Source organism: Elephas maximus, chromosome 2 (genome assembly GCF_024166365.1).
Source record: "Elephas maximus indicus isolate mEleMax1 chromosome 2, mEleMax1 primary haplotype, whole genome shotgun sequence".
Taxonomy (NCBI): Eukaryota; Metazoa; Chordata; class Mammalia; order Proboscidea; family Elephantidae; genus Elephas; species Elephas maximus.
Window position 1 is genome coordinate 124,676,139 of NC_064820.1, and position 214,657 is coordinate 124,890,795.

The following is a 214,657-nucleotide window of genomic DNA, read 5'->3' on the forward strand; positions in this document are numbered from 1 at the left end:
GTTAGATGGAGCAAGAAGGTCAGTGGGGCTGGTGCCAATGGAGCAAGGAGCAGGATTGTAGAAGATGGTGAGAGCGCTTGTGGCTTTCACTCTGTGAGGTGGGAAATCATCAGAGTATTTTGAGCAGAGAAAAGATGATCCGATTCATGTTTTAAAACCATTACTCTGGCTCCTGTATTGAAAATCGATTAAAAGGGGATAAACATGGAATCAGGGAAACTGGTTCTAAACTGTTATAGAAATGTCGTGAAAGATGGTGGTAGTGGTCAGGTTGGGAGTGGTCAGATTCTGAATCCACTTTGAAGATAGATCCAAGAGGTTCTGTTGAAAGATTGGATATTGGGTATGAGGGTGTCATGGATTGAATTGTGTCCCCCAAGAGTATGTGCCAACTTGGTTAGGCCATGATTCCCAGTATTGTGTGGTTGTCCTCCATTTTGTGATTGTAATTTTATGTTAAAGAAGATTAGGGTGGGTTTTAACACCCTTATCCAGGTCACATCCCTGATTCAACCTAAAGGGAGTTTCCCCGGGGCGTGGCCTACACCACCTTTTATCTCTCAAAAGATAGGAAAGGGAAGCAATGGATGGAAGGGAACCTCATACTACCAAGAAAGCAGTGCCAGGAGTAGAATGGGTCCTTTGGACCTGCGGTCCCTTCTCCGAGAAGCTCCTAGTCTGGGAGAAGATGGATAAGAAGGCTGACAGAGAGAAAGCCTTCCCCTGGAGCTGAAGCCCTGAATTTGGACTTTTAGCCTACTTTATTGTAAGGAAATAAACTTCTTTGTTAAAGTCATCCACTTGTGGTATTTCTGTTATAGCAGCACTAGATGACTAAGACAGAGATTCTGTGATTTGACCTGAGCAATTATCAGAATGCAGCTTCCGTTTACTGAGAAAAGGAAAGTCTGAGAAGGTAACCTTTTTTTATTGGGGGGAGGGGGAATTAAATTTTGAAAGTGATACACTTGAAATGCCTATTACACATCAAAGTATAGATGTAGAGTAGGTAGTGGTATCCTACCACTATGATAGTCTGATGTTCATGGGAGAAGTTCGGACTGGAAAGAAGATGGATCATTCGTTTTTGCACAAATATTTATTGAAAACGTACTCGGTTCCAGGCCCTCTTCTAGGGTCTAGAGGGAGATAACCTGTGAAAATACCAAGCTTCTGACAAGGAGCCCACCTTCTAATTGTGAGACAGGTCATAAGGCAAGTCAGCAAATAAGCGAGATAATGTATGTAAAGTCTTTAGTTCTCAAGCTGGGACACAATAAAGCCTCAATATACAAATGCTAATATTTGAGGTATTCCAGGCGCCAGAAGATGGGCTTTGCGGTCTAGGAGCGCCTCCTCCTCCCATGCCGGTGCTGCAGGCGATCACCGCGCCGATGCGGGTCAGGTTTCTAGCGCAGCTGAACAGTAACATTGCGCAGGCGCGGCCTCAGTCTGGCGTCCTAGGAAACGGACTAGAAAAGCGTTCGCGCAGGCGTATTTAAGAGGCCGACGGAGGCAGAGGCCGGGGGTGGGGCGGGGCGAGCTCCGAGTGCGCCTGCGCAATGTGCGCTCTTGTCCGAGGATCCGCAGTCTCGGTAGCGCTAAGGAGGTGTTTCGGTAGTCTCTGCTTGGTTTCTCCCCCTAACCCGGCGTCGTTGGGCTGCACTGAGGGCGGGGACGTCCGCCGGGCAAGAGAGGGGACCACGATGCCGGTGAGGAGAGTCGTTCAGCCTCTGGGGTTCCTCCTCAGGGGGTGCGGCCGTTGCCATGGAGGCAAGGAGCAGGCGGGCGGCCCGGGTGGGGCGGGGCAGGGCCAGGGCCGGCAGGCCCGCGCGGTTGGGGAGCTTGGTGGGTTAGTCAGGGTACCGCGGGGGTCCAGCTGGCCCTGGGAGGGGCCCGAGGCTGGCCCTGCCGCTTTTGTCATTGCCGCATCCCGTGGGGCCTTTGCTGCTTTGGCATAAAGGCGCTGTGCCCGAGGATGCGCTCTCGCTGCCAGCCCTGCCGGCTGGAAAGGACGCTGGGGGGCGGCCGCGGAGGGTCTGCTTTGAATGCGCCGCATCCCGTGTGACCTTTGCACCGCGGAACGAAACTCCCGAAGGCGGCAGAGCGAACGCTGCCTGCCCCTACTTTGGGCCCCTCCTGACTCTGACTCTTCCTAGATTGGAGCTGTCATTCCTCTTACAGCGCTTTAGCTTACAGTGCAGAATGTAACCTGTAGGTGTCTTTGTGTGTGTATAAGGGTGGGGGAGGAGGGCCCGTTTTTCTGTTTATCTTGTAGGATTTCATAGATTGTTATCGTGCACGCAGTAAGGGGACATTGTAAATCCAGTACAGGGTCATGGAGAAAATTTGAGCCGTGGCCGGTTATTTATTTGTTGGTTGAGAAACCTTGAACAATTATTTAATGTCTGGGCCCGTAAAACCCACCCTTTGCCGTCTGATTGATTCTGACTCATAGAGACCCCATGGAACAGTAGAACTGCCCTGTAGGGTTTTCAAGGCTGTAAATCTTTACGAAAGCAGACTTCCACGTCTTTCTCCCATGGACTGGCTAGTGGGTTAGAACTACCCACTTTAGCAGCTGAGCGCTTAACCACTGTGCCACCAGGGCTCTTCGTCTGGGCCTTTAGTCTCCTCATGTTTAAACTTTATTCATGGGTTGTTATGATGATGCAATAAAATAATGCACCTTTAAGACTCGAAGGACATTGCTTGACATTTAACGTTAAATGCTCAATATTTGTTTCTTGTTATTCCTTTCAAGTTATTTATTGGTTCATTTAACATATATTGGACATCAACCACATTCTATGCACTGGAGATATGAGTGAGCTAAACCAGCCAGGTCCTTGAACTTGGGAAGAGGGAAACCTGCCATTTTGGGCAGAGGCAAAAACCATAAGTGTTTATAGAGACAAGACACTTATTAACATCAGTGAATGAAGTGAGTGGGTGACATACACTAGGTAGATTTTGGTGAATTGGAAAGTGTTTCCATGTAGGAATGCTGGCCTCCAGATATCAGATCATGTGCTTTTTTTCAAGATGAATGTAGAAATGATTGTTTTTGTGAAAATTTTTCCAAATTTTAAATCTTAGCAACTAATTGAAATATTTTTTAAATGCTGTGAGCCAAACAAAAGACATTTGTGGACTTAATTCAGCCTCCTGATTGCCTGTGTGCAACGTGTGGTCTAGAGGGAGAGAAAGACAGACATTAATTAAATTGTTGTTGGGTGTGGTGAAGCCAGTTCCGACCCTATGCACAACAGAATGAAACACTGCCGGGTCCTCCGCCACTGTGTCAATCTATCTTGTTGAGGGTCTTCCTCTTTTTCCTTGACCCTCTAGCAAGCATGATGTCCCTCTCAAGGGACTGGTCCCTCCTGATAACATGTCCAAAGTATGTGAGATGAAGTCTTGCCATCCTTGCTTCTAATGAACATTCTGGCTCTACTTCTTCCAAGACGAATTTTTTTGTTCTTCTGACAGTCCATGGTATTCAGTATTCTTCACCAACACTGTAATTCAAAGGCATCAATTCTTCTTTGCTTTTACTTATTCATTGTCCAGCTTTTACATGCATATGAGGTGATAGAAAACACCATAGCTTGGGTCAGGCTCACCTTAGTCCTTAAAGTGACAAAAAAGTAAGGAGCAAATAAAAGTAAAATTGTAATTGGTTGAGCATTGATGAGGGAGAAGGATGGGGTTCTGTAAGAGTTTTAACAGGAGGAAGTGACAGGGAGTCCTCAGATGAAGTGGCAGTTGAGCTGAGATCTGAAGGATAAGTAGATGTTAACTAAGTGAGGATGGGGGGGGAAGTTACGAATGTTCTGGGCAGAAGGAAGAGCACATGGCAAGGCCTGTGGTAAGGAGCATGGTGAATAGAAAAGGCCTAAAAGAAGGCCAGTGGCCGTGGCTAAGAGAGCCAAGCAGGGTGTCTTGTGAATAAGGCTGGAGAGGTAGGCATGGGCTGGAGCCAGATTTTACAGCCCCCTTGAGGATTTTGACTTTTATTCTAAGATCTGTGGGAAACCATTGAAGAGTTTTGAGTAGGGGAGTGATATAATTAGATCTGTGCTGACTCTTGACGGCCATGTAGAGAATACACTTTAGGGGAACCTAATTAAATATAAAGGAGCCCTGGCACAGTGGTTAAGAGCTCAGCTGCTTACCGAAAATGGTGGTTTGAACCCACCAGCCATTCCGTAGGAGAAAGATGTGCCAGTCTGCTTCTGTAAAGATTACAGCCTTGGAAAGCCTATGGGGCAGTTCTACTCTGTCTATAGGGTCACTTTGAGTTGGAATCTACTTGACGGCAATGTTAGTGGGGTTGGTTTTGGTTAATTATATGTAGGAGTAGTTATTGCAATAATCCAGTGTTGAGATGATGGTAACCTAGACTAGGATGGTAAAGGTAGATAGAAGTGTATTGTATTGATATAATCTGTCACCTGTCAGTGACAATATCAGGCTCAATGACAGTGACTTATATTTCTCTAATAGTTAGAAGAGAATCTAAGATGGTAGGAATTTAACGAGAAGCTGTTGAACTTTTACACTTCAGTGATGGGTTTGTGTTTTAATGTAGATTCTTAATTATATCAAATTTTAAAATTGGAACTTTACATATATAAATGTTCCTAATTTAGAGTAATACTAAGACATTTTTTTCTGCCATTGTACTTTTCTGCCTTCACTTTATTATTCTCTTCCCTAGAGAAGCTAAACCATTTATGGATATATTATATGATAAAAAGCATTTTACTCATGCATTATAGAAAATAAAACTAAAAGTCTTGGGGAACACAGCATCTACTATATTCTTGAATTAAAGTTGTTAACCATGTTCACGTTTTCCTACAGGAAGGAAACTCAGATATGATGTTGGATTTTTATGCAGAAAGACAAGCTATAATATATTGGTCCATTATATTGGTTTGAACAGTATTTACTACATATGTAAATTAGATTTTCTTTCCCCTTTTGTATTGTAAAGGAAGTGATTTATCTTTTGATCAGCTTTTGCTCTATGTCTATAGATCTTTAATTGCATTTAACAAATATTGATGGAATGCTTATATGTGTAAGGCATGGTGATGGCAAAGTAGCCCTTCTGAAATTATAAATTTAATCTTTTGAGGGTAAAAGAAAGTATTCTTTTGTTATTTGTATTTCTACACCAGATCAACAAGTCAGAGAAACCGGAAAGCTGCGACAACGTGAAGGTTGTTGTTAGGTGCCGGCCCCTCAATGAGAGAGAGAAATCAATGTGCTATAAGCAGGCTGTCAGTGTGGATGAGATGAGGGGAACTATCACTGTACATAAGACTGATTCTTTCAATGAACCTCCAAAGACATTTACTTTTGATACGGTTTTTGGACCAGAGAGTAAACAACTTGATGTTTATAATTTAACTGCAAGGCCTATTATTGATTCAGTTCTTGAAGGCTACAATGGTAAGTGACTACTTTATATAGTTTACTTTTTTTAAAACTGCTTTGCCATGGAGTCGATTCAGACTCATAGCAACCTTATAGGACAGAGTAGAACTGCCCTATAGGGTTTCCAAGGAGCGGCTCGTGAATTGAAACTGCTTAGCAGCCAAACGCAACCGCTGCACTGCCAGGGCTCCAACTATCCAAGTATAATTATAAAAAAGATAAACCGCTGCACTGCCAGGGCTCCAAGTATCCAAGTATAATTAACACCGCATAAATTCACCCACTGGAAGTGTATAGTTCGATGAGTTGTAATAAATATATACAATTGTGAAACCTTCACCACAATCTGGTTTTAGAACACTTGCATCACCCCGAAAAGTTCCCTGTGCCCATTTGTATTCCTACCCACCCTCAGACAACTATTATTCTGCTTTGTTACAGTTTTGGCTTTTCTTAAAATTTCATATAAATCAAATCATACAGTATGTGGTATTTTGTATCTGTCTTCCTTCACTTAGCACAGTGTCTTTGAGGTTCATCCATGTTGTTTAAGGTTTCGGTAGTTTATTTCTTTTTATTGATGTGTCGCACTTCATTGTATGGCTATACCACACTTTATTTATCCGAGGTAAGGGTCTAAGTTATTTTTGTTTTTTTGCTTATGCGTATCTGGTTGTTTGTGTAGGTGACAGAAATTTGAATTATTTCAAGTTTTGGCTGTTACACATAATTTTTTTTTCTAGTGCCATCGAGTCTCTTGGCGACTATGAATATTCATCTGTAAATCTTTGTGTGGACATATTTTAAAATTTTTCTTGGGTAGATAACCTAGGATGGAATTGCTGGGTCATATGGTAAATATGGAAACCCTGGTGGTATAGTGGTTAAGTGCTGTTGCTGCTAACCAAAAGGTCGGCAGTTCGAATACACCAGGCACTCCTTGGAAACTATGGGGCAGTTCCACTCTGTCTTCCAGGGTCACTATGAGTGGGAATTGATTTGACAGCAGTGGATTTGGTTTTACAGTAAATACGTGTTTATCTTTTGAAGAAACTGCAAAATTGTTTTCCAAAGTTGTGACAGGACCACTTTACATTTCCACCAACATAGTATAAGGATTCCAGTTTCTTCATATTCTCACCAACATTTATATTGTCATTCTTTTTGATTATAGCTATTTCAGAGGTTCTGTAGTGGTATTTTGGAAACCCTCGTGGCATAGTGGTTAAGTGCTACGACTGCTAACCAAAAGGTCAGCAGTTCAAATCCTCCAGTGCTCCTTGGAAACTCTATATGGCAGTTCTGCTCTGTCCTATAGGGTCGCTATGAGTCAGAATCGACTTGATGGCACTGGGTTTTTTTTTTTTTTTAACTTGTATTGCCCTAATCAATAACAGTGTTGAGCATTTTTTAATGTACTTACTAGCCATTTGTATGTCTTCTTGGAAATATTTTGCCCATTTTTAAATTCAATAAGAATTTAAAAATTCTTACCGAATTGTATTCTTCTTATTGAATTGTATTCTTTATGTATTCTGGATTCATGTCTTTCATTGAATACATGATTTGAAAATATTTTCTCCCAGTCCATGGCTTGTGTTCCCATATGCTCAATGGTGCTTTTTTAAGAGAAGGAGCTTTTAATTTTGATAAAGTTCATTTTATCAATTTGTTTTAATGGATTATGCTTTTGGTGGCTTAACTAAGAAAATTTTGCCAGTCCCACAGTCACAAAGATTTTCTACTATGCTTTTCTTCTAGAAGTTGTATAGTTTTAGGTTGTTCATTTAGGTCTGTGATCCATTTTGAGTTAATTTTTATGTATGGTGTGAGGCAAGGGTCTAAGTTATTTTTCCTTTTTTGCTTATGCGTATCTGGTTGTTCCAGTGCCATTAGTCAAGAAGATTATCATTCCCTATTGAATTACTTTGGTACTTACGTAAAAAAATCAATTTGCCAATAATGTGTGGGCTTATTTCTGGACTTGTAATCTGTTCCATGTCTACCCTACCTTTATTACCATAGTTTTAGAATACATTTTGAAATTAGGTGGTATATTTTCTCTAACTGTATTGTTCTTTTTCAAAATGGTTTTGGCTATTTTAGGTCCTTAGCACTTCCATGCAAATTTTAGGATCAGCTTATTTTTATCTATCAGTATCTACAAAAAAGTCTGCTTGGATTTTGATAGCAATTGTGTTCAAGCTATAGATCAGTTTGGGGAGAATTGTCATTCTGACAGTACTGAGTCTTCCAATCTATGAACATGATACAGCTCTCCATTCACTTGTGTCTTCTTTAATTTCTGTTATGAGTGTTTTGTAGTTTTTAGTGTACAGATCTTGCACTTCTTTTGTTTTTTTAATTTTTATTGTGCTTTAAGTGAAAGTTTACAAATCAAGTCAGTCTCTCATACAAAAATTTATTTACACCTTGTTTTTATATATGCCTAGTTGCTCTCCCCCTAATGAGGTAGCACACTGTCTATTTTCGTGTCCATTCAGCCAGCTTTTGACCCCCTTTGCCATCTTATCTCCCCTCCACACAGGAGCTGCCCACATAGTCTCATGTGTCTAATTTATCCAAGAAGCTCACTCCTCACCAGTATCATTTTCTATCCCATGGTCCATTCCAATCCCTGTCTGAAGAGTTGGCTTTGGGAATGGTGCTTGTCTTGGGCTAACAGAGGTCTGGGAACCATGACCTCCGGGGTCCTTCTAGTCCAGGTCAGACCATGAAGTCTGGTGTTTTTATGAGAATTTGAGGTCTGCAGCCCACTGCTCTCCTGCTCCATCAGGGGTTCTCTGTTGTGTTCCCTGACAGGGCAGTCATCACTTGTAGTCAGCACCATCTAGTTCTTCTGGTCTCAGGCTAATGTAGCCTCTGGTTTATGTGGCCGTTTCTGTCCCTTGGGCTCATAATTACCTTGGGTCTTTGGTGTTCTTCATTCTCCTTTGCCCCAGGTGGGTTGAGACCAATTGATGCATCTTAGATGGCTGCTTGCTAACGTTTAAGACCTCAGATGCCACTCTCCAAAGTGGGATGTAGAATGTTTTCTTAATAGATTTTATTATGCTAACTCACCTGGATATCCCCTGAAATCATGGTCCCCACACCCCTGCCCCTGCTACACTGGCCTTCAAAGCATTCAGTTTATTCAGGAAACTTCTTTGCTTTTGGTTTAGTCCAGTTGTACTGACCTGTCCTGTATTGTGTGTTGTCTTTCCCTTCACCTAAAATAGTTCTTGTCTACTATCTAATTAGTGAATACCCCTCTCCCTCCCTCCCTTCCCACTCTTGTAACCATCAAAGAATATTTTCTTCTCTGTTTAAACTATTTCTTGAGATCTTATAATAGTGGTCTCATACCATATTTGTCTTTTTGCAGCTGACTAATTTCACTCAGCATAATGCCTTCCAGATTCCTCCATGTTTTGAAATGTTTCACAGATTCATCATTGTTCTTTATTGATGTGTGGTATTCCATTGTGTGAATATACCATAATTTATCCATTCATCTGTTGATGGGCACCTTGGTTGCTTCCATCTTTTTGCTATTGTAAACAGTGCTGCAGTGAACATGGGTGTGCATATATCTGTTTGTGTAAAGCCTCTTACTTCTCTAGGATATATTCCAAGGAGTGAGATTGCTGGATTGTATGGTAGTTCTATTTCTAGCTTTTTAAGGAAGTGCCAAATCTATTTCCAAAGTGGTTGTACCATTTTACATTCCCACCAGCAGTGTATAAGTGTTCCACTCTCTCCACAACCTCTCCACCATTTATTATTTTGTGCTTTTTGGATTAATGCCAGCCTTGTTGGAGTGAGATGAAATCTCATTGTAGTTTTGGTTTGCATTTCTCTAATGGCTAATGATCGTGAGCATTTCCTCATGTATCTGTTAGCTACCTGAATGTTTTCTTTAGTGACGTACCTATTCATATCCTTTGCCCATTTTTCAATTGGGTTATTTCTCTTTTTGTAGTTGAGTTTTTGCAGTATCATGTAAATTTTAGAGATCAGACGCTGATCGGAAATGTCATAGCTAAAAACTTCTTCCCAGTCTGTAGGTAATCTTTTTCTTCTTTTGGTGAGGTCTTTGGATGAGCATAGGTGTTTAATTTTTAGGAGCTCCCAGTTATCTAGTTTCTCTTCTGGTGTTTGTGCATTGTTAGTAATGTTTTATATACTGTTTATGCCATGTAGTAGGGCTCCTAGCGTGGTCCCTATTTTTTTCTTCCTTGATCTTTATCATTTTAGACTTTATATTTAGGTCTTTGATCCATTTTGAGTTAGTTTTTGTGCATGGTGTGAGGTATGGGTCTTGTTTCTTTTTTTTGCAGATGGATATCCAGTTATGCCAGCACCATTTGTTAAAGAGACTGTCTTTTCCCCATTTAGCTGACTTCGGGCCTTTGTCAAATATCAGCTGCTCATATGTGGATGGATTTATGTCTGGATTCTCAGTTCTGTTCCACTGGTCTGTGTATCTGTTGTTGTACCAGCACTGGGCTGTTTTGACTACTGTGGCTGTATAATGAGTTCTAAAACCAGGTAGTGTGAGGCCTCCCACTTTGTTCTTCCTGTTCACTAATGCTTTACTTATCCCAGGCCTCTTTCCCTTCCATATGAAGTTGGTGATTGGTTTCTCCAACTTGTTAAAAAATGCCGTTGGAATTTGGATCAGAATTGCATTGTATCTGTAGATGGCTTTTGGTAGAAGAGACATTTTCATAATGTTATCTTCCTATCCATGAGCAAGTTATATTTTTCCACTTATGTAGGTCTCTTTTGGTTTCTTGCAGTAGCGTCTTATAGTTTTCTTCGTATAGGTTTTTTACATCTCTAGTAAGATTTATTCCTAAGTATTTTATCTCCTTGAAGGCTACTGTAAATGGTATTGATTTGGTGACTTCCTCTTTGATGTTCTTTTTGTTGGTGTAGAGGAATCCAACTGATTTTTGTATGCTTATCTTGTGTCCTGATCCTCTCCTGAACTATTAGTTTCAGTAGTTTTCTTGAGGACTCTTTAGGGTTTTCTGTGTATAAGATCATGTCATCTGCAAATAGATATACTTTTACTTCTTACTTGCTAATCTGTATGCCCTTTATTTCATTACTTAGCCTAATTGCTCTGGCTAGGACCTCCAGCACAATGTTGAATAAGAGTGGTGATAAAGGGCATCCTTGTCTGGTTCCCAATCTCAAGGGGAATGCTTTCAGATTCTCTCCATTTAGGATGATGTTGGCTATTGGCTTTGTATAAATGCCCTTTATTATGTTGAGGAATTTTCCCTCTATTCCTATTTGGCTGAGAATTTTTATCATAAATGGATGTTGAACTTTGTCAAATGCCTTTTCTGCATCAATTGATAAAATCATGTGGTTCTTGTCTTTTATTTATATGAGGGATTACATTAATTGTTTTTCTAATGTTGAACCATCCCTGCATACCTGATATGAATCCCATTTGGTCATGGTGAATTAATTTTTGATATGTTGTTGAATTCTATTGGCTAGAATTTTATTGAGGATTTTTGCATCTAAGTTCATGAGGGATATAGGTCTGTAATTTTCTTTTTTTGTGGTGTCTTTACCTGGTTTTGGTATCAGGGATATGCTGGCTTCATAGAATTAGTTTAGGAGTATTCCCTCCTTTTCTATTCTCTGAAATACCTTTAGTAGTACTGGTGTTAATTCTTTTCTGAAAGTTTGGTAGAACTCTGCAGTGAAGCTGTCCAGGCTAGGGCTTTTTTTGTTGGGAGTTTTTTGATTAACTTTTCAGTCTCTTCTTTGATCGGTGATCGGTGTATTTAGTTGATCTACCTTTGTTTGTGTTAGTTTAGATAGGTAATGTGTTTCCAGGAATTCATCCATTTCTTCTAGGTTTTCAAATTTGTTAGAGTACAATTTTTATAGTAATCTGATATGTTTCTTTTAATTTCAGTTGGGTCTGTTGTAATATCACCCATCTCATTTCTTATTTGAGCTATTTGCTTCCTCTCCTGTTTTGTCAGTTTGGCCAATGGTTTATCAATTTTGTTAATTTTTTCAAAGAACTAGCTTTTGGTCTTGTTAACTCTTTCAATTGTTTTTCTGTTTTCTATTTCATTTAATTCTGCTCTAATTTTTATTATTTGCTTTCTTCAGGTGCCTGAGGGTTTCTTTTGTTGCTGTCTTTCTGGTTGGTCAAGTAGAGGGATAATTCTTTGATTTTGGCCTTTTCTTCTTTTTGTATGTGTACATTTATTGATATAAATTGACCTCTGAGCGCTGCTTTTGCTGTGTCCCAAAGGTTCTGATAAGAAGTGTTTCAGTCTCATTGGATCCTATGAATTTCTTTATTCTATCCTTAATGTCTTCTATAACCCAGTCGTTTTTGACCAGGGTATTGTTCAGTTTCCACATGTTTGATTTCTTTTCCCTGCTTTTTCTGTTGTTGAATTCTACTTTTGTGGCCTTATGGTCAGAGAAGATGCTTTGTAATATTTCAGTGTTTTGGATTCTGCTAAGGCTTGCTTTATGACCTGATATGTGGTCTATTCTAGAGAAGGTTCCATGTGCACTAGAAAAGAAAATATACTTGGTTGCTGTTGGGTGGAGTGTTCTGTATATGTCTGTGAGGTCAAGTTGGTTGATTGTGGCATTTAGATCTGTGTCTTTATTGAGCTTCTTTCTGGATGTTCTGTCCTTCACTGAAAGTGGTGTGTTGAAGTCTCCTATTATAATTGTGGAGCTGGCTATCTCACTTTTCAATGCTGTTAGAGTTTGTTTTATGTATCTTGCAACCCTGTCATTGGGTGCATAAGTATTTAATATGGTTATATCCTCCTGGTATATTGTCTCTTTAATCATTATACAGTGTTCTTTCTTATGCTTTGTGGTGGATTTAACTTTAAAGTCTGTTTTGTCAGAAATTAATATTGTCACTCCTCTTACCTGATTGTTGTTTGCTTGATACATTTTTTATATCCTTTGAGTTTTAGTTTATTTGTGTCTCTAAGTCTAAGGTGTGTCTCTTGTAGGCAGCATATAGATGGATCATATTTTTTTAATCCACTCTGCCACTCTCTGTCTCTTTTATTGGTGCATTTAGTCTATTTACATTCAGTGTAATTATGGACTTTTTTTTTATGAGTTTAGTGATGTCATTTTGATGTTTTTTTTAGTGTGTTGTTGATAATTTATTTTTCCCACTTAATTTTATGTGCTGAGTAGTTTATATATTGTCTTCCTCTTAGTCGTTGTAGTTGATTTTGTTTCTGCTGAGTCTCTATTTTTTTTCTTGTATTTTATTTTGATAAGTAGGATTGTTAGTCTCCTTTGTGGTTACCTTAATATTTACCCCTATTTTTCTAAGTTTAAACCTAACTTTTGTTTATATCGCCTTGTTTTCCTCTCCATATGAAAGATCTATGACTATATTTCTTAGTCCCTCTTTATTGTTTTAATATTTTCTTCTTTTGCATAATGATATTGCTGTTTCCCTGTTTTGAGCATTTTTTAATCTTGATTTGTTTTTGTGATTTCCCTATCTGGGTTGACATCTGGTTGCTCTGTCCTGTGTTCTAGTCTTGGGTTGATACCTGATATTATTGATTTTCTAACCAAAGAACTCCCTTTAGTATTTCTTGTAGTTTCATTTGGCTTTTGCGAATTCCCTAAACTTCTGTTTATCTAAAAATGTCCTAATTTCACCTTCATATTTGAGAGACAGTTTTGGTGGATACATGATTCTTGGCTGGCAATTTTTTTCCTTCAGTGCTTTATATAGGTCATCCCATTGCTTTCTTGCCTGCATGGTTTCTGCTGAGTAGTCCAAGCTTATTCTTTTTGACTTTCCTTTGTAGGTGACTTTTCGTTTATTCCTAGCCTCTCTTAAAATTCTCTGTTTACCTTTGGTTTTGGCAAGTTTGATTATAATATGTCTTGGTGACTTTCTTTTGAGATCTACGTTATGTGGAGTTCGATGAGTATCTTGGATAGATATCTTCTCATCCTTCATGATATCAGGAAAGTTTTCTGCCAACAAATCTTGAGCAATTCTCTTTTATTTTCTGTTATCCCTCCCTGTTCTGGTACTGCAGTCACTCGTAGGTTTTTTCTCTTGATAGAGTCCTACTTGATTTTTAGGGTTCCTTCATTTTTTTAATTCTTTTATCTGATATTTGTTCGAATATCTTGGTGCCAAGTGCTTTATCTTCAGTCTCACTAATTCTGGCGTCTACTTCCTCAATTCTACTCCTCTAACTTTGTATTGAGTTGTCTAATTCTGTAATTCTATGGTTAATCTTCTGAATTTCTGATTACTATCTCTCTATGGATTCTTGCAGCTTATTAAATTTTTCATTATGTTCTTGAGTAATGTTTTTAATTTCTTCAAGTGCTTTAACTGTGTGTTCCTTGGCTTGTTCTGTGGATTGCCTGATCTCCTTCCTGATGTCTTAAAGAGTTCTGTATATTAATTTTTTTGTATTCTGCATCTGGTAGCGCCAGGAAGACATCTTTGTCTAGAAGATTCCTTTGATTCTTTGTTTTGAGAGCTTGTTGATGCGATCATGGCCTGCTTCTTTATGTGATTTGATATCGACTGTTGTCTCTGAGCCACTATAAGTTATTGTATTCATTTATTTTGTTTGCTTACTGTATCCTAGCTTCTTGCTTTATTTTGTTTTGATATAAGCGCCTATTTGGACATACCCAGTAGGCACTGGGTATGTCCAAATAGGTTGCTTGAGTGAGCTAGCTTGATTATTTTCACCTTTGAAGCTCTAATGTCCTGTCAGCAGATGGCTAGAGCTGTTATCAGGTATAAGAGCCTAGGAGTCCATTCACTTTTCTTGTATGGATTCGGCTCAGGTGTCCAGGTAGCTGATCATCAAGTGTGTGGTACAGGCTCTGTCCTACAGTCTTAGAGGGGCAGGGGTGGTTGGTGTAGGTACAGGTATATGGTTGCATCAGGGGGTCACGCTCTAAACAAGGCAGGGGTTGACAACCGCCCCTCAGGTTTCTGTGAGGAAAGTGTGTCCCTGTTCCCTAGAGCGCTCAGTGGGTAGGTTCTGCAGAGGGACCATGGGCGCCCCTTGCTTTTGGTTGTAAGGACTGGGAGGTACCAGTTATCCTTGGACCCCTGTAGTGGGTGGCTGGGTAACATGAGTGGAGCTACCAGTCGTTATGCCCCTGATGTGTGTAGGTGAGGACCCTGTTTAATGGCCAAAGCAGTGTCAAACATCAAACACCTACCTCTCTGCCGCACAGCTGAAGCAGTTGCAGTCTGCCAACAAGGACCTATTCTCCTGAAATAGGCCCACACAGGTCCATGCAGGGGGGAAAGGTATTCAAAATCCACGGACCGTTTATGCCTGGACAGGAGCCACTTCTGTCCTGAGCTCCCCACATTAGTGGAGCTGGCAGGTTATCTTTCCCCCAATTGTGCATTTATTATTTCTCCAAGGCTGGCAGAATGGCTCAGGGAGCTCTGCGGGACTTATCTCAGGCCCAGGGAAATCAACAGCCTCTGAAGCTGGCTTGGGGGTAAAGGGCATGGTAAAATATAAGCAAGTACTTAGCTTTTGCTGAGAGCACCGTTCTTCTCTGGTTCTGGAGGCTTGAGTAGGCTGTGTGGCTGGCTGTCTCTCCCTGAGGAAACTGAAGCTGGAACACTACCGCCAGCCTGCTGCATTTGCTCCCAGGAATGGTGCCTGAGGGTTTCCAGTGATTCAGGTCTGGCAACTCCTCTCTGCTCTTGAACCGCCTCTCCCTCCTACTGCCGCTCAGTCCATTTTCTAACTTTGCCTTTGTGATTCAGGGCTCCTAAAAACCCAACAGCTTGTCATAAATATAATCATTTCACTGGTCTTTTTTGGGTCTCTGTTTTAAGAGGGATCATCTGACTACTCCGTCATCTTGGCCTCCTCTCCTCAGACTTCTTTTGATGAATTTATTCCTAAGTATTTTTTAATGCTGTTGTGAATAGAATTGTTTTCACAATTTCATTTTCAGAACCAAACCCGTTGCTGTCAAGTCAATTCCAATTCATAGTGACCCTATAGGACAGAGTAGACCTGCCCCGTAGGGTTTCCAAGGAGCACCTGGTAGATTTGAACTGCCAGCGTTTTGGTTAGCAGCCAAACTCTTAACCACTACACCACCAGGGTTTCCATTTTCAGATAATATGTAGCTAATATATATAGAAATGCAAGTGGTTATTTTTAGGTAGGTTTTTTAAATTGAGATAAAATTCACTATTTTAACCACTTCAAAAGTGCACAATTCAGTGATTTTTAGTATATTTATTGAATATACTAAATTTGTTATCATCACTCTCTAATTCCAGAACATTTCCATCACTCCAAAAAGGAGCCCCATACCTATTAGCACTCACTCCCCATTCTCCTTTCTTCCCAGCCTCTGGCAACCACTAATCTACTTTTTGTGTCTGTGGATTTGCCTATTCTAGATATTTCATATAAATGGAATCATTACTATATTGTCACCTTTCGTGTCTCGCTTCTTTCACTTAGCATAATATTTTTAAGGTTCGTCAGTGTTGTTGCATGTGTCAATATCTCATTCTTTTTTTTCATGGCCGAATATACCACATTTTGTTTACCCACTCATCAGTGGATAGACATTTTGGCCATTTCTACTTCTATACCGTTATAACTGTTGTTGTGAATACGTGTGTACAGGTTTTTGTGTGAACATATGCTTTAGTTCTCTGAGTAGGAGTGGAATTACTGGGTCATTTGGTAACTCTGTGTTTAACCTTTTGAGGAACTGCCAGAGTTCTCCTCGGTGGCTGCGCCATTTTACGTTCTATTTCTCCATATCCCTGCCATCCTAATGGGTGTGAAGTGGTATCTCATTGTGGTTCTCAACTGATTTTTGTGTATTAATTTTATATTCTGCAACCTTGCTAAACTTGCTTATTAATTCTAGTAGTCTTCTTTTTTTTTTTTTGATAAATGCCTTAGGATTTTCTACATATAATACCATGTTGCCTGCAAATAAATACAGTTTTTATTTCTTTTTTTCCAGCTATATGCATTTAAATTTTTTTGTTGCTGTTGCCTGTTTGTACTAGCTAGACCCTCCAGTACAATGTTAAATGGAAGAATTGAGAGTGTGAACATTCTTGTCTTGTTCTTGATCTTAGGGAGAAAGCATTCAGTCCTTCACCAATATGAGGTTATCTGTAGATTTTTCATAGATAGCATTTACCAGATTGGGGAAGTTCCCTTCTGTTATTAGTTTTTTGAGAGTTTTTTTCAAGAACAGTAATAAGATCTTGACAAGTGTTTTTTCTGTACCCTTAGACATGATCCTTTTTTTAAGCTTGTTAATATGGTCAGTTATATTGATTGAGTTTTAAATACTAAACCAGCCTTGCATTCTGGGGTAGACTCTGCCTGGTTATGCTGTATTATCCTTTTTATATATTGTTAGATTTGATTTGCTCAAATTTTGTTTAAAAGTTTTACATCTATGTCCATGGGAGATACAGGTATGTAGTTTTCCTGTCTTTGGTTTTGGTGTCATGAGAATGCCACCTTCATAGATGAGTTGGGAAATATTCCCTCCTTTTCAATTATCTGAAAGAATTTTTCTAGAATTGGTATTATTTCTTCCCTAAATGTTTGGTAGAGTTCACCGGTGAAGGCATCTGGGCCTGGCATTTTCTTTGTGGGAAGGTTTTTAATTCCAGATTCAATGTCTTTTGTAGATATAGAGCTGTTCAGGTTATCTAGTTTCTTCTTGAGTGAGCCTTGGTAGTTTGTGTCTTTCAGGGAATTTCAGTGTTTCTATATCAAGATGTTAAATTTATTGGCAAAAGCTTTTAATAATAATTCTGTTATTTTTTTAATTGTAAGAATCTACAATGATATAACCATTTTCATTCTGATATTGGGAATTCATGTCTTCTCTTTTTTTCCTGATTAATCTGGCTAGAGGTTTATCAATTTTATTGGTGTTCTCAAAGAACCAGCTTTTGATTTTACTGATTTCTCTATACTGTTTTTATGTTTTCTGTCTCATTGATTTCTGCTGTAATGTTTATCTTTTTTTTTTTCCTCTTACTTACTTTGGGTTTAACTTGCTCTTTTTCTACTTTCTTAAGGTGAAAGCTGAGGTCATTGATGTGAGATGTTCCTTCCTTTCTAATATAGAGATTAAATGCTGTAAATTTCCCCCTAAGTATAGTTTTAATTACAGCTCACAGATTTTGACGTACTGTATTTTCATTTTCATGCAGTACAACGTACTTTCTACTTGCTTGTATGAGTTCTTTGATTCTTGGGTTATTTAGTTTCCAAATACTTTGAGATTTTCTAGAGATCTTTCTGTTATTGACTTTAGATTTAATTCAGATTGTAGTCAGAAAACATATTTTGCATGACTTGTATTGTTCTGCATTTATTGAGATTTGTCTTATGGTACAGAATACAGTATATATTATTAAATGTTTCACGTACATGGCAAGAATACGTATTCTGCTGTTGTTGGGTGGAGTATTCTGTAAGTGCCCATTAGGGCAATTTGTTTGATACTGTTGTTCAAATCTTCTGTAGCCTTACTGATTTTCAGTCTGCTTGGTTTATCAATTATTGAGAGAGGGATATTAAATTATCTGACTATGGATTTGTCTGTTACTCTTTGTACTTCTATTAGTTTTTGCTTCATGTATTTTGAAACTCTGTGAGTAGCTGCATAAGTGCTTGGATTATTAGTATGTCCTCTTGATGAATTAACCTCTTTTTCATTATGAAAAATTACTTTCTTTTTACCTGTTACTGTTCTTTGCTCTGAAATCTACTTTGTCTGATATTAATATAGCCACTCTAGCTTTCTTTTGATTAGTTTTAACATGGCATATTGTTTTCTGTCTTTTTACTTTTAGCCTCTTCGTGTTTTTATTTTGAAAGTTCATTTCTAGCAGGTAGCTGTGTTGGGAACCCATAAGATCAGCCCCAGGTTCAATGATTTACTAGGAGAACCCATAGGACTCAGCTTAAAGTTGTACCCATGGCTTTGATTTACAATAGTGAAAGAATAATTTAAAAAAAAAAAAAAGATCAAAAGGAAAAGGCACATGGGGCGAAGTCAGGTAAATCAGGCGCAAGCTTCTAAGAGTCTTCTCCCAGCTGTCACACATAATATACTTAATTCCTCCAGCATGGTCAACATGTATGAAATGTTATCTGCCAGGGAAGCTCATTAGAGATTGAATACTCAAGGTTTTTATTGATGGCTGATTGTGTAGTCACCCTGTACTTAGCACATATAAAGATTCCAGACACCCAGAAGGAAAGCAGTGTGTAGCATAAACCACATTATTTTGTAAAAACCGTTTAGGCATAGTGAACCACTTTTATCATTAGGAAATGGTGGGAACCCTCCCACAATTGAAGTTTGCAGATGCCACCAAGGGCCATCCTTGCAAAAATAGACATTTCAAAAGATGACAATCTCAGAACTATTATATTAACTCTTTTTGCACAGCAGTATGTAGTTGGGTCTTGCTTTTTTTAAATCCATTCTTGCTATGTCTGCCTCTTAATGGGAGGATTTAGACTGTTTACATTTAATGTGATTATTGATATAAAAAAAATTGATATAGTTAGGTTTAAATCTATCATCTTGTTATTTGTTTTCTCATTTGTTCTTTGCTCCATTTTCCCTCCTTTTATGCCTTCTTTTATATCAATCAAGTATTTTTTATTATTCCATTTTTCTCCTCTATTTGCTTATAGCAATAACTCTTTGCTTTATTAATTTAGCAGTAGCTTTAGGGCTTATAGTATAAATCTTTATTATATCACAGTCTACCTTCAAGTGATATTAAACCACTTCATGAATAAGAACTTTACAACAGTATATTTCCATTTTTCTCCTCATAATCTTTATCCTGTTGTTAGAATATACTTTACTTTTACATGTTATAAACTCGTTATTTTACATGTATAAACTTCATTGTTATTATTAAGCCATCAGTTATCTTTAAAAGAGATTTAAGTATTATGAAAGAAATTCATATATATTTATTTACCTGTGTAGTTATCATTTCTGGTGCTGTTCATTCCTTTTTGTAGATAAATTTTTCTATCTAATATAATTTTTCTTTGCCTGAAAAACTTCCTTTAGCAGCTTTTGTACGTCTGAAAATGTTATTTATGTCACTGTTGTTTTTGAATTCTTCTTACCGTCTATAGGATTCTAGGTTGATAGTTTCTTTTTTCAGTGGTGCTTTAAAGATATTGATGTACTGTCTTCTCGCTTGTATTGTTTCTGATGAGAAATCTACTGTTATCCTTATCCATATTCCTCTATGTAACATGCCTCTCTCTAGTTGCTTTTTTTTTTGTGTTTTAAGTGAAAGTTTACAATTCAAGTCAGTTTCTCATACAAAAACTTATACACGCATTGTTATATGACCTTAATTGCTCTCCCTACAATGTGATAGCATACTCCTCTCTCCACCCTGTATTTCCTGTGTCCATTCAACCAGCTTCTGTCCCCTTCTGGCTTCTCATCTTGCCTCCAGACAGGAGCTGCCCACATAGTCTCTTGTGTCTACTTGAGCTAAGAAGCACACTCCTCACCAGTATCATATTGTATCTTATAGTCCAGTCTAATATTTTTTGAAGAGTTGGCTTCGAGAATGGTTTTAGTTTTGGGGTAACAGAGAGTCCAGGGGCCATGACCTCTGGTGTCCCTCCAGTCTTAGTCAGACAATGGTCTGACTTTTTACTAGAGTCTGGTCTTTTTACTAGAATCTGAAGTCTGCATCCACTTTTCTCCTGCTACATCGGTAATTCTCTGATGCGTTCCTCTCAGGGCAGTCATTGGTAGTAGCCAGGCACCATTTAGTTCTTCCGGTCTCAGGCTGATGAAGTCTCTGGTTAATGTGGCCTTTTCTTTCTCTTGGGCTCAAATTTTCCTTGTGTCTTTGGTGTTCTTCATTCTCCTTTGCTCCAGGTGGGTTGAGACCAGTTGATGTGTCTTAGATGGCTGCTTGCTAGCTTTTAAGACCCCAGACACTACTCATCTCTGGTTGCTTTTAAGACTTTTTTCTGTATCACTGATTTTGAGCAATTTGATTATGATGTGCCTTGTATTTTTCTTCATGCTTCTTGTGGTTGGGGTTCATTAGGATTCTTGGATTTGTGGGTTTGTAGTTCTCATCAAATCTGGAAAATTTTTGAGCCATTATTTCTTCAAATATTTTTTCTGTCCCTCCTTCCCCCTTTTGGGGACTCCATTTACACATATATTAGGGCTCTTGAAATTGTCACCATTGCTGCTCTGTTCTTTTTTCTTTTTCCCCAGTTTTCTTTCTGTTTTATTTTGGAGGGTTTCTGTTGATATGTTTTCAAGTTTACTGATCTTTTCTTCTGCAGTGTCTAATCTGCCATTAATCCCACCCAGTGTATTTTCATTTCACATATTATAGTTTTTATCTCTGGAAGTTTGATTTGAATCTTTATTATATCTTCCATATTTCTACTTAACTTTTGAACATATGTTTTAATGTCCTTATCTGTTAATTCAGAGCTGGCTTTGATTGATCGCCTCATTATAGGTCATCGTTTTGCATTTTTGCATACTCGGCAATATTTGATTGGATGCCAGACATAGAGAATTTTGCTTTAGGTCCTGGATATTTATTTATTCCTGTAAATATTCTTGATCTGTGTTCTGGGATGCAGTTACTTGAAAACTGTTCAATCCTTTCAGCTTGTCTTTTAAGATTTATTAGGATCAGAAAAGTGCTCAGTCTAGGGTTAGTTGTTTCCTACTGCTGAAGCAACACCCTTTAGTATATGGTACCCAGTGTCCCATGAATTATGATTCTCCCAGGCTGCCTGGTGCTGTTCCTGGCCTGTGTGAATGCAGTCTCTGTAACTTCTAATGTTTTTGGATAGTTTTTTCTCCAGCTTTGGATAGTTTCCTCACACTCACGCTCAGATCAGTACTTGCCTGAATACTTGGGGAAGACCCTGTGCAGCTCTTTGGTGCTCTCAGTCTGTGCAACTCTCTTCTCTATGGTACTGGGTCCTGCAAACTCTAGCCACTTTGGTCTCCCTGGACTCTCAGCTCTCTTTCTTCAGCTCAGGAAGTCCGTCGACCTCTGCCTAGGTTTCCCCTCCTGCTTCATGCCTGGGATTCTCTCTCAAAACAGTAAGTTGGGGAATCATAGGACCCATCTCTCCGGTTTCCTGTCTTTCAGGAGTCACAGTCCTTTGTTGACTGATATTCTGTATCTTGAAAAGTGTTGTTTCATATATTTTGTCTGTTTTTTTTGTTGTTGTTGTTTGTTTCAGGTAGGAGGGTAAATCTGGTCTCTGTTACTCCATGTTGGTTGGAAGTAGATGTATTGCCAGTTTAGTTTTGAATTAATAGAATTATGGAGTTAAAGAATATATATACAGACTAGTATTTGAATGTCAAAGGAGTTTTCACCTATTTTCCAGTATATTATTACAGACTCTGAAAATTGTTGATAGAAACAAATAGGGAAACATTTTGGAAAAAACCAAAAATTAGAAATGCTGTAATATCTAATACATTTACTGTTACTCAAGTGCAATTTAGCTCTAACTTTTTGGATTCTCAGTGGCAGGTACATAATCCTACCATTTTTAATATGTGCATAGGAAATGAGGGGGCTGAATAAATCTTAGGTCATTTTTAGTTTTTAAAAAGTAAAGTTTTAAGCAAAGTTGATATTGAATTAAACTATAGTATTAAGGGTTGTTATACTAAGGGTTGTTATACTAGGTATTTAAAAACTAGAAATTCTGAATCTCATCTCTGAAGATAAGGTGAAAGTCTCTTATTCTTGAGGATATCTGGTCTTTATTTCTCAGTTTTGGAATTATTGATCTTCATGTATTTTATGCGTCATAAAAGTTGCATTTTGGAAACTCTGGTGGCGTAGTGGTTAAGTGCTACGGCTGCTAACCAAAGGGTCAGCAGTTCGAACCCGCCAGGTGCTCCTTGGAAACTATGGGGCAGTTCTACTCTTTCCTATAGGGTCGCTATGAGTCGGAATTGACTTGATGGCGCTGGGTTTTGGTTTTTTTTTTTTTTAAAGTTGCATTAGAAATTAATTTTGAATTTAAAGTTCTTTTTTGGTCATTTCATAATGGTAGAAAATATGGACCTTGGAGCTGGTTGGATTGTGTTCAGATCTTGTCTCCACCACTTACTTATGATATTGAGCAAGTTACTTAACCTCACTAAGCCTCCATTTTCCCATTTAAAGCATGAGAATAAAAATAGTGCCTATCTCTTAGGATTGTGGTAAAAATTAAATAAGAATGTATATAAAGTACATGGTCTACCACATAGCAAACAGTCACAAAATGGTAGCTGTAGTCCTTATAAAATTCATTATTTCCTTAATAATACAGTGTTTATTCTAAAATATCAGGTCATGATATTTTCAGTTCCTTTGAATGCAATAAATTACATTCGTGAGAGCAGAGTTTGAAATATTTAGTCAGGTTGAAAAAGTTAAGACTGTTTCATTCCCATATGTAAAAAAGAGCTTCTAGCGTGATTAATTTATTCTGTTTCACAGAAAGTCTGAGAATGATGATGACACTTGAGAACAACTGAATAGAGTAGTAGTAGTTGAAAAGACATTTACTCTCTAAACTAACTTCTCATTCCACACTGTCTTCTGAGGAGATCTCATCCGCTTTCATGACTTTAGTTGACAAATGAATTCCATATATCTAGCAGCCTGCTTGACACATCCATTTGGGTATATTGCAGGCACTTCAAGCTCAGTAGGTACCAGACTGAATTCATGATCTTCCCCTTTAAGCTTGTTCTTCTCTAGTGGCATTCACCATCTCAGTATATGGCATTGCCATATACCCCTTATTCAAGCCCGAAGTTTGAAATCATCCTTGACTCTTCCTTTTTCCTGGTCCCCCCCAGGTCTTGTTGATTTTAAACTGTTAAATATCTCTCAAATCCTTCCACCTTCCTCTTTCCCACAGTGCCCACCATGTCACTCCTCTAACTGAAAATCATTCTGTGGCTTGACTTTGCTTTTAATATAAAGTCTAAAAACTTTAACGTGGCCCCTTGTGATTAGGCCCCAACTGATTTTTCTCTACCTGCATCCACTTTGCTTTTCCATCTCTATTTCTTCCATTTCATTTCCATTGCTCAAAATCTCCATACCCTTTTTTGCTTCTTGCCATCCACTCGTTGCTGTGCTTCAACTCATCCTTACTGTTGTTATTTTTTTAAACAATGAATTTATCTTGGGATCAAAAAGAAAAAAGCTACAATTTATTGGTGCTCCCTTTTAGGCATTGTATTGGTTACTTTATGTAATTGTCTCATTTGTTTTTTTGGTTATATTTCTCCATTTATTTAGGTCTCCTGTAATTTCTTTCAACAAATATTTTGCAGTTTTCAGTGTACAGATATTGCAATTTTTTGTTAAATTTATTCCTAAATATTTAGTCCTTTTAAAAAATTTTTTTTATTGTACTTTAGATGACGGTTTGCAGAGCAAACTAGCTTCTCATTAAACAGTACATATATTGTTTTATGACATTGGTTAACAACCCCACGACATGTCAACACTCTCCCTTTTCGACCTTGGGTTCTCTAGTACCGGCTTTCCTGTCTGCTTCTGTCTTCTAGTCCTTGTCCTGGGGCTGGTGTGCCCCTTTAGTCTCTTTTTGTTTTATGGGCCTGTCTAATCTTTGGCTGAAGGGTGAACCTGGGGAATGACTTTGTTACTGAGCTAAAAGGGTGTCCGGGGGCCATATTCTTGGTCATTTGGTTTTTAATATCAGTTATCCTCATTTTACCATTGAGGAAACAATCTCTGGGTAGATAATTTCTCAAGGTCAGGTGGCTAAAATGTGGCAAATATGGGTTTAGACTGAGGTCTTTCTGACTCTGGAGCCTGTATTCTTTTGCTGTATTTGTGTTACTTTCTCCAATTTAACATCTACATTAAATAAATAATATATACATTACAAGAAAGTTCCTATAATTTTCTGTAGTGTAAGATTTTGAATTTAAGGTTTGGGATACTTTTTATTAATAATTAGGAATATCTTATTGATCTTGGCACAGAGTATTATAATTGTTGATAATACAGAAGAAATTTGTACTACAGTAAGTTTTAAATTCAGGGCAGAAATTACATCACAGTGTCAAAAGAATCTTAAGAGCCATTAATTTGTAGCTTTACTCCAAAAAGTGAATTATCATCTTTATTTTCAGGAACTATTTTTGCATATGGACAAACTGGAACAGGAAAAACTTTTACCATGGAAGGTGTTCGTGCTGTTCCCGAACTTAGAGGAATCATTCCAAATTCATTTGCTCACATATTTGGTCATATTGCAAAGGCAGAGGGTGATACAAGGTAAAAAAAAAAATAAAATAAATTATTTTTTTCTAATATTAAGAAGTGCAAGCATAGAACAGGCATAAGGCATAAATTTTCTAAACAATTTTTAAAACTGTTCTTCATAAATATTTTACCGATTTTTATGTTTTTTTAAATATTTTACTTATAGATTTTTGGTTCGAGTGTCTTATTTGGAAATATATAATGAAGAGGTTCGTGACCTTTTGGGCAAGGACCAGACACAGAGGTTAGAGGTAAAGATAACTAAAATTTGAATACTTTCCAAAGCAATAGGATGTTTACTAAATTAAGGTCTTTTTTTGTATAAAAGTAAATTTTAATATTTTACTTATTTTTTGACCAGATAATACAATCACATGGTTCAAAAATCAAAATATTAGAAAAAATTATGTATTGAAAAATGTTCTCATACCATTTCTCCCCACCCTAGTATAATCACCCTAAGATAAACACTGAAAAGTATCTTTCCGGTGTTCATTTTTATAAATGCAAACAGATATATTTTTACACCAAAGGTAGCATACTGTGTTCGTTGATCTGCACCTTGCTTTTTTTTTTAATGGAAATTTTTATTGAGATAATTATAGATCCCATGCAGCTGTAAGAATGAATACAGAGATATCCCATGTGCCCTTTATGCAGTTCTCAGTGGCAACATTTTACAAAGCTACAGTACAGTATCACAACCAGGATTGATACAATCTGTAGATCTTACTCAGATGTCCCTAGTTTTACTTGTACTCATTTTTATTCTATACTATTAAGTGTGTAGTTTCTGTATCTACGGCTACAGTCAAGGCACTGAAATTTCCGTTTTCACAAAAACCACTCATGTTGCCCTTTTTTTTCCTTTCCCTAAATTTTATTTATTTTGTTGTTATTGAGAATATGCACAGCAAAACATACACCAATTCAACAGTTTCTACATGTACAATTTAGTGACCTTGATTACATTCTTCCAGTTGTGCAACTATTCTTACCCTCCTTTTGAGTTGTTCCTCCCTCAAATCCACCAGGCGCTCCTTGGAAACTCTATGGGGCAGTTCTACTCTGTCTTGTAGGGTCTCTATGAGTCGGAATCGACTCGACGGCACTGGGTTTGGTTTGGTTTTTTTCATTAACATAAGCTCACTGCCCCCTAAGGTCCTCATGTTGCCCTTTTATAACCATATCTACCTCTCTTCTGACTACCACCTCCCTCTCCTACCTGCTCCTGTCCTTAACCCCAGGCAGTACCTAATCTGTTCTCCATTTCTTTGTTTTGCCATTTAAAGAATGTTACCTAAATGGGATCTTACAATATGTAATCTTTTGGGATTACTGTAGCTTTTTTTACTCAGCTTAATTCCCTGATGATTCATGCAAGTGGTTGTATGTATCAATGGTTTGTTCTTTTTTATTGCTGAGTAGTATTCCATGGCATATATGTGTATACACACCATAGTTTAACCATTCACCTGTTGAAGGACATATGGGCTGTTTGTAGTTTTTGGCTCTTACAAATAAAGCAGTTATGAACATTTGTCTACAGGTTTTTATGTGAACATAAATTTCCATTTCTGATGTAAGAGTCCCCCAGAATTTATTTTAAGTCAGAAATTTTTAAAGTGCCAGAAGTATAGTTATTAGAGCTAGTCTCTAATGTAGTCATGAATACTAGTGTTCTCAATATTTCTTTAATCTGAAGGAAAAAGCCAAACTTTCTAATTGAGAAATTCTTGTTTGTACAGTTAAGTAGGAGATTAATACTCTAAAGACCACATTCACTGTGTATTTTAGAATAGAAAAATGTGAGAATATATGTATAATCACAAAATTTGTAATTGGCACATTGTATCATTAACTGACAAGTAGACAATAAATAATTGTGAAAGAATTATTGATGTAAGTGAAAGTCATATGTTCCTTTTTTTTTTTTAGGTTAAAGAAAGACCTGATGTGGGAGTTTATATCAAAGATTTATCAGCTTACGTGGTAAATAATGCTGATGATATGGATAGAATTATGACACTAGGCCACAAAAATCGTAAGTGTCGTGTGTAATTGTGATTACACATCTATGTATCGAGTAGGCTGGTTTAGAAGCAAAACTGGTTTGACAATTTGCTGTATAGAGACTGTATTTTTAGGCCATATATGAATGAAAGAAATAACATACTGTTTTCTGTGCTGGCCAAAATTTTATTTCCTATTAACAGTGATGGTCTTTGAAACTCTTACATAGCTTGTCTCTTGTTTGCTATAACGATATATACTATTTTTTGAGTACGTACTGGGTGGCAAGGAGTCCCTGGGTGGTGCAGGTGGTTAAGCACTGGGCTGCTAGTCAAAAGGTTGGCGGTTCGAAGCCACCCAGGGGCACCTCAGAAGACAGACCTGGCGATCTGGTTCTGAAACATCACAGTCTTGAATACCCTCTGGAGCAGTCTACTCCGCACACACGGGGTCCCCAATGTCACACATGAAGAATAGACTCGATGGCAGCTAACAACAGGAACCCTGTGGCAAGCATTTGTGTTAAGTACTTTATTAGGATGCTCTCTTTCAGTTTTCAGAATAGGCTGTGAAGGTACTAAGTTCCTTTTGTTAACAAGAAAAGCAAAGCAAAATTAAATAAAATGTCATTCTTTTTAATAACGGTTCCAAGCCTTTGTCTAAAGAATAAAAAGCTTCAGATTAAATAGGAAGCAATATTTAAGACATAAATAAATGCTCCAGCCTAATACTGGTGCTGCAGTTACAGATTAGAGGTAAAAGATAAGAACACAGGCAATAAAGAAGTTTTTACACGTTTTTATGACAACTAAAGAGCTAGCAAAACCAAAAAAATTAAACAAAAAATTTTAAAAAATCAATTGGATTCCTGTAAACCAAGAAATAGAAAAAAAACTTGAATAAGAAAATAAAGACAAGTCTTAACAGAAAAATGAGCAAAAGGTATGCATAAATGTTATTCATCGAAGAACTGTGCATAGCCAATAAACACATGAAAGAATGTTCAACTTCGTAAGTGGCCTAGAAAACGTAAATTAAAACAAGAGTGAGAGAGATTTCACCCAGCAGGTTGGATGGAAGGATATCCAAGTTGGCAAGGCTTTGAAGAAATAGGGCATTGGTGATGAGAATGTAAATTGGTAAAGCTTTTTTGAAGGGCAATGTAGCAGTATGTTGAAAGTTTAAAAGTGCATTCCTTTTGAACCAGTATTTTTAATTCTAGATACCTAGATGTTTTAGTTACCTAGTGCTGCCATAACTAAATATACCATAAGAGGGTAGCTTTAAAGAACAGAAATTTGTTTTCTTAGAGTTCTGGAAGCTAAAAATCCAAATCAGGGTCTCAGCCATGTTGATTCCTTCTGTGAGCCTTTTTCCTAGTTTCTGCTAGCATTCCCTTGGTGTTCTTGGTGTTTTTTGGCATCTGTCTTCCCTCTGTGGCTCTGTGTCTATCCTGATCTTTTTATATTTCAAAACAGGGCCATATTTACAGGTGCAGAGGTTAGGATTTCAACACATTTTGAGGGGACACAATTCAACCTGTAATACCTATTCTAGAAAAATATTTTTTAGGTGAAAAATATATACCTTATTGGAGCATTATTTGTAATAGTAAAAGGTTAGAAACAGTCTAACTATGAATAGAAGACTAGTTATATTATGGTAGAGACATACTATGAACTATAATGAAAATGTTAAAAATAATGAGTAAAGTCTACATGTAGAGTCCTAGAATATTTTAAAGTTATACCATTAAATAAAAATAATAAAGCCAAATTATAGAACACTGTACTGTATGATCCCTTTTATATCTGTATGTTTTAAAAATCCAAACAAATTATTAAATATGTATTTGGACTCTGTGTGTGTGTGTGTGTATATAGTTGCCCCATGTGTGTATGTGTAAAATATAAAATGAAAGGACAGAGGTAATAGTGGTTACCTTTAGGGGGGGTAAGATTGGGGGAAAAGGGTATAGGGAGCTTTCAGTTAATGCGTTCTGTATATCTAAATTTTTCAAGTTTTTTTATACCAGGAATATGTTCACTTATTTATAATATAATTAACACAACTGTAAAGAAAGATTCCATTCACAGTAGTGACCAAAACCTCTCATTAACTGCCTGAGAATTAATTTAATTTGGTATTTGAGATTTGTTCAAGGAAAACTAAAAAATTCTAATGAGAGAAATAAAGGATTAGAAGGCTTAAGGTAGCAGAGATGAAAATACTCTTAATTAATTAGTAGATCAAGCCCAAGAATTAAGCATTTAGTATAAATCTCCAAGTAGAAGAATTCAAGCATAAAAATGTAAACTTTATCATACTTAAATGAATATAATAAATATAAAGAGAAACATAGCAGAGAGCTGCTACCCTAAATAGATGAAGAACTAATAAAAATATAAGGCGAGTACCCATTTTGTATAGGTGGTCAGAGTACAGAAAATTAATTTTACGCTTAAGAGTATTAGTCATCCCACACTCTGCCTACACCTAAATGCAAATTTAAACTAGCAAGGTACATTCACATTGTGGGCATCATTGAAAATTGGTTAATATTTCTGCAGAGCAGTGTTTTTTCAGACATTAAGTCATAATCCTTCTCTGTATAACCTGTCTTTTTGAATAGGTAATTCATATGCGTGGTATAAAATTCAAAAGATACAAAAGTATACATTGAAAAACAAGTCTCTCTCCTACCTTTGTCTCTCAGTCACCTGGTTCCTGTCCCCAGTGGCAACTTCTAATAGTTTGTCATGTGCCCATCCTCTGTGTGTTTAAGGAGAGTGTTGTTCTGTCAAATCAGTTCTGACTCAGCGACTGTAGACAGTAGAACTGCCCCATAGGGCTTCCTAGGCTGTACTCTTTATGGGAGCAAATCGCCAGGTCTTTCCTCCCTGGTGTGTTCTAACCACTGACCTTTTGGTTAGCAGCCACGAGGGCTCCTTAGATAGTAGCATACTATACTTTATTCACTTAGTATTATCTCGGAGATCATTTGACATTAACACATATTAGCCTGTATATAACCAAAAAAAAAAAAACCAAACCTATTGCCGTCGAGTCGATTTCCGACTCGTAGCAACCGTATAGGACAGAGCAGAACTGCCCCATAGAATTTTCGAGAAGTGCCTGGTGGATTCAAACTGCCGACCTTTTGGTTAGCAGCTGTAACGCTTAACCACTGTGCCACCAGTCATTTCTTAATAACTGTATATATATATTTAATGACTGCGTAGCGTTTTTGGAAACGTTGGTGGCGTAGTTGTTAAGGGCTGTGGCTGTTAACTAAAAGGTCAGCAGTTCAAATCCACCAGGTGCTTCTTGGAAACTGTATGGGGCAATTCTACCCTGTCCTATAGGGTTGTTCTGAGTCGGAATCGACTCAACAGCAATGGGTTTGGTGTTTGGTTTATGTAGCATTTTATTAGATAAATGGTTTTTTTTTGTTAGATGAATTATTTACCCAATCTTCTACTGATAGACTTTTGGGTTTTCATTCTTGCTATTATGAACAATACTGCAATAAACATTCATGTATATGCATGAATTCATACATGCAGGCACTCTTGTAAGATAAATTTTTCCATGCCCTTTTAAAAAGCATAAACACATTTTTCCTTATTTCAAAATACATATTTTGACAAAAAAAAAAGGTAGTGTATTTTAGAAGAAAACAATTTTTTTTTAATTGAAAGTATGTTTTGTTTTTATTTCCATTATGTGATGTGTCAGTAGGTTGAAGCATTGCTTCTGCAGGTAGTCTCCAAACTACAACGGGGTTCTATTTTGACGACTCCGTCGTAAGTCAGTTCTGATGTTGTAAGTTGAATGCCTAAATTTTTTTTTTTAGTTTTCATTATTATTGCCTTTTATTATCAGTATCTTTATAAATCTGATCCTTATTTGCCTTTGAGGGTTGGAAACATTACATGTAAACTTACAGATATATTTTAATATATACATACGTAAAAAAGTAAATCATAAAAATTTACTCTGATGAAGAAGAGTTGGGCAACATTGGCATTTTGTCACTTGTGTAATAACTCCATTTGTGGAAGATTCTGAATCATCTGGATTATCCCTCAGAGTGGGGATAGTGTTTCCAGTCAGAAAATTGGTGACAGTTGTCTGTATGGTCTTTTTATTATTTTCTTCATGTATTTCACGGTAACATCTCACTGCTTCCTGAATCTGCCTATCAACTTTAGCAAAGCGATCAGCATTTGGGTCCATGTTTTCAAGTAACTGAAGCTCCTGATTTAGTTTAAAAAAAACTTGAGCCAATCTTCTTACTGTAAAATTTTTTGGCAGCTCTCCATTCTTTTCCTCATTATTTCTTCACCGTTTCGTTCCTCTTTAAAATTCGTTAAGTCCTAATCTGTCATTTCTGCTTCTTCATGATCTATGAGCTGTTCCGCATCGGTGATATCAAGTTCTAAATTCAGTGTTCTTACCATATGGATGATATTTCACCCATCTTTTTCATCATATTATCCTGATCAAGTGCATGGAGTGTGTTCACATAACTCAGCACTTTTTTCTAAAAATCCTGCATGCATTTTCCCATAACTTCCTCCCGGGAAGATGCGATGTTCCACATACATTGAAAAAAAAAATTATGTAATGTTGCCATACCTCCATCTGTTGCAGTTATTGCCTGAGCACATGTAGACTGTAGGTAGTACGCCTTGAAAGTAGCGCTGCAACATGGTATGTAGTACATATTACTAACGGTCATAAGTGTGGTTTCTCATAACTCAAATACGTTGTAAGTCAGGGAGTACCTGTACTTGATTGCCACAGGCTGTTCTCTCCTTGTTGTTGTGTGCCCATCAAGTTGATTCCAGCGCATAGCGAGCCTGTATGACAGAGTAGAACTTCCCCATTGGGTTTCTCAGGTCGTAATCTTTATAAGAGCAGATCACCACGTCTTTTCTCCCATGGAGCCACTGGTGGGTTGGAATTGCTGACCTTTGGTTATCAGCCGAGCTCTTAACCATTGCTTCCCCAAGGCTCTTTTATTCTCTCCTAGGGGTTTCAGTATAGGTCACTTTTAACAGCTCGTATGTAGCATAGTGGTTGGAGCTACAGCTGCTAACCAAAAGGTCAGCAGTTTGAATCCACCAGGCACTCCTTGGAAACTGTATGGGGCAGTTCTACTCTGTCCTGTAGGGTCGCTATGAGTCGGAGTCGACTCAGCGGCAACTGGTGTGCTACATTGCTTTGTTTTCATAACCAGAAATGGAGAAAAACCGGAGTCAGAAATAGCATGCTTTACTTATATTAAAACATTATATTATAGTATTAAAATACTTAATATGCTTTTTTCAAACCTGTTTTCTCCCACCCCAAATTGAAAAACGATGATTGATAATCACAAAGCTATAAAACTATTCCTACCCTCTGACCTGGTAATTCCACTTTGAAAAATACATCCTATGGAAATAACCCTAAAGAGAAAGAGATAATCTGTGCAAAGATGCTCACAAATGAGGGCCTGAAATGGTTCACAGTAAGAGAATAGCAAAATCAATTATAGTAAATTTTCAAGTTGTTTTTATGTGGAAATGTACATGGGAGATAATGTGTAAGTGGAAAAAGCAGAAGGTAAAATACAATCTAACATTCTGTGTACAAACGAGTCTATACTACTGATCCTCAGATGATTTGGAGTGGTGCCAAATTTAATAGTTCTTTATATTTTTGGAAAAAATCAAATTCATAATTTGGTTTAAAAGAAAATTGAGAAATATAATATGGAGTCATAAATTCTTGAGTTTTATTTTACTTACCTTCATTTTTCCTTATCAGTGCAATTATTCAAGCTATCTGTCTTCAAACATGGCTATATGCTAATAAAGAACACCCTTTTAGCATTTAAATTCTAAATGTTTTAAATTCTAAAATCAAGGTTTGCATGAAAAAGTTTTGTATGGGTATATAAAATAAGAGATAGTTTTGAAATTGGGTAAAATTAACATAATGCTTTTAAAATATTTTAGACTTGAAGGAAAAAACTAATACATGCCTTTTATAAAACAAAACAGACCTTTTTCTGTATATTCATGTAACGTATACATTTACATATACCCACACAAATACTTTGTATATTTTAAATGGGTTTTTTTGTTTTACAAAAATGGGATCGTATTATATATTCCTCATAACTTTCTTTTTTTCATTTCACATGTCATGGGCATCTTTCTATGTCATTAGATATAGATCTACTTTATTCTTCTAAATGAATGCTTAGTAATCCATAGTATGTCTGTTGTATAATTGAGTATCTCTGTTGATTGTCTCTGGTCTTTAACTGTTGCGAACAATGCTGCACTGGATATCCTTATATGATGTAATGTATATGTGCGAATATTTCTGTGATTTGGATTCCCAGAACATGATGCTAATTAAAGACAGCTGAATTAGCGATAATTTTTACATTGACGTAGGGGCGTGGGTGTGTAGAAATTAGTTATTTTCTTAGCTAGTAATGCCTGGGACTAAAATTAAGTATTTTATGCTAAAATTACTTCTTTAATATGAGAAGTATTATATATTGCTATCAGCATAAATTGTTGGAGACATTTCTAAGAATGGCTAAGTACAGCTTTACTTTTATGGTTTAGTGATGCTCATTGGCTTTGGTTGTGATGAAATTATATGTTTTAAATTGTTCTGGGTATTTAATTATTATTAAAGATACTCTGTTGTTACACTTTTTAAAGGTTCCCTTCCTTTGTTAAAGGTTCTGTTGGTGCAACTAATATGAATGAACATAGTTCCCGTTCACATGCCATCTTTACAATTACTATAGAATGCAGTGAAAAAGGCGTTGATGGTAACATGCATGTCAGGATGGGAAAACTCCATCTTGTAGATCTTGCTGTAAGTAACAGGATACTACTTAAGGAATGATTCTTCTGATTTCTTTTTTCTTTTTTTATTGTGCTTTAGGTGAAAGCTTACAGCTCCAGTCAATTTCTCGTTCGAAAAATTTATATACATATTGTTTTGTGACATTGATTCCAGTCCCTACGATATGACAGCACGCTCCCCGTTTCCAATCCGGGTTCCCTGTGTCCAATCATCCTGTTCCTGTCCCTTCCTGCCGCCTCGTCCTGCTTTTGGACAGGTGCTGCCCATTTGGTCTTGTATATTTCATTGAACTAAGACGCACATTCCTCACATGATAATTTTTTGTTTTCTAGGCCTGTCTAATCTTTGTCTGAAGAGTGGGCTTCAGGAATGGTTTCAGTTCTGGGTTAGCAAGTGTCTGGGGCCATAATTTTGGCAGTTCCTCTAGTCTCCGTCAAATCATTAAGTCTGGTCTTTTTATGTGAATTTGAATTCTGTTCTACATTTTTCTCTTGCTCTGTCTGGGACTCTCTGTTTTGTCCCGTCAGGGTGATCATTGGTAGTAGCCGGGTAGCATCTAGTTCTTCTAGTCTCAGGCTGGTAGAGCCTCTGCTTCGTGTGGTCCTTTAGTCCTTTGGGCTAGTATTTACCTAGTGTCTTTGATTTTCTTTAATCCCCTTTGCTCTGGGTGGAATGGAATCAATAGATGTATCTTAGATGGCCGCTTGCAAGGTGTTAAGACCCCAGTCGCTACTCATCAAAGTGGGATGTAGAACATTTTCTTTATAAACTGTGTTATGCCAATTGTCCCCTGAGACTGTGGTTCCCTGCAACTGCGGTCCGCAGGCCCCAGCCACTCAGTCTTTCAAAGTGCTTGGGTGTATCTAGGAAACTTCTATGCTTTTGCTTTGGTCCAGTTGTGCTGACTTCCCCTGTATTGTGTATTGTCCTTCCCTTCACTGAAGTTGCCCCTTGTCTACTAGTGATTTTCCCTCTCCCTCTCTCTCCACCCTTGTAACCATCAAAGAATGCATTTCTCTGTGTGTAAATTTTCCTGAGTTCTTATAATAGTGGTCTCATACAATATTTGTCCTTTCGTGACTAACTTATTTCACTCAGCATAATGCCCTCCAGATTTATCCATGTTGTGAGATGTTTCACAGACTCATCGTTGTTCTTTATCATCGCGTAGTATTCCACTGTGTGTATGTACCATAATTTGTTTATCCATCCATGTGTTGCTAATTTCTTTTTTATTTTATAAGTGAATAAAAATTAAAGTGAAAAGATTTTCAAGCTGTTTACGTGTGTGTGTGTGTGTGGTTTTTTTATAATTTGTTTTGTTGTTGTTAAGAATATACACAGCAAAACAGACACCAGTTCAACAGTTTCTACATGTATGATTCAGTAGCATTGATTATATTCTTCTAGTTGTGCCACCTTTCTCACCCTCCTTTTCTGAACATAAACTCACTGCCTCCTAAGGTTCCCATCTAATCTTTTGAGTTGCTGTTGTCAATTTGACCCTCAGAAAGCTTAATGCTCAAGGCAGACATTCTGTACTAGTTAAGCTAAACAATTGTTTGGTTTTTAAGAAGATTTCAGGGAATATTTTGGTTTAAGGTTTATTAAAAGATTATTTCAGGGCAATAGTTTTGGGGATTCATCCAGCCTCTATGGCTCCAGAAAGTCTTGATTCCATGAGAATTTGAAATTCTGTTCTGCATTTTCCCCTTCTTGGCCAGGGTTCTTCTATAGAATCTTTGATCAAAATGTTCAGTTATTGGTAGCTAGCTAGCACTCTCCGGTTCTTCTGGTCATGGCAGAGGAGGCAGTTGTTCACAGAGGCAGTTAGCCACACATTCCATATCCCCCTCCTATTTCTGACTGTCCTTCCTCTGTTGCTCTAGGCAAATAGAGACCAATTGTTGTGCCTTGGATGGCTGCTTGCAAACTTTTAAGACCCCACGCACTACCCAACAAACTAGGAGGTAGAGCAGAAGCACTGAACATGTTAACTTGAGTGTGTTTTTAACTTACTATTTATTATGGAAAATTTTAAACATATACAAAAGTAGATAGAATAGTATAATGCTCTCTCATGTACCCACACCCATTGTTCAGCTTCAGCAGTTACCAGCTCACGGCCCATCTTGTTTCATTTCTTTACCCTCAGTACTTCTCCTGTAATATTTTGAAGCCAATTTCAGACATCATATTAGATTTTTTACTTTTAAATTACCTTTTTTAAAACCTTGATAAGAATATTCTGCATTTTTGTATTATAGCTTCATTTCTATCCCTTTTTATTATTAGGGTTCAGAAAGGCAAGGAAAAACTGGAGCTACTGGGCAACGCCTAAAGGAAGCTACAAAAATCAATCTTTCACTTTCCACCCTTGGTAATGTAATTTCTGCCTTGGTTGATGGAAAAAGCACTCATGTGCCTTATCGTAACTCTAAGTTGACTCGTCTTCTTCAGGATTCCTTAGGAGGAAATTCAAAAACCATGATGGTAAGATTTAATTGGTGGTATGACTAACATAAGGCAGATGTACGATTCCAATTTATGTCAAAAATTTAAGTATAGTATTTTTTAAACTATTGACTTTTACTTTTTAAAATTTGTGGTATTTCTTTCTCTAGCATTCCACATGTACTAGCTCCATAATGTTGTCTAACTTCAAAACCCAATATGTTTGACTTATTTTAAAGAAGGCCAGAGTACACATGTGCTTCAAAAATTCTCTTTTAGATAAATTTGTAATGGTGGTATTGATTTTAACTGTGTCAAATATAAAATGTTTTACTTTGTATTCCTAATTCAACAGTGTGCAAATATTGGGCCAGCAGATTACAATTATGATGAAACTATCAGTACTTTACGCTATGCCAACCGTGCTAAAAATATTAAAAATAAAGCTAGAATTAATGAAGATCCAAAGGATGCTTTGCTTCGTCAGTTTCAGAAAGAAATAGAAGAACTTAAAAAAAAGCTTGAAGAAGGTAACTTTTTATCAAAATATTGATTTTAATGTTAGCTAAAAATATGTTGGCTTAACCAGTAAGTGTCCTGACAGAAATCATCTATTGAAAGTTTTTTGAGTGTCTAACATTGATATTTAAAGGAATATTTCTAGAAGGTAACTTGGTACTTTTACGTACTTTAGCATTTCATCATTAAGCTCAAGTAAAATTATATGTTTGTGTAAATGATTTTTTAAAAATTAATTTGATTTAAACCTCCATTCCTGTCATGATTTTTTGTAGATATTATATGGCCACTTTTTAAATATGAATTTGTATTTATCTCTGTATAATAGTGGAAACCCTCGTAGGCCCACTAGGCGCTCCTTGGAAACCCTGTGGGGCAGTTCTACCCTGTCCCGTAGGGTCGCTATGAGTCAGAATTGACTCGACGGCAATGGGTGATAGGACGGTGTTTATGTATTTAGGTGAAAATTAACAGAGTTCTGCCTTGTGATTAGATATCAAGTCTGTTTTTGAAATAAAGTATCAGCCATGGTAAACCAAGTTTACTCTAAGTGAAAATTCATTGCACGGGCTTCAAATATGCTTTCATACTTAAATTTGAACATAAAATTCTACTTTGGAAATTCTTTTCTGACAAAGTAATGTTAGAAAGTTAGAATGTTTGAAGATCTTATGCATGACGGTGAGAAACTTTTCAACCAATGGTAAGTGCGCAGCGACTCCTTGTACCTTCATGCTAGGAACAGATCCTTCTTGATTAGCCTATAAGGTAATCAGCAGGGTCCAAAACTGTGCCTTCCTTTGCTCTCTGTGGGAAAACTGCTTAGATCGTCCCTCTTGCTGTTGAGTCTATACTGACTCATAATGACCCTATAGGACAGAGTAGAACTGCCCCATAGGGTTTCCAAGGAGCAGCTGGTAGATCTGAACTGCCGACCTTTCGGTTAGCAGCAAGGCTCTTAACCACTGCACCACCAGGGCTCCACTGGTTACATCAGAGGGGTGAAATCCAGAGATGACACATCTATTTGGAGAAGGCGCTGATTCAATCAAAGCAATAATTGAACTGCTTCTTAGGTAATGAAATTTGGTGTTTTAAATGTGACCACTAGGTGGTATTTATAGTCAATATGTTTTAATGATATAAAATTCCTTAGATATGTTAATGTTGAGTTCATAACTTTACTTTGCTGTCTGCATTTTTAATACATTTTGTTTGCACTCTTATGACATTCATTTTTATAATCCAGTTAATAGTTTTATGGCCGCATTAACAGAGTTGACCGTATAAGTGATAAAGTAGGCAAAAGCCTTTAAAAAAACTACTTTTAACTTCTAACTTTGAATTTTAACAGTTAAGCAGCTGCTGTCTAGTCAGCCCTCGTGGTGACCCCCGTGTGGGTCCGTGTAGAACTGGTCTCCCTGGGGTTTTCAGTGCCTGCGTTTTTTCCGAAGTAGATCACCAGGGCTTTCTTTCAGGGCACTTCTGGGTGGACTCGAACCTCCAACCATTCAGTTAGCAGCCGAGTTCCTTTACTGTTTGCACCATCCAGGGACTCTGAAGTAATTTTAGATTATAGAAAACTTGCAAATATAGTATGGAGAGTTCCTGTATACCATCCATCTAGCTCTTCCTAATGTTAATGTCTTACATAATCATAGTACAGTTATTGAAATCAGGAAATTTACATTGATATAATCCTATTAGCTAATGTATAGATCTTATTTGAATGTTGCCAGCTTTCCTCCTGGTGCTCTTTTCCTGGTCCAAAATCCAATCCAGGATCCCGCATTGCATTTACTTATCGTGTCTCCTTAGTCTCCAGTCTGCTGTGGCTCCTCGGACTTTGTCTTTTATGATCTTGACAGTTTTGAAGAGCACTGGTCAGATATTTTGTAGAATATCTGTTAATTTTGGCTTTTCTAAAGTTCTCCTGTAGTCAGCCTGTCAGGTTTTCCTCTGTATGTCTACTGTTTTATTTTTCCCTTTGTAATTCATGTGTGTCTTGTGGGGAGATACTTTGAGACTATGCAAAGATCCTGTTTATCGTTATACTTTCTCCCACAAATTTTATCATGCATCAATGGTTCTTGCCTGCAACAATAATTCTGTGGAATTTGCTTAGTGGTGATTTTCTATTCCCATCATTCCTTCTATGTTTATTATTTGAAATTCTGTTGTAAGGAAGAGCTGTCCGTTCTTTTCCATTTAATTATTTACTCAATTGTTGATATCAATATAGACCCATTGGTATTTGTTTTAGTCTGTGGATTATAACCCAATGTTACCATTATTTATTTTCTCAAATTGTCTGAACCTTTACCATTAGGAGCTCCTGTAGGGTAGTTCCTATAGCCTATCAAAATGTTCCCATCCTTTTTTGAATGCTTCCTTACTTTATACCACCACAAGATGTTCTAGGCTCATCTTATCTCTTCCCTGCCTCATCCTTAGAGTCATCCATTTCTTCATGGTTTCTGTCATTGAAAAATGATATTTAAAAACCAAGATTCGGACATAGGTATGTGCATTGCTACCAACGTGTCATTGTTTCTAGGCCCAAAGAACAAAATATTTTTAACAAATTCTTTCTTCTAAGATTCTGTGATCTCTTGCCATCTTTTATTTATAGGTGTATTTATTACCTGATTGTGAGTAGTGCATATTTTACTTATTTTCCCCAATTACCTTTGTTTTCTTAGATATTTCATATATGAACAGTGGTATTTTTAAATAGCTACTTTAAAAGTAATATAATAGTGTACCGTATTAATATTAATCAGTTTGTTTTTAATTTATCAGGTAGCTCATATCATCTTTGTATTATTGCTTTGAAATATTGCTTGTGATATAGTCCTAAAAGTGTGGTTGCTGTTAGATGACAGTTTTATAGCTCTTAAATATACAGATGGAGTGAATGATTTAAAATCTTACCAAACTGTAAGCTGAATAGAAAATGCTCCCCAAAAGGAGAAAAGCCTTTTTAAAAGGCTGAAATAATAACTCTAACACATAATTTATATAAATATATTTAGAACTGTATTTAAACTTGTGCTTTGAAATTTTAAATGGGTCAGAACGTAACTTTTCTTTAGGAACTTCCAAAATAAAGCATCTGCGTATATCATGTCTATTCCTGGGGTAGCGTATATGCTGTAGATTCTCTAGGAGTATTTAAGGTTTGTTTGGGGCAACAAAACTTAAGGAAAGTTGATATAGGCATTTCCTAAGTATCCAGTGACTTGGTGCAGAATAAAATTCATATTAAATTTCTGTCCAAGGGGAAGAAATATCTGGATCTGATATCAGTGAGTCAGAGGAAGAAGATGATGAAGAGGATGAAGTTGGAGAAGACGGAGAGAAGAGGAAAAAGAGAAGGGGTAAGTTCTTTTTAGTGTTCTAATTTAGGGAAATTAAGTGGGATTACTACTGAATAATGTTTTAAACTTTCTTACGATAGTAAATTACAAGACTTTTATTTTGTTGTTTGTAGTTAGAACAGAGGACAGACATATTAACTTTAACTTTGCATTATTTTTTTTCTTTTATAGTGAACCTACTCTCTGATAGTGGAGACATCATTTTTAAATTTCACGTAGTATTTTAATTTTATGTGAGAATTTTCATCTGTGTTTGGAACCTAAATTTCTTAGGTACTTAGGTTACTGTGGAGTTTTTCTCAAGTACGATTAGTCTTAGAAGTCATGGAATTTTTAAATAATAAGTTTATATGACGATACTGTTTTTAAGATACTATTTTTTAATTTAATTTTTTTTCTTTATGAAATGTGCTCTCATTTTCACCCTCTTGTGGGGCATTTGTTGTCAAGTGTAAATTAAGATTGTGTTTGTTGTAATAAAGATAGAGAATAACAGGCAAAAGGGAGAGACTCACTATAATGGCCTATGTTTCAAATTTTTTTACCCCAAGTATTTACTTATTTCACAACTCTCTTCCATTAATATGGATCATTGTTTTGAATCTGGTGTATATTTTGCTTGCCTTATTAAAATGACCTTGTTGAAAACAAAACACATTACTGCTTGATCAAGAGCCTTAGATTTAAAAACTATAAAGACCCTGTGGCTTCAACAGGCAGGAAAAGCATGATTTAGAGCAAGAGTTGGCAAAGTATGACACATGGGCCAAATTTGGCCTACCACCTGTTTTGTGAATAAAATTTTATTTAAACAGCCATGCTCACTTGTTCATGTATGATCTTCTGACTGTGTTACATTACAGCAGCAGAGATTAGTATTGTAACAGACTGTATCTTGCAAAGCCTAAAACATTTATCATCTGGCTGTTTACAGAATAAGTTTGTTGATCCTTGATTTAGAAAAATAGTTTTGTGTTCACACCTATTTTTTTAGAGTTAACCATTCTTTTCAAAACTAAAACAGATAATGGATTTGTTAAAACTAAAATTTTAAATAGAAAAAATTGTCATTGTTTAATATGTCAAAATATTTAATAATACCTTCTTTTCATGCTTGGAAATTTAAAAGTTTTCAGCGAACCTTTTCAAAATTTTGCTGTGAAACCTTAAAAATAAATAATTATATCTGGTAGTTTGATGTTTCAGAAGGGAAAGAGCAAAATTGGAGAGATGCCAGCCTGGCCATATCAGTTGCCATCGAGTCACCTCTAACTCATGGTGACCTCACGTGTGTCAGAGTAAAACTGTGCTCCACGGAGTTTTCAATGGCTGATTTTTCAGAAGTAGGTTGCCAGGCCTTTCTTCCAAGGTACCTCTGGGTGGACGCCAACCTCCAACGTTTTGGTTAGTAGCCAAGTGCATTAACCATTTACACCACCTGGGGACTCCAGCCTGGCTATAATAAAGGGTAGTTTAGCATTCTTATATTTTTGGTTTTATATGACTTTTTAGTCTTTGGGTGGTGCAAAAGTTAATGTGCTTGGCTGCTAACTGAGAGGTTGAGCCCACCCAGAGGCACTTCAGAAGAAAGGCCTGGTGATCTACTTCCAGAAAAAATAAACCATAAAAATCCTGAGGATCACATTTCTACCCTGACACATGTGGGGTTGCCATGAATCGGAATCAACAGTGACTGGAAATGACTTTTTAAGTTTTAAAATTCATTGCCTTCAACTTATCAGCCTAAATAGTTTAAATAGACTTACATGTCACCAGATGACTTATTTTTTATTCTCGCTGTTTCAACCTTCTGAATTATTATCTTTTGAGTGAATAGTGTGTTTTTCCCACAGTAGATGCTTAAAGGAACATAGTTTCTAATTCCCCTGTATGGCTTTGTAAAGTAGGGAGTATGTGATAGATTATCAAGACTGGTTGTAAGAGGGGGAAAGTTTTGGTTCTTTAATACAAAGCTTGATTGTTCTTTAAAAATTCTTTCTTCTGGAACTGAATTTTTCTTCATGTGTGTATTCATTTCTTGTTCCTCTTTCTTTGGCTCCGGTTGGGCTCATTTCTTTGTCTTCCAGGCAGTAGCAGCAGCAGTAGTTCAGACTCCACATGTTCTGTGATAGAGAAACCTCTGGATAAGTTCTTGCCTAGTGAGTGGCAGCTCTTCAGTTCTCTAACAGAGCTCTGGCTTTTCCATAACCCGTGGGTTTCATTTGAGAAATGCTGCACCGCTCCCTGTCATTACTTAAGAGTACATGTTGGACTTCTCAGTAGACCAAAGCATGTGTTGGTTTTCCCCCCTCTTCATTGCTTCCTATTAACCGTGATTGTTAAGACATGCTTAAGCTTATGTTTGAGACAATGGAAGAGAGATTCATGCTCTTGCAATTGAGATAATGTAAAGAGAGCTAGTAAGCTGTATAAAAGAATAATTCCTGTTCCTTTTTATGTTTTGATGATAATTTTCTAATTCTAATCAGTTTAAGGAACATGTAATAACAAATCCTGAATTTCTAAAAGTGTAAATTATATTTGGAAGTACACCAGTGCTGATTATAATATGTCTTACAATTAAAAAGATTTATACTTTGGTGGGTGTCCTATTATTAGGTAGCTTAAGATTGAAAGCTTCCAAATTAAAAAAAAAATGTAAAGTTTGAAGCAGCAAGTAAAGATAAATTGAGTAGTATTTTATTTCAAATGGTTATAGATTTCTATTTCTAAATTACCCAACCAATTTTAAGAGAACTTCCTAAGGTATGATTAAAGAATTCAAATCTATGGGTTTATGTAGAATCTATCTAGACTTATTTCAAACTTAAAGGCTTTTTCTTAAACCTTAGCTAATTAAATTGAAAGCATTTAATTTTATCTCTTTATATTTTATTTTCAGGAGAAAAGAAAGGTAATGTTTTCTTGTTCTAGCTTGCAGCTTACTGTCTTTTAAAGCATTATCTATATACTTACCCTTTCCAAAACTAATAGTAAAAACAATTGGTTATTGTTCTTATGTTTTTACCTTCCTAGAGGAGCATTTCCAAGAATATTAGAAATATTTTTATCTATTGAAAATTATTAAGCATTTTACCAAAGTAATTTATTTCAGAAGATAATTGAAAGATATGAAATTGCTTTAGAAACCATACAGAGGTATTATTTTGTATTTTAAACTGCAAAACACAAGAAAAATGTCTGAGCAGGAGGCAATGTAATTTAATTTCCTGTTTTAAAACTTACTTTAATTCTTTAAGAGTAGTTATATTAAAGTAGGAGGAGCCCTGGTGGCACAGTGGTTAAAGTGCTCAGCTGCTAACTGGAAGGTCGGCAGTTTGAACCCACCAGCTGCTCCATGGGAGAAAGATGTGGCAGTCTGCTTCTGTAAAGACGACTGCCTTGGAAACCCTATGGGGCAATTCTACACTGTCCCATAGGGTCGCTATGAGTCGGAATTGACTTGATGGCAGTGGATTTGGTTTTAGGTTTATATTAAAGTATGTTATGAAATGAATTGTACTTTTTTAATTCAAGAAATTTTAATTACTATTTGCATATCTAGCACATACTGTTAAATTTTTTTGTTGTGATGTGGGTGTGTTGGTGAAGTGGAGAGATGGTTTCCCCAGCATGTGGTTGCTCTATGTAACTTGATTGTATTTTCCCTTTAAAAACTATGAATGGCCTTTTTTTTTTTAAATTTATTTCAGGTGTCCTTTGCTTGAGTCATCAATTGGTCATTTGCTTTTATAGAATCATTATTATAATTACTTTTAATCTCCTAGTAGATTGAATGTAAGTTTGTTATTATACAGGTGTGCTTCACTTTAGGTAATATTTTTCTGAAAAAAATTGCTTATAAATCAAGTTGGAAATCAAATGACATTGTGACTGCATTGGGAGAACTTACCATCTTTAAAAAAATTCTTCGTTAAGTCCTTTTGTTAATTAAAAAAAAAAGCAATACAGATTACTGTTATCTATCTGTTTAGTTGGTTGAGGTTTTTGAATCAGATTTTCTTAAAGGGGGGCAGACCTGTGATAGATCCTTGTACAGTACTGGAAGAAGCATTGAATTGGGAAATTTTGGAAATGAAGAATGTGAATTTTGTTACTTTTAACTTAATAATTTTTAAAATTGGCTTATTTTACTGTTTTGCCCTTTTAGACTACTTCCCAGGTCTTAGCAGGTTCCCAATTCCATGTCTACCGTTAGTATACCCACGGGGTGCCTAACAGTTATGTTTTGAGGAGTTTGGGATTCCTTGTGAGCTTGAGATTGCTACGAATTGTAATCTTAGATTAAATTAATCTTTGCTTAAATTACATCTCTCATTGTGTTGAATATGCATTTTTACATGGGCTCTATTTCAGTTTTGATAGTGGTTTGATTTATTTCTGTACTTATAGTATAAATGAATGCTATTATACATTTTTCTTTGTTTTACAAAAGAAATAATGTTTTCTTTTTTTCCTCTTCACCTCTGTGCACATGCTTCCTGTCTACGATTTGCTTACCACTTCTTATTGCAAGATCAAGCAGGTTGGTGTGATTGATTTGCACTCCACATGGTACAATTATTTATCCCATAAATAACTTTGTTATTTAACTACATTACACTTTTTAAAATGTAATAATTTTTTTACAAGGTAAGTATCTGTCTTTTACATTTAAAATATCCTTAATGGATAACTTAAGCTTTTTTTTTTTTATATTCCTTTTTTGTCTAAATTTTTAAAGACCCATTAAAACAAATTTTGGAAATACAAATGTAAATGATTTCACATTCAGACATTTATCTCCGTTTTTTTCCTCCTTAGCCAGGATTCAAATGCCTGGATACCTATGCCCACAGGGACTCATATAATGAAAATGAAATTAATTAAATTAATACTTGCCAGAAATGCTTCCCTTTAACTTTTCTCTTGCCAAAGCTCTCCATCCCAGTTTTGATTCCAGCATATGGCAATGGCAGAGGACAGTTTAAAATGTTACCACGTCCTGTTATGACGTTAACTTTTCTTAGACTCATTTACCTGAAATTTTATGCTGAGCTCTATCATGGAGCATTAGAGGAAGAAGGTTTTTTTGTTTGTTGGTTTAGTTAATTAGGTTTTGTTATATTTTAAAGAAATTTATATAAAAGTGACTTTTAATGATGTCCCATTTTAAAATGCCTGGTTAGGAGAGTAGGTGCATATTCACATGTAGCTTAAAATACTGTTTGGGAAGAAATACACTGATTTGTCAGAGTGATTCTTGCTATAGTAATTTATTACTAAATATTAGACTTTTGAATCTAAACCTGGCTATGCATGCATGGTCATCTTCATGAAAATATTACAAGGACACAGTAAGATTTTCACTGCTAAAGCATCTATTTGAAAAAAAAATTACCTGAATGGTTTTGAATTAGTAGTGCAATTCAGGCAGAGTAGCAATTCATTAATAGGTATGTGTATTTGTATTTCTGCGTATAAGATGTTTTATTGCCCCTTGATGAGTTTTGAAACTATAAGTTTTTGCTCTTAACAAAATAATTAGAACCGTAGAAGCCTAAAAATATCAGTGTTCATATGTTGATCAGATCATTTCCTCCATACTATTAGCATCCATGTCTTCACACAAACTTTTTTTTTTTTTGGTCTTGGCATATTTGCCTTTTTTTTTTTTTTTCCTTTAAATACTTGTAATTCTGAGGTGGGAAAGAACTTAAAAACGCATGTACTTTCTTTATACCTGGAACTTTTCCCTTCATATTTCTAAGAAATTGCATTACTGACAGGAAATCCTTTCTAGGAATTCATTAGAAATAGGGATTAATTTATTTTAAAAAGTTACTTTGTAACAGTGTAATTGAGAAGGTTCAATACAGGTGACTTGCCAAAAATGTACAGAATCAGTTCCACATCCTGACTTCTGGAATGCAATGAATCACACCACACCAGAGCATGAATTTGGATCAGTGCTTTTATTTAATCTTTTATTTAACTTATGTGTTTTGTGGCTTAGACTTGTTTTGGACCTATATTTCTGTAGAAATGAAGGGTAATGTATTTTAAACCCTTGAATTTTTGGTACAATTTTGTCTTAAAGAACTAAAGCCTATGGATGATTCTCCATCTCATGGTTCCTGAAAGAATATATACAGATCTCTTTCTCCATCGTAATTATTTTTCAGTTCTCTTTCCTTGCTAGCAGGAGGGGTTAACTGTTGAGTAGAGACATTAACAATCTATAAACTGTTCTGGTTTTCACTCTTCTTCTTCTGTGGTCCTTTGGGAAGGAAGTTAAGAATGGCAGAAAGCTTTCAGGACAGTCTCAGACCAATTCTTCGAAAAGTTTGATCAGTTTTCTGAAGGAAAGTATGTTTCCAAGAAATTGCATTACCAGAAATTATCTTTGATTCAGTTTTATAAGCTGATTTTTATATGGTCTTTTTTATTTTTCATAATAAATTCATTCAGTAAATTTTTATTGAGCACTTGTATGTATATAAAACAGTCTATCAGACATTATAATCAAAATAATCAGTTGGAAGGTGTATTTCTAGCTATATTATTTCACAGTATTTCTACTTACATTTGACACCTATATTTATTCCGACTTAGGGAGATTGTTGTAGTCCTGAATTTGACATGATAACAAGTTGTTTTAGTTGCTCGTCTTGGGTGTAATGATACATCATGGCAGCTCAGCAATTGTAAAATGGCTGTTAATTTCTATATAATTTTTATACAAACTGTGGAATTTCTTCCCTTAAAAGTACACTATGAAATAAAATACTTCCAAATAATTTTTAAAAAAATTTTAGAACTCTGAAAAAGAGTACTTATTGATATAAATGCTGCCTGTTATTTTTATCTGTGTACTGTGTACCTATATGTGACTTTTACTTATGCATTTATCTTACGCAATTTTGGGGAGATATTTTGAGGAACCACTTGGTTTTGTACCTGCTTATTAGAAAGAGTAACAAAAGAATTATATCATCTTTTTGACCTATAGATGTTATTTAGGGCATACAGATCTTTGCCTTTTTATTTTATTTTTCTGTTAATCTTTCTTTCTGCTCATCTGTTTTGTTGGTCTTTTCACTTAGTGTTTTGTTCTTAGCTATCGTTGCACAGTTGGACCACAATTTGAATTTAGCAATTAGGTAAAAAGTTCTTCCAGGAACATAGTAAGTAGAAATAAAGTATATTATTCATTTGATTTCCTTAACATGTTGATATTTTTGTTTTTTATTATTGAGGAATCTAGGTGGTTATACATTGAATAATTTACACAACTAATTTTAGTGATTGTTTCAATTAAATAACTCAAATAGGTAAAAAGAAAGTTTCTCCAGATAAGATGGTTGAAATGCAAGCAAAAATTGATGAGGAGAGGAAAGCACTTGAAACAAAGCTTGACATGGAGGAAGAAGAAAGAAACAAAGCTAGAGCTGAGTTAGAGAAACGAGAAAAAGATCTTCTTAAGGCTCAGTGAGTATGATTGAATTGAAATGAATTCATGATTTAAAGTTTTAATATTTTTCATTGGATATATAATCCAGAAAATTGAATAGTATTTAAATAGCTTGAGTTTTGTCTCCAGTATAGCTATTTTTAAGGAGCCCTGGTGGCCCAGTGGTTAATTGCTCGGCTGGTAACTGAAAGGTCGGTGATTTGAACCCACCAGCTACTCCGTGGAAGAAAAGACCTGGTGATCTGCTCCCATAAAGATTAAGAAAAAAAAAAAATTTTTTTTTTTTTTTTAGGAAATTCTGTGGGGCATTCCTACTGTGTCAGATAGGATCACTGAGTCAGAATTGACTCGAAGGCACACAACAACAGCAGCCTAGCTGTTCTGGATAGATTGGTTCTGTTGTATGTGGTGTATTTGTAAAATTTGTATCTGTTTTGATTATTTTATCTCTGTGTGGAAAGATCAGTGAATTTGAATTAATTGTAGAATAAATCATAAATTAATATTGCACAGTGTTCTTATTTGGTAGAGATGTTACATAATTGTATTCCTGTTTTGAAATTGTATGTCCAAATTCTTGTTAAGTTTTGGTAAGTGTCAGTAGTAGTAGACTAGTAGATCATACATGAATATAGAATATTCTCATTTTAATGAACAGACAAGAGCATCAGTCTTTGCTGGAAAAGTTATCTGCACTGGAGAAGAAGGTCATTGTTGGTGGTGTTGATTTGTTGGCAAAAGCTGAGGAACAAGAGAAACTTCTTGAAGAATCTAATATGGAATTGGAAGAAAGGTGGAAAAGAGCAGAGCAGCTTCGCAGAGAACTTGAGGAAAAAGAGGTAATGTTACTTTTTGTTTTGGGTTTAACTCCTTGTCTAGGATATTTAACTTTTCTAGTGAAAAGCTGGAACTCTGATAGTTCAGTGGTTTAGAGCTTGGCTGCTAACCAAAAGGTCGGCAGTTTGAATCGACCAGCCCCTCCTTGGAAACCCTGTGGGGCAGTTCTGCTCTGTCCTGTAGGGTCAATATGAGTAAAAAGCTAAATATCTGTAATCTTAATGAAATTTTAAAGATTGTAGATTGCTTTGAAAGATAATAGTTGCTAAACATTTGTATCACTTATAGAATAAATTTGTGATTTAATGAAGAACATTATTCTAAAGTTTTCCAATTTTTGTCATAGCAAGAACGCTTGGATATTGAAGAAAAATATACCAGCTTACAAGAGGAAGCTCAGGGAAAGACGAAGAAATTAAAGAAAGTTTGGACTATGTTGATGGCTGCAAAGTCAGAGGTTGGTGTCTTAAAAGTTACCTACTAATGTAGTGTTAAATTTTTTAAGAAGAAGTTTCTTTGATTACGTATAATTAAAGTGCCTAAAGGAATCATAGTGTGTTCTTACAGTCTTAAAGAAATAAACGATTTCCCTATTATAGACAATTTAAAATTTTAGCTATTAAGCTTAAAAAAAATTTTTTTTTAATACCTTAACTATAATAACCTGGATTAGTTTATAATAGGTAGTCTCACTCCCTCCATTGTTTTTGTTAAAGAACTGGGTGAGCTCTCACAAGATTTCTTAGACCAATGCGCTAAGTCAGATGGAGCTATTTTGTTTATAATATCTTCATAACTCTTCTGGTAGATGGCCGATCTCCAACAAGAACATCAGAGAGAAATTGAAGGCCTACTGGAGAACATTCGACAACTTAGCCGGGAGCTTCGACTTCAGATGCTTATTATTGATAACTTTATACCTCAGGATTATCAGGTAGGAGAGACATTTTCTGACCTACATGTTAGGTCACTTGGCTGGTTAAGTTAAGGAACGAGGAAATATAGTTTCTGTTTTAATTGATAGTAAGTATTTACATTTCATTTACCAGCTGTAACATTTTCTTGAACTAATGCTATCTCATTTCACTTCAGTGGTTAACTTTTCTTAGCACATAGTTTTCATTCTTTTTTTTATTGTGCTTTAGGTGGAAGTTTACAGAGCATACTAAGTTTCTCATTAAGTAGTTAATACACAAAGTGCACATAGTTTTCTACTGGAATATTTGAGCATCCAAATTTCTCAGCCCTTTGGAGGAACTCAGATTATGTAATTGCAACCAAAATCAAGGTTGTTCATTCATTCAGCATCCTTTATCATATACATAGAATAAACAGAAGCCCTGTACTAACTTTTTTTTTTCCTGCTTCATGGTTATTAATCGTTAATACTACTATAATTTAAAAATCTGAGCTGCTTTTTTTTTAACCCCAAATTTCCATCTTTACGGTATATTTTTGTAAACTTTAGCATATTAACTTTTTAAAAAATCTGTTTCGAATCTCAATACAGCTTTAGGAAATTTATCTAAAAATAAGCTTTGGTATTTTTTTCTTTGGACTGCAAAAGCACGGAATTGAATAAATAAATAAATCCTTGGTTCATGATGCATTCTCCTTATTGGTCTTTGGGTGTCCTGGATTTATTTATTTAGTTTTTTAAATTATTTATTTATTTTATAATGAACTCTTATTAGCTCACCACCTGAAATAAAAGCTAGGACTTTGACAGTGACATACTTCCAACCCTCCTTTATTCTGTCCCTTTGCCTCTTCCAACCCAGGGTGACCAGCCTGAATCCCATGTTCCTCATTCCCTTGCTTTTTCCTTTTATGTAGTTTAGCTGCATTACGTATATTCCTATATACAGTGCTTTAGATGAAGGCTTACAGAGCAAATTAGTTTCTCAAACAATTAATACACATATTGTTTTGTGACATTGGTTGCCAACCCGGCGATGTGTCAAAACTCTCCACTTCTTGACCTTTGGTTCTCAATTTCCATTCTTCTAGCTTTCTTGTCCCCCCCTGCCTTCTCGTCCTTGCCCCTGGGCTGGTGTGCCCATTCAGTCTCACATACATGGTTGAGCCACGTGTATTATTGTTTGGTTTATCGGCCTGTCTAATCTTTGGCTGAAGGGTGAACCTCAGGAGTGACTTTAGTACTAAGTTAAAAGGGTGTCCATGGATACTCTCAGGGTTTCTCCAGTCTATGTCAGACTAGTAAATCTGGTCTTTTTTTGTGAGTTAGAATTTGCTTCTACATTTTTTTCCAGCTCTCTCTGGAACCCTGTATTGTGATCCCCATCAGAGCAGTAGGTGGTGGTAGTTGGGCACCATCTAGTTGTACTGGATTCAGTCTGCTGGAGACTGTGGTAGTTGTGGTCCATTAGTCCTTTGGACTAATCTTTCCCTTGTGTCTTTGGTTCTTTACATTCTTCCTTGCTCCGGATAAGGTGGGACCAGTGGAGTATCTTAGATGGCTGCTCACAGAAGTATATATACTTAGGAGCCCTGGTTATGCAGTTGTTAAGAGTTTGGCTGCTAACCAAAAAGTAGGCGGTTCAAATCCACCAACACTCTTTGGGAACCCTATGGAGCAGTTCTACTCTCCTATAGGGTCGATATGAGTTGGAATCGACTTGACGGCAACGGGTTTGGGTTTTGTTTTTTTTTTTAAATATGTATTTACAGTTGTTCAATTTATAAAGAGTATCATGCAGTATATAACGTTTTGTTACCTTTTTCACTTAATATTAAGATTTTAGTCCCATGATTATTTTCCAATATTTTAAATGTTATTAAATATTAAAAGTAGACTTTAACTCTTTTAAAAGGAAATGATTGAAAACTATGTCCATTGGAATGAAGACATAGGAGAATGGCAGCTAGTGAGTATTTCCTTCATTTCATGAAATATTTACAGAGTATTTCCTATGGTCTAGGAATTGCAGTGGCTACATTGGGAGGAAGGTGGTCCAGAGGGGAATCAGATGAGGATACAGTAGGGAAGATAAGGTGTTTTTCTAATTAACTGTAAAACAAAGATTATGTAGTAGAAAAGGTATAGCTCAGGTGCAACACGGGACGGACTGGCTTCTGGATCCAACATGCGAATTGTGTTTTACAAGTGTAACTTCAGGACATCTCACAGTGATGCACTTTATTCACAGTTTAAAGACAGTTTGCTAATTGAAGCAATTCTCCTCTCTCCCTCTTTTTTTCCTTTTTTGAGAAATGTGTTGCCTACACAGGAAATAACATGAGGAAGCAGACCCCAGTACCTGATAAAAAGGAGAAAGATGTAAGAATGCTTTAAAAAAATTTTTTTTGTAACTAGTTTTTTCCATAGGAGTGTGGGCCATTAAATTGTGTTATGAACGCAAGATCTGTTAATCAGCTCTGCTGAAAAATGTGCTGATCTTTTGGGAATAGAGGCTCTAGAGTAGGGTGCTTATTAGGACCGGTCTGCTCACATTCAGTCGTCATGGCAGGCTGTCATTTCTACCACAAGAGTGGCATGGAGTTGATCTTTGGGAATTTTTCCTCTCTGGGTCATAGGGCTTTGGTTAGAGACTAAAATGTGTCCTTCCTTTTCAAGGCTCTCCTAGTACTAGATCAACAAAAGTGGTTGCAGCTTTAGGGAAAACAGGTTTTTCTTTACTTCTAAGGAAATTTAGAGTCAGGGCTTCTTTTACTCAACTGTTAGGGATTGAATTGTGTCCCCAGAAATGTGTGTCAATGTTGCAAGGCCAGGATTCCCAGTACTGTGTGATTGTCCACCATTTTATCATCTGATGTAATTTTCCTATGTTTTGTAAATCCTCTCTCTATGATGTTAATAAGGCAGGACTCAAACCTACAAGATGAGGTTCTATTTTGAGTCAATCTCTTTTGAGATCTAGAAGAGAGAAGCGAGCAGAGAGGAGAGGGACTTCCTACCACCAAGAAAAAGGGACCAGGAGCAGAGCATGTCCTTTGAATCCAGGGTCCCTGTGCTGAGAAGCCCCTAGACCAAGGAAGATTGTTGATGAGGACCTTCCCCAGAACCGAGAGAGAAAGAAAGCCTTCCCCTGGAGCTGGTGCCCTGAAATTTGGACTTCTAGCCTCCTAGACTATGAGAGAATAAATTTCTGTTTGTTAAAGCCATCCAATTGTGGTATTTCTGTTATGGCAGCACCACTACTACTTTAGATAATAGAATTAGGAGAAGATAACTTGTAGACATTTATTTGGTTTTGTTTTCAGTATTTTTTTCTAGGAGTTTATTTAGTATTTTAACTCTTCCCCCAAACTGATTTAACTTTCTCCTCTAAGAAAAAAAAAAAAAAACTAAGAGTGCCTGTTACCTCTTTCTTTTACTTAGCCCTTTGAAGTGGACCTTTCTCATGTGTATCTCGCCTACACAGAGGAAAGCCTGCGGCAGTCCTTGATGAAATTAGAAAGGCCACGGACTTCAAAGGGAAAAGGAAGGCCAAAGACAGGGAGAAGGTAAGGACTGTCCTTGAGTCACATGAAATGAAGGCATTAGGATATTCTAATTAGGTACTTTTTAAGAAAGTGAAAATTTATTTTGTTAATGTGATAAATATTTTGGCTGATATATTAAAATACTAGTCAAATTTAAAACTAGTTTATATAAGGAATACTGAGTTAATTTTAAAGTTCTTACTACGTAGTTATAATTTGAGTAGGTAAAATCCAGCTAAAGAATTAAGGTCTTCCAGCTTCTTCAGCCCTCCCAGGTAATAGGATTTGTTTTTATAGTTTACTTTGTTCTTTCCAAATATATAGTAGATCACCTGTTATCTCATTTAATTTCTTAATTCTTACACTTAATCCTTCTGTCCTATCATCTTTTATAAGTGTTTTACAAGCTAATACTTTTTTTTTGTCTTGTTAGACTCCCAAGGTTTTCAGCTGATTGATTTTTCTGTCCTAAACATTGCCCCCAAGAACCTTGATTTTCTCTGTTATGAGTTAAGGAAAACTTCTCTGGCTATTTTTCTCTCTCCTTTGGCTCCCAGTTTTGGCTGTTGGGTGATCTCCATGTGTCATCACATAAGCCTAGGAAAATCAGGATGTGGGCTGGAGCTTATTTCTTTTCTCCCTTCCCTTACATCAGGTGCTGTTTCAGCCTGTTTAAACTGATTGTAAGAGTTGGGGCTCCTGAAGTGGTAGGAAATAATAAGCTTGTTCTAGTCCTTATTTTGAATATAAGCACTTTGAGTTACATGTAGGGTGAAATTGTATGGTTTCCATATTTTTGAATTGTCTAATCTCACAGACATAAACCTACATTTATAAATGTGGGATAGTTGAACTTGGGGGATATTCAGTTGCATGTGACGTGTGCACATGTTTATGTTCTTTAGCATTTAGGCCAGGGGTCACAGACTGTCATGTGCCTGCAGAAGCCGTGCATATACTACTACTGAATGAAGTGAATCACTTATAGGAAACACGAATCTATCTGTTTCCACTTTTAATATACTTTCCTCTTAACTCTGCTGTAAGAAAGACAACAATGTAAGTGTGAAGATAAAACATGCCCTCAAGTTTTAGGAGAAAAATAGAAAGTGGAGACTGGGGCAGACTGGAGAGCTGTTTTACCTAAAAAGAGTGGCTGCTACTCTCTTCCTAGTTAGTTGTGGGAATAGAAGGTCCGTTGTTTTTGGAACTTCACATTTCTAAGGAGAAGTCAGAAATCCAGATTATTTATGTGAAATCGCTCAACTTTTCATCACTTTTTTTTTTTTTAAACTGGACCTAAAACACACAAATAATTTGATAAGATTTGGAGACAGTTTTTAGAATGCTCACTATAAAATGGGTACTTTTTTGTTTTAACCTAAAAAAAAAAAATGTGTGGGTCACCATCTGGTGAGCCAAACCTAGCATCTCTGTGTAACAGATTAGCTTGCTATGTTGTGAAAACCCTAAGAAAACGGTAGGGTGGTCATAAGCATAGGCAAATATATACAATAAGTTTTATTTGTATTACGTTATATTACATGATGTGTTCAGTGTGATGTCCCTCATTAGCAAATGTATATTTTAATGTGCTGAGCAAGATTGCAGTAAACATGGTATATTAATGTAGTATTTTCATTAATCCCTACTTATCTATGAAGAATTGCCTCAGATGGTTTGTGTCTCTGAATTTTACTGAATAAATCTGCACCTTTAGCATACCCCAAAAGAGGTAATCAAGGGTTTAATCCAGTGTTGGAAATTGTCATCCCCCTAGCCCCTCACCACTTTGCACGGTGGGGTATGGCCTCATCCCCTTATACCTACTCCAGGTCACTTTCCCCTAGCCTGCAGGGCGGGCGTGCATTGATCACTTAACATGGTCAAACACTGGCCTGTGTTTCCAGACTCTGTGGCTACCTTGTATTAGCTACAAGTAAAGATTCATGTTTTCTTTTTCCTTTCTCCAAACAGAAAGCGTTCTGCAAAGCCTGAAACTGTAATCGACTCTTTACTTCAGTAAATGTTAATGGACTTCAAATTATGATAAAAAATTACTGATATTCTAATGCCTGAACAAAATCTTTAATTAAAGCACTGAAGACTTCTGTGTAACTTTGAATAATGGAAGCTGTTAATTGTGGAGTACAACTGAAAATAATAATTTGCGTAATACCTTTCAGTCTATAGATAATAAGTTAATATAACATATTAACATTGTACAACTAGTGATTGTTGAGATTGTCATGTTACTCTTCAATTTGAGGTTGGGGAGCAGCTCACACTAGAGAGAGCTGCAGTTTAGATGTATACGTAAAATATGTTAGCCATTTACCCAACTACTTTATATTTAGATAGCCAGAACTTTAAAAATTTAAGTCCTGTTTTGCACAAGTAAACTAGAAGATCAAACTGTCCTGTGTTGCTCTGTTACATTTGTGTGGGCTGTGCATCTAAGAAATGACTCAGTCCTAATACTAACCTACCCCAGTCTGCTTCAGTGTTCCTAATTTTTATTCTAACATTCATTGCATTATAAGTATGAGATGACTGATCTTACAGGCCTTCGGTAGAAAATTTTATAATTTGACAGTCAGTCTTTGGAAGTGTACATGTTTCAAAGAAAGGTTGAAAATGTGTTTCATCTAAATCTCTTCTGACTTGTTTTGCCACTTTGAGTTCAAATCAAATATATTTCTTCTATTATGGTTTCATGTTCTCTTGAAACATTGAATTGTATCTAAATATAAAGGAGCCACAGTTGCAGAAAATTAAGAATCTAAGTATCAGTCACTTTATCTTTGCCTGTATATATTTTTTTTTAAGTCACTTGAAGTGTGACACTGGAATACTTTCCTGTGTCCTATTTTAATAGTGATGGAAATTGCTGTGTATTTCCCAGTTGAGAAGGGTCTCCATTTTCCAGAAAATGCAATTAAGCCAGAAAAACACTTTGTTCTGTTTTTCTCAGATTTTATAAAAAAGTATTCTTCCCCAAATTTCTTCTACTTTAAGACCAACTAAATCCATATTCCCATAAAAATAAAAATTATTTTCATTTTGTAATAAAGTAAGTTGTAATAGATAAGATTGTTCTTTTGTTGGCTGCTTACAAAGTTTTTGTTTTGTTTTTAAAGTTATGCTGCTCCTAAACCACTTAGTATATCTTTTGTGACTTTTTAAATAATATAATCAGTTCTGGGATGCATTGGTTGCAAATGTTTTGAGACTTCATAAGTTAGTATTTATTAAATTTACATTATTTTAATGAATTTGACTAAACATTGGCTTATAATTAGAAAGCTTATATAGAGTGGGGGTCAGTGGCTTACTGGTGCGGTGGTGGTAAAAAAATGTGTCCATAAATTTAAAGTACATTTCAGAGATTGAGTACTGAATGTCCTGTGTATGGTGAGTGTTTTCCAGGTAATACAGATTATGTTTGTTGGCATTTTCTTTGTAGATAATTCAAAGTTTATAACTTTATGGGGCATTGTTTAGGTACTGTGAAGAATTGAGGCGGATTTATGTCTTGTAGAAGCTTTGCGTGAGCAGAATATCTTGGCACTTGTAAAATGTTTTTTATGATGCACATTTACTTCTGTTAGTAATTGCTCTAGAGAAGAAATCTTAATATTACTAGTAAGGGGAAAAAAAAGATTAATGCTTCTTTTTAAAAGTCCATGTTTCTAGTGGTTACCAATCTAGTTAATAGGAAAGGAATAACTTTTGAGTTAAGCTGTGAAACATTATATAAAATTTAAGCCAGTATGTTGGATTTTTTTTCCCATTCCACCCCACTGCAGAAGTAAAAAGAAATCTATAAAAAGACAAAAATTGAAAAAATTCTTAAAGCATTGCTGTTTTTAGCAGTTTTTTTTTTTTTTTAAGTATTTACATTAGAATCGATTATACCAGATGGGCATTAAAGACTCACTTTATGAGATACCAAAATTGGATATTCAAGCCAGGCCTGGATACGTGTATGAAAAAACGGGGGCACTAACGTTAGAACTGTTCATTTAGCTCCAATCATAGCAGTCCTGGGGTGTCTTCACATTTATTTTGTCTTTAACCACACATGAAATATTTTGTGACTTCAGTGTTAAACTTACGAAAGGATATGGATGAATAAACCTGCTCATTATTTGAAACATGCAGATTTAAAAACAAGTGGCACATACTATAAATAGGTTATTAAATGTGTAGTCCTTCTCTTTTCTTTTTAATTTAAGAAGTAATATTTATTTATTAAATGGAGCCTTGGTAGAGTGTTCCTGGTTTACAGACTGTTCTTTAATAAACTCTAATTACATATATTAAATTTTAGGATATTAAAATATGATAGTATTGCCCATTTTTGTTTAGATTCTTTTGAAGTATAAGATTAATTAAGGGTGGTCTGCATCTACATGTTTATCCGACAAGTGGAATCCGTTTGACAAACTGTCTCTATTTTCTAGAAAAAGAGGAATTTTTTTCAGCAGGAAATTTAAGGCTACTTTTTGGGGTGGGGGGGGGCGGTGCTACTTCATCTGTAGCATGTTTTAAAATTACAATTATTATTTTTTTGTGTGGGTTGTTTTTGTTTTTCTTGTTTCTTTTTAGCCTGTTTTAAATATCTCTTTCCTCTTAACTGGGTTTCCCCTTAACTCTTATCTTAAGGAAAGTTCCTCTCTTTCCTACAGGGCTGTGAATTAAGGAATGGGTACAGTTTACATTTCAGCACACCAGTGTCTGCCCAATTTCTTAATGTATATATTTGTTTTCCATTTTAATTCTTTCTTGTTCTTAGACTGGTAGAAGAAAAACGTAGATCTCCTAGTGCCTTTGACATACACTGTAGTTTGATTAATTTAAATCATTGATAATTTCAGTACCATTGCTATAATACTGTATACTGGCCAAAATTACGAATCGTACAGTAAGTTTGTTGCATTAATTTCAAAAGCCACACTCCCATTGTATTTTATGTATAAATCCTATTTGTTTTTAAGTTGTGTGTGTCAGTATTGTATACATGCAGCATGGTTAGATAAGAAATAAAAATCTTTACCTAATACCAGTAGTGGTTTGCTGCTTTTCTTAAGTATTTTTGTGTTTACTCCCATCCTGAAATCAATGGGCAGGTTCTTCTCCATCTTGTATGGTTAAGAAAGGCCTGTGTAATCTCATACTCGGAACTCTCAGTGTTGTGGGTCTTGAAAACAGAAATCATCATGAAACAGAAACTTGGCAGAGATGTTTTTAAGTATGCTTCTTTTCACTGATAAAGTTTATATTTCACCAAAAACTTTTTATCTAAGTTTTGTTATCCTTTTCATTGAGTATTTGAGAACAGAAACCAGTTCTCAAGCCATAACATAGGGAAGTGTGTATGCAGAATGTACCTCACTGAAAGGTAATAAGAGACATTGCTTAGTGGTATCAATGTTGTGAGCTCTTTTAAAAACTTTTAATGAGCTTAAAATATCTTCAGAACAGTAACATTGCCTGGACTATTGTTAATCATGTGTTCTTTTGACAAACATTTATTGATTACCAGGCACTGTGCTAGGCAGCCTTTAGAAAGTCACAGTGGACGTTGAGAAGTTTTGATGTGTCAAGTTTCAAAGGACTTGAACGCGCTCTGGCCATTGCAGGGCTTACTCCCTTTGTTTTCCCAGCTGCCAGCTTATGTAAAAATCCCACAAGTGCATAGAACAGGAAAGTAAAGTTAAAGCCCTGCTGTGGCTTTTTTTTTTTTTTTTATGGTATAATCAAGGGGATAGATAGTGCCACCTTCCCACCTGCTACCTTTCCTGCCTACTGAGTTTTGGATCTATGATACCTGTTTTCATGAAGCAGTGCCACTAAAGTGCACCCTTAGGAAACCTGATATTGCCTGTGTTGTCGAGATGCTGCTGAAGGGACTGTTTTTTCCCCTGGTGGCATAGTGGTTAATTGCTACTGCTGCTAACCAAAAGGTTGGCAGTTTGAATCCACCAGGCACCCCTTTGGAAACTCTATGGGGCGGTTCTGTTCTGTCGTGTAGGGTTGCTATGAGTTGGAATTGACTCAATGGCAATGGATTTTTTTTTTTTTTTTTTGAGGGGGGAGGGTGTAAAAGAATGGTTTTTATTTTGCTTTGGCTGACAGGACTAGATAAAATCTGATGGCCTACTCATCTGTAGTCAGTTTTTTTTTTGTTGTAGTTGTTTTTTTTCTTCCATATTACCATTTCCTACTCCCTTTTTTGTTTGGTGCTAATAATATTGTTGTTATTTTCTGTTTTAGTCTTTTTCCACAAATCACTTTGAATCCATTTTTAAAATAGGGTAACGTACAGTTAATAATAAAGACCACAGCTTGCCTGTCTCTTGCAGAAACAGCACAGCTCTGAAGCCACAGCTTAAACTTGAAGCTAGCCAGAGGAACCTTTCACGCACATTTATTGTAACATCATCTCAATCTCTCATTCTTAAGCTGTTTCATTTGCAAAACAAATCAGGTATTCAGTCCTCATTCGGAAGTTGAACAACTGTGTGGGAAAAGATTATGAAGAGGCTACTTCAAAAAGAACCTGTTTTCTCTCAGCTTTTATCTTGGGCTTCCTGTGACCCAATCTTCAAGTTACTTTTATCAACCTTATCAGAACATCAGATTGTCTTACCCAAACATGTTCATGGCTCTGACTAAAGAATATGACAGATCAGACATTCTTCCACACCTGCTCCCCTCCCCCACCCCATTTTAGAGGGCGGGGGAAATTTTAGGTTTTAATCAAAGGCTTTATTTCTCCAATTGTACAAAGGCGTTTAATTGGAACTTTACAACTGAATGAAATATTTCTCAGAGTTGATACTAATCTTAGCAAGAGGATATTGCCTAACTCATCCTAAAAGTACCAGAGTCATTACAGAAAGATTTTGTTTGCCTTGATTTCTACTCTACCATGAGCTATGCCACTCAGTCACCAGGTGCCCTATTTAATTTAGTTTCATCTGCTGTAGCCCGTTTTACATGTGTATCTCTCCTGTATTTACTGCGTTTCTGCACTGTGCTGAGTAGAAGATTCTTGGCAACACAGAAATGCCCACAACTTGAAGAACTCACAGACCTCACTCAAGAGGAAGAGGTAGACACATAAATGGAGAATGGCTGTGCGGCATATTAAGGGCTGCGGGTAGGGAGAGTGAATGGTGAACTACCAGTTGCATTCTTCCCAGGTAGCATGGTGCCTAGCACACATCTACTTAATCAACATGTCAGAAAAGTCTTCTCAAAGGAGGTGCTGTTTGAGCTAAGTCTTAAAGCAGTTCAACAAGTGGGGAAAAGCATTCAAAGCAGAAGGAGCAACATGAGTCCAGATGTCTTGTGCATTGGTGGCATGCTTTGAGATAGGGGAATAGGGCTGGGGTGTTAGAGGATGAGCCTGAAAAGGAAAGAAATAGGCCAGGATCCCATTGTGAAAGTTTTCTGTAAGCAGTGAGAAGACACAGATTTAAGAGGGTCACTCACATTGTCTGTGCTTCAGAAAAGCAACTTGGAAATACTGTGATGGATTTTGATTGGAAGGAGCAAGACACTGTGCCTGGGAGACCAGATGATGTACACACCTGGTCACTGGGAGGCTGAGATGGTCCTGAGCCAAGGAGCTGATCTGCCTGTCTTCTGAGTTGTTGTACTCATGACTGGTACTTAGACTGAAGCTTCTTCACGTCTCTTGACTCATGTTGCCTAACAGGTACGCAGGTGTGCAGACAGCACACAAAACAGCAGATCATTCTTTTGATTGGTTGGAACACTGGCTGATAGGAAACTGGAAAGGAACAGACAGGTCACAGACTGAAAGTTGCATAGGAAGAAGTTGACAGGCAATAGACAGGCACTTTAGAGAGCCGAGGTGAGAATGTTTGGATACTTAGGGCACAAGATCAGTTCAGGAGATTATAGGCATGACAGCTAACTAGGTTTTAGTACTCCACCTGGTTTTGGCAAGTGACTTTCTTTTGGGATCTACCTTGTGTGGAGTTCAGTGAGCATCTTGGATAGATATCTTCTCATCTTTGATGATATCAGGGAAGTTTTCTGCCAAAAGATCTTCAACAGTTCTCTTTGTATTTTCTGTTATTCCCCTCTGTTCTGGTACTCCGATCACTCAAAGGTTATTTCTTTTGGTAGAGTCCCACATAATTCTTAGGGTTTCTTCATTTTTAATTCTTTTGTCTGATTTTTCCTCAAATATGTTGGTGTCAAGTGCCTTATCTTCAATCTCACTGATTCTGACTTCCATTGCTAAATTCTGTCACTATGCACTGATGTAATAAGATGGATTAGTGGCAGTTATACCAATGAGATCTATAAGATTAGATAGTGTCTTAAGTCAGTCTCTTTTGAGATGTAAAACAGAAGCAAGCAGAGAGACATGGGGACCTCATACCACCAAGAAAGCAGTGCCGGGAGCAGAGCGTGTCTTTTGGACCTGAGGTTCCTGTGCTGAGATGCTCCTAGACCAAGGGAAGACTGATGACAAGGACTCTTCCTCCAGAGCCAACAGAGGGAGAAAGCTATCCCCTGGAGCTGACACCCTGAATTTGGACTTGTAACCTACTAGACTGTGAGAGAATAAATTTCTCTCTGTTAAAGCTGTCCACTTGTAGTATTTCTGTTATAGCAGCACTAGATGACTAAGACACTTACTGTGTCCTAGCTTCTTGTTTTGTTTGTTTCGATATGCCCAAATGGACTGCTCAAGTGAGCTAGTTTGATTATTGGCTCCTTTGAAGCTCTCATGTCCTATCAGCAGGTGGTTAGAGCTGTTACTAGGCATATGAGTCCAGGAGTCTGTTTACTTTTCTTGTGTGGATTCAGTATCCACATAGTTGGTCACCAAGTGTGTAGAGCAGACACTCACCTACAGTCTTAGACGAGCAGGGGTGATTGGTGTAGGCACAGGTATCTGGCTGCAATAGGGGGTCACATGCTGAGCAAGGCAGGGGACTGACAACTGCCCCTGAGTGTGAGGAAAGCGTGTCCCTGTTCCCTAGAGCGCCTAGGTGGGTGGGTTTTGCAGCCAGACTGTGGGCGCCTAATGCTGTTGGCTGTAAGACTGGGGAGGTACCACTTACCCTTGGATCCCTGTTGAGGGTGACTGGGTGGCGTGGGTGAAGCAACCAGTCCTCAGGCTCCTGATGTGGATAGGTGAGGACCCTGCTTAATAAGCAGAATGGTGTAAAACATCACGAACCTGCCTGTGCACCATATAGCTGAAACAGTTGAAGTTAGACTTCAGGTATATATCCTGTTGTACTCTGCTAATGAGGGCCTGTGCTGTCGAAATGGGCCCACACAGGTCTCTGCAGGAGTGAAAGGCATTCAAAGTCTGTGGACTGCTTATGCCTGTGTCTAGGCAAAGGAGCTGTTTCTGCCTTGAGTTCCCAGCTTAGGGGAGCCGGCAGATTATTTTTTTCCCCCTGTTAATTTGTTCCTTCTCCAAGGCTGGGAGGATGGCTCAGGGCACATGACAGGCCCTACATCCAGCCCAGGGAAAGTGGCTATCACTGAAGCCGACTCAGGACTCGGTGCAGATCAGAGAGAGGTCAGTTAAATGGGAGAGAGTTTTTTCCAAAGAGGTATTTTTTGGTCTGCCCAGTAGATTAGACGCAAGTACTTATCTTTTGCCGAGAGCGCCACTTTTTGCTGATTCTGAGAAACTCTGGTGGCGTAGTGGTTAAGTGCTATGGCTGCTAACCAAAAGGTCAGCAGTTCGACTCTACCAGGCACTCCTTGGGAACTCTATGGGGCAGTTATACTCTGTCCTATAGGGTCACTATGAGTTGGAATTGACTTGACAGCAACGGGTTTTTTGGGGGGGCGTGAGTGAACTCTCCACTGCTTGGCCTCTCCCGATGTAGAAAACATGTCCCAAATGCCACTGCTTGTCTTACCACACTTGTGCCAGCAGGTCCCACCTACAGGGTGCTGGTTCCTACCGGGTCAGGTTTGGCAGCTCCTCCCTGCTTCTGAACCATCCTTTACTCTCCCTGCCACTCAACCCGATTCCTCAACTTTGCCTTTGATGTTTAGGGCTCCTAGATTGTCATATACAATCGATTCACTTGTTTTTTGGGGTCTTTATTATAAGAGGGACCACCGGAAGTGTCTGACTACTCTGTCATCTTGGCCCTGCCTCTCTAGTACTCCACCTGGGCCTGGAACTTGAACGAACAAATCAGCCCCAAGTCTAGAGAAAGTGCCTCTCTTGCCCTTGGTGGACGCTGGTAGAGCTGAGCAGCTTATCTTGCTCCATAAAAAGCAGTGTGTTGTCCCAAATTCTCATAAAAAGACCAGACTTAATGGTCTGACTGAGACTAGAAGGACCCCAGTGGTCATGGCCCCCAGACCTTCTGTTGGCCCAGGACAGGAACCATTCCTGAAGCCAACTCTTCAGACATGGATTGGACTGGACAATGGGTTGGAGAGGGATGCTGGTAAGGAGTGAGCCTCGTGGAACAGGTGGACACTTGAGACTATGTTGGCATCTCCTGCCTGGAGGGGAGATGAGAGGGTGGAGGGGGTTAGAAGCTGGCAAAATGGACATGAAAAGATAGAGTGGAGGGAGAGAGCGGGCTGTCTTATTAGGGGGAGAGTAATTGGGAGTGTGTAGCAAGGTGTATATAAGTTTTTGTGTGAGAGACTGGTGATTTGTAAACTTTCACTTAAAGCACAATAAAAATTACTAAAAAAAAACTGCGTCATACACTGCCTCTGAGATTTCCCATCCTCAGGTGATTTGGCACCCTGAGAGCCCCACTGAGGTGATGTGGAGGAGTGTAAGGGCAGGCCTAGTGGCATGCACAGGTCACTAGCTATGAGAGAGCCCCTGTTGCATTTTCATCAGAGGCTAGCATTTCTAACTATGTCCAGAGAATGTTTCAGTAAAACACAGGCATACATAGATTTGAGCCAGACATTTTCTTTTCTCTCGTTCATTTATTAAATATTTATTACCTTCTAGATGCCAGTGGGAGCCCTGGTGGTTAAGAGATGGGCTGCTAGCCAAAAGGTCAGCAGTTAGAATCCACCAGCTGCTCCTTGGAAACCCTATGGGGCAGTTCTACTCTGTCCTATAGGGTTGTTATAAGTCAGAATCAACTCAGTGCCCAATGGCAACAGGTTTGTTGTTGTTTTATTTTATTTAGATGCCAGTTGGAGATATAATCTATCATTGGCCAAAGGTGGAGGTAGCTGATAGCAGGGAGGAGGGGTTCAGCTTCAGTGGCTTTGCTGTCAGTGTCACACGTTCCATGCACAGACACACGGCATTTCCCAGGAAGCAAGCCCAGGCTTTGGCTAAGTGTCCTAGATGAACATACTCAGGACTACCTTTTTAGTTGCCCTTCCTTCAGTGGCAAGCATCTCAATTCTTGCTTGTCCTAAATTTTCTTCTTTCACTCTTTATGTATGGCCTCCTCAATTCATGTTCTCACCGCTGTGATAAATTCAAAGGCTTTTTTGTCTTCATCCAGAGCCCAGACCACCTGTCTGTGAGTACAGAGGAATTGCATCTTGACCCTCCAAACTTATCTTGTGACAGACCTGCCTGAGGCCTGTATACCTCCTTTCCACGGCTGTTCTAAATCTCACCTTGTGACAGCCTTGCCTTTACCGTCCTGGACTCATGCACACGCTGTAGCCCACAGTTCATATCCTGTGGCAGATGACAGTTCACAATAGCTATTGAGTACAGATGAGTCTCAAAGAAGAAAGGGAATTAAAATTTCAATGTCAGTCTCAGATTGGCCTCAGAAGGCTCCATGACTCTTAGTTATTTGCCCTTGGCACACTGGTATTTTATGTGGGCAGGGTGAAACTGGCTGTGGTTGGGGTGAGACTTTGAGCTTTTGATTTGTTCCCTTATTTTGGAAGGATTAAAAAACTGTTATATATTCTGGGGTAATTTTAGTATTAGTATTAATTTTTGTCACATATGTATAAGGCAGGGTGAAAAGAGAATGCTCAATCACTATTACTAGGTTCATCTTTTTTCAGAGAACATGTCTTCAAAAGGCAGATTTTGATGACTTGACACTTGGTGTACAAATAACTCGAAATATAAGAATCAGCAGAAAGCCAATTCCTATGAGGCAGATGTCAAATATACCCCAGATCTCCACATTCACCAAGCTGCCATACCACTCCATCTCTGACACTGGCCCCTTTCCCTCCCTTCAGCATTCTTCCTTCCCCCGTTTGGGTTCTGCAGTTGGCTGCAACGTCTCACAGAACTCATGAACTGTACTTACAGTTAAGTGGTTTATTAAGGAACAGGGTGCAACTTGGGATCAGGATTGATGGGCTACAGCTCAGGATCAGGAAGCATGTAGGCAAAGTCTCTTCCAGTGCAGGACATCTGTCTCAGCTCCTCTTGGCCTCTCAGGCCACCTCTTGGCCCCTGAGGACAGGCTTCTCTTGGCTCTGCCACCAGCTCTGCTGCTGGGCTGCATCCGGGCCTCTCACTGTCTTCAATGTTACAGCCTTTGACCTGTGTTTCAGCTCTTCACCAGGAGTAGATTCTGTCTCAAGAAAAACCATTTTCTCTGCTCATCCATAAGAAGCAACTTGTCATTTGTTAAACTTTTATCATGAGATTTCAGCAATTCAGTCACATCTTCAGGCTGCACTTCTAATTCTAGTTCTCTAGCTATTTCCACCACATCTGCAGTTGCTTTCTCTACTGAAGCCTTGAACCCCCCAAAATCATCCATGAGATTGAAATCAACTTCTTCCAAACTCCTGTTAATGTCGATATTTTGAACTCCTCCCATGAATCATGAATGTTCTCAACGGCATCTAGAATGATGAATCCTTTCCAGAAGGTTTTCAATTTACATTGCCCAGATCCATCAGAGGAATCACTACCTATGGCACCTATGGCCTTATGAAATGTATTGCTTAAATGACAAGACTTGAAAGTTGAAATTGCTCCTTGACCCATGGGCTGCAGAATGGGCTTTGCGTCAGCAGGCATGAAAACAGTAATCTCCTGGTACATCTCCGTTAGAGCTCTCGGGTGACCAGGTACATTATCGATGAGCAGTAATATTTTGAATCTTTTTTTCTGAACAGCAGTTATTAGCAGTTGGCTTAAAATATTCAGTAAACCATGTTGTAAACAGATGTGCTGTCATCCAGACTTTGTTGTTCCATTTATAGAGCAAAGACAGTAGATAGAGCCTAATTGTTAGAGGCCCTAGGATTTTCAGAATGGTAAATGAGCTCTGGCTTCAGCTTAAAGTCACCACCTGCATTAGCCCCTAACCAGAGAGGCAGCCTGTCCTTTGAAGCCAGGTGTTGACTTCTTCTCTCTAGCTATGAAAGTCCTAGATGACATCCTCCCCCAACATAAAGCTGTTTTGTCTACATTGAAGATCTGTTATTTAGTGTATCCACCTTCATTAATCAGCTGAATCTTCTGGATAATTTGCTGCAGCTTAAAAAAAAAAAAATTTTTTTTTTTTTTTTTCCCTACATCAGTACTTGCAGCTTCACGTTGCACTTTTATGTTATGGAGACGGCTTCTTTCCTTAACCGTCATGAAACGACCTCTGCTAGCTTCAAACTTTTCGTCTGCAACTTCCTCCTCTCTCTCAGTCTTCATAGACATGAAGAGAGTTAGGGCCTTGCTCTGGATTAGGCTTTGGCCTAAGGGAATGTTGTGGCTGACTTAATCTTCTATCCAGACCACTAAAACTTTCTCCGTATCAGCAATCAGGCTGTTTCACTTTATTATTCGTGTGTTCGCTGAAGAAACACTTAATTTCCTTCAAGAACTTTTCCTTTGCATTCACAACTTGGCTGTTTGGTGCAAGACGCCTTGCTTTTGCCCTATCTCAGTTTTCAACATACCTTCCTTACCAAGCTTAATCATTTCTAACTTTTGATTTAAAGTGATAGATGTAGGACTCTTCCTTTCGCTTGAACACTTAGAGGCCATTGTAAGGTTATTAATTGGCCTAAGTTCAGTATTGTCGTGTCTCAGGGAATAGGGAAGCCTGAGGAGAGGGAGAGAGATGGGGGAATGGCTGATTAGTGGAGCAGTCAGAACACACACCATCTTATGTGGGCACGATTCGTGGTGCCCCAGAACGATTACAATAGTAATATCAAAGATTGCTGATCACAGATCAACATAACGCATACAATAATAATGAGAAAGTTTGAAATATTGCGGGAATTACCAAAATGTGATGCAGAGACATGAAGTGAGCACATGCTGTTTGTAGACTTACTCCACAAAGGGTTGCTACAAACCTTCAATATCTGTGAAGCACAATAAAGCCAAGTGCAATAAAACGAGGGATCCCTTACATACTATGACATTCATTCTTTTAAAGTATATAATTCAGTAGTTTTTAGTATATTCACACAGTTGCAGAACCATCAATCACCACTATTTAATTTCAGAACATTCTCATCACCCCAAAAGAAACTGTCATGGATGGAATTATGTCCCCCCAAAAATGTGTATCAATTTGGCTGAGACATGATTCCCAGTATTGTGTGACTGTCCTCCATTTTGTGATTGTAATTTTATGTTAAAGAGGATTAGGGTGGAATTGTAACATCCTTACTTAAAAAAAAAAACCTTTTTTTTTTTTACTTTGATCCAGTGTAAAGGGAGTTTCCCTAAGTTGTGGCCCACATCACCTTTTATCTTGAAAGAGATAAAAGGGAAGCAAGCAGAGAGTTGGGAACCTCATACCACCAAGAAAGCAGGGGTAGGAGCAGAGTGCGTTCTTCGGACCTGAGGTTCGTGTGCTGAGATGCTCCCAGACCAAGGGGAGACTGTTGACAAGGACCTTTCTCCAGACCTGACAGAGAAAGCCTTCCTCTGGAGCTGACACCCTGAATTTGGCTTGTAGCCTACTAGACAGTGAGAGAATAAATTTCTCTTTGTTAAAGCCATCCACTTGTGGCATTTCTGTTATGGCAGCACTGGATGATTGAGACAGAATCCCCCAACCTATCAGCAGTCACTCCCCATTCCTTCTTGCTCCTGGCCCCTGAAAACCACTGGTTTACTTTGTGTCTAAAAATTTGCCTATTCTGGATGTTTTATATAAATGGAATCATGTAATATATGGCACTTAGTGTCTGATTTCTTTAACTTAGCACAGTATTTTCAAGGTTCATCCATGTCATGGCATGTATCAGTACTTCGTTTGTTTTTACTTGCTGAACAATGGTCCACTGTATGTATAACACCACGTTTTGTTTATCCATTTATCTGTTGTGGACATTTGGGTTGCTTCTGCTTTTTGACTATTATGAATAATGCTGCCTTGAACATTCACGTAGAGATTTTTATGTGGGCATATATTTTCAGTTCTTTTGAGTATACATCTAGAGTAGAATTGCTGGGTCATATGGTAACTAAGTTTAACCTTTTGAGGAGCTGCCAAACTATCTTCCAAGATGTCTGCACTGTTTTACAATTCCACCAGCAATATATGGGGATTCCAATTTTTCCACATCCTTGCCACAATTGTTATTTTCTCTTTTTTATTTTAGTTCTTCAGTTTTTTTTCATTTTTTTAACTTTATTTATTTTGCTGTTGTTGAGAATATACATAGCACAGCATAAATCAATCAATTCAACAGTTTCCACATGTACGTTCAGTGACATTGATTATATTCTTCAAGCTGTGAAACCATTCTCACCCTCTTCTGAATTGTTCCTCCCCCGTTAACATAAACTCACTGCCTTCTAAGGTTTCCATCTAATCTTTTGAGTTGCTGTTGTTAGTTTGCTCCCATGCAGGTAGTTCTTAAAAAAGCACAGTGCTTAAGGTAGACATTCTTTCCTAGTTAAACTAAACTATTGTTTGGTTTTAAGAAGACTTCAGGGAATATTTTTGGTTTAAGGTTTAAGGATTATCTCAGGGCAATAGTTTCAGGCTCCAGAAAGTCTAGACTCTATGAGAATTTGGAATTCTGTTCTGTATTTCCCCCTTTTGATCATGATTCGTCTGTAGAAGCTTTGATAAAAATGTTCAGTAATGGTAGCTGGGTACCATCCAGTTCTTGTCTCATGGCAGAGGAGGCAGTTGTTCATAACTCTTCTTTAATAATGAAAAACATTTTATTATTTAAACACTTGGCAAAACACACACACAGCCGTGTAATAGAAAGCCATCTGCCTCCTGAACTGCTTCACCCCTCCTGATTCCAAGTCTCATTCTCACAGCAAACCACCTTTTGTTGTTTTTCCAGTGGTTACCATCATCATTTGAAAGATTTCTTGATTCACACTTAATTAGTATTGTTTTTCTTATTTTTTGAGTTTCATTTACTTTTTATTACTTTCAGACATTTTAAAAAGCAGAGTAATATAAACCCCCACATTCCCATCGCCAGCTACAGCAATCATCAACTCAAAACCACTCTTACCAACTATTTTTTTCATTTATGTATCACCTTAAGGTGTTAGTTGTTGATTTCCCTATCGAAAAATGAGGATGTGGCTCATTTATACTACCCCTTTCAAACTTTGTGTAGTAAATTGTTTTTAACTTTTCTATTACTCTTGCAGTTTTAAATAAATACTTAAGTCTCTGGTTCTTGCTGCATCAACCTTAGACAGTATTGCTTAGCTAACCTGGCCGTGTAAGTGAGGATATTCATGGCCTGCCTCTCCTTCTTTACTTCTGCTCTTACCTCCCAACCATTTTTTGCCATATCTTTAATATTGTCAGGTTGATAGCATTTATAGTCTGTTCTGTAATCCGACTCATAGTGACCCTATAGGATAGAGTAGAACTGCCCCATGGGGTTTCCAAGGCTGTAATCTTTACGGAAGTAGACTGCCGCATCTTTCTTCTGCGGAGCGGCTGGTGGGTTTGAGCCACCGATCTTTTGGTTCGCAGCTGAGCGCTTTAGTCACTGTGCCACTTAGGCTCCATAGCTATAATTAGTCCTTTATGGTTTGTCTTTTGGTTTCTGTCTTTGTCTTAGAACTTGAGAATCAACAGGTTTTACATTATTATATAATGACTGCAAATATTGTTCACCAAAGAGCTACATAATGTACTAGGATTACATTTGTTTTCTGCAGACTCAGTGTAACAGCCCTTGTGCCATTGCAGAAGAGTGTTCTAAGTACCCATTAGATAACCTTTTGGCTTTAGAAATACATGGTAGTCGGCAGGACTTATGGACCCATTCTGCAAGTTCTCTTACTTACTGTTTACATCACATGCGACCTTATGTTATTTAATCATTTCATGCATTGTGTCCTTAATTAGAGAGAGGGCTTCTCAAGAGGGAATTGGGCTCTCCTTTTTTGCTCCTCAGAAGCCCTCACCAATTGTAATCTGTCAGTAAATTAAATTGGTTTCTCCAAAAACTACAAACCATAACTTCATTTGTCAAGTAAATATAACCAATGCCATCAAAGTGATGTGACACCATCGTAATTCTACATATACTTTATTTTATGATGAGTTATAAATATATAAATATTAAAAAAATAAAGCTATTAAAATTCATAAATTAAAATATTCATCTTCCACACTTTGAATATTTCTCCTTCATGATCGTCTTTAGCCTTTCCAAGAAGTCTTTCAATGTAGTCGTCCTGTCTTCATTCACAGGACAGTAATCCTACAAAAGAAATGTATTATTAGCTTGCATTGGTAAGCATTTCAGTCTTGCTGTCACCAACTGTCTACTTGAATCAAGCCTACTCTGGCACTTACCACTGGAAAATTATCACATCAGGGTTTCCAGCCTAGCTTGATTGGGAGTCTGATTCTGCCCCTACACTAGCAGGATTTGCATGTTTTCAGGTACTTACACTCCTAGAAATGGTTACCATACTACCACTAACTGTCTGCAATCAGGGGGTGCCACAGTCACTGGAGAGGTGTGTCGCAGCTAGGTGCTGCTCAGGGGGAGTAACATGAAGATGGAGGCTCAGACCCAGCCACTGCCATTCTGGGCCTTCTGCCTGGCCACCTGGACTGCTGAGAGGGAGAGATTCAACCACCTGGCCCTCCTGCCCAGTAGACACTACAGCATGGCAGGACTTCAGGCCGCTATTGCAGTTTGAATCTCATCTTTACTATTGTTTAATTGCATTGCTTAGGACCAACCACTTAATTTATAAAAGCTTCAGTTTCCTTCTTTGTAAAATGGGGATAACGGTACCTACTTTATAATTGAGAAGGCTAAAAGACAGAATGTGTGTTTGTCGGCTCTTCATTCTACTACCTTATTTTATAACTAAGGCAACAGACCCAGGAGGGGATGAATGACGATACTATCTAAGGCAAGTTTCTCCACTTGGTATTAAATAACATCTACTCTTTCCCACTTAACCCTGGTGGTGTAGTGGTTAAGTATTACGGCTGCTAACCAAGAGGTTGGCAGTCAAATCTGCCAGGTGCTCCTTGGAAACTCTATGGGGAAGTTCTACTCTGTCCTATAATGTTGCTATGAGTCGCAGTTGACTCGGTGGCAGTGGGTTTGGTTTTTGCTTTGGGTTACTGTTTCCCACAAGGACTTTTGCCCCTGTAATTATTCTCCCTGTCTCCTATACCATCATTTCTCTCTACTCTACTCTACTCCGTCATTTCTGTTGATAGATTAACATTCCGAAAGAACTTCGAAGAAATTTCCCTCACTCCATACTTGCCCTTTAGGTATTGTTCCATTGCTTTGCAACCTTATAACAAAACACCTCAAAAGAGTTTTCTATATTAATTGTCACTTCTTTTTCACTCCTTGTCCCCATTCTCTATTGAGCCCACTCCAATCAGACTTCCACCCCGGCCTCTCCACTGAGGCCATGTATGTTAGCATCACCAATGGCCCTCCATCTTGCCAAATTCAGTGGCTGTCTTCAGTCTTCAACTTACTTGACCTTTCAGTACACTGGATACAGTTCATCACTCTCTCCTTCTTAAAAGAGTTTCTTCACTTGGCTTCTAGGACACCACACACAGTTGGATGGTCTCCTGCTTTGCTGACTACTTCGTCTCAGTCTCCTTTGCTGAATCCCCTTCCTCTTTCTGACCTCTGTATGTTAGAATGCCTCAGGGATCAGTCCTTGAATCTCTTCTTTTCTCTATTTCATTCAGTCCTGTGACTTTTAATCGCATCCAAGGAATCTCCATTTTATATCACAAGGTCTGACTTCTTCGCTAAACTCCAAACTTTTTCAACCATGTTCTCAACATTTCTACTTGGCTATCTAGTAAGCACCTCAAATTTACTATGTACAAAATTGAACTCCTGATCTTCCACTCAGCCTCTAGCCCTGGTTTGCCCCTAGTCTTCCTTGTCTCTGTAAACAGTGCCAGCCATCCCCCCAAGGGGCTCAGGCCAAGAACTAAAAGGTTACCTCTTGCTCTTCTCTTTTTCTGACACCTCAACTGTCAGCAAGTCCATCTGGCTCTAACCCAAATCCAACCACCTCCACTGCCCCCCACCCTTACCCAAGCCACCATCATCTCTAATCCAGATTACTAGTAGAGCTTCACCAACAGGCCATTTGCTTCTATACTTACCACTATTTACCCACAGTAGTCAGAGTGATCAAACCCTTCAGGTGCTTCCCACCATATATGGGACAGAATCCAAAGACCCTGTGTGATCCAACCTCCTCCTAAACTCCCCCTTCCTTGCTCCAATCCAGCCACACTGGCCTTCCTGATCTTTGAACACATGAAGCATATTTCTACCTTAGGGCCTTTGTACAACTGTTCCCTCTGCGTGGAATGTTCTTCCTCCAGTTGGTCACATAGTCGGCTCCCTCACTTAATTCAGATATCTACTCAGATGATGTCACTAATGCCTAAATCAGACTCCCTCTTCCATGTCCCCTATGTTTATTATATTTTTCTTCATAGCACTTATCATACTGGACATCATAGTACATGCTTATTTGTTTCTGCAACTCTTTCACTAGAACATTCCATGAGATCTGGGACTCTGCCTCCTTGTCTTATTGCCAGTGCCTAAAACAGCACCTGGCACTTAGTAGAGCCTCAACAAATATTTGTTGAATGAGTGAATGAATGGGTTAATTAATCTAGGACAAAATAACTAATAAGGAAGAACAGTTAGAAGCATGGTTGTCGAGAATCAGGAGCTAAGTTGTCAGCATAATATAGCTTACCAGGTTTGTCATGCTGCTGAGGCTTCTACTGAGTCCTCTCAGGTATTTGGTAAAGCATTCGTGGCGTTTAGAGACCTGCCAAAGCACAGTAGTAGCTCTGCAGAAGGTTTCTTTCTCGGTTGTGTTCTAGAAAGAGAAATGTCACAGATAGCCATGTGTGAGTTCTATTATGATCATGGGAGAGGGATTTTTCCTTCTGATTTCTTCTTTCCAAGTGGACAGTTAGAGAAGGCAAGTTTGCTCAACTACGGATCAGGTATTCAAGTATTCCAGCCTCATGAATGAAGGCAGCTGTCCATTCTGTGAAGAGCCTCTCCCAATTACCTACACATGCAGCAACTGTCTCCTCAGAACCTCCCAGTTTCTTTTCTCTTTACAGGGTTTTGCTGAAAGGACCTTCAGCTACCTTAGACTTAATTTTGAACAAAGAAGCAAGAGTTCTCTCTCCCCTTTACCAGTAAGAAATTTTAGATAAAGCAGGAGTGTGTTTGTCCAGGATTTAGAAGCAGAGCAGATTAGGGATGGCAGGAGTGAAGGGCACTAACAGTTATGCAGTATATACTCAGTAAAGACCAAGCTCCGTTGTAGGTGTTTTACGTGCGTGTCTCCTTCAGACCTGCCAATAGCCATGTACAGTAGGATTTTTTTTTTTTTTAATCCTTATTCTACAAGTGAGGAAACAGATGCAAACTTAAGGTACCTGAATAAAGGCACCCAACTAGGTAAGTGGCATAGTGGGGCTTTAAATACCAAACCATCTGTCTCCACAGCCCATGTCCGTTTCCGTGCTGTTCTTCCTGTGGAAGGTGCCCACATGTGCTCTTGGTCTGATTCTGCTCTCTGTCATGCCTGAAAGCTTTAAAATCCAGATTTCCCTGAGATCATTCATGCTCGTGAATAAATAAATGCCATCCTTTGCCCTGGACGCTACTGCTTCAGGCAGCATTCACTCTCCAATTAACCCACCATGGGAGATAGAAATGCCTGTAGAAGCTCATGGTCCTTTGAGGAGAGAAAGCATTTCCCTACAAAGCTAAAGTGCACAGATTGGGGCAGGATGCTCCAGAATCTGGCCTGTAGAGATCAAAGGAGGCCTCTGGGAGAGGGAGCCGGTGAGCTGGATGGACCTTGGACAGGGCTTTGATAAGGGGCCACTGGCCTCAAATGTTGGAGGATCAAGATCTCCTTGGAATGCTGGCAGTTCTGATGTGGGTCTGGCCACATGGGCTTTTCCGGGGTATGCTGGGCCTTGGAAGGGGGGATGTACAAGTGGGGAAACAGCTCCTGCTAGGGAACATGGGAGAAGGATTGTCTCAGTCTGAACCAGGCGTGATGTGTGCTCTCATTTTCCACGTACCTTTGAAGACAAAGACACAGAGCCTGGAGAGTGGTCTGAAAGTAAGCCTCATCCAGCTCCGATGGAGAAAGCTCTCTCTAGCCTCAGCTACGGCATGGCACAGCACGCTCTAGTCCCTTGCTACTCAAAGTGTGGCCTATGGCCCAGCAGCATGGGTACCCCCTGGGAGCTTGTTAGAAATGTGGCATCTCAGGCTCCTCCCCAGATACGCTGGGTCAGAACGTGCAGTAACTAGAGCCTGGGGGATGCATATGAGAAGCTCTGTTCAGCGGCTTTAAAGTTCTACAGCTACATAACTTTTTTTTCTTTTTCCTGATTATAAAGGTAATGTATGTTTAGTATAAAAATAATATATATTCAACAAAGAGGAATTCATGCATTATCCTATCGCTCAGAGATAAATGCTGTTAATATTTTGGTAAATATAGTCCCAGGTTTTTTAATACATCTTTTTTTTTTTTTTTTTCAAAATAAGGACCCATTATAGATAATGTTTTGTGACTGTGCTACACATATACTACAAGCATTTTCTTAAGTCAGTCATAGTTTTCCAGAACATCGGATTGCGGGCCACATAGAAACCCACTGTATGTGGGTGCCACAGTTGACCTAGTCAGCCCCCTAGTGTTGCCCAGGTTTTTTCTCCTGTAAATAATGCTGCAGTGAATAATCTCATGTGTAAATCTTTGTGTTCATCTCTTATTTCTTCAGACTAAATTCTAACAGTACAGTTCCTACTTTAATTTTTTTTCTTTTTCAGGAAGATCTAGAACCAGGCTAAAGGACCAGAGCCTCAGACCACAAAAGCTTGTCTCTCTTTACCCTTTGGGGCTTGGTGGCCGGTGGGCAGAGCCTTTGGAAGGATAGGCACTTATCAAACTGGCTGAGAGTCACTCTTGGTCCCTAGTTGGAAATTTCTCTTTGAAACTTTACAAACGGTGCCGGTATCTCTCTGGGCTCTGGGAGTTGAGAAACCTCATCTAAAGCACCAGCCTCTCCAGGCTTTGCAGGAGAGTGGAGGTGATGAGGACAAACTGAAGGCCGACGCTACCTGGGTATCAGACGTAGGTGTGCACCCGCTCTGCTGTATAGACAGCTGTGAGGTCCAAAAGGAGAACCCCTTTGCTTATTTTTCCATCACAGCCTAGTGAGACTTTTCTGAAACTTTGCCTTGGAGCCTAGATGTTAAGCTGCCTCTTTGTTTGGCTTTTCCTCCCACATACCACCTGTGCAATTTTTAATAAACAATCTTTCCTTGTTCTGAAATATCTTACTAGATAAATAAGCAGTGCTCAGTCTTTGAAGGAAAATAAAAGAAGAGTGAGATTGTTAATTCAGGAGGTGTGGCAGCAGTTTGGGGGAAAGCGTAGGAGGCAGTAAGAGTGAAGGAAGGCGGTGCGGGCTTGTTCTAGGAGAGGCCTACGCGTGTGGTGAGGGGGGCATGTGAGGACCCAGTGACAGTGGAGCCAAGGACCAAGGGAAGCAGTGAGCATGGTGTGGGGGTGGGGGGGCTCGTCTAGAGACGGCCCAGACCGGGGATAGCCCCCGGGCTTGAAGTTATCATCCTGCAGGGCTTGATCATCTCAAACCACCAGCCCCCTCCTTAAAATCACTGTTCCGTTACACCCAATCTTTGCCTTTAATCAAGGGTTATATCATCTTGAAATAACACTTTCTACTAACTCAAGCATTGGATTCCAACCAACCTTCAAAATCACTTTCACATCTTCAGATGTGGAAACCAAGGCACAAAGAGCTGTGGAGACTTGTCAAAGGCCACACAGCAAGTAAATGGCAGAAAGGAGCTAAAACCACAGGCTGTCTTACTTCCAGACCCTGGGCACATCCTCTGGGCCAGTCCTAACCAGTGAGCTAGATGGCCCCTTCCCTTGGCTTTGGTAGAGCCCTCTCAACAGTGCAGCTCCCCTTCTGGAGAAACCAGAGCACAGTGCATGTGAACTCAGCTTCTAGAAGGTACAATCTGAGTTGGAAGGACCTGTGTGTGCACGTGTGTGTGTGTGTGTGTGTGTGTATACACATACACATGTATACATATACACATGTATACACAAATTATGTACATATATACAATTATGTACATATATGTACCCATTGTCATCGATTGATTTTGACTCATGGCAAACCCATGTGTTACAGAGTAGAACTGCTCTATGGGGTTTTCTTGGCTGTAATCTTTATGGAAGCAGGTCACCAGGCCTTTTTTCCGCAGTGCCACTGGGTGGGTTTGAACTACCAACCTTTAGGTTTGTAGATGAGCTCAAACTGTTTGCGCCTCCCAGGGACATATGTAAAAAACCAAACCCGTTGCCATCGAGTCGATTCTGACTCATAGCGACCCTATAGGACAGAGTAGTACCGTCGCATAGAGTTTCCAGGGAGCGCCTGGTGGATTCAAACTGCTGACTCTTTGGTTAGCAGCCATAGCACTTAACCACTATGCACCCAGGGTTTCCTCTATAGACATACATACACATACATACATACATATAATTTTATCCTTCATATCTTGAAATAATCCTTAATGAAATGAGATTGTCCAGATAAAGGGCTGAAGAACCATTTTCCTCAGCAAGGAGTAGGGGCTCTGTTCTATAGCCAGGTGACCCTGCCAAGTCATCCCCTGTAGTACAGGTGGAAAGCAGGTGGTTAGGGGACCACTGGTAAATTGAGGCTTTGGGGCTTTCATTCTCAGTCGTGTGTTTCCATGAAAACAGGAACTGAAGAGCACAAAGCTATTGATATGGCTGTAGTCATGTGTTTGTCAGAGAAAATGCACTATCAGCTGTCAAATCTATCTCCTCCCACTACAGATAGAGGGGCGGGGGTGAGATGGCGCGGGGGGGTGGAAAGGCGAGATGCCGGAGCAGCCATTAGCAGGGATGTGTCAGGGCCAGTTGGTCCAACAGGACAGGCCTGGAGTAGACTGGGAGGAGCTGGGCAGGACAGAGCAAGTTAGAGTCTCTGGACAGCGGCCCCGGAGCCCAGCGGGCTCTAGGTGACCCGCTGCAGGAAAGGAGGGGCTCTGGCGATAGCTGTTCCGTTCCATAGGAAGTCTCTTAGACAAAATGAAAGCTCCCTCAACCTGTAATCTCAATATCTGTTTTTGTGAGAGATTTGGGTTTTCAGAAACATATGGGCCAGAAAAATTCTCTCCTTCAACAAGCATTCATTGAGTGCCTTCTGTGTTCTGGGTACTACCAGGGGCTGGGTAAAACGTGACATAGCTTTCCCTTGACCAGAATCTGAATTAGGATCACAAAATCCAAGATTTCTATTACACATCTTCTAAAGCAAGTGAAACCAGAAACATAAAAACATGCTTGAGATTAAAGATCAGAATTCTCATTCTTTGAAAACATTTAAAACCTTACAGTTCATTTGGGCCTTCTCGTTTTCCATTACAGAAGTTTCTTGTTCAACTGGATGGCTCTATTCTCCCAAATCACCCATCTTCTAAACCATACCATGGCTTCTTACCTTCGGGGCAGCAAAGGCGTCTGCTACAGTCAACTCGGTGCACGCATGCTTGGCACAGGAATGAGAGAGCAAAAGACAGAGTTAGTCCTAGGTGGGCGTCTCTCACCCCCACCCCTCCCAGACTGAGAACATTTCCTACAATCCCTCTGAAACAAAGCACCAGGGGAGAGAATTCTCAGCTATGCTCCCTGCCCTGGCATCAACCACCAGCTACAAACTTCTCTACATTCATTACATTCTTCTCATAGCCTAAGAAATACCCACAACATCACCAAAGCTCACTGCCAGAACATCTGGAGGGATGGTGCCAGATAGCTTACTCACCTTTTTCTCTGTGAGGAAGTTCAAAGTTTTGATGATCTCTCTTAAGATATTACCACATGTTTGGCCGTGGATGAAGTTGCTGGTACATACTAGTAGGCACAACAGAGTTGGAATCAGTTGAGAGGTGAGACCCATTAATAGATCTCTATTTGCAGTGGCAATGTGAGACAATTAGTTTACCAGGAGAAGCTAACAATGCAATTCTGACAAAGATATCTCTATATATAGATTTAAAGTTGCTGAAACCAAGGGAAAATGAGTTTACATTGGAAATTTTCGTTACACCAGATTGTCAGTCTTTTGGGGCCAATCAGAACCTCTCTTCCAGGAGAAAAAAAATGCCTCACAGAAACAGGTAAAATGTTCCTGTGAAATCAGACCAATAGGAAAATGAAACTTTTTTTTTTTTTTTTTTTAATTTACTACACAGTTTCGGCATAGGAAATTACACCATAATTTGCTCTTTAGATTAATCTTATCAGTTTGGGTTGCTGCTGGCTTTTTACTTTGCATAGAAGGAAGAGGCCACGGGTGTCCGAATTTGCTTTAGCGCAGTCCTCCTAGGGGAAAGATAAAGTAATATCAAGAAAGTTTGACTTGAATGGAATTTCAACCTGGCTTCTTCCAAGTATGGGTGGCATCTTGGAAACTATCCTGTCGTGGAAAATTCTATCTGGGGTTCTTTCTCTGAGTAGGAGGAAAGTAGGAAGCACAGATTCTCTCTTGTGTTAGCTCTCACGGGAGTCTTTTCTCCAGGACAGGTGCCATCGGGGGGCCTAGGTTGGGCCTCAGCAGGTCCAGAAGACATTTAACAATAGGGAGGCCCTAGGCAGAGTGTATCTACCCCAAAGTTTCAGGAACAGCCACTTTTTTTTTTTTTTAATTGTGCTTTAAGTGAAAGTTTACAAATCAAGTCGGACTCTCATACAAAAATATATAAACACCTTGCTATATACTCCTAATTGCTCTCCCCCCTAATAAGACAGCGCACTCCTTCCCTCCTGTATTTCTTTTTGTGTCCATTCAGCCAGCTGCTGACCCTCTCTACCCTCTCATCTTCCCTCAGACGGGAGATGCCAACATAGTCTCATGTGTCTCCTTGATCCAAGAAGCTCATTTCTCATAAGTATCATTATTTATCCCATAGTCCAGTCCAATCCCTGTCTGAGGAGTTAGCTTTTGGCATGGTTCCTGTCTTAGGCTAACAGAAGGTCTGGGGACCATTACCTCCAGGGTCCTTCTAGTCCCAGACCATTAAGTCTGGTCTTTTTACAAGAATTTGGGGTCTGCATCCCACTGCTTTCCTGCTCCCTCAGGGGTTCTTTGTTGTGTTCCCTGTCAGGGCAGACATCGGTTGTAGCTGGGCACCATCTAGGTTTTTCTGGTCTCAGGCTGATGTAGTCTCTGGTTTATGTGGCCCTTTCTGTCTCTTGGGCTCATAATTACCTTGGGTCTTTGGTGTTCTTCATTCTCCTTTGCTCCAGGTGGGTTGAGACCAATTGCTGCATCGTAGGTGACCGCTTGCTAGCGTTTAACACCCCAGATGAGGAACAGCCACCTTTAACTTAGACACATCCTCAGCTAAGTAGGAAAAAAGACCACAATCTTGCCGATTTAAAAATCCCATTTGTCAATGACCTACCAACCACCTTTTTAAATCTAGTTTGTGTGAAGCTGGCGAGGTGCCCCTTACCTCACCCCGACAGTAAATGACAGGGCCCCACCGTTCACTTAGATGCACGAGCCCCTGCGCAGTGGCCCTTTTTTCCTCACGACACCCCCACCCTCTGAAGAGCAGAGCTTCATGGGGCAGCGGGACCCCCGTGCCCTAGAATGCACTCTGCTTTTTTCACCCAGAGGGTGTTTCCACTCTGGTCCCCTTTCCTTGGTTTCTGACCTTCCTCTCCCTACTCCTTTCCTCTGGATCCTTAGAAATGTTTATGGCTAAGGCTGTGCCTGTGCTTCCGATCATGTTACAATGCCTTGGGCTCTGCCGAGGAGAGGATCTGGATAAATGTATCAGGAAGGCCCTTGGGCCGTATTTAGGATCCTTCCATTGGGACTGAAGGAGAGTTTATGAGAACAGCAGGGGGTTCCTTCAGGGATAGGCAGAGGCTTTGCATCCCGATTAACTACTGTTAGGCGTAAAATGGTGCACACTCTTCTTGAGGAAAAGGTCAAATGAAAACAAGTGAATTTGTAAGGAGCATAAACACCATGGAGGAATGATGCAGAGTAGGTTCTTGAGGGAAGTCGGGGATGCATAGCACACCTCACAAAGCCTTTGGGGTTTGAGGCAGAGCTGGAGGGGAGGGAAGGGAAGGTACTCAGATCGGACCAAACTTCACAGGCTAAGAGCATAGTCCTCCACACGGCTGCCCTCACCTCAGACACCAGCTGCAAGCTCAGGGGGCCCCCATGGCCCTCACTTCTGACCAGCTGACTACAAAGTAGGGGTTCCCATGAGCACCTCCAGGCTCAATAATCCACTAGAACAACTCACAGAGCTCAAGAAAGCACTATACTTAGGATTACAGTTTTATTACAGCAAAAGGATACAAATCAGAACCAGTCAAAGGGAGGGGCGCATAGGGTGAGGTCTGGGAGGGTCCCGGTCATGAAGCTTCTTTGTCCTCAGGATGTGTTACACGTCTGGCACATGGATGTGTGACAATACACAGAATATTGCCGACCAGGGAAGCTCACCCAAGCTTCAGTGTCCAGAGTTTTTATGGGGATTCCATTACATAGGCATGATTGGTTGAATCATTGCCTGCATGGTTGAACCCAACCTCTAGCCCCCCACCTTTCCCCAGAGGTCTTGCTGACATCACTTGGCTCAAAGTTCCAACCCTCTAATCACATGGTTGGTTTTTTTGGCATGACTAGCCCCAACCCTGAGACTATGGGAGTGGCTGGCTCCACTGTGAATGATCTCATTAACAGAAACTATCAGGTGTAGACCTAGGGACCCACCATGAATAGCAAAGACACACCTATCACTCAGGAGTTCCAAGGGTTTAGAGGTTAACCAAGAGCCCAGGTGGTGCAGTGGTTAGGAGCTTGGTTGCTGACTGAAAGGTTGGCTGTTCGAGAACTCACCAGTCACTCCGCAGGAGAAAGATGTGGTAGCCTGCTTCCATAAAGATTACAGCTGTGGAAACCCTATGGGGCAGTTCTACTCTGTCTTACAGAGTTGCTATGAGTCAGAATAGAGTTGACGGTAATAGGTTTTAGAGGTTAGCCTGCAGGAGCAGAGACAAAAGCTAGACAATTTTTCAGATAAAGTTAATTCTTCACTACACAGGAGGTAAGTGGGGCCTGCATGGTCATTGAGGGGTAATAAAAAAGCCATTCAGGTGTTCAGCTCTTGTTCTTCTGAGCACCTGCTGAGGGCCAGGCCCTGCTTTTGGGACTCTCAGAGCAAAGATGGTGAATCACAAAAGGATATGTAGGAACCATAAAATCAGAAGCAGAATATGGCTTTATTTGTTTGGATGTTTTAATGATTGGATGAGGCCACGAAAAAAAGGATAACTTTTAGTACATCAGGGAGTAACCAGAAGGCCCCCTCAAAGGATGTTGTTGTTGTTGTTGTTAGGTGCCGTCTCATAGATTCCAACTCATAGTGACCCTATGTACTACAGAATGAAACACTGCCCTGTCCTGCACCGTGCTCACAATTGTTACACTTGAGCCCATTGTTGCAGCCAATGTGTCAATCCATCTCATTGAGGGTCTTCCTCTTTTTCGCTGACCCTCTTCTTTACCTAGGATGATGTCCTCCAGGGACTGATCGCTCCTGATAACATGTCCAAAGTATGTAAGACATAGCCTCATCATCCTTGCTTCTAAGAAGCAATCTGGTTGTACTTCCTCCAAGACAGATTTGTTCATCCTTTTGACAGCCCATGGTATATTCAATATTCTTTGCGAACACCACAATTCAAAGGCATCAATTCTTCTTCGGTCTTCCTTATTCATTGTCCAGCTTTCACATGCATATGAGGCAATTGAAAATACCGTGGCTTGGATCAGGCCTTCAAGGTGACATCTTTGCTTTTCAACACTTTAAAGAGATCCTTCACAGCAGATTTGCCCAACGCAATGCGTCTTTTGATTTCTTTACTACTGCTTCCATGGGTGTTGATTGTAGATCCAAGTAAAATTAAATCCTTGACAACTTCAGTCTTTTCTCCATTTATCATGATTTGCTTATTGGTCCAGTTGTAAGGATTTTTTTTTTTTCATTATGTTGAGGTATAATCCATACTGAAGACTGTGGTCTTTGACCTTCATCAGTAAGTGCTTCAGTCCTCTTCACTTTCATCAAGCAAGGTTGTGTCATCTGCATAACACAGGTTGTTAATGAGTCTTTCTCCAACCCTGAGGCCCTGTTCTTCTTCATACAGTCCAGCTTCTTGGATTATTTGCTCAGCGTAATAATCCATGTGTTTGTCAGTTTGTCATAGTATGGGGGCTTGTGTGTTGCTGTGATGCTGGAAGCTATGCCGCCGGTATCCAAATACCAACAGGGTCACCCAAGGTGGGCAGGTTTCAGCTGAGCTTCCAGACTAAGACAGACTAGGAGGAAGGACCCAGCAGTCTACTTCTGAAAAGAATTAGCCAGTGAAAATGTCAAAGGATAGAAAGAGAAAATGGGTCCTCCTCCCCTGCAGGGACAGAGGTCAAGAAGATGGGTACATGCACCACTGGGGAGGGGGGAGCAAAGAGGAGGGCAGCTGGCTACCACCCTCGAAAGAGCCTCTCCAAACCTGGCAGGAGTTGTGGGCAGTGATTTGCGGAGTGGAGCAGGCACCAACACTCAAAATAGAAGCCCAAGGCTGGGCTGCGTATGTCTGCCACGTGCCCCTCCCCTTACTCCATGTGAGGCCTGAGAACCAGCACAGCCCCTCTGCGGCCACAGAGCTTTCTTTCAGGCAGTGGCACTTAGCAGCTATGACAAGTGGGCTTCGGAGGCCGTCAAACAATCCGGTTGCCAGCCCTGTGATCTTGGGCAGATAGCTAACTCTCTCTGGATTTCAGTTTCCTCATCTGTGAAATGGGAACAATGCAGCTCTTTCTTATGGGGTTTTTGTGAGGAGTAAGTGAGAGAGTCGGTGGAAAGCACTTGGCACCTGCCACTAAACCGTGGTGGCATAGTGGTTGAGAGCTACGGCAGCTAACCAAAAGTTTGGCACTTTGAATCTACCAGGCACTCCTTGGAAACACTATGGGGCAGTTCTACTCTGTCCTATAGGGTCACTATGAGTCAGAATCGACTTGAAGGCAGTGGGTTTGGTTTGGTTTACTGCTAGAGGCAACAGCACACAGTAGTTAAAGGATGGACTCTGGGTCCAGGCAGCCGGTCAGTCCCGGCTTTTCTACTTCCTCTGTGACCTTGATCAGCCGCTCAGCCTCATCCATAAAGTGGGGATGGTATTTGTACCTGTCTCGGGGGGTGTTCTAAGGAGTAAATAAGTTAATGTTTTTAAAGTTCTCAGCATGTGCCTGGCACATAGTGAGTGCTGTGTAAGTGAAGTGATAGCATCGTCACGGTTGTTAATCGTACCTTTGCTCGTTTGAATGACTGCGGTACTCTGTTAGGTAAACCAGGTCTGGGCAGAGCCATTGGTGGTTTTCCAGATGGACGTTCTCCCACATGTCCCTCCTGGTTGTGTCCACTTGCTCTTTGAGCCCCTACCCTTGTTTATGGTGAGTCACATTTGTTGCTAAACTGTAGCCCTTACACTTCTGTATTTGTGCCCATTTCTGGAAGAAGACTCTGCTCGGGGTACTATAGGCAGAATAGGATTTAATACAGGAAAGTAAGTTCTTATAAAAATGTTGGGAGGGCTGGAGGAGCAGACTCTGGACTGGACCCAGAGCTCTAAAGAACTGACCCACAAAGAGAACAAACACTACCCCTGGAAGTCTGGGGTTTAAGGACACACCCTTGAGGCTGCAGTTCAGGGATCCCAGAGCCACTGTCCCCACTGCCTCCTGATACCCACAGAACTGCCCAGGAGAAAACCGCATCGACCCCAAAGAACAGGAAAATGGCGTCTGTCACCCTTCTGGCTCTGAACCTCACTGGCATGCATCAAATGAGAGGACCTGATTCACATCCAGACTGTAGCTCCAAGGGGGTCTGAGAACCTAGGCTGCTGGCATTCAGACCTGCGCAGTGTGGAGATGCACTGGAGGGAGAAACGGACAGAGGTTGAGCAAACTGAACCCCTTCCCACCATGGCTGTTCACTGGTCACAGCTCCCGCAGACACTGCTGGCTCACTGTCCCCATGGCCCCACCCCACCCTGAGCCCTGAGAAGGCACCTTCCCACTCTGCTGTGCAGGATGACACACAGTAGAGCCCTTTCCAACCCCTGACGAGGCTTAGTCGTTAAAACACTAGCTGTCTCCTCATTATTATTTGCTGCTTCTCTTTAATAAATAAAATTGTGCTCATAGAGAAGTACCTAGGAACCTTCCAACAACATCAATATGTTTTATTTAATAAATTGTGTGATGGATGTATCAGTGTTTATTAAGTTTTTCTTTCTATGTCTTTATACCTTAAATGGAAACCCTGGTGGAGTAGTGGTTTAGGAGCTATGGCTGCTAAGCAAAAGGTCAGCAGTTCGAATCTACCAGGTACTCCTTGGAAACTCTATGGGGAAGTTCTACTCTGTCCTATAGGGTCGTTATGAGTTGGAATTGACTCGAGGGCAGTGGGGTTTTTTTTTTTTTTTTGAATAGCTTAAATTAATATTTTAAAGGTATTTAGAATAAAATTAAAATCACTCAGAGATTTTAAAAAAATCTTGGAGGAACCCCCAAGACTATGGCCCTAAAACACCCTTCTGACCTGGAAAGAAAGCCATTCCCGGAGGCCATCTCCCAGCCAAACAATAAAAAAGCACATAAGATAAACGATAACACCCCAGAGGAGTGTACTCTTTAGAACAATCAATTATACGAGATCAAAAGGGCATTATCTGCCCAAAAGCAAAAATAAGAAGGCAGGAAGGGGTGGAAAATCAAGGACAAAAGAAAATGGGGAAACCTGGGCGGAAACGGGGAGAGTGCTGACACATTGTGGGGAATGAAACCAAGGTCATGAAACACTTTCTGTACCAAGTATCAAATGGGAAACTAATTTGCCCTGTAAACTTTCACCTAAAGCACAACAAACACAAAACTCTTAAGATGTCTCTGAGAGAGACACTTGAGCAGAAAGTGGAATAAACAGACGTTGGCCAGGACCAGTGGGGTAGAAGGGTGGGGACAGATGCTATGGGGGAACAGCATGTGGAAGGCCCGAAGGCAAGCGCTTCCTTGGATGTTGGAGGAGCAGAAGAAAACCCACGTGTCTGGGAGGGGAGAGTGGACCAAGGGAAACCAGTCAGCCACTACAGTGGTCCCGGAGAGGAAGCCTATGCTAATGGGCTGGTGACAGGAAGGAGAGCAGAGGATTCCAGAGCTTTCCATCCGCCAGCAACAGAGTGCCCTGGAATCGATGGGACCCGGCTAGCTCTGAACCTTGGCTCTGCCACTTACTCTCTGAGTGACCTTGGAAAAGTTACCCTCTTCAGGCTTCTCATCTGTAAAACTGGGTTAATAAGAGTGTGGGGAGAGTTTTGCATCTATGTTCATGAAAGATACTGGTCTGTGATTTTCCATTGTAGTAATGTCTTAGGTTTGGGTATTAGAATAAGGCTGGCCTCATAGGATGAGTTAGAAAATATTCACCTAGTCTATTCTTTTTTTTTTTGGCGGGGGGGGGGGAGTTTGATAGGGATTCTCAAACGTCTCAAAATTCTTCTTTTATGAAGGTAGAGGATTTGGGGGTGTTTGGCAGAATCCACCAGTGAAACCATCTTGTCCTGGTGGGTGCTATTCTGTTTTGACATGGGAAGATTAAATCAGGTAATAAATATGAAGTGGTATGGTGCTTGAGTGTAATAAGCCCTCGGTAAGTGCCAACTATTATTATTTTTTAAATTATTATTATCAGCACTTGTAATTGGGTGAGTTTGGGGTTGAGGAGGAGTGAGAAGTCACAGATGGCCCCAGGTTCTGACTTGGGGAACTGACATTCACAAAGATGGCAATTCAGGAGGGAAGGAGGCTGGGCGGTGGGTGTGGGAATGAGGAACTGAGGGGCCTGCACGTGCCCATGGCTCTGAGCACAGAGGAGGGCCTGGACTGGAGATAAAGGCAGGAGCTGCAGACACAGAGGATGACTAAGTCAAGGGCAGAAAGGATAGTGCCCACTGGCTGAGATAGGAGAGGAAACAAGAAATGACCCAAGACTCCAGGGAGGCTGGAAGATGGGCAGGAGAAGAGAAGGCTGGTAGCCAGGGCGTTCCATGAGGTGGGAAGGCCCCCCTCCAACAGAATCCGGGTATGAGAGAGTCTCCAGAAGAAGTGAGCGGTCAGAAGCATCAAGTGTTCCTCGGAGGCTGGGCCAGATAAAGGCAGAAGCGGCAATGGATTTAGCAATGTGGAGATAATCACTGGGGTCATGAGAGGTTCCTGGGGGGCAGTGGGGACAGAGGCCAGACTGGAGCAGGACTCAATGGTGGTGAAGATGGCATGGTTGAGGGTGCCATGCTGTGGGGGGTGGGGGGCTAGGCATGGTTATTAGTTATTTGTTAAACGGGGCACACTTGATTGCTGGCTCAGTAAATAGCAACTCCAGCCTTCAAGTCTCACAGGTAAACACCTCCCATGCCCCATGTCCAACCCACCCTCAAATCCTCTACCTTCAACCTATGTTCAGACTTTTATGATATGATATCTTGGGTAGGTAGCGGTGGGGAAGAATATGGGGGTAGAAATGGAACAAAACGGGCCATGAGTTGATAATTGTCGAAGATGGGTGATTGATACCTGGGAGTTTCTTTCATGTCTGTTTGAAATTTTCCATAAAAGAAGATTTTAAGGACTTACATGAACACATGCACACATCCAGGACCTGACCACATCTCAGCTTACCACTGCCATAAAGCCACCACCATTTCCCACCTGGATTGTTGCTGTAGCCTCCTAACTGGTCTTCCTGCCTCATCCTTCCCCCTACAGTCTATTCTTCAAACAGCAGCCTTGGTGATTCTGTTAAAACATGAGTCAGACCATGCCCCTCCTACCCCACTTAGAGTCTCTGGTCCGCTTTCTCCCTCCTTTATCTCCTATGCACTAATCTCACCTCTCTGCTCAAGACTTTTGCACTTGCTGTCCCCTCTAGCATGCTTGGCTGCTACTGAATTGTTGGAGGTTCGAGTTGACCCAGAGGCACCTTGGAAGAAAGGCCTGTCAATCTGCTTCCAAAAAATCAGCTATTGAAAACCCTACGGTACACAGTTCTACTCTGATATACATGGGGTTGCTAAGAGTTGGAATAGACTCAGCAGCAACTGGTGTGTGGTCCCCTCTTTACTCCAGTCCATGAATGGCTTCCTCGCTGCATCCCCATCTCTGTTCCCATCTTATCAGTGAGCATTTCTCTGACCACCCGCACCACATAGCAGCCCCAGCCCTGTACTTCCACCCCCTCTGACTGCTTTATTTTCCTCTGTAGCACTTACAGCCACCCAACACGCTGTATATTTTCTTGTTTATCTGTTTACTCTGCCTCCTCCACTACAAGTAAGCTCCATGCGGGCAGGACTTTGTGTTGTTCAGGTGTGGATCCCCAGTACCTGAACAGGGTCTGGTACATAAAAAAGACACCCAGTAAATACTTGCTGGGTGAACGAATGGAGCTCCATTTCACTGAGGAAAAACTGAGAATTGGCCTAACTAACAACAGAAGTGAGGGGCATAGCTGGGTCTTGGAGCCACATAGGTTTTGACCCTAAAGCACTTGCCCGGAACCCCTGGTCTGCCCACATCCCTAAGAGGGCAGGGACATGGGATCTTGAGCACAGCCGCAGGGAGGACCCCTCAAAGGGAACAGGGACCAAGGGGTAGGGTGGGAGCCAGGGCAGGTCAGGGGTGTGGTTTCTGGATTGGCTGGGTGTATGGTGAAGCAGCTCTGGAGGCTGCTGGCTCTTTTCTTTGGGAAGCAGGTGGGAAGGTCTGAGGATTCTGTGGGAACTCCCTCCCACAGGTACCTCGCAGCCGCAGCCGGACTGGCAGTTAATCCCTACCTCACACACTCCCACCACCTCCCCCTTGCCTCAGCCTGGCAGATGAGGACCCCAAGCAGGGAGCACCTCCCTCTCTTTTCAGGAGTGCAGTGCCTGACTGGCCCAAGAGGGCCTAGCCTTGGGGCAGTCAGACATCAGACCTCCTGCCCTGGCTGTGAAGTGCTGCGCCCCAGGTCTGTAAACGCCCACCCCCTGTCCTAAAAGGATTTAGACCATTAGTACACCCAGGGGGGCTGCTGGGCCCTCCCCGGCCCTAGTCAGGGTCAGCTCCCTTCAAGGACCTGGCACCACCTTCAAAGTGGTTCATTTTCTTTCTGCTTTTTTTAAAATTAAATTTGTCTTTGTCCCCCCAGTGAAAAATGAATATATACTCATTACAGAATACTTGGGGAAATAGAGATTAGAAGAAAGAAGAGAAAATAAATACAAAATTGGTTTTTCTAATGCGGTATAACTCCTTTGGGTGCAGGGCCTGGGCTGGATAGGGGGCAGAGACCCTCTGGCCTGTGTGGTGAGCAGACCATGTGTGGGCCTCAGGAAGGGCTCTCCGGGCCCCTCACACTGGTCCAGTGTCAGAACAGAGCGGGAGAAGCGTTGCTATATTTAATTTTGGCGTCTGCGTCACCTCTGACCGCACACAGTACAGGGCTGGGGGCGTTTCCCAACACGCTGTGAGAGAATCACTTTCCACAGAGAAGGCATTGTAGAGGGGAAGAGAGAGACAGCTACAGAAAGTGAGGTTGTAAGTAGAAAATTGCTTCTGGGATTTCAAATGGCTTCGTCATGGGGCCCTCCCTTGCTGCCGAGAAATCAGTTGATCTGGGAAAGTTTGTTGCACACCATTTGCGCTGTTGCTTTTGGGTGGAGGCGAGAAATGAATGAAGATAACGAGGCTTTATGACTTTTACCTTTCAGACTAGGAGTGGGCAGCATGGGGGGGAGTGGGTGGCTATGGATACAGCCGCCAGCTCTGGGCCCTCTAAACTGGCTGTGTGTCCAGGCCAGGCTGTCCCGCCTGTACCACAGTCAGCTTTGCCTGGCCGAGCCTCCTTAGAAGGGAGTCAGCCGAAGGAAGGAGCAGTTTTTGAGTTTATTAAAATTGACCAGATAAATTAAGATGAACCCAATAAGCAGGACACTTTCCTATTGATCATAATAAAACACTGATGAGTGGATGGACCCATCAACCCCAGCCCCACTCTGCCCGTCAGAGGTAAACAAGAGGCACCCGCACCTGCCCAGCCCAGGTCCTTCTCATGATGAGCAGTTCAGAGGGGAGGTCTTGGAGAAAGCCCCAAAGTGCCCTGGAGTGTTTTCTGACACCTTATCTGAGCAGCAAGCAGAGGTGTTTGCTGCAGAGCTCACCGGAAACGTGTGTGTCTCAGTTCTTGCTCGAGCCTCAGCCCCTCTTCTAGTGAAACCTCCTGGCTGGGGTTCCCGAAGTGCCACGGCCTCCCCGCCCCGGGCCTCACGACCAGCTTCTCCTCCCACTCACTAGGCATCTTATCTCTTCCTCAGCCCCTTCCCCCTCAGGCCCTGATGGGGTTTGCCTTGTGCAAGAAAGGAGTTAGACCACGTGGGTAGAGAAACTCCCCACAAGTGCCCCAGGGGGTCCGTCCCCAGGTAATGAAGCTCCCCAAACCGACACACACCTTTTTTTCTGTTTCTGTTTCTTTCTCTCTCATTACCGACTAGGCCCACCTCCCTGTTGCCACCAGCAGTGGCTTGGTTTTGTGACTCTGTCAAGTCCCCCTCATCCCTGGAGGCCCCCAGCCACCTCCAGCTCACCGCCCAGCACCAGTGACCACAGGCTCCCTGCCTGAGGTGCGGCCAGAGCTGCAGCAGCTGAGGAGCTGGTGAGTGTGGACCCCTAGTGGCGAGGCCCGGGAGGGCCCTGTCTGCTGTGCACGCAGCCCCATAAAATCAAACCAAAGCTGTTGCGGTCCAGTCCATTCTAACAGCGAACCTACAGGACAGAGTAGAACCGCCCGTAAGGTTTCCAAGGCTGTAATCCTTACGTAAGGGGACTACTGCATCTTCCGCCTGTGGAGTGGCTGGTGGATTCAAACCACCGACCTCTTGGTTAGCAGCCAAGCGCTTAACCACTGTGCCCCAGGGCTCTTTCCCAGCCCCATGGGCCCTCCACAAGCATAGCTTGGAAGACATCCTGGAAAAATCCTAAGGGGCCCTTGCCCATGCCAGGATTAATCCCAGTCTTTGTTCTCAGGGTGTGTGTGGAATTTTACTAGAAGTCACATCTTCTTTCTGGACAGACAGGCTGGTGCCTTGGTAGGGTGGAGAGGACGTGAGTCAAAGGTGGTCCTACTGAAGGATGGATCTCTAGGTTCTCTTAAAAAAACAAAATGTCCATAAATATCTTTCCGGTCTTAAAATCCTAGAACCTCTGAGTTGGGAGGCACAGCCGAGATCATCAGCTCCCACCCTATCCCTGGCTTCTGAGTCTTGTCAACATCCCAGGAAGCCGTTTGCTTGCTGGCCTCCAGAGGTGAGGCCCTCCCAGGATGGAGCTTCCTTCTCCACACCTTCTTCTTCTTCTTTTTTTTTTTTAAGGTTTTTTTCTAGTGCTAAACCTTGAGGGCATGTGCTGTCTTGAGCAGCTCTAGCCCAGGTGGCTGGTACAGGGCCAGTGACCTCAGCAAATATAGTGAGACTGAGCAGGCTCTGCGATGACCCCTGCCCTGCCCCTGCCCCAGATGGCCCATAGACACTAATTGGCTCCTGCACCCCCTCCCCAGATCTTCTCTGCTCTGGGCTGGTTGTCCCCACTCCTACACTGTCAGCCTTGCCTTCTTCCCTCCCCTCTCCCTGGGCAGAAGCGAGCCATCCCATTAGAGAGCACCACTCCTCACCAACATGGTTAGGTTCCAAAGACGGGGTCATTATGCAAAAATTGGCAGTATGCAAAAATGAAGGATGACCACATCAGATCACAAAATAGAGGATGCCTACATCATTACATAACTGTCAAATTACATCATTACATAACTACCAAACCACTGAGAATCATGGCCTAGCCAAGCTGGCACGTAACCTTAACCATCTCTGCCAGCATTATCCCGCCTCACACCTCTGTGTTCATTACTGCCAGACAGATGTCCTTAATGAGCAAAATAGTCAGACAGTAGATTTTTTACTATTGTTGTAAATGTGAAATGTCTGATAATGAGACAGTTGGTAAGCGAGGAGTAGCTGTAGTTCCTGGAGCATTCAGCTCTCTGGCCAAATCCCTGCCATGTTCGCTGATGTCGAATCACACACATCCAAGAACTCCTGCAGCTCCCAGGATGCTGCCGTCTCTGACTTGTGAGGGCGGCAGTGGGTTTTCCCACAGGGCTCTGGGCTTCCCTGGGAGAACACCTGCCTGCCACTCAGAGTTTCCGAGTTGATATTAAATAACCTGGTATGAGTGATACCCACCAGCCTGTGCAAAGGCATCCCATCCCTCTGGGCCAGCCCTCTGCCCTGGGCACCTCCGCAAGATTCCCAGTGGAAACCGTTGCTGAGGCTCATGACTGTTGGCTGAGGCTTGCTGAGGCTTGCCGAGGCCCGCTGACTCCAGCCCTCAAGGCACTGGCTGGGTCAAGGGCAGAGTAAACAGATCTTCTGAGGAGTACTTTAGCCAGGGCCCCTGCCACCTCAGTGCTCCACTCCAGTCCTTGCAGTCCAGGTGCTCACACGTTCATTTCCTGTCTCTGTTCACAGAGGTGGTGAGTATGCGTTAATGAAGAGAGGTGTCCAGAAATTGAAAGGGGTGTCCCTAGAAAGTAGGTAGTGAGCCCCCTGCCAGAGGCTGATGGCAGTATTATAAAGGGAAATTGTGCATTCAGGCCAGATGTTATTTGGACAGAGAGGCAGGGTGGTTAAATGTGTGGGCTTTGGAGTCAGAGTGATTTGGGTTCAAATCCTGGCTTAGTTCCTTATGAGCTGTGTGACCTTGGGCAAGTCACCTGCCCTCTCTGAGCCCAGAGTCCTCATGACCCTCCTGGGTTGTGAGGGAGACACAGATGGTGTGTGGGAGGTGCCAGACACAGGCTGTCCACTCATCAAAAGATGTGATCATGAGATGACTTCTGAGGTCTCTGCCTGCTCTAGATGCCCTCGTTGAACCGCAATATTCTGGCCATGCTTCCTCCACTTCACTGGTGAGGGTGGGAGATGGGAGGCATGAAGGTTGAGGATGGGCTTCCCCCAGGCCATGTTCCCACACTCCAGGGGCTTGCTTACTGTCTTTCAGCCCAGGTCTCATCCCTCACTTCCCTTCCTCCCCACTTCTCTAGCACCTTCTTCTCCAACGGGCCTGCCTCTCACAGTCGCGAAACCCAAATAAAAGGCAAGTACAATCGGGCCTCTTTTGCCACCATCTGTAACTTTATTTCCAGTTTCCCTTTTGGCATGGTCAATGAAACAACTTAATCATTGATCCCTCCCCCAGTACACAACACCCCATCCCAGCAACCTCCTAGGCCGCTCTTCTATATATATTAACTCTTTGATAGCATATTTTAATACTTAACTTTAAATACAAGGAAAAACAATAAATTACTCCTTGGCTGGAGGCTGACTGACCACAGACAGGAGCAGCGAGGCCCAGGGCCCAGGGCCCAGTGAGGTAGCAGAATTTTGCACACAGTACTTATCAACCAGGATGCCTAACGCCAGCTGCTTAGTGCTGGGGCTGCGAGTCTCTGGCCCTCGGCTCCAAGGTCTGACAGCACCAGTCCCTCCCTATCCCAATATGGACAAACACACTGTTTAAATAACACGAAATAATAAATAAGACCAAGAGGAAACATGCCTGAGCTGCACTCTGCCTCAGTCGCCCCCATATGAAGTGGGTCTCTGTCCCACCATATGACTAGCGAGGGTGGCACCCACTATAATGCTACAGTTTGCTCTAAAGAGGGGGGGTGGGTGGAGGGCAATGTCTTCCCCCCTCCTCCACCAAGCTCCTGAATGGTGGAGGCCCTCCTGGCCGAGCTGGGGGACCAAAGAAGGGGCAGCTAAAGCTAGGCAGCACAGGCTGGAGTCTAAACTAAGGAAATCCTACCCCACCCCAACCCTTCCCCCAAAGTATTTTTGACACTTGAGAGAAAAATGAATCTGCAACTTAAACATTCAGGGTCTGTCTCTGCAGATCATGCTATGAGCTTTTCATGCTTCAGTTAACAGATCTATAGCGGTAAATTCTCCTTAAATGATCAAGCAGGTTCTTCATGAAGGTGATCAGTTCGATTTTGGTGTCTCGGACTTGCAAGCTGGAAACCTGCTGCAGGACAGAGAGGCCAGCAGGTTAGTGGGATGCCCACAGCAAGGGGGCTTTCCAGACCAGTTCATTTAGTCCTCACAAAGCCCACATTTCACAGATGTGGAAACAGGCTCAGGTGGGAGTCAGGAGCCCTTTAGCCCAGGTCCTGTAAATCCCAAAGGCCACGTCCCCACTGCCACAGTGACTCACCCCTGGTGGGCACATGCCTCGGGTTCCCCTGGAGCTGCCAGGGTGATCCCAGGGCTGGGGAGGATGTGAGACTGGGAGGAGAGGGTGCAGGGTGGGGCCTGGGGGCAGACTTACACTGGCTGGGGCCTTGTATTGTTCGCACGCACCGCTCAGATTCCTCTTGGTCTTTTCGATGGCTCTGCAGTCAGAGACGTTGCTTAGGGCTTCCATTGCTGCACAGTACTGTGAGGAAGAGACCATCAAGATGTCAGGCCCTGCCAGCCACCACAGCCCCTGGTTCAGGATGGCTGCCCGCTGTGAGCTTATAGGAGGAGGGCCTGAGAGGCCTTGCAGAGGTGACTGGGTGGTGAGAAGGCCCAGATTATGAGGACAGAGAAGGCAGCACCTGAAGCTTTCTTGGAACCCCCCCAGCAGTATGAGTGAAGCTTAGAGAAGATAAACCCAAGGCCTACAGCCTCTGCCTCCTCCCCTCAGCATCCAGGGGACTTACCACGTTGGTTGTCAAGTTGACGTTCCACACCATGCTGCCATTGCACAGGGATGCCTGAGGGAGCAAAAAGACAGTGAGCAGGGTGCTAGCAGTGGTCCTGGCTGCCAGAGCCAACCTGAAAGGATCAGACTGCACCAGCATCCTGTCGATAGCACAGGGGCAGCCTGGCAGCCCTCACCATTCCTGAGCTTTTTTCCTGCTCTGCATCATGGGGGAGACCCATCGTGCAGGGTCTTGGGGCTAAGAGAGAAAAATTAAATAGTGATACTTCTGGTAAGGGACAAGCCTTGTGCAAAGCTCTCCAGGGCTGGGGCAGGATGACAGAAGACATCAGGCCTAGCAATAGAGGCCTCAGGGGAGGACATCTTGAGGGCACCTTGTGGGAGGAGGCAGCCTGGGCTGCTGGAGGCCAGGACACATCAGATGGGAGGTGGTGGGGTCTGGGGTGTAAACACCCTGCTTTCTGGATCGAGAGACACTGAAGTTGGGGGCACAGACACTGTGGTCAGCCAGGCCTGGTTTGAACCAACCTCTGCCATTTACAGACCTTATGTCCTTAAGCAAGTGAGTTCACTTCACTGAAACCTAGTCGGTAAAACGGGGTCATTGCACCAGCCTGTGAGGCTGTTCACAGAGGTGAGATGAGATGTCAGGCCCGCAAACACCGGCCTAACACGTAATATGTTCAGAAAGTGTGAGCTGTTACTAGTGGGGAGAGGAGATGACTCTAGTAACAAATCCTTCCGTAAGAATGGACTTAACTAAGATGCTATGAATAATGACCCCATTTTTGTGTTCAAAATCCAGTTGGCAAATGCCATGTGGTCCTGGGACAGTGCTGGACCTTCTCTGCCTCTCTGTTCCAGAATGACTGAGTAGGAGCTGGAGGTGGAGGCAGGGCCAGACCAGGAAGGCAGGTGATCCCTGGGAGCTCTGCCAAACCCCTTCACAGCTCCAGCCATCTTTTTGCACCCCCAGCCCAGCTCTTCTCTCTGCCTGTGGCCAGGCCCACCCCTTGATCCACGGGGCTCCTTCCTGACCCACAGGCAGCCTAAGCTCAAGCCCGCCACCCTTGGAGCTGGGGCCCTGGCTGGTGGGCACTCACCTGGTTCTGGGTGATGTTGATCAACTCCCCAATGAGCTCCCGGAGGACCCAGATGTGACGATTATACACAGGGACTGGGGAAGCAAGACCACCAATGCAGGTGAGGGCAATGACCACAGTCAACCAGAGTGCCATGGGGCTCAGAGCTAACACTGTAGCAGTGAGGAGCAGACACGCAGGCTGGCCTAAGCTGAGTGGCTGTGGCTTTGGCCTCTGGTGGCAGCTTTTATAGGCCCAAGGGGTGACGCCTTACACCCTGGTCTCCGCTTTGTCAGGTAATATCTAGAAACCACATCTTTACTCATCTTGATTTTACTTTGTGGAAAATCCAGTGTCGCGTAAAGGAAAGAGTTTGATTTCTTGTGGACTTACTGAGGAGGGCCTGGGGCACGGCTTCCAAGATTTGGATGCGCTTACTCCAAGGGGAGGGTGAGAGGGCCCTGAGGGGGGGTCTGGTGTCAGCAGTGCCGGCTCCATTGTCAGCAGTCTTGCCTGGTGACCACCCTGAATGCCTGCCCAACAGACCCTTTGGGGTCGTCAGAAGTGCTGGGCAGTCAGTGCTGTGATCACAGTCTACCAGCAGTGGGAATTTTGGGGCTTTGTTTCTATAATTAACAATCTATGAAATTACCAAAGTAATATATACTTTGGATAAAAAATTCAAACAGGACAAAAGGGGAAGAGTAAAGTTCCCTTCTGTGACCCACCTGATTCCCCTTGATGCTACTGTGGGAAGGAGTGTAAAAGCTGATTTCCAGAAGGATTCTGGGCTCCTTCTGGACCTTTCCTGTCTGAAGTCACTTTGATGATGACTGAGCATGGGCAGCCTGGACACTGGGGGGCTGCCTGGCTTCCAGCCATGGGCTGTCCTACTTGAAACTCCTTAATGGGCCAGCTAGCAACAGGCAGCTCAGCCTTAGAGCAGGTGGGACAGTGTCACTGTTCCCAGTGCCAGTGAGACCCCGAGAGACAGCTCTGCCTACCAGTCTCTGTGGAATGAGAGCTGTGGAGGGCAGCTCCTGGGCCTGCTCTGGCTCTGGGTCCTCTGCCAGCTGCCCAGTGGTGTCGTTACAGTTGGTGTCACCCAGTGTGGTAATAACTCATGGTGTAACCCCCCCCATGGACTTCCTCCTGTACCAGACCATACAGAATCCTTAATAATGTTCTTTGTACTAACATTACTCGTAAGTCGTTAATTCCAGTATATCACTGAATGTAATGGCAATAGTAGTGACATAAACAACTAGCAAAATTAAAATTACACCTTTAAATTACAATATTGTATGCACAGCCTAAATGTATTTACATTTGCATGGTTTCATGTGGTTAAAGTGAAAATTCGGTAAGAAAACAAGGAAATTCAAAGTAAAAATATTTAAGAACTACATTGAAATTATGTTCGTTTTAACATTAAATTTTATTGTTACATGAGATACATTAATGGATTAGGTTTGCATAATTGGTAACAGCCCAAATAATGTAGAAGTTGTAGACAAATGCATATGGAAATATATTCACAAATAAAATTATACCATAAAAATAAACAGGAACAAATACACAAACATTTCAGCACTTGGTGAACATCTTGACTAAATACGTGATATAGTTGTAAATTGCTTAACTGTAATATTTCCTAGATTATATGAGTACTAACAACAAAATTATTTTGTAAAATCTTTCTACATTGAATTACAACATTATGAGTAACTGAGCAGAAGCCTTTTTGATTTTTCTCCTTTTCCTTTAATTACTACTTCACTCAAAAAAAAAAAACTGATATATGTTCACGAATACTAATTACCCTAATATTGTAGGTACACCAGAGAAGTTGAGGAAATCAGCGATTATAAAAACACTGGCAGCCAGCAAACAGCAGCCTGCTTGTAGGGGGTGCACTTGGAACCACGTGATTCAAAGTGTCATCGTAACTGAATAATGATGACAGCTCTGACCACAGCACATTAGAAGTTTCAAAAAGTAAATTAGCATAGAGTTGTTTAGCCTTATAGGTATATTGATACATGTAAGCTGGGCTTTCAAAAAATGTTTTTGTTGTCATAACTATCTACAGGGGTATTTTTATAAAAAAACGAATAGATTTCTGCTGAAATGCTGTGCAAAAATTTTAGACAGTCATTTTGGAGTCCCCCGACCCCGGACAGTGTCAACAGCTCAGTCAGTACCCCTCCGCCCTCACCCCCGCTAGTGACGCCACTGAGCGGCCCACTCCTCTGCAGGGATGCTGGCACGTATGTAGCCTTTTCCTGCCCTTCCCTCATTTTCCTAGAACCAAAAAAAAAAAAAAAAAAAAACCCAAACCCATTGCGTGGAGCCGCTTTCGACTCGTAGTGACCCTATTAGGACAGAGCAGACCTGCCTCATAGGGTTTCCAAGGAGTGGCTGGTGCAGTCGAACTGCCGACGTTACTGGTTAACAGCTGAACTCTTAACCACTGCGCCACCAGGGCTGGTTCTCCAGAAAACCCCACGATGGAGGCCGCAGCATTTGCCTACTGGGTGCTGATGTCAAGCTCTCCCTCTCACCCACTTCCTCCTCCAAACCCAACACCTCCCCCTCCAGGCGTCCTCTCCCCAGGGGGGCTCAGCCCCCTCACAAGGGTCATCCAAGGGATGAGGGGCCCTCCTGCTCTGAAGTCTCCTCGTCTTGTCTACACGTTTCCTCCCACTGGTGACATGTTCGCACCCCCTCTTTTGTCCGTGCCGTAACCTTCCCAGGCCAGCTGCAGGCCCTGACACTGAGCAGCCGGCCCCTGCCCCTCGTGGATCCCCAGTGCCTGGAGTGTCGCTGCTTGGCTAGATTATTCCTCTGAGAGTCTCAGTTTCCTCATCTGTAGAATAGGTATCTCCTGAGGGGTCTCCGTGGTGGGGAAAGCGCAGGGAACCACCGTGGGCTGCGCGAGTGCTGGAGACCCATGTAGGGATGAGTCAATACCCCTCCCCCACGACCGGCAAAGCCCGCGGGGAGCGGTGGCAGGCGGGCCCCCGCGAGTGGGAGAAGGCGCGCTGGCCGCGCGGTCAGCGATGCCCCAGGAGATAGAGGCGCGCCTTATGTAACGGGAGATGGGCCGATAAGCGGGATTGCGCGACCTGGCCTCCTCCGCATGGGGAGGTGGACTGCGCCAGAGGCGGGTGCGGGGCGCAGACCGGCCTCCCGCGGAAGCTGCTAAGTGCCCGTGCCGGTCCCTAGGCCGCTCAGGTCCCAGGCCGGCGCGGGGGCGGAGATGTGGACTTGAGCAGTGGACGCGCCAGGCAGGCTCAGGGGCCGAGCTGGACATGCGGACTCCGCGGCGCCCCAAGCGCCTGTGCTGCACCGGCGAGGGAAGGCCAGCGGGGTGCGCAAGTTCCGCTGCCGGCCACCGCCGTGTGGGAGTGGGAGAAGGCCGGGACGCGGCGTCCACAGGGCGGAGGAGCCTGCGAGAAGCCGGGCAGAGCCACCCGCCCTAAGCCCGCTCTGCCACGGAGGACTTCGGGCCACGCTGTCGGGCCTGGGGTCGCGCGGCTCCGCCAGGGAGGCGCACCCTGGCCTTCAGCTCCGGGACGCGCCACCAGCTCGCAGACTAAAAAAACAAAACAAACAAAATGAAGAAAGCTTGATTTTCAGAGGGGCTCCATTTACAACCCAGATAATTGTAATTAACCAGTACAAAAGGGCTGCTCCAGGCACTTGGCAAGCGGTGGCCTGCAATTCTCTAAACAATTGCAGCCTGGGTCGCCATTTCAGTCTTACAGGTGGGAAACCAGGCGCGCCAGGAGGTGTTTTACTGATACTGTAAATCGGAGTGATTTCAAGGGAAATTACAAAATACTTTGAGATGAGTGCATAAAAATACACAACATACTAACCCTTATGGGATGCAATGAAACCAGTGTGTGCCCGTTGTCCCTATTTATTTATATCAGTCTGGGTAACGAATGTTTTTTATTTTATTGTATGGGTTATAATCCAACGTTGTCTTTATTTAGTTGTCCAAATTGTTCCACCTTTGGTCATTTGGAGCTACTTCAAGTTACGTCCTGTGTTCTTTCCACAAACCCTATCTCTTCTTTAGTATTTCCTTAATTTCTGGCACCAAGAGATATTCCAGGCTTATTTTGTATTTTCCCTGTCTCAGCCCTGGAATCAACCCCTTCTCCAAGGAGGCTTGGTTCTTTTTATTGGAGAGAGTGTTTTGAAATCAAGATCTGGACAGTAGGTATGCTCATTTTTATTGGGGTGGCATTGCACCTAGGCCCTCTCAGCAGAGATAGAAATATATGTATGCACACTAACTCATGCATATACGTAGCTATATGGATCTATCTTATGTACACACAAATGTGTGTGTGTGTGTGTGTGTGTACACAATGTCTTTAGAATAAAGGATGGCGAAACTACACCTCACGTATTTTGGACATGTTATCAGGAGGGATCAGTCCCTAGAGAAGGATATCATGCTTGGTAAAGTAGAAAAAAAAAACCAAAAAAACCCAAACCCACTGCCGTTGAGTCAAAAAAGAGGAAGATCCTCACGAGATGGATCGACACAGTGGTTGCAGCAATGGGCTCAAACATAGCAATGATTGTGAGGATGGCACAGGACCGGGCAGTGTTTTGTTCAATTGTACATAGGGTCACTATGAGTTGGGACCGACTCGTCGGCACTTAACAATATACACACATATGTATGTATGTGTGTGTACACACAAACACACACACCATTATATATTTTAAAGAACAGTTTTATTGATATATAATTGACATACCATAAAGTTCACCCTTTAAAAGTATACAATTCAGTGATTTTTTTATATATTCACAAATTGTGCATTGACTACCACTATCTAACTCTAGAACATTTTCATCACCCACAAAAGAAATTCTATGCCAACTAGCAGTCATTCCCTATTCCTCCATCTCCCCAGCTCCTTGCAGTCAATATTCCTTTTGCCTCTAGGGATTTTTCTATTCTGGACATTTCATATAAATGGAAACATACAATATGTGGTCTTTTATATCTGCTTCTTTAGCTTAGCATAGTGTTTCCAAGGTTTATCCATGTTGTAGCATGTATCATTCCTTTTTGTTGTTGAATAATCCAGTGTTTCTCCATCAGCTGATGGACATTTGGGTTGTTTTCACTTCTTGGGTAATACGAATAATACTGCTATAAACATTCACGTATCCGTTTTTGTGTGGATGTATTTTCAGTTCCTGTTTATGGTTGTTGCTGCTGCTTGTTTAGGGACTTTTTGAATGAATTCTGTATTCTTTGTCATGTGCAGTCACCGAAATCTCTGCTTGGTTAGCTTAGTGTTAAGCTAATGACTGGACAGAGATTTTTTTAAATGCTTTGAGCCAGTAAGTCTCCCAGCCTTTGCTGAGGGGCTGTGTGTGTTGGGTAATGTCTTCAATTGTGCCTTAGTCTTCACCTCCTGCATGAGTAGATCCTCAAGATCAGCTAGAGGTGAGAGCTTAGGGCCTTCTCAGGTCTTTCCTGGCATGCATACACCCCTACACATGCACAAGGCCTTCTAGAGTCCGAGGATTTTGTCAGAGCTTTTCAGGTCCCCCTGTGGTCATCTCCTTCCCCAGTTTTTTCAAGTGTTTTGATCAGCCTCTTGTTAGCCCCAACTGGTAATGCTGTCTCAGGAGGCTGTAATACTAACCAGTTGCCACTGACTGCCATGCAGGTAGGGCTATTTGTACAGAGTGAGCGCTGAGCCTGGTTAGATAAAGACAGTTCCTGAAAATGGAGCTTTTCAGCAAGCTGCCAGACAGTGGTGATTCTCTGGGGATAGAAATTTTGGGGAGTCCCAAATCCATTCTGTCTTCTCCACCAACTACTAACTAAACTAGGCTGCTGTTTTTCACAGGTACCATAGTTATGGGGCTGTTGGTTTTCCAGGCTACCAAGGAACTGGGGAAAGGTGGGTGGGATTAGGGAAAATTAAAATGCCATGGGGCTGGCTCTTCTGCGATTCAATCTGTTTTCCTTGAATAAACACTCCTTGGATTGTTGCAAGCCCTTAGTTAATTTCCAAAGTTCTGAAAAAGTTGATTTCCACAGTTTTTGCCAGTGTTCGCATTGCTTTTATGAAGGACATTTTTGGAGAGCTTTATTCTGCTATTCTGGAAGTATAAATCCCTCACATAACATCCATTTGGTTAACTTCTAGTCAGAAGTACATTCGTGGTCCCTTAACTTCAGAAATCCCCATTGGAGAATGGGATATAGCGGACAGAACTGAATGTAATGAATGCGACAGCTTCTCGAATGCAACATGTGTACCTCATATCTCTTGTATACAAAGCGATTGTGCAGCCAGGATCCTGTTTGTTATTATGAACCATTGTATGTACCTCAAAGTTTTAATATAATACGCTTTACGGGGGTTGGTTTGTAAATATAGGTTGTATATAAGTCGGATGTTTGTAACCCAGGGGCTGCCTGTATTTAATACGGTGTTCGCACAGCTGCCAAATCACGTAATGTCCTATTTCACAGGACATATTGTGGATGTTAAGCTACGCATGACTGTGTATGAAAACCGTAAGTTTACACTGATACTTTGCATTCAGTTCAATGCCACAGAGTTTGTTTTATAACCTTTCCTAATTTGCAACTTATTTCTCCAACAGTGAGGAGCTCAGTTCTTAATTACTTACAATATGCGTATTATTTGTTCAATTCTAATAGTTTCAGAATTACTAACCCACGCCTTCGTGGGAAACAGACCAAAGCAAGGAGAGCAGTTAGGTAGTTACTCAGGTTGTTTAGGTTGCAGATGATGGTGATTTTGACTACAGCAGTGGTGGTTTAGGTGGTAAGGCATGGTCAGGTTCTGGATGTATTTTGAATGTTGAATCCACAGTATTAAACTGATGAATGTGTGGTGCGACATAAAAGAAGAGTCAAGGACGATGCCAAGATTTTTGCCCGTGCAATTGGAAGAATGGAGTTACCATTAATGGAGAGCTTATGGGAGGTGCAGGTTCTGGAGGAAAGATTGGTCATGTTAAGTTTGAGGTATCTGTAGACATTCAAGTGCAGATAGATGTCCAATAGGCAGCTGAGTATGTGAGTCAGGAATTATAGATCTGGACTGGAGTTAAACATTTCTAAGTCATCAGCATATAGACGTTTGTTACAGACTCTGTTGGTGCTCTGCCCATATCCCAGGTACTTGCAGTTTGCTTCTGCCAACTTCCAGCTGCTGTTGTTATCTGTATCCCTGCATAAAGGTTTAAAAAAAAATTTTTTTTTTTCTAACTGTATAAGGCAGCTCTGCTGGTGTACATGGCAACTCAGTGGAGTAGTCCTCAGTCAGTGACTCTTGGGAGTAGTTATATCAATACCCCAGCTCTCTTGTCCCTCAGGGGGGATAATTCCAAAGCAAATATTTTGCCAAGTTTCTCAGTCTTTCTGTGGGATTAAGCTCTAATTGCTCACAGTGACAGCTGGCTTAACAACACTCTTCATTGGTTTTCTTCCCTTCTCTATATAATTCCCCCGAACTCCTACGAGTTACTTTCACTTGAATCATTGTTCCAGGTTCTGCTTCTGGGAGAACTCAAACTAAGATAATGCTTTTAACACTATGAGACAGGATGAGATTACCAAACAAATGAGTGCGAAGGAAGAGGTGTGAGGACCGAGCCTAAGCACTAATGCACTGCAACATCAAAAGGTCAGGAGGAGAAACCGGCAAAGGAAACCACTTGTGCAGGAAGATGGCAGCGTTGGATTTAACTAACAAAAGTTGGGGGTTGCCAGGAGAGTTTAAGGACAGAAAAAGGGCAAAGCAGTTGAAGTTCTATCCAAGACAGTGATTGTAATTATGGACCACGGAATTTAAGCAGTATAAGGAGAGAAGTGAAAGCATGAGGGAGATAAGGAAATGTGAAAAAGTGGTAGGATCAATGGATTGAAATCCTGAGGCAAGGAACTGCTGGGGTTGGAAGCCCTAGGAAGGATTTGTAAAGATATCAGGGATTGATGGAGAGTGAGATGCTTAAAACTGAGATTATGGAGCACTGCAGTTGTTATTATAAGGACTGGGCTCTAGAGTAAGACTACCAGTGAGTGGCTTATCACTGGAGGAAAGGAGAACAAGGAGCTGAGGAGCCAGGGGGCTGAATTAGATCGTCATTTGCATATTGAAATCCAATGATTATGAAATTATAGTATTGGAGAGAGTGACAGTGAATGGAGCTGAAATCTTCAATGAATAAGGGGGACTGACCAGGCTGGAGGCTGTCTAAATATAACTGCTACAAGAAGAGCAGACTGAAGATACGAGATTTTTCTTGAACAAACACAAAGTACTTATTTGTCAGGCAGTTCTAAAGCAGTTTATAAATAGTAAGTCATTTAATCCTCTGAACAGACCTACAGGATAACAAGATAGGTACCATTTATTTTAATTTTATTGTGCTTTTGGTGAAAGTTTACAGCTCAATTTCTCATTCAAAAATTTATAGACATATTGTTTTGTGACACTGGTTGCAATCCCCACAATGTGACAGCACACTTCCCCTTTCCATTCCAGGTTCCCTGTATCCATTAACCAGTTCGTGTCCCTTCCTGCTTTCTCACCTTGCGTTTAGGCAGGAGTTGCCCATTTGGTCTCGTATATTTGATTGAACTAAGAAGCACGTTCCTCACATGTGTTATTGTTTTATAGGCATGTCTAATCTTTTTCTGAAAAGTGGGCTACAGGAGTAGTTTCGGTTCTGAGTAGCAGAGTGTCCGGGGGCCACAGTCTCAGGGGTTTCTCCAGTTTCTGTCAGACCAGTAAGTCTGGTCTTTTTTTGTGAATTTGAATTCTGTTCTACATTTAGGTCTCATTCTGTCCAGGACTCTGTTGTGATCTCTATCAAAACAATCACTGGTGGTAGCTGGGCACCATCTAGTTCTTCTGGGTGCCGTCTGATGGAGGCTGTGGTTCATATGGTCCTTTAGTCCTCAAGGCTAGTATTTTACTTGTGTCTTTGGTTTTCTTCATTCTCCTTTGCTTTAACCCCCCTTCACAGAAGGAAAAGAGGATAAATAACTTGCACAAGGTCCCATGGCTAGTGAGTGGTAATGCTAGGATTTGAACTCAAGTAGCCTAGCCATATTCTTAACCTCCATTCTGTGATGTCTATTCATTCCAAATACGAGGGGCTGGGGAGGAGTTTAATGGAGAATGATCTAGAAGCAGCAGTTTGAGAAGCAAGAAGGGCACTTACCCTACCTCCAAGCCCAGCAATACAGGAGCTGCAGAACAGAAAGACACCCTTAAAAGGATTGCAGAGGAAGCCATGTGCTTAGGGGAGAAACAAGAGTTGAAACTGGGAAGTCTGTTTTAATTTGCAAATGATAATTTTGTTTCATTGCCTATATTTATCTCGTATTGCCTTTTTTTAAAAAAAAAATCATTCCTTGTTGCAAAGGCTACAACTTTCAGAAACATGTTGAAAGTAGGTATCTTGGTTTTAATAGTTTATTGCTATTAAGACAACTGTTGGTTTTCTTTTGACATGATGGTAAATAACATTAAGAAAATATTTTATTCTTTGCAAAATTACCAACTTTCTAAAGCTAGGAGATGTTGGATTTTATCAGATGTCTTTGTTGTCTATCAGAATTTTTTCCTTTTTGGCTTTATTGTGATTTATGAACATATTTATCATACTTTGAAATATTCTTACATTCTTGGGATAAAAACACCATGGTTATTGCATACTCTTATGACTAGAATTGATTTGCTCTTACTTCATTTAGGAATCCCTGGATCTGTACTCCCAGTGAGATTGGCCCATTTTTCCTTATGGTACCTTTGTCAGAAATATGCTAGTTTGGTAAATGTGGGTAATTTTCATTTTTCAAAGCTAATTTAGATGACTGAATACTGTCATGAGGAGCCTAGGAGTGGAGAGGAACCAGGGTGGCTGTGGCTGGGTGGTGGCCATGCTGCTTGACCCTTTCATTCAGGGCTTGAGTGAGGGTCTAGACCAGCCTTCCTCAACTGGGGTTCTTCATCTGAGCAATAGAACATACCAAATGATTTGAATAACTCTTTTCTTGATTCTTCGAAGGACAGTACAGAACTAGTATCATTTATATGCATAAAAATTGATAACATGCAAACGATACTGTATTAGTTTCCTACTGGTGCTGTAACATATTACCACAAATTTAGTGGTTTAAAACACAAATTTATATTCTTGTATTTCTGGAGGTCAGAAGTCTGAAATCATTCTTATTGGACTAAGTTGAGGTGTCAGTAGGGTTGGTTCCTTCTGGAAGCTGGGAAGGAGGAATCCATTTCCTTGCTTTGTGGTCCCCTGTATTCCTTGGCTTATGGGCCCTTCTTCCTTCAAAGCCATCACCTTCTTTTCTCTCTTCTAAGAATACTCTTGATTACATTTAGGGCCCACCAGGATAACCCAGTTTAAGCTTCCCATCTTAAAAACTGAATCACATCTGCAAATTCTTTTTGCAGTATAAGCTGACATTCACAGATTCCAGTGACTAGGCCCTGTATTTCTTTGGAGGCCAGTATTCTGCCTACCAGAGAAAACTCAGGACCTCAGTGCTTAATTCTTTTCTAGACCCCGGTTGAGAAATGCTGTCTGGATGATATGCTCATCAGATACATAGTTGACACAAAACTGATTGTGCCAGTTGGCTAAATTAAGACCCAATATGGTTCTGACAGAACGACAAAACCCCGAAAAGTGTAGTTCAAAAGTGCATGACTTGGTAGCATCCAGTGTGGAATGCTTGTGAAAGGCTTCAAGATGTTAGCTGACAATTTTAAGAAAATATGTGGTTGGGCTTTTATTAGAAATGGCATCTGGAGTGAAAACGAGAGACCTGCTCTTCCAGGTTGTGACTTTGTGAGTGAGCCTTGCTTGCGTTCCACGCTGGAATGCACATTTTGAGAGCGATCAGGATTGATGGTGATGCCAAGATGATCCATGGGACGGACAGACAGGAAGTTAGACTTCTGCATATTGGCAAGTCAGGCCTCAAGTCAAGGAAGACATTGCTCTTGGTCAGAGCTTTCCAAAGGTGGATGTGCACATTTGGGCAATTTCCTCCTTCTAGAGATAGCCCCAAGTCTGGATGACTATCCAGGGATCCTGTGTGGAGAGAGGAGGTGGTAGGTAGTCAATCAGATGATTTAAGGTTCCTGTCGAACCTTGAGATCTTCTTCAACTACTTCAAATTTTAGATGGGGAAACCAAGTTTGGTGTGATGGATCACTTTTGTGTGGCCTTTCTAGCCATGTCTTGTAATTCCCCCCCAAGTGATTCGGTTGGACTGTCCAAACAGGAGAATTGTGGCCCACCAAGGGGATCAGTCAGTTTTGCCTTAAAAGAGAGCCAATTCCAGAGCAGAGAGAGAATCCTACCACCACTAAGGAAGAACACCCAGGAGCAGAAAGCACATCTTTTGGACCTGGGATCCCTGCACTGAGAAGCTCCTGGAACCAGGAGGCAGAGAAATAAAGAGAGGGAGCTCAAGAAGCAGTAGCAGAGTGCCTCTGGGCACTTATTGGCAGAGCTAAAAGAGCTTTGTAACACTTGCCCAAGTAGGGTAGAGGCTGAGGGCCACAGAGGCACGCCTGCAAGCATGGCTGGGAAGAGACTGTCCTGATGGAAGAACTGTATCCTGAGTGTTCTTGGACTTGAACTTTAACCTGTTACTTCCCTAATAAACCCCGTAAGATTGAGTATTGTGAGTTCTGTGTGGCCACTGCAATGAATTATCGAACCTAGGAGGACAGTACAGAGTACTGTGGGAGGGACGGTTGGTGTGAGAACTGGTAAAGATGGCAGAGAAAGGAGGAATGGCTGACCTCAGCCTCATAGGAATCAGTCTTGGACTGCTGATCCTGCTTCTCCTTCCCTCCGGTGAAGTTAAGAGGTCAGATGTTGCCCTCATGCTGTTTTTACACCAAGGTACAGAGAGGGAGGTCACTCATTCAGATTTACAAAGTTAAAAGCACAGCCAAATATTAATAAATATCTCATCATTTCTGATCATCTTCAGGAGTACTCACTGATAACTCAAGTTTTTTGAAACATACCCAAGGAAATAAATTCAGAGGTAACATTCAACACTGATTTTTATACCAAAACCATAACTGTCAAGGCAGAGAGAATCTCCTCTTCAACAGTGCTTTGAGAAGTGAAAGGTGAGTAATGTAGCCATGGCTTCCAGGTATTATTCATTTGTGTTGGGGAGGGAAGCAGAGAAGCTGGGTTTAGTTGTGCTGATGTTGAAGCCTGCAGGCCTTCCAGAGGCTGCCAGGAGGGGAGTGAAGCTCAGACAGTCAGAAACGGAATCAGTCCAAATTTCACGTGAAGCAACTTCCATGAGTTTAGAACCTCTCAAAAACTCAAAATCTTAGATACAAAGCTCCCTTTTAAGAATATATTTTATTTCTGACTCAGCTGATACCAGAAATAAGCAGTTGCCTAAGAATCTGTGTTTCTATGGCATTTAAATTTTGAGCGTTTTTAATGAACATAAGATCCTAAGGAGCTAACACTGCATTTCACAATCTCTGAGCACTGATCCATGTTCTTCTTAATCCTGTAGAATTTCTCCATATATTCAGAACGTCCTAAAAGCTCCACAAAATCTTCATCATGGGTGATTACGAGAAGCTGAAAATTACGCTGCTGTGAGCGGCTTTTTATTATCCTGAAACAATATATTTAGAACATATTATTACTAAAGAGCATAGCCCTTTCTTTTATTTCAAAAAGCCCCCCACCCTTTCTTTTATTTGAAAAAGCCCCTGAGAACTCTGTCAGACCTATGAGCGCATGCTGTGTGTGACAACCAAGCTTTTCCTGTGCTGTGTGAGTGTCAGGGCCTCTGGCTGCCTTGCAGGAAGTGGGAGGAGGGGGTGGGACCAGGTCTTCAGCCCAGCCAGGCAGGAGTCCCATCTTCTCTCCAGACATTGGGGGTGCATGGCCTGGCTCCTCACCTCGGTCTAGCTTAGGGACTGGTAAGAATATCTGATCTAGTCTCTTCCAGACACAAGGTCTTCTTACTAAAGCAGGTGGAAATGTTTTACTGAGCTTTCCTTAATACCTAACTGCTCAACAGGTATTAAGTCTCTAAAAACAGACTCCAGACAAGGGGAATAACATACACAAGCCCCACTGCTTTCTTAGGAGCTGGGTCTACTTAGAATTCTGCTACCATCAGTCACTAGATGCATCATTACTATGAAATACAGGGACCTGAGTGGGTGGACAGGAAACATTTTTGCTCATTATCTATAGGCTGAGGTACCCAGCTATGACACTGAGTCCTGAAAGACTTATACCTTTAACCAGCCACTTGTTTATCCTTTGCCTGGAGCTGGATGCACTTGAGGTTTCAAAAACACTAACCCTTACTTGCTGGTCATGCAAGGCTCCTTAGAGATGGCTGGGGAGAGGTGGCTCTGTGGCTGCTTGATTCTCCTTCTGGCCCAAACCCTCCTATCAGATAGGAGACATTATCACTGCCAGAAAGAGGCTATCCGAAGCCAGGAGTTCCTAAAATACCTTCTCTACCTCTCGGAAAGTGGCTTTTCTCTGGCAGCACAATCCTTAAGCAAGGGCTACCCATTCCTGGACTCTGGACCCACCACAGGTGAACGAGGTAAAGGATGTGTGCAATTTTACCCTCACTGGATTCTCTTACTCACGAATATGCTTTCTGAATAAGAGCTCTGTCATTCCTCATAGTTGCAGTTTGACACATGTGAAAAGCTGGAGACCAGACAGTCTTAAACCCACTGCCACCTACAGATGTCTTAGCAGGCATACTAACTCTTGTACATGGTATGTGGGGCCCTACACATGTGGGTTTACAGGAAAACCAAACCAAGCCAAGAACCTTTACCATGACTTCCCTATGAACACATCTGGGGAGATGTGGGATGTGTCTGGGGCTGCTGTCCACCATCTGGTTTCTTTTCGAGGACTCTGAAGAACTATTTTGAAAGGTAAAGCTTATAGCCTGGCACTAACCAGCTTCCTCAAGTAGGACCCATCTAGAGAGGGTTTTCACCACAGAAGCCTCTTGATCTTACTTGAAAAACTATCATGAGTTGCCTCCAACTTTGAGATACTTACTCAACCAGAGCATGCGCAAGAGATTCTATGTTTTCTCTGTCAAGATTTGTTGTTGGCTCATCCAAGGCAAGGATGCCACAGTTCAAGCAGAATGTTTCAGCCAGGGCCAGGCGAATGATGAGTGAGGCTAAGACCTGGAAAAAAGCACCAAAGCTGAGCTGCACTGCAGACCTTCTTCACATCCCGCTTTGAGGAAGGTGTGCAGACCTGGCATGATCTCTTTAGAAGGGAAAGGTGGGGAAGTGTCACAGGGTTACTGACTTTAGGCAAATATCTTGTTTGGGGGAGCCTGGCACTGTGACTAGACTCTTAAGCCCCTCTAGAAGGTGAACCATCAGCTATTATCTCAGCTTGTCACTTGCAATTAAAAAAAAATGCTAGAAGCAATTAAAATGCTGATTCCGCAAGAAAAATATCACATCAGCTATAAAAAAAAAAATTGAAATCACAGCCTTAAAATAGAAATGCATTACTATTTATCTGTAACTAAAATTCTAATGTAAGTATACGATTAACAACTTTAAAAATTCTCAACCTGGCGCTTTTCCTGATAATGAAATTTGTTTAAAAAAAAAAAAAAAAAAAAACTTGGAAACATTACATTTTCCAGAACCTTGCAGAGACTTTTTCTCTCTTTGAGTCATCTTTAAAATTACCATATTCTGTGGTCTAAAAGAGGTACCAGGTATCATGCGCTAACCCACACTTACGTTTGTGTGTAATTTTGGGAGAAAACAAGAGAAATAATCATGGGTCAAAGTATTAAGGGAAGAGAAGGATGATTTTATTTAAGCTTATCTGTAGGAGATCCAAGCAACTGAAACTATTTGACACTTTCATGATGACTAAAAATCTAATACTTAGACCCTCAACCCTGCTTAAGCCGCTTGTGGGTGCGATCAACACAGAATTAAGAGTGTATGACTATTCTGGTAGAGTATAAATCACTCTTGTGTGAGCTGTAAACCTTCCCTCACCCCTAAATTTTGAATATCAGTAAGTGAGTTGGTAAATCTTAGAATAGTTTACATCCAGGGCAGGCAAACACATTGCAAAAGCAGGACCACAGATTGGCTCTTTGGGGGACAGATATGTCCTTCCTTTCTTTGAATCCCACTGCTACCACCCTCCTGCCCCACCTCCTCCCCTTACATGCAGAGTCACCTGGTTGGCTTCTAGGGCCTCAACAAAAGCCAGCATTAGGCAGAGTGGAGTCTGATTTCAGCTCCTGGCCTACCTCCACCAAACTATTTGTCTATCCTGTCCCCCTACCCCAAGGAAGCAATTTTTAGTTAATTTTTGTAACTTAAAGTAGCTAAGGAAACCTGCTTTTGCTCAAAAAGCATTTTTTAATCCAGAGATCATGTTTCAAGTGCTGTATTTTCTCAAAGTTACTACTAAAAATCACCAAAGCAAGTTAAGTATAGATCATAAAGTTGTCATTTTTGCAGACTAGAATTAAGATAATAATCTGCAGACGCCTGAAATTGCTATCAGCTGTCTGGGCTGACAATATAATATTTTTAGAGTGTTCTTGAAGCAAAAATGGGAAACCATGCAAATAACTAAGGTAACATGGGCCTCTATTTCTAGAATTTTAAAATTCTGTTAAGAAAATCAGGGGTCCAGAGGTGTTAGTATATCAAGTACAATCTTCTGCTTCTAATATGAAAGGAGAAATCTCAAGAATCTGTGGCATCTTGGGTGAAGGGACCCAGCCTTGTTCCTAGGGATGCAGGTCCTTTTTCCTGACTCTTTAAAACTTCACTCATTTTTGTGATTTTGCTCCCTGTTCTATATCCAATCTAGCTATCCTCCTAGAGCCTCAGTTGGCCTGACCCAGCAGCTGAGTCTATGTGTGTGGTGGGGGAGGGGGAGACACCTGTGGGGTATCAAGGCCTTTGGCTGTAGCAGACCCTTCTTTCAGATGGTCTGCAGGCCCAGAGGCTAGGCTGGGGGTGGGGGTGGGGTGAGAGAGGGCGCAGTCCTAAAACATGGCAGCTTTCTCAACAGACCCTCTTACATATTGTAATGTCTCAACCTAGGATCCTGGTTTGCTAATACTGTCTGTGTCATTGATTCTAAAACAACCCCCTCCACACACACACATACATTTGACCTCTCTGAATCAGAATGTATTTTATAATTACAATTGCCAGCTTTTTTTTTTTTTTCTTGGTGCCACATAAAATAGTGGTGTGTCTTATAATTGATGATACAGTACTCCTTATTCTGATAAGGAGTGCTGTGAAACAATGAAGGATCTTCAGATCCTTTTTCATATTTAGCTTATCCTGTTGTGAGATTGTTTCAGGCCCTTCTCCTAAAAGCTGACTTTATATACTGCAGCAGGAAATGAAGGGTAGTGCTGACAGCGTGTGACGGTAGTGGCTGAGCCTGACTGACTCCACGTGGCGGCAAGGTGTGCTGTGAGGAGCATCTTGCTGGTAAGAGGCAGCCTTGGGTGCTCCCACTGCACTGACATTTGCTTCTCTCTTGAAATTCTTGGTGTAAAGTTGGCTGCCTGGGCCCTTGAGATACCTGCCTTTTGTCCGGCGCTGCATCGTCCCCGCATATCCAAGGCTGTGTCTCCCTTTAGCATCACCACTCGGTAGTTGTAATTCCGCCTTTTATCAGAAGCTGATACATTTTCATCAGCATCAGACCGAATTTCTATGTATTCAATATCTGACACAGAAAGAAGAAGATTTCCGAGGAACATACACTGTTATCTCTTGTCATTTAAAAAAAAAAAAAGTGTAGGAACAACTTGTGAGGCTGATATTACCAGGGGGAGGACTGGCTGGTTTGGAACCTACTTCTTTGGCTGGGAGGACTCAGGAGCCTGGTCTGATACCCAACTCAGATGCCCAACCCTTGGCCTCAGCTCTGCCTTTCTTAGTTCCCCCATTAAGAGTTTCCTCCTGACAGTTTTCTTCTTATCGCACTTCGGCTTATCCCTATCTACACTTTGACAGAACCTATTACTTCATCAGCTAAATATACTGTGCACCGCAGCCAAATATTCAAGTCCTGTCAGGCTTTGGAATAGAAACTGCATTTTCTTCTTGCTATAAGATGTTGTCAAGATAAGAATTCTTAGAAAATCTTAAAGAGATGTTCAGAAAGGGATCCAGGAAGATAATACTGATATGATGCGAAGTCATATGGGCCAAGGCTGGGGACAGGGCTTTGGAAAGAAAGTTCATGATACACCACGTTAGTTACCTTGTCCGCGATAAGTATTTCGCCACAGTTCACGAATAATTTTATTGATTTCTTCCATTTTCATGCTATGAAATTTCATTATTGCTCTAGAAAAAGAAGTCATTGGTGTTTTAAAGGAAAAATACCATAACAATATAACAGTATTATGATATATATAGTATACAGTAATATATATATAAAACAGTTAATTTGAATAACATCATGAAATAACTTCCCCAGTATTTTCAAGGATAAAAGTAGAGTATAGTAAGAGGTAGAAAAATAAAGAGGACCGAAACCTTGCTGCTTGGCTAGTACTGGAAACTGCCAGGCGTATTTCCAGTGCCCCAGGGTCCTTAATCCTTCTCTATTTTCACACTCCATGACACAACACTCCCTTAAGTAAAAACATAAATACTGTGAAAATTTCAGAAAATGAAACTTTTTAGTAGACTCCTTCTCAGGCTTTAACTTACTAGAGGGACTGTTTCCACTGATGCTCACCTGTTAGGGGCACCTGCTGACCAATGATGTTAAGTGTGTGTGGGCTACAGTTAGCAAAGAGGCCCTTAGTCTATGGGGAAAATACAGGACTCTCTGGAACTGTTGCCTTTCCCTTCTTCTAATGCTATAAAGATTACTAGAGTCAGCCTCTTATGCTGCTTTTGTACCTCGGATCTCTGAGCTTTTTACCAATCAGAAATTTTGGTTCAGAGAAAGCAATTTCAAGGCTTAAGCTGAGCTGAACCTCAAAATTTTCACCTTTCTGATCACAGATTTAGAAATCCTAATTTCAAACATGTACACTGATTTCCATTTGGTCATGGCATCACCCTGGCACCCTTGGTAAACTAGTAGTTTCTAAACACTAAAAGAAGAAGCAAAATTAAAAGTGGTTTGACTGTCAAAATCTAGCATGTTCCTATTGTGGTCACCATTCACCAAAAAGCCCTTGGTCCCTGAAACATCTCACAACATGGATGACTCTGGAGGACATTATGCTGAGTGAAATAAGTCAATCACAAAAACACAAATACTGTATGAGACCAATATTATAAAAACCCAAGAAAAGGTTTACACATAGAAAAAAGCAACCTTTGATGGCTGAAAGGGAGGGGAGGGGTGTGGGGAAATCACAAACTAGATAGCAGACAAGCGTTAATTTCGGTGAAGGGAAAAACAACACACAATATAGGGGAAGTCTGCACAACCTGACCAAGGCAAAGTCATAGAAGTTTCCTAGATACATCCAAACACCCTGAGGGACTGAGTTACTGGGGCTCAGGGCTGGGGACTACGGTCTCGGGGACATCGAGGTCAACTGGCATAACATAGTTCATAAAGAAAATGTTCTATATCCTACTTTGGTGAGTAGTATCTGGGGTCTTAAAAGCTTGCAAGCAGCCATCTAAGATACAACTGCTGGTTCCATCTGGTCTGTAGCAAAGGGGAATGAAGAAAATCAAAGACATAAAATATTAGTCCAAAGGACTAACGGACCACATGAACCACAGCCTCCATCAACCTGAGCCCAGAAGAACTAAATGGTACCCAGCTACCATGGCCAACTGCTCTGACAGGGATCACAATAGAGGGTCCTGGACAGAGCATGAAAAAAATGTAGACCAAAATTCAAATTCACCAAAAAAGACCAGACTTACTGGTCTGACAGAGACTGGAGGAACTCACGGGACCATGGCCCTTGAACATTTTGCTAACTCAGAACTGAAGCCACTCCTGAAGTCTTTCAGCCAAAGATTAGATAGGTCTATAAAACAAATAATAATACAAGTGAGGAACGTGCTTCTTAGTTCAATCAAGTATACGAGCCCAAAGAAGCAACACCTGCTCAAAAGCAAAGATGAGGAGGAGGAAGAGACAAAACCTGATGAATGGACACAGAGAACCTTGGGTCGAAAGGGGAGGATAGTATACATTGCGAGGATTGCCAATGTCACAAAACAATTTGTGTATAAATTTTTGAGAAACTAATTTGCACTGTAAACTTTCATCTAAAGTACACACACAAAAGCCCTTACGTCTTTCGGAAGCGGGTTTTATGAACTAATAAATGCTGTACCAGTGATAAAAGGCAACACCATTGCCATTACCATACAAAGGATGTAGGCAGACTCACTTCCATTTGCAAGCCTCTTATCTGATATATTCAAAAAAGGAAACTGAACGTAATGCTACTGCTTCTGCAAAATCATTTCATGATCTTCTGGTTCACCAGCAAAAGAGAAAGAAATGACTCAACATAAATACATTTTAAATATCAGAGGAAGGTCTCTGAAGTAGTAAAGACTGGAAAAAACCATAGTCTGCTTGTTGATGAGACTGCAACAAGCCTCCATTTTCTACTTTATACATCTATCTCAGCCTAACATTTTATGTTCCTTTCAAAAGGATGGAGATAAAACACTCCGTATTTCCCTAAAAAAAAAAAAAAAATTTTTTTTTCTCAGAGAATGTTTTTGGGACCAGTCATGTGAAGACTGCTTTTCCATAGCTTTATTCATCATGATCCCGAGCTTTCAAATGACTTTTTTAAAAAAGTTATCTTTCCATTCTAGTTAAAAATCTTCAATAACTACTATAAATAAGCATGCCCAACATGAAGAACAAGCTACAGGTGGGATGGGGGTGTTCCACTTCTGCCTTGGCTCCCTGTACAACCGAGGCGGTGCACCCTGGCCCCACAGATAGTATGCTGAGATAACACTGCAGGAAAAAGCTCTGGTCCTGAGAAAGATCTAGATTCACCAAGGGATGTGTCAAATGGAGTTGTCACGCCTACCATTCCTGACTGGAGTATTAGATTATCTTTGTACCCTCTCTCTCTGTCCAATGTGGAGTTCAAAAGCCCACTGTGCAAGAGTAGGGGATGATTAAGTAAATTGTGTTAGTAACAATGGTAATAGTGATTGCTATTGATGAACATTTACCTTACGTGTGAGGCACTATGCTAAGCAATCATATCTCATTTAATCCTTACAACAATACTGGGAGCTAGGTTTCCTTACCTCCATTTTACCATTAAGAAAACTGAGAGCCAATGAAGGTTTGTAACTCGCTCAAGATCAAAGAGAAGTGGCTAGGATATTAAACACACCTTGAATATGACAGTTAAAATTGAGAAAGCAGTCAAAATTCCATCTTTTACAGCCATCAGGCTCAGATAATTTTGAGTAAATATTATCAACTCTTCATGGTACCCAAGTAAACAAACTATTATATAGCAAGGAGAAACACAGGAAATAAGGAAAAAAAAAAAAGTATAGGCCTATACTACTTATGAATATAGATATAAACATTTAAATAAAACTGAATTTAGTAGTGAGAGTCTTTAAAAAAGAATATATCATTACCAGGTTGTGTTTACCACAAGAAGGCAAGAATGATACGACAGAAAAGAATTTTTAAGCTAATTCACTGCATTAATAGATTAAAAGAAAAAAAATGATTACCTTAATAGATGTCAAAAAAGTACTTTGATGCAGTGTAACACTAAATTTTGATAAAAATCTTCAGTAAGTGAAGAAGAGGAAAATTTTCTTAATCTGACAAAGTAATTTTATCAGATATCCACAGCAAGCATCAAGTTTAATGTTAAAACATATAGAGCATTTCCCCTAAAGCTAAGAATAAGATATCTCCTTTTATGGCTACTCTAAATATTGGGAAAAATATATATAAACCCGTCACTGTTTTCGCAGGTGATACAATTGTGTATTAGAAATCCAAGCAATTAACTGAAAAACTAATAAGACTAATAAGATAGTCAAAAATAAAATCAACACACAAAAATCAATTGTTTTATTATTTAGTAGCAAAAACCAATAAGAAACATAACGGGAAAAAGGATCCTACTCACAGTGGCCACAGAAACTATAAAATACCAAGGAAGAAATCTAACAAAAAGGTACACACCATCCAGAGGAAACAACTATAAAACTTTATGAAAGGATAAAAAGAATGATTAAATAGGACCCCTATAGGGTCCAAAATGGGTGGTTCAATATTGCAAAGATGTTCATTCTCCCCCAAGTAATCCATAAATTAAATGCAATCCAAACAAAAAATCCCAGCAAGATAAAAACAAAAAAATTATGTAACCCACAAGTTGATTCTAAAGTTCATATTGAAGAGACAATGCAAAAGGATAAAACTGTGGTATTAGGACAGGAATAAATAAAAATATTGGTGGACAGAAGAGAAAATCCAGAAATACAGCCAGACATACAGAGAACTTTATGACTGTGACATTTCAAATCAATAGGAAAGGGATTCAATAGTGTTGGAAAGAGAAAAATAATTAAAATTTTATCACTACCCTTTATCAAACTACTCCAAAATAAAATCCAAGTGAATTAAAGGATTAAAAGCTAAAGTAAAATAAAATCATCAGATGAAAACGTTTTTATAATCTTTGGGTTAGGAAGGCCTTTCTAATTAAAGCACAGAATCAAGAAGCCATTAATAAAAAGACTAAAAATTTGACTACTTAAATATTAAAAGCCATAAATGACACCATAAAGAAAGTTAAACGACAAATGACAAGCTGGGAATATTTAAGATGTATTTGAAAAAGATTAATATCCAGAATCTACAGAAAAGTGATAGAAATCACTAAAAAAAAAAAAACCTAACAGAAAAATTGGCAAAGAGGGATAAATAAGAAATTCTCAGAGAAATTCCCTCACAGAGAAATGTAAATTAATGTGAGGGCATTTTTTGGTGCAACAGATTGGCAAAAATTAAAAAGGTTGGTAATCTGAAAGGCAAACACAGAGAAATGCGTACTTTCATACGCTGTTGGTGGAAATGTAAATTGTCTAAGTGTTTTTGGAAGGCAATTTGGCACTAGCACATTAAAAATGTACATACCCTCTTACCTAATAGCTCCATTTCTAAGAAGATATCTTTTTGATATATCTGCACAGTGTGCAAAGATATATACTGCAGCATTATCTAAAGAAGAAACATTTAAAACCTTCCTAATATGTCCATCAATGGTTAAAGAAAGGAGGTAACATCCACTTTATAGGATAGTATGCAGCCATTAAAAATGAGGTACTTACATACATGAACATAAAAGACTTTATCATGTGTTAAGTGGGGAAAAAAGACAACACGAAAATACCATTCACATAAAACAAAAACTATATATGTACATGCATGTAAAGGCTTTGATTGTAAGGGGGATGAAACTGTTACATTGTAACTAATACTTAAGTGCTGAGTAAGTATTAGACACGGTCAAGGAAATGAACAGGATTCCAGCTTGAACCACATTCTGTGGTTTGCATAAACATCTAATAAAAGGCTAAGTGGTTTAAGTGGTACGAAGTACTATGGAGTACAAAGGAAGGAAAAGTCACATCTGTTTGGGAAGGGCTTCATAGAGGCAATATTCCAAGGAGGAGAGACAGCAGAGGAAAATGTGGTGTGTCCTAGGGGAACAAAATTATTCAGTTTGGTTAGAGCATAGTGAATTGTGAGAGATGAAATGGTAAAGGCCAGGTAGGGAAGTCTTCCCTAAAATTAGACAGGAATATTGTTGTTTTTGTTAGCTGCCGTGGAATCAGCCGACTCATAGTGACCCTACATACAACAGCATGAAGCACTACCCAGTCCTGCACAAACCCCATGATCGGTTTCAGGTCAGACCGTCGTGATCCATAGGGTGGTCACTGGCTGATTTTCTGAAGCAGATCGCCAGGCCTTTCTTCCTAGTCTTAGTCTGGAAGCTCCACCGAAACCTGTTCAGCATCAGAGCAGCACCCAAGCCTCCACGGACAGACAGGCAGTGGCTCCACATGAGGTCCCTTGGCCAGGAATTGAATGTGGTGGGTCTCCCACATGGGAGTAAGAATTTTACCACTGAACTACCCGGCCCCTTTAGATGGGAACAGAGACCACTTTTAGGAAGATTAACCTGGCAGAAACTAACAGGGGTACAGGGGAGGGAGCAGCAAGAGGTGGGGAAAGTCGTCACAATAATACAGGTGAGAAGCTTATGGAGGATCTGAATTATGCTGGGGCTATGTGAGCCTTTTTTTTTTTTTTATGTGAGCCTTGGTGGCACAGTGGTTAAGTGTTCGGCTGCTAACCAAAGGGTCGGCAGTTCAAATCCACCAGCCACTCCTTGAAACCCCTAAGGGGGAGTTCTTTTTCCTATAGGGTTACTATTGAGTTGGAACTGACTCAACAGCAGTGGAAAGCAGCTCTGGAACAGTCTGTCCAGGAACCCTGCGAAGGCTGACTGTTCACTGGCAGACACAGGCCCAAATATGAACTCAACACACCCTTTAGCACCTGGACTTTACAGGTAGTTAACATTTAAGAATGACCTTGAAGGTCCATGACTTCCAGTAAACTCTTCTTTAGCTGAGACAAAGATGTGAATTTCATGAGCTACAGCCTGTTATGGGCAAGTGGTCACGTAGCTAGTGCGTCCGCCCCACACCTGCCTAGACTGTGCCTACTACTCAGTTAAATGCATATACTAAACTCATGTGCATTTTGTATGACAACTGTTTCCCAAAAGAAAGTGAAAAGGTGTAAGATCTAAGAAAATGGTGGTTTATAAATTACCTTTCTCTCATATTTAAATATTAAGAATGTGAAAGAGTTCCTGAAAAATTTCTGTAACAGTTGATTGCATTTTCTGTGAACAAATGATGGCTTTAGTGGTATTTATAATTTTTGTAATCCTTGAAAGTCTTAGGATGTGATCCTCACAAATGACAAGGGTCTAAGATATTTCCTGTTTGAAAAGATGCTCCACAAGGCCAGAAAGACAAAAACGTATGTGCCGGTGCAGTATGTGGCACTGCTCCCACCCACGTCCCTCTTCTTTCTTTACATAGACACCTCATTTCAATGCAATGCGGACTATCCTGTTCTTCAGCACCTGTTTGCACCATCAGATTATTTTCCTTTTATGTTCTAAGCCGTCCAACTGCCTCCCGCACGGGACCATTAACGAAGAGCTTCTGTCAGCCACTGGGCTACCTTCTCCCTAGGCAAGCACAGGCTCCATGCCTGACGTTACAAATGGTGCAGCATATTAGGACTGCCCAGGACAGCAGTTCGGGGCTCTTGCTGCTGCTCTGAGGACAGTTCTCTAATCACCTTAGGACTTCGCCACCAGCAGAGAACTAAAGTCATTAGAGAGCAGGTATCTAAAGGGTTGGAGAAAGAGCACCTAAACAGACCAATACTCCACCTTCCAGGAGGGGCCCTGCCCAGCTCTTGTTTGTTTTACTATTTAAACCACCTTCAGGACTCAAGCTACTGAGGAAGGTGTGCTACCATTTTGCAAAACCTAGACTGACATGCAAAATTAAAGTGCACATAAAAAGGTGAATCTTGAGGTGGATTTCCCCATAGGCTTAAGTTATTTCATTGAATAAAATATTAAATTGAAAGCACCAAGTACATATATGCCCTATTTCGAAACACAAATATTAGTTGTAAAGTATAATAAAAGTAAGTTAAAGAAAATTAATCAGGTTAGAAAAAAGCTGAAAAATTATACTTACAAAAGACGTTTTCCAACAACATATTAACCTCATCCTTGTATTTAAAATTGTACCAAACTTTGAGGTATGTAGGTTGCTGAAAAGTTGGCTATGACCACTGTTATCCATCACTGCACTGGATACTCTCCCTAGTGCCCAGCAGGCACTCGCCACTGTGGGAACTTCCTGTCTCCCTGCATTTGGGCTGGTGAGAGCCTCTCATATAAGGGAAATGGTCTCATGAGTATCATTTTCCAAACTAACAGTGATTTTTATTACTTGGCAAAACTTAAAATCCCTAATTTGCCAAACTTAAGTTGCACATGTAAAAGAAAAGTGACCTCTATTTATTTATAAAAATCTTAAATTCTGCTAAAACTAAAAACTACTCATTTTCTTTGGCCAGACTTCTGAATATCAGCTTATAAAATTCAGGTAATGGCTCAACCACTATCCCCAGATGAACATTTAATTTAAAAAACCTGCAGTGGGTGGGGAATGCCAGTGGTGCTCTTTTGGTTTTGTATCTACCTATTTAATGCTACAGAGGCTACTGATGTAAAACTGTACTGCATCCACAGTCAAGACGAGAATGGTGGCCACAAGGTGAGCCCTGAAAAAAGCCCTCATTCCAAAGCTCTCCCTGAGTGCAGGCGCAGGCTCTGAACAGCTTCACACAGAGTTGGCTGCCTTGGATACAAACCTGTAAATGTTACAAGTTTCCATCTGAGGAAAAATGACAGTGGGCACAGGGTAGAACACCCTACCTTAGTGAGATATTCCAAAAATCATTTAATGGTAATGACGTATTTTAATAGTATGAAGGTAATACATTCCACATGATAGATGTTTTCCCTCCTCTCATCTAGTGTAAGGGTCTCTGACTATTTACAATGCTTGTACTCAGTGATTTTTTTACGTGATTACTAATAACAGATGGTAATCAGCTTTTCTTGAAAACGCACTGCAAATTTCCTGTGTTACCTTAAATAGGCAGCTGAATGCAACAATTACACTGCTTACTTCTAAGAGATGAAACAATAAGGGAAATTTTGGACCATACTTTCTTCTAGGTGAGAAGGCAAAATTAGGGTTCACAGTCTAAACCTTGAGAAGGTGGTATTAGAGAAGCCACTGTTGTACTGTTACAGCCCACAAAGACCAAATTTTGGGGAAATCTGTACTGCTTCTTTTCTTCTCATTTAGAAGAATACATCTGATTACCAGCTAACAGAACTCAGTAAATAGCCTGGCTCTGTTCCTTAAGCCTAAATTGCTGGAAAGCACCCCTGCTCCCCTTGTATCTCCCCCATGCCACACACACACAAAGATAGGCCCTGGCTGCTCCATCAGGCCCCTCACACACCCTCACCCTGTTAAGCACGATGCCTCTGTGATTCAGGCACTTTTCTCTGCTGGGATGCCTTTTCTTCATTCTTAGAGGCCTAGTCAAATACAGACTGTGCAGAGCCTACTACAATCTCCTACCTTGGACTGTTAACAATTTGAAGGAAGGGCAGGGTGTGACAGTCCTGTCTTCCCAGAGCCTAATGGGAGAACACAGTGGGGATTTCTGAATGAACACATGCCTTCTTGTGGGAGTTCTTCGTGTTCCTCTAGGTGTAGTTTTCTATTCAGTCGAAACATATGAAACTGTAGGTTTGCAGGTCAAAGTACCGAGTAAGAGGAAGAGCTGACCTTGCAACAGCATACTTGCAAGTAAAATGTAAAAGAAGCAAAACCAACCAACTTACCCAGCTTGGCCCATCAGCCCCCTCTAGCTATCACCCCATTTTTCTGCTCACCTCACAGCAGAACCTTTTTTTTTTTTTTAGTTTTTATTGTGCTTTAAGTCAAAGTTTACAAATCAAGTCAGTTTCTCATACAAAAATTTATATACACCTTGCCATATACTCCTAATTGCTTTCCCCCTAAATGAGATAGCCCACTCATTCCCTCCACTCTCTCTTTTCATGTACATTCTGCCAGCTTCTGACGCCCTCTGCCCTCTCATCTCCCCTCCAGATAGGAGATTCCACATAGTCTCAAGTGTCTACTTGACCCAAGAAGCTCATTCTTCACCAGCATCTTTTTCTATCCCATTGTCCAGTTCGATCCCTGTCTGAAGAGTTGGCTTTGGGAATGGTTCCTGTATTGGGCTAACAGAAGGTCTGGGGACCATGACCACCAGGGTCCCTCTAGTCTCGGACCATTAAGTCTGGTCTTTTTATGAGAATTTGGGGTCTGCATCCCACTTTTATCCCACTGCTCTCCTGTTCCTCAGGGATTCTCTGTTGTGTTCCCTGTCAGGGCAGTCATTGGTTGTAGCCAGGCACCATCTAGTTCTGGTCTCAGGATGATGTAGTCTCTGGTTTATGTGGCCCTTTCTGTCTCTTGGGCTCATAATTACCTTGTGTCCTTGGTGTTCTTCATTCCCCTTTGCTCCAGGTGGGTTGAGACCAATTGATGCATCTCAGATGGCCACTTGCTAGCGTTTAAGACCCCAGACGCCACTCTCCAAAGTGGGATGTAGAATGTTTTCTTAATAGATTTTATTATGCCAAATGACTTAGATGTCCCCTGAAACCATGGTCCCCAAACCCCCGCCCCTGCTACACTGGCCTTCGAAGCAGTCAGTTTATTCAGGAAACTGCTTTTGGTTTAGTCCAGTTGTGCTGACCTCTCCCGTATTGTGTGCTGTCTTTCCCTTCACCTAAAGTAGTTCTTGTCTACCATCTAATTAGCGAATACCCCTCTCCCTCCTTTTCTCCCTCCCCCTTCTCGTAACCATCAAAGAATATTTTCTCCTCTGTTTAAACTATTTCTTGAGTTCTTTTAATAGTGGTCTTATACAATATTTGTCCTTTTGCAACTGACTAATTTTATTCAGCATAATGCCTTCCAGATTCCTCCACGTTATGAAATGTTTCACAGATTCCTCACTGTTCTTTATCAATGTGTAAGTACTCCATTGTGTGAATATACCATTATTTATCCATTCATCTGTTGATGGGCACCTTGGTTGCTTCCATCTTTTTGCTATTGTAAACAGTGCTACAATGAACATGGGTGTGCATATATCTGTTCGTGTAAAGGCTCTTATTCCTCTAGGATATATTCCAAGAAGTGGGATTACAGAACTTTTTGTATGAATTATCTGTGCTCACTGCCTCCATTTCTTACGATCCATTCTCTCCTCACCCTGCGCCAGCCAGGCTTCAGGTCAAACCATGCCATTGAAATTACTCGTCAAAGTCACTGACAACCTCCATTTTGTCAAATTCAAGGATCACTTCTTAGGCCTAGTTTTATTTTACCTCTCAATAGTATTATACTCTTTAAATACTTCCGTTACTTGGTTTTCAAGGTATCACACTTAGAATCTTCTTCTTTCACCTTACCAGCTGCATCTTCACTGGATTTGTAAACACAATGGGTCTTGGGACCTTTCCCTTCTCTACTAGTCATTCCATATATAATCTAATCCTATGGCCTGAAACAGCATGTATATACTAATAATTTCCAAATTTATACCTCTCCCCTGAACTCTAGGCTCTAGAATATATATCTGATTGTCTGCATAACATCTCTAAATCAGGAAGTATGAGTTATGCCACAGTTAAGAAAATACTTTTATATAAATATTAATTTTTAAAGGTTAAAAAAAGGACCACTATGTCAATAGCATGTACAGCTATATGACATTCTGGAAAAGGCAAAACTTTAACAAGGATGCTAAGTCCATTCAATGGGGAAAGAACAGTCTCATCAATAAACGGTGCTGTGACAAACAGACCTCCATATGCAAAAGAATGAAGTTGGACCCCCTACCTCACACCCTATACAAAAATTAACTCAAAATGGATCAGCCATCTAAATGTAAAAACTAAAACCATAAAACTCTTGAGAACAAAACACAGGGGTAATGCTTTGGGACCTAGTGTTCAACCATGGTCTCTTATATGACACCAAAAGCACATGCCAACAAAAGACAAAATAGATAAACTGGACTTAATCAAAATTAAAAGCTTTTGTATAACAAATGACTTTATCAATGAAGTGAAGAGACTGCCTACAGAATGGGACAAAATATTTGGGGAACCATACATCTGATAAGATTAAAAACTGCTACAACTGAAAATAAAACAAAAAAACAACCCAATTAAAAAATGGGCAAAGTACTTGAATAAGTATTTCACAAAAGAGGGTACACAAATAGCCAATAAGCACAGGAAAAGATTGTTAGACGTTAATGAAATGCAAATCATAAACCACAATGAGATACCACTTCACCACCACTAAGATGGCTATTATTAGAAAAAGGGAAAACCACAAGTGTTGGTGAGGATGTGAAGAAATTGGAACCCTCATCCTTTGCTGGTGGGATTGTAAAATGGTGCAGCTGTTGTAGAAAACAGTATGGTGGTTCCTTAAAAAGTTAAACATAGAGTTACCATAAGGCCTAGCAATTCTACTCCTAGGTATATACCCCAAAGACTTGAAAACAAGGGCTCAAACAGATGTTTGTACACCATTGCTCAATGCATTCATATTATGTATTTATCTATTGATGGACACTTGGGCTGTCAAAAAGGTGGACAATACTCAAGTGTCCATCAACAGAAGAATGGATAAACAAATTGTGGTATACCCATACAACGGAATATTATTCAACCGTAAAGAAAAATGTAGTTCTGATACATGCTATGACATGGATGAACCTTGAAAACATTATGCTGAATGAAATCAGTCAGTCACAAATGGACAAACCTTGCATGATCCCACTGATAAGAAATATCTAGACTAGGCACATGCATAGACCAAAGTTTATCAGTGGTTACGAGGCACGGGTAGGAACAGAGAAGGAGAAATTATTGATTAAGGGGCACTGAGTTTCTGTTAGGGGTAAGGAAAAATCTAGACACAGACAATGGTGGCGGTCCCACAACATCATGAATGTAATTAGTGTCACTGAATTATGCACATAAACATGACTAAAATGAGAAATGTTATATATACTTTACCAACAATAAATAAATAAATAATGACATTCCCATTTGGTGCAGGCATACAATTCTGGACCCAGGGAGCATATAATGTTAACCTATCCACTCATGATGAAAGAGGACAAAAGATACATTCCAGATAATGTATTCATGGAATAAACTTTAAAGAGTTGTTTCAGGAGTCAAACTTAATCCAATAAATTCTTGGTAGTATTTATTTTAAAAATAACTAACACACTAAAATAACTGGTTCATTTCTAATATTTTATAGTAAATGGATCTGACTTGTCTTAAATGATTATGTACTTACCCAAACCTGTATATGCCAATGTTATGACTACGTGATTCTGGGGCCACCTCTGTTACCGTTATTAACTAAAAGGGCCCTCATACTGAAACTAGCGAGTCCTCCTACCCTCCTGAGCCATAATCTGAATGCCGCTGCTGAGGCTGGTCTGCTGACTAGGCCCTGTCTGATCAGAAGAAGCCTTAAAAGAGAAGAGATTCTGTCTGTACAGTTCTCTTAATGATGATGGGGAATATTTTCCATTCCAGAAAGAAAAACGACAAACAAAACCTAAGGTAACTGAAAATCCTCTTACCAGATTTGTAACAAAAAAAATTTTTAATTCATAATTGAGTTCGCAAGAAAGGAAAATCCATTTATGACAGAACTGAAAACCAGAATGGTCAGTGTGAGAACTGACACTACAGCGGAACTTGGGGTTATTATTTTTACAACCTAGGGATTGAGTCTTATCACCCAGCAGAGAAGATAAGGCACTGTGTCCAAGTGAAGCAGAGTCAAAAGTGACTCCCAACATAAAAGTTGGGACTCTTAAAGAGCTGTATCATCAATCTTCAGTGAAAAAGTAGAAAATTAATAGATTGTTTCCCCGAGAATTCAACCTCTTGGGCAAATATCTTAGATGGGTTTGGGTTCAATGTTACACTACATTAGCATAGTTCAGGAACCCCAAAACCGAGAAATTAATATAAGGACTAGACCTAGGCCAGTGATATCCCTGGAGACCCCAGCAGATACAAAAACCAAACTGCTGTGTGGAGGGACATTCACACAAATAGGTCACAAGGATTCTCACAGGAAAAAAAATTACTACTAAAAGCTTACAATCAAGCATAAATGCAGGAAAAAAAAGAAAAAAAAAATACTTCACTAGGGTCCAGAATCAGTATACACCACAGCAGAAATAGATCCCCAAAAAGGCGAAATTAAAAAAAATGATAATCTGAAAGAGAATATAAAATATGTATATTTAAAATGAGTATACATACAAGAAGGAATCAAAACACTAAGGAAAAACGTATTATGAAAAACATAAGGATTTCTGAAAAAGAATAAAATAGAGCTTACAGAAGTGAAAAACAGAGTCAATGAAGTAAAAACCCAACAACTCCATAGGTAGTAAATGCAGCAGATTAGATACAGCTAAAGATTATGTGAAACTGGGAGACAGTTATGAGGAGTCACCCAGAGCCCAGTATAAGCGCTGTGGAGGAAAGAATAAGAAAGTTTATGCCTAATGAGAAATGAAGAAGGGGAGAATAGTGAGAAATGGAGAAAGGATAATATCTGAAGAGATAATGCCTGAGAATTTTTCCAAAATCAATGAAAGGTATCAATCCTAAGATCAAGAAGCACAATTTTTTTTTTTAAGAAACACAATTCTTGATCAGAAGAACTAAAGTTAACCCTACACCTAGATGTTCTATGATAAAACTACAGAGCATGAGAGACAAAGGCAGTATCTTAAAAGAACCAAGAAAAAAGGCAGCTAACTGGTAACTCCAAACAAATAATTAGAAATCATTTTTTAATAGCAACCATAGAGACCAGGAAAAAACCAGAATATTTTCAAAGTGCTAACAGTAAATAGCTGTGACTCCATGTTCAACTAAACTATCACTATTGAGGGCATACTTCTCAAAGACTGATAGACTTTACCACTAGCAGCCCTTCACTGGGAAAAAAAAAAAACACTCTATTAAAAAAGGGGATTTAAGAAGCAACAGTGAACAAAGAAATTGGTAAACATGTGACTTAACCCGAATAAGCACTGGCTATGAAAACACAACAACAGTTATTATTAATTTGCAATGATATAAAAACAAGGTAAAACTAAAAAACACTAAACAATAGAAACACTGCAGACAGAAGACAATCAGTGCTGAGGAAGGTGATGAAGCAAGTCACAGTAGAGCCATGGTTCTTAAATATTAGCGTGCACCAGGACCGCCTGGAAGCCTTGTTAAAACCCAGATTGCTGGGACCTGAACTACCAAAATTTCTGATCCAGTAGGTCTGGGGTGGCACCCAAGAATTTGTAATTCTAACAAGTTCCAAAGGATGCTGATACTGCTGCTCCAGGACCACTATGAGATCAATGAATTTTAAGTCAATATGCAGGTTACTCTGCAGGAGAAACATGTGGCAGTCTGCTTCCAAAAAGGTTACAGCCTTGGGAACGCTATGGGGCAGTTCTACTCTGTCTAGAGGGTTGCTATGAGTCAGAATCAACTCAGTGGCCCAAGCGGGGAAGGGAGGAGGTACATGTTAAAAATTTAAGGGTAACAACCCAAATAATTATAGTAGTATATATCATTTTACAATTCAAGGAGAAGAAAAAGTAGGAAAAAGAAAAAATAATTCCACAGAAGGCAGGAAAGGAGAAAAAAAAAAGATGCTAGAAGTAAATCTAACTGTATCAGTAATCACAATATAAAGGGCTGAATTCACTAGTTAAAAGACAAAAGATTGTCAGACTGAAAAATCTGCTATATGCTGAATATATTATAAAGCTTTAGTAATTAAGACAATGTGTGACAGCATAGAGATAGGCAAACTGATCAGTGAAATAGAATAGAGAACCCAGAACTGAACCATACACATGTGGAAATTCTGATATATGACAGAAGTGACACTATAGATTATCGAGAAAACAATGGACTACTCAATAAATACTGCCAGGACAACTGGTTATCTGTAAGGGGAAAACTAAAATTGAATTCATGAATTTTGCAAGACCAACGACTTCAGTGCAAATACCTTTTTACACCAACATAAACAGTAACTATGCAAGTGGACACTGCCAGATGGAATACACAGGAGTCAAACTGACTACAACTGTGGAAAGAGATGATAGGAAAGCTCAATATCATCAGTCAGAATAAGGCCAGGGGCCAACTGTGGAATAAATCATTAGCTGCTCATATGCAAGTTCAAGTTGAATCTGAAGAAAATTAGAGTAAGTCTACAAGAGCCAAAGTATGATCCTGAGTATATCTCACCTGAATTTACAGACCATCTCAAGAACAGATTTGACTCCTTAAACACTAATGACCAAAGACCAGATGAGTTGTGGAAGGACATCATACATGAAGACAGCAAGAAGTCATTAAAAAGACAGGGAAGAAAAAAAAAGATCAAAATGGATATTAGAAGAGACTCTGAAACTTGCTCTTGAACGAAGAGTAGCTAAAGCGAAAGGAAGAAATGATGGAAGTAAAAGAGCTGAACAGAAGATTTCAAAGGATGGTTCGAGAAGACAAAGTAAAGTATTATAATAAAACGTGCAAAGACCTAGAGTTAGAAAACCAAAAGGGAAGAACACACTTGGCATTTCTCAAGCTGAAAGAAATGATGAGAAAACTCAAGCCTCGAGTTGCAATGTTGAAGGATTCTACAGGGAAAATATTAAATGATGCTGGAAGCATCAAAAGAAGATGGAAGGAATACACAGAGTCACTGCACCAAAAAGAACTGATCAACATTCAATCATTTCAGGAGGTAGCATATGATCAGGAACCGATGGTACTGAAGGAAGAAGCCCAAGCTGCACTGAAAGCACTGGCAAAAAGGCCCCAGGAATTGACAAAATACCAGTTGAGAGGTTTCAACAAATGGTTGCAGTGCTGGAAGTGCTCACTTGTCTATGCCAAGAAATTTGGAAGACAGCTACCTTGCCAACTAAGAGAGATCCCTATTCGTGTCCATTCCAAAGAAAGGTGATTCAACAGAATGTGGAATTATCGAACAATATCATTAATATCACACACAGGTAAAATATTGCTGAAGATCACTCAAAGGCAGTTACAGCAGTACATTGACAGGGAACTGCCAGAAATTCAAGGCGGATTCAGAAGAGGGTATGGAACGAGTGATATAAATGCTGATGTCAGATGGATCCTAGCCGAAGCAGAGAAAACCAGAAAGATGTTTACTTGTGTTTTATTGATTATGCTAAGGCATTCGACTGCATGGATCATAAGAAATTATGGATAACATTATGAAGAATGGGAATTCCAGAACACTTAATTGTGCTCATGCCAAACCTATACAAACCAAGTGGGAGTTGTGTGAACAGAACGAGGGGATACTGCATGGCTTAAAATCAGGAAAGGTGTGCGTCAGGGTTGTATCCTTTCACCATACTTATTCAGTCTGTATGCTGAACATATAATCCAAGAAGTTGGACTATATGAAGAAGAATGGGACATAATGATTGGAGGAAGACTCATTAACAACCTTGACATGCAGATGACACAGCCTTATTTGCTAAAAGTGAAGAGGACTTGAAGCACTTACTGATGAAGCTCAGACTACAACCTTCAATATGGATCACACCTTAACATAAAGAAAACAAAAATTCTCACAAATGGACCAATAAGCAACATCATGATAAACGGAGAAAAGACTGAAGTTGTCAAGAATTTCACTTTAGTTGGATCCACAATCAATACCCATGGAAGCAACAGTTAAGAAATCAAATGAAAGGTTGCACTGGGCAAATCTGCTGCAAAGGGCCTCTTTAAAGTATTGAAAAACAAAGATGTCACCTTGAGGACTAAAGGGCACCTGACCCAAATCATGGTGTTTTTTTTTTTTTATTATTGTAGTTTAGATGAAGGTTCACAGAACTAGCTTCTCATTAAACAATTAGTACACATATTGTTTTGCGACATTCGTTACCAACCCCATGACGTGTCCACGTTCTCCCTTCTTGATTGCGTTCCCAATCACTAGCTTTCCTGTCCCCTCCTGCCTTCTAGTCCTTGCCCCTGGGCTGGTGTGCCCCTTTAGTTTCATTTTGTTTTATGGGTCTGTAATCTTTGGCTGAAGGGTGAACCTCAGGAGTGACTTCATTACTGAACCATACTTGCCCGGTTTCTCCAGTCTCTGTCAGGCTAGTAAGTCTGGTCTTTTGTGAGTTAGAATTTTGTTCTACATTTTAACCTAGCTCTGTTTTGGACCCTCTATTATGATCCCCGTCAGAGCAGTCAGTAGTGGTAGCTGGGCACCATCTAGTTATGCTAGACTCAGTCTGGTGGAGGCTGTGGTAGTTGTTGTCCCTTAGTCGTTTGGACTAATCTTTCCCTTGTGTCTTTGGTTTTCTTCATTCTCCCCTGCTCCTGACGGGGTGAGACCAGTGGAGTATCTTAGATGGCTGCTCACAAGCTTTTAAGACTCCAGATGCTACTCATCAAAGTAAAATGTAGAACATTTTCTTTATAACCTATTTCATGCCAGCTGAGCTAGATGTTCCCTGAGACCATCATCCCCACAGCCCTCAGCCCAGTAATTCAGTCCCTCAGGGAGTTTGGATGTGTCTATGGAGCTTCCATGACCTGGCCTTGGGCAAGCTGTCCAAGCCATGGTGTTTTCAATAGCCTCATATGCATGTGAAAGTTGGACAATGAATAAAGAAGACCGAAGAATGGATGCCTTTGAATTATGGTGCTGGCAAAGAATACTGAATACACCATGGACTGCCTAAAAAGCGAACAAAATAGGTCTTGGAAGAAGTATAGCCAGAATGCTCCTTAGAAACACAGATGGCAAGACTTCGTCTCAAATACTTTGGACACGTCATCAGCAGGGACTAGTCCCTGGAGAAGGACATCATGCTTGGTAAGGTAAGGGGTCAGTAAAAAAGAGGAAGACCCTCAACAAGACAGACTGACACAGTGGCAGCAACAGTGGGCTCAAGCACAACAATGATTATGATGGTGCAGGACCAGGCAGTGTTTCGTTCTGTTGTACACAGGGCTGCCCTAAGCGGGAACCAACTTGATGGCACCTAACAACAACAACAAAGGGTAAACTGAAATTGAATTCCTACGTCAAACTGTACAGAAAATGCAATTCAGAATTAAAAACTTAAATGTACTTAAATGTGAAAGGCAAAGCTTTAAAACTTTTAGAAGAAAATATAGTAGTACAGAAGGTTTTCTTAAACAAGATACAAAAAGAGCTGACCAGAAAAGCTTAATAAATGTAACTATCTTAAAATTCACATCTGTTCATCAAAAGATACTATAAAATGAAAAGATAAAGCTTGAGAAGATATCTGTAATATACATAGTGAAAAATAATTACGGTGTAGAAGAGAGAAAGAACTATAAATCAAAAAAAAAAAAAAGATCAACACACATAAAGACATTCTGACAAAAGACAGAAACGAGCATTTCATGGAAGAGGAAACAATATGATCATAAACATATGTAAAGATGTTCTATATCATCAGGTATCAGGGAACTACAAATAAAGACCACATGATTTATCATTTTAAACCCATCAGAGTGGCAAAAATTAAGACATTGACGAAACCAACGATGGAGAGATGCATAAAACAAAATTCTTATATACTGCTAGTGGTGTAAATTATTGAAACCACTTTGGAAAACGATTTATTATTATTTTGTAAAACTCAGCATATACTGCAATCCAGAAACTCCACTCCTACGTATAAATCCTAAAGAATCTCTTGGACATTTGCTCCACAAGATATGACAAAATATTCCTGGCAGCAGGGTTTGTATTAACAAAGATACGGAAATAACTAAGATGTCCATCTATGGGAGAATGGATGGATTTTGCTGTATTCCCACACAGAATTTTGTACATCAGTGAAAATTAATGAACTATAGCTACAAGCAACATAAAAAAAAAAAAAAAAACCCAGCAACATAGAGAAGTAAAAACATATAAAATAAAAAAAGCAAATCCTAGACGACTACACAGGGTATGATATTTTTTAAAAGCTAAAAAAACACAATATACATATATATGATAAAACTATTTTTTAAAAAGGCAGAGAAAGCAAACATCTGGTCTGTATTCGGGGGAGGTAGTTGAGATAAAGGAGGAGCATCTAGGTGGTTGCCAGTTAGTGATAGTGTTTTGGGTGTGGGTGTGGGGGGTGGTACCATGAGTATGCCTTATAGTATTATGCTTTATAACTTAATTAAGCATTTTTTGTGTGTATATGTGTGTACATACATATATTTTGTCCATTCTTTGGCATGTATGAAATATATTTAAAAAGTAATATAAAGGGGAAGACATGACTAAAATCGGCTACTTGATAATCATTGCAATGGGAAGTATATCCCCAGCCCAATACTTACTGATCAAGGGTCTTATAATAAATGTCCAAATCCTTGTTCACAAGCTCTGTGGTTCTCATAACAATCATCATTTCTCTGTACTTTTCCTCAGCATCCCGAAATTGAGGTTCTCGAAGTTCTTTCTTAAAATGAATAATTTCTTCTTCATAACCTTTCTGTCGCCCTAATGCCAAACTGTGGTTTCTTTTTATAGTTTCTATTTTTTCTTCTAACTTCTGATGTTCACTATAAAAGGGAAAAAATGACAAATGAAGGCTACTCTTTAGCTTTTAACAGCCTGAAGTAGAAAAGCCAGATTCTCTTTACACAGAGAAGTGTCATTTATCATTCTCTTTGGCAATCAGTCTATTTAACAGTCTCTCCTTGCTTTTAAGGCTTCAGTACTAAAGAATTCTCTTCCTTCTAAACCTCTGCAGCATCCATGCTTTTAAACAGCTGATTTTTGTGTGCTATATAAAGAACCCTCATAACATGTGAGCACTGAGAAAGTTCCTGACTTTTAGACACTGACTAACCAAAGTAAAGCAGTATTAGTGATGAATATTACAACTTCACAAGTTTCTGATTGTAAGCTGACAATGCATAATTACCAGCACTGAGAAATTACTGAATAACAGGCTTCATCATTTTGTTCACAGTATGTGAAGGAATACAACGTTATCTTAATTAAACTAAACGTTAATTTTCAGCAGTAATATTTATTAAAAACTTTGGACTCCTCTGAGATGAAAATGAGCATCTTACATAAGTATAAAAATCATAATATACAGAAGTAAAATGCCCCAAATTTTCTGATAATTTCGTAGATTATGCAGATTTTAATGTATGCTTTAAAAATCTTCACTTAACAATCACTTACTAACCACCCTCTTACGTGCCAGGCATTGCTCTGAAGTTAATGGACATCCCTACAGGGCTGGTCTAATTACATGTTTTGTTGACATTTTTGTTGTGTCCTGGTTGAAAAAAGGTTTAAGAAAGAACAGCTGAACTAATAGTCTTGAAGGATGTAAAAAAACATTCCTATGTACCGATCATAGAAAGAGTTACAAAAATATCTGCTTTTGGCCTTCCGAGGCAAAGAATAAATTTTCATTTAAAAGATTTTTCTAAAAGGTTTACTTTTCCAATTTGTCACAGAGAACATTAACATTACAGTGGTTAAAGAGCCAAGGGCTGGGAGCCAGGCTATCAAGGCTCACGGCCCCGTCTTTCATCAAAATTTCCTCTATGACTTTTTTGCTCTTAGTGTCCTAATGCATACAAAACAGAGGTTGAAGATAATGAGCTCTTCAGGTTTTAATCTGACTTCCTCGATACATGAAAGAGATTTCAAGTAGTTACACCAAGAGTACTTATAATGACATAGGGTTAAGCATTTATTAGGCTTTATAAATAAAACTTCCATTTTCTACATCCTTTACAGAAACTTAAGTGTTCTTTGATTCAGGTTTCTGTGTAACATCAAGATGACAAACGAAAAATCTACAAGGAAGGGTTGAATAAACAAGAGACCTAGATTTAGCCAGCTAAGGTGGTTCAAATTCTAAGTAGCTAGCTAGTACAACCTGCTCCACCAGCCTACCAGCACTTAGGATCAAGCAGATTCTTACAGGATCCCTAAGGTAACTCAAACGCAGACGAGGCAGGAACAAAATCTCTCCTGCTGTATCAGGAAGGTAGCAACTACAAACCAACAAAACCAGATGAATGAAGAATCAGGCTCATCTTTCAGAAAAACACTCTGGTGGACACATAATTTACAACTGGGACGTTCTAGGAGGGGTCTCATTGACAAACTGCTCTTCGAATAACTCCACTGGCACTATTATAAAATGTACAAGCTCTGACCCAGACAGGGCCAATGGGCATATATTCTGCATACTTTGTACCACAACCTTGTGAAGCAGACTAGCAGAAGTCTGGGGACCTGGTATGCTTAATACTCAATAACTAGTGCCCACTGCCACAGTGTGAATATCAACTTTACGTCACTTATTCAGTAATTTAGTTCTTTAAGGTCATGAAATAAATTTGTTTAAAAGCTCTATCCACCTTCCTGTAAATCTTAAGGATACAGAACTGAAATTCTTTTTAAAAAACATGTCACTTAACAGTCTTCACCTTTCAATAAAAAAGACCTTTATTTAAAGTAATAACTATTTTTAAAAACATACTTTTTCATTTGCAAAACCTGCATTTGTCCCATTTCCTTCAAATGTTGCTTTCTTTCTTCTTCAACTTCTTTTAGTTCCTCATTTCTCTTTCTTAAAGTAAGGTTATCCTGCAGCCATCTTTCTTGTATCTAAATGTAAATATTAAGTTGGTTAACAAAAATGACCAAGTTACTAACATGTGGTATATAACAGGCAACTACTGATGCTATTGTCAGTTGCCATTGAGTTGGCTCCATGTAATGGTAACCTTCTGTATAACAATAGTGCTGATATCCGTTGCCATTGAGTCAATTCGGACTTATAGTGACCCTACAGGACAGAAAAGAACTGCCCATAGGATTCCCAAGGCTGAAATCCTTACAGAAGCAAAGTGCTATATCTTTCTCCCCCAGAGCAGCTGGTGGATTCAAAGCACCGACCTTTCAGTTGGCAGCTGAGCACTTACCACTGCACACCCAGAACTGCTGATAACAACAACAAAAAAACCCATTACCATTAAGTCGATTCCCACTCACAGCAAGCCTATAGGACAGAGCAGAATTGCCGCCATAGAGTTCCCAAGGAGCAGATGGTGGAACCGAACTGCCAACCTTTTGATTAGTAGCCGAGCTGTTAACCACTGTGCCAAAAGCACTCCAGAACTGCTGATAGGTAGTGCTAATTCTGCCTTACTTAGAATCATGTTACACTCAACACAGTAAGAAGGAATCTTTAGGCCCAGACTAAACCTGATCTGAGAAGACCATTCCCCCCACAGTTAAAAGGTGGGACACCTTCTATAGCCCAGCTTGTATAGCTCTTTCATGACCATGAGCTAAAAAACAAGGTCCTGTTTGACGGGGATTCCCACAATAAAAGATTTGAGTGTATATCTTTGTGTATTTATTTACTTACAAAGTATTAAAATATTTAATAAAAATACTATGTAAATAGTATGGTCATTATAAAATATATGCACACAAAATAGAAATTTAAAATGAAAAAATGTAACTAGACATTGTAATATTTTACATCTATATCTCAGGGGCTCATCTTGCATATGAGCACTTCAGAGCCTACTGATCTAAAAGATCCCAAGAGAGCAGTACTACTATCAAAGTCCCCCCACTTATTTTTTCACTAGTTGTATGTGTCTCCTAACACATGCCAAGACTGTCAGATATTGTAAGTACATGGCAGACATGATCTCTGCCTTCAAGCTGACAAACACATAAGGCTGGAAGAGCCGTAAGAGTAGTATACATCTATGTACTTCTTGACACTTACCTGGCCATTTTATAGAATTAAAATTTTAAAGATCTGACTGCTCTTGCTGAGTAGTTTTATTCTTAAAAAGAGGTCAAATCACTTAGCAGCAACAATACAACAGTTTTCCATAATTTTCCTGGAGGTTATAATGGGCAAAGTTGTCAAGAGATAAACATTAGGAAACAATTTGTAAATTGAATCTGTAATTTGGGAGAGAAAAAAGTCTTCCAACAGAAACAATGGCAGTTTAGTCACAAAAGCCTGTGTGTAGAAAACACTCGCTAGAAAACACATCCCAAGTTCAAGGACAGGACTTCTCAGAGAGTGAGCTGGGACTGTCCTTCAGTAGCCCTTGCAACTAAGGTAAACTCTGGGATGTGGGCAGTGGGAGGGAGGGCCAGATCTTTGGCAATATTTGTTGCCAACAGTATGGCAGAATCACCAGGTAGAAAGGATCTGGGAGTGGGAGTGAGGAAGGAAGCCAAGGACTTCTCTCATAACCTCAATATTCTCATCTAGCCCTTCCTATCTATTAATCACTATTGAGAGTTTCTATTTTTAACTGTTCCTGGAAATAATAATATAAACATATACATACCTATTTAAGGCATTATTATAAGCACTTAAAGGCAACTAAAATGATAGCTGTCAAAACCAAAACCTTTGTTGCCAAAGCTACCTAATTTGCCATTGCCTGCTGTCATCTGCTATTAGACAATACTTGAATTTGCTTTTATGACTACATCAAAGGAGTCTCCAAAGTGCTATCAATTTTTTAGGTGAGACTGATTTTTGGCACAAATTACCATTGCTTCTGGTCTGTTTGCCTGGTAACTAAAGGCTAGATATTTCTTTCTTTTAGATTAGCTTCTACTATCCTTACTTTAGTTTAGAAAAGCAGTATATCTAGCATGGTAGTTAAAGAGCAAAGACTTTGAAGTCAGGTAGTCTTGGCTCAAATCCCAGCTCTACCACTTACAAATTGGATGACTTTGGCCAAATAAGTCTAACTTCTGAGTCTCAGCTTGCAGATAAAACAGTGGTAATACTACTACCTATCATCATTATAAAGAGCCTTGGTGGCAGTGGTTAAGCACTTGGCTGCTAACTGAAAAGTTGGTGGTTCAAACCCATCAGTCGCTCCACAGGAGAAAATGTGGCAGTCTGCTTCTATAAAGATAACAGCCTTGGAAATCTTATGAGACAGCTCTACCCTATCCTATAAGATTGCTATGAATTGGAATCAACTTGAAGGCAATGGGTTTGGAGCCTTTGTGGTGCAGTGGTTAAGCACTCAGCTGCTAACCAAACGGTCAACAGTTCAAACCCACAGGCCACTCCTTGGGAGAAAGATGTGGCAGTCTGCTCCTGTAAAGATTTACAGCCTTGGAGACGCTATGGGGCAGTTCTACTCTGGGTCTCTATAGGGTCTCTATGAGTTCAAATTGACTTGACAGCAACACATTATCATCCTTTTAAGTGTACAATTTGGTGGTTTTTAATATAGTCACAAGGAAGCCCTGGTGGCGCAGTGGTTAAAGCACTTGACTACTAACAGAAAGTTCAGCAGTTTGAAACTACCAGCAGCTTCTTGGGACAAAGATGTGGTAGTCTGCTTCCACAGAGATTTACAGCCTTGGAAACCCTACAGGATCACTCAGTTGGAATCAGCTCAACAGCAATGAGTAATATACTCACAAGTTTGCACAACCATCATCACTATCTAATTCTAAAACATTTCATCACCCCAAAAAGAAACCCCATTCTCATACGGCTCTGTGGGTCAGAAAATATCCAGTTCATGATGGGCAGTTCAGGCTGCATGGTGACTTGGTGGCCCATGGTTAAGTATTCAGTCTCTACTAAGGCCCAGTAACAAGCCAAAAGCTGTTTCCCAAATGGAGAGTAGTTATCTGCAAAGGCTGGCAGAGCTTTCCTCCAAAATCCAAAGGGTCTGTGCAATGATTCACCAAAAGGGGCTACCAAAGACTCCAAACAGCATCTCTATCTGTCACTGACATTTCAAGCACCATTGGATCAGCTGGATGATATGGCCTAGGTGGCAGAGCCGGGTGCAGGGCACCCTGAACCTAATGCAGAGCCTTCTCTTTTTGAGCAGCTTTTTAAGTCACTTGATAAACAGGCTGGAGTAGCACACCCAGAGGAGAAGTATGTTGATTCCAAAATCCAAAGAGGCCTACCATGTATTGTGCCTCCTTTTTAGTTGTGGGTGAAGCCTGAGATAGTAACTTATCCTTTATTTTAGAAGGAACATCTTGACATGCCCCACACCGCTGGACTCCTAGAAATTTCACTGAGACGATAGGTGCCTGAGTTTTTGTCAGATTAATTTCCCACTCTCTAGCACACAAACATTTTGCCAATAAGTCCACAGTCATTGACACTTCTTCCTTACTGGGCGCAATCAGCATAATGCCATCAATGTAACAGAACAGTGTGAAGTCTTGTGGAAGGGAAAGGTGATCTAGGTCCCTGCAGAGTGAATTATGACACACGGCTGGAGAGTTGATATACCTGAGGTTGCACCTGTAAAAAAAAAAAAAAAAAAAAAACCCTCTTCTGCCCAGTCGATTCTGACTCATAGTGACCTTATATAACGGAGTAGAACTGCTCCCCAGGGTTTCCAAGGAGCAGCTTGTGGATTCGAACTGCTGATCTTTTGGTTAGGAGCCAAATGCTTAACCACCACACCACCAGGTCTCCTGTGGATAGACAGTGAAGGTGTACTGCTGACCTTGCCAGCAGAAGGCAAAATGCTTCTGGTGTACCTTCAAAACCAGAATCAAGAAAAAGACGATAAATAGCCGCATTCCAGGTACCAGGAAATGAATTAATTTCCTCAAACGATGAAACCACATCTGAAACAGCGGCTGCAACTGGAATCACCACCCAGTTAAATTTTTGATAATTCACTGTCATTCTCCAAGATCCATTTGTCTTCTGCACAGGCCAAATAGGGGAGTTGAATGGGGATATGATGATAATCACCACCTCTGCATCCTTCAAGGCCTTGATGGTGGCAGTAATCTCTGCGAGCCCTCCAGGAATGTGGTATTGCTTTTGGTTTACTATTTTCCTAGGAAGGGGCAGTTCTAATGGCTTCTACTTGGCTTTTCCTACCATAATAGCTCCTATTCCACTTGTCAGGGATCCATTGTGGGGGTTCTGCCAATTGCTGAGTATATCTATTCCAATTATGCATTCTGAAACTGGGGAAATCACTACAGGATGGGTTTGGGAACCCACTGGACCCACTGTGAGACGAACCTGAGCTAAGACTTCATTAATAACCTGACCTCCACATGCCCCCATTCTGCTCATGGGCCAAAGTGATATTTTCAGTCTCCTGAAATTAGTCTCAGTTTAGCCAGTACCCAGTAATCCTCCAAAAGTCTGATTATTTCCTTTTCCTCAATGAACAGTCACTCTTATAAAGGGCCATAGACCCCTTTAGGGAAGGATGGGAGAAAGATTAACAGCACAAATTTCTGGCAGTGTAGTGGTGTCCTTCCTCAAGGGGACCTGGCCTCCCCTTCATTCAAGGGGTTGTGTGTCTATAAACTGGTGGAAACTGATGGAGGAGCCATGTCTCTCTATGCTGGCAATTCGAGTTAGGCTGCTGTTCACGTGACCTAGAATTCTACCACTTGTACAGATCAAGTAAATATTTAGTAGATATTCCATCTATTTCACTCCTAGGGACACCATGACTAAGTAGGCAATGCTATTAAGTCCATACAAATCAGACTATTTCAATTACTGCTTTGACTCCACTATCCATTATAGTAACCATGCCCACCTTGTCTTTGTTGATGGAGTGCTGCCACATGGCCCCTACCACCACAGGGGCCCAATTAGCACCATTGTAGTTAGGTATCTTAATTCAGCTAGGGCAGTTCTGTCAAGTCTGAAATAAAATATCAATGACAGCAGTCTTCAAGGATGCTGGGGCTCCCTTCACAAATTTGTTCCTTACCATCGTGTAAAAGGCTGTCCTCTGGGCACTCCATGTGTGGGTCTGTGGGTCTAACCTGATAATTACACTCTAACATGGCAATTTTCCTAAGCCTTTGGATACCTTCTTCTACAGTATTCCAAGGCAGGTCTGGTACTTCAACTGGATTTAGTGTAGGCCATTGCATAATACATGCTTCAGCAAGCCAACCAAAGAACTGTAAGATTCTTCACTGAATGAAGAATCTGTGCTTAGTAGGCTCATATCAATAAACTCAGACTGATTCAACTTTATGTTCCTTGTACCATTATTCCACACCCTTAGTAGCCATTCCCGCACATACTCCCCAGGTTTCTGTTTGAGTGTATCAGAAAAGTCAAGCAGTTCTTTTGGAATACAGTGTATCTTCTCCTGGGTCACACTTTGTATTTCACCTTTTGGGGCTTGCTGGGACTCAAGTCTAGTTATCGGTCTACAAGCAAAAATGGGTGGTGGGGAGTGTTTTGACAACATTCGTCAATGTCTTGTAAGGCATCTGCCTCAGGTAATGCCCCAGGCAATGACTCAGATGCTGCCCCAGGAGATATCTTAGAGGCTTTTCAAACACAGCTGGGTTAATCTCATTAGATGGGGGTGAAGGGGCTAATAATTTTGTTGGCAGGCACAAAAATTTAGGGGCTCAGTGTCCCAAGCTTCCTGATTATCTGCCCATATGCCCCCATCTCAAGTTTCAGGATCCTGTTTCTTCCCAAGCAATGCCCTCGCTTTAACTTCAGATACCAGTTGAGGTTAGGAATTCAACTGACGTAATTCAGCCACTCTTAGGATAAGACTCTGAGTTTGGTTTTCGACATCATCAGCTCTGTCACTACATGAAATAAGGCTTTCTTTCACAGCACAAACGGCAACTTTGAGGATGTTTATGTGGCACTTGAATTTTAAGCCTGAAGCCCTGAGCTCATCTTTCTTTCATCACTTTGACTAGTGAAAGCAGGACCAACTAGCTTCCTTATACTCTCATTCTGACAAAATTGTAAAAAAGTATCAAACGTGATCATCTAGAGCCTTGCCTCCCACCAATACTCGATCTATTGGTGGTAATATTTTGATTATTTCTATTGCCACCACACGCCATGGATTAGCAGTGCCCTCTTTACTACAAGAAGCAGTGTCATGAACATCTCTAAGACTAATCAGGCTTGAGAACCAATTTAGAAAACTCATCTTTACAATTTTGTCTCTCTAGATCCACTCTCAGTACTAAATGTCTTAGGCTGGGTTCTCTAGAGAAGCAAAATCAGTAAAGCTTATGTGTTCATGTGTATATATATATAGGTACAGAGAGAGAGAAAGACCGAGACAGAGACAAAGAGAGAGATTTACATCAAGGAAATGGCTCATGCAGTTGCAGGGGCTGGAAAGTCCCAAGTCTGTGAGTCAGGTGTCAGGCTGAAGGCTTCTCCTGACTCACGTAGTTGCAGGGGCCAATGAACCCAAGATCAGCAAGTCAGATGACAGACTGCTAGGGCTGACGAATCCAAGATTGGCAGGTAAGATGGCAAGCCGATGGCTCCAGTCCAAAGAACAGGTCAGATGATGACAGCTGAAGGATCCAGAATGAGCAAAAGCCAGCGAAGTTTGCCAGAACATCCATATATATATTGGATGCTGGCCAGGCCCCCATGAAAACGCCTCTTACAACTGATTGGCTGATCACATCATAGAAATGATTACATTATATAACAAAATTGAGGATAACTACATTATTACATAACTGCCAAACCACTGAGAAGCATGACCCAGCCAAGATGACATATAACCTTAACCATCACAGTATTCAAATAGCAAAATTTGTTTAAAACAGCAGGAAGGGAGAAATAGTGTGACTTTTAAAGACATAACTACCATGCCTTCTTGCATAAGTCACGTTGAAGACAGCTTCTTAATGTGATTTAAATTATAACGTGGAAATTAATTTACTTAATAGTGAATATAAATGGCATAGGAATCAACTGAAAAATCACTTAATATTTATTTTCCTTAGACAACCTTTAAGAATGCATTATTAGCGTAAGAAATGATACAGACATATGCAGGATATGGACTGCCATATAGTTTGCCATAAAAAAAAAAGTAATCAACTTAAGTTATGGTGCATACACAAAATGGAATGTTTTACACCTACTCCTTACTTATCGATTATCTCATTATCAGACATTCTGCATTTGCGACAACAGTAAAAAATCTACTATCTATTTTGCGCATTAATGGTATACATCTGGCAGTTGTAAACGTGAATGGTGCGAGGCAAGAGTAACACTGGTTGTGATGGTTACAGGTATGTGTCAACTTGGCCGGGCCATGATTCTCAGTGGTTTAGCAGTTATGTAATGATGGGATTTGGTAGTTGTCCAATGATGTAGTCATCTTCCATTTTGTGATCTGATGTGGTCATCCTCCATTTTTGCATAACACAGATTTTCCCATAAGGACCTGGTCTTTGGAACCTAACCATGTCAGTAAGTGAGGAGTGGGTGTATAATCATTAAAAAGAATGTGGTAGATCTGTGAGTTGACACGCAAAGATCAAACTGCATTAAGTATAAAAAGCAAAGTGCAGAACAACATGAATGGCATGATCCCATCTGTAAATGCAAATTTAAATAGAGAAAATGCATCTATACACCCAGCCATCTATCTAAATATACCCATCCATCTATCTATATGAATAAAAAGCTTCTATAAGAACAAATAAGAATTGTTAACAGTAATGACATTTAGGAACGAGGCTAGGAATTGGGAGAAGGGGAGGGAGACTCTGAACTTTTATGTTTTTTGCTTTTAACAAGTAGGTCTTCTATTAAAAAAAAAAATGAAAAATATGGAAAGAATAAAAGAATATTTATTGGAATTGCTTTTCTCTACTGATTGCATTTTTACTCAATGAATCTGCTATGAAAATAAAAGTAAAAAATAAAGAAAAGAATGTTATTAGTATAAGTGATATCATAAGCCACTAGCAAAAAAGACCTACCTTCTGTGTATCAATATCTTGTCTCATGATCCCCATTTCTTTATTTATCTTTTCTTTTTGTTTCTCGCATTCACTTAGTTGAGTTATTACTTTATTAAGTTCAGTTTCTTTTTGCTACAAAAAAGAAAATTCTTTAAGCACATAAAATAAAAATATAACCAAAAACATAATTTTGAGTTTGAAATTACCTTCTTATAGTCATCTTTCCCATCTTGAATATAATTCTCAATGTCTTTCACATAGCTCTGAATATTTTTAACCTTCTCTTTGATATCATTCAGCTGTGGAAAAACATTTATTAAATTTACACTGACTGGGATCAGGACATTTAAGATTTATTTCCAAGAAAATTATCTTACCTTAAGGTAAAAAAAAAAAAAAAAAAAAAAACTTTATAGAACACAGTGAAATGCCGAGTCACAAGTTAAGAGCCCTGGGTTTCAGTTTACACCACCACCAAATTTTATGATCTCAGACAAGTCCCTTTATCACCTATGGGATTGGATTAAATAGTCTCAATTCTTCTATTTTAAACTAAAAAGTAAAATATTTTAAGTTTAATTCTTATTCTATATCAAAATTATATCACAAATCTTAAAATACTATTTCTCTTAAATGTTAATTTCATGTGAAATAACAGTCTCCAACACAGTGCTATGAACATAATAGTTAATAAATTTAATATATATTTGATAAGTAAATAAGTGAAATCTTACTTTATCCTGTATAATTTTGTTGCTTTTATTTTTTTTGTTGATTAATTCTTCTTTTTCCTGCTGAAACTTTTCCAATGTTGTTTCCAAAGGGCTTACTTGCTCTTTAGCATCCTAAAAATATAAAAAACAAAAGTCTTATATATCATTCCATTATCTTATTTTAGGTAGCAAACTTTACATTCATATGAAAAATACCTACTAATGTGCTAGGCTTAAAAATCAAAGTATGTGCTTCTTCCAACAACCCTATGAAGACGGTACTATCATCTTCATCCCCATATTTCAGATAACCAAACAGGCATACAAAATGACTTGTACAGGGTCACAATAGCCAGTAAATGAAGAAGCCAAGATTCAAACCCAGGTCCAGCTCCAGAGTCTACTTTCTTAACCGCCATGCTATCCTGCCTCAGCCACTGACATGCTCCTTAATCTAGGCCACCTGTTTCTCATTATATTAGCATATGGCTTCAGACAAGAGGTTGTAGGGGCTCAGTCAGTGCTGTGTGATCGAAGAACAGGAGAGCTCATTCAGACCAGGTCTCTCTTTTACAGGTGGGAAAATGACAGTAAAACACTTTCATCCTTAAGGTCAGTCTGCTAAGGATAAGCAGATATCTTATGGTAATAAAAGTGTATTGGTACATTGATGCTGGTGTGCCCACACTTATTTTGGAAGGAAGGGGGCTTTCAAAAAAACTTTTATTAATCAGAAGTTCCCATTATTTGGCCTTGTAACATCTTGACGGCATAGTTACGTGATAACCACTGTTCAAAACAATGATCCTCAAACATTTTAAGATCTTGAAATATCTATCAAATCTATAACAGTATATACAATTATATTTAGTATTACTTCTAAGTAGGTGTAATTTTTTCATAGTGGGAAGTGGTATGGTATGGTGGGAGGTCAAATGTCTTCGGCATCAGAAGACATCCCAGAAAATTAACCCTCCTCTTATCAGCTACATGAACTTGGGCATGGCACAGCTGTGAGTTTCAATTTCTTTTTCTATAAAAAGGTGATTTAGTCATCTATCTCAATGAGGTTGCTGAGACAATGAATGGTTTAATGTCAAAGTGCTTTATAGACAGTAAAAAGTTATAGAAGGCAGTACTATTCTATATCATACCTTAAGCCACTGGTAATTTGTAACCCAAAAAATCCAAGAAATAAATACAGTAATTATTTTTATTGTTAAAAATATACAGTAAACATACACCAATTCAACAATTTCTACATGTACAATTAGTGACACCAATTTCATTGTTCAAGTTGTGCAGCTATTCTTACTTCTTTTTCTGTGTTGTTTCCCCTATTAAACCTTATTGGGCAGTTCTACCCTGTCCTATAGGATCACTATGAGTGGGAAAAAACTCCAGGGCAACGGGTTTTCTCTCCTATTAACGTAAACTCATTGCCCCCAACTAACCTTAACCTTTCAAGTTGTTGTCAATTTGATCCCATATAGATCTTTTTTTTTCTGCATAAATTTTACTTTGTTGTTGTTTACACTATTGATAGAGGTTCAGTAACGTATTTAGCACTTACTGAATGAGTGTGTATAATTATGAAACCCTAGATTGCTGTTTCTAAAACTGTTCATGAATTTAATTGGTTGAGTCTTAGATTTGAATAATCTAGATAAGAGATGGCAAATGGGTTCCATTCCATGTCTGAACTCGGTGCCTGCTCACTGTATGGGGAAGGACTCTGAGACATTACCTGGAATCAAATGCAAAGAGTACTATGATTGACAAGCAGTATCTGCTATGGGGAAACCCTGGTGGCATAATGGGTAAGTGCTGTGGCTGCTAACCAAAAGGTCAGCGGTTCAAATCTGCCAGGCGCTCCTTAGAAACTCTATGGGGCAGTTCTACCCTGTCCTATAGGGTCACTATGAGTCAGAATCGTCTTGACAGCAGTGGGTTTGGGTTTTTTTTTTTTTGTCTGCTATAGATATAGAATTTGTAGATAAGCAAAAACTCCTGTGTAAACTAGGATCCTAAAGAGCAGATTAACCCGACCACCCCAAATAACATAAGTTCACTACTTAACCAGGTAACTAGTTCTTCTTTATCATGGCCAAAATCCTTCTACTAAAAATCTTTACCCATTAGTATAAGTTCTGTCATTCTAGAGCCATGCAAAATAATATTATACCATTCTAATTTGGATCTCACAATAACCTTAGTTCTAGTTACTAAGCCAATAAAGGGCATCTCACATATTTGACCTAGTTAAAAAACCAAACATATATGAATGTTCTTACCTTTATCTCTCTATATAAGGACTGAACTTCAGTGGATAATTCCACAGTCTGCTCCTCCAGTTGCTGACGGCGCTGCAAGTTAGTGGATATCTGAAGTTTCTCTGATTTTAGTTCATTTGTTGTACTTTTTAGCTGTTGAACCTGTTCCTGCTGGTCCTGTATAAGCTTACGATTCAATTCAATCTTACTGGAAACTGCACAAAAACATATTGACAAAACGATTAATGTAAGGATACAAAAAATACCATGAGTAGCATCCTTCTAGTTTTTATAGGTCTATGGAATCCACAAAGGCTGAGTTTCTGTGGATCCCACCCACTGCAACAAAAGTGTAACAAGAACCTCTTGAGTCTCCAAACCTGCCAGCTGTCCCATCCTTTCCCCTCCTGGCCACTCAGAGGTGAGGCTCAGAGAGCAGGTATGGTTCAGAAAGAGTACAGCGTATCTGATACTCTTCCATCATTCAACCGTTGTGCAAAGCACAGAAACAGAGAAGGCTTTTGAGAAAAGAGAGTGAATATACTGTTGACCAGTAAAGAAGAACACAGTTCCTTGTCCATGTAGTAGGCACAAAATGTACAGTAATAAGTATGTACTGGGAATGCTGAAGTCTTCATGGGTATATGAGGAAATGGACTATATTACCTGTATCTAATTTGTGTTGTTTTTCTTGTTTGTCCTGGTTTACTTGTTGAACAGTTCGATCTAAGTCTATTCCTTGTAGCTTAGCTGCTTGCTGTGCAATCTTTCTTTCAACATCTTTAAGTTCCATCTTAAGAACATAAGAAAGTTATTTTCTTTGAGAAACTTAATGCATTATCATTATTCAAAATCTCTAAAGACTGCTATTATGAATTATTTTTAAAAATCTAAACTTGTAACTGTTTCCAGATATAATTTTAGCAAAGTTTAATAGGGTAAAAGTGAAATTAATTTTTAGTAATTTGAATAATGTAAACAAAAGCAGACTAAAAATGAAAAACAGAATTAATTCCCATAATTTCTGAATAAAAAATTTTAAGCTCAGGAATGAAAACTAAGTAATTGCTCCCTGTACCTCAGGTAACAAAACCTGTACCTCAGCACTAGCTACTCACTCTTAACACTTTCCATTTCAAATCACTATGGAACAGGTTTTTTTTTTTTTTTTTGCTTTAAATGACAATAAACTTACCTGCAACCTCTCCATAATGGTAACATCTGTCAGACATACTTTAGCACTTTCCTCTTCAGGCATTATTGTACCCAAGAGTGTTTCCTGTTCTTCTATGTCATTCTTTAGACGCTGTATATCTCTATTGACATTCTGCAGTTTGTTTCTCAGTTCTGGTATTTCCTTCTCCCTCAAGTCCACTATGCTTTGCCTTAACAGAAAATATGCAATTAAAAATAAGTTATTTGATGTTTTCTCATAGTTAGATTGAGGTTATGCATTTTGGGCAAGAATACCATAGAAGTGATGTTGCATCCTTCTCAGGGCATCATATAAGCGGGTAAGTGATGTCACTATGTCTTATTACTGGTGATATTAACCTTATTCACCTGGTTAAGGTGGTGTAAGCCAGCTTTTTCCATTGTAAAGTTACTATTTTTCTCTTTGTAATTAATAAATATCTTAGGAGAGATACTTTGAGGCTCTGCAAATATCCTATTTCTCCTCAAACTTTTGCCTTCAGATTTTAGCATCTATTAGATTTTGCTTCTAGTAATTCTTCCTGTGCTGTTTGCCAAACTAAGAGATATTCTACAAATTAACTGACGATACTCATCAAAAGTGTCAAGGTCATCAAAGACAAGGGAAGATGGAGGAACTGTTAGAGATTGCAGGGGGCCAACAAGAAATAGAGCCCTCGTGGCACAGCAGTTAAGTGTTTGCCTGCTCACCAAAAGGTCAGCAGCTTGAATCCACCAGTTGCTCCTTGGAAACCCTATGGGGCAGTTCTACTCTGTCCTATAGGGTTATTATGCATCGGAATTGACTCGACGGCAATAGGTTAAGAAGAATTAACAACTATATGCAACGTTGGACCCTGGATTGGATCCTGAAACAGAAAAATGGACATTAATGGCAAAACTGGTAAAATTTGACTAAGGTCTGTAGTTTAGTTAACACTATTATACCAGTAACTAATTTTCCTGGTTTTGGTACTTGTATCATGGCTACATAAATTGTTAACATTAGGAAAAACTAGGTGAAGAATATATGTGAATTCTCTGTACTATTTTCTCTATAAGTCTTCAAAATAAAAAAATTAAAAGGTCATAAAAATAGGCAGAGGAGAAGAAAGGAACCTACTCAGACAAAGTTACTTTGGTTTAAGGTGCAAAAACTGGCAACCCATGATTACTTTTGTTGATACTTCTGAAGCAATAAAACTTGTATTTAATCTTTAAACTATCAGTAAGTTTATTCTGTAAAAATTCCAAATTCTTATTTTAAATTAAATTTGTATAATAAATTAAATCAGTCTGATAAATTAGTCTCCAATGGACATCATGTAATAAATGAGTGAAAAACTAGAAACTGAAGGATTAGCTCTTTCATTCTGCTATTAATGATGAATAAAAAAAAAAAAATCCATACTATGACCAAGAAATGAAAACCTGAACTAATGTGCGGCAATACAAGACCTATAATTTTTTATACAACAGAAATGAAATTTCAGAGAGTAAATATGAAGGATGCAGGCTGTGAGCAATTCCATGCTCACGTTACTTCCTGAATATTGTGGTCACAGACTAGAATTTGGCCTTAAATTACGTGCCCAGTACCTAGAAAGTGACCAAAGCTATGATGGCTCAATGACAGCCAAGCATTACTTGGGAATTAAGGGCTGGGGACATCTTTGGGGAGAACTACAGGCATCCTTGGGCCCTGGTGGCACAGTGGTTAAAGCACTCGGCTGCTAACCAAAAGGTCAGCAGTTCAAAACCACCAGCTGCTCTGAGGGAGAAAGATGTGACAGTCTGCTTCCATAAAGATTAATAGCCCTGGAAGCCCTATGGGGCAGTTCTACACTGTCCTATAGGACTGAATGGACGTGACAGCAACGAGTTTCGGTTTTTTATAGGCATTCTTACAATTTTAATTTTTACATTAAAAAAAAAAAAAGCTTTATCAATATGGTCCAGATTTTGGTGCCCTCTTTGAATGATTATCTAAGATGCTAAAAATAACTAAGAAGAAGAATAGCTACAATTGATGGCTGCCCTGACAGGGAACACAACAGAGAACCCCTGAGGGAGCAGGAGAGCAGTGGGATGCGGACCCCAAATTCTTGCAAAAACAAGACTTAATGGGCTGACTGAGACAAAAAGGACCCCACAGGTCACAGTCCCCAGACCTTCTGTTAGCCCAAGACAGGAACCATTCCCAAAGCCAACTCTTCAGACAGGGATTGGACTGGACTATGGGATAGAAAATGATACTTGTGAAGAGTTAGCTTCTTGGATCAAGTAGATGCATGAGACTATGTGGGCATCTCCTGTCTGGAGGGGAGATGAGAGGGCAGAGGGGGCCCAGAAGCTGGCGGAATGAATATGAAAAGAGAGTGGAGGGAAGGAGTGTGCTGTCTCATTTGGGGGAGAGCAACTAGGAGTATATAGCAATGTGTATATAAAACTTTTGGAAACCCTGGTGGCGTAGTGGTTAAGTGCTATGGCTACTAACCAAAGGGTTGGCAGTTCAAATCCGCCAGGCGCTCCTTGGAAACTCTATGGGGCAGTTCTACTCTGTCCTATAGGGTCGCTATGAGTCGCAATCGACTCGATGGCACTGGGTTTGGTTTTTTTTGGTTTTATATAAATTTTAATATGAGAGACTGACTTGATTTGTAAACTTTCACTTAAAGCACAATAAAAATTAAAAAAAAAAAAAAAAAAAACAACTTCCAGAGAGAATGGGCTTTTAAAACCTATTAGGGTTTTGTCTTTTTTGTTTTGTTTTTCAGAAACTCAATTCGCCTTTTATTTTTGACAGCGTTCCTTCTCTAAGGGGATTGTATGCAGATGATCCACTATAAATGATGCTGGAAAAAAAAAACTTTGGAGTAGGAGAAAATACTGAATTTTTACTTAAGTGAGGTGTTAAAATAAATGTACCTGAGTCAGTTACTAGGCAAAATGATAAACATATGTATTTTCAGTTGAGATTTCATTCACAATGCTGATCTCATATTAAGTGTTGGTAAGTTTGGGGCTTTAAATGAAAATATTATTTTCCCAAAGAGGATAAGCAAGATCTGGCTCCCTACTACCTCTCTGAGCTCAACTTCTACCACCTTCCCCTTTGGCCTTTTGGCCAAAGGTGCCTCAGGGACTTTGTACTGCCTAGAATGCTCTTCTCCTGGACAACTGCATGGCTGGCTCCTTTACCTCTCTCAGATTTCTGTTCCAATGCCACCTTCACGACCACTCCCCTATCTCCATCCCTCCAGCATTCCCTATTTCTTTACCCTGCTGCCTGCCTTATGATCATCTGACATACTATATGTTTACTTGTTTGTTACCTGTCTCTCCACCTACCTCACCCCTGCCACACTAAGGCACCAGGGCAGACTGTCTACTTTGTTTACTATTGTATTACCAGGACCCCAGCAGAGGCCTATTACGTAAATACTGGTTGAATGAACAAACCCGTCTCATCATAGTGTTGGCACCAAGGGTATATTTTACAGGTGAAAGACAAATAGTACATTCATAAATATAACCTTTCCTGTTACTTTACCCCTCTTCACCAATAGTAACTCTCCTCTGAGTAACTTTCTTGGATAGACCTGTATGCTATCTCTGATAGTGACCCCAGGGGATGTATGACGGTAGTGAGCTATGCTATCATCAGAGTTGGAAGGAAGCTTAATGATCATCTAAGTCAACCCCCTCACTTTACATGGGGGAAACTAAGGCCCAGATGAGTGAAGTGACATACCTAAGGTCATCAGCAGAGCTAAAATTAGAAATCAGTCTGACCACACCTAGGCTACTGCTTGTTCACTTAAAAACAAAAGAAGTCCTCTGTTGTTAATTCATTACTGACCGTTCATTTGGGGGAATGAAGGGTCGGAGGGGAGGGGAAGTGAACTTGTGTGAGCAGAAAGCGACAGTGCTTTATATAACCTAAGTTTGAAAGGGGTATGCTATCACTTCTGTTGCATTCTATTAATTACACAGATCAATCCTAGAACAATGTGGAAGGAAATTATACAAGAATGTAAGTACCAAGAGGGAGGGATGATTGGGGGCCATCTCGGAGGCTCGGAACCACAAAGCTTCTTAGACCCTGAAACTTCTCCTTGGTTTTCCAAGACAACATGCTCTCCTGGTTTTTCTATTTCTAGACTTTTTCTCGCCCTGATCGGCTGAAATTCTTAAAACACATCTTTCATTAAATCTCTTAGGATAGTTCCTCATCACCTATCAGCGACAGTCCTAAGTAGGCCTGAACATAATATGGCCCTATCCTCCCAACTTATGAGACTAAATCCCTACAAATAATTTACCCAAACTCCAGGTAACATTTCTACTACAGCATAGGTTCTGCTCGCCTTCCTTTTGCACACAATGGTCTGATTTCCTCCTCTTAACTTAGTTGGACCAACTTCTCTATTGCTTTACACCCCCCCTTCTCCTTCATTCTCAAAGTCTTTTTTTCATTCTGTGGCCCATTGGCTTCCTCTCTTCTTAACTAATGTATTTGTTTGAACCAATTATGCACTTTATTAAGTTTGCTTTCTAAATGTACAATTCTGAGAGCCTGTCTCCTTAATAGACCATTAGCTTTTGGGGGTCATGTTTTATTGGTCTCTGTGACCAGACTTGTGCTGTCTGTCCTGGGCAACACTAAGGCAATCATTACGTAGTTCCTGCATGATTTTGTTTATAAATAGACCATCATCTGAATTTCTTGTACAAATGAGGGAAAACATAAACAACAAAAATCATCTATGATTCATTCTTTTTGAAAGGGGAAAAGACATAAAAATATAGTTTAAAATGTGCCTTTTAGGAGAGCTTTTCAGTACCTTAATTCTTCTGCTGGGTTTAGAAGTGGTATTACCAGCAAACAGTTCTAAATGTCAAAATTTATGCCCTCGAGACCGGTCTCAGGAATTAAACAAACATAAGACTATATCCACCCCATGACTAGTTTAAGAAACAAGTTTGTCTTTGACAAAATAATTGTTTCTTCTTATCAAATAAATAACATGAGATACAGCATACTTGCTCAGAATTCTGACTTTAATTTTTAATCACTCAACATATCCTTACTGAATACCTATCATATGCCAGGCACTGGATGGGTACGTTAACAATAAATCTCTATTCTCACCTCATGGGTACAAGTCCCAGCATGTCATCACGCCGCTTTTCCTTTTTCTTTAGCTCTGATTCTGTTGATTTAAGTTTATCTGGAGCAAGCCGCAGCTTAGACTGCAAATCACTGATGACTTCTTGTAATTCAGTTTCTGTCTGAAAAACTCTCTGACAGACAGGGCAACACAACTGGTTTTCATCTGTTAGCTGAGTAATGAATTGGGAGTAAACTGCCGTGGCTCCAGCCAGCATGGCTATTTTAAGAAAATAAAAATACCTCCAGTGAGAAGAATATAAAGTTTTGTCAATATGGTTATACTATTTTCTGTAAATATATGATTATTATTCTTGTTTCATAAACACTTTATAAAAGAAATAAAAATTCTCTGATATTTAAATCCTCTTTCCAAACATACAATACACTCAAATTTGTATAAATTATTTTTGTTAACACACATAAAGTATAATAGAATTCAGCATTTGAGAGCTTACTATGTGCCAGGCACTCTGTAAGGGTTTACACCTATAATCGCATTTACTCCTCCCTCCTGCCTAGAGTCCTGGTGGTTAAGAGTTCCGGCTGCTAACCAAAAGGTCAACAGTTCAAATCCACCAGCCACTCCCTGGAAGCCCTATGGGGCAGTTCTACGTGAAAAACAAACCAGCTGTCATCAAGTTGATACCCTCTCATGGTGACCCCGTATGTGTCAGAGCAGAGAACTGTGCCCCATAGGGTTTTCAATGGCTGATTTTTCAGAAGTAGATTACCAGGCCTTTCTTCTCAGATGCCTCTGGGTGGACTGGAACCTCCAACCTTTCAATTAGCAGCTGAGCATGATAACTGCACCATCCAGGGACTCTCTAATGCCTTGGGTGATTGGTAATATTGTCCTCATTTTACACATGATGTATCTCAAGTATAGGAAGCTTTCAATCATTTGCCCAAAGTCACATAGCAAGCAAGCTGTGGAACCAGAAGTGAAACTTGTGCCATCTGGCTCTAGAGGGTTTTTAAATCTTCATCCTTAATAGTTACCTCTGAATGAAAATTCAAATGTGTCAAAGTACTTTGGCCATGTAAAGCAGGTAACTTACCTCGCTGTTTTGAGGATTTTTCAATGTCCTCTTTAAGCCTGTCTAAATCACTTTCAAAATCCTGGCTACCACAAACATCAAAGAGCTTGTCTTCATAACTGGATAACTGTTCTTCTTTTCTTTTTAGCTCATTATTTATATGATTCTTATTTTGCTCAGCTGAAGCTAGCTCTTTGCTAAAATAAGAACAAATGTGTATTATAATTTTAAACTACGAGAAATAAGCTTGAAAAGTTTGAGTAGGTAGATACAAGACAAATTCTGTCAACAAGTATTACAAAGGTCTGCTACAGTCAAATACTCTCTTTAGAAGTCACGGCAATAGGCCACTTCTGCCTTAACTCTCCTCCAAGGACAATGACTTGCCTGCCAACCCTGGTCATGGGCCTGCTCCCAGAAAGAGTGAATAGTCAAAATTCTGCCTAGTTTCCGGGGCTTCATGGTCTTAGATTCCAGGTTGAGAACCTCAGCAAACAGAAGATGCTTGCTGCGATTACTGGAGAGAGGAGAGGAGAACATCCTCCTAATTCCTTTTGGTCCCTTTCACGATACTTCCCTACCCTCCTGTAGGAAACACTTGTGGTGTAGTGGTTAAGAGCTACAGCTGCTAACCAAAAAGTCAGCAGTTTGAATCCACCAGGTGCTACTTGGAAACCCTATGGGGGCAGTTCAACTCAATAGCAATGGGTTCGGTTTTTTTGTTTGTTTGTTTACCGTTCTATAGAACTCCCCCCCCTTTTTTTTGGTCCTCCCCTTGTTGCTGTCACCTACTTACCTCCTGGTCACTCATTCCCTCTCATTCATCAAGAACTTGTTCACCAGTATAATTTCTCTCTGTTCCAACTCTTAGCATCATCTTAACCAACCACAATGCCCACACAGATCACAGTTTTTCAATTTGCAGGTTCATGATACTCTAGCAAGTCATAGAATTAATTTAATGCTCTGTACTCAGCATGTTTTACAAAATGAAACAGAATAGAATGTAATATATCAGAGTAGATTGTACATAGTAAGGATAGGTGCTATTTTGAGGAATTTGAGATAAATGTGTGTGTACACGTACTCTTCATCATGATAAGCCCCTCTGTGGGTCACGGTAAAAATCTGGAAGAATATAACTGATGTAGACGATACTTCCATCATCCTAACCTCCACTGAGCACTGTTCTCATTGAAGTCACCAATGACCTAAGTGCCAAGTGCAGTCTTCATCTTACTCAACTTCTTAACAGCAGCAAATGTTCTTGACCCCATTCTTGAAGGACTATCTTCTCAAGGCGTCCCAGATACCACTCCTCTCTGGCTGATACCCTGGCCCCCTGGGCATGTCCCAGTTTCCTTCACTTGCTCCTTCCTTTTCTTTGCCTGCCAACATTTTAAACGTTGGTGTTTCCCAGGGATCTGACTGTAACCCCTTCTCTTCTTTTTGCATACCTCCCTCAAGGTGGCATAGCCTATATTATGGAAACTCTGGTGGCATAGTGGTTAAGTGCTACGGCTGCTAACCAAGAGGTCAGCAGTTCGAATCCACCAGGTGCTCTTGGAAACTCAGTTCTACTGAGGCAGTCCTACTCTGTCCTATAGGGTCGCCATGAGTCAGAATTGACTCAACAGCAGTGGTTTTTTTTTTTTTTTATATCACTTATATAGCAAAAATCCCAATCTTTTGAACTTCAGACTCCAACATTCTACTCTCTAACAGATATTTCCATAAGAAACACAAATTTAACACAGCCAAAGCCAAACCTGTTATCTTCCTCAAAAATCTGTATGGAAATTTTGACCCTCTTATGCAACCACCATTCACAGTGACATTAGAGAAAACAGGATTACTCACAGAAATGAAAAGAGAATTTCAGAATCTTAATCCTCTTGCTTAGGTCTACAAAACTTTTTAGACCTCTTATGCTAAATGATAAGAGGTCTAAAAAGTTTTGTATCCTAAATGACTCCCATTAACATTTTACTTAACTTGTAAATTTATAGGAGAACTAAAGTCAATTAACAAGATATACCATTTCATGACAATAAATGATTTTAAAACAATTAAAAATTAAAGCATGAAATAAGAGAACTTTTATCTCCAAATATTGCAATTACTTACTTTAATTTGGCAAGTCTATCCCTGGTCTGATTAATTTCTTTCGATTTACTATGAAGCCAGTCTTCAAGCTGTTTTTTGTTGGGAAAATATCCCAACAACGAAGTTAATTCATCACCGTGCCTAGATTTTATTTTTCTGATTTGTTCATCTTTGTCAGCCTGTAGGTAAAAAAGATCTTTTAAAAATAAAGTCTGCTATCTCCATAATATATCAAGAAAAACATATGCTAGATTGATTAAAGTTCCAGGCTTAAAAAATAAAGCTTTCAAAATAAAAGGAAAAAAAAGTCTTACTTTGTCTTTGGACAACATCTCCATCTGGGTGCGTGTTGTGGTATGATGGTTTAACTGCTCCATCTCCTGGTCCAGTTTACGCAGGGTCCTATCCAGGTCTGCTTTCTCATTTTGAAGGCTCATTACTTCTGTTTTTAGGGCTTCTACACTGCTGTTTTTCTCAGCCTTGCTTAGCTCACGTTCCTAATAATTCAAACAAACGCACAGGCTTATACATTCTGTGTAAGAATTGCGACAGTGACAAAATATATTAGAAATCAACTCCTTAGAAAAGCTCCTTAGAACAGTGAAAATATTGTTTGCTTTTATTCAGTTAGAGAAAAAACATGTGTTATACATGCTTTAAGGAAAACCAAAATTATCAAGATGGACTAAGGTGGCTACTTTGGTTGCAGAGATGTGAGGGGAGGGGACAAATTAGAAGCAAGGAACAAGAGAAAATATGGAAATTCTTAAAAAGAAGAAATGGGCTAAGAAAGTTCCTACCACAGAAAATGCCACAGGATAGCAATAACCATATAAAATCTGCCATGTGTAGAACCTCAAGGCAAAATATTTGCTTTTTTACTTAGACAAGCAGTCTTTAACCAAGGTGTTCATAGCGTAAAAACTAAAGCCTGGTCTGCAGTCTTAAATGCTAACAAGCAGCCATCTAAGATGCATCAATTGATCTCAACTCACCTGGATCAAAGGAAGAATGAAGAACACCAAGAACACAAGGTAATTATGAGCCCAAGAGACAGAAAGGGCCACATGAACTACAGACTACAACATCACGAGACCAGATGAACTAGATGGTGCCCGGCCACAACTGACAACTGCCCTGACAGGGAACACAACAGAGAACCCCTGAGGGAGCAAAAGAACAGTGGGGTGCAGACCCCAAATTCTCATAGAAAGACCAGACTTAATGGTCTGACTGAGCCTAGAAGGACCCTGGCGGTCATGGTCCCCAAACCTTCTGTTGGCCCAGGACAGGAACCATTCCCGAAGCCAACTCATTAGACATGGATTGGACTGGACAATGGGTTGGAGATAGATGCTGATGAGGAGTGAGCTACTTGCATCAGGTGGACACTTGAGACTATGTTGGCATCTTCTGACCAGAGGGGAGAGGGGAAGATAGAGGGGGTTAGAAACTGGCAAAACGGTCACAAAAGGAGAGACTGGAAGGAGGGAGTGGGCTGACTCATTGTGGGGAGACTACGTGGGAGTATGTAGTAAAGTGTATATAAGTTTATATGTGAGAGACGGAATTGATTTGTAAACTTCCACTTAAAGCACAATAAAAATTAAAAAAAACAAAAACAAAAAACCAAAGCCTGTTGCTGCTGACTCGATTCCAACTCATAGTGACTCATTAGGACAGAGCAGAACTGCCCCCATAGGGTTTCCAAGGCTGTAATCTTCGTGGACGCAGACTATCACATCTTTCTCCCACAGAGTATTTGGTGGGTCCAAATAACCAACCTTTCAGTTAGCAGCTGAGCACTTAACCACTGTACCAGGGCTCCTTTACATTTAATTAGGTTCCCCTATAGTATGTTCTTCACATGGCAGTCAAAGTCAATATAAATCTAATGATAGCATAGGTGTCATAAGTGTTTTTAAAAAGCTCCCTAGGTAATTCTAACGTTCAACTTGCCAGGTTCAAGAGCCAAAGAGTTGAATGATAAAGACATTCAGGTGACTTCATTTAACACAAGATTAATAAACAAGGTTGACATTTTTAAATTAAATGCCATAATCTTAGGATTAGCAAAATACTTTAGAATGCAAGGTTATAAATGTCTTACACCTTAAAATTATTAGATTATTCAAATAATATCTTACAGCTTTTGTGAGTTCCTGCTCCAGTTCAAGAATTCTGTCTGAAGATCCTTCCAACTGCTGTAATTCATATTTCACATTTTTCAGCTCACTCTGCTTCTTACTTAGGATTTCTGATTTCAGCTCGATTATTCTTCCCAGTCCAATTTTCTTATCCCTTATCTCATCTATCTGCTTTTGTTTCAAAGCCTCTTTTTCTGCAAAATCATTCTAAACACACATATGAAAAATTTAGAGCATTAATAATTTTTTAGTAAACAATTTATTACAAAAAAATTTCTTCACTGTAATAGTAACACATGTCCACTGAGGAAAATACAGGAAGTATTAAAACAAAAATAACCATCACCCAGAGAAAATTAGCTTTAAAAAGAAATTTTACTTATCAACCAAACAAAAAGAATAGATCTGCATTTTCTTCACATTTTTATCCTTACAACTTAAAAATTTTGCTTCCGTGAATTTTTTTTTTTCTAGCTTATAGCAGATTCTACTCTATCACTGATGTAAAAATATGCTAAAATGGGGTCCATCTGAAAATTAAACCAATGCAACTAGAGAATCTGACAGCAACAAAAGAAAATAACAAACACTGTGTTTCAAAATATTTACCATCAACTGGTTGGCAGTTTCGGCTTCCCCTTCCTGTCTTTCCCTCACGAGTTTATGAAAATTTTTAATCTGTCTTTCACTGAATGGTCCACGCTCAAAGCCATCCAATTCTAGCTGTGTTGCCAAGGACCGAATCAATGAATCTCTAGCTCGGATATGTTCTTGATAGCGATCTGCTTGTAGCTGTAGACGACCTTTAAAAATCATGACAATAATTCTTTTTTTTAAACTTATTTTTTAAAATTGAGATAATTACAGATTTACATGCAGTTTTAAGAAATAATACAAAGATCCCTTGTACACTTTGCCCAGTTTCCCTCTATGATAACATCTATAGGATAATATCACAACAGGATATTGGCATACAATCCACCAATCTTATTCCGTTCCCCTAGTTTTACCTGTACTCATTTGTGTGTGTATATTAAATTCTATATAATTTTATCACCCGCATAGACTCATATATCCACATGACAGTCAAGATACTGAACAGTTCCTACACCGTAAGAATCTCTCTTGTTGACTTTTATAACCATAACTACATTCACCTCTCTCCTCGCCCCACCCTACTTCCCACCTCTAGCCACCACTAACTTGCCCTCCATTTTCACTCAGCATACTTCCCTGGATATTCATCATTCATTCAGAAAATGCATAATTATTACAGCAGGAAAAAAGACCAGTAAACACTCTGTCCCACCCTGTTCAACAAGTAGTTCGGATTTTTCTTGATTGAGCAGCCTAGATTCTTTGTTTAATTTTTCCAGTTCACGTTGACAGTCTACCAATCTCCTCTCTTTCTCTCTTACTGTCCTCTGGTGATTGTGATACAAATCATTTAGTTGCTCGTCAGTCCCTTGAAATACCTGGATAAAATTAAAACAAAAAGCTTTAATGTATAGCTATAAGAAGGTAAGTTCGCTTCGAGGTAGGGCATATGAACCAAAATTTATTCAATACTCTTAATTTTAATACATATATACAGGTAACACAAGCATCAAGATCTATATTTGTTTTTTCAAAATGTGGGTAGCAAATCTCAGGTTCATTATAATAACCCCAAATTTCTAAAGAAAAAATTCTACTGCCACAACCTTTTCCATTTTCTGTTCCAGTTCACTATTATCTTTCTCCATTTGCTTCTTTCTGCTCTCCAAAGCTTTAATTTCATTGTCAAGTCTCATTATTTTAGAGAGATTTTGTTCAATTTCTTTTAGACGATTCTGAAAAAAAAAAAAAATCCGAATAAGTAAAACTCACTATAGTTTACACTGCAGATGAATGAACAGAAATAAAAAGTGCCCAGGCCAGGCACTTAGTAAAAGCGATCTCATTTAATGCTAACAATAATGCTGTAAACAGAGCATAAAGAAAGTAAGGATCAGAGACATTAAATAACTTGTCTAAGGCTTTACAGCTATTAAAGAAAAGCAAGAATAAAATTCCAGTTCTAACTCCAAAGCCCATGACCTGCCCTCAACACTTCCCACAAAAGCCATTCATTCAATGGGCACTTAAAGCCACATTATGTAAAAAAACACATTTTAAGAACTTAATCCTTAGACGACTTTATTTAAGAGATCAGAACCATTAAGTGGGTTACAAGTTCATGGTGGGTCACCAGTACATTCTGGACCTATAGGCAATTTATGTGGGAGATGATATCTTAATCTAAAATTTGTTCGAGCACAGGGACTCCGAGCAGGTGAAGCACGACAAGCCATCTCAGTTGCTTGTTTCCTCTGACAGTGACGGCTGGATGCCTCATCTCCTAGGAATATGTGTGATCTGGTTCAGGGCATGCTCTTCTTAGATGATGTTGGAATACTCTTCTAGTGTTTGTCTCTACAATTCTTTTTATGCTTCCAAGGCTGACCAACTCCTCTTCTAAGTCATTATAAGAACCTAATTTTTAAACTAACATATTACACTTAAGAAACATAATACCCAAACCCAGCGCCATCGAGTCGATTCCAACTCATAGCGACCCTATAGAACAGAGTAGAACTGCCCCATAGAGTTTTCAAGGAGCGCCTGGTGGATGTGAACTACCAACCCTTCGGTTAGCAGCTGTACCACTTAACCACTACGCCACCAGGGTTTCCCCAAAAACATAACACTAGAGTGCTTTGATATCAACTGCAAGCTTTAGAGCTGCACCAAAATGCATCATTAATTTTAATGCTATTTAAAATTAGATTTTAAACGAAATGTTTATACTAATATCATTCCTTGTGATTTGTAAATTAATGAATAGCATGTCCACTCCCACTGCCGTCATGTAGTCACCATAAAAACAGGAACCTGGTTTACTTTGTTTGCTAACATATCCCCAGCATATGTAACAGGTGCTCAATAAATATTAGCAAAATGAAAGAATGAGAAATCTGAAGAGTAATTGTTGCTAATATTAATAGTCACAGCTATCACTGATTGTCTATGCGCCAGACATTGCACCGGGTGCTGACATACATTCTAATTCTTACGAGAACCTCATGTTAAGTAGGAGACTTAGAAGACTTAAATGACTTGTACAATACCACATACTCAAGACTGGGAGGGAGGATGTCATAGTGGTTGGGGACTGTAAGTAAGCTCTGGGTGCTGGAACAACTAGACAGCTGTGCACAAAAGAAGTATATCTCAACCTTTACCTATCATATTCAAAAATAAACTGAAATGGAGCATAGACTTAAATATGAGAGCTAAAACTATAAAATTTCTAGAAGAAAACACAGCAGAAAATCTTTGTGCCCTTGGGTTAGGCAAAGATTTTTTAGCTAGGAAACAAAAACACAAGCCATTTAAGAGAAAAAAAAAACTGATAAACTGAACTTCATGAAAATAAACAATTGCTGCCCTGTGAAAAACAATTAAGAACTCTTACAACTAACTCAATAATAAAAAGACAAATAACCCAATTAAAAAATAGGCAAAGAATCTGAATAGACATTTCTCTAAAGAAATATACACATGGCCAATAAACACATGAAAAGATGCTCATCGTTAGCATTCAGGAAAATGCAAATTAAAACCACAATGAGATATCACTTCACACCCACTGGAATGGATATAAACCAAAAAGACAGAAAATAACCAGTGTAGGTGGGGAGGTAGAAAAATTGGAATTGTCATACATCCTGGTAGGAATGTAAAATGGGGCAGCCACTCTGGAAAACATTTTGGCAGTTTCTCAAAAGGTTAAAAATAGAGGTATCATATGACCCAGTAATTTCACTCCTAGGCATACTGCACCCAAGGGAAATGAAAACACATGCCTATATAAAACTTGTACAGGAATGTTCACAGCAGCATTATTCGTAATAGCCAAAAAGTAGAAACAACTTAAATGTCCATCAACTGAATGGATATAAAATGTGGCTGGAATATTATTCGGCCATAAAAAGGAATGAAGTACTAACATGCTACAACATAGATGAACCTTGAAAATATGGTGCTAAGAGGCAGAAGCCAATCACAAAAGAGTAAATGTTGTATGATTCCATTTAGTTAAGAAATGTCCAGAACAGGCAAATCCATAGACAGATGATAGATTAGTGACTGCCTAGGACTGGGGACTGAGGAAGAATGGAGAGTGACTGTTAATGGGTACAGGCTTTCTTTTTAGAAGTCAAAAATGTTCTAAAATTATATTGTGGTAATGGCTGCACAACACTGTGATATACTAAAAAGTTGAATTGTACATTATAAACGGGTAAATTGTATGATATGTTAATTGTATCTTAATGGTGTTAAAAAGAAAAAGAAAGCTGTGCATACAAATTATCACAAGGGCCTTAGGGAGGAGGCAGGGCTGAAGTGGGCCTTGAAGAATGGACAGAAATCAAGTTGACACAGTAAAAGGCATTTTATATATATGTGTATTTGTTTTGTATTTTTTTGTTAAAAGTAATACATGCTAACAGTGAAAATTAAAGGTACTAGGTGAAAAGTAGAAGATACTCTTCCCATTTCTAATCTCTAACCTCTCAGGGTATATCCTACCAGCAGCTTTTTGGGGAGAGGGAGGGAGAGGTAGACATACACAATACATATGTATATACAAATATCTATGTGTATTTATTCAAACATACAAGGTTACCAGAACAGAACTGTGTGAGGAAGAGCCTGATTAAGTAAATCAGTATAAAAGGGATAAGAAATAAGAACTGGGGTTCAGATTATGGATCTCTAATAGGTCTGGGACTCAGTTCAATGATAAAAGACTAGCAGCGTATGTTATGTTTTAGGATGTGTTGTCCTGATTACTGTGTGTAGGTACTGTGGTGGTTACCAAGGTATTAGGACACATTTTCTTTTCTTGAGAAGCAGTCTGGCTGGAGAGACGATAAGCACACATAATGAGGAGGCAGAAAAAGACAAGGGCTATAGGAGATCTAAGGAGGAAGACAGAATTTCTGTCCGAGGTAGCCTGAAGGATTTTACAGGACTGAATGTAGGGTATGATCTTGTTGATAATGAATAGGTAGGTCATTAGGCACAATAAAAAGCAAGCTACCTTTGAACGCTATCAAGGAAATTCATAGAGTTAAAATGGAGTTTGCAGAAGAAATAATGTCAAAGTAGGGCTAAGTGGTAATAGCTAGTATTTACTGGGTGGTGCCAGCATTCTAATCAAGGCGGTAGCATTTTAATGTTTAAAATGTTTGCCAATTTATTTCTGTTTAATCGTGACTAGCTCCCCAAGGACTTAATCTTATTCTTCTCTGTATCCTTAAAGCCTAGGCCATACGTGGCACATGTCAAGTAGTTCAATAACTATTTCTTAAGTGGATGATTTCCAAAGTTTTTTTTAGCTTCAACGTACAAGGATTCTTCCCTTTATAGAAATCAACATAAAATTTAGATGAGATCACCTTCCCATCAGCTGTCTAGAAAAGACTGTTTAATTTCAAGCACTGTAGTAAAATGTAAGCTTTCCTTTTTTTAACAGTTTCCCTCCATCTTCAAGAATTCTCTCATAAACTATTCCCATCCTACCATGCCCTCCACCACCTGTCAGTCTGCAATATTACAGCGGCTTGTGTGTTGCTATGATACTACATCACCAGTTATCAAATACCAAAAGGGTCACCCATGGTGGACAGTTTTCAGCAGAGCTTCCAGACGTAGATTGCCAGGCCGTTCTTCACAGTTTCTTAAACTATGAAGAAAGGCCTAGCAATCTACTTCGGAAAAGTAGCCAATGAAAACCTTATAGATAACAACAAAATATTTTCCAATATAGTGCTGAAAGATGGTCTCCCTAGGTTGAAACACACTACACAAGAGCCGCAACAATGGACTCAAATGCACCAATGACAATGAAGATGGCACAGGACCAGGCAATGTTTCATTACGTTGTATATAGGGTTACCATAGGTCGGAGCTCAGTGGCAGCTAAGCACAATGACTACATCCTATCCTCGGACCTTTGGCTACTTAGCTGTTTTCCTTTCTTGCCTTAAATGGGAATTACTTTAGAAATTTGTTTCTAAGTTCAAAAACACCCTCTGGACCTCTTGTTTGTATTTCTTTTTTCCACACACAAGTTCATGTACCTGACAGCTCAAACCGTTCTTTTGTCTTATGTCACATTAGAGTCTAAGATTATAAACACTCTGCTATATTTTTTATTGTCTGCACACTTAACTCCTTTTACTAGGTTGTGTGCTTTGGAGATAGAACTTTTGTGCTATGGGAATAGGGACAAAAAACAGATGTCAGAGGAGGAATCCAGTCAGCCTGGTGACTGGCTGGATTTAAGAAATGAAGCAGTCATGGATGCCACAAAAGATGCACGCCCAGATGATAATCATGTTAATGCCACCAAGAGGTAGTTAAGACGCTGATAGGAGCTGAGAAGTTTGTGGAGTGCCATAGCTGAGGTGTTAATATCCAGTGCTTTAAGTACCAATCCAGCTGTCAGACTCTGCTCAAAAGATATTTCATGAGCACAGAATTTTTTTTACAAGTGGTGTGAATGGTCCTATTCATTGAGAGCTTACTGTATGCCAGGCATTGATTAAAGTGCTCTAAAATGTATCATTTAAATCACACAGCAACCCTATGAAGTTTTATAGGCAACAAAACTGAGGCACAGGTCATTCACAATGAAGTAAGGGGTAAAGCCAGGATTTAAGTCCAAGCCTCTCCAATTCTTGGACTTTTTAAGTCAGATATATTGAGTATATATATAAAAAAAAAATAACATACATACTGTAAAATTCATCCTTTTTTAAGTGTACGGTTTGATGAGTATGGACAAATACATATAGTAATATAACCACTACCACAACCAGGATACAGAACATTTCTATCACCCACAAAAAGTTCTCTTGAGTCTCTCTGCAGTCAATTCCCTGCCCCTACCCCAAGCCCTGGCAATCCCTGATCTGTTTTCTGTCATTATAGCTTTGTCTTTTCTAGAATGTCACATAAATAGCCTAGCTTCTTTACTTAGTATAATGCTTTTAAACTCATCTATGTTGTTGCATGTATGAGCAGTTCATTCCCTTTTATTGCTGAGAAGTATTCCACTGTATGGCTTACTATATTACAATGTATTTATCCATTCCCCAGTTGATGGGCATTAGGTTGTTTACAGTTTTCGGCTGTTTCAAATAAAATTGCTATTAACTTTTGTGCACAGGTCTGTGTTTGGACATGTTTACATTTCTCTTGAGGTAGCTTCCTAGGGGTATGGGTAGTATATATTTAACTTATAAAAAGCTGCCAAATTATTTTCTAAAGTAGTTGTATCATTTTGCATTCCTACCAACAATGTATGAGAGTTTAGTTGTTCTACATCCTCATCACTTATTATTGTCAATCTTTTTTCATTTTAGCCATTACGGTGGGTATGTAGCAGTATCTCAAGGAACCCTGGTGACACAGTGGTTAAACGCTCAGCTGCTACTGAAAAGTCAGCAGTCTGCACCTACCAGCCGCCCTATGGGAGAAAGAACCCACCAGATGCTCCTCGGGAGAAAGACGTGGCAGTCTGCCTCCATAAAGATTATAGCCTTGGAAACCCTATAGGGCAGTTCTACTCTGTCCTACAGGGTCACTATGAGTCATTCCGACTGCACAGCAGTGGTTTAATAGTATCTCATTGGTTTTAATTTGCATTTTTCTAATGATTATTGATAGTTTAGCATCTTTTCATGTGCTTGTCATTTGAATATCTTTTGTTCAAAAGATTTGAGTTTTTGCTTATTTTTAATGCTTTTTTTCGGTCTTCCTATTACTGAGCTGTGAGAGTTCCTTATACATTCCAGATACAAGTCCTTTATCGGACATATGTTTTGCAAATATTTTCTCCCATTCTGTGGGCTGTCTTCTTACTTTCTTGATAATGTAATTCGCAGCAGAAAAATTTTTAATTTTGAGCAAGTCCAATTATTTTTTCTTTTCTCATCTGTGCTATAGTCAATATCGTTTAGCTTCTAGAGAACCTATGCTCTAAACTATATCACTTATGTAGCTGTTCAGTTTACTCTGTAACTCTAGCTACCTTTTAAAAGTGTTCCCTTGTTTCTCCAAGGCTGTCCAAGGCTACAAACCTTGTTCTCCAAGATTTTAAGATCTTTAAAAACAAATCTTTGAGGTCCTTAACTCCAAGGGCACCTGACATAGTGCTATACACAAAATAATACTCTTGAGCGGGTGTATTCATGCCAATGGGCACTTGGGACAGAAACAATATCAAGCTTTTGTAGTTCACAATTCAAAGACCTAAACCAGTATTGACAGGTGAGTTTAAAAAAACCAAATGAATCATTTTCTTAAATGATTCAAAAAAAATTTTTTTTCTATCTAAAACCTAGAAAATAACCATACCATTCTATGAAGACACATTATATTTTCAGGAATGCTCTTACTTATTGAGACTAGGAATACCTTAAGGGCAACAATGCTGTTATCCTCTTTATATTTGCAGGCCCAAGCATAATACTACACCCTGGCACACAGGAAACACTTAAAAAAATGTTTGCTAAATGAATGAAATGAATTTCCTTTAAGCCCTTCTTATGAGCCACTGGGTTTAAAAAGCTTACTCATTTGCAAATATATCAACATATTATGGTCAATTCCAAATTCTGTGCAATGCTAAGAACATCCCGCAAACTGTAAAAATTTCCTAGAAAGACCTGTCAATTCTAAACACACACACACACACACACACAATCTTCTTAAGAATACAGCACTATTGGGTTGAGTTATTATATTGATACTTAACAGCTAGTAATCTACGCTACTAATTAAGTCTAATACTAAAATTTGTTTACTCTTTGAACAATTTAAAGATTAATTATCTAATATAGACACTAAGGCATTACCCGTAACATTAAAGTCTCTGATAATTTTTTCGAGAGACATACATATCATTCAAATTCATATGAAAACAAAGTGCTTTAGGGGTGAGTGTTAACATGATAAAACGTAACCTTCTGGAAGAGGTAATACTTCAGTTGCATCTTGTGTATCTTGTATAAATCATTAAGACAGAACCTCGAGTGTAAAGAGTTCAAAGGTATGTGCTGTTTTAACTGACAACGCTCAGCTAAGAGAAGAAAAAGTACAGCAAATCCAAGCAGTTTAAAATATAAAGCAAGACTCAAAATTCAACTCTGTTTTAGATTGGTTACCTCATGGCTGCCTGATTTTAACTGGCTCAAACACTTGTTCATAGGTATTATTTTCCTCACTATAATACGCATCTTTGTATGCTGTTTCATGCAGTACATCCCGGTCTGTTTGTCCTGGTACTGACCAAGAAAATTAAATATACAAGCCTATACCCGATATGGAAACCCTGATGGCATAGTGGTTGAGAGCTATGTCTGCTAACCAAAAGGCTGGTGGTTTGAATCCACCAGGCACTCCTTGGAAACTCTATGGGGCAGTTCTACTCTGTCCTATAGGGTTGCTATGAGTTGAAATTGACTCAATGGCAATGGGTTTGGTTTTTGGTATGGGTGATACCCAATATGTATCCCCGGTGGTGCAGTGGTTAAGAGCTGCATCTGCTAAGCAAAAGGTTGGTGGTTTGAAACCACCAGTGGCTCCATGGGAGAAAGATGTGGCAGTCCACTTCCACAGAGGTTTATGGCCTCAGAAACCCTGCCGGGTCGCTTTAAGACGAAATCGACTCGACAGCACTGGGTGGTGGTGGGTTAGATTTGGATTCCTACTCTACCTATTTCCTTATCACAGAGTCTCCTCAGCTTTAACATACAAGAAATTAAATTACCTTCAATGGATCAAGTTCATTCTCATAGGATTTGACAATTTCCTTTGAAGATGTTAACTGGGCTTCCTTATTAGTAATCTGATCCCGAATTTCACATGCTTTTTCCTTATTTTGCTTCAAATATTTCAGTTCTGTTTGACATTCTTTTACTTTTTGACCTTGTGTTTGACGTACCTGCCGAAGTGTTTCCAAGGCTTTAATATACCTTTGAAGATATTAAATAAAAATCAAATTTCTGGCTAAATAAATTACAGTATATTCATATAATGTAATATTATGCAGTCATTAAGATTACATTTACAAAGAGTTCTTAATAATCTGGAAAATGTTTATAACATAAAGGTAAGTGAAAAAATTACAAAATACTGTCCACCAGATAAAGAAACAAATGCACAGGAAGAAAACTGAAATGAAACATACCCAATGGTTGCCACTGGGTGAGAGATTATAATGGATACTTTTTTACTTTTTAAACTTTTCTGTTTAAAAAAAGAAACACCCAAATTGTAAACATGGCTTAATGCTTAATCAGCTACAAAGTCTACAAAGGCTACAAACCTTGTTGCTGAAAAAATCTCATCAAACTTTTGCTTCAGAGCCTTTCCTTCACTTAAAGGCCAATTAGACTCTTCTTGGTGACAGAAGATGACGTTATTTAGAACAGACTTGGAAACTCCAAGAGAACTTATCATCTCTCGGTCAATTTCTGCACACTTAGAGCTGAGACTGACTTTTTCACCATGCCTAGAGAAAGTGGAATTAAGAATATGTGTAAAATAACTTCCTGTTGTACCTTTCTATTGCTTAATCAATCCTTCACAATGTCCTTGTTAGAAAAAAATCCCCATAGCAATTATTATCAATAACTTCCTCATGCTAAACTCTTAAGTGATTAGCAGTTAACTGATAAAATAGTATTTAAAATAGGGTGGTACAGGAATTTAAAATAGGATGCTACAGGAAATGATGTGAGAATTTTTTTTATAAGTAAGGATTTTGATACCATAATTAACAATATTTATAGGCAATATGTAAAGGAAAATATCTTCCGACCCTACAACTTAAAAATAATGGAAGTGAGAGAGGTTAAACAAAAAGCATCTAAGGAATGTATAGTTTAGAAAAAAGGATGTTGAGCAACAGACACATGGAAAAAGGAGAGTAAAGGCAAACTTTGGTGGTGCTCATCCAAGCATGGTCCAAAGAGGAAGATTCTTTTTTTTCCCTTTTAAGTTTTATTTATTTTGTTGTTAAGAATATACACACCAAAACAAACACGAATTCAACAGTTTCTACATATACAATTTAGTGACACTGATTACATTCTTCAATTGTGCAACCATTCTCTGCCTCCTTTTCTGAATTGTTCCTCTCATTTATGAACCATTATTTACTTATGGTATATTCACTGACCCCTAAGGCTCCTATCTAATCTTTTGAGTTGCTGTTGTCAATTTGATCCCATATAGATAGTTCTTAAAAGAGCAAAATGCTCAAGGCAGACCTGTCTTACTAGTTAAGCTCAACTATTGTTTGGTCTTAAGATGACATCAGGGGATATTTCTGGTTTAAGGCTTAAACACTATCTCAGGGCAACAGTTTTAGGGATTCATCTACCCTCCACGGCTCCAGAAAGTCTTGATTCCATGAGAATTTGAAATTCTGTTCTGCATTTCTCCCCCTTTTGATCAGGACTTTTCTATGGAATTTTAGATCAAAATGTTCAGTAATGGTATCCAGGCAACATCCAGCTCTTCTGATCTCATGGCAAAGGAGGCAGTTGTTCATGGAGGCCATCAGCCACACATTCCATATCCTCCTCCTATTCCTGACTCAAGGAAGAAGATTCTTAATGAGAGGACCTCAAGTTCCCAGGGTCACACTTACAAGGAGATTCAACAGAGAACTGCTTCAGGGCTTTTTAGCTTGATGCCACAAAACTAATACATGATTCCTCTTTTTCTCAGCCTGGTTCATCAACCAACCTTCAGCTGCCTTGTCCACAGACTAGCTCAAGGAAGAATATGTTCTGTATGTCTTTTAATTCAGTTTCTTGTAAACTCTGACAATGTATTTCACTAACGCCTTATCAGAGTAACTTCAGAACACTGATTGGTTTTTCAGTCTATAAAGCCAAGCAAAGGCCTGGGATTGCGGTAAATTCACCCAAGTATTGCTATCCCATAGAAATCTAAGTGGCCAGCTGGCTATACCCAGGCAAGACCCCAGCCCCAGTGAGCACGCATTAACCTTTATCATATTGCAGTTGAATTCTATTATTTATGTCTGTCCATCGACTTTCTCCTTCTCTATCCACATGACTACAGTGGGACAGACCCTGGATTGATAAAAGCTCCCTGGATGCTCAGCCACGGTTAACCGAGTTTGGGACTGAGAGATTGCTGCCTTAGTTTCGTTACTATACAAAACAGAGAAGAGGTGACAATGGAAGCTGCTGGAATGGCTGTTTTCTGTCTTGTGGACTGTAAAACGGAGAAAGCTAACCTGTAGCAAGAGAAAAGCTTGAGGCCAGGGAGGAGAAAGCGTTGATGATTTCCCTACATCATTATACTTAGGGCCAGGGGCACTCCTGCCTTTGGGTTCAGAGAGAGCCCTCAGTATGCTTCATGAAAAGGACAAATTAATCATTTTGTTTTACAGCTTCTTTTCAATATCTAACAAGTCCTGGTGGCACAGTGGTTAAACGCTTGGCTGCTAACTAAGAAGTCGGTGGTTTGAATCCACCACCTGCTCCATGGGAGAAAGATGTGGTAGTCGGCTTCTGTGACGATTTACCATCTTGAAACCCTATGCGGCAGCTCTATACTGTCCTTTCAGCTTGCTGTGAGTCAGAACTGACTGAACAGCAATGAGTTACTCAATGTCTGCCAATGACTGGATTGTCTTTACTGTTTCTTTATACATTCCAATTTATATTTTGAAAATATTACACTGAATGTACTGAAAATGCTTTATAGGGGGCTACAGTAGACACAGAACAATCAGCACATTGTCACAGTAGACTGCAGAAAGATTATAGTAGGTTGGACTAAAATGGTGATGGCAAAAATGGAGAGAAACAGATTCAAGAAACATTCAGATGAATTCAATAGGACTTGTTAATGGGCTGGACATGAAGGGTGAAAGAGAAGTCATGAAAGGCTCAGGCTCTTGGTTAGTGATACTAGATGGATAGTGGTGTCATTCACTGAACTGAGGAGCACTGAAAGAGAGCCAGGTTGTTGCAAGTTTTTTGAGGGGGCAAGGGAAAATATCATGAGCTCACTTTTGGACATGCTGAATATGAGGTGACTCATAAATTTTTATCTCCAGCCCAGACCTGTTTCCAGACCTATGTATCTCTTTTAGGCTGGGTTCTCTAAAGGAGCAAAACCAGTGAAGTGTATACAGGTAGTCCCCAGGTTATAAACGAGATCCATTCCTAAGAGTGTCTTTAGATTGAATTTGTGGGTAAATCAACAGGTACATACAGTTCCTACCTAGCCTTACTTTAATGTAAGAAAAGGCTCAAAGCCTTTTCAATGATTTAAAAGCTCACATCCAGCCAATGAAGGTGATTGTGATAAACAATTTGTTGTGAGTAGGGGTCAGTTCAGTCATTTCAAAGTGAGGGCAAATTTACATAACATCAAAGGGCAAGCACGAGTTGTCCGTTAGTCAGACTTCCATAACCTGGGGACTTATTGTATACAAATATACACGAGAGATTTACTTCTAGGAAATAGCTCAGACAATTGTGGGAGCTGGCAAGTCCCAAATCCACGGAACGCTGAATGCTTCTCCTGATTCACGTGGTTGCAAGGGCTGATGAACCCAAAATTTGCAGGTCAGGTGGCTGGCTAAAGGCTTCTCCAAGAACTAGAGGTCAGACCAGGAGACTAGTGTAGGATCGACAGAGAAAGCGTGAGCTTTCCTAGAACATTCATATATACTGGATTCAAGCCACACCTCTGAAGAAACTCTCCTTCCAACTGACTGGCTGTTCACATCAGATCACAAAATGGAGGATGACTACATAATATCTGCCAAACCACTGAGAATCATGGCCTAGCCAAGGTGACACATAACATTAACCATCACGATATCTAACTGCCTCTCTCTCATTTTCTATGAATTATTTCAAAGATACTGCGTACTCAGTATATCCCAAAGTGAGCTCGTAGTAGCACACAGTGGGTAGTAAATATTATTGACTAAACAAAACAATTATTTAATTAGTTTATTAATAAATATATAAACGAAACAGGGGGGAGGTGAATAAGTAATTTGCTCAAGAGGGATAAAGCCTTGAATCCCGGAGTCTAATTCTAAAATTCATATCCATTACAAGATGATACCTGCCCTTAACAGAGAGATAAAGGTTGAACAGGACAAATTATTAGTCTTTCCTACTTGTTTGTTTCTAATCTCACCCATTCCTAGGCATAACACCAGCATTCTTTATCCATTCAATTCATATACACCTTCAATTCAGCAATTGTTCATAAATTACTGAACAGAATATTATCACTAAATCTTTAAATGGGATTATTCTATTTAATTGATAAATAGTATCAAATAAAAACTTAATATGCTTCCCTAAAAGAATAAATTAAAGTAGCAGAAAAAACCTACAGTTTTATAGACCTAAAGTGAATAGATACTCAAGTATAAAATAAACACCTACTTTGTTCTAGTAATGACTCCTTCCAGGGTTTTAAATTCTGTCTTTTTGCTTTTCTGAGTACACACCATAGACCGCTGCACAGCTAAGAGTTCTCCATTGACATCACGAAACTGTAGACGAATCTGGGCTCTAACATCTGTTTCTTGAGCAACCTTTGAAGGTAAACAATGTAAAATTACGCTACCTTAACAAGCATCAGAATGTCAGTTTTGAAAGAAAAGGCATAAATAACTGTACTTACCCAATATGGGTGAATTAAAAAAAAAAAGAAAAGGAAAAACTTAAACATCCAAAATGAGTGACATTTTTACATGTTATTCAAAACATGGGAGGAAAAAAATAGTTTAATTGACTTAACTAAAATTACATTATGATATTATCTACTGTTTTGGCATCATTAGATCAGATGTGTGAATTCTTTAAATAAATTAATTTTATCTTGCCTTTTTTTTTAATCTTACCTTTAGCCTTACTTAAAAACTACTAAAGATGTTTGTAAAAAAATTTTAAAACAATCATAAGCTTACAGAAAAGTGAAAATTCAGTATATACAAAGCTTTCTTCCTGAGCCACTTGAGAGTAAGCTGATCTGCTATTCCATTACCAATATTTCCTACAAAACAAGGACATTTTGAACTAAGAAAATCAGGAGATCGACACTGATATATTACTACCACCTGGTCCTCAGAAGCCATTCAAGTTTCGCCACTATAAATTTTATAAGTATACTCAAGGATATTAAAAAAAAATTTAAGCATAATGAGAGAAACAGAAGATATAACAAAAAGGCTCAATAAAGAAAAAGAATAGTATCCTTAAATATAATGGTAGAAGAAAAAGAGAGGTTAAAAGTAGAAGGATAGAGGGACAGAGCCAAGATGGCTGACTAGTCAGACGCACTAAGCCACCTTGCGGCAACAAAGACCTGAAAAACCAAGTAAAACAGATATAGACATCAATCCTGGAACCCTGAACCTTCAAGGAAGGGATAAAGTATTAGATCGGAAGCAACTTATTAGAATCTAATACAAACCAGCAAAGGAGTAGAGATACAGAGTGGAGATTTCCAGCCAAACAGCATGACTCAGAGTTGCCATCTTGGAATAAAGCCAACAACCCTGCACACAGAAAGGCACCTCCATGGAACTGCCAACAGGAGAGAGAGGTATGGAGTGGACACACCCAGGGCTAAGTAAGACCACGTTTGCTGGCTGCAACTCAAGGAGGTACCCAGACTCTCTCACCCAGTAACCACAGGAGCACGCTCCTACACCCCTACCCTTCTAGTGAATAGGGGCAAGAACCACCCCATCCTGGCAGCCACATCCCAGCAGCCCTGACTGCAGGGAACCACAGTACTAACTCACAGTACTAACCCATCCTATTCTCTGCTTCTGTCTCTGCACCGCCCCCTCCGCCTCTCTCCTCCGGCCCACCAATCCACCCCCAGAACCCGCACTGCTGGCTCAACCCAACATTGCTGCATCCGCGACTCCAAGTGAAACTGGCCCAGACCCCGAGACCCCTCCCCACCAGCCTCACCACACCCTATGACCCTGAGGGGAACTGGCCTGGACCCCTAGACGCTTCCCTGCTGGGTCAGTCCTAAGGGGAACTGGCCGGGACCCCTAGACCACTCCCGGAACTAACCCACCCTGCCATGTGCCCCACTCTAGTCCCCAACCCCAGCCCAGTTCATGCCACAGACAATCTCTACCCCTTACCCCAACCCCATTGAACCTGACCTGCTGCACCATAGCTGAGTGACCAGCCCTCGAGACCTAGACAAGGTGGTAAGAGGTATTGTGTTCACAGAGAAGCAACCAATAAAGCACACCTAGGCCACCCGCCCAGGTATAACCAAATGAAACAAAAAAGCAGGATGACAAAAACAAATCTCAACCAATAAATAAAGAAATTACCTGAATAGTTCCCAGATAGCGGATAAAATCAAAACATATTAAAAAAAACATGGTAAGAGAGTTCCTGTAAGAGACCCAAAATAAAGCACCAGATGACCTTCTGGGAGATGAAAAGGCACTGGAACTACCTGACAAAAATTCCAAAGTGTAATATTCAGGGCTCTCTAAGAGATAAGGAAAGAGATGAAGGAAAACACAGACAAAATCATGGAAAACAAAGACAAAACCAACCAAAACATAAGCCAAAATCAAGGAAAACAGGCAAAGCAAGAGAAAAATGGAAGACGCAAATAACCCAAATAAGAAATGAAACGGGGGACATTAAAACAGACCCAACTGAGATAAAAAGGATCATAACAGAGTATTATGAAAAACCATACTCCAATAAACTTGAAAACTTAGAGGAAATGGACAAATTTCTAGAAACACACTACCTACCTAAACTAACACAAAATGATGTTGAAAATCTGAACAGACCCATAACAAGAGAAGAGACTGAAAAGGAAGGAAAAAAAACTCCAAACACAAAAAAGTCCAGGCTCTGATGGCTTCACTGGAGAATTCATACCAGTACTACTCAAATGATTTCAGAACGTAGAAAAGGAAGGAATACTTGTGAATTCATTCTACGAAGCCAGCATAACCCTGACACCAAAACCAGGCAAAGACAGAACAAAAGAAGAAAATTGGAGACCAGTATCTCTCATGAATAAAAAATACAGATGTAAAAATTCTCAACAGAATTCTAGCCAACAGAATTCAGCACCATACTTTAAAAAAAAAACAAAAAAAAACAAGACCCCACCACAACCAAGTGGAATTCATACCAGGTATTTACGAATGGTTCAGCATTAGAAGATCAATCAATGTAATCCCCCACATAAATAAAACAAAAGAATCACATGATCATCTCAGTTGATGCAGAAAAGGCATTCAATAAAGTCCAATACCCATTCCTAACAAAAACCCTCAATAAAATAGGAATAGAAGGGAAGTTCCTCAATATAATAAAGGGCCTCTATATAAAACCTACTCAATGGCACTGGGTTGGTGGGTATACAAAACCAACAGCCAACATCATTCTCAATGGAGAGAGGCTGAAAACGTTCCCCCTGAGAATGGGAACAAGACAAGGATGTCCTTTGTTACTACTTCTATTTAACGCTGTGCTGGAAGTTCTAGCTATTGAGGGCTTCCAGGGCAATAAGGCAAGAAAAAGAATAAACAGCATCCAAATTGGTAAGGAAGAAGCAAAATTATTCCCATTCATGGATGATAGGCTACTACAGAGAACTCTAAAGACTCCACAAGAAAACATCTGGAACTAATAGAAAGATTCAGCAGAGTACCAGGATACAAGATAAACATACAAAACTCAGTTGGATTTCTATACACCAATAAAGAGAACTACAAAGAAGAAATCAGGTAAACAAGACCATTTATAATAGCCCCTAAAAGAAAAAAATACTTAGGAATAAATCTAACCAGCGACATAAAAGACCTACACAAAGAAAACTACAAAACACTACTACGAAAAAACCAAAAGAAACCTACATAAATGGGAAACATACTATGCTCATGGATAGGTAGGCTCAACATTGTGAAAATGTCAATTTTACCCAAAGCAATCTACAAATATAATGCAATCCAGATCCACGTACCAACAGCATTCATTAACAGGATGGAAAAACTAATCGTTAACTTTATGTGGAAAGGAAAGAAGCCCTGGATAAGTAATGCATTAGCAAAGAAGAAAAACAAAGTAGGAGGCCTCACACCACCTAACTTCAGAACCTACTATACAGCTATCGTAGTCAAAACAGGCTGGTACTGGTACAATGAAGACATATTGACCAATGGAACAGAATCGAAAACCCAGATGTAAATCCATCTACCTACAGCCACCTGCTCTTTGAGAAAGGCCCAAAGTCTTTTCAACAAGTGATGCAGGCAAAACTGGATGTCCATCTGTAAAAAAAATGAAACAGGACCCATACCTCACACCACATCCAAGAACTAATTCAAAATGGATCGAAGACCTAAATATAAAACCAAAAACTATAAAGACCATGGAAACCCTGGTGGTGTAGGGGTTAAGTGCTACGGCTGCTAACTAATGGGTCACCAGTTCAAATCTGCCAGGCGCTCCTTGGGAACTCTATGGGGCAGTTCTACTCTGTCCTATAGGGTCGCTATGAGTGAGAATCAACTCGACGGCACTGAGTTTTCTGGGTTATAAAGACCATGAAAGAAAAATTTGGTCAATGCTAGGTACCCTAATATACGGCAAAGAGGATACAAAATATAACTAACTATACATAAAAACGAGAAGATAAGCTAGATAACTGGAATCTTCTAAAAATTAAACACTTAATACTCTTCAAAAGACTCCACCGACATGAAAGGGACTGGTCAGCGGGTGGGAGAGAGACACTGATGAAGAGTGAGCTAATTATATCAGGTGGACACTTGAGATTGTGTTGGCAACTCTTGTCTGGAGGGGGGATGGGAGGATAGAGAGAGAGGGAAGCAGGCAAAATTGTCAAGAAAGGAGAGACTGAAAGGGCTGACTCAAGAAGGGGAGAGCAAGTGGGAGTAGGGAGTGAGATGTATGTAAACTTATATGTGACAGACTGATTGGATTTGTAAACGTTCACTTGAAGCTTAATAAAAGTTATTAAAAAAAAAAAAAGACTCCACCGAAAGAGTGAAGAGAATCTACAGATTGGGAAATAAATTTTGACTATGATGTATCTTACAAAGATCTAATCTCTAAAATCTATAAGAAAACCCAATACCGTAGAACAAAAACACAAATACTCCAATTAAAAAATGGGGAAAGGATATGAACAGACACTTCACCAAAGAAGGTATTCAGGTGGCTAACAAACACCAACATACACAGTGACTACACATGTGGACTTCGCCAGATGGAATACATAGGAATGAAATCGACTACAACTGTGGAAAGAGACGGTGGAAAAACTCAATGCCATCAGTCAGAACAAGGCCAGGGGCCGAATGCAGAACAGATCAATTGCTTATATGCAAGTTCAAACTGAAGCTGAAGAAAATGTTAAAACAAGTCCATGAGAGCCAAAGTATGACCTTGAATATATCCCACCTGAATTCAGAGACCATCTCAAGAACAGATTTGATGCACTGAACACTAATGACTGAAGACCAGATGATCTGTGGAATGACATAAAGGACATCACACATGAAAAGAGGTCATTAAAATGATAGCAAAAAAAGAAAAGACCAAAATGGATGTCAAAAGAGACTCTGAAAGTAGCTCTTGAACATGGAGTAGCTAAAGCAAACGGAAGAAATGAAGAAAAAGGGCTGAACAGAAGATTTCAAAGGGTGGCTGGAGTAGACAGTATTATAATGACATGTGCAAAGACCTGGAGTTAGAAAACCAAAAGGGAAGAACACACTTGGCACTTCTCAAGCTGACAGAACTGAAGAAAAAATTCAAGCCTCGAGTTGCAATATTCAAGGGTTTTATGGGCAAAATATTGAACAAGGCAGGAAGCAACAAAAGAAGATGGGAGGAATACGGAGTCAATATATCAAAAACAACTGGTTGACATTCAACCCATTTTAGTAGACAGCATATGATCAGGAACCAATGGTACTAAAGGAAGAGGTCCAAGCAGCACTTGAAGGCACTGGCAAAAAATAAGGTTGCAGGAATTGACGGAATATCAATTGAGATGTTTCAACAAATGGATGCAGTGATGGAAGTACTCACTCATCTATGCCAATAAATTTGGAAGACAGCTGCCTTTCGCAAAGAAAAGTGATCCAATGGAATGCAGAAATTATCAAATAATATCATTAATATCACACACAAGTAAAATTTTGCTGAACATCATTCAAAAGCAGTTGCAGCAGTACATCAACAGGAACTGCCAAAAATTCAAGCCAGATTCAGAAGAGGACATGGAATAAGGGATATCACTGCTGATGTCAGATAGATCCTGGCTGAAAGCAGAGAATACCAGAAAGATGTTTACCTCTGTTTTAATAACTATGACAAGGCATTCAACTGTGTGGACTGTAACAAATTATGGATAACATTGCCAAGAATGGGAATTCCAGGACGCTTAACTGTGCTCATGAGGAACCTGTATATAGATCAAGAGGCAGTTGTTCAAACAGAACAAGGGGATACTGTGTGGTTTAAAGTCAGGAAAGGTGTATGTCAGGGTTGTATTCTTTCACCATACTTAGTCGATCTGTATGCTGAGCAAATAATCCGAGAAGCTGGACTACAGGAACAAGAATGGGGCATCAGGATTGGGGGAAGACTCATTAACAGCCTTTGTTATGCAGATGACACTGCCCTGCATACTGGAAGTGAAGAGACTTGAAACACTTACTGATGAAGATCAAGGACTACAACCAGCAGTGTGGATTACACCTCAACATATAGAAAACAAAAACCCTCACAACTGGACCAATAAGCATATCATGACAAACGGAGAAAAGATTGAAGTTGTCAAGGATTTCATTTTACTTGGATCCACAATCAATGCCCATGGCAACAGCAATAAAAAAAATCTCATGACACGTTGCATTGGGCAAATCTGCTGCAAAAGACCTCTTTAAAGTGTTAAAAAACAAAGATGTCACCTTGAAGACTAAGGTGTGGCTGACGCAAGCCATGGTGTTTTCAATCACCTCATATGCACGCAAAAGCTAGACAATAAATAAGGAAGACTGAAGAATTGACACCTTTGAATTGTGGTGTTGGCAAAGAATATTGAATATGCCATGGACGGCCAGGAGAACGAACAAATCTATCTCGGAAGAAGTACAGCCAAAATGCTCCTTAGAAGCAAGGATGGCGAGACTACGTCTCACATACTTTGGACATGTTATCAGGAGGGATCAGTTCCTGGAGAAAGGACATCATGCTTGGTAAAGTAGAGCGTCAGGGAAAAAGAGGAAGACTCTCAATGAGATGGACTGACACAATGGCTGCAACAATGGGCCCAAGCATAAGAACAATTATGAGGATGGTGCAGGACCTGGCAGTGTTTTATTCCATTGTACAAAGGGTTGCTATAAGTCAGAACCGACTCAATGGCACCTACCAACACCTACAACAGCAGACACGTGAGGAAATGCTTGGGATCACTATTACAGAAATGCAAAAAAAAAAAAAAAAACCCTACAATTAGATACCATCTTACCCTGACATTACTGGCACAAATACAGGAAAAAGAAAAAAACCCAGAAAATAACATATGTTGGAGAGGTTATGGGGGGATTAGAACTCTTGTGCACTGCTAGTGGGAACGCAAAACAGTACACCATTTTGGAAAACTATATGGTGCTTCCTTCAAAAGCTAGAAATAAAAATACAACAGGATCCAGCAATCCCACTCCTAGGAATATATCCTAGAGAAATAAGAGCTGTCACACGACCAGATGTATGCATACTGTCTTAGTTATCCAGTAACATTATAAAAGAAATACCACAAATTGATGGCTTTAAAAAAGAAGAATTTATTCTCTCACAACCTAGGAGGCTAGAAGCCCGAATTCATGGTGCCAGCTCCAGGTGAAGGCTTTCTCTCTCTGTCGGCTCTGGGAGAAGGTGCTTGTCATCAATTTTCCCCAGTCAAGGAGCTTCTCAGCACAGGGACACTGGGTCCAAAGGACATGCTATTATTCTGGCTCTTGTTTCTTGGTGGTATGAGGTTCCCTTCCCAAGTTTCAGGATCCCATTTCTTCCCAATCAATGCCCTCACTTTAACTTTAGACACCACTCGAGGCCAGGAATTGAGCCGGCATTGTAATTCAGCCACTCTTACGATAAAAAAAAAAAAAAAAAAAAAATTTTTTTTTTTTTTTTTTTACAATAAAACTCTGGGTTTGGTTTTCGGCAATATCAGCTCTGTTACTACAGGAAAACAAGTCTTTCTTTCAAGGCACGAGTGGAAACTTTGAGGTCATCTTATGTGACGCTTGAGCTTTGACTCTAAAGCCCTGACCTCGTTCTTTCACCAATTCGTCTAGCAAAAATAGGACCAACCAACCAACCAGTTTCCTTATCCTTCTCATTATGACAAAATTATAGAAAGGAATCACACTCGGGTTCAGCTAGAGCCTCACCTTTCACCAATACTTGATCTATTGGTGGTGTTATTTTGCATATTTGTATTGCCACCTAACGTCATGGATTAGCAGTGCCCTCTTTAAGACTAACCAGACTTGAGACCAATTTAGAAAACTCATCCTTACCACTTTGTTTCTTTAGAACCACTCTTGGTACCAAATGTCTTAGGCTGGGTTCTCTACAGAAGTAAAATCAGTAAAGTATATAAATAACTATATAAAGTGTATAAATATCTATATAAAAAACCACCCAGTGCCATCAAGTTGATTCCGACTCATAGCGACCCTATAGGACAGAACAGAACTGCCCCACAGAGTTTCCAAGGAGCGCCTGGCAGGTTCAAACTGCCGACCGATATCTGTGAATATCTATATAGATATTTATATCAAGGAAATGGCTCCTGTGCTTGTAGAGGCTGGAACGTCCCAAATTTGTGGACCAGGCTGAAGGCTTCTCCTGATTCACATTGCCGCAGGGGCTGGCAAACCCAAGATTGGCCCGTCAGACAGAAGGGCTCTTGCTCACAGGCTGCAAAGACCGACAAATCCCAAGATCGGCAGGCAAGGCGGAAGGTAAACCACTAGCTCAAGTCCCAAGAACTGGAGGTCAGATGAACAGGAGCTAACTTCAGGATCCAGAGTGAGCAAAAGCCCATGAGCCTTGCCAGAGAACCCACTTACACTGGATGCAGGCCACATCCCCAAGGAAACTCCTTTCAACTGACTGGCTACTCACAGCAGATTCCATCATGGAGGTGATCACATTATATCAAATCTCATCTTGGGAGTAATCACATCATCATATGGCTGTCAAACTACATCATAACTGTCAAACCACTGAGAATCATGGCCCAGCCAAGCTGATACATAACCTTAAAGATCACACATACCCATGTTCACTGCAGCATTATTCAAATAGCAAAAAGATAGGAACAACTTAAGTGTCCATCAACAGATCAAAGAATAAACAAACTATGGTACACACAATGGAATACTACACAACAATAAGAACAATGACGAATCTGCAAAGCATCTCATACCGCGGATGAATCTGGAGGGCATTACGCTGAGTGAAATAAGTCAATCACAAAAAGACAAATATTGTATGAGACCACTATTATAAAAACTCATGCAAAGGTTTACACACAGAGAAACAATCTTTGATGGTTATAAGGGAGGGGAGGGGTAGGGAAGGAAAAACACTAGCCAGATAGATAGTAGATAAGTGGTAACTTTGATGCAGGATGAGACAGTATACAATACTGGGGAAGTGAGCCCAACTTGACCAAGACAAAGTCACAGAAGCTTCACAGACATATCCAAACTCCCTGAGGGACCAAGTTACTGGTCTGAGCGCTAGGGACCACAGTCTTGAGGGACATCTAGCTCAACTGGCATAACACAGTTTACAAAGAAAATGTTCTATGTCTGACTGTGGTGAGTAGTGTCCGAGGTCTTAAAAGACTGAGAGCAGTCATCTAAGATACATCAACTGGTCCCATCCTGGCTAGAGCAAAGGAGAATGAAAACCAAAAACACGAAGGAAAGATCAGTCCAAAGGACTAACTGACCACAACTACCACAACCTCCACCAGCCTGAGATCAGAAGAACTAGATGGCACCCAGCTACCCCCACAAACTGCTCTGACAGGGGTCACAATAGAAGGTCCTGAACAGAATGGGAGAGAAATGTAGAACAAAATTCACACACACACACACACACACACACACACAAAGACTAGACTTGCTGGTCTGACAGACTGGAGAAGCCCCAAGAGTATGGCCCCTGGATGCCCTTTTAACACAGTACTGAAGTCACTCATGATGTTCACCCTTCAGCCAAAGATTAGACCGGTCTATAGGGCAAACAGTAACACACTTGAGGAACATGCTTTGTAGTTCGTGTATACAAGACTAAATGGGCACACCAGCCCAAGAGTAAGGATGAAAGGGCAATAAGGGACAGGAAAACTGGATGAATGGAAATAGGGAACCTTGACAGATCGTGGGGTTGGCAACCAATGTCATAAAACAATTTATGTATTAATTGTTTAATGTGAAACTAATTTGCTGTATAAACTTTTGCTGTATAAAATTTTAAAAAAAGGTAGAAAAATTATCCTATACCAAAAACAACAACAACAAAAGTTAGAGTAGCTTTGTTAATATTAGATAGTAACCTTCAGAACCAGGATTATTGCTGGGGTAAAGAGTGACATTTCATAATGACAAAGAAGTCAATTCATAGAGAAGACACAACAATTTTAAATGTAGAGCTTCAAAATACATAAGGCAAAAACTTAAGGAGAAGAAAGGATAAAACAGACAAATTTACAGTAAGAGATTCCACAGCACCCCCCCTCTCAGCAAAGAAGTAATAGTAGACAAAAAATCAGTAAGGATATGGATGACTTGAACAACACTATTAACCAATTAATCTAATTGACATTCATAGAACATTCTAGCAAACAACAGAATACACATTACTTTCAAGCACCCATGAAAAATTCACCAAGAGAGACCATATTCTAGATGTAAACAAGTGTCAATAAGTTTAAAAGGATTGAAGCTATATAGAGAATTAAGCTAGGAATTGGTAACGGAAAAATATCTGGAGAATCACCAAATATTTGAAAATTGAGCTATACACTTCTAAACCCATGGATCAAAGAAGAAATCACAAGAGGAATTAGAAAATACTTTAAATGAATTAAAATGAAAGCACAGTATATAAAAATTTGTGGAACTGAAGCTAAATAATACATTATTCAAAACATGGGAGGAAAATAATAGTTTGATTTACTAAATTATAATATTATCCAAGGTAATGGATAGAAATTTATAGAATCAAATGTTTACACTAGGAAAAAATAGGTCTAAGACTAATGATCAGTTTCTATCTTAAGAAACTTGAAAAAGAGTTAAGCAGAAGGAAATATTAAAGATACACGTAAAAATCAACTAAACAGCAAACAGAAAAATAGAGAAAATCAGTGAAACCAAAAACTGGTTCTTTGAAAAGATCACTTAAAATTAATAAACCTCTAAACAAAGAGAGGAAACCCTGGTGGCATAGTGCTTAAGCGCAATGGCTGCTAATCAAGAGGTCGGCAGCTCAAATCCGCCATGCGCTCCTTGGAAACTCTGTGGGGTAGTTCTACTCTGTACTATAGGGTCGCTATGAGTCAGAAGCGACTCAACGGCAGTGGGTTAGGTTTTGGGTTTGGAAGCAAAGAGGTAAGAAGCCCTGGTGGCAAAGTGATCAAGAAAGACACAAATTACCAATTTAAGAAGGAAAAAGAGGACATTACTACAGATCCTAAAAAAGGTAATATGAGAATAATGTAAACAACTTCATGCCAATAAATACAACTCAGATGAAATGGACAAATTCCTTTAAAAATTCACCCACCGCCGTTGAGTCAATTCCGACTCATAGTGACCCCACAGGGTCTCCAAGGCTGTAAATCTCTATGGAAGCTGACTGCCACATCTTTCTCCCACAAAGCCGCTGGTTTGGAACTGCCGACCTCTCAGTTAGCAGTAAATCACTTTAACCACTGCATCACCAGGGTTCTTTTCCTTTAAAGACATAAGCTACCAAAGCTCAATTAAAAAGTAGAAAACTTGAATAGCTCTATACCTATTAAGGAAACCCCAGTGGCGTAGTGGTTAAGCCTTTTTGCTGACCAAAAGGTCAGCAGTTCAAATCCACCAGGCAGTCCTTGGAAACCATATGGGGCAGTTCTATTCTATATTATTCTATAATATATTCTACATTATTCTATATTGTATTCTACAGCACAGCTTTAAGACCGAATCAACTCGACGGCAATGGGGTTTTATACCTATTAAAGAAATTGGTTTGCACTTAAAAACCTCACAACAAAACTCCTTATCTTTTCACTTTCTTGGATAGTGTCTTTTGATGCAAAAAAGTTTTTAATTGATGAAGTCAAATTCATCTTTCTTTGGTTCCTCATGTTTTTGGTGTCATATTTAAGAATCCACCGCCAAATCCAAAATTATGAAGATTTACTCCTATGTTTTCTTCTAAGAGTTTTATGGTTTTAGCTCTTATATTAAGGTTGTTGATCCATATTGAGTTAGTTTTTGTATATGGTGTGAGGTAGGGTTCCAATTTTCATTCTTTTGCATATGGAAATCTAGCTGTTCTAGCACCATTTGTTGAAGAGACTATTCTTCCCCCATTTAATGTACTTAGCACCCTGGTTGAAAACCAACCATCAACGAACAGGTTTATTTCTGGACTCTCAATTCTATTCCATTGGTCTGTGTGTCTATTCTCCTGCCAGTACCAAAATGCTTTAACTACTGCAGTTTTGAAGTTAAGATTAAAATCAGGAGGTGTAAGTTATCCTACAGTGATCTTCTTTTTCAAGATTGTTTTAACTATTTGGAGTCCACTGCAATGTTGTATAAATTTGAGAATTGGTTTTTCTATTTCTGTTAGAATTTTTGATATTTCATTGACTCTGTACATCACTTTGGATAGTACTGACATATTAACAAAATTTACTCTTCTAGTTCCATGAACAGAGGATGTCTTTCCATTTAGATCTCCTTTAATTTCTTTCAACAATATTTTGTAGTTTTCAATGTACAAGCCTTTCATCACCTTTGTTAAATTCATTCCTGGGTATTCTATTCTTTTAGATGCTACTGTAAGCATTCTTAATTTCACTATTGGTTTGTTAATTTCCTCCATTTTCTTTTACGATTTTCTCTTTAGTTTTCAGCAATTTGAATATGCAAAATATTTATGCTGGTTGGGATGTGCTGACCTTCTTGGGTCTTTTTTATAGTTTTTATTTCCATGTTTAGAAATCTTCCCATACATTATGTCCATCTTTTCCTTTAAATCCTTTAACTTGTCACAGCCCTTTTAAAATTCTTGCTTGATTCTAAAATCTGTGTCACCTCTGGATCGAATTCACTTTTTTCTCCCAGTTATAACACTTTCTTGCTTCTTTGTATATCCAGTTAATTTATTTCTATGCTGGACATTGTGGATGCTACATTAAGAGTTTGAATTATGTTGACTTCCTTTAAAAAATGTTGCCTTTTTCTTGCTGGCAGTTAATTTATTGACAGTTCATCTTGATTCTGTCAAAGCTTGAATTTTAGGTTTTGCTAGGGTGGTCTTCCCAGCGTCTCAATTGAATGCTGGGGAATTCCACAAGGTCTCCCTACTCTTGCATATCAGGACTCAAATGTTTCCCAGCATTGTGTGCTGTCTAGAATCTCCATTTAGCTCACAGTCCTACCCTTCCTCTCAAACCCCCCTCCCACCAGTAACAGTAGCTTCTCTCTGCTGGTCCCCATTAAATCTCTCCTCATCCATGTGTATCTTAGTATTTGGCCAAAGACTCAAGGGATCCTTAAGCAGATTTCTGGTGCTCTGTCTCTACACAGCTCTTCCCTTTGAGTACCCTGTCCCACAATTTCCAGTCACCTCAGCAAACCTAAACTGCTTTGTTTCATTTGCCTAGTTAGATCACTATTCTCTGTTGAGTTCTAATTCCATGTGCTGAAGTTTATAAAATGCCTCCAGGTAGAAGTAGAAAACTAGAATAAATGTGCAGTCACTTCATACGTTTCCCTTTCTCATGGATCACAGTCCTGCATTATCTCTTGTTCAATACCTGAAAACAGATGCTTCAAATATCTTCTCCAGTTCTATAGTTTTTTCATTTTGGGAACTTAAGTGTAATGCTCATTACTCTGTTGTAACCAAAGCCAGAAATTTTGGATTCTGCCTGTTATTATAAAATATCCTTCGTTGACTTTTTAATGAGTTTTTGGCATAAATTCAACTTTGACATTAATTTATCAACTTATTCAACAAATATTTATCTAAGCACATTGTAACTTTTATACGTCGTTTTGGCTCAAAAATGATAAGATACTCTTTTTCCTTTGGAACATGGAAGACACGTTAAAAGAGTAGAGAAAAAAAAAAACCAAACCCAGTGCCATCAAGTCGATTCTGACTTATAGCCAAAGAGTAGAGAAAGGTGTGTTAAATACCATAAGAGAAGTACAGCGTACTTTGAGAGCACAAAGCAGGGGCATCTAACCTGTCTGGAGAGATAAGGTAAGGTTTTCTGAAGGAAGTGAATGTTTAAACTGAGATCTGAAGGATGCCTTCCCCACACATTATATGATTCCATTAATATGAGATGTCCAGAATAGGGAAACTTATATAAGCAGAAAGTAGATTTGTGGTTGCTTAGGGCTTGGGGCAAGGGGAAAAGAAGTAGGGGAAGAGGAAGTGATAGCTAAAGGGTACAGTTTCTTTCTGAGGTACTGAAAATGTTTCAAATCTGTGAGTATGTTAAAAAACCATTGAATTGTACACTTTAAATGGGTGAATTGTATGGTATGTGAGTTATAGCTCAATAAAGGTTTTAAAAAATAAAACAAAACAAGCCCTTTCCTTTCCAAGCAATCTAGTCTTAATACCATTAGATGGGGGCAGGAAAAGGTACTTGGTCAAGCTAGCTGGAGGTGGGGGGCACAGGACAGCTCAGTCCAAGTGGGATGACTAAACTCAAGTAGGCTGAGGAGGGTGTCCACACGGGAAGAAAGGTTGGCACAGGATGTCAAGAGTCCAAGGGTGTCAGAGTTCAAGCAGAATGAAAACAGCATCTGTGAGTGGGAGTGACCCAGCTTAGGATGAGGATGTCCACACTGGGGGAAGGCATAGCATGGGGATTCATACCATAATAAAAGCTAAGGAAAGGCACCATATAACACGGAAGTCTGATAAGGGAATTCAGAGCCTAAAGGATTTGCTTCTGTGATTATCCCCTCTCTACCACATCAATTTTTCCCTTTCCAGGATGACTCCTATCGGCCTATAAATATATTCAATTATCTCCCACTTTAAAAACTACAGCAAAACAAGAACAATAACCAATAAAACTCTCCTTGATCCTGCAAACCTCTTCAGCTACTGCCCTATTTCTGTTTCCACTTATAGTAAAATTCATAAAAGAAATTCTGTGCATTTCACATCCTTACCTCCTGCTTTCTGACGAAACTTATTTCACCAAGATCACCAATGACTTCCACACACCAAAACCCTTTTCTAACTGAACTGTCAACATTTTTGATACAACTGATATAACACTTTATTCTTTTTATTCACTAGTTTTCCAAGACGCCACTCTCCCACATTTCTTCTTTACTAATTGTTCTTTTAGCATCTTTTGCTGGCTCCTCCTCCTCCTCCAGATTTCTAAAGGCTAATGTGCTCTAGGTTCAGGCCTTGGATCTCTTCTCTATCTATACTCACTTCGTATGTGATCTCATCAGGCTTTAAGAAAACTAGCTATAACTAACTGTATGTCAATGATTCCTTTTTTTTCTTTCCTCTAGCCCTGATTTCTCCCCCAAACAGACTTGTACTTTCCTCTGGAAATCTTTGGTTAGGTGGAATTTCCAAGTTCAAACCAGATCCACCCAAATCTCCTCTTCCAGAATTCCCCGTTACAATAAATGACACCACTATTTTGTCCAGGAGTCATGCTTGATACTTCTATTTTTCTCCTACTCTATTTCCTTTCCTACAGCCAAACATTAGTTCTAACTTTAAAATACATCCTGAATCTTAAGTATTTTTCACCGCTTCAACCACTACCACGTTCATCAAACCAACATTTCTCACTTGATTATCACATATCCCTAGCTTCCACTCCTACCCTTGCTCATCTACACAGAGTCTTCTCTCAGCAGCCAGACTGATTGCTTTAAAACACAAACCAGGTCAAGCTCTTCCCCTGCTCAAAATCTTCCAATAGATTCCTATTCAAACAAGAACTAAACCCAAAGTCCTACAGGATCTAGTTCCTTCTACCTCACTGACTTCATTTTCTACCATTTTTCCCCTCGCCACTTTGATCCTCCTTCTGATTCCTTAAATACACCAGGCATGTTTCCACCTTGAGGACTTTGCACTTACTACTAACACTGTCTGGAATGTTCTTTCCCTTGATTTTGAATGATTCACTCCCTCCTGAATGAATGAATGAATATTTAAGAGATATCTCTGGTTGTTGTGCGAAAAACAGAGGACTTCAAAAATGAAGAAAACACGTTAGGCAACTACTGAAACTGTTCAAAGATGGTGATGGTGATGGTGTGGTCCAGGAAAGGAGAAGCGGCGATGGAATGAGTTGCCAAATTCTGGACATATTTTAGAAGGGTAGCCAGAAATTGTTTATGAATTGGAAACAGGGTGAGATGAAGAAATGAATCAAAGATTACAAATAGGTTTTGGCTTTAGCAAATGTGTGGATTATAGTATCAATTACTAAACTGGACAGTACTGAGGAAGTAGCAGGTTTGAGAATATGGGAGTGATGGGGGTGAATAAGAGTTCTATTTTGAACATGTTAAATTTGAGATGCTCATTACATATCCAAATACGTTGCTGGACATACATAGCTAGAGTTTAGGAAAAGAAGTGAGGACTAAACATATAAATTTGGGAGTTATCAGTATATAACCAGCACTAAAAGTCATGAGTCTAAAATGAGATTACCCAAGAGAGAGGAGGTAAAGAAGGGTAGTGGGTGGCAGACTGAGTCTTGGGGCATGCTGACATTTAGAAATCTGGAAAAGAACCAGCTAAGAAGACTAAGGAGTGGCTGGCGAAAAAAGAGGAAACCAGGAGATTATGGTGTCACAGAAGCCAAGAGAGCAAAGTTTTTTAAAGAAGGGAATAATTAACTGTATCAAATCTGCTGAGAAATCAACTCACTGAGGATGGCAAACTGGCCACTCTATCCAGCAACATAGAAGTTACTGGTGACCTTACAAGAGCAGTTTTAGTGGAGAAAAAAAGAAAATATGAACGGAGTAGGCTGAGGAGAAAATGAACAATTCACCCTTAATGCAGGTGAAAAAACAGTATGGGTACAGATGCAGGGTAGTTGGGCAGATTTTATGACTGGGAAATGAAGAAATTTTCATCTGATTCCTCCTATTTTCTCAATGAAGTATGAGCCAAGGTCATTAATTGAGGCATGCAGATTACAGGTTTAAGGAGAGAAAAGTGAAAAGGAGTCACTGTAGAGAGGGCTGAGTAAATGTACCACATAGAATTATTCCTAAGAGGAATATTCATAAATACTTTCATAATTAGTCACCTACAATTTGAAGCAACTTAAATATCCACGAACAGGAGGTCAATTAAATAATAGAATACTATTTAGTAGTTAAAAACAATAAATGTGTATATATATACTAATGGACCCACAGTATGAAACTAAATAATATTTCTACAACGTTGCTGTTGTTGTTAGGTGTCGTCAAGTCAGTTCTGACTCACGGCGACCCTATGGACAACAGAACCAAACAGTGCCCTGTCCTGAGCCATCCTCACAATTGTTGCTATGCTTAGCCCACTGTTGGCCACCGCTGTGTCAATCCATCTCATCGAGGGTCTTCCTCTTTTTTGCTGACCCTCTACTTTACCAAGCATGATGTTCTTCTCTAAGAATTGATCCCTCCTGATAACATGTCCAAAGTATGCGAGACATAGTCTCGTCATCCTTGCTTCTAAGGAGCATTCTGGCTGTACTTCTTCCAAGATGGATTTGTTTGTTCTTCTGGCAGTCCACAGTATATTCAATATTCTTCACCAACACCGTAATTCAAAGGCATAGATTCTTCCTTGATCTTCCTTATTCACTGCCCAGCTTTCCCATGTGTACGAGGCAACTGAAAACACCATGGCTTGGGCCAGGCACGCCTTAGTCTTCAAGGTAACATCTTTGCTTTTTAATACTTCAAAGAGGTCTTTTGCAGTAGATTTGCCCAATGCAATGCGTCGTTTGATGGGTGTTGTGGATCCAAGTGAAAACAAATTCTTAACAACTTCAATCTTTCCTCCCTTTATCATGATATTGCTTATTGGTCCAGTTGTGAGGATCTTTGTTTTCTTTAGTCGAGGTATAATCCGTACCGGTGGCTGTAGTCTTTGATCTTCATCAGTAAGTGCTTCAAGTCCTCTTCACTTTCAGCAAGCAAGCTTGTGTCATCTGTATAACGCAGGTTGTTAATGAGTCTTCCTCCAATCCTGATGCCGTGTTCTTCTTCTATATTGTCCAGTTTCTCGGATTATCTGCTCAGCATACGGACTGAATAAGTATGGTGAAAGGATACGACCCTGACGCACACCTTTCCTGACTTTAAACCACACAGTATCCCCTTGTTCTGTCCAAATGACTGCCTCTTGATCTATGTACAAGTTCTTCATAAGCAGAATTAACTGTTCTGGACTTTCCATTTTCCACAATGTTATCCATAATTTGTTATGATCCACACAGCTGAATGCCTTTGCATAGTCAATAAAACACAGGTAAACATCCTTCTGGTATTCTCTGCTTTCAGCTAGGATCCATCTGACATCAGCAATGATATCCTTGGTTCCATGTCTTCTTCTGAATCCAGCTTGAATGGTACAATAAAATGGTATAATAAAACTGTACTGATGTATTAAAATATATGTGTGTGCATATATTTATACACACACAGAGTCACATTTTTGTCCACAAAGAAAAACATTTGGAAGCTTGGAAGAATAGACAACAAAATCTAACATAGGGACTAAGAGGGGTAGTTGAGAAAGGCACATAACTTGCTATATACATGAGGATATACATATGTGTACATATGTATATGTGTGTATGAAATGAAATGAAACAAGAAAAAGCTATGGGCCAAAACATCGTAAGAAAATCTATGTCCTTTACAGACTAATAGACTATATACGCAAATCAAACAATAATTCATACACAAAGATTTACATCATGGTACATTTTAATAAAAAACTAAAAAAAATCTAAATGTAAGAAAATTATGCAACTATTAAAAATGTTTATACGCCACCCCATGAAGAACCCTGAAAACATGACATTCAGTGAAATACGTCAGACACAAAAGAACGAATATTGTATAACCCCACTTATATAAGATAACTAGAAGAGGTAAGTCCTGCAAGACAAAAGATTAGTGACTACCAGGGACCTGGGGGAGGGGGAAACGGGGAGTTGGAAAAAAATATAAAAAATTAAACATTTTATGGTAATGGATTTTGTCAAGTGATTTTTCTGCGTGATAAAAATATTCTTAGTATAGGGAATTAAACTGACAATAAAATGTTAACCTTGCATTCCTGACACAAAGCCAAAAAAAAAAAAAAATTAAACATTTTAGGTAGGAAAGATTTCAGACATACAAAAAAATATAGATTAAAAGAAGCAACCGTGTACCAAACATCCAGGTGAACTATTTATTGTAGTGTTTTTAATGACATAGGATTTATGATAATGTTCAGCAGGAAAAACAAAACAAAATTAGATAACGGGCACCTCAGCTATGTAAAACAGTATGTAAAGGAGGAAAAATACTTGAAAATGCCAAAAATGGTTATCACAGGGTGCTAAGACTATAGAGGATGACTTTTTATATCTCTCTATACTTTTCCATTGCCAGGTTTTCTAAAATGAGCTATTACAGTTTCTATAATTAAAAAAATTTCATAGTACAAATACAAAGTTTTACCAGCTCCATTACCTTTGGATCATGAACAAATGTATTTCCTTTGGTTCCAGGTGGGAAATCTCCAGTACAAATGTATTTCAGACATTCAATGATGGTCTAAAGAAATAGAAAATTATACTATTTAGTTATGAGATGTTAGAAGTTTTTCCCAATATTAATTCATTATAAAAATATTATTTACCATGGAGACTATAGAAGATACAATCACATAATGTTTGATAGTATAAAACTTGTAATAAAGGTATGGCTAAGCATTTAAAGTATAATTGCTTAAGTTCACAGAAAAGTTACATAATAAAGAAGGTGTTCTAAAATAAAATTATTATTATTTGGAAAAAATAATTCTCTATTTCCAATTAAAACCCTTAAAATTATTTAAGTTAATAACAGTGGCTAACACATAGCCCTAAGCTCTACCCTAATACACAGCCAAGTATTGTCCTAAACACTTTTACGTACATTCACTATTTAATTCTCATATTAACCTTTCATCTCCATTTTTATAAAAGAGAAAACTGAGGTGCAGAGCAGTTAGTCACTTGCCCACAATCAAACAGCTAATAAATGATGAAGTAAGAATTTCTATTCAGGCAGCCAGTGCTCATAAACACTGTACTAGCCTCATTTCCGGTACACAATACAACGCTAGGTACATACTGGAGTCCTGGTGGCACAGTGGCTAAGAGCTATAGCAGCTAACCAAAAGGTAGGCAGTTCAAAGCCACCAGCCACTCCTTCAAACCCTATGGGGCAGTTCTACTCTGTCCCATAGAGTCACTGTGAATCGGAATCTACTCCAAAGCAGTGGGCTTTTAGGTACGTAAGAGGCATTTGATAAATAATAGCATTACTATGTAAATAAAAGTAGAAAACGGTTTGGTATTCAAGTCTCGACACTAAATCTTATCTATTTCTACATGATTTTCAGAAGTCCTTTGTTTAGATTCTTTCCCCGTCTACACAGGTATCACCTTGCTTTTCTCAAATCATTCTTCCAGACCAGGATGCCTTTCGGCTATACTTTTTACCTAATTGCATTCCATTCCAGAGACCAACTGAAATTTCTTATCATTCCCAGGAATAAATAAGTTCTGCTCTAATTTTTATTTTGACTGGGCAAGAGCATCCTAACAATAAAGTTTTCCAATTTAACTAAGCCCTAATACATTTTTAGTGTCAGTTTAAAATTAAGCCATTTCCTTCCCATTTAACATCCTTAGAGAATCGGTATACTTACAAACTCTTCTTAGAGTCATATATTTATACTTTATAACTTTTAAAAGGATTCCTGTATGGGACAACTGCTGGGAAGTGAATGCCTTGCTTGGGAGCAAGACAATGTTAAGTAACACCAACGCAGATGAAAGGGCTTCTTGTAAGACTGTGAGCTCACCGAGGCCGATCCGGTAGAGGGATTCTCAAATAAACATTGCCCACGGAACAGGCTGCACACCCTTACATGGCTGGGTCGGGCCTACTCTGAAGGTGCAAGAGGCCAGAAGGCCACATCAGGCCATGCCCTGGCCCTCTCTGGGGCACCAGGAGAGGAGCCAAGGGGACACACTCCTCGGGTCTTCCTAATCAGAGTTCTGAGTTCCCCAGTCAGATATTCTATTCCACGATTCCTAAGATGTGGCGACCCCCTGTAAACTAGGGCGGCTACTCAGGACTTACCGTCTTCCCTGCCCCATTGGGTCCAACCAAAATTGTGAGGGGGCTGAAGAAAGTGATAATTTGCTTATCTTTGTCCTCTATTCCAAAACTCCGCACGCCCAGAATGCTCATCTTTTCGATCCGGGACATGTTTGCAAATGTTTCTTTACACAAAGGGCCTGGATGGAGGCCGGGGCCCACCTAAGTGTTACAGTGCGGCCGAGGCAGGGCGAGTGAGGGCAGTCAGTCGGGATCACGCCGCGGACTCGGGGTGAGGAAGGCCCGGCGAGGGAGGCCACGACACGGCAGGAATTCCAGCCGGAGAGCTGCGAGAGGGCGGGGCCTGGCTGGAACCCTTCTTCCCACGCCGACTTCCTTCCGGGCTGGCGGGCGACAACGGGGTGGGCCGCAGGGGCCGGCTCGGGACTGTCCGCAGGGGACACAGAGCACAGACCAAGCGACCCCACAACCGCACCACTCACAGAATTCCCGCCACGGCTGTCCTGAGTGTCACGTGGGTCGCTACAGCCCGTTCGCGTCCACGCCGCAGTCCCGAGGTACGCCGGGAAATTGGAGATCGTGGTGCGCGCGCAGCTCTGAGCGCCCAGGACTTCCGCCCGAGGGGGTGGTGTGGTGCCGGGTAGCTTTAGGGGTGGCTGGGCGTTTCTGACTCCTTGCGGGTGCCCAGGCAGCACCTAAAGATAGTAACTCGAAGAAGGTAAGAAGGGTCACAAAGACTTGTGAAGGACAGCAGTTCTCAAAGTATGGCCCCGGGACACCTGGGGGTGCAAGGTCGGAGACCCTTTTAAGGGATCTGTTAATGTCAAAACTATTTTCTTTGCTTCCGTAGAGATTACAGCCAAGAAAGCCCTATGGTAACTTTCACCTAATGCACAATAAAATAAATAAATAAAAAGAAAACGCTATGGAGCAGATCCTAACAATACTAAGACGTTTTTTGCCCTTTTCCTCGCTCATTCTGTTCCTCAGGTACAGTGTTTTACAGTGACCACATGACTTGTGATGAAACCATCACAGTGGTGGCTAACTGAATGTGTGTTTATATATTCGTGTGCTTCTAAAATGTCTCATTTTAATCTATAATAAAGTAAATGTCGATAGTTACTACTCACATAAAAGCTCTTTGGGGTCCTCAGTAATTTTTAAGAGTGTAAAGGGGTCTTTTTTTTTTAAAGGGGTCTTAGGAAACCCTGGTGCCATAGTGGTTAAGTGCTACCGCTGCTAACCAAAAGGTCAGCAGTTTGGATCCGCCAGGCGCTCCTTGGAAACTATGGGGCAGTCCTGCTCTGCCCTATAGAGTCACTATGAGTCGGAATCGACTCAGTGGCAGCGGGTTTTTTTTTTTTTAAAGGGATCTTCAGGCCAAAGTATGATAACTGCTATTGTAGGACCAAAAAAAAAAAAATGCTGTTTGGACACTATAAAAGCGTTTTGCAAATATGAGATGTGTAAAGGAATCCAATTGCGATTAGCACCACCGCAACATAGGAATTGACACTGTTAAACAAGAAAAAGAGAAATCATCTTTCTTAAAAGTGGCTGAATATTCCTTTCTTCGAACTAACTTAATGGAGGGCTATCACATGCAAAGACCTATAGAAAAAAATTACAAAACAACAATGGAGGATGCTAAAATCAAAACAACCAAACACTTCAGATTACTGCAGAGGTATAGTTTGCCTCTGACATGGACAAATGTAGGAGATGCTCTCCAATCACACATTCCCAAGAAAGTCGTTTACAGAACTTAGTACATAAACCAAAAACAAATCACATGTCAAAGAATGCAAGTGGGTCATTAAAAAGGCAGGAAAGAAAGAAAACACCAAAATGTATGTCAGAAGAGACTCTGAAACTTGCTCTTGAACATAGAGTAGCTAAAGCGAGTGGAAGAAATGAAGTAAGAGAGCTGAACAGAAGATTTCAAAAGGTGGCTGGGAAAGACAAAGTAAAGTATTACAATGAAATGTGCAAAGACCTGGAGTTAGAAAACCAAAAGGGAAGAGCGTGCTTGGCATTTCTCAACCTGAAAGAACTGAAGAAAAAATTCAAGCCTCAAGTTGCAATATTGACAGATTCTATGGGGAGATTGTTGAATGGTGCAGAAAGCTGAAAAAAAGATTAAAGGAATATAGAGTCACTGTACCAAAAAGAATTGGTTGATATTCAGCCATTTCAGGAGGTAACATATGATCAAGAACCAATGGTATTGAAGGAAGAAGTCTAAGCTGACCTGAAGGCGTTGGCAAAAAACAAGGCTCCAGGAATTGATGAAATACCCATTGAGATGTTTCAGCAAACAGATGCAGTGCTAGAGGTGTTCATTCGACTCTGAAAAAAATTTGGAAGAGAGCTACGGGCCAACCAAATGAAAGAGGTCAATGCTTGTGCCTATTCCAAACAAAGGGGATCCAACAGAATGCGGAAATTATCAAACTATCGTTAATATCACATGAAAGTAAAATTATGCTGAAGATAATTAAAAAACGGTTACAGCAGTACGTCAACAGGGAACTGCCAGAAATTCAAGCTGGATTAGAAGAGGATGTAGAACTAGGGATATCAATGCTGATGTCAGATGGATCTTGGCTGAAAGCAGAGAATACCAGAAAGGTGTTTTACTCACTATGCAAAGGCATTCAACTGTGTGGATCATAACAAATTACGGATAACATTGCAAAGAATGGGAATTCTAGAATTTTTAATTGTGCTTATGCAGAACCTGTACATAAAGCAAGAGTAAGTCATTCATACAGAACAAGGGGGCACTTAATAATTTAAAGTCAGGAAAGGTGTGCATCAGGGATGTATCCTTTCACCTGACTTATTCAACCTGTTGTTGGGTGCTGTTGAGTTAGTTCTGGCTCATAGTGACTCTATGTACAACAGAACAAAACAGTGCCCAGTCCTGCACCATCCCCACAATCATTGTTATGCTTGAGCCCATTGTTGCAGCCACTGTGTCAATCTATCTCGTTGAGGGACTTCCTCTGTTTCTCTGACTCTCTTTGCCAAGCATGATGTCCTTCTCCAGGGACTGATCCCTCATGATAACATGTCCAAAGTATGTGAGATGTAGTCTCACCATCCTTGCTTAAGGCACACCCTGGTCATACTTCTTCCAAGACAGAGTCGTTCATTCTTTTGGCAGCCCATAATATATTCAATATTCTTCTCCAATTCACTCTGTATGCTGAGAAAATAATCCGAAAAGATGGACTACATGAAGAAGAACGAGACATCAGGATTGGAGGAAGACTCATTAACAACCTGCAATATGCAGATGACACAACCTAGCTTGCTGAAAGTGAAGAGGACTTGAAGCACTTACTGATGATGATCAAAGACTACAGTCTTCAATATGGATTACATCTAAACATAAAGAAAACAAAAATCCTCACAGCCGGACCAATAAGCAACATCATGATAAACAGAGAAAATACTGTAGTTGTTAAGGATTTCATTTTATTTGAATCCACAGTCAATGTCCATGGAAGCAACAGTCAAGAAATCAAATGACGTATTACATTGAACAAATCTGCTGCAAAAGACCTCTTAGAAGTGTTAAAAAACAAAGATGTCACTCTGAGGACTAAGGTGTGCCTGACTCAAGCCATGGTATTTTTAATCACCTCGTTTGCATGCAAAAGCTGGGCAAAGAACAAGGAAGACCAAAGAAAAACTGATGTCTTCGTTTGATGGTGTTGGTGAAGAATATTGACTATACCCTGGATTACCAGAAGAATGAACAGGTCTGTCTTGGAAGAAGTAAAGCCAGAACGCTCGTTAGAAGCGAGTGAGGATGGCGAGACTTCATCTCATGTACTTTGGACGTATTATCAGGAGGGACTAGTCCCTGGAGAAGGACATCATGCTTGGTAGTGGGTCAGCAAGAAAGAGGAAGACCCTCAATGAGATGAATGGACACAGTGGCTGCAACAATGGACTAAAACATAGCAAAGATTGTAAGGATAGCTCAGGACCAGACAGTGTTTTATTCTGTTGTTGCCAGGTGAAAACTGCAGATTCTGCTCGGCATGACTTGTCTCAGCCAATAAACGAAAGACTGATGTGGAAGAGTAGAAAGGTGTCTTTATTTCTTTGCACAAGGGAAGGAGCAATTGCGGCTGCTGCCACCAAGACTGCTCAGCAAGGGCGAGGGGAAGGGTTACTTTTAAGGGGATTACAAGTAGGAAGTTCATATAAGTTACATCAGTAACATTGTTAATCATATTACACAGGCACAGTGGGGTTTACATATAACTTCATGCATAGCATCTTCAGAAAATGACAGTTAAACCCCACCCAGAGGCAGGGAGGTTACTATGCATGAGGTATTTAATGAGCTAAAAGGTTATCCTGAATGTCAACATGGCACCTAAACCGGTTTCTGCCGATTTCCTCTAGTTTGGGGGCAGCAATTAAGGAGAGGGGAACCAGGATTCCAATGTAAATCATCAGGGTGTGCCAAGAAAGCTGCTTGAGGCATTGGAGTTTTCTGCAGCCTGGAGACCTCAGTCTTATTCCCTCTTTTTCTTTTTTTGGACATTGGTCATTCAGAACCAGTGTCCATTCTGAACTCGAAATGTTTGGCATATACTCCGGGAGGGGGCAAATATTGGACATAGGCTTAAACAGTTGGCATTTTTAACCCGGACGTTGCAGGCAGGGATACACTGTGCACAACAGCAGGAGCATATACCTGTGATCGTTATTAACCCTGTAAATGCAACCAATGATTTTAACCATCCTAGGTTAAAAAAAAAAAAAAAAAAAAAATTTTTTTTTTTTAGGTTAGGTAACCATAATGTCAGCTAGCTAACTAAAATCAGGACCCAAAGGCATCATTAATTGTTCGGTGGTTGCATGATCTTGTTGTAGTTGCTTAACTACTGAACTCGGCTTTTCTTGGTCATGTTCGATCTGTGCGATACATTGACTAAAGAACAACAGCTAGCATTTATGTGTATACAAACTCCACCTTTAGAAGCTAACATTTAGATCTAAGGCAACTTGATTTTGTAGAACCATGGTTTCAATGGAGTCTGCTTCAAACTGCAAAGTCTGGGTCAAGCTTTTGTTGGTATTGGCTACTGCCTCAAGCGACAGAGATACATTCTTAATGACCTTGTACAGGGTATGAATGTCATAATTTTTCACAACACCAAGCATTGGCAGTAGTACCCTCTGTGCCTTTGCCCAAGCACTCTTAGTAATATCTATAGTTTCTCTTTTAAACCTATGTATGCTTCTGGTGGAATAAAGAATCTCTTCTAGGGAGAGTAAATTTATGCCCCCTGCCCATACTCAGCCCAGCGTACATGTGCCAGAATGATTAGCTGGCCATATCTTACAGGCTGAATGTCCAAACAACCCATAAAGTCCTTGTCTTGATGAGTAGGTTGTAGGGGGAAATTGGAAGACGGTTTTTATATTTGATTGGTTACATTGTGCCCTAGTTTTTCTGACATAACCATGCTAGTGCTGTCCTATTTAAAAGAGATGTTGGTATTGAATTTAGTCCATATTTGGTCAGCATAGACGCAGGTAGCATTGCATTGTGGCTGCTGAGCTACTGTTGAGATATTATGGGTAGGATGCCACCGTATGCACCAAGCTGCCGGATAGTCAGACCTCACAGTGGTATGTTGGACTCTGCTTTTAAAAGTTGTAAGAGCCCTTGAGAATATTTAATGTCCTTACCTCTTGCTATTAGGAGCCCTCTTTAATTCCAGATTGCCCTGTGTGCATGCAATACTGCAAATACGTGCATGGAATCAGTATCAATAGTTGCTCACTTACCTTTGGTGATTCTAAGGGCCTACAGTATGGCAATGAGCTTGCCCTTCTGGGCAGAGGTACCTGGGGGAAGTGTATTAGCCTCTAGAACCTCCTCCAAAGTGACCACCGCATATTCAGCTTTTCTTTCTCCTTGTTCCATATAACTGCTTCCATCGGTGAACAGTTCAAGGTCTGGGTTTTAAAGCGGCTGGTCAGTGAGGTCAGGCTGACTGTCATATACCAGGTCAATGGTTTTTAGGCAGTCAAGTTCCTTTTCTTGCTTTGGCAAGGTGAACAGTAGGGTGGCTGGGTTTAAACCAGCAGTTTCTTGTAGAGTGGAGGCTGGGTTATCTAACAGTACCATTTGGTATTAGGCCATTTGCTCCAAGGAGATCCATTGTGACACTTTCTGCTCTAAGATGGTCAGAACTGAGTGGGTCACCTGGAGAGGTTGGCCAAAGGTGAGTTTCTCGGCTTCCTTGATGATTAATACTGCTGCTGCTACTGCCTGAAGTCATGCCAGCCATCCTCCAGTGACTGGATGTAGCTGCTTTGAGAAGTATGCCATTGGTTGCTTCCAAGTCCCAAGAATCTGGGTAAGTACTCTGGCCACCACTCCAGTGAACTCACATAGAAACAGGTCAAAAAATTTATTCATATTGGGGAGTCCTAAAGCTGGAGCCCCTATCAGCTTTGTTTTAATGGTATCAAAGGCCTGTTGCTCTGTCCAAGTCCATTGTAAGCCGTCTGTGTCTTTTCCTTCTAAGGCTTGGTATAAAGGCTTGGCAATAAGTCTGAAATTTGGGATCCAGATGCAGCAAAAAGCAGCCATTCCCAAAAAACCTCAGAGCTGTTTCTGGTTGGTAGGGGCTGCCAATCTTCAGATAGCATCTTTTTGGATGGGAAGGCATTCTTGATCTCCCTGTCTGATTTTAAAACCCAGACAAATCACCTCCTTTTGGATGACCTGAACTTCTTCTTCCAAGACCCGATACCCTGCATTTCCCAGAAAGTTCAAAACTTCTGTGGTATCCTGGACTGGGTCGTACTCACTGTGACTGGCAATGAGTAATCACCTATGTGTTGGCGGAGGACACCATTGATCAGGGTCCATTGTCTCAGCTCTTGGGGCAAAGCTCACCCAAAAAGAGTAGGACCGTTTCTAAAGCCCTGTGAGAGGGCTTGCCAGCACAACTGCTGTTTTCGTCCTGTTCCTGGTCCCTCCCACTTGAAGATTTCCTGACTTTTCTCCTCCACTTGGATACAAAAGAAGGCATCCTTCAGGTCTAGCACAGTAAGCCTGGAAAAGGTGGGTGACAAAGTCGACAGCAGAGCATATGAGTTGGGAGCTACAGGGTGGATCCTGACTGTTGTTACCTTGTTGGTGGCTCACAGATCCTGAATGAACCAGTATTCTCTGTTCTTCTTCTTCACCAGTAGGATGGGGATGTTGAACTGTGACAGACGTGGCCTGAGCAGCCCATGTTTCAGGTATCCAGTGATGATTTTACCCCATGCATGTTGGAGCTCTGCCTGGGTGGTGTGTTGCTTAAGTTGGGGGGGGGGAACTATGCCGGATAAGAGCTCAACCACCACCAGGGGAATGTTTTAGGTGCACCTTGGCACCTTTTTGGCCCATACCCACAGGACCACTGCATCCCTGATGTCTGCTCCTACTGATCCTTGGTAGTGTCCTTCTGTGCTATAATGGGTGGGTGACTCAGCAGTAAGGGCCATCTGCAGTCGCCATCCATTCTGTGGTGGTACCTGCATCTGCATGGTCCCTTTATCAAAAGAAATTTGTGCTTGCGGTTTGCACAACAAGTTTCTTTACAGCAGGGGAGTGGGACAGTCAGGCATGTAGAGAAAAGAATGTGTTAATGAATTCCCTTGTATGGAGCAGATTAGAGGCTGAGGAAAAGACGGTTCTACCTCTTACCCAAGCTTCCCACGACCAACATAGTTTGTCTTGTTGGGGCTGTCTTTTTCTGCGTCAGGGCAGAATGGGTTGCTGCAGTTTCCGCTAGAAACCATACAGCCCCCCCCCCCTTCATTATAACCAGAGACTTGCCTGCAGTCCTCCTCAATCTGATTCTTCCCTCATCAGCATCATGGGGCACTGGACAGGCCCAGGCTCTTCCTTACCTTTGGGTAGGAACTTAAGGCACTTTCTCTTCCAGTGCCCTCTCTCTCTGCACCAGGCACAATGGTCTCCACTTAACAGGGGTCAGGGCCTCTCACCTCTCTCTCTCCTCAGGGGCCCTCCTCTTCTTGGGCCGCCAGGAGACAGGTATTTCCCCACAAGGTGCCAGCCAGGAATGCAGCCTGTCTCTTCTGATCAGTGATTTTTCTCTTTTCATGTCCCTGGTGCTGATTGGAATATATCTGGTAGGCAAGCTCAACAAGCCATGAGATCCCCAACTCCACACCTCCCTCAAGTTTTTGGAGTTTTCTCTGTATGTCTAGGGCACTTTGCCCAATAAAAATCATATTCACCATGTGAGCATTTTCAGGACTGTCAGGATCCGTGTTTGTGAACTGTCTAAAAGCCTCATAAATTCTTTCCAGAAACTTAGAAGAATCTTCATTTGGTTCTTGTTTGATCCCATATATTTTGCTAAGGTTTTTTTGTTTAGGCACCCCTTTCTTCAACCCTTCTAAAAGGCACTCTCTATAATAAGCAAGGCAGGCCTGTCCCTCCGCCGAATTCTAATCCCAGCCAGGGTCCCTCTTGGGGAAAGTCTCTGCCCCTGGCTAATTTACTGGCTGCACTTCATGGCACCTGTTTGCCTCTGCCCTAGCCTTTTCTGGGACCATGTGCCTTTCTTCTGGGGTCAAGAACACATCTAGCAGCATCTGACAATCTGCCCAGTTAGGGTTATGAGTGTGGAAGATGGAAGCAAAAAAGATCCTGCATTCTCTTAAGGGTCTTCCTGACACCCAGGGCAATGGTTTTTCCAATTATAAAGATCACTTGTTGAGAAAAGTTGGTGGACCCAGACCATACTGGTGTGTCCTGCTGGGACTTGTTGGAGGGTGTGCATGCCCCTGGGTTCGGCTGTGCTATGGCTCTCCTGAGAATTGGTTGCCCGCGCTTTACTTTCGTTCTCCCTGGTCACTGAAATGGGGTGCCCAAATGCTGTTCCATCCCCCGTATGGGGCAGCAGACCTGATTCTGGGGTGGATATAGGGACTGAGAGCATTCAGTGGTAGAAATTGTTGCCGGCACAGCCTCTTCTTCCAGAATGGAAGCACAAGGCGGGGGGGGGGGGGTGACGGTGGCGATACTGGTGCAGATGTGACAGGCAAGGGAAACAAGGATTCTGCCTCAGGGTCAGAGGGGACGACTGGTGGCTGCAATCCACCAGCCCCTTTATGGACTAGAATTTTACATTTCTTCTGCAATCCCTTGTCCAAATACAGAGTCATGAAAGATGCCACATAATACCTCTCATCTCACTTTCCCTCACGGGTACAGAAAAGGTCTAACTAAACAATGGTCTTATAATTTAAGGACCCATTCTCTAGCCATTCCTTTCCATCCACTAATTTATATTGTGGCCAGGCAATGTTACAAAGGAAAACCATTTTTTTCTTTTTCATGTGGCTTGGCCTGAAATATTTCCAATTCATAAGGATGCATCCTTAGGGGCCGCAATCAGGGATCCCTTGAACTTCCTCATTCTCCAGACACACACACCTTATACACTCATACAACCTAATTCGGTGCACCAACCTAATAACAGATACCTAGAGCCTTTTATGCCCTCAACGGTCAATTCTTCCCACTTCTTGGGACTCTTCTAAGGCCTTACCTAGGAGTTACCCTGCTACTTACCAAATAACTCAGGTGCGTTTCGTGTCTTCCACAGAGTCACAGTTGGGTCCAAGGTAGGTCGACTTCCAGGGCTGCTCCAAGGTCTCTGGGAGAAATCTCCGGGTGGTACCAGACATCAGGGCCAGTCTGTTGTCCGATCTGCCTCCGGAACCAAGCAGATGACTCCTGGCTGGCTCACCAAAAATGTTGCTGGGTGGAAACCCCAGGCTCTGCTCAGCATGACTAGTCTCAGCCAGTAAACAAGAGACCAACGTGGGAGAGTAGAAAAGTGTCTTTATTTCGTTGCACAAAGAAAGAAGCAGTTGAGGCTACATGCCACCAAAACTGCTCAGTGAGGGTGAGCGGAAAAGTTACTTTTAAGAGTTTACAAGTAGTAAGTTCATATAAGTTTACATCAGCAACATTCTTAATCATACTACACAGGTGCAATGGAGTTTACATATAACTGCATGTATCGCATGTTCAGAAAATGGTGGTTAAACTCCAGGCAGAGGTGGGGAGGCTATTATGCATGAGATATTTAATAAGCTAAAAGGTTGTCCTGAATGTCAACATGGCACCTAAACTGGTTTCTGCCAGTTTCTTTTAGTTTTGGGGCAGCAGTTAAGGAGAGGGGAACCAGGATTCTAATGTAAATCTATGGGGCGTGCCAAGCAAGCTGCTTGAGGCATTGGAATTTTCCTCAGCTGGGGACTTCTGTCTCACTGTTGTACATAGTGTCACTCTGAGCTGGAGCTGACTCAATGGCACCTAACAACAACAACAACATTTATTTAGGTTTACCAACATGTTTATTAATCTCTTTCATTCCCATTGCTTCTCCCATCACTCCTTCCTTTTGGGATCAGTTTACTCATTAGATTCGCAGAACTATTAAAGCCTAGTGCTAATGGACTTTCAGGGAAAGAAATCTACCTCACACTGCTGATATCAGGATTAAGCAAAGCTATTTTTGTGAAAATGCTTTAGAAGTTGTAAAACACTGTATAAATATTAGAGATTTATTTTTTATGCATTAATTTCCAGAGGGCAATTTGGTAAAATGTAACAAAAGCTATAAAAATGCTCACACAAGCTCCTTAGCATAAAGAAATGTTTTTTTTAAAAAACTACACAAAGGGTTTTCTAGTAGCATTGTGTATAATTGTGAAGTGCTAGAAACAACACAAATACCTACAAGTTAAGAAATGGTGAAGTCAATTTTATCAAATAGCAGATAAACATTAAAATAATAAGTAGGAAAACTGTATGGATACTTGAAAGTGAAATATTAATAAGCAAAAAAGGTAAATTGTACAATTCATTGATCACAACTCCATAAAACTGACTATGCATTAGTAAAAACTAGAAGTGGTCATAAAAAAAACAGTTTCTGTGACAAGGGGAAGAAGTTTTATGTTTATTTTCCTATAATGTTATTTTATTCAAAAAAAAATTTTTAAAGAAAGGCTTGGAGATTGAAAGGTTGGAGATTAGAATAGGGTCAAAAAAAGAAAGAGATGCTATCATTTTGTGTTTAGTCACCTTGAATCATTTGGGGCATTATGCCCAGTTGATTGATTAGAATCAGTTCATGGAAAATCATTTGACCTTAAATGACTACACAGTAAAAACCACAGTTACCAGTTTTAAAAAACATGTTGCCAATTTAGAAGCCACTAATAGAAATAAGGAAACCCCGGTGGCGTAGTGGTTAAGAGCTACGGCTGCTAACCAAAAGGTCAGCAGTTCGAATCCACCAGGTGCTCCTCGGAAACTCTAAGGGGCAGTTCTACTCTGTCCTATAGTGTCGCTATGAGTCGGAATCGACTCGATGGCAACGGGTATAATAGAAATAAGGAGCCCTAGTGGCTCAGTGGTTAAGAAAGAGTTTGACTACTAATGCAAAGGTCAGCAGTTAGAATCTACCAGCTGCTCCTTTGAAACCCTATGGGACAGTTCTACTCTGTCCTATAGGGTCGCTATGAGTCGGAATGGACTCAACAGCAGTGGGTTTGGTTTGTTTTTTTTTTAAATAGAGATGAAGATTTTAGCGCAAAAGTGTGCTTGTTAACCACTAATACAGCTTTTCAACACTATGCAGGTATTTTTCTAAATTGTATAATTACCAATAATGCTTTACAATTCTGAGTAAAAAAATTTTTTATGCTAATTTCTTTCTATTCCCATTAAGTAATGTTAGTCTTAAATGCCATGGTAGTTCACAGTGGCTCTGTCTCTATAGTTTAGGCTTAAAGCTTTGCTCTTTTTTCCTGGAGTCCCACCAGAGTTGTTTCTGTTACTTCAGGCTCTTGGCCCCAGGGAATAAACTCCTTGAGTTTCTATAGTATTCACATCAGTTTGTTCAACTAATAAAACCAAGTGCCTGTTTATTATTTTTTGAGTGCCTACGATAGACTAGACATCAGGGATAAAGAGATTTAATTAAAAACCTTATTTTCAAGAAGCTCAGTCTATTGCTAAAGTAAAAAGGTCCCAAAGGGCATGCCATTTATGGGGTACAAAGTCTTTTAATAAAAATAGTAGAAACTATTATTATATAGTAAAAATCATTCACTTTTTCAACCTGCAGTATTATTTTAAAAGAAGCTTTTTATTTTAAATAATTTTAGTTTTACAGAAAAATTGCAAGAATGTTAGAGTTCCTGTATACCCTGCACCCAGTTTCCCCTGTTTTTAACATTGTCGTTGTGTGCTGTAGAGCCCTTTCCAACTCATAGTGACCCTGCATTGTTAACATTACTATGGTAAATTTGTCACAACAAAGGACCCAACAGTTGTACATTACTATTAACTAGACTCTACAGTTTTATCAGATTTCCTTAGTTTTATCTTATGACTTTTTCTTTTCCCAGATCTTATCCAGGATAATATATTTTGCCATGCGGCACCCTTGGGCTTATGTTGGCAGATCATCCAATTTTTCAAAGAAACCAGAAATCCTGATTTTTATGTGCAATCTCCTGGTTTTTAAATGTTAGCAATTCATATTTTAAAAAACTGTAGGCTGCCAGTGTCCTTAGACTCCTCTGGGCTGTGACAGTTTCTTAGACTTTGCTTGTATTTTATGACCTTGACAGTTTTCAGAGTATTGGTCAGGTATTTTGTAGAATGTCCTTCAGTTTAGGTATGCTTAATGTTTTTCTCCTAATTTGACAGGGTTTATGGGTTTTGAAGAGGAAGACTACAGAGGTTAAATGCCATTAACAACACATGATATCCAGGGTACATGCAACTAATATGACTTATTACTGTTGATGTTGACCTTGATCACCTAGCTGAAGCAGTGCGTGTCAGGCTTCTGCACTGTAAAGTTACTCCTTTTACTCCCCCCCCTTCCTTACTGTACTTTTTAGAAGGAAATCACTATGTGGATCCCACATTTCAGGAAAGGGGGGTTATGCTCCACCTTTTTGAGGGGAGAATAGCTATGTAAATTATATGGGATTCTTCTGCAAGGGGAATTAGAAGTGTTAACTTTTGTTTGGAGTTTTACATTAATAAAGCTCTTTCAAAGACATTATTTTATTATCCTTACTCCTGAGTTGGAATTGGCTCAACCACAGTGGGTTTGTTTTGTCGGTTTTTTTCTACTCTGAGAGAGTTTGCAATCGAGTTGGGGAGATCAGCCTCACAGAGGAAAAGTTAATGACCTATGACAACATTATAAGAAATACAATTTTTATAACTAGACCTCTAATAAAACCAAAAAACCAAACCCAGTGCTGTCGAGTCGATTCCGACTCATAGCGACCCTATAGGACAGAGTGGAACTGCCCCATAGAGTTTCCAAGGAGCACCTGGCAGATTCGAACTGCCTACCCTTTGGTTAGCAGCCGTAGCACTTAACCACTACACCACCAGGGTTTCCAGACCTCCAGTAGGGATACCCAATTACACTGTAAATCTGAGGCTGCAAACTGGCAGCCTATACAGTTTTTAAAATATGAGTTGCCAACATTTAAAAACCAGGAGATTGCTCATAACCATCAGGATTTCTGGCTTCTTTGAAAAATTGGATGATCTGACAACAGAAAACCAAGGGTGCCACATGGCAACAATCAGCCGGAGCTGAGTTGCAGCTGCCACCTTCAGACAGGTCACTGATGCTGCCATTTGCAGGAGCCCCCATCACCTTTGTCGTATGACACCTCGCCCATTTCACTCATTTTTGTAACCAGCTTGGTCTCAGTATGACTCTTCTAAAAAATAGTGAGAGGTTGGGGAGTTTTCTCCTGCTCAGTGAAGACTATTATGTTTGTATCTCAATTCTCCACTACCTAGGTTGCCCGTGAAGCCCTATAATAGAATTTAAAAACTCAGAACTTTGTGTGTTTAAGGTACTAAAATAACAAGTCATTTATCAATTCCTCTGAAACCTGCATCTAAGCCCAAACTTCTTCAGCGTAGCCCAAAGGAACCAGAGGAGAACCAGAGAGAACTCTCATATGAAATCCTCAGGGAAGACAGGGCTTCTGACAGAACTCGGCTTCAGTTCTGAGAGCACCCTTTTAAGAGCACTTTGATTCAAGTCTATTGTGATTCCTACCTCACCCCTAATAGATTCAATGAAGTAAGCCACTATCTCTACTGCAGTCTCAAGGAAAACATCATGTAAGTATTCCAATCAGACATGTCTAACCAAGATCCTAAAACATCAGCAAAAAACTAAACCAGAGTTGATACAGGGAGGCTGCAACTGAAGTTCCACATCGCTATCATTCTACCTGTGCAAATCTGGGGTTCCATGCCTGTAAGAGACATGTCCACCTCCCAGCTGCCTCTGCTTCTCATACAGAACTGTACTCAGTTTTGGAAAATGGTTTTGGGTAACATTTGTGTTTGCCACCATCTGTCCTAGGTGCTCAAGATAGCCTAAAAGTCAGGCTTCCAGGCCCCCAACACAGAGGAAACCCTTCACTGAAAACAATGGCTTATGCCTCCATCTTGTGTGCTCAGACCAGGGAAGAAGGAAATATGTGGTCTAGAAGGGGGCCACATCTGCTCACTTCTGGGCTTACAGGCCTGAGCCGAAGGAACCTAAACACGAATTCCCCTGATTAGACACAATCATACACAGCCCACCCAAAGGACACTCCCACCCTGATGGGACACAGAAGCCATGCCCATGTGTTATGTGACTGTGACTGACATTTATTGGTTGCTTTCCCAGCATGCATGTCCCTCTTACTTCTCCTGTTGTTTTTGTTAGCTACTATAGTCGTGGTGACTCCATGCATGCACAACAGGATCATACCATTGTGATCCATAGGATTTTCACTGGCTGAGTTTCAGGCTTTTATTCCTAGTCTGTCTTAGTCTGGAAGCTTCACTGTAACCTGTTCAGCATCATAGCGACACATCAGCCTCTACCGGCAAATGGGTGGTAGTTGCACATGAGGGGCATGGGCCACAAATCAAACCCCAGTTTTCTGCATGGAAGGGAGAATTCTACCACCAAGCCACCAGCAACCTCTTACTACCTAGGAATGCAGTTTGGGTAGGATGAAACCTGTCTCCAGCTCCAGGGGGAGCCAATCAGTATATATCCCAAACCCTAGGCCACAGTTCAAGGGCGAACATGTGATCTTTGTCACAAGGAGACTAAATTCTAGGACTTTTGATTGAGCAATCAGAAAAGCAGAACTTGTTTTTTCCTGCAGCAAGTGAGAAGGACACCTATAGATCCAGCAGTTTTGACATCATCTTGGAACCACAGTGGGAGAGCTACATGAGAATGGAGCTGTCATGGATTGAATTATATCCCCCAAAAAATGTGTGTATCAATTTGACTGGGTCATGATTCCCGGTATTGTATGATTTTCCTATATGTTGTAAATCCTGCCTCTATGATGTCAATGAGGGAGGATGGGTGGCAGTTGTGTTAGTGAGCCAGGGCTCAATCTACAGGATTCAATTGTGTCTTGAGTCAATCTCTTGAGATATAAAAGAAGCTGAGCAGAGAGACAGGGGGACCTCATACCACCAAGAAAGCAGTGCCAGGAGCAGAGCGCATCCTTTGGACCCAGGGACCCTGCACAGAGAAGCTGCTAGTCCGGGGGAAGATTGGTGAGAAAGCGATAGAGAGAGAAAGCATTCCCCTGGAGCTGACACCCTGAATTTGGACTTAGAGCCTACTTTACTGTGAGAAAATAAACTTCTCTTTGCTAAAACCTTCCACTCGTGGTATTTCTGTTATAGCAGCGCTAGATAACTAAGACAGGAGCCAAGGAGGAATCACTGAGTGTCTTTGTCATCTAGTGAGGCTATAACAGAATTACTGCAAGTGGGTAGCTTTAACAAACAAGTTTATTCTCTCAAAGTTTAGGAGCCTAGAAGTTCAAATTCAGGGTGCCTACCCAAAACCTTTTGCCAAAGCTGAGTACAGTTCTGTATGAGAAGCAGAGGCAGCTGGGAGGTAGACATGTCTCTAACAGGCATGGAACCCCAGATTTGCACAGGTAGAATGATGGTGGTGTGGGACTTCAGTTGTAGCCTCCCTGTACCAAGTCTGATTTAGTTTTTGCTGACGTTTTATGATCTTGGTTAGACATGTCTAATTTGAATGCTCTCTGTTGGCTCTGGGGGAAGGGCCTTGTCATCAATCTTCCCCTGGTCTAGGAGCTTCTCAGCACAGGGACCTTGGGTCCAAAGGATGCTCTCTGCTTCCAGCACTTCTTTCTTGGTAGTATGAGGTCCCTTTCTTCTCTGCTCACTTCTCTCTTTTATATCTCAAAAGAGACTGACTCAAGATACAACCTAATCCTGTAGATTGAGTCCCACATCATTAACATAAGTGCCTCTAATCCTGCCTCATTCACATCATAGAGGTCAGGACTTAAAACATGTAGGGTAATCACATCAGATCACAAAATGGTGGACAACCACACGATACTGGGAATCATGGCCTCGCCAAGTTGGTACACATTTTGGGGGGACACAATTCAATCCATAACACTGAGGCAAGGAGAATATAAAGAAGCCTCTGTCCCTGAGCTGTTTGGTTTTATAAGCCAATACATTCCCTGTCTGGCTTGAACCAGTTTGGGTTAGGTTTTTGGTCACTGACAACAGAAAGGATCCTAACTGAGACCCTCATGAATATAACTTGACCCTGCTAAGTTTTGGTGGGCTCTGGCTAAAATCACCATCTTCTTGCCAGTGTTTCCAATTCCTTTTAAAACAAATCAATTTGACTACAATCATGGTGGAATTTAGTCAACCTGAAAAAAAAAAATCCCAGTATTTATGTATTTCAGCAGAAAATTCTATCCACTGATTTATATTATACTTCTCCTTTTGACACACATCTTTTAATTTTATTATTTTTTGAATTTTTGGTGAAAGTTTAAATAGCAAGTTGGGTTCCCATGTGACAATTTCCACACAAATTGTTCAGTGACGTTAGTTACATTTATCACAATGTGTCAACATTCTCTTTAATTGTATTCGGTCTGTTCCCTTTCTAGTACTCTCCCTGACCTTACATCTTTGCTTTCGAGTAATTGTTGACCTTTTGGTCTCATACTGATGATCTTTAAGTAGGGCACCAATCTTATGGGTACTACCCTTTATTTTGTGTGCCACTCTGCTGTTTCACTACAAAGGTAATCTCAGGGTATAGGCTCAGTTCTAGGTTTAAAGAGTGTCTCAGGGCAATAAGGAGTCTTCTGTTCTAGTTTGTCTGACTTTTTTTTTTTTTTTAAATAAGAATTTGAGTTCTGTTCTGTATTCTTCTCCCACTCTATTTGGGACCAATTATTGTGACCTTCAGTCAGAATGGTTAGTGGTGGTAGCCAGGCACCATCTAGTTCTTCTGTTCTCAGGGGAGATGGGGTTGTGGCTTGTGTAGACTTGTTTCTTCTCTACGCTTTTGGTTACCTTCTTACTGTTTTTCTCCTGGCAAGTCGAGACCTGTAGTTGTGTCTCAGATGGCCACTCACAAGCTGTTAAGGCCACAGATGTTACTTACTTCACTAGGAGGCAGATCATGATTTTTGTGAACTACATTATGCCAACTGACTGAGTTGTCCTATGAGACTATGATTCTACTCCTTCAAAACCAGAAAACCAATGCTGGAAGGTGTTTGGTTATGTCTGAGGAGTACCCATATTTGTGCCTTCAGTGAATATATATGCCTGCGCCCACATACTAGATTGACATGTACCAATAGGTACTTCTATCTTTTCTCACCTATGTACACACCTATAAAAAAAAAAAAAAACCCATATACCAGTTTGCCTATACCCACCCATATGTGCTCAAATATTCATTTTTACTTTGGTTGTGCTGTGCTGACTATATCCACATTCGGTGCCACTTTTCCCATCATCAAAAATGACTAGTCTCTAAGGTATAAAGCTTACTTTCCCCACCTTCGCTTCCTGGTAACTACCAATGAGTATTGGTTTCTCTATATCTATTTCTGTCTTCTTATAAAAGGCAGATCATACAATATTTGTCCTTATATGCTTCACTTATTCCACTTAGCATGATACTCTCCAGGTTCATCCAGGTTGGTACAGGTGTGTACATAGGTGAGAAAAGATAGAAGTATCTATTGGTACATGTTATATGTTTCAGGAACTCATCATTGTTCTTTATAGTTGTGCAGTATTCCGTTGTATGTATGTACCACAATTTGCTTATCCATTCATCCACTGATGGGTACTTTGGTTGTTTCCATTTATTTGCTATGACACACATCTTCTAAGAGGAAATTAAACCTTTTGATTTTTAAGAAATGCAAAGATCGAGCAATGATATGTAAACCCAAAGCTTTTCTTTAGTAATAGTAAATGTTTTAGAGTGGAAAAATAGGGATTTTTATTATTATTGAAAGATAAAACTGAAATTTTTTTAAGGTACAAGGCATTGGAAACATTTAGTATCATAATATACCATTATTAGGCATCTCTATCTGATTGTTAGAAATTATTCATTTCCTCAAAGAGAGAGAATAAATTGGCTGGGGATGTAACCTTGCAGTATGCACTTTGTTTGCCAAAGGCAAACGCTGAACATTTCAGAGCCACGAGAATGCTTCTGCAGTTGAGTTTGCTAGTGCTTGGAGCTGGCTATGCTTGTACCCTTGCCATAGAAATTCCAGTGCATAGACTGGTGGCAGAGACCTTGGCACTGCTCTCGACTCATCGAACTCTGCTGATAGGCGATGGGGTAATTTTCTTTTTGATTCCTAGTCTCTGAAATGTGTAGGTAATCATTGTGTCAGTTCATTTACCACGTTTGAAGATCTGGCATTAATAATGAAGTTATGAGAGTGTTAGCCATATACAGTTAACCCGTCACTAGCAAGCATTATATTAAACTTTATAAATGCTAAAGTGCTTTTAAAATGACTGTATTGCCTTTTCTTTTCAGACCCCAAGGATTCTTACTCCTGTGCATGAAAATGTAAGTTAAATTATGATTCAATATAAAATGATTGATTGCATGATTAAGTAAATGACATATGTTAAGCTGTAAACCATTAGTTATCATTGGGACTATTTTATTTTCTCATTTTGTTTTTATATATGTAGATATGAATGTATGTCTTTATAATATTAGGAAGGACTTTATAACAAGTAAAAAATGATTTTTTTTTTTACTTGTTATAACAAGTAGAATCCATTAAACAAATAGATCAGGCCCTTCAGTGGTGTTGTCAGTTCTGTCTCCTGAAGAGCCATATGTCAGGGATTCTTTCCAGAAAAATCCCACACTGGTGAAAGGAGCCTCTTAGACTCTGTTCAACTCTGTCTATGGCCTTCTTTGCTCTACTGTCTGTCTGAAAGTATTAGCAATTTAGGGTTGTATTTTTAGAATCATGATCACTAGACATTAAAAAATAGAATAAATGTCCTACATTAATAGTCATTTCTACATATTTAAATGATTATGACTATACAACGGAACTGTGCACATTTGGGGTATAAAACCAAACCAAACCCTTTGCCATCAAGTCAGTTCTGACTCATAGCAACCCTACTAGACAGAGTAGAACTGCCCCATAGGGTATCCAAGAAGTGGCTGGTGGAGTGGAACTGCTGACATTTTGGTTAGCAGCCTAGCTCTTAACCACTGCTTCACTGGGGCTCCATTTGGAGTATATCATGGTCATATTACAATGTAAAATATATGATTTCATTAATCTAAATAGAATAAAATTACCAGCTGTAAGTATAAAAGAAAATATCAATGCGAATTCAATCAGTTCATTAATTATATTTCTTAAACATTTTATTTTGGGTTAAGTAGTTCATTAATATCATTTATGAAGCCTAATATTTTGGAACAATTTTTTATACCTTGTTTTGATTATTTACATTTTTAAAAATCTTCCTCATTTAGCACCAACTGTGCACTGAAGAAATCTTCCAGGGAATAGATACACTGAAGAATCAAACTGTACAAGACGATGCTGTGGGAAAACTATTTAAAAACTTGTCTTTACTCAAGGAATACATAGACCTCCAGAAAGTAAGTTAAAAACAGTTAGTGGAAAATATTTGTCTGGGTGTGCCTGTTCATTTACAGGAATTGATGGTTTCCTACAATACTTACTGTCTGTTCTTTTCACAGAAAAAGTGCGGAGGAGAAAGACGGAAAGTAAAGCAATTCCTAGACTACCTGGAAGAGTTTCTTGGTGTAATAAGCACTGATTGGATAATAGACAGTTGAGACCAAACTGGCTTATTGTAGCTCAAGACCTTGGAGGAGGAAAAGAACATTTTATTGTAATCAGAATGAGGGCCAATCAGGTGCAGGGCCTTAATTTTCATTGTAATTAAAATCCAGAGGCAAAGTAAATATTTCAGGCATAGTGCTACTTTGCCACATCACACGGGCAGAAAACATAAAATATTTTAGATACATTTCAGATAACAGAATCATTGAAGTATTTTTCTACTATTTGCTCCGGGGAAAACAGATATATAATTTTATCTTATTTAACATTCTCTAAAATGTTCGCTAACATTATTTATGAAATGATTAAGAATTTGGTAAATTAATATTTATTTTGTTATATGCTATGTTCTAATAAACCAAAAACAGACAACTTTTGTTCAGTTTGCTGCTGACCTCTGTCTTGTACTTGAAGTGTGAGAACATAAGGAGTTTGGAAGGAGGGTCTGTATGCATGTTGGCTGAGCGTTCCCATCTCCCTGGTGGCAGAAACTGCAGGTTTGCTAGGCATACCAATGGTGGAAATGACCCAACAAGACTTAGTGGGAATGTGGGGACCAGGGATGCAGGCAGGGGCTGAACCTGGTTTCCACTCCATGGTATACATAGATCCTAGGATGGTGCAAAGCAAATAGTAGTAGTGGTGAATGAGTGAATGAATGGACGTTC

At 39.9% G+C, this 214,657-nt stretch overlaps 5 protein-coding genes across 9 annotated transcripts; 2 read left to right on the plus strand and 3 right to left on the minus strand.

Moving 5' to 3' along the window:
* Window positions 1-1,626: 1,626 nt before the first annotated feature.
* On the plus strand, window positions 1,627-57,870 carry KIF3A (kinesin family member 3A). Of its 3 annotated transcripts, XM_049872637.1 has the most exons (19): window positions 1,629-1,712; window positions 5,190-5,463; window positions 24,712-24,856; window positions 25,011-25,095; window positions 26,783-26,888; window positions 33,609-33,748; window positions 36,035-36,232; window positions 36,549-36,723; window positions 39,994-40,092; window positions 42,180-42,251; window positions 44,630-44,638; window positions 47,427-47,583; window positions 48,225-48,405; window positions 48,750-48,860; window positions 49,212-49,337; window positions 51,238-51,291; window positions 51,636-51,704; window positions 52,767-52,891; window positions 54,848-57,868. In XM_049872637.1, the coding sequence occupies exons 1-19, from the start codon at window positions 1,707-1,709 to the stop codon at window positions 54,894-54,896; spliced, it is 2,181 nt and encodes a 726-aa protein (XP_049728594.1). In that variant the 5' UTR covers window positions 1,629-1,706; the 3' UTR covers window positions 54,897-57,868. The 3 variants fall into 3 exon arrangements, with proteins under 3 accessions (XP_049728586.1, XP_049728594.1, XP_049728575.1); XM_049872618.1 differs by lacking the exons at window positions 42,180-42,251; window positions 44,630-44,638; XM_049872629.1 differs by lacking the exons at window positions 5,190-5,463; window positions 42,180-42,251; window positions 44,630-44,638 and having other exon boundaries at window positions 1,627-1,712; window positions 54,848-57,870.
* Window positions 57,871-70,417: 12,547 nt separating this feature from the next.
* Window positions 70,418-78,351, minus strand: IL4 (interleukin 4). Its single transcript, XM_049868205.1, has 4 exons — window positions 78,217-78,351; window positions 77,893-77,940; window positions 73,038-73,163; window positions 70,418-70,519 (listed from the first exon to the last, which is right to left on the minus strand). Exons 1-4 carry the CDS (start codon window positions 78,349-78,351, stop codon window positions 70,418-70,420), a joined length of 411 nt encoding a protein of 136 aa, XP_049724162.1.
* Window positions 78,352-93,549: 15,198 nt separating this feature from the next.
* On the minus strand, window positions 93,550-97,720 carry IL13 (interleukin 13). The gene is made up of 5 exons (XM_049868216.1): window positions 97,639-97,720; window positions 95,442-95,593; window positions 94,337-94,390; window positions 93,961-94,068; window positions 93,550-93,657 (listed from the first exon to the last, which is right to left on the minus strand). The coding sequence occupies exons 1-5, from the start codon at window positions 97,718-97,720 to the stop codon at window positions 93,550-93,552; spliced, it is 504 nt and encodes a 167-aa protein (XP_049724173.1).
* A 6,103-nt stretch (window positions 97,721-103,823) lies between these two features.
* RAD50 (RAD50 double strand break repair protein) lies at window positions 103,824-194,231 on the minus strand. Its single transcript, XM_049872603.1, has 25 exons — window positions 193,680-194,231; window positions 192,018-192,101; window positions 172,357-172,508; window positions 168,228-168,413; window positions 167,670-167,874; window positions 159,508-159,636; window positions 159,114-159,279; window positions 158,414-158,607; window positions 157,805-158,011; window positions 155,972-156,154; window positions 155,679-155,836; window positions 153,573-153,748; window positions 152,494-152,731; window positions 147,340-147,529; window positions 146,811-146,937; window positions 146,166-146,359; window positions 143,893-144,003; window positions 143,365-143,457; window positions 143,177-143,290; window positions 134,919-135,046; window positions 132,742-132,966; window positions 112,800-112,885; window positions 112,117-112,259; window positions 109,572-109,705; window positions 103,824-108,141 (listed from the first exon to the last, which is right to left on the minus strand). Exons 1-25 carry the CDS (start codon window positions 193,806-193,808, stop codon window positions 107,955-107,957), a joined length of 3,939 nt encoding a protein of 1,312 aa, XP_049728560.1. The 5' UTR covers window positions 193,809-194,231; the 3' UTR covers window positions 103,824-107,954.
* Window positions 194,131-214,272, plus strand: IL5 (interleukin 5). Of its 3 annotated transcripts, none has more exons than XM_049872901.1 (6): window positions 194,131-194,215; window positions 199,835-200,056; window positions 200,404-200,951; window positions 212,681-212,713; window positions 213,653-213,781; window positions 213,884-214,265. In XM_049872901.1, the coding sequence occupies exons 3-6, from the start codon at window positions 200,943-200,945 to the stop codon at window positions 213,980-213,982; spliced, it is 270 nt and encodes an 89-aa protein (XP_049728858.1). In that variant the 5' UTR covers window positions 194,131-194,215; window positions 199,835-200,056; window positions 200,404-200,942; the 3' UTR covers window positions 213,983-214,265. The 3 variants fall into 3 exon arrangements, with proteins under 3 accessions (XP_049728858.1, XP_049728863.1, XP_049728870.1); XM_049872906.1 differs by having other exon boundaries at window positions 200,898-200,951; XM_049872913.1 differs by lacking the exons at window positions 194,131-194,215; window positions 199,835-200,056; window positions 200,404-200,951 and adding an exon at window positions 212,154-212,476 and having other exon boundaries at window positions 213,884-214,272.
* The last annotated feature ends 385 nt before the right edge of the window (window positions 214,273-214,657 follow it).

Coding starts and splice junctions, on each gene's coding strand:
- KIF3A (XM_049872637.1), top strand. Junction 36,724..39,993: donor TAAAAAAAAGCTTGAAGAAG/GTAACTTTTTAT, acceptor TTTCTGTCCAAG/GGGAAGAAATATCTGGATCT. Junction 47,584..48,224: donor AAAGATCTTCTTAAGGCTCA/GTGAGTATGATT, acceptor TTTAATGAACAG/ACAAGAGCATCAGTCTTTGC.
- IL4 (XM_049868205.1), bottom strand. CDS start 78,351: ATGGGTCTCACCTCTCAACTGATTCCAACTCTGTTGTGCCTACTAGTA. Junction 77,941..78,216: donor ACTTCCTCACAGAGAAAAAG/GTGAGTAAGCTA, acceptor TCCTGTGCCAAG/CATGCGTGCACCGAGTTGAC. Junction 70,520..73,037: donor TCAGCAGCATGACAAACCTG/GTAAGCTATATT, acceptor TTTCTTTTGTAG/GATTACTGTCCTGTGAATGA.
- IL13 (XM_049868216.1), bottom strand. CDS start 97,720: ATGAGGGAAGGGCAGGAAAAGGCTACATACGTGCCAGCATCCCTGCAG. Junction 94,391..95,441: donor TCAACATCACCCAGAACCAG/GTGAGTGCCCAC, acceptor TTGCTCCCTCAG/GCATCCCTGTGCAATGGCAG. Junction 93,658..93,960: donor AATACAAGGCCCCAGCCAGT/GTAAGTCTGCCC, acceptor TCTGTCCTGCAG/CAGGTTTCCAGCTTGCAAGT.
- RAD50 (XM_049872603.1), bottom strand. CDS start 193,808: ATGTCCCGGATCGAAAAGATGAGCATTCTGGGCGTGCGGAGTTTTGGA. Junction 159,637..167,669: donor ATGAACTTGATCCATTGAAG/GTAATTTAATTT, acceptor TTTTTTTTTCAG/AATCGTCTAAAAGAAATTGA. Junction 152,732..153,572: donor AAAATCCTCAAAACAGCGAG/GTAAGTTACCTG, acceptor TTCTTAAAATAG/CCATGCTGGCTGGAGCCACG.
- IL5 (XM_049872913.1), top strand. CDS start 212,339: ATGCTTCTGCAGTTGAGTTTGCTAGTGCTTGGAGCTGGCTATGCTTGT. Junction 212,477..212,680: donor CTCTGCTGATAGGCGATGGG/GTAATTTTCTTT, acceptor TTTTCTTTTCAG/ACCCCAAGGATTCTTACTCC. Junction 212,714..213,652: donor TTACTCCTGTGCATGAAAAT/GTAAGTTAAATT, acceptor TTCCTCATTTAG/CACCAACTGTGCACTGAAGA.